The 288,358-nt window shown below is 36.1% G+C and overlaps 1 protein-coding gene and 1 pseudogene across 10 annotated transcripts; one reads left to right on the top strand and one right to left on the bottom strand.

Annotated features, from left to right (window-relative positions):
- The first annotated feature begins 170,748 nt into the window (after window positions 1-170,748).
- CNOT2 (CCR4-NOT transcription complex subunit 2) lies at window positions 170,749-284,343 on the top strand. 10 transcript variants are annotated; one of them, XM_057556437.1, is made up of 17 exons: window positions 170,859-170,882; window positions 202,755-202,824; window positions 212,437-212,509; window positions 240,051-240,173; window positions 250,565-250,631; window positions 261,328-261,475; window positions 262,224-262,406; window positions 264,672-264,751; window positions 267,396-267,521; window positions 269,291-269,415; window positions 270,441-270,561; window positions 270,655-270,811; window positions 273,381-273,442; window positions 273,532-273,581; window positions 275,442-275,542; window positions 277,104-277,248; window positions 283,200-284,343. In XM_057556437.1, exons 3-17 carry the CDS (start codon window positions 212,462-212,464, stop codon window positions 283,284-283,286), a joined length of 1,623 nt encoding a protein of 540 aa, XP_057412420.1. In that variant the 5' UTR covers window positions 170,859-170,882; window positions 202,755-202,824; window positions 212,437-212,461; the 3' UTR covers window positions 283,287-284,343. The 10 variants fall into 10 exon arrangements, with proteins under 10 accessions (XP_057412414.1, XP_057412415.1, XP_057412417.1 ...); XM_057556433.1 differs by lacking the exon at window positions 202,755-202,824 and adding an exon at window positions 173,674-173,800; XM_057556431.1 differs by lacking the exon at window positions 202,755-202,824 and having other exon boundaries at window positions 170,749-170,882.
- Window positions 222,963-223,075, bottom strand: LOC114235621 (small nucleolar RNA SNORA18; annotated as a pseudogene).
- Window positions 284,344-288,358: the final 4,015 nt, after the last annotated feature.

Raw genomic sequence — 288,358 nt, 5'->3', positions numbered from 1 at the left:
CAGAGTTTGTCCTCTTTCATTACTCTGCCAGGAAAGGTGAAATGTAATTTCACTTCAGCACCTCTCATAGGCACTAAAATTTATTGACAGAATCATAATTAAAATGACAGGTGTGCTCTTGAATTAATTAAGTCCTCACTTTTATGAAGGATATACTGCAACATGGAGCTTATTTGACTGTCTACTCATGCTGAGCATCCCTCTACTAACCTCCACCACACACACAGAAAGTGAGGAGGAGAGAGAGAGAGACTGGCACGTGGCTCTTCCAATGTAACAGCATGAATAAAATCAGTTTTAAGAAGCATTTTTGATGATTTCCTATTATCATGTTACACTTACATTGGTCATACTTTCTGAACCATAACTCAGCTGCCTGCTTTGAGTAAAAAATTTTGCTGAGTTTTCTCTTGGTTTCATTGGTTCTCCCCTCCCATGGCCCCCGAGTTCAGTAATGTGGTAAGGATTATTTGTAACGAATGTATTGTGCTGTGATAGACATAGCTTTGAGTCATGTTCACTTAAAAGAATCTGTTCCACGTTGGGTGTGGACCTTGGGCAAGTCATTTGGAATCTCCTGGTCTCTTGGAAACTAAGAAAATTACACATACCTGGCAAAAAATAAGAGTTAAGTGAGGTAATATGTAAGAGAACATTTTTGGGGAGAGTGAACTAAGCTGTCCAAATGCAAATGATCTCTCCTTAGGTTGAGTTCCTGGGGGTCTGGAGAATGATTCTGTTCTTATTGTATTTGGTGGTCTCCCCATTGCCTGGCCCAGTGCCCGGTACAGAGGCAGAGCTGAATAATTGAAGCCACAGCAGCAGCAGCAGTAGCAGCAGACATTTATCAATCACTTACTTTTGTATGTGGCACGGGGCTAGACATATGCACTTTCTCACTTTATACCTCAAAAATTCTTTTGTATAGATGCTATTGTAATCTGCGTTTTACAGATAGGAAATGATGATTTATTTATTAAATTAAAATTCTAAACACCAATAAGATCTCTCCCTGCAAACTTCTCCAAAGACAGTCTTTCTACTGATGCCTAAAACTATACAATTAGAGATTGCTCCGTTTGACAAGAAGCTTTGTTGCCTCTTAAAATGCAAACACTTTGGGACTATGCCTTCTCAGTGCAAGCCAGGTTGTCAGGTCTTCTGGGACCAGGTTTCATAAGAAGGACAGAGACAATCAGAGGAATTTTGGGGGTTGATGAATAAAAAAATGGATTTTTCTCAGAGGTCTTTAATCAAATATCCAAGCCCACTAACAGAAACAAGATGGGAGAGCAGGAAGGGGGCTGGAAAGCAGACTGAGCTGGGCAGCGTCCAGACGTTAAGATGCCCTGTGGAACAGAGGCAAGAAGCTGAAGGCACAAGGACAAAGACACATAGACAGCTGCAGTGCTATCCTATAAACATACTGCACGCACACAACTGCACATCCATCTCTGAGGCACAGGCCCAGCAGAGCAACCCATCAGTCTACAGATCAGAGGCTTCATTCTCTCAACCTATTAGGGACTTAGGCCCTCATTTCCTCCTCCCGGAAAAATATTTTCCTCTCCTCCCATTCCTACTGCCCTTCCATCACCTGTCATGTAGTCCGCCTGAAAACAGGTTTAAGGTTGTAGGCCAAGTCCTACATAGTAGTTTTATTTCCTCATGCACTCAGCCCCCAACAGGCCACTGGTCTGCCTAATGAGGGAAGCACAGTTAAAACAAGTTCCTGCCTGCATAACAGGGAGAAGCAGACTCACCTTGCTCAACACATTGCTTACTGGACCAGCTGGATGGGAGGAGGCCCTCTCTGACACAAGTTTCCCATGTAAAAGGCCTCCATTTCCTATTAAGGTTACACATTCAGATCCAAAGACTCCACTGTCAGGTCTGAAAGAATGGAATGCTCATCAGACACTTTAAAATGAGAAGACTACATCCTGGGTATGAATTTTTTTTTAATATCAATAAAATCTAGAATTTTTTCTTGAAGGACACAATCATATTATTCATTTTTATGTTAAAAGTATTAATGTGTTAAATGTAAACAATTATAACATCCCATACTATTAAAAATCTTGTTTGGACATGTTTTCATTTTTTAATACAAAGAGGCTCTCTGAGAAGCCATACTTTGGCTAACTTCACTGTTCACTTTAAAATTAGGAAAGCGAGGAGATTGTCCATTTGCTTATTATTCCTATCACTGAATTTTTAACATCTTTTTTTTCAAGTTCTACGATTGTTTAACTATTTTTCTTTTCCCACCTACAGTTGTCCCAGGCCATTTTCACATCCCACCTAGTCCTAGTTGGGTTCAGTTGTTGATTAGAATATATGTATTTAACTAACTTTTTAATATCCCCCCAATCTTTTTGAGGTGTGGAGCTTTCCAGGGGTCTTTGGGCTCTCACTCCATGGACAGTCTGGAGTTCTGAGTCTCTCTCCCCGCCCTCTCTTCCAGTAGCCCTACTGGCCTTCCTTCTCTAGAGTCTAGAGCCTAGGTGTAGGTGAGAAAGTGATTTAACTCTGATTTTACTGCTTGCTTTGCCAGTTGAATAATTTCACAATGCTCAAAAGTAGAAGTTCTGTCCAATATTTAGAAGCCATTACATCACTCTTCTAGAAGAAGCCATCTGAATAAGTTAACTAGCAACAGCTGTTGCTAAACTGAGTGTGGGTACAAATATCCTCTTTGGAAGGCAGTTGAGGGACCCTAGAGGAGGAAGGATGGTGGGGCTATGGGAAAGAACTGACTGGGAAGGGAAGTTAGAATCCCAGGCTGTCTCTGAGAGCTTAGGGTGAAGGAGCCTAATGGCCCCTGCAAGATTTCATATCTCAGAAAGATTTGAGGAATATTAAAAAGCCAAATACCTATATTCTAATTAGCTGCTGAGAACACAGCTGGATTAGGTGGGACAGATGAAAATGGCCTGGGTCAACCCTTAGTGGGAGAAGATAAATAATAAAATATTTATAGATCTTAAAAGAAGAGATGTTAAAAGTTAAATAAGAGCAGTAAACAAAAAATTATGAAGTGGACAGTGAAGGTGGCCGAAGTATGCAGGGCTTCTCAGAAAGGCTCTTTGTATGAAAAAGTGAAATGCCAAAACAGCATTTCAAAAAGTGTAGTGTATTGTAATTGTCCACATTTAACAAATGCAAACATAAACAGGATGACTACCTGCACAAAAGAAGATTAAAGAGGAAAGAGAGTAATCTCCAGGATAGAAATGAAATCACTTGTCCTACAAAGAACCAGGAAAATCTCAACTTGAATTAGAAAAGACAATCGACAAATGTCAACAAGGAAATGACACAGACTCTGACAGGATTTTAAAACAGCCATCATGAAAATACTTTAACAAGCAATTGTGAACATAAGTGAAACAAATCTTTTTAAAAATAGAAAGTCTAGGATTCGAAACAGAAGATACAAGAAAGAATAAAATGGAAACTTTAGAACTGAAAAGCACAACTGTTTTGTGTGTGTGTGTGTATGTCTGTGACTATCAAGCCTATTTTTTTTTTTTACTGGGGACATGGAGAATTAATGAATACACAAACTACTAAGAGATAATGGGAAAACAGCAAGATATACCAAGGTAATTCAAAGAATTATAAGGGAATGCTTTGGCTAGCCCCCAAACTGGATAAAATAGATTAGTTGCTAGGAAAATAAAAAGTTACCAATATTTTCTTTGAAAAAGAGATAGAAATTAGACCAGTAACCTCAGAAAAAGTTGACAATTATTTCATATCCAAGAAAAAATTTCAGATATCAAGAAAAAATTGACATGTGAAAAAATGTTTCACAGGTGAGTTTTTTTAACCTTTAAGGAACAGATGCCACTTTAATCCCCACATCATTTTAACTACTCCAAAATATAAGGAATGCTATAAATACTTCCAAACATTTTTTATTGTGGTAAAATATGCAAAATGAAATTTACCATTTTTAAGTGTACAGTTCAATGGCATTAAGTACATTCACATTGTTGCGCAATTATCACCACCATCCATTTCCAGAACTTGTTCATCTTCTCAAACTGAAACTGTACCCATTAAACAATAACTTCTCACTTCCACCTCCCCCTAGCCCCTGGTAATCCCTATTCTGCTTTCTGTTTCTATGAATTTGACTATTTTACATACTTCATATAAGTGGAATCACACAATATTTGTCTTTTTATGTTTACTTATTTCACTTAGCATAATGCCTTTGAGATTCATCCACCTTGTAGCATGTATAAGAATTTCATTCCTTCTTAAGGCCGAATAATATTCCATTGTATGTATACTCCACGTTTTGTTTATCCATTCATCCATCAATGGACATTTGGGTTGTTTCCACCTTATGGGTACTGTGAATAATGTTGCTATGAACACTGATGAATACTGAATATCCATTTGAGTCCCTGCTTTCAATTCTTTTGAGTACATACCCTCCAAATTAGTTTTTAATATATTTTAAAGCCAACTTTATGCAAAATACCTGAAGAATTCCTATTAAAGCTGGAGCAACCAAATGGTGGCCACAATTAAACTTATATATCATTATTGTTCTGAAAGTCCCAGCCAAGGCATATGGACCAAAAAAAGAAAAGGGAGGTACAAATTTTCCAGTGTTTGTACTGGAAAAGAAAAGGAAGTCGGCAAAGTTGTCCATATGTGTGATGTATATTTGTATAGCTGAAAAACCCAAATTTATTCAATTGAAATTATTACAGAAAAAAATTTAGTAGATTTTCAGTATATGAAAATGATGATAAAATATATAATAAAAGAAAGTAAGCTGTGGCCAATAACAATAGAAATATTGGGGGAAAACTTGAAGTATACTTCTATTTTTATTTTTTTTAAATAAATTTATTTATTTATTTATGTATTTATGGCTGTGTTGGGTCTTCGTTGCTGCGTGTGGGCTTTTCTCTAGTTGCAATGAGCAGGGGCTACTCTTTGCTGTGGTGTGTGGACTTCTCAGTGCAGTGGCTTCTCTTGTTGTGGATCACAGGCCCTAGGTGCGCGGGCTTCAGTAGTTGTGGCATGCAGGCTCAGTAGTTGTGGCTCACGGGCTCTAGAGCACAGGCTCAGTAGTTGTGGCACACGGGCTTAGTTGCTCCACAGCATGTGGGATCTTCCAGGACCAGGGGTTGAACCTGTGTCCCCTGCATTGGCAGGCGGATTCTTAACCACTGCACACCAGGGAAGTCCCGAAGTATATTTTTAAAAGGGATAATTTACATGATAACAGGTAGAATCCTTGATTGAGTGACTGGATAATACCCACTTTGGATCTCTGCCCATCTTGACTAGGTGGTGAATCGTGCTCTCACAGCACTGCTAAGCTACTTTCGAGTACAAAACCTTATGTCACTAGAGTCATTTACAGGTCCATCTCCTCCAATAGGCTGGGAGCTCCATGGATAGAGATGGAGTCACATTAGTATTTGAATTCCCTGAAAGGAAGGGCCATGTTTGCTTAACAAATGTGTTGTATTTGACCTGCCCATATTTTTAAGTTTAAATTTTAATTTCTTTTGGTAAGGTATGCACTCTGCATTTTACCATGGGCTCAGCCACTCTCTATTGTATTATAGCCAGCCTCATTCACCCATTTATGTTACCAGCCTTATCTGTGTAGGAATTTTATTTTTCTAACATTGCATGAATCTAGTGTATTATTTCATATATAGTATATAACAAGGTTGTATGAATAAATTAATTAAATTAACTGATCACTATTTTCAAATAGAATGGCTCACAAACTAATTCTTCTATTCAAATATGTAAGTTAGACTTGGAGTTCTGGAAGAAACTGTTTCCAGATCAGATTTTTTTTTTGCATTACCAAAAAATCAGTAATTTCTACTTTTTCTGTGGTCTTTTCCGAGTCACATTTATGGGAACCAAATACCATACTAAACTGAATATAACACATAGTCTTAGTTTTGTTCCCCCTGTTTTCTAGTAACTCCTTTTTTTCATTACATTTATCTTGATATTTAATATAAATAACTTTAACATGATCAAAGTCTCATACAACACTTCACTAGTATAGCTACTCATATATTTGACCTTTGGTCAAAATCTAATTGATATGAAAACTTAATTGTGAGATTGCTAAGCTCAGGAGGATATAGCAATTTGTCTTTTTTTGAAACCATTTCAGGCTCCTCTGGCCAAAGAAAATCTACAGGGGTGCTGTAGAAGACATTCTCAAATCCTTGGTTTGATTAGTTAGTGGTAGAAAGAAAGTGGCTGATGGTAACTTATAGTGAAACATACCCTTCCACCTTCTGGCTGCTATGTAGTTCAAATTCTGGATTTTGTGTCTCCAAATACCAACCAGTAAAAAAGTAAAAAGGAAAAAAATGGCAGCAAACACATAATATTTAGAAGTGTGGAGGTAAGTATCAAATTAAGCAGCTGAAAGAGTTCATTGTGATTATTTTGAAAATAAAGCAGCTGGAAAAAAATACAGGGAAGAAGAACACTATGGAGGCCAAACAAAATACATTAACAGAACCATTTAAGTTAAGGTCTACTATTTGTGACTTTTCCATCTTGAGACCTTCACACTAGGACTTCTACCAAGACATTTAGGTGCTATTCTAGGTGAACGAGCAGGGGATGAGGAGCACTGAGCACACAGGGATCTAGGCGCTATCCTTGCATCAACCAGAGCAACAACCTTTTTATCTAGTTTACCTTTTGGGCTACCACGTAAGATTATATTTGAAGAGAGTCTTATACTACCGTAACAAATTAATGTTTGAAAATTATTACCCCAGAAATGGGGCACTGGAGAACACTTCCAAAGCAAATATACAAGCCCGTAAACCATCCAGCTTTTATTGCTGCTTTCTGGAGTGTAGCTTTAGATTGACTGGGGATACCAGTGAGGAGAAAACATTGTCAGCTTCAGACAGTACCCCTAGCAGACAGGCAGTGATAATCACAGGATATGGGGCTCTGGTGAAATAATATACTGCCTCTCAGAATTATCACCTAACAGGTTTGGAACTCCGGCTTCGGCAATACAAGACAGCAATTGCCTCAGGTCCTGGAATGCACATTTTAAAAATGAAGGAAGTATACACAAAAAGAGATCAAGCATCCACTGTATCTAGGTGAAAAAACTCAAAAATGTAACGGAAGCTATGGGAAAAAAGAATGATCTTTGAAATACTAAATCCAAGGGCACTGGTTAATATTTATATTCAAGGTATAAATAAAAAAATTTTAATATAGTCAAAGGTATAAAAGGCCAATGTATACATGGAAATAAAACCAGGAATGAATTGAAAGAGCATATTTCAAACTTCAGCTAGAGGATTGGAAATTTCCTGAGATAGTCCCAATTTCATGTAGCTTACTCTTTTTAGCAAGGGTGATTTATGAAAAGTGCAATAATATAATTTGATTTTTGTGGAAACTTTTATATAAATAAATTCATAGATTTAGGGGGAAATTGTTTTAACAGGCTAAGGGTTGGGATTTGGGGAAAATGTGGTTCTTTGATTTGCTTCTTTTAGGGGCCATAGCAGCCAGAACCTAGATAAACAGGAAGACATTTTAATAGCCTCCTTATGCGGTAAATGTCGATCCCTTTTACCACTAAGGCTTTCATGAGATGGGTAGGCTGACAGTAGCAGTTTGAGCTGGAAAGTAAAGTGAAATAGCAGGCAAAACTGCCAAGAAAAAAAGGTCTATACAAGAGAAGGATTTATATGAAGGTGGTCAAAATGTACAAACTTCCAGTTAGATAAGTAAGGTCTGGGGGTGTAATATACAGAATAGTGACTACAGTTAATAATACTGTATTGTATATTTGAAAGTTGCTAAGAGAGTAGACCTTAAAAGTTCTCATCACAAGAAAAAATTATAACTATGTAAGGTGAAGGATGTAAACCAAACTCACTGTGGTAATCATTTTGCAGTATATACATATATCAAACCATTGTTATACACCTGAAACTTATACAATGTTACATAGCAATATCTCAATAAAAATGAAATTTTTTTCAAAAAATAAAATGCACACTCATCATGAATTAAATATATGTTGTTGCTATACAATTTTTGAAAGGATTTTCAAAATATTTTTAATTTTGAATCTTTTCAGAATAAAATATTCAGTTTGTTCTTGTGGGGGGGAAAAAGGGAGAAAGATATATGAAATATCAGACAAAGAATAAACTCTATAGCCAGTTCTGTTGTTGTGGAAATGCAGAAAGTCTAAAGTCCTGCCTCTAAAAAGCTCCTCTTTCAGATAAGTGTTGTGATAACTTCAGATTCTTCATATTAACTGCACCAGAACTCTGAAATATCAGATACATCACAGATTAGGCCAGTTCAAAGATCATGTTATTGTGACAACTGATTATTACTTTTTAAAAATAAATTTGTTTATTTAATTATTTATTTTTTGGCTGTGCACGGGCTTTCTCTACTTGCAGTGAGCGGGGGCTACTCTTTGTTGAGGTGTGCAGGCTTCTCTTGTTGAGGAGCACAGGATCTAGGCGCGCAGGCTTCAGTAGTTGCGGCACGTGGGCTCAGTAGTTGTGGCTCGCGGGCTCTAGAGTGCAGGCTCAGTAGTTGTGGCACACAGGCTTAGTTGTTCCGCAGCATGTGGGATCTTCCGGGACCAGGGCTCGAACCCGCGTCCCCTGCATTGGCAGGCGGATTCTTAACCACTGCACCACCAATGTAAGTCCTGATTATTACTTTTTAAGGAAGCATATAAAATTGTGCTTTTGTGATAAGCATATTTTTTAAAACCTTAATCCTGAAAATGCCATTTGGGTTCCTAATGCCTAAGGAACATAATTTTTCAATATTAAAAACTATAGTGATATAAACTCTATTAAATGGTTAAAGAAGAAATAACATGATTATCTCGATAAATAATTTAACCAAATCTTATATTCTAAATCAAAATCTTAATAATAGGATTTTGTATACCTAATCTTCCTTAACATATTTAAAAAATCTCTATCTCATACCAACAAATGACATTATGCTTAATGGTGCAACTCTATAAGCTTTCCTAATTGTGCAAATGTGATTTACTATAATTACTATTATTTTATTGTATTCTATAACTAAGAACAGACATGAGAAATATGGGAAAGATAAAAATATATCAAGAACCTACTATGTTTCAAGTACTCCATTAAGATGTTTTTATGTATTATTCATTTAATCTTCACAACTTTATGAGGTAGATACTATTGCAACACCAAATTACTGATAAAGAAGGAAACTGAGGCTAAGGAAATTTAACTCAGAGATGTAGTAACATATCCAATGATGGCAAATTGAAATTATAATGGAGTAATCACAGTTAAGGCATACAAAAATGGAGTTGGGTAGCCATTGAGGATCTGGTCTCAGACATGACCCTGCACCACTGAGAACTTGAATATCTTTGAACTGTACCAGACCCAAGGACACCATCAGGCATATTCAGAAGAACACCTGCCAGCTGCAACTTTATGGTCTCAAGGTCTCCCCTTGTAACTATGCAACCATTTCAAACCTCAACCAATCCTTGCTTAATAAGCACTGTCACTTCTTGCCAGCTCCAATTATAATTCTTGACAAACAACTTATGTAACTAACTGTGGCCCTGCAGCTTTTTGCCTTTATATGCTTCCTCCATTTTGCAGGCCAGCAGAACACAATTCAAGTGCTTACTGAATCTGTGTTTCCAAGGTGCAGTTCTAATAAACTCCAAATAAATACCTTTCTATTTCAATCATGTCTCCATTTCTGAAATTTTGATTAACACCAGCGAGTAGTAGAGCCAGGATTCAAACCCAGGCACTTTGACTCCAGCTCTTAATTATTGTACTATATTAATTTTAATTGAAAAATGTATATTGAGTGTCTACCATGTGTCAGGCCTATAGGCACTAGAGATATAGCAGTACATAAAAGAGACAAAAATCCCTGCCCTCATGCAGCTTACAATACAGAAATAAAACCAAAACAGATTGATTTTGGAAAGAAAGGCAAAATTATGATTTTATGTGGATGATATAATTTTATACATAGAAAACCTGCAAATTTCAAATGCATAATTATGAGAAACAGGAACTCTCAGCCATTGAATAGTTTCTAATTAATACACAAATCAATTTTTTCTATATTCAAGCAATAATAAACTGGAAAATTAAGAATAGTAGTTTCTATTTATGATAGCAAAAATGGTAAAATATTTGTGTGAAAATTTCCAAGAAGATGTAGAGGGCTTATATATAAAAAAATTTTTAAACCAATGAGGTTCATAAAAGAAGATGAATAAATGAAAATTCTCTAAATTTCATGTTAATTTTTTCTAAATTTAGATTGAAGTGTAATTTAGTCCCAAACAAAATACTAATAGTAAACTTTTTGTTACCTGTCAAAATTATATAAAATCTCATCTGAAAATGCACAAATTAACAGAGGCATTCTCAAAAATAAGAGAGATGAGAGAGTATTGGCTTTACCAGATAGTAAATATGTCATAAAACTATATAATGAACCACTTTGGAACTGGTAAAGGAATAATAAAGAGAAGATCATTGAAACATAATAGAAAATTGAGAAATAAATAGGCCTACAAAAGAAAATTTAGTGTTTGATAAAGGCGACAATTCAAATGAATAGAAAAAAAGATAAAAATCTTGTTGGGACAACTGGAAAACTGTTACATAACAAATTACCCTAAAACGAGTGGCTACAACAATACTATTTCATTATATCTTGTGATTTTTGGGTCAGGAATGTGGGTAGGATGTGGCTAGGCGATTATTTTGCTCCACATGGTGGTGACTATGTCACTTAGTGATATTCAGCTAGCAGCTGAACTAGTCTAGAGTGTCCAAGAGAGGATCACTCATATGCCCGGAACTTTGGCAGAAACAGCTAGAAGACTGAGCTCTTCTTGGCTCCCCTCTCTCTCCAGGTAGCCCCAGGGCCTCTCCATACAACTTCTCCAGCAGGGTGATCTATCCTCTGACATGACAACTCAGGGCTCTAAGAAACTAAGGTGGAAATTATCACTGCTATCAAATGCTAAGCCCAGAACTGGCAAGCATCACCTCTGCTGTTTTCTACTGGCCATGGACATCACTAAGACAGATCAGATTCAAGGAGAGGGGAAATAGAATCCACCTCTCATTGGGTCCACAAATTTATTAATGTCTTTAACCTTCTACTCTAGTTAGCTGAAAACAACAACAACAAAAACCTGTATACTACCTTCACTCCTTACATCAAAATAAATCCAGAGAAATCAAGGATTTAAATGTAAAAAAGTAAACCAATTACTAAAAGAAAATGGATGAAATTTTAATAGTAATTTATTAGAAAAGGTCTTTCATAGCATTAAAGGAAAGCAAAAAGTTTGCTAAATTTGAGTTTTTATAAAATTCTTAAACTTCTAGACAGCAAAGAAAGAAAACCACCAGAAAATTGAAAAGACAAAACATGGATTTCTGCTTCTGTCCATGATGGAGTAAATGGTACTGCACTATCACTACCAAAATAAACAATTGTCTTCAGACATTGGACAATAGGCAGCCCAGAACTGGAATCCCTAGGAGAAGGAAAACAAATGAAATGAGCCCTACAATACTGCTGGCTTTTTACTTGGGCACACTTTCTGGACTGCGGTAAAGAGTGAGGGCGCCCAAATAGAGCACAGTCTTCTTAGTGAGCTGAAGAGACAAAGATTGGAATTTGGGGAGGCTAAGGCAGAATTTGTAGGACAGAGTACTGTAGATGAAAAATTACCTAGAGAACTAGATCTCCACAAATCTGCAGAGGGGTCCCTTGAGCTCTTGATTGAACTCTACGTTAAGCGTATATAGGGGGTAAGATTCCACAAGGATGGGCAAAAACCAAATATTGATAGAGCTGCCAGATTTAACAAATATAAACATAGGATGCCCAGTTAAATTTGAATTTTAATAAACAACAAATAATTGTTGAGTATCAGCATGTACCTGTTGTATTTTATCTGGCAACCCTAATTACTAGAGAATAAACTGAACAATTACCAGATCTTGCACTTGGTGGGGAGATGTTCAAGTTCCAATCAACCTAGGTGGAGAGGCAGAGTAGACACCTGGAGAATTCAGTCAAGACTCCTTTTTAGGGACTAAACAAGCCTTAGAGTGTAAGTCAACCCAGACCCATGCTGACAAAGCTTACAGAGACTGGATGAGATCACCAGAGTAGTAAATGTAGATAGAAAAGAGAAGAGCCCCAAAGACTGAACTCTGTTAATAACCAACGTTAAGAAGTCTGGGAAAAAAAGATGGAATCAGTGGAGGAAAATGAGAAGTTACCAGTGAAGTGTGAAGAAAACCAAGATTATGTAGTGTCTTGGAAGTTAAGTGAAGAATATATATTAGAGAGAAGAATAAGAATATGGTAAATGCTCCTGAGACTGACTATGGAAGTTAATCATGTAAAAGTCATTGGTGAAGTTGATAAGAGCAGTTACAATGGAATCATGGGGGCAACAGCCTGACTGCAGTGGGTTATTCAAGACACAAGGGGAGGAGAGGAATTGGAGAGAGGAGGTATAAACAATTTTTGGAGGAATTTTGCTGTTAAAAGTAACAGAGAAATGGGACAGTAGCTGTAGGAGTGACTGGGACCAAGAGATTTATTTGTTTGTTTTCAATGAAAGAAATAATATAATATTTAGCAGCTTATGGGAATAATCCAGAGAGGAAGAAAAATATAATGCTGCAGGAGAAGGAGAAGACATTTACTGGAAGAAATATACTGGAGTAATATCTTTGCATACATGTGAAAGGGCTGGAGGTTCTGGCCTTAGCTAGGTGCATGGGTAGCTCATCTCTGGGAAGAGGCAGGAAGGTAATGCATATGGTACAGATGCTGCTACAGGGTAAATGTGTAGCAAGGGTCTGAAAAAATACTCTTCTCAGTGCTTCAGTTTTCTTAAGGCAGCAGGCAGGAAGGTTATCATCTGAGGGCAAAGATGGAGGAGGGAGTCTGTTAAGAGTTTGAGGAAAAGATGGCAAATGGTTGTTTAAGAAAGTTGAATGACAAATGGACCAGGGAAATACAGTGATATTGCCAGGCAGCATTAGGTCCATTTGATGTTTGTAGTTATGAATTTAAAATGGGGCTAATCAAAAGGAAGTGTGGCTGCCTTCAGCCATATATTGTACATAGTAAGTGGAGAGTTAGATTTCATCAGGTTTGTGTTTTTCCAAGTTAATATGAGGGAGAGGCATTTCTGTACATGCACAGAAATGATGATAGTGGTTGTCACAGACTTTAAGATGGGAAAGGAGGGATGTGAAAGTGGGGTGAGGGACAGGAAAAAGGTACCAGGACTAACACACTAGAAGTCCTGATGAGGTCAAAGGATGGTTAAAGTTGAAATGTAAAGGGAGTGAACTGGAAAGATAAGAGATAGGGATGTGAAACTGAGACAATAAAGGAGCCGCAGTTATTGGTAATAACAAGATTTACAATATGATCATGGGAATGAGTGGCCGGGGTAGGTAGGGTGGAGGACAAAATCACCAGAGGAAAGGAAGTCAAAGGAACAGATGGCTCAGGCTATCGGAAAAATCATATTTGCTTATAATGAAGTGACTAAGAATTTAGACAGGAGAAGTGTCGGAGAGAATGACTCTAAGCATGAAATGAATGTTTTTGATTTGATCGATTTCTTTTGATCAATAGGATGACAATGCAAGTACTACAGGCCAAGACAATTGATGTGTTGGTAAAGACCCAACAAAACATTCTAACAAGTTGTTCTCAATTCTACCTGGTCCTCAGAGGGCTTCAGGTTTATGCTTCAGCGAGAGGTAAAGGTTAATTTTTCTGGACTACCCCCTGGCAGGCCTCCCAGAGTGAGAGTTGTCTTCCTGCAGGGTGGGACCATTTGGCAAATGTCCTGAGAGAATACTGAGGTGCAAGCACAGGACTGGAGGCCAAGGTTCCACACACAGACATCTGAGACTGCAAGACTTGTACCTGACCTCTTGTTCACTCCAAAGAGGACCTAGTGCTGCCCCAGCCATAAATGCTGAGATGGGAGAACAGGGGAAGCCCAACAAGGCTTGGACCCCAGGCCCTCACTGCATCAGAGTTGATGCTGGCGCTTCCTTAAGCATGCAGCTTATTAGCCCAAAGTTTAGACTGCAGTCCTGGTGATCACTCTGTACTATCCCAGAGAGCAACTGGCAAACAAGGAAATGCACATCTGCTCCTCTTCCTGCCTCTGTAAGTTTCTCTGAATAAATGCTATTCCAGGTCTAGTGTGTGTGGTGTCAGGTCATTCACCCTGTGTGTGGTCTATCGGCAAACATTATCAAACTCCCCTCTTTTCTTCTTCCTAGCTTTATATTTCGAGAACACAAAGGAAAAAAAAAAGATATATTTTTCCTTAACCATACATCCAGTATCACATATTATAATGACTTGTTTTGAAAGGGTTTGAGGAACCGGCCTGGGAAGTCCTGTAGAAGGAGGAAACTCAAAGCATTAAGGCATTTTTTCAGTACCAGCAATGGGTTGCTAAGGTAGAAATGGCAAGTATAAATTTCCCTACGCATCCACTGTACTCCAAAGTACTCCATAGATGTCAAGGCCCTCTTTTCTGCTGATTCACTCCTAGAGGGATTTTTGCACAGTACTCCAGAGAACCACTGCAGTTAGTTGGAGTTAGCACCAAACATCCTCATATGTGCCTTCTGTGATAAAGACGGCATTGATCATAATACTCAAAGGGTATCCAAGGTATCCAAGACTGGCTGGAAGCCAGTGCAACACATCTGAAAATTTTTATTTAAAACAACAATTACAGCAAAAAGTTTTTGAAGATCTATTCACTTCCTCAATAAATGCATAGACCAATAGGATCTAACAGCCTTTTTGCTTCTACCTCATTGCCACCAATTCACATACTAGCAGTCTTGGCTCAATTACTGGTTGTATTTAAAGCTGATTATAAGTCAAACCACAGTTTTTTAATGCTTAATTCCACCACGAAACTGAGCTATTGTGAGATTACTGACAAAAAGGAGATACTATACTGTAGTACAGTATTGTGGATTTTAAAGTCAAACAGATATAAATTTGTATAAAGTTACCATCTCTTTCACCTTAAGTAAGTTTCCTAATATTCTCAAACCTCAGTTTCTCTTCTACAGAATGGAGATAATAATACTACAATCTTGAGGGTAATTTTGATCTATCATGAAAACTTAATATTATATGTAAAGTATCTAGTATAGATGCTAGAATAGAATCATTGCCCAATTTATGATAACGACTACTATAAATGTATAAGTAACACACTCAACTCACTCTGGGTCACATGCAATTTTCCTATGCAAGGGTAGACTTCTCCACTCACTACCATTAGCCAAAAAAGAAAAAAAAAATTCAGACAGCTGTTTCCATGTGGATTTCTGATCATGTGAGTCACTGTTAAAAACCTTGGCTGCACTGACCAAAACTTTGATAGTTTTGCAAGCTGTTCCAGAAATGGGTCACAGTATTTTTTTCTCTCTTTTAGTGGGAAAATAGAAGGATGGGGTTTTAATGTGTGAATGCTCCAATTTGTTAGTTTTTTTGTTTCTTATAAACTTATTACCTTCTAGAAGGAAGCAACTAGGTGATTTTAACCACAACTATACCCCTGTGCACAAGGAGGTACAATTAAACTGTAAGCATTGTGTCCCCAGTCAATTATTCTAATCCCAAAACAAAGGACAGGGGTTATCATCATGTTTTCCCCAAAGCCAAAAAACTCTGAAGCCACAGAGGAGACACCACCATTGCTGGAGAGGGTTTCCTGAGCCAGAAAAAAGAGATAGAAATATCCTAGTTTCTCCCTTTTGCTCACCTTCCAATCTCCTACCAGTCTCTTTTGTTGACTCTGTTCAGCAGAGCCATCTGACAAGACAGCCTTAAACAACCTGCAGAGTCAGGTCCCTGTTATGCCAGCATTCCAGGGCCTGGGGCAGGGGCAGGAATTGATCTGAGAACCAACAAGAAAACAACTGATAGACAGCCTTCTGTCAGTTCCTTGGAAAGGCCAAGCTCTTCCCAATGTCAAGATATTTACATATTCTTCAGCCTCTGCCTACAATTGTTTTCCCTCAGCTCTTTACCTGGCTGACTCTTTCTTCATGTCCCAGCTAAAATATCACTTCCTCAAAGTGGTCTCCCCTGATTATTAATATAGAGTAGTCTCCCCTATTATTCTTTCTTTAAACTCTCTTCTTACTAACCTTTATAATTATATATACATATATGTGTAATTATCTGTTTAATATCTACTTATCCAGGGGCAAGACATATCTGTTTTGCTTCCTACTGCATTGCCAGAATTTAGCACAGTGCCTAGCATATAGTCAGCACTCAGTAAAAGGTAGCCATAATTATTACTACCTATTATTTTTAATGATAGTTGAATAATCAGGCAGAGATGTCAACCCTTTCTGGAGTGTATGTTAATTCCTTTCTGATTCCACTTTCTATTTTTTCTTCCTAATATTTAGTTAACACAAGTTGTAAGTTCCAGTTCCATAAATACTTTTTAAACATTGTCTAGAATACCAAATTTCTACATCTCGGGGCTTCAAAGGCCATTAGAGAAAGTTGATACATTCCTTGAACTGTCAAAACAAAAACTGTGTTGGCAAACTTGGACTAAACAAATTCTTTTCATCAGATGATGTGTAACTGAAATGAGAAAAATGTGTACAGGGGAGCAATTTATCATCTGCAAAATCTGTTTATGTTTCACACATTCTGGTTTGGATCTTTTGATTTTTGTTCTTTAAAACTACTGAATGATGTATTTTCCTTGACATTTCCCAGGGGATCTTCATTATTTTTTTTCTACAATCAATTAATTTTTTTCCCCAATAAAATTCAGCTCCCATTTCTTTCTTCATGTGGAGTAGAGGAATGCACCATCTTTTGTAGATAAAATAAATCTGGACTCCACATAAGGAAGGGCTGTTTTGTCTTTAGAGACTTTGTCTCTAAGGTTCCCAGGCTTTCATAACCCCAGGCTTCCCGACCCCATCTGTCAAATCTTCCCGTGTTATCATACGCAGAAAAAAAAATTCTGCAAGCTCAGGAAGTGAGGCGTTAGGAAGGTCAACAGGCTGGCACTGGGGAGACTAAGGTGACCGTCTTGGGGCAATCAGCACATATGGAGCTAAAGAGTCCACTTCCAGGTTCATTTTTGTCATCACTCTAAGATTTCATATTCAAACATTTATTGAATGCGTACCATGTATTGTACACTATGCTAGAGTTAGAGATTTAATTATGAATAAGCTGTGGTTTCTGTTCTCAAGGCGCTCACTTTGTGGTATAGGGAGACAGGCAGGTAACAAATATTTATAATTCATTATGTCAAGTGCTCTAAGAAAAGTAAACACAAAGCACAGATCCTAGAAACCTAGGAACCTAGGAGAAGGTCCCTAACCTAATCTTGGGCAAGTGTGAGGTGGGGATGCTACAGCAAATGCTTCCTGGAGGAAGTGATGTTTGAGCTGAAAGATAAGCAGGAGTTGCCTGGACAAAGAGTAGAAGAATGTTCCAGGAAAGGAGAAATAGTATGTGTAGAAATAGTATGTGTAGAAATAGTATGTGTAGAAGTTCATAGCAATGTGTTTGGGGGAACTCTAAGTAACTTACGGCCAGGGCCAGGGCAGGGCAGGGAAGGGAGTGGGAGATGAGCTGAGGAGGTAAGCACAGGACAGGGTGTTGACAGCCTTTACAGCAGGTGAGAACCCATTCTTTTTTTTTTTTAACATCTTTATTGGAGGATAATTTCTTTACAATGGTGTGTTAGTTTCTGCTGTATAACTAAGTGAATCAGCTATACATATACATATATCCCCATATCTCCTCCCTCTTGTATCTCCCTCCCACCCTCCCTATCCCACCCCTCTAGGTGGACACAAAGCACCAAGCTGATCTCCCTGTGCTATGTGGCTGCTTCCCACTAGCTATCTATTTTACATTTGGAGAACCCATTCTTTATGAACAGGTTTTTCTGAACTAACTCTGGTTAAAAGGAATTGACGAAAGACAGTGGAAAGAAGGCAGACTTTTGGAGTCCGGCAATTTGGGTTTGAAACTTGGGCCTGTCACTAGTTTGTGACCTTGGGCAAAATTACTTAGCCTCTCTAAGCCTCAGTGGTTTCATCAATAAAATGGAGATAATTCTATCTTCTCTAAAGGATAATTATTAGGATTAAAAATATAATATCTGTACTATCCAGTATATTGCATGGTATCATGTTAAGCCTCAACTATCATGGACTAAACTGCTATAATCAAGATTATCCATGCAAAGCCTTGAGTCACACAGTTAAGTGAACACAAAGTAGACTCTGGTTTATCTCTAGTTACCAAAGAGACATTATCCTTGCTTGGACCTGTTTGGATCCTTTTGCTTGGTCTCTTTCACTCTTTTATTTTAATGGTAACATATATATCTCACAATTTGGTGTTAATTCACTGCCTAATAAATGAGTTGTTTGGAAGTGAATTATTATGTCCTCAGACTCACACTCATTTCATTTCCTTCATGCCACAGAATTTTTGAGCTAAAAGAGTCTGTAGAACTCATCTACAGAAGCTGGGAATAGAAACGTGGGCTACCAGCAAACAAGCTAAATATCCACCAGTTGGGAAATGGATAAATAAACTTGTTATCTCTATGCTGTGAAATACTATGCAGGAGCTAACAGGAATGAGATAGCTCTCTATGTACTTATTTACCTAGATCTCCAAGATCTACTGTTAAATGAAACAATAAGCTGCACAAAGATACCTGCAGAATGATACCATCATTTTTTGTAGAAAAGTATACACGCAAACATATATATATAAACACTATTATATGCTTTCTATGGTTACATGCATAGAAAAACTGTGGTAGGATATACACTAAAATGATAAGAAGGTTATATATGGTGACATGAGAAGGGAGGAGGGCTAGTAGTCTAAGGAGACTTATTGTAAAGACTGAAAATAAAACTCCTTGTACATTATCAGTACGCCCATGTGTTAGTTTTCTTTCCCCTATCCCAAGTCCAACGGCTTTTCTTTCTTTCTTTGTTTTCTTTAAAAATTTTTTTTAAAAAACAGATTAGGAAATCAAAGTAATTAAGTCACTTCCTCAAGGTCACACAGCTGGTTGATGTGAGAGCAAGGGCTGTAACCCAGGTTTCCTATATCACAATAAATCAGCCTTAACTCTACTTGGGAGTTGGATTACTATGTGTGACATGGTTGTTTCTGCTAGTGGTTCCAATATTCAGATTCCATGTGGCAGGTTTTGCAGATTTGTAATGCAGAGCAATATATTCTGGGCTTGGGCAGCTGTTGGACCAACCAAACCAAGGAAGGCCAGGCAGGGAGTATTATGTAGACCTGCAGGGTTATGTCTGGCATGATTTTGTTCTTTTGACTTTGCTAGCTATCAAGGAAGTCTAGCAGGAAATATCAGGGACCTAGCTACAAGGAGAACACTGGAATCAGGAAAAGAATCAGTTAACAGGAAAGGGAATGAGGGCAAAAACGTACGGACACCTGACATTCTTTTTGGCTACCTAGAATCTGAACCCCCTTCCTATGTTTGGGTAATTTTTCTAATTTGTGAGGCGAAGATTGCCACCCACTATATTAGTTGAAAATGACAGATACTTTCCCAGTTGCCCTTGTAGCTTGGGTATAATCAGGTGGCTTAGGCTCTAGCAATCAGAAGTACCTCCCTCATCAGGGAGGTACATCACTTTCCTCCAGAACTATGGGGATCGGTTTCAGGTCTGTGGACAGTTATCCACCAAGGGCATTACCATTAATTTTTACCATTAATTTTAACGGAAGCCCTAAATTTTAATTTTAACTAAAACTAATTTTAACTGTCACAGACTCCTGCTGGGCTTATGGCTGTTATTAACTTGCTAAGTTCAAAACAAAGGGGATTTTGTTTTCTGAAGTCATTGCATAGGAGCAAGACACTCTACCAGACTCGAGGTCAGGGAACTGCGCAATGGTATTCTAAGTAGTTCAATGGTCTTAACCCAGATGGTCCAACCCAGGTGAAACCACACCATAGTTGGTTGCACTTCCCACTCCAGGAAAGAGGGTGCACTTCTTGAGAACCTCCATGAACTTTTTGGATCCCACTGGTTAATTTTCTGGGAAGAATTAATGACTAAATGGCTATTCTTATATTTCTCTTCTCTACTTTTGACCCTTTTTGTGCTTTGTAACTACTGTTTGTCCAAGGTGCCTCAAGGCTCTGCTTTCTGGACTACAGCATGAGAATTTGCTTCAATGTCTTTGTGAGGTTACCAACTACCTTCCTGTGTTTTAGTCATTAATAGGCATCCCAACCACTTGTAACATTCTAGAACTGAGTTGCTTCTTTCTATCCTGCAGAAGAGAAGGACACATATGTCTCAGACACCTCTGAGGTCTCAGATCCTCTCAGCTTTATCTGTCTCTTGTTTTAATACCAGCAGTTCTATATGGGCTCCTGCTGACAGTGCCTCACATCAGGCTGCACCATGTGCCGCCTCTCATCTCCAACCCCAGGGAGGTGTTAATGCCAAGATAAAGAATGCCACAGGATTCTGCTTGTGGCACACATATGTAAAACACTGAAGTGCATGGAGTTAGTGCCCCATGAGGCAAACTTTTGCAAAAGGAGACAGCTAGTAAGTATATTCTTCTCTCTTTCTCCCTCTAGATGGACTGTTTTGAGATGCTGTTTATGTGACTTCCTGGAGGATGAGCCTGTGGATTTGAACAATCAGTCCCACTTGACAGCTACTAACTTGATAATGTAGTCTTATATTGGCTCCTCCTTTTCTGCTTTACTTTCCTTGTCCTTCACAGCTGGAAATGCACTCCCTAATCACGTAGAAGTACTACAAGCTCCTTGCCTCAGGCTCTGCTGTCTGGGTTACACAAGCTAAGACAACACAGGATTCATAGATAAAATCATGCCAATTTCACCATCATTAGTAGCTTTCCTTGCTTAGGGATAATTTCTGGCTTTTCACTCAGTTCTATTCTAAATGTGAGACTTTGGAAAAATTACTTAATCTCTCTGAGCCTCCTATTCTTCAAGGTAATATGGAGATAATAATAATGCTTATCTTGTGAAGAGTTGGAGGAATTAAAATTTAAAAACGATTGTAATCACTGAGTATAATGCTTGGCATATAGTGAATGCTCAGTAAATGTCAGTTGTTGCTGTTATTATTATAAAAATCAGTCCTATTTGCAACATGATGGAGCTCTAGGGGAGATGGAAAAAGGAAAGGGGTTTCATTTACAGATACTTTAAGGAGGTTGGAAAGATATGTTGGCATACCTTTGAGTACATATGATAATGTTACACAATAAACCATCAAGGTTCTATTCCATTATCCAAAGAAAAAATGATTTAGAAATGGGGCTAGGGGCTTCCCTGGTGGCGCAGTGGCTGAGAATCTGCCTGCTAATGCAGGAGACACGGGTTCGAGCCCTGGTCTGGGAGGATCCCACATGCCGCGGAGCGGCTGGGCCCGTGAGCCACGGCTGCTGAGCCTGCGCTTCTGGAGCCTATGCCCCGCGACGGGAGGGGCCGCGATAGTGAAAGGCCCGCGCACCGCGATGAAGAGCGGTCCCCGCACCGCGATGAAGAGTGGCCCCCACTTGCCGCAACTGGAGAAAGCCCTCGCACGAACCAAAGACCCAGCACAGCCAAAAATAAATAAATAAATAAATAAATAAATAAATAAATAAATAAAATTTAAAAAAAAAAAAAAAAAGAAATGGGGCTAAAACTGCTTCCAGAATTAGACTTTTGTGGCCATAATAAAAGTGATCATTTTGAGCATTTGAGCATTTTGAAGGGATTAGTAAGTTTAAACAATTAGGACCACAGTTGTTCCAGGCTTTGTTTGACATTTTCATCTGTGGCTTCCCTCCCAAGGGGCCGGCACAGCCAATGGATGGCCAGGCTTCTCTCATCTGAAGCTCTGTTCGTCGGTTCTGAGCTATGCCTGGGGTTCCTGACAGTAGATGGCTTGCCTCTCACATCTTGCCATCGTTTGATCCCAGAGTTTCAGTTGTATTGTTTTTGGCTTTTACTTGCTGATGAAGAGATTTATGTGGATTTAATTTTCTTTAGTCTCTGGCTGCCAAAGATTTTGGTGTTTGTAATGTTCGTAGGCAACTAGATCCACTACAACCATTTTTTTTGGTGGGTGTAGGTTTTCACAGTAGTGGGAAGTCAGAAGTGATTTGTAGGTTACTAAATCTTGGGCTTTGTTTAACATATAATTTTTATGGCCAGTGAGAATGAGTAAGGTCCTAATGTTTCAGAACTTCATATAGGAAGTAAGCCAGGATGAAAAATCACACTGTTCACCCACCAAACCTAGCAACTGCATAACGTATCTTCTCAGAAAACATAATCCTGACCCCTCTTCCAATCTCATTTTTGTCCTCCAAGTCTGGAATGAATTTTTGGTGCTTGTTTTTCTTTGGTAATGCAGTAAATACAAAATTTCCCTCATACCACACACAAATGTGCAGAGCAGATGTGGTTTCTTTGAGTGTCTCTTAACTGATGTTTTCTCCCTGATGATCCCTCAGCCTGCTAGATAACGGAAAATTAAAAACGAAGTTTTAGTCTAAATATGGAACCTTAGTCTGGTCCAATCATTTTAAATCTCTTTAGGGAATTCAATTTCTGGTCAGTTAACTCCAGTAAATACGAAATGCTTCATTGCTTCTTTTGCTCCACTCTATGGTGGTGTCTGGGTGTGGGGAGTAATATAGGTGTGGTTTAGGTGGTAAGATGGGGGTCCTCAAATCTATACTGGTCTCAGAATCCTCCTGGTCTTAGATGTACAGTGGCTGGAAAGGGATGCTCCCTCAAACGGCACTCACCAAGGGGCTGCTGGCCCTATTTGTCTGCAAGTCTACCCAGCAGTCTCTTCATCGTAACCTCAGGACTTTATTGGGTCACCCACCCTCTCAGTACTCAGAGCATGCCCCTTTGGGACTAACATGTATTTCAGAGTCCTTCAGGAAAGGGGAATTGGGAACTTTGTCTCCAACCCAATTGTGGTAGAAATAAGGATCACTGCTCAGATTCCCCTTCAAGGAAAGACTTGCTGCCTTGGCAACTGAGAGAGTGGTCAGCAGATAGCATCTGACTTACAGCTCCTTCAGTATCTGCTTCAGCTATAGAAAGGCATCTCATCCAAGGTCATACCCTTCCCAGGGCAACCCTAAGTGAGGCGGGGTATAAAGACCTGGCCAATTCAGCAGACTGCAAAACAATGTTAATGTTCTCACTCTAGAGTTTCCCTTTGGGTTGGCTGAGGCTTTGTTGAGTCTCATCACAATCTCATCAATTTCTCCTTCTGTCCAATCCTGCTTCCTTCCCCCTTTTTCACAGGTACTGATCCCTAATAAACATCTTGCACCCCAAACTCTGTCTCAGCATCTATTTCTGGAGAAGCCAACTTACAACACTAATCCTTTCATCTGTTTTCTGTCACTACCTTCAATGCCATCCCTTTCCAACATGGGAATTAGCTTTGTGTAGGCTGTTTCCAAAGGCTTTCTTTTTAAAAGACTGACTTTCAAATTCACTGTCTTGTTGCATATCCAAAAAGCCTATTCTGAATGCCAGAAACTACACACTAGGTCTTTCTTTCTCTCCGCATTTCTGTATGACAGTCTGAATTCCTCTCCTGTTTTTCTCATAGGTTCATGGCCCTGCCCTCAAGGCAACTTTTCATTTTAATTTTAGTAGGGGTTGTAACCAGTCCTTGGTGTAAATACATGCTATACATTGATTTCTAAGTATCTCTCACAGGCTCTTACATGAGGCAAGATGTGTAAAGGAACTGTACTTCATATTGCTTACATCTTATCTAACCCAGGAGACCCACCCACCAGGTAGGAGAAGAAAATACACTATATTTTGGTACAATCCAGTGCTATCAGTCTGACCTATGGTTCAATCTCTACAATCTCTGCCTGGATGCCTCAGGAAAATTCTCAGTCGTTCAGAGTTTTGCTCTTTTCTCCTGCTCCTCTCCAAACTGGTATTAAGAGAAAAGGGGAGGGGAGGTCTACAGGCTAATGTTTAGCTGTGAGGAAAGACAGCTGGAAAGCCCTTGCTGGTCGCTGCTGTGCAGTTGCTGATTTGGATTGCTCCTGGGCCCGGTCATCACTGAGGTGTAGCTAGAACTATCACAGTTTGTAAGGAGACATGCCAGCACCCACTACTGGAATCTGTATTTTCTGTTACCAATTCCTAGAATGGGAGTCTTTGCTCTTCACTCTAACCCTAGGCCTCTGCTGATTTCTGGCCTCTTTAGTGCTTCTGCTTACTTTCCTGCACGCGTTTGCCACCTCTGGGCTCCAGGGAAACAGGAGTGCTGCTGAGGCTCATTGATGTGGTCTTCTCTTACCACCACCTCCATGCTCTCCTTCCCACACCACGTGGATGTAACAATTAGCCCCAAACCGGGCTTCTCCCAGAGGCCTACAACTTCCCCACATTATACCCCAACCAGAGAAGCTGGCCATAAACCTTGACGTTTCTGGATGCTTCTTAACCTCTCTGGGTGTTTCTGAAAGTGCCTCCTTCTACCAGCTTCCTTGAGGTGCTTTCTGGTGCTCCCAGTCCTAAGGAAAAAGGGCTACTACAAGGACTCTGCTAGATGACTTCCTTAATCTACTTGTACAATGCTTCTTACTATAATTTCTACTTCCTCTATGTTATGTTCTCATTACAGTCTAGACAGAGAGCCAGCCAAGAAAGACTTCAGAAGTCTTTTCCCTACTCAAGGGAATAAATTTACATTTTAGACATTCAGGCCCAATTTTCAGTATGCTAATAAAGGTAAAAGAAATTTAAAAATTATTTCTTTCTTAGCAAAACTTGGCTTTTGAGACTATTGTCTTGCTTCGATCTCAAGCAGATCGATAAGCAACAATCTCTTTGCTTAAATAGGTATCTATCCTTCTCCTGAAGCACACTAACTCCCTTTAAAGGGTGATAAGTTATCAGTTAACAAGATTTATAAGACATGGAAATATATCTGAATGTAATTCAAAGGCATATGTATAACAATAATAAATTTGAGAGTTATTACCTATGCTCCAGTGATTGTGCTTTGCATATATTATCTCATTTAATTTTCATAATAACCTGTGGGGAAAGTATTATTATCCCAATTTTGAAAATGATAAATGAGGCCTGGGAGGGCTAGGCTACATGCCTAAGGTCACGTACTTAATAAAAGGTGACCCAGTATTCACTTTCAGGTCTGACTGACCCCAAACCTATTGCTCTAACCACTGTAATTCCTCCATTAGCAAAGATTTGGCTACAAAACAGAATTTTGATCACACAGCATATCGTTTATTGTTTAACTTTTCTATTCAGCAAGGAACAGCTGGGCATAGTGTCTGAGAACCAGGCTTTGAGTTTGGGCTGTGTTCCTCTGCTCCATCACCTGTAAAATGGAGATAATATTATCCCTACCTAACCCACGAGATCGTTGTGAGGTTTAAATGAGTTAATACATGACAAGCAATTGGCACAGTGCTTGGCACCTACGAAACTTTAATAACTGTTAGCTATTGCTGTCGTGAAATTCTCAGGATAACATTGTCTTTATGATTAGCCTGAAGATTTCAAAATCAAATATGAAAAAAAGGGTCTTTAATTTTTGGCATTCATAAATATTTGAATTGTGTTCTGTTGTTTCTTTTTCCCCCTTTTCTCTTAGAAATTAGCCTCTGTTCAACTGTAGGAAGGAAAATCCTGCTGTGAACGTTTAGAGAGAATTGAAGCTTTGAATGTATCACCCTGTCAGATATAGCACTGATTGTTTTAATTTGCTTGTTGTTTTGCTCTCTGCTAGAAGAAACAATTGCTTTAATGAAACATTTCCATGCGTTGTTGTTGTTATTATTATCATTATATCATTATTATTGATAGTTTGGCTTTGCAGAGAGCCAGAGAAAAAGTAGAGGAAAGTGCCTGGGCTTTGCAGTCAGACATATCCAAGTCTGAATCCAGTTTCTAATTGATCCAGTTCTAATTAAGTAACTTAATTACCGAACCTCGGTTTTTGTTATTTATGCCTATCTCCCTGATAAAATTGGTATCAGATTATATGATATATGCTTCGAATACCTAAATATTTACTGACACATTACAAGAGTTCAGTGAAAGTTATTTCACTTTCTTATCTCTGCCTTGTATTTGTCCTTTCCAATTACCTTTATTTTAGAAAGGTGGCTGTATGAATTGGTGGGGGACATTTTTATTCTTAGAGATCTTTATTATATAGTAAATGTTATGAGTTAAATTATGTTTTGATATCCATATAAATTATGAATTAACCAAATTCATATGTTGATGTCCTATACCTCAGAATATGAACCTACTTGGAAATAGGGTTGTTTCAAATGTACTCACAACAGTTCCCCCCTTATCCACAGTTTCAGTTTTCCATGGTAAACCATGGTCCAAAATTATTAAATGGAAAATTTCAGAAATAAACAATTCAGAAGTTTTAAATTGTCCATCATTCTGAGCAGCATGATGAAATCTCACACCATCTCACTCAGTCCTGACCAGGACATAAATCATCCCTTTGTCCAGCGTATCCTGCCCAGTAGTCACTTAATAGCCGTCTGGGTTACAAGACTGACTGTCATGGTATCGCACTGCTTGTGTTCAAGCAGCTTATTTTACTTAATGATGGCCCCAAAGCACAAGTGAAGTGATGCTGGCAATTCGGATATGCCAAAGAGAAGCCGTAAAGTGCTTCTTCTAAGTGAAAAGGAGAAAATTCTTGACTTTATAAGGAAAGAAAAAAATTGTGTGCTGAGGTTGCTAAGTTCTACTGTAAGAACGAATCATGAAGAAGGAAAAAGAAATTCATACTGTTTTGCTGTCGCCCCTCAAACTGCAAAAGTTACGGCCGCAGTGCCGTAAGTGGTTAGTTAAGATAGAAAAAGCACTAAATTTGTATATTTTGAGAGAGAGAGAGAGCATATTCACATAACATTTATTACAGTATATTGTTATAATTGTTCTATTTTATTATTTGCTATTGTTGTTAATCTTATACTGTGCCAAATTTATAAACTTTATCTTAGGTATGTATGCATAAGAAAAAAACATAGTATATACAGGGCTCAGTGCTCTGCGCATTTTCAGGCATTCACTGGCAGTCTTGGATTGCATCTCCCACAGATAAGGGTGTACTACTGTAGTTAAGATGAATTCATACTGGAGTGGGGAGGGCCCCTAATCCAATATGACTAGTGTCCTTATAAAAAAGGAAAATCTGGGGGCTTCCCTGGTGGCGCAGTGGTTGAGAATCTGCCTGCTAATGCAGAGGACATGGGTTCAAGCCCTGGTCTGGGAAGATCCCACATGCCGTGGAACAACTAGGCCCGTGAGCCACAATTACTGAGCCTGCGCGTCTGGAGCCTGAGCTCCGCAACAACAGAGGCCGCGACAGTGAGAGGCCCGCGCACCACGATGAAGGGTGGCCCCCACTTGCCACAACTAGAGAAAGCCCTCGCACAGAAATGAAGACCCAACACAGCCAAAAATAAATAAATAAATTAAAAAAAAAAAAAAGGAAAATCTGGATACAGACATGCTTAAAGGGAGAACACCATGTGAAGATTAATTCAGAGATTGGGGTGATGCTTCTACAAGCCAAAACTTCTAAAAGTTTCAATGTGTTGTCCCAATAATTCAACTTCCAGGAATCCATACCAAAGATATACTCAGAGATTCAAACAAAGAATTATGAACAAAGATGCTCACCACAGTATTATTTATAATGATTAAAAGTAAAGAATAAATTAAAAACAAAATAAGGAGTTAATACAGTACCTTCATAAGGTAGAATATTTTGTAACTAATATAAATGACATATAAAAAGAATTTGTAATTTGAAAAAATATGATTTTACTTTTTATTTTGAAACAATTTTTAACTTACAGAAAAATTGTAACAATAGTACAAAGAATGCTCCTAAACCATTTACCCAGATTTAAAAATTTTAACTTTTGTCTAAATTCTAACAGTTTGTCTTTATTATTCTGCGTGTATGTGTGTATGCGTGTATGCGTGTGTGTATAAAATATTTTTTCCCACCAGAACCATTTGAGTGTAGGTTGCATTAATCATGCCTTTTTACCCTTTAAAACTTCAGTGTCTTTCCTAAGACCAGGAACATCCTTACATAACCAGAGTACAGTTATCAAATTCAGGAAATTCAACATTGATACAATACTTTTATCTAACCTACAGTCCACATTGCAATACTGTCCCAATAATGTCCTTTATAGTAGGGTTTTTTCCCAGTCTAGGATGACATATTGCCTTTAGCTGTCGCATCTCTCCAGATTTTTTAAATTTGGAAGATTCTTCAGCCTTTCTTTGTCTTTTATGACATTGATATTTCTGAAGAATACAGGAGATTACTTTATTGAATGTTTCCCAATTTGTGTTTCTCCACTGTTTTCTCATAATTAGATTCAAATTATGCATTTTTGGCTGAAATACCACATTATGATGATGTATCCTTCTCAGGTAATTGTTCCTTATTGTTCACATATTTTGATTATTTAGCTAAGGAGTCGTTACCATATTTACTTGTTTTCCTTTTGAAATTAATACATAATTAGTAGTGAAATATTTTGAAATGTTGTAAATATCCTGTTTGTAATCAAACCTTTCCCCCTTAGAAGATGCTTGCCTGAATCACTTTTTTACTATTATAGTTGCAAACTGGTGATTTTTTAACTTCATCATTTCTTCCTTCTTTCTATATTTTTGGTCAGCCTTTTACTATAAAGTAGATCTTTCTCTTCTCCCTTAGTCAATGACACCCGTTTTTTATCTCACAGTTCTCTAGGTTAGAAGTTGGGGCACAGAACATCGGGGTTCTCTGCTCATAGTCTCACAAAGTTGAAATCAAGGTGTCACCTGTGCTGTGGTTCCCATCCGGAGCTTGAGGTCCTCTTTCATTCACGTTGGCTGAATTCAGTTCCATGTAGTTTTGTTTTGTTGTTTGTTTTGATTTGTTTTGTTTTTTGATTACTAAAAACATGTATTATTATTATTATTATTATTTTTTTTTTAAGGGGCCCAGCCCTCCAGCCCTCCCATAGGGCTGGAGCTGCGTAGTTCTGCCTCTTTTTTTTTTTTTTTTTTTTTAATGAGGATCTTGAATCAGATGCGTATGTTTTTTTTTTTGATTGATTGATTGATTGATTGATTTTTTGGGCTGTGTTGCGTCTTCGTTTCTGTGCGAGGGCTTTCTCCAGTTGTGGCAAGCGGGGGCCACTCTTCATCGCGATGCGCGGGCCTCTCTCGTTGCGGAGCACAGGCTCCAAACGCGCAGGCTCAGCAGTTGTGGCTCACGGGCCCAGCCGCTCCGCGGCATGTGGGATCTTCCCAGGCCAGGGCTCGAACCCGTGTCCCCTGCATTAGCAGGCAGACTCTCAACCACTGCGCCACCAGGGAAGCCCGAAACATGTATTATTTTTAATAATGAGAAAACAAGTTGCTTTGACATCTAATGAATGTCTGATTGGTTTTGTTTCAGTTCCATGTAGTTTTAAGTCTGAGATCTTTACTTTTTTGCTGGTTGTCAACTGGGGGCCATTTTCAGCTCCCTAGAAACGACCTGCTGTTCTCTGCCATATGGCCCTCTCCTTGTCTGCTCTGATGAAGTCTTGCACAGCACAACGTAATGATGAGAGTAACTCTCCCATCATCTTGCTCCTACAACATAACCTAAAGAGGGAGTGCTATCTTATCATATTCAAGAGTTCTCTAAAATACTCAAGGGGAGGGGTTTTTAATAGGGTTTATACACCAGAAGAAAGGAATCTTGGGGCCATCTTAGAATTCTGCCTATCACAGTATTAATAAATACTTTTAATAAAAAATGCATTGGTCAAAAGTAAATTGAATTTGATCTATTTTCACCAATACCCCTTTCTCTCTGGTTATATTATTCATTTAAAATTCAGTGGGTTCATTTGTTTCTGTTTGCATTCAAGATGACTTTTCCTCATCTTTCTTGATTTTCAAAAAATATGTATAACTTTAGCATGTTTCCAAAAGTCAAAACTATACAACACTGTACACTCAAAGAAGTGTTACTTCTCTATCTCACCCCATTTCCCGAACCCTAATAGGCAACAAATTTTATTTAGTTTCTGGCTTATCCTTCTTGATATTTTTGCAAAATTAATTTTAAAAAATAAATGCAGGATGTTTTCTTATTTCCTCATTTCTTACGGAAAAGGTAAAAGAGTATACTATAGATACTCTTTTGTACTTAACATATCCTAGAAATCCATATGATTCATAAAGATATCCTCTTTTTAAAAATTTATGGCTGGGGACCCTGAACCAAGATGGTGGAGTAGAAGGACGTGTTTTCACTCCCTCTTGCGAGAACACCGGGATCACAACTAACTGCTGAACAGTCATCGACAGGAAGACACTGGAACTCACCAAAAAAGATACCCCACATCCAAAGACAAAGGAGAAGCCACAATGAGACGGTAGGAGGGGCACAATCACAATAAAATCAAATCCCATAACTGCTGGGTGGGTGACTCACAAACTGGAGAACACATATACCACAGAAGTCCACCCACTGGAGTGAAGGTTCTGAGCCCCACGTCAGGCTTCCGAACCTGGGGGTCTGGCAATGGGAAGAGAAATTCCTAGAGAATCAGACTTTGAAGGCTAGCAGGATTTGACTGCAGGACTCTGACAGGACTGGAGGAAACAGACTCCACTCTTGGAGGGCACACACAAAGTAGTGTCTGCATCGGGACCCAGGGGAAGGAGCAGTGACCCCAGGGGAGACTGAACCAGACCTACCTGCTAGTGTTGGAGGGTGTCCTGCAGAGGTGGTGGGTGGCTGTGGCTCACCGTGAGGACAAGGACACTGGCAGCAGAAGTTCTGGGAAGTGCTCCTTGGCGTGAGCCCTCCCAGAGTCCACCATTGGCCCCACCAAAGAGCCTGGGTAGGCTACAGTGTTGGGTTGCCTCAGGCCAAACCATCAACAGGGAGGGAACCCAGCCCCACCCATCAGCAGACAAGTGGATTAAAGTTTTACTGAGCTCTCCCCACCAGAGCAACAGCCAGCTCTACCCACCACCAGTCCCTCCCATCAGGAAACTTGCACAAGCCTCTTAGATAGCCTCATCCACCAGAGGGCAGACAGCAGAAGCAATAATTACAATCATGCAGCCTGTGGAACAAAAACCACATTCACAGAAAGATAGACAAGATGAAAAGGCAGAGGGCTATGTATCAGATGAAGGAACAAGATAAAACCCCAGAAAAACAACTAAATGAAGTGGAGATAGGCAACCTTCCAGAAAAAGAATTCAGAATAATGATAGTGTAGATGATCAAGGACCTCGGAAAAAGAATGGAGGCTAAGATCGAGAAGATGCAAGAAATGTTTAACAAAGACCTAGAAGAATTAAAGAACAAACAAAAAGAGATGAAGAATACAATAACTGAAATGAAAACTACACTAGAAGGAATCAATAGCAGAATAACTGAGGCAGAAGAACGGATAAGTGACCTGGAAGACAGAATGGTGGAATTCACTGCTGTGGAACAGAATAAAGAAAAAAGAATGAAAAGAAATGAAGACAGCCTAAGAGACCTCTGGGACAACATTAAACGCAACAACATTCACATTATAGGGGTCCCAGAAGGAGAAGAGAGAGAGAAAGAACCAGAGAAAATATTTGAAGAGATTATAGTTGAAAACTTCCCTAACATGGGAAAGGAAATAGCCACCCAAGTCCAGGAAGTGCAGAGAGTCCCATACAGGATAAACCCAAGGAGAAACAGGCCGAGAGACATAATAATCAAATAGGCAAAAATTAAAGACAAAGAAAAATTATTGAAAGCAGCAAGAGAAAAACGACAAATAACATACAAGGGAACCACCATAAGGTTAACAGGTGATTTCTCAGCAGAAACTCTACAAGCCAGAAGGGAGGGGCATGATATACTTAAATTGATGAAAGGGAAGAACCTACAACCAAGATTACTCTACCCAGCAAGGATCTCATTCAGATTCAATGGAGAAATCGAAAGCTTTACAGACAAGCAAAAGCTAAGAGAATTCAGCACTACCAAACCAGCTCTACAACAAATGCTAAAGGAACTTCTCTAAGTAGGAAACACAAGAGAAGAAAAGAACCCACAAAAACAAACCCAAAACAATTAAGAAAATGGTCATAGGAACATACATAACGATAATTACCTTAAACGTGAATGGATTAAAAGCTCCAATCAAAAGACACAGGCTTGCTGAATGGATACAAAAACAAGACCCATATATATGCTGTCTACAAGAGACCCACTTCAGACCTAGGGACACACAGAGACTGAAAGTGAGGGGATGGAAAAAGATATTCCATGCAAATGGAAATCAAAAGAAAGCTGAAGTAGCAATACTCATATCAGATAAAATTGACTTTAAAATAAAGAATGTTACAAGAGACAAGGAAGGACAGTACATAATGATCAAGGGATCAATCCAATAAGAAGATATAACAATTATACATATATATGCACCCAACTTAGGAGCACCTCAATACATAAGGCAACTACTAACAGCTGTAAAAGAGGAAATTGACAGTTACACAATAATAGTGGGGGACTTTAACACCTCACTTACACCAATGGACAGATCATGCAAAATGAAAATAAATAAGGAAACAGAAGCTTTAAATGACACAATAGACCGGATAGATTTAATTGATATTTATAGGACATTCCATCCAAAAACAGCAGATTACACTTTCTTTTCAAGTGCGCATGGAACATTCTCCAGGATAGATCACATCTTGGGTCACAAATCAAGCTTCAGTAAATTAAAGAAAACGGAAATCATATCAAGCATCTTTTCTGACCACAAAGCTATGAGATTAGAAATGAATTACAGGGGAAAAAAAGTAAAAAACACAAACGCATGGAGGTTAAACACTACGTTACTGAATAACCAAGAAATAACTGAAGAAATCAAAGAGGAAATCAAAAAATAGCTAGAGACAAATGACAATGAAAACACGATGATCCAAAACCTATGGGATGCAGCAAAAGCAATTCTAAGAGGGAAGTTTATAGCTATACAAGCCTACCTCAAGAAACAAAAAAAATCTCAAATAAACAATCTAACGTTACACCCAAAGGAACTAGAGAAAGAAGAACAAACAAAACCCAAAGTTAGCAGAAGGAAAGAAATCATAAAGATCAGAGCAGAAATAAATGAAATAGAAACAAAGAAAACAATAGCAAAGATCAATAAAACTAAAAGCTGGTTCTTTGAGAAGATAAACAAAACTGATAAACCATTAGCCAGACTCATCAAGAAAAAGAGGGAGAAGACTCAAATCAATAAAATTAAAAATGAAAAAGGAGAAGTTACAACAGACACCACAGAAATACAAGGCATCCTAAGAGACTACTACAAGAAACTCTATGCCAATAAAATGGACATCCTGGAAGAAATGGACAAATTCTTAGAAAGGTATAACCTTCCAAGACTGAACCAGGAAGAAATAGAAAATATGAACAGACCAATCACAAGTAATGAAATTGAAACAATGATTAAAAATCTTCCAAAAAACAAAAGTCCAGGACCAAATGGCTTCACAGGTGAATTCTATCAAACATTTAGAGAAGAGCTAACACCCATCCTTCTCAAACTCTTCCAAAAAATTGCAGAGGAAAGAACACTCCCAAACTCATTCTATGAGGTCACCATCACCCTGATACCAAAACCAGACAAAGATACTACAAAATAAGAAAATTACATACCAATATCACTGATGAATATAGATGCAAAAATCCTCAGCAAACTACTAGCAAACAGAATCCAACAACACATTAAAAGGATCATACACCATGATCAAGTGGGATTTATCCCAGGGATGCAAGGATTCTTCAATATACGCAAATCAATCAATGTGATACACCGTATTAACAAATTGAAGAAGAAAAACCATATGATCATCTCAATAGATGCAGAAAAAGCTTTTGACAAAATTCAACACCCATTTATGATAAAAACTCTCCAGAAATTGGGCATAGAGGGAACCTGCCTCAACACAATAAAGGCCATATACGACAAACCCACAGCAAACATCATTCTCAATGGTAAAAAAATGAAAGCATTTCCTCTAAGATCAGGAACAAGACAAGGATGTCCACTCTCACCACTAGTATTCAACATAGTTTTGGAAGTCCTAGCCATGGCAATCAGAGAAGAAAAACAAATAAAAGGAATACAAATTGGAAAAGAAGAAGTAAAACTGTCACTGTTTGCAGATGACATGATACTATACATACAAAATCCTAAAGATGCCACCAGAAAACTACTAGAGCTAATCAATGAATCTGGTAAAGTCACAGGATACAAAATTAATGCACAGAAATCTCTTGCATTCCTATATACTAATGATGAAAAATCTGAAAGAGAAATTAAGGAAATACTCCCATTTACCACTGAAACAAAAAGAATAAAATACCTAGGAATAAACCTACCTAGGGAGACAAAAGACCTGTATGCAGAAAACTATAAGACACTGATGAAAGAAATTAAAGATGATACCAACAGATGGAGAGATATGCCATGTTCTTGGATTGGAAAAATCAATATTGTGAAAATGACTATACTACCCAAAGCAATCTACAGATTCAATGCAATCCCTATCAAAATACCAATGGCATTTTTTACAGAACTAGAACAAAAAAATCTTAAAATTTGTATGGAGACACAAAAGACTCCAAATAGCCAAAGCAGTCTTGAGGGAAAAAAGCGGAGCTGGAGGAATCAGACTCCCTGACTTCAGACTATACTAGAAAGCTACAGTAATCAAGACAATATGGTACTGGCACAAAAACAGAAATATAGATCAATGGAGCAAGATAGAAAGCCCACAGATAAACCCACACACCTATGGTCAACTAATCTATGACAAAGGAGCCAAGGATATACAATGGAGAAAAGACAGACTCTTCAATAAGTGGTGCTGGGAAAACTGGACAGCTACATGTAAAAGAATGAAATTAGCACACTCCCTAACACCATACACAAAAATAAACTCAAAATGTATTAGAGACCAAAATGTAAGGCCAGACACTATAAAACTCTTAGAGGAAAACATAGGAAGAACACTCTTTGACATAAATCACAGCAAGATCTTTTTTGATCCACCTCCTAGAGTAATGGAAATAAAAACAAAAATAAACAAACGGGACCTAATGAAACTTCAAAGCTTTTACACAGCAAAGGAAACCATAAACAAGACGAAAAGACAACCCTCAGGATGGGAGAAAGTATTTGCAAACAAATCAGTGGACAAAGGATTAATCTCCAAAATATATAAACAGCTCATGCAGCTCAATATTAAAAAAACAAACAACCCAATCCAAAACTGGGCAGAAGACCTAAATAGACATTTCTCCAAAGAAGACATACAGACGGCCAAGAAGCACATGAAAAGCTGTGCTCAGCATCACTAATTATTAGAGAAATGCAAATTAAAACTACAATGAGGCATCACCTCACACCAGTTAGAATGAGCATCATCAGAAAATCCAGAAACAACAAATTTTGGAGAGGGTGTGGAGAAAAGGGAACCCTCTTGCACTGTTGGTGGGAATGTAAACTGATACAGCCACTATGGAGAATAGTATCGAAGTTCCCTAAAAAACTAAAAATAGAATTACCATATGATCCAGCAATCCCACTATTGGGCATATACCCAGAGAAAACCATAATTCAAAAAGACACATGCACCCCCGTGTTCATTGCAGCACTATTTACAATAGCCAGGTCATGGAAGCAACCTAAATGCCCATCGACAGACGAACGGATAAAGAAGTTGTGGTACATATATACAATGGAATATTACTCAGCCATAAAAAGGAACGAAATTGGGTCATTTGTTGAGACGTGGATGGATCTAGAGACTGTCATACAGAGTGAAGTAAGTCAGAAAGAGAAAAACAAATAGCGTATATTAACGCATATATGTGGAACGTAGAAAAATGGTATAGATGAACCGGTTTGCAGGGCAGAAGTTGAGACACAGATGTAGAGAACCAATGTATGGACACCAAGAGGGGGAAAGCGCGGTGGGGTGGGGATGGTGTTGTGCTGAATTGGGCGATTGGGATTGACATGTATACTGATGTCATGTATTTTATACACATGTATACTGATGTGTATAAAATTGATGACTAATAAGAACCTGCAGTATAAACAAACAAACAAACAAACAAAAAACAACTAATACTAAACTTTCTTTGGGTTATCTGTATGGAAATATGTTAATATAAATGTTTCAGACATTACATGAAATTTCTAAAAATCTTATATGTTCTGGTATAATGTTATAAGTCATAATTCTAGTTATTACTTTAAAATGTATATCTCAGAAATAACTAAATTTCCTTGTCAATTGCATTATTATGAACTTTCATCAAATCTTTAACCGTGGTCATTTTTAAGTCTTTTGTCATTTATGGACAGTTCTGGGTGTACTCTGATGCTTTTGCAAAAATGTTCCTATAAAAGGGTTTCATCTTCAAGGAATTCATGGAAAAGACTCTGACAAGTACAGGTTTCTGGTAACTGACTATACTGCTGAACTGAATGAATAAGCATTTTCAGAACTCTAATGGAAAACTGATGAATTCATAAAAGTGCTAACAAAAGATCAAGATGAAAAAAAAATTAATTACATGGGACTGAGTGAACTGATGAGGATGATTATAATTTTTGTGACTTTCTGTTTGAGTAAAAAAAAAAAATCCCACAAGGACTCAGAGGCAAAAAATATACAAATCAATTTTCACTGCAAAGTAAAGGAGCTGTTACAGTGGAGGATTACTGGACTGAATGTCAATATTATGACATAGTATGAGTGTGTCTCATGTTTGGTAATTGCAATCATTGTTGCTTTTGTTGTGGACATCCATTTACAATGCTTGGTGTCAGTTTATTTATCTCTTGTAAAAATAAAATGCAGTGTGTGGGGGGGGGGAAAAAGAAGAGCAAAATAAACCCAAAGCAAGTAAAAAAGGGAAGTAATAAATAATAGAAATGATATTAAAAATAAAAAAGCAATAGAGAAAAATCAATGAAAAAAAAAACTGAATTTGCAACTGCAATTTGTACACTTGAATAAAAAGATGGAATATAGTTTGGTTAAACCTAAAATTAAATTTCTGGTCTCCTAAGCACTCTAACAAAAATGAAGAGATGTGGATAACAGAAGTATCACTGGCACTGCCCTTGGGAGATTAGATGAATCAATTAAGAAAGTGTGCTGTTAGTGTTCTGTCAGTGTGATACTACCAGAATACAATTTATCAAAATCTCTGGATCTCTGATGACTCGCTCTAACACTTAATTCTAATGGTCCCTGACTACCATACTCTCAGAAATCAACATATCTGTAGTAAGAAATGTGAGAATGGTAGAGGAGGGGTATTATAGGAAGCAAGCATCTGATCTTGGCTTAAAGAATGGGTAAGATCTGGGTAAGGTGATTGGGGGTGGGCTAAGAAGGGAAGTGGAGGATAAAGTGATCCAGGCTGTACGAAAAATCTGAGTAAAAAACAAGAGTGAACAAATACGGGAGCCTGTATAGGAAACAATGAACAATTCAATTTGGCTGAACATTAGGCTCACTGCCTAATGAAGTTAGGTTAATTGGTGCTATGTCATGAAGGGAGTTAAACAATAAGCTGAGGAATATGAATTTCACTCCCAGTACGGAGGGAGCAAATGAAGATTGTATGGCATGATTAAGACTATGAGAGACATAGTTTAGAAAGATTTATGTGGTGCATAGGCAAAACAGATATGGGAAAGGCAAAGCTGGAGATGGGGTGGGGAACAGTTAAAAAGCTAGATTTCTCTGAATGTATCTTGTTTTGCAGATTTAACTTTGGAAGCATGTAAATGTTTTATGCGGTTATATTAAAATCAAATTAAATCAGAATGGGAAAAAACCCTCTAAATGTAAAAAGTGAAATGAAAGAAGCCCAAAAATATGAAGTTGGTAGGTTAACAACACAGAAAATAAAATTATTTCAAGTGATTTTAAAAATAAATAAATAAATAAAATAAAGTTCAAAAATTCAAAAAAAAATTTATAGCTGTATGATACTACATTTTATGTTTGTATCATAGTTTATTTAACCAATTTCCTATACTTAAGCATTTAGATGGTTTGCAATATTTTGCAATTTCAAATAATGTTGCCAAGAATAACCTTTTGCAAATGGATTTTTATATTCTTGGAGATCATCTTCAGGGTCAACTCCTAGAAGTGGATTAGCTGAGTCAAAGGACAAAGGCATATGAAGTATTGTTAGATATTATCATATCCTCTTTGGGGTGTTTTCTGGCACCAACAACGAATTCTCTCATTCTCCAGACACCACCTGGGTGTCCAACAATTCATTTTAATTCTGACACTAACTACCTGCAGTTGGCTCAGACCTTGGTACAGGCTAAAGATTCAGTCCCATAAGACTGCTCCCATTTCAGATGCTAGCTGCAAGCCTCTGGCCACTTTCTGACCTATGGCCATAAATCGGGGGTTCCCACGACCACCTCCTCAGGTTTGATAATTTGCCAGAATGGCTCACAAACACAGGGAATCACTTCATTTGCACCTACATGGAAGCAACCTAAGTGTCCACCGACAGATGAATGGATAAAGAAGATGTGGCACATATATACAATGGAATATTACTCAGCTATAAAAAGAAACGAAATTGAGTTATTTGTAGTGAGGTGGATGGACCTAGAGTCTGTCATACAGAGCGAAGTAAGTCAGAAAGAGAAAAACAAATACAGTATGCTAACACATATATATGGAATCTAAAAAAAAAAAAAAAAGGTCCTGAAGAACCTAGGGGCAAGACGGGAATAAAGACACAGACCTACTAGAGAATGGACTTGAGGATATGGGGAGGGGGAAGGGTAAGCTGTGAAAAAGAGAGAGTAGCATGGACATATGTACACTACGAAACGTAAAATAGATAGCTAGTGGGAAGCAGCCACATAGCACAGGGAGATCAGCTCGGTGCTTTGTGACCACCTAGAGGGGTGGGATAGGGAGGGTGGGAGGGAGGGAGATGCAAGAGGGAAGAGATATGGGAACATACTGATTCATTTTGTTATAAAGCAGAAACTAACACACCAGTGTAAAGCAATTATACTCCAATAAATATGTTAAAAAAAAAATTCTGTTGGGAAATGGGTTCATTTTACCAACTAAACATGGGAACTGTCAAATAAATATCAGCTTGATGTACAGATAAGTTTTAAAACATTTAGATCTCTGATTCACTCAGAGTTTATTCTTGTGTGTGGAATGATTAATTGATCACATTTTATCTTCAAAAGAATTTTCAATGATGTGGAAAAATGCACCTAATAACTCAAAAATCTTAAAAAGGGAAAGATACAAAATTATATGTTTAATATGACCCTCACAAATATACATAGAAAACGTATTAGAAAGGAAACGCACCAAAATGTAATATATGTTTACATCTGGTTAATAGCTTTATGGGAAACAATTATTTTCAATATGCTTTTTATATTTTCTATAATGAATATTTATAACCAGAAAGAAAAGCAGTATATGTCTTTAATTAAAAAAAATAAAACTTGGGTCTGCTTTTTTTTTTTGGTAGTCTGAAAAAGAGACTTAGAAAATATTAATATATATTTAGTTGAAGTGAAAAAGAATAGGATCAATATATACTTCTTCTTTTTCCTCTTTGCACATCTCTCTCTGCCTCTCCTCATGCTTTTTGTCTCCCATTTTCTCACTCCCCATGTCTTACATAGCAGTAAAATATATGCAGAAAATGAACAAGCCTTCTACAGAATATTATTTTATTGCTTCCAAAGCTACTTGGGGTTAATTCTTTCATAAAATACCATGTTAGGACAAGAACTCAAAGAGACCACAATGCTAATGGATAATGGAAAGCCTTCTAGCATACAAAATATCCCTTCCCCCTTAGCTAACAGTCTTGAAACCAGCAACATGGTAACCTATTACAAGGCTTTCTCTGTGTTATATTAGAGGGTGTAAAATTCCAGGTCCCTTCATTTTAGCAGTTGAGTGGCCAGAGGAGAATTATTGCTTCCTTTATTTTATGGCCCTAGTGATATGCAGCTTGTTCCCAGGATTTTTCAGTGATGTGCCGCTGAAAAATCAATGTCAGATGGCTCCGTAGGAGACAGGTCTAATGGTTCTATGTTGTTCTCAATCTCCCCAAGAGGACAGCTCTGCAGTGGGGGTACTCAGGATTGTCACATCTGGTGGTTAATAATAACATTTGTTGAGTGTTCACAGTGTGCTGAAGTCTGTTTTACATGCACGTCTCCTGAAGTCATCACAGTCTGTAAGGTAGGCACTATTATTATGTCATATACATATATATATCTCATACATGTCACGGGTGTGGATAAATATATTTCCTTATATCGACAGCCTGGGGATGGCAGAACTAGAATTTGAAACCATGCCTGTTAGACTCTAAAGTCAGTACTTTAAATATTTTCACCATGCCATTGGGTGAAGTGTCAGTACCAAGAAACAATAGTTAAACAACTCTCAATATATCAGTGAAACCTATGACACATCCAGATGGGACAAGTCCTCCTCTGAAAACATTTTCTAGCAGGTTTTCTCAATGCAGCTTCCACAAGAAAATTAAACTCTACCAAAAAATGATTTGAAAATTATATTCTCATTTCTTCCAAGGATGGTGGCACAGAACAACTAGTAACATTCTAGATGCAAGGGAGGGAAGTTATTCATCACATACAATGGATGCCTTAGGGCTTATTTCTCAACCTCTCTCTCTCTCTCCCTTTTTCTCACTCTGTTTTCCTCTGTCTTTTCCTTTCTCTCCCGAGAAAGTTGCATGGGTAACAAGCCTGCACTGCAATTATCACCTGAATCCTCCACAGTTCTGTTAGCAATGCCTGAAGTAGGTATTTTACTCAGGAGTTTATATTGATGATAAGAGGATAAATGCTATATTACATATTGCTACTCCACTACCAATCTAAGCAACCATTCATAATACAACAGACTACAAATGCTTCTGGTATTTGCTCTAATCCTTCCTTGTTAAGGGACAGGTAAATCCTGAGCTGGGAGTACCAAAGTCCTCCAGGTGAGGCAGGGAGTCCCTGCCCTCTCTTGTCTAGATGTTCTTCTTTATTTATTTTATTCTTCTTTGCTTGGTGTCTCTCTTTGGAACTTCCCATTCCCTACTGCAGTATGGTTTACACACTATTACTTATGTTATTGTAATTGCTTAGAATTCAAATTTTAATTACAAAATCTTTATCAATGCTATTTTATACCTCTAAGCACTGCTACTTCTAATTTATTTTTCATGAAACGAAGGCACTTGGAGTACTTTGTTTCACTAATGCATGTTCTTTATATACCCAATAACCAGAACTTCCTTTTCTCTTTCTCACTCTCTTTTTCTCACTGTCCCTCAACCTTGCCATTTTTTTCCAAAAGAGATTAACATTCAGGTTAAGTACTAGCTGAAAAAATTCTTTCCCTTTGATACTGATGTCCCCATAACTTAATGTGTCTTGTGGCTTTTGGGTAGATGCAACAATTTGGTTGCTTCATGCTGGCTTTCATTTAAGCAAAACCAGCATTGTTAGCTATCAATGATTGTTTGATGTTCCAGAAAATATCCTCATGCTAGATAGTTCAGTGCCAAAGAACATCTTTTTTCCAAGCAAAAATGAAATGTTTCAGTTATGTTGGCCTTTTTGTGGAAAAGAAAAAAAGCATGACATTCTTGAAGTGTTTTCAGGGAAGTTTGTGGGATGTCTTGTAGACTGAAGTTTGGATTGAATGGTCTAAATATCAGCAACATTGGTGACAACATGAGAAATGTCACGAGGCATCCTAAGTTCTCTTATTTTTCACGCTTGGATACCTGATATAGTAGAATTATGCCAGAATTTCTGAACTCTTTCTTTGATTCATCCTCTCTTAAACCTCCAGTCACAGGGAGATGGTGATTAAGAATATGAGCTTTAGAGTCAGAGGATTCAAGCATGGCTCCACCGTTCCTAGGTAATAATACTACCACCTGGGAAGGTGGGAAAATAGAGAAAACAAGGGAGCACGTAGCACAGTACCTGCACAAAGACATGCTAATAATCATTCTAATTGTAATCAAAATTGACATTAATTGAGTGCTCAATAAGTGCCAGACATTATACTAATAACTTCTATGGACTGGTTCATTTACTCCCCACAACTACCCCATGAAGTAGGTACTATTATAATTATTTTCATTTTATAGGTGAGAAAATTATTGTGAAGAGAGGTTAAGTCACTTGTCCAAGGTCACACAGCCTGTGCAATGGAGCCTAGATTCAAACTCAGGCAATCTGACTACACTGTACTACAGTGTTCTGTTAAATAAATAATAACTATTAGCAAAGTATTAGCTACCAGTAATATTAGCTACCGCTAATATTTTGCAAGCAGCTTAAAGTATTGGATGTTCAAGCAGAAATTCCTCACTCAAAGAACTAAACTCAGAAGCCTTTTAATGGTGCTAAATTCTGAGACTAAGCAGATAAAGGAGCATCATCCATAATCACTTGCCACTATCCTTGGGGAGTTAAAGTCTGACCAAAAAAAATTTCCACCAAGAACAGCAATGAGTTTATTTTCTGTGAGATTAGGATGTGTGAACATCTTAAATCCCCATTTAAAGACTCTAATCCTCTCCCTCTTCTTCAATTTCTTCCTTCTTAGGATGGCATCTGCTTGCAAGGGAACTTTACACATTCTAATGGCACTGGGTACACAGGCCTATGTTCTATATGTGGCCCTTTGTGTTTTAAAAAGTACCCAGGGGCTTCCCTGGTGGCGCAGTGGTTGAGAATCTGCCTGCTAATGCAGGGGACACGGGTTCGAGCCCTGGTCTGGGAGGATCCCACATGCCACGGAGCAGCTGGGCCCGTGAGCCACAACTGCTGAGCCTGCGCGTCTGGAGCCTGTGCCCCGCAACGGGAGGGGCCGCAATAGTGAAAGGCCCGCGCACCGCGATGAAGAGCGGTCCCCACACCGCGATGAAGAGTGGCCCCCACTTGCCGCAACTAGAGAAAGCCCTCGCACGAACCGAAGACCCAACACAGCCAAAAATAAATAAATAAATAAAGTAGCTATAAAATTAAAAAAAAAAAAAAAAAAAGTACCCAGGATTTCTGTTAGTCAGGTATGGTAAGACACGCAGACACGGAAATGATTGTCATCAAGGAAGAAGTTTATACTCACAGATTCCTAGAAATAGGAGGCATGGCACACTGCAGGGCCACACAGGTCAGGAGTCAGAGGGAGTGAGGGAAAAGCTTGGGCAAGCACCTTCATTGTATATTTTTTGGGGAAAGAATGGGCAAGGCAGGCTAAACAGGGTAGAAAGACCTAGGATTGACTAGTTTGGTGGGCTCTGGGGCTTAGGAACTGCCCCTGGCTATCTGATGCCTGGCTCTGGGATGATTAAGGCAGGGGTACAGTGGCTCCCAGTAAAGGAAGTAGTTGAGGATATGGGTTCTGGATTGGTTGATTTGCATCTGAAGATTGTGCTCTCAGGCAAGTGTTTACTATCTCTAGGAATTAGCTAACCCTGGAAGGGACAGTCTCTCCACAGTGGGTGAGGCCCCAAGAGGTCAAAACATCATAAAATACAAAAAAATTAAAAATATGATGAATACATTCTAGTCGAAGTATCTCATCCCTCTGTCTAATTGTCCTTGGTCTTTACTACTTCTACTCCTGAAGTGTCTGTAACTCATGGCACCTTGGCCTTACACAAGCAAGCAGGTTGCTTCAGGAGAGCTCAGCTTTCTCTCTGACTGACTTGACCCAATGCACTCAATTGCAGTAGACTCAAAATGGCAGTACGGTGTGTTTAGGCGGAGAGAGAGAGACTGGTCTAGCACTACCAGATTTTTATCAGCTTCTGTTTGACATGCAAGAGATCCAGAAGTTTACTAGTACACTGTATGAGGGTAAGAAGGAGGCTGTCCCCTGGGGTAAAGAAATATGTGACTTTTTTGCATATCTAAGATGCAGTGTATAAACTGTCTACTCTAATATACAGAGAATATTTGGTAATAATAGTATGGAGAATAATAACAAAATAGATAAATTTCTAGGTAGACTGACCAAAACAAAAAGTGACAAAAAAGCAATATTAGGAATTGCAATGCAATAGTTTTTAAAATAATTAAGTATTATAAGTAATTTTATGCCAATAAATTTGAAAATTTCACTGAAATAGGTAATTTTCTAGGAAAAAAAAAACCAAATTATTTTTCAAACATGTCAATAATGTTCCCACTTGAAGTAACTTCTGCTTCCTCTGCTTAGAATATTCTTCATCCAGCTAGTTGCATAGCTAGATCCTCTCACTTCCTACAGCCCTATCCTCAAATTTACATTTTTGTGAAGACTTCCCTGGACATTCAGTTTAAAGTCCAACATTTCTCACAGATTTCACATCCTTTCTCTCTCCTTGTTCTCTTCTTTAATGGCAATCACTATCTAATATACTATGTATTTTACTTATTAATCTTGCTTATTGACTGCTTCCTTAAGTGTAATCTATAAGGGCAAAAATATTTTAAAAATTTATTTTGTTCACTGTTGTACTTCTATTGCTTAAGGTCCTGGAACACATGAAATACTCAATGACTATGTTAAATGATATAATTAATTAATTAAAAGTCCTAAAATTACCATAATGAGTGTATATATGTGTGTGTGTGTATACGTGGGTATATATATATACACATATATATGCTATATATATGTGTATATATACACACACACACACATATGCCATATATATATATATATATATATATATATATATATATATATATATATATATATATATATATAGATCCTGACCAAATGGATTAACACTAGGAAGGCAAGGACGATTTAACATTAGAAAATCCTATGAATTTAAATCACTACATTTACTGCTTTAAGAGATCAATAGAGAAATGCCATATATTCCTCTCAATAAAGCAGAAAAAAATAAACTAAAAAAAAGTACAAGAAGACAAATTCTCCTAACTAATCAAGAGAATCTACCAAACACTAACAACAAACATTAGTCTAAACGGTAAAACTTTAGAAGCATTTCCAGTACCATAAGGAGACAAGTATGCCTGCAAAACTGAACTGGAGTTCCTAACCAAAGGAATAAGAAAAAAGAGGTATCAGGATTGGAAAGGAAGATGCAAAGTTTTAATTTGTAGACCATATAATTACCTTCCTAAAATATTCAAAAGAACCTTCAGATAAGTAAAATTAAGAGAATTCAGATTATCTGACTTGAGATTGATAGACAAAAAACAATACCATACTTAAATACTAGCAATAACAAATAGGAAATACAATTAAAAATTTTTAATTGGGTAAGACATTTACGGAGAATATTATAAAACTATGTTAAAGAACATAAAATTAATATAGTACAAAAATATAATTGGGATACATACACCAGATGATGCTGACCTTTGGAAAGAGAAGAGAATGGGCCAAAGAAAACATAGAGATTTTAATGTTTTATTTAAAAAAGAAAAAACATCTGAAGGGAATAAAAGTTAATATTTGTTCATTTTGGAGGTGAATATTTATCATAGATGTTTATTACATTTTCTATATATTGAGACTTCTTCCCAAATATAAATAAATGCAGAGAGGGGTCTCCTTGATCAGAAAGAAGGATCTCAGGGAAAAACATTAAGAAAGATGTCTTCATTGATTACTGAATCAATTACCATCTAGTGCACATGGCCATTTATAATATATTTAGAAATACTACAACATCCTTAAATACCCTATCCTGGGCATTTTAGGTATGATCCACTTCCTGGGCTTCAAAAGTATTTGAGACCAGATGACATAAACTGCTGCAATGATTTCTGGGCTTTATTACAGTAGTTTTAAAAAGTCTATTTGCGAGTGGGCTTTTGGCAGAATCTGCACCCTGGTCTTTGAAAGTACAAGTATAGTATGAGTATTAAATAGCTGAGAAGGACATGTAGGAAGATCTTCCAAAGCTTGCTTTTTCTACCTTTTGCTGACCTGTCTGGCAAGAGATCCATGCCCAAACATTAAATAAAGCCTTTCATTGGAAGTGATTCAAAATTCTATGGCACAGTGAGGCAGTCTCACATGTTTTTAGAATCTTGAGTTATTCTTCCATTTTGATCTATGGGAAATTCTAGTGTGTGGAGGGAGACTGTCTGAGCCTGGTTTTATCTTATCTAATTGTTCTAGAATTTATGCACTGTTCAAAATATGCTTTATAAGTTAATTTATATGTTAATAAGAACCACCCAAAGGGCAAAATTGATATATAAATTATTAAATCAGTCTGTCTGCATATTCTCTCTTTTTTTAGACAATTACTTTTTCCAAATAATACCAGCCAATCAGACAATATAATTACTTTGTGCTCTGCTAACAGAGGTTTGATAGAGAGCTAGCAGTCAAAGAAATCCTTTATCTGTAGCTACAAGGAAGATTGCTCCTTGGAATGTCTTATAGACATACGTTCCATTTAAATAATGAGAAAATTACTACGTGTCTTCATCAGAGCAGTATAAATGTTTTGACCTAAAATGCGAACATTTTGGCTTATTTTTTATTCACTGATCTGCTTTGTAACAACTCTCAGCATGAAACTGCTTCTGTGCATGTAGAAGTCAGGAAAACTCAGATGTGACCACAAAGAAAAAAACATTCAAAACAAGCATCAAAGTGGGGAGGAGAATAAACTCAAAGTGTTTGTTACTCCTTAACCCTTTACTAAAGGGTTAGCTCTGAAACAGAGCCACCATTTGGCAAAACTGAGACAGAAAAACTTATCTGAATTCTGTGCCCTTCTACTTCTTTTCTGTGTCTTTCTCCTCTCTCCTATTCCCTTGCAAGCCAGATTTCCATAGCATCCAGCACTGCCTTTTGTAGTTTTCTATACAGACTTGGGCAATGCCCAGGGCTTCAAAATGATACTTCCTACTTCCCCCACATCAAAATCCTATTTCTCCAGTGCTGAGCTCTGAGGTGATAGCTCTGGAATAAAGCAATCCCCCACTAAATTGCTAATGATTAGGTATGACTCCATATAAGCATGCGTACAGAGGGTAATTCTATAAGAGCGGTCTAGAGTTCCTCTGCTTGCTCCATGGCCCTGCTCACACACCCCATCTCTCCTGGTAAGCAGATCAATTCAGGGACCTGAGAGGTTGCAGGGTTACGAAGCAACTTCAGAACTAAACTCAGAGCAAAGACCCAGCTCTATCAAACCTAGTGTGATGGTTACCCTGCTAATACACCTGGATATCCCATATATCCCCCAAATACTGGGAATTGGGTACACATTGCTGTGAAAGTAACAAAGGATCCAGCTAAGCTATGCATATCTAAAGCCATCAATCCCACTGGTGGAAAAAAAATGATACTTTCCACTTTCAAAGTGGAAACTATGAATGTACCATTATCTACCTCTCAAATTCAAAAATTTTCTTCCTAGAACAAAACAAAAAGTACTCAAGAACAAGCCATGTTGCCTTTGTCTTCCTGAGTATTTTAGAAGACATGGCAGTAAAAAGATCACAGATAAATTATAATATTGGAAAAATACTTTGTTTGGCTCAGAGCTCTGATAGCACTCTGAATGTCATAATAATTCTATAAAGTCTATCAGACCTTCAGAGGGGATTATCCTGGGATTTGGGGGAGGGAAACACAGTATAGTTACTGAGAGTCCCAAGAAGTCACTCTTTTGCAAATAACATTAGACAAACCATTCTAATATTCTGTAAGCAGATAACAGTCAGAAAGAGTGTGGAAAATATTTTTTAAAGTGGATATTGGAAGATGAGATGGTTCTTGTTAAAATTTAAAACATAGTGAGGAGGCATCTCCTTAGAACTCAGAATAGAGCCTGGGTAACTAAAATCTATTTTTTAAAACTTCAGTTAAAGACTTCAGAGTCTATCTTTGAGAACTAAATCCAAAGTAAATCCAGCAGGAGGATTATATGTTAAATATACAGATGTTTGGGATGAGATTTTTTTTTTTGTCCTTATAAGTAATTATGCACATGAAAGAGGATTGACCAGTAAAAGGACATAGATTTAACCTTACTATTAAAACACTGTGTGGAGTATTTTCGTTTCTTTCTGTAGTGTGTGTGTGTGTGTGTGTGTGTGTGTGTGTGTGTGTAAGAAATAAAAACTAATGTACTGTGAAGTAAAGGGGAATTTTAAAGAGCTTAAGTGACTTTGTTTTCCTCTGTTAGAAAGTCATAGTCACTCAATTCCCACTACAAACTTTTATTCTGAGAAGTGAGTAAATAAACATCTAACAGAAATTACCGTTGGGGAACAATATTCTGTGTTTTCTACTGCTACTTTTGAGAAAAGAGAATATAGATGGCAAATATAAGAGATTTAGATGAGAATTTCAAGTTATCTCAGGGGAATTTTCAAATGAGTAAAGTATTGATACATATTTCTATCCCCACAAATTTCTTACCTAAATAGCTATTTTTAACTTGTGAGGAAAACTAAGACTACTAGAAGGGGCCAAGATGGAGGAGTAGAAAACACCCTGAACTTACCTCCTTTGACAGATGAAAATTCTAACTACTTACAGGGCAACTATCTACGAGAATGACCTGAAGACTAGTAGAAAAGATTGCCCATGACTAAAGATACAAAGAAGGAACCACAAGTGGATTGACAGGAAGGGTAGAGAAGCAGCACAGTCAGGACCCACATCCTTGGGTTAGTGACCCACAAATGGGAGGAATATCACAACTGTAGAGGTCATCCCCAGAGAGTGAGGTGTCTGAAACCACACTGGGCTCCCCAACCAGAGGTCCTGACCTGGAAAATAAACCCCTAGGACATTTGGCTTTGAAAACCAGCAGGGCTTTTATCTGGGAGAGGTTGAGGGCTATAGGAAACACAAACTCTGCTCCTAAAGGGCATGCACAAAATCTCACATGTTCTAAGTCCCAGCACAGAGGCAGTAGTTTGAAAGAAGCCTGGATCAGACCCACATACTGATCTTTGAGAGCCTCCTAAAGAGGCAGGGGCTAACTGGGACCTCCTTGGGAAGACAGACACTGGCAGCAGCTATTGTTAGAAGCTTGTTCTACCATGATGACACAGTGCGGGCAAGCAACATTTTAAAATCCTCCTTATAGCCTATTAGCACTGGGACATGGCCCCATGCACCAGCAGGTAAAGGCAAACATATAGTAAAGGTAATAGATGAACCACTTATAAAGCTAGTAAGAAGGTTAAAATACAAAAGTAGTAAATCATCTATATCCACAATAAGTAGTTAAGGAATACACAAAACAAAAAGATGTGAAATATGACATCAAAAATATTAAACATTGCTGGGACTATGAATGTGGTTAAACGCATTTGAACTTAAGAGATCATCAACTTTCAATACATACATATATATGTATATATACATATATGTATATATATATACACACATACATACATATATATGTGTATATATATATATATATATATATATAGATGCAGAAAAAGCTTTGGACAAAATTCAACATCCATTTATGTTAAAAATGCTCATCAAAGTAGGTATAGAGAGAACGTACCTCAACATAATAAAGGCCATACATGGCAAACCCATGCCAACATCATAATCAATGGTGAAAAGATGAAAGCATTTCCTCTAAGATCAGGAACAATACAAGGATGCCCACTTTTGCCACTTTTATTCAACACAGTGTTGGAAATCCTAGCCACAGCAATCAGACAAGAAAAAGAAATAAAAGGAATCCACGATGGAAAGAATGAAGTAAAACCACCATTGTTTGCAGAGGACATGATACTATACATAGAAAATCCTAAAGATGCTACCCCCAAATTATTATAACTAATAAATGAATTCAGTAAAGTTGCATGTTATACCATTGATATACAGAAATCTGTTGCATTTCTATACACTAGCAATGAACTATCAGAAAGAGAAATTAAGGAAACATTACCAATTACAGTTTCCTCAAAAGGAATAAAATACCTAGCAATAAATCTAACGAAGGAGGTAGATGGCCAGTACTTGAAAAACTGTAAGACACCGATGAAAGGAATTGAAGACGACACAAACAGATGGAAAGATACAGCATGTTCATGGACTGGAAGAATTAATATGTTAAAATGACCATACTACTCAAAGCAATCTACAGATTTAACGCAATCCGTATCTAAATACCAATAGCATTTTTCACAGAAATAGAACAAATAATTTTAAAATTTGTATGGAAACACAAAAGACCCTGAATAACAAAAAACAATCTTGAGAAAAAAGAACAAAGCTGGAGGTATCATGCTCCTTGATTTCAAACTATGCTACAAAGCTACAGTAATCAAAACAGTATGGTACTGGCACAACAACAGACACTAGATCAGTGGAACAGAATAGAGAGCCCAGAAATGAATGATCTTATAGGATCAATTAATTTGTGACAAAGAAGGCAAGAATATACAATGAGGAGAAGACAGCCTCTTTAATAAACTGGAAAACTGGACAGCTACATGCAAAAGATTCAAACTGGACTACTTTCCCATATCATATATAAAAATAAACTCAAAATGGATTAAATATTTAAATGTAAGACTGGAAACCATAAACCTCCTAGAAGACAACACAGGCATTACGTTCTTTGACATTTGTCTTAGCAATATTATTTTTGGATATGTCTCCTCAGGCAAAGGAAACAAAAGCAAAAATAAACAAATGGGACTACATCAAACTAAAAAGCTTTTGTGCAGCATAGGAAACTATCAACAAAATGAAAAGGCCACCTACTTACTGGGAAAAGATAGTTGTCATTGGGACTTACCATCTCTCTGTCTTTCCAAATTATAGCTCTACTTTTTCTCTTTGTTGGTTTCTTTCAGGTAGACTCTCCCCTTATGATACCAAGATGGCTACCAGCAGCTCCAAACTGACATCTTTACCAGTATGAAAACCCTAAAGAAAAAAACAATTCTATTTTCAATTGTTCGTATAAAATCCCAGGATTGAGTCTCATTAAACCATCATGGAACCATGATATTCATCGTTACACCCAACACGGAATTAGCACAGTGACCAGGTGTGTGATATACACTGAGTGGCTTTTGCATGTAACTAAAAAGTCAAGTGCTAGTCTTTATTACGTGGTAGCACACAGCTAGTTAATTGTCTGTTGATTCTTGGGATTCAGACAGTGTACCTAATAAGAATGCAACATTCAGAGCCTTGGAAGGACAAACCTGGATGTTATAATGTGTTGACTATTCTTTGAGGCCTCAGGTAGGTTTCTCCAAGAAGGTGACAACTTTCAGTTGAACTAGAAATGGGAAAAGAAGCACATACATCTTTGTTCAAAAGGCTTTTTCTGCCTAATATTCAAGATGGATGACAGTCTAGTAATCTGGAGATGTATAAGACTGGAAAATATAAATTCCTGTTCTATATTAAGGTTAGTGCCAGGAAAAGCTTGGAGGAAAAAACTAACTGGGAAATAATTCTGGAGGAAACTTGATTCCCCAGGACACTCCTAAGGGTTTATTTTTTTGCTGAAGTAAAGTATGATTGAGAAGTTGCAAAATATTGTACATATGACTATGGCTCCCCAAGGATGTCCACATCCTAGTCCCCAGAACCTGTGAATATGTTACTTTACATGGCAATAGGGACTCTGTAGATGTGATTAAATTAAGGATCTTGAAATGAGAGCACTATCCTGGATTAGCCAGGTAGACCCAATGTAATCACAAGAGTCCTTAGAAGAAGGAGACAGGGGATCAGAGTGAGAGAAGGAGGTGTTACAATAGAAACAGAAGTTGGGGTAATGCAGGATCAGGAGGATAGAAATGTGGATGTAGTCTCTAGAAACTGGAAAAGGCAAGAAAACAAATTCTCTCCTAGAACATCCAGAAGGAATGCAGCCCTACCAACCCATTTTAAACTTCTTACCTACTGAACTGTAAGATAATAAATGTGTATTGTTATAGGGCACCAAGTTTATGGTAATTTGTTATAGTAGCAATAGGAAACTAATACATGACATAGGCAAATAATACAAGCAGAAAAGAAATGTAAACAGAAACCCAGGAAAAACAAAATAAAATAAAAATACATGAAACACATGGTCTAAGAAAAAAATTAAAATGAAGCTACTGGTTAATAAAAGTGTAACAAAGAGTATACAGTTGACCTTAAAACTAGTAACATTTTCCTTCAAAAAGGCAAGAAGTTTTACTTTGACTCTATAAAGAAGAAAATATAATCTTGGCATAGTAAATTGGGATGGCATTGGATAAATTTTACTATCATAATAATATAAAGACCCTCTAGTGCTTTTCAGCTTTAAGAGTTAACTTATGGCAAAATATAGAAGACTTAGTTGTGTTTGTAAGACAAAATGCAAATTTCAACATCCCTGACAGCAAAAATTTAAAGTTTAGTTGACAGGAGGTAGGATATGGAAAGAGGATGAAAAGTAAATAATAAAATAGATGCATTCATACTATGAACTTAAAAAAATGGGAGTTAAAAGAGATTGTTGAAAGTTAATGGAAAAAGAAATAGAGGGTTATGAATATACAATAGAGCTATAAAGATGTACAGTAGAAGAACTAAAAATAATACAAATATCAAACATACGGAGGAAAGGAGAAAAGACAGGAATAATGTTAAGTGAGCTAAACTCTCATTTTTCTTATCAAGTTATGACTAGTTTTTAACTATCAGTCTCAGGCAGTATCTATTTATCAGCAAATACTCTTTGGTTAAGTAGTTAATATCCAGAATAGCTCAAGTCAGAAATTGTTAGAAAAGACTAACTGTGATAATAGGACACAAGGGGCAATCAGAAGGCGAGAAGCTTCACTGATGAATTCTATCATGCATTTAAGGAAGGAAAAGTGGTAATCCCACACAATATAGAAAGTAAACAAGGGAACACTTCACAACTCATTTTATGAGGCCACACTATCATGATACCAAAATCAGATAGGCATTACAAGAAGAAAAAAGTTAAAAATTCGAAATAAAATATTATGAATTCAAATCTAGCAACATATAAAAAAGTTAATACATCTAGACAATGAGATTTGTCCTAGAAATGCAAAGTTGGTTTAATATTCAAAAATTAATCAATGTAATTCACCAAATTAAAGTAGCAAAAGCACATGATCATCATAATAGATGCTGAATAAGCATTTGACAAAATTCAGGAGCTCTCATGATAAAAAAAAATAATCATTGGTAATATACATGGAAAATCTAAAGCTAACATCATACTTAATGATGAAAGATTGAACACTTTTCCCTTGTAATTGAGAGTAAGGAAGGATGTTCACTCACACAACCTATATTCAATATAGCCAGTGTAAAATAAGTCAAGAAAAAGAAATAAGGAGCATACACATTGGAAATATAAAACACTTTTATCCCCTCATAAACATGATTGTTTACACAGAAAATCCAAAATAATCTACAAAAACTGCTATTAAAATAAATGTGAGTATAGCAAGGCCACAGGATACTATGTCAATATACAAATATTGTATATATATAAAATTATATACATATATATATTTCTAGAAGAAAACAGAAGAAAGTATTCATGGACTTGGGGTACATAAATGTTTCATAGAAAGTAGAAAAAATAAAATTAATCATCAAAGAAAAAATTGATAAATTGGACTTCGTCAATATTAAAATCTTATTCTTCAAAAAGATTCTCTTAAAAAATCAAAAGAGGGGCTTCCCTGGTGGCACAGTGGTTGAGAATCTGCCTGCCAATGCAGGGGACACGGGTTCGAGCCCTGGTCTGGGAAGATCCCACATGCTGCGGAGCAGCTGGGCCCGTGAGCCACAACTACTGAGCCTGCGCGTCTGGAGCCTGTGCTCCGCAACAAGAGAGGCCGCAATAATGAAAGGCCCGCGCACCGCGATGAAGAGTGGCCCCCACTTGCCACAACTAGAGAAAGCCCTCGCACAGAAACGAAGACCCAACACAGCCATAAATAAATAAATAAATACATAAAAAAGAAAAAAAAAAAAAAGAAAACAACTTTGGTACATGATCATAAAAAAAAAAATCAAAAGAGCAAGCCAAAGATTGGGTAGAAAATATTCACTATACATACATCAGACAAAAGACTTGTATCCAAAAAATATAAAGCAGTCTTACAGCAAAAAATAAGAAGAAAAAAAATTTTTAATGGGCAAAAGATTTAAATAAGTACCTCACAAAATAAAATATATTAATAACCAATAGGCACATGAAAAAAAGTTCAACATCATTAGTCATCATAGGTATGTAAAATGAAACCACAATGAGATGCCACTTCACACCTACTAGAATGGCTTAAATTAGAAAGACTGATAATACAGTGTTGGTGAAAATACAGAGCAACTGGAGCACTTGTATATTGCTTGTGGGAATTTTAAATGGCACAACCACTTTGGAAAACAATTTGGCAGTTTCCTATAATGTTAAACACATACAACCTAGTAACCCTACTTCTACATATTTACCAAAGAGAAATGAAAACAGATCCACACAGAGCCTTTACATGAGTATTCATAGCAGTTTTGTTAACAAAAGCCCACAACTAGAAACAATCCAAATGTCCATCAACAGGTGACTAGATAAACAAATTGCTCTAAATCCATGCCATGGAATACTACTCAGCAATAAAACGAAACAAACTTCAGATGCATGCAACAATATAGATGAATCTTGAAAACATGCTGAGTAAAAAAACAAAACAAAACAAAACAGACCCAAAAATATCACACTGCATGCTTCCATTTATATAAAATTTAGAACAGGCAAACTAATCTATAGTGACAGAAAACAGATTAGTAGTTGCCTGGGATTAAGTGTGGAAAGGATTAAAAGGGAAAGGACACAAAGGATGATAGAAATGTTCTATATTTTGTTTGTGGTACTTACTACATAGTTGCATTCATTTCTCAAAATGCATTGAACTGTATGCATATAATAGGTGCATTTTATTGTATGTAAAGTACACTTCAATAAAGATTACTTTTAAATTTGGGAAAAAATGTTACTTTCAAAAAATGAATTGTTACAGAATTGTGATTTAAAGACTGGATTATAAAAAAGGATGAATAAGTACCACAGATGCATGATACTAAGTTATGAAGTAGGTTAAACTTCTTTTTTTATGCTCTTTAACATGTTCTGAAATCTGCCCCTTTCTCCCTCCCAACCTCTGAAAATGCCTGGAACATTATTTTCAAAGAGAAACATGAGAGTAACAGTAGAAGTAATAATACCTCACTTTTGATTAGTCACTATGGTTTACTAACCCCATATACGATCTCATTCCATTTTTAACAACCCCATAAGGTAGACCTTTATTATTTTTCATTTTACAGATGAGAAAACTAAAGCTCAGAGGAGATAATATCTTTGATTCATTTAAGTCTCAGCTCAAATGACACCTTCTCAGAGACGTCTTTCCTGACCACGCTTTCTAAAATAGTACTTGTCTATTCCCTTATGGGCTTTATTTCCTCAAATATGTACCACTAAACTGACATGAGGACAGGAACTTTGTCTATGATGTTCACTACCATATACACCTAGTTCAGTGTTTGACGCATAGTCAGTTTCCAATAAATGTGTTGAACATTGAAGTAGTTTGCCTGAAGTTACAGAGCAAGGCCAAGGTTCTAACCCAGATTTTTCAGCTCAGAAAATCTATTTCAGATTCTATTTCATTCTAGAGTCTGAAGCAAAACCCTGTCTCCTGACCCCAAACACTTCAAGTTCCATTTGTCCCTTTCTCCTGATCCTATGACCCTTTTTATTATTTCCCCTGAATCATCCAATCAGAAATTGTAGTTTTGGTTAGTGATACCAATGAGGGATGAGCTAGTTCTAGGTCTGAACATCATTATCTCTTGAAATTCTTTTTTTTAAAAAGCAAATTTTATTTTCTATAGGCTACAATACAGAAAACCCAAGGAATAAACCTATAATAACTCAAATGAATTAAGAAGCAAAAGCAAAATACCATGTATATGAAGCCTGTGTCTTATTTATCTTTGTATCCCTGTTGCCAGGTATACAGGCGTACTTCGGGGATACTGTAGGTTCGGTTCCAGACCACCTCAGCAAAGTGAATATTGCTATAAAGAGAGTCACACTAATTTTTTGGTTTTCCAGTGCATATAAAAGTTATGTTTATACTATATTGTAATCTATTAAGTGTGTAATAGCATTAGGTCTAAAAAAATGGACATATATAAAAAATACTTTATTGCCAAAAAATGCTAACCATCATCTGAGGCTTCAGTGAGTCCTAATCTTTTTGCTGGTGGAGGGTCTTGCCTCGATGTTGACGGTGGCTGACTGATCAGGGTGGTGGTTGCTGAAGGTTGGGGAGGTTGTGGCAGTTTCTTAAAATAAGACGGCAATGACATCTGCCACATGGGTTGATTCTTCCTTTCACCAACGATTTGTCTGTAGCATACAATGCTGTTTGGTAAAATTTTACCCACAATAGAACTTCTTTCAAAATTGAGGTCAATCCTCTCAAATCCTGCTGCTGCTTTATCAACTAAATTGATGTAATATTCTAAATCCTTTACTGTCATTTCAACAATCTTCACAGCATTTTCACCAGGAGTAGATTCCATCTCAAGAAATCACTTTTCTGTGTTCATCCTTAAGAAGCAACTCCTCATCCGTTCAAGATTTAGCATGAGATTGCAGCAATTCAGTCACATCTTCAGGTTCCACTTCTAATCCTAGTTTTCCTGCTATTTCCACTGCATCTGCAGTTACTTCCTCCACTGAAGTCTTGAACCCCTCAGAGTCATTCATGAGGGTTGAAATCAACTTCTTCCAAACTCCTGTTCGTGCTGATATTTCGACCTCTTCCCATGAATCACGAATGTTCTTAATGGTATCTAGAATGGTGAATGCTTTGCAGAAAGTTTTCAAGTTACTTTGCCCAAATCCATCAGAGGAATCACTATCTGTGAAGGCAGCTATAGCCTTACAAAATGTATTTCTTAAATCATAAGACTTGAAAGTCGAAATGACTCCTTGATCCATAGGCCGCAAGATGGATGTTGTGTTAGCAGGCATGAAAACAACATAAATCTCATTGTACATCTCCATCAGAGCTCTTGGGTGACGAGGTGCACTGTCGATGAGCAGTCGTATTTTAAAAGAAATTTTTTTTCCTGAGCAGTAGGTCTCAACGGTGAGCTGAGAATATTTAGTAAACTGTGTCATAAACGGATGTGCTGTCATCCAGGCTCTGTTATTCCATTGACAGAGCACAGGCAAAGTAGATTTTGCATAATTCTTAAGGTTCCTAGGATTTTCAGAATGACAAATGAGCACTGGCTTCAACTTCAAGTCACCAGCTGCATTAGCCTGTCCTTTGACGCTCTGAAGCAAGGCATTGACTTCTCTATGAAAGTCTGAGATGGCATTGTCCTCAATGGAAGGCTGTTTCCTCTACACTGAAAATCTGTTGCTTAATGTAGCTACCTTCATTAATTATCTTAACTAGATCCTCTGGATAACTTGCTGTGGCTTCTACATCAGCACTATCTGCTTTACCTTGCATTTTTATGTTATGGAGATGACTTCTTTCCTTAAACCTCATGAACCAATCTCTGCTAGCTTCTTCAGTTTCCTCACCTCTCTCAGCCTTCATAGACTTGAAGGGAGTTAGGGCCTTGCTTGCTCTGGATTAGGCTTTGGCTTAAGGGGAATGCTGTGATTGGTTTGATCTTCTATCCAGAACGCTAAAACTTTCTCCATATGGGCAATAAGGCTGTTTCATTTTCTTATCATTCATGTGTTCACTGGAGTAGCATTTTCAATTTCCTTTGAAAACATCTCCTTTGCATTCACAACTTGGCTAACTGTTTGGTACAACAGGCCTAGTTTTTGGCCTATCTCGGCTTTCAACATGCTTTTCTCACTAAGCTTAATCATTTCTAGCTTCTGATTTAAAGTGAAAGGTGTATAACTCTTACTTTCATTTGAACACTTAGAGGATATTGTAGGATTATTAATTGGCCTAATTTCAATACTGATGTGTCTTAGGGAATAGGGAGGCCCGAAGGGGGAGAGAGAGAGAGATTGAAACATGAGGGAACAGTCAGTCAATGGAGCGGACAGAACACACAACATCTATGGATTAAGTTCTCTGCCCTATATGGTCATGGTTCATGGTGCGCCAAAACAATTACAATAGTAACATCAAAGATCACTGATCGGGACTTCGCTGGTGGCGCAATGGTTAAGAATCCGCCTGCCAACGCAGGGGACACGGGTTTGATCCCTGGTCCAGGAAGATTCCCACATGTCTCAGGGCAACTAAGTCCATGTGACACAACTACTGAGCCTGCACTCTAGAGCCCGTGAGCCACAACTACGGAGCCCGCGTGCCACAACTACTGAAGCCCGCGTGCTACAACTACTGAAGCCCGCACGCCTAGAGTCCATGCTCTGCAACAAGAGAAGCTACTGCAATGAGAAGCCCGTGCACCACAATGAAGAGTAGCCCCCGCTCGCCGCACCTAGAGAAAGCCCATGTGCAGCAACAAAGACCCAACGCAGCCAAAAAAAAAAAAAAAAGATCACTGATCATAGATCGCCATAACAAATATAATAATAATGAAAAAGTTTGGAATGGTGTAAGAATTACCAAAATGTGACACAGGGACACAAAGTGAGCAAATGCTGTTGGAAAAATGGAGCTTATAGACTTCCTTGACACAAGGTTGCCACAAATCTTTGACTTGTAAAAAACACAATACCTGTGAAGCACGATAAAGTGAAGTGCAATAAAATGAGGTATGCCTGTAGTGCCTGACAATTAGTAAACTCAAATATTTGTTATTTATATGACTTAGACCACATCCTCTCTCCCAATACCACACACTCACAACTGTCTCCTGAAGATACTGGTGTGTTTTTAATCTCAGTACTTCCTGCTTTTCAATCATAAAGTAAGACTTTGCTAGAGTTCAGTTCTACCTAACTCATACCCTTCCTGCTACTGAGGCTTCCCCAGATAAACAAAGCAATACTGTATACCCACCACTATGTTGCTCATGTAAATAGAGACTATACTTATATCTACTGATGACATTCTCCTGTAATTAAAAAATATATACAAGCAATAAGAATCTTATATAGTTGAAAGGTTAATTCTTCTAATAGTCTCAGAGCTTCCCTTCAGTTATATATCAGAAAAGGAAACTTATCACAGAAAATGACTCCTTGGGTACACAGAGTTATAACCTCATTAATAATGTTACAAGAAGAAGCTGCAGATAGAATCAAAGGGGTAAACAAGATAACTGGAAATGGCCCATCCCACTTGTTTTATTACCTTTAATAATAATGTGTATTAAACTCTCTGCTTTTTCTTGATGAAGAAAGTGGGATATGGGGAGGGGAATGTTTTACTATCTGCAACTGACATTTCTACAAGGCCACACTAGCAGAGGAAACAAAAATCCTGGAAGGCTCAGTAGCAAAATGTGGGAGATACAGCAAGGACTATGTAGTCAAACAACCCTGAATCTGAATCCTTGTGCTGTTTAGTAGCTATGGAATCTTGAATACGTTGCTTAACTTCTCTGAACCTCAATTTAGCAACCTATAAAATAGGGATATTAGTACTGTCTTGATAGTGTGGTCGAGAGAACTGAATGAGATAATAGGTATAAATGCTTAGAGCATTGATACCTAGAGCCTGGTACAAAGTAGTCCTCAACAAATGGGTGAATTAGAGTATAGGCTACACCATTATAATAAAGAGACCCCAAAAACAGTGGGTTAAAAAGTGGTTGTTTTTCTCTCACTTAACAGTCCCAAATTGGTGGGTGGGCTCAATTTGGTGAGATCATCCTGGGACCCAGATTGCTATTTCTGCCACTCTTCACATCAAGGACACTGCTACAGCTGTAGCCATTATCCAGTCAGTGGAAAGAAGGAAAGTAGGAGTCCCAAGCAAGCAGCTTTATTCTTAAGGAAATGATGCTGAAGTTGCACACATCATTTCCAGTCACATCACACTGGCAAAACTTAGTCTTCTATAGGCCACATCTTGCTGCCTGGGATGCTGAGAAATAAAGTTGGGCAGTCATGTGATCAGCCAAATTCAGGTGTTCTCTTCCTAATAGGAAGAAGGGTTAGCAATTTCTGCCATAGCAAACTGGCTTTATTGCAGGAAACATCATAAAGGATGCTCTATAAGGGAAGTATACCACAAAGTAGATGAGTACCTGAAAAAGTGATTAACTTTAAGCAATGAATAACTGCAGAGCTAACAATATTCACAAATTTATGCATTTAAGCAAATTCGATCAGTTGTAGATTCTGATATCTTCAACCTGTGGACTCAGCCGCACTTGGTCCCTGAGCCACTTCTGAGCAATATGAGGAAGCATCAGCAGCTGGTTGGATCTAAAAATAGTCATGGTGTTGTATTGACCATGATTTGAGGGGAGTCCAGGGATCTCAGCCTTCTCTTAAGGCCTTCTAAGATGTATTCTGCATTGGCTTCCTTATTTGATCTTTATTAATATCTGAGCATCTATATACTTGACTGTCATACCTCCTCCCTACTTCTTCCAGCACTTTCTACTAGGAAGGCCTTGTTTCCTTATAGTCCCAGCTGCTAGCTAAGGATCTTGCTACAAAATAAATCCAGGACTTAAAACCACAATGTTGCTACCCATCTGAGTTTTACTACTCCCTGATGCCTTGCACTCCCACTTCCTATCAGATAAGACTAACTTGGATATTAATGGCAGCTGGAAGCAAGCTTACTATGCCCTTTGAACTTGCCATATTAGGCTGCCAACTATCAGTCTGTTGGGACTGAGTGTGCTTGAAGTGGGGCAATAAAGGAACCTTCAGCCTGGCAAATCTACAAATCTTATTACTGGCTTCTTTTCCCTACCAGTCTCTGCCACTAAGGTCCCAGACGTACCTTTCAGTTACACTTGCCCGAGTTATGACTAGAGCAGACAGGAAGCTTCAGGATAGAAGGGTCATAACATAATGCCGGTTCCTTAAGAAAGAACTGAACAAGGCAGTAACTCTAGGACTGGGGTAAACTTGGCTTGACACTATGTTCCACGACAAAGAACTAAATCTGTCTTGTTCACTGAGTGTTTTCAGTGCCTAGCACAGAATAGTACCTATTAGGAGCCAATATTTTCTGTTAAGATGAATGAGGCACTAAGCAGGGATGTGAGTTCAAAGAAGGGAGAAGCCTAGTTTTGAAAATCAAGACTCTAAATACACCAAATTTTCCTATCGCCAGTATCTCCTTATAAGAGAATCTACTCACACCACCAAATCTTGCCCCACAGCTGAGCCCAGCGACAGAACTGGCTACATCATTTATAGGGCCCTCATTTGAAAATTAAGAATTTCATGATAGTGACAGTGGAACATTAAAGTGAGTGTGGAGAGCCCTTCTGAGCCCAGGACCCCGTGTGACTACCCAGGTCGCACACCTATGAAGCTGCTTGCCCAGCAGCCATGTTTACACAAGTAACCTTGCTCCGCAGACACAGGTGACCCAAGCTGGCTCAATGATATCCTCTCCAAAGAACTAAATCTAAGAGACATAGATATTAAGTCAGTTAGATGGTGGTGGGCACTGAGTGGTTAGTTAATGTGGACTTTTAAGGTGGTGGCCATTTGCAACCATGTGCATGCAGCTTCATAAGCAGAAAAGCCAGTTGCAAGAAAAACTGGAAAATGTAGCAGCATTAGGTGAGATAACCAAGACACCATGTGACCACAGAGAGCATCAGAGGAGAGAGAGAAGCTGCCTGATGAGTTCTCAGGAGGCCGGATTATAGAGACTACTTTCCTGTTCCCATGAGGCCCAGCTGTACTTGAAATCCCCTATGCCCTCTTAGACAGAACTAGGTTATTGTGTGTACTAACCACATACAGATCTATAATTGTTTCTGTATCTATCCATTTGTGTATGTATTAAGTGGATGCATAAGATGTCTCAGACTCTAACCCAGTATCACAGAAGGCTAGTTCATTCTAGCCTTCTCTTCTTGCTCATCTGTAACTTCCCTCTTCAACAGAGAGAAACCTGGCTCTTAACATCCACCAACCATTACTTATTTGTTCAACCCTTTCGATCATTTTTAAATTGGGCTGTTTATTATTTTTTTACATATAATAAATATTGAATAATCTTACTGAATTGTAAGAGTTCTTATTCTTTATTATTGTGGATATGTCTTTTATCAAGTATAAGTGTTGCAAATATTTTCTCCCAGTTCAAGCTTTTCTTTTCATCTTCTTTCAAAGATCAAAATGTTTTCATTTCAATGAAGTTCAATGTATTGCTTTTTTTCTTTTATAGTTTGTGCTTTTTGTGTTCCATCTAAGAAATTTTAGCTTAAGCCAAGGTTTCAAAGATTGTCTCCTATGTTGTCTTCTAGATGTTTTATAGTTTTAGCTTTAGGTCAAATGATCCATTTTGAGTTAATTTTTGTCAACACAGTTCTCACAAGATAGCATTTTTATTTTTGCATTCACAGTTCTTTGGTTATATAATATTCAAATTAGGGCTTCCCTGGTGGCACAGTGGTTGAGAGTCTGCCTGCCAATGCAGGGGACACGGGTTCGAGCCCTGGTCTGGGAAGATCCCATATGCCGCGGAGCAACTAGGCCCGTGAGCCACAATTACTGAGCCTGCGTGTCTGGAGCCTGTGCTCCCCAACAAGAGAGGCCACGATAGTGAGAGGCCCGCGCACTGCGATGAAGAGTGGCCCCCACTTGCCGCAACTAGAGAAAGTCCTCGCACAGAAACGAAGACCCAACACAGCCATAAATAAATAAAATTAAAAAAAAAAAAGCAGTGTCTTTAAATAAATAAATAAATAAATAAATAATATTCAAATTACATTATTGCAGTAACAAGTCCAACTATTATGAACAGCTTAGAAAAGCACAACCGAGTCTTGGTAAGTGTACTACTCAACTGAGAGAGGGACATGTAGAGTATACTAGAGAATAGCCTCCCTAGCCTTGAGTTTCCAGCACTATGGGCTTCAATGGGCAAGTTTTACTGACAGAAGGGAAAATTTTGGTTAATCTGGTATATAGGTAAACAGGAGATGGGTTAAAGAACATCTACCAGATATAAACAAGTGAGTTGACAGATCATTTTTGTGCCTGCCAAACTAGCCCCAAATTATGTCTTTATTTTCAGATGTCACGATTTTTTAAAAAACTGGCAGACTTGAGTGGATTACAAACTGCTCTTCAGAGTTCTGTGACTCCATGGCGGTTACCTCAGTAATTCAAGTGAAAGATGTTGCTTTTTTTGTTTTTCTATTTTGCATGGATTTCTTTTTTCTTTTCTAGCAGCTCCATAGCTTAAAAGAAAGGGAGTAAAAGTTGGAAATAATGATTGAAAAGATACTTACTCAGAGGAAATCAATCAGATGTGAGTGTGATGGATAGTACCTGTGGAAGACAGTGTTTGTTTCCTAACCAACAGCCATTTCCTCCTCTTCGCTGCACAGAACCCTGATTTTGTACCAGTAACAATGTACCCAATATAGTAGACACTAACAAAGCAGCAAAGGGTTGTCAGCTGCAGAGACCCAGTGCTTAGCCCCCATCCTGCTTGATCCTACCTCAAGAAAATTTTACAGTCCTCAGGCATTTCTCTGAGTTTTCACTTCTTAGTTAGTTGGCCTTTATAACATCCAAATAAGGTTGACAGGTAAATGAATAAATGGTGACAAGGTATGTGATATTATAAAGAGGTCTTGATTCATTTTAGTTATTTAAGGTTGATTCATGAATTGCCTCACCAGGTTGATTCACATTTACATGTCTCAAGGGAGACCACTTTCTCTAGTTTCCTTGGAAGACAGTTTACCAGCCTTACCAGTCTTAATGTCAGAATGTAATATACTTGTTTAGTTCTCCTGAGAAGAATTTCTCTCTGTAAAAATGAGCTTAGAATATTGTTTTACTTACCTTCAAAATATTTTTAAGCTTGAGTGATAATGTCTATGGAAGAAAAACCTTATTTGATCTGATTTAATAAAATCAGAAGTCCCATTTTATGATTTAAGTATACATAATCTTACATTACAATCATTTTGTTTTATTAATTTGGACTATGTTGAGGAAATCATTTTTGCTGTTAAAAGAGCCTGCTTAATTCATTCTCTGAATTGTGAACAGATAAATTTAATTATTAGTCTCTTTAAATTTCCTTTGGAAACATCCTCTCCAAACTTCAAATCATAAAAGCCAAGACTGATGTTTTGACTAACCTAAAATGCAATGATTGGTAGGCACAAAATAAAGAATAGTTTAAAATGCCATTCCAGATAAATTTGAGAAGACATAGAAATGTAACAAAAAGAAGATACCTACCTCAGCTCCATCACTTGAAGGCATGGCTGGAAGAGGAATCAGCAATGATGCCAAATAAGAAACATGAAAGTCATTTACTCCCAACCACAATTTCACAGAAGTGGAAACTAGGGCTCAGAAAGATTGAGTAATTAACTTTAGATCATATTCCTTGTCATTGGCAGCAGTCTAAATCCAGGTTTCCTTACTTCCAGTCATGTGTTATTAATGGTTGTTGTTTTCCATTAAATTATCTGTAGTGGGGATGATCACATCTGTTATGGCCATCTTCATGCTGGATATCAATGACTAGTCTAATTGGTCAGTCATCATTATCCTGGTGATCAAAATGATTAGGGAGGTTGACCCTTCCGTTTCACTTCTGATGGATGAACTTCAACCTTGTCATAGCTGCGCTGGCTTTTCAACTTGGTTTTGTGAGCATAAATTCAACAACTTTTCCAGTTTTCCATTTCAATCCTGGGGAAAAAGAATTAAGAGATCTAAATCTAGCATGTAGAGTTGTATAAATTAATCAAAGAATGAGACTATCTCACATTTGTAAAGCACTTCACAGATGATGAAGTGCTATACATCACAACTCTGTGAGGTATTATTCCCACTTTACAGATAAGAGATATGACTTGTCCAACTGAGTTGCAGAACCAGACTAGAAACAAGTTCTTCTATCTCCAAATCCAGTGCTCTTTCCACATTTTACCTATTGCAAATCACTTAAGAAAATATTTACCTTCTATTATAATGGACACGATTAACTCATTTCCGTTAAAAAAATGAGGAAAGGCCAAATGTTTTTCTCATCTATTATTATTCTAATACTTGGAAAAACACAAACCTGAACTAGGAAGGTTTAAACATTTGTAGTAGAATGAATTAATTAATTCACAACAAACATGTATACTGAGCACTTACTATGCACCACAAGCTGTTAGTTATGAAGGGACAAACCTGTTTCTGGGAGTAATATGTAAACTGTAAACACTAATGTAGAGTGTCATTATTTTAAAAGAAAATCCACAAATTAGTTATAGCCTGTAAGTCTCTGGATATCATTAGACAAAGGCCCAAGTTAAAGACTCAGAAATGCTTACTAAAAAGAAATCTTCCCAGTCACCTACTTCAATAGCCACCCCTTCAAGATAAGGAAACCTAGAAGGCAGAGGTTAACTGACTTGCCAAACATCACTTCACCAGTTAGTGTCAAAGCAAGATAACTGCTTTAGAAAAGTTTAAAGTTTCAGGACACAATGAGAAGTCTTGAGACTTGTTTGAAACTTTAACATCCAGGACCTAACAATGGTTTAACTTGTCTACAGCAAGTAAACATAAAACACAAAGGAAGCTTCTAGTTTCTTTCTCAGTAATGTGGCAATTCCCTGGTCCCTAATTGTGGAGAGATGACTAGCTGGCTTATACATAACAGCTATCAGTAATGGAAATCACCTGACACAATGATCAGGCAAAGTTGGAGCATTTACATTTCAACTACTTTGTTGTTGTTGTTGTTTTTACAAAACTGAAAAGTACTGTTGGTGTTGATACAGTACCCCCCCTCCCTCAAAGCTCAAGTTATCACTTTCAACTGTTATGTAGGATACTTTGAGCTGGAAAATTTTAAAGGTGTTATTTCCACAGCACAGTAGCATAACAAACACAAAAACACCTTAAGTCAATAGCATGGCACTATATAGAATTAATAGAATGTAGACAAATGAGATGTGATCAGTAAGTGAATGCTTCGTTTTCAGTCCACTTTATTCATATCAAAGAGTTTTCTCAAAATTCAAAGCAATCTTAACTATGTGTCATTAACTTCCACTGAAAGAAATGGAAAAATCCATTAATGAACACTGCTTGTCAAATTGGAATCTACATTCTTTTAAATCAGTGGAACACTGTAGGTACAGAACCCAAGCATAAATAATGTTGTTAGCAATTGGGTATCCATTCACCTTACTGAATGGCAAATAAAAAAGGCATGCGAACAGATATGAAGTACTGGCCAACTTAATTGCTCTTTAAAATACCTGTCTCAACATACCTTGCGAAGTAGATACCGGAGGATAAAAGGAGAATGAGGCAAAGGAGGAAATCAGGTACAGAAGGATCTATGATGATGTCAACTTTATTTTAGCTGTAGCACCAAATTGGCCTCTGCTTACTTTGTTTATTCTGGGCATTAGGGTCCTGACTGCCAATGTTAATTGGGTCCATCAAATTTGGATATTTCACCTAACTGAAAATCTTTGAGGATTTCCTTGTAAAAGCACTAACTTAAAAGAATAAAACCTCCTCTATGGAGGTTTAACAGACATAAATGTACACAGTGAATTATAAATCAAGTAATAGGAATAAATACTCATAGCAAATTACAAATAATCCCATTTTACTGAGCATCAATAAAACACAATAAAACTGAGTAATGAAGACAGACTCTTTATCCTCCATGTTAAAGTATAATTTTCAAAAAATAAAATCATGACTCTCAAGCAAATATAAAATTAACACATGTAAAAGATTTTCTTTAACTCATTAACCCTAATGAGAGAGCCAGTAAGATGTTATGATAAATTCAAAAAGAATTTAAGAAGTTGGAGTATTTACAGGAAATTTAACAAAGAAATATTAAAATAAGATTGCTGGGTTAAGATATAAGCTGGTGATGACCAATAGGCCATAAATCTCTGGGGTTATCTGTTTGGAAGATAAGGAGTGTGATTAAATGAAACTATAACTCCATCTGAAATCCCTCCTCATCCCCCAAATCAAAGACAAGTGGGAATCTGAAAAACAGTGAGTTGAGAGAATCATCCTTTTACCTAAATTTGTATTTGAATCTCTAGTTATTCCTTTATGATAGTTTTTCTGGAAATGGAATTAGAGTTTCAAAGGCTATGAACTCTGGAGTCAGACCCAGGATTATGTCCCTCTCCCCTCTTCCCCTTATTACTAGCTTTGTGACCTTGGTAACTAAGGCCTAGGTTTGCTCATCTGTAATGTGGACATCATATTATAGAGATGCTAGATAATATATTTAAAAATTTAGCTCAGACCTATAGCTCAAATAGATGGTAGCAACCAAAAGCAACACCTCACCCCTACCCCACTTTATCATGCATTCCATTTAAATGTCATCTCTTCATAGAGGTCTTCCTCGTCCATCTCCTTCACCCCAGATATTCCCTACCAGAGTTCCTTTTCTTTTATAACCTTTTTACAGTTGGTAATTATTTATCTTGTCTGTCTTGACCATGGGATTGGAAGCTTCAGGAAGCAGGGTAATGTATATCTCATTCACCATTGTGTATCCAGAATCAAGCCCAGTGCTTGGCATATAGTAGACATTTAGAAAGTATTTGATAATAAATGAATCTAAGCCCCGCATAGGACAGCATTACCCAACATCATAGAATAGGGCTTATCATAAAAAATGTGGAAACCTGTATTTTTTCCTTCAGGCTTTGCCACTGTCAGGGAATTGAGAAAAGGATTTCTGGATGCATAAATTTTCTTTTAGTCATGTGCTGAAGGATACAGGATATAAGGATATAGGATATTTTTGAATACTGTATAATTGTGAATATTAAAATGTACAAACTCATACAACTCAATAACAAAAAACCAAACAATTCAATTAAAAAATGGGCAGAAGAACTAAACAGACATTTTCCCAAAGACATCCAAATGGCCAACAGGTACCTGAAAATATGCTCAATATCACTAATCATCAGGGAAATGCAAATCAAAGCCACAGTGAGATATTACCTCACACCTGTTAAATGGTTATCATTAAGAAGACAATTGATAACAAGTGTTGGCAAGGATGTGGCAAAAAGGGAATATAAGTTGGTTCAGCCACTATGGAAAACAATATGGAAATTCCTCAAAATATTAAAAATAAAACTACCATATGACCCATCAATGCTACTTCTGGGTGTATACCTAAAGGAAATGAAAACAGGATATTGAGAGATATATGCACTCCCATGTTTACTGTAGCATTATTCACAATAGCCAGGATATGGAAACAACCTAAGGCCCACCAACAGATGAATTGTTAAGAAGCTGTGGTATAATACACACAAATGGAATATTATTCAGTCATGACAAAGAAGGACATCCTGTCATTTGTGATAACCTGGATGAATCTTGAGGACACTATGCTAAGTGAGGTAAGTCAGACAGAGAAAGATAAGTACTATATGATTCACTCATATGTGGAATCTAAAAAAGCCAAATTCGTAGAAACAGAGTAAAATGGTGGTTACCAGGGGATGGGGGCGGGGGAGGAATGGGATAGAACATATGTTGTTTAAGGGTACAAACTTGCAACAACTAGTAAATAAGCCTTAGAGATCTAAAAATGCTCAGTATGGTGAATAGAGACAACAATATTGTATTATAATCATCAAACTTCCTAAGAGACTAGAACTTAGTTATTCTAACCACTCAAATGATAAGAAATGATAATTAGGTAAAGCGATAGAGGTGCTAATTATTGATAAAATGACAATCATACTACAATATATAAATGTATCAAAATCAGTATGTTGTATCCCTTAAATTTACACAATGTTATAGGCCAAATATATTTCTATTTATTTATTTATTTATTTTAAATATTATTTATTTATTATTTTTTATTTTTGGCTGCTTTGGGTCTTCATTGCTGCACGTGGGCTTTCTCTAGTTGCGGCAAGCGGGGGCTACTCTTCATCGCGGTGAGTGGGCTTCTCGTTGCAGTAGCTTCTTTCATTGCGGAGCATGGGCTCTAGGCATGCGGGTTTCAGTAGTTGTGGCACTTGGGCTCAGTAGTTGTGGTGCGAGGGCTCTAGAGTGCAGGCTCAGTAGTTGTGGCGCATGGGCTTAGTTGCTCCATGGCATGTGGGATCTTCGGGCACCAGCGCTCGAACCTGTGTCCCCTGCATTGGCAGGAGGATTCTTAACCACTGAGCCACCAGGGAAGTCCCATATATTTCTATTTAAAATGTACAAATATTCATTTTGTATTACATATCTAAATATAAATGAAACTAAATTTGTTTAACTTATGAGAATTCCAAAATGCAAGAGATTTATAAAGGTAGCCAATCTTTAACCGTATAAAATGCTTTTCTTCCCAAAGTAATGATAGATTAGATTTCTAGATGTATAAATTATAGACATCCATCACCCTCATTTGTCACCCAGCATTTAGATATCCTTCTCTGCTTCTCTGTTTCATTTAACATAACTCAAGCCTTTAGCAAACTCAAAGAAAAAGCATCAATATAGAAAATCCATATGTGGACTTCCCTGCTGATGTAGTGGTTAAGAATCTACCTGCCAATGCAGGGGACACGGGTTCGAATCCTGGTCTGGGAAGATCCCACATGCCGTGGAGCAACTAAGCCCATGTGCCACAACTACTGAGCCTGCACTCTAGAGCCTGCGAGCCACAACTACTGAAGCCTGCGTGCCTAGAGCCAGTGCTCCGCAACCAGAAAAGCCACCGCAACGAGAAGCCTGCCACCGCAACGAAGAGTAGCCCCTGCTCGCCGCAACTAGAGAAAGCCCATGCACAGCAACAAAGACCCAATACAGCCAAAAATAAATTAATTATTTAATTTTTTAAAAAAAGAAAATCCACACGTGCTTATTTGAAATGCATACTATAGTAAATGTCCTGGGTGTGGTGCTGACAGAGCTTAGTTTTGTAAAGCATATACTTATTCAAATGACATTTCACAGAATTATTTCGTAAGTCTACAAATCTGAAAACATCTGCCCTTACTATCTATTCTTATTCAGTCTTCTGGGAATTTCAGCTCACTTTATCGGAAGAAAACTAAATAGACATTCTGTTCTCATCATTTCTATCTAATGAGAAATGTTCTTGTTATTTCTGCAACCTAGTTATTTTAAATAGTCAAACTCAGAGGCTCAAGATCAAGCTTAAGGCCAAAACCAGTGGGAAAGAAAGTACCTTCCAAACTAAAGGTAAAGTGGCTTCAGTAATGGCTTTGAGTTCTGGATTGAAGAGAAGCACTGAATTTCATGATGGAAAAATTCAGAATGAACTCTTCCAAGGCAAGTAGACTTGAGACCAATCATAAGAATTCAAACAGAAATAGATCTATATGCATCAATTTATCCTTTTATTCTCTAAACTACTTTTTCTGTTAAACTACACGAAGGGACTGTGTTTTATACTTCTGTTTCATTTGGTTACTCTTTGTGTTTGATATGTTTTTCCATTTAAAAAATTATAACAAAGAGCCAAAAAGAGAAAAAGAACACACATTACGACATGAAACCATTTCAGACATAACTTCTGCCTTATGTGGTTCCATATAAATTGAAACAACACATAGGACAGATGGAGCAGAAAATGTTTCACATGGGCATTTTAAAACTGAGGGATATGAATTGGTTGAATCTCAAGTGATTCTGTTGATAAAATCAGAAAGACACAAAGCCTTGAAAGTAAATATTAGCCACTGTGTGGCCTTGGCCTAAAAAATTTGAACCTAGAGAAAACCATCTAGCAGGTGGAAAAACAATACTCTTCAAAGTCCATTCAATATCATTGTGTTACATCAGATTCATCTACATTATGAAACAAAGAAGCCTCGGTGTGACCAGAAAGTTCTAGATTGAGAGAATCAAGAGACACAGATTCTAGGCCATAGTCTATTATTGCTAAGAAATTATAATCTCACCTCTCTAGGCTTCCATTTTTTATCTGTAAACTGAAGGAATTAGATCATACTTAGTATAGCTAGATAACTTAGTAGAACTCTAGATGCCAGATCTAATGTTCTAGAGGTCAATGTTCCCTATGAACATCATAATGTTCAAAGTATCTCACCTACCTTAATACAGAAAGCCCTTAATGAATATCCTTCCTCCCATCAAAGACTATTTTTTAAAAAGGGCTCCTACTGGATGGGAATTAAGAGCACTAAACACAGACTTCTGCCTTCACAATTTTGTCTAGGCATGGCTTTTCTTTGCCCTTACATGCTACAGTAGCATAGTGGCTTTGAGACCAGGTTGACCTGAGAGTAAATGTCAGCTTTGCCACTAACTAGTTTATGACCATCTTAAGCAAGTCATTTACTTTCCCTGAGATTTAGTTTTCTCATCAGTAAAATGAGCATATTAATAGTATCTTTATCATAAGGCTTTGTGAGGATTAAATGAGATAAAACACAAAAAGCCATTGGTAAGGTACCTGCCACATGTGTTCAATTATTATAATTGACTATCTCTTCCTATTTTGACATGTCCTGTGGATTCGTGTGGTTCGGGGTGGGGACTTTTGGCTTACACTTGAAGGTGAGCAAAGATTGGTACAATGGAGTGAGTGAAAGGGATTGGGATGGGGGAGAGGCAAATGTAAACCGCCAAATTTAAGCTTCAAAAATAAAATCTGCTGGATAATTATTTTTAAAGAATATTTTTAAAGCTAAATTAACGGCTGCTAAGGGAACTCTTGTCTAACAAATTGGTAACTAAATGCATGTTTAGAATTAGAAGAATTCCCAAACTAGGCTCAGTAAAGCCCAACTTTGGATTATTTCATTAAAAAACATTTTCTGCAAATAAAAGAAAATACATCAAGATACTAATAGTGGATATATCTGGATGGTAAAAGTATAGGCAATATTTATTTGCTCCTTTATATACACTTCATTATTTTCCAAGTTATTGTTTTCTAAAGTAAATGTTTTATTTTATAATCAGAAAATTAATCATTGTAAGATATGTAATAACTGGAGAAGAAAAGGATATGGATCTTTTATGGATCTGTTTTTCACACTGCTTAGATTCTCTTGCAGCTGTTTAATATTTGCACTTTTTTTTCTTGTTAATGATATAATTATTTAATCTTCCTCTGAGTCTGTAGCATTAAAGTCACTGCCTCAAAGACTGAAATTCTAAGATGATTTCAGTACATCAAACACTCTCACTGGAACACAGTAGAAAGATTCAAGTTAGGAATGAGGGGGCAAAGCAGGCAGAAGAAATAAGATTTTTAAAAAGTGTTTACACATTTAATTTCTTACACGGACATATATATACACATACATATACACATACATGTACATAAATACATACATATTCATACACATACATATACACATTGCCCCCATCTCACTTCCTGTTGCTTTTTATCTTGGATAAGGTTTGATTATTGCTAATGATACCCAGCTGTGCCAATTCCTTGGGCTCTTTACCCATGTTTTCCTTTCTCTCGGATGTAATTTCTCTTGCCATTTAAGTAGTCCTTCGAAATGAGGCCATTCTGACCGGCCCTGATCTAGCATATGGTTGGCAAATATCCAATGAGTTCAGAATGCTTAGCCAGATAATTCAGATACCACAGATGTGGCCTCTGCTTAAATGACCTTAAATGGACTCCAGGGCCTAGAAGCTGAAGGCATGCTAAGAGACCAAATTAGAAGTCGCAGTTAATGGGAAAGTGCATTATCCCTGAATCTATTCATCTAGGAATAGGCATATGTTCAGAATTATTAAAGACTTCTAAGGAGGGCAACCTTATACCTTTATTTCTTTTTATAATTAGAGAAGAAATTAGAAACCATGTAGTTCGACCACTTCCTTTTCACACATGAGAAAAATAAAACCAGATATGCTAAGTATTTCACACAGAGCCATCATGTCTCCTGATACCTTGAGTCGGATGTCAGTCTTTGGTTGTAAGCAACAGAAACCCCCCTGGCTATCCTAAGAAAGAAGGAATGTGCTAGAAGATAACGGAGTTCTCACAGAAGTAAAGCAAAGCCTCAAGTGCCAAGATCAGAAAGTACAAAACCAGGTAGCTACAGCGGGCTCAGGAATAGGAACTGTTCAATGTTTTGACAGAGAGCAATCATAGAACATGAGGAACCAACTGTTGTCTTTATTCCCGGATCACTCCATTAACAAGTCCAAGGACCAGGAAGAAAAAGTCAGATTAACTCTTGGGTCATCTACCCACCCCTTAGTCAGTGAGGCATGTACCTTGATTTATGGTCTCAGAAAGTTTTCACTTAATAGGGAAGAGGTAATTCCACAAAAGGAAGTTGTAATACTACTATGCTATTGCTCAAAAAGGGAGAATGGATGATAAAACCTCCTACGCCCACTACGCTTGTCCAGTGTTCATTTTACCACATCAAACTGTCTTATTTAGGTGTAAAAATCCGTGAGTTCATTAAACATATTCCTTATACTGCTTACAGAGTCATATATTTCTCAAATTGACTATACATGTATTCCTCTGACTTTGTCCTACCTCCTTGCTGACCAGAAAATACCCTTGAGGGAGGTAATACACTTACAAATTAGAGTTAATTTAACAGAACCTCCAATTAAGGAGAAAGGGGAAAGCACTGGAGAGCCCTGTACACCCAAGATGGAGGAGTGAAAGGAGAGATCAGGAACACCAAAGACAAACATTGTCTTCTTCACATTTTTGTCTAGTCTTCACCCAACTATAGGGCTCATAAAACTTTGCATTTTTGTCCTATTGCCTTTTACATAAATCTTCTAACTTGTGGAATTTACTAAGCAGCTGAAGATTAGTTCTTTTCTATGGGAGCCTTAGTCAGGTGAGCCAATTTTTTTCTCTTCATGATGATTGTGGAAAGATCATAGAAAAATTCAGTTACAGAAAAAAGAAAATCCGTGCCAATGAGCTCCTTTTCCCTCAGATAGCTCTTTGGAATAGGAGACACAAAAATTGATTAATATTTTTCAATTTACCAAGAAGAAGGCTTGCTTTCCAAAACTTTTGCACATGCCAAAAATTTGTAGCAATACTAACGTTCAGGATAGAAATTGTGCAGAGTCAGAGTTTTTCATTGTCAGATAGTCCTAAAGTAATTGGAAGCAGTCTATTTTATTTTCCTCTCTTTCAAAACCCATGTTCAACATATAGTTTCTGGAAAGAGGAAAGAACTGACATTGTTTGAAGACTACACATTAACCCTGCACAGTAAGTATTTTATTGCCATTTTCTTTAGAGATAAAGAAACAAGGCTCAAATTTATTCTGTAACTTGCCAAGGTTTAAATTTCAGAATGAGTCCTGCTCTGGAATTTAAATATATCTGTTTAATCACAACATGTATATTTTTTTCCATTATGTCATTGTCCTATCCATTAAACCCAAACACACAAAAAAATCTTCAGTGCAGGAGTTGAAAATTAAAAGAGAATTTTCTTATCATATAATGCTGAAAACATATAGCATGGGAGTCTATTTTAATCTGACAAAATATTCAACTGTCATGCAAGATCTGTGTGTGTATGTGTTTTAGATGTATAATACTTAACTAATCCACTATATTTTAGGCTCCTTGTTGTGGGGAGGGTGGCACATCTGTTTGATTTACCTTTATATCACTAGTGCCTAGTATGGGAACTGGCACATAGTAAGAGCTCAATAAATTCTGGTAGAAGTTGTTGGGTGCTAAAATTAGCTCATTATCTCACAGATTATTAAGACTTTTGTTGATTCCTAATCTACAAGTTTCTTCTTTAATCAGTTTGCTAATTCATTCAGCTTCTGATACACAGAAATGAATAAAATCTAATAACCCATTATGCCATTGTAGAATGTACGTTGCTGTTGTTGTTGCTGTATGCTACCATGCTGATCCTGTTAGACACAACATATTTATGAACCACTTTTACAGTGGATGCAGTTGGTGCCTCAACAAAATCCACCTTATAAGGTGCCAATACAGCTACCCTATTCTCCAGAGAATTGCCCTAAGCTGACAGGAACTGCCAGGCCTGCAAGGTTTTGCTCCCCACCCTTCACAAACTGCCTTCCACCATCCCTTCCAGGGTTTCGCACAGGTAATAACTGACTGACATGTAGGTATCAGAAGCCAGTCTGCTCAGCTCAATGTAAGATTAATTCTATGGTATAATTTGTGTGTCAGAACTTCCTGTGAAATCAGACTGAATGTAAACAAAATAGTAGGAGGGGGGGACAGTCAATAGAAGCTTGCTAAGCATAGAGGGAGGAAAGTTTGAATGCAAAGGTCCTGAGGCAAGAGCTCATGGTATCTTCAGAGAATGACAAGAAAAACGTTAAGACTTGAGCAGAGATTTCATGGGGGAGAATAGTGGAGAGGAAGTTGTAAGTTAATACAAGGATACACACTATAAAGGTTTAGATGTTTATAGGTAGCCTTTGAAAACTTCTGCCTGTGGCCTTTGAAAAATTCTGCCTGCAAAGTAATTCTCTAATGGCAGTATGGAATGTTTATTTTATTTTCTCAGGGATATATTCACAATTTTCCTTTAAAATGGTTACTTTAAAGGATTTGCTGCTTTCCTAAGAGTGATTTTACTATTTCTTGGGGCCAACATATTTTCTGTAAACACATCTGTCTGTTAAAGGAAGCAATGGAAAAATTGGATTTAAAATCTTTACATGAAACCCTTAAAACACACATTTATTCCTTATATAGACTAGTATCTGTTCTCACATGCAGCCAGGGTCATATGGTATGAATTCAGTGATTATTCTGAGCACTTCGACTTACAGCTCAAGCGATGCAAAACAAGGACAAAAGTGAGAAGTGATAGTTAAAAAAATAACCTATAAAAATCATATTTTTAGACAAAGCTTTACCTTGGTGATATTTTTTCCCATATGGGTTAAATCCAAATATACAAAATAACTGTTGTACAACATATTGGAGTGACTGGCTACAGTCAATCTAACTGCATGCTTTGCGATCAGTCATGAAAATATCCAGTATGAACACACAGGCATGCTTCAGTTCTCATCCCACTAACACAGTCATGGCATATGGGCAACTGTGGCATTCAAGCCTATATAAGTTCATTGTCTTGATTATGTACAATAGTAAACAGAAAATAATGTAATGCTAAGTAATAATACCATAGCCAAATTGAGGCACACTGCTGAAAATCACTTTAATGCTGTACTTAGTGTTCCCTATTGGAAAATTACAAGATCCCCCAAATTATAGCGTTCACTATTATCAAACTACTATTTTATAATTGTTATAACATCCAAAAACAGAGATAAAAATCAAAGAATAAGAACTAAAGCTATCTTAGCCAGCACATTCAAGACCATCTCAATTCTTACTAACCTTTCCTCTCTCTTGTACATCATATTAAAGTAGCTGCAGTAATAAATATCTCAGGCATTTACGTATGGATTTAACTCTGGGAGAAAGCTAAGGTTTTCTTGTGGACCTACTTTACTTTGTGAAGAGGAGTGTGTTATTTGTAGGTCTTATTAATTCTCCTTCATATCAAGTTTCATAGGAAATATAAAGATAAAAAACATTAGTGTCTTGCCTTAAAGAGAACTTGAACCCCACTCTTAGATCTTTCTGGCAATCACTCACTCTGGATTCTACCATCACAAGGGATCCTACCATATTTAATAGTCCAACCAGTCTGACCAGATTGCTCTTCTCTAAAGATTGGATACATTTGCATATGCAATTCCTTCCTCACCACAATCCTCACTCTTCAGCACAGATAGTCACTTGGCAAAATACTTGTCATTGATCAAGAGCCAGCTCAAGTGTCTGCTTCTTGCCACATCATGTCTGCCTTAGTCAGTTTGGACTTCTTTAAAATAATAACATAGATTGGGTGACTTATAAACAGTAGAAATTTATTTCTCACAGTTCTGGAGGCTGGTAAGTCCAATATCAAGGCGCTGGCAGATTTTGTGTCTGGTAATAGCCCACTTCCTGGTTCATGTATGGTCGTCTTCTCACTGTGTCTTCATATGGAAGAAGGGGTGGAGATCTCTCTGGGGTCCCTTTTATAAGGTACTAATCCCATCCATGAGGACGCCACCTTCATTACATAAAAAACTTCCTAGGGTCCCACCTCCTAATACCATCACATTAGGGGTTAGGATTTCAACATATGAATTTGGTGGGGGGGTGGATACAAACATTCAACCCATAACAATGACATAACAATTAAAAAAAAAATTTGTCTCCCTTACCTGGCTATAAACATTTATCTTTATAATCTTGATACCTGGTAAAATGTCTGCTACAAGGTAGGTGCTTAAAAATATTTTCCTGTTTATTTGCGATTTGCTTTCTTTCAAAAAAAATTTGAGTATGGCTTACATGGAAAAAATGTTTGTTTGATTTAACAGACTGTGTGACTACAGAGCTGAAAAAAATTTTTACGTTCAGGAATTTAGGGGTGGCATATTATCCCAATTTTAGAATCAATCAAGAAAAAAGATTAGAATTCCAAAAAATACCTTCCTGGAAACTTTAAGCCTGTATATTTTATGTGGAATATAAAAAGGCTATTTAAACTTTGAATCTCTGGAAGAAATAAAGGAAATTCTTTGATTATTGTAAAAGGTCATTCTATGCTTAATTAACTGGTCTCCATTTTGGCTTGTCACATCTAAGCTTCAACATTTTAATTAAATCCTTATGCCACTGAATCACATGTCTATTAACACCAAAAAATTATTCTCTACAGCCATGAAAAAAGTCACTGGTCAAAACAGGGACAGTCCTGGCCAGAAGTAGAGAAGTAGACACAATTTGTCTGGAGTTGTCCTCTCTTCCATATCAGGGACTCTTTCAGACCGTCAATAAGTAAGCAAAAATACTTTTTTTAAAGACAACTTAAACAAGAGAAAAACAAAAACAAATAAATAAGAAGGAAATTTTAAAAAAGGATAACATAATTATATCAGAAAAACAAGTCTCAAAAGAGGCTACCACAATTAAATAAAAAACTAAGGGCTTCCCTGGTGGCGCAGTGGTTAAGGATCCGCCTGCCAATGCAGGGGACACGGGTTTGATCCCTGGTTCGGAAGACCCCACATGCCACGAAGCAACTAAGCCCATGCGCCACAACTACTGAGCCTGCGCTCTAGAGCCAGAGAGCCACAACTACTGAGCCCATGCACCACAACTACTGAAGCCTGTGCACCTAGAGCCCATGCTCTGCAACAAGAGAAGCCACCACAATGAGAAACCCGCGAACCACAATGAAGAGTAGCCCCCACTCGGTGCAACTAGAGAAAAGTCCACGCACAGCAACAAAGACCCAATGCAGGCAAAAATAAATATATAAATAAATAAATTTATTTAAAAAAAAATATAAGACTAAGCACTAAGCTTCCTGGTAGCCATGGTAAAAAAGAAAAACACAGGGAGGAAGGGTATGTGAATCCCATAAGATAATTAAAGTACAAGATCATCAAAACAAATACTTAAAGATCTCTGAGAAGAATTTACCTCTCGAGTCTTCATAATATTAATGATATTTTCCATTGGCCATTTTATATGCCATTTTAATTCCCTCATTCAGTTTCACACACCCATGTTCTCTCAACCTTTCATATTTTTTAATATGCTATTTCCTCTGAATTTAATGCCCTTTCCTCTTCATCTTAACCTGGATTACTTCTTATTGATCCTAAGGTGTCAATCACTGCAGGAAAACTTTTTTCACCCATCTCCTGAGAACTCTTTCTCTCTCTGTCTCTCTGCATTTCTCCTCTCTCTTTCACACACACACACACACACACACACACACACACACATTCTCAGCTAAGTATCCCTCCTCATGCTATCATAGCACCTTGGTCATAATTCTGTCCTAACTCTTAGAGATGCTAAATGGTGAAGTAGTTTTGAACTGAACAAGGGAAAGTGGATTGTTGCTTGTGGCATTTAGTCCTTGTCATGTTGCTCCTAGTAGCCCTTAGTTTCTTTATCTCTACAATGAAGGGAATTGATTGGGCTTGAGGATCCTTAATGATCCTTTCAAGTTCAATCATTTTATGATGGCCTGTTTTTTTTTTTTCTTTGTTTGTTTCAAGGACTCAAGATCATTGAAGTAGCAGTAAGGAAACTAACAGGAATAATAACATCAAGACAAAAGCAGACACAAACAAAACAATAACCAAGACCTATTTCACCTATGGCCAGAAGAGTCACAGACACCTGACTTATCTAATAATGAGAGTTTTCCATGCTCTAAGATTAAATGAGATCATTATCTAAAGGGTCTAGCACAGTGCTTTTTTAGTTCCTTATCCCTTTCTTATTCTCTGCCTGGTAGGGTTGGCCAAGAGAGAAAGAAATGGAATTAGAGATCAAATGCAAGGCACAAAGAAGCCCTACTAAACAGGAGAAAAGACACTAGGAAAATTAAGATTAAAAATACAAAAGTTATTATTATTTTACATTTGCACAGCACTCCATATTTTTCAAAGTACTTTGATATAAATTATATGCTTTTGTTTTAACCATGAAATATGGATAACTTTTAATTGTTAATTCCTTTAATTGCTGTATTTCCTAAGGAATATTCCATTGACATGTTGTCAAAAGATAAATGGGTAGATCATATTTTCTAAGAATAATTTATTTTGCAGCCTTGGGAATTAATTAACATACCATGCTATGCAGCTACCAACATGAGAGTTAGTAGCAGAAAGCCAAAGGAAACAGCAAGATGTCATTATTTTCTACTTTGCTAGAAACATAAAAATTTCTGAGCTTTAATTTAATCTTAAATTAGAATAAATATAAAGTAGATCAATTATAAAAATTTGTTTATTAATTGATATTTATTTTCATAATAGAAAACTTTCTCATTTAGATATCTTCTTTTACCAAAACAAACTTTTAGATGAAAATTTTTACAATATCTTTTCAGCTTTGAGGGTTTTGTTTTTGTTTTTAACAAGTACATACTTGCAACAGGCTTGAATTTTTAATGTATACAAAATGGCATAAATAATCCCATCATCAATTCTATTCCAGTTGATAAAAATGGTGGCAAGAACAGGGAAGATGTAAAGTCTTTCAAAATACAATTTTCAAGAATTAAAATAAGATACTGCATCTTGGTTTTAGATAACTTTTGGTAGTAAACTAGAGGTATATTTGTTTAGATTTAAATTGTTCTGTCTTCCACTGAGATTTATTTAATGGTGTAACAATGATGAATTTTCTGCAGTTTAGTCTTGGAGCACATAATTTAGAAATTTCATGAAAGTACATGCATATCATATTAAAGGAAACAGTAAATTAGTTGTAGTTTTAGATGCAGTTCATTAGCAGAAGACCCTCAATACAGGCATACCTCATTTTATTGCACTTTGATTTACTGTGATTCACAGATGCTGTGTTATTTACAAATTGTGAGTTTGTGTCAAGCAAGTCTATTAGTGACCCTTTTCCAATAGCATTTGCTTACTCTGTGTCTCTGTGTCACATTTTGGCAATTCTTGCAATATTTCAAGGTTTTTCACTATATATTTGTTATGGTGATTATGATCAGGGATCTCTGATGTAACTATTGTAATTGTTTTGAGGTGCCATTACCGCACCCATATAAGACAGTGAACTTAATCCATAAATGTTGTGTGTGTTCTGACTGCTCCACCAACCAGCCATTCCCCTGTCTCTCTACCCCTCCTCAGGCTTTCCTATTCCAGGAGACACATCAATATTAAAATTAGACCAATTAATAACCCTAAATGTCCTCTAAGTGTTCAAGTGAAAGGAAGAGTCACATGTCTCTCACTTTAAATCAAAAGCTAGACATGATTAAGCTTAGTGAGAAAGGCATGTTGAAAGCTGAGATAGGCCAAAAGCTAGGTCTCTTGGGCCAAGCAGTTAGCCAAGTTGTAAATGCAAAGGAGATGTTTTTGAAGGAAATAAAAAAACGCTACTCCAGTGAACACATGAATGGTTAAGAAAGTGAAATAGCCTTATTGCTGATATGGAGAAAGTTCTAGCGGTCTGGATAGAAGATCAAACCAACCACAATATTCCCTTAAGTGAAAGCTTAATCCAGAGCAAAGCCCTAACCCCCTTCAAGTCTATGAAGGCTGAGAGAGATGAGGAAACTGCAGAAGAAAAGCTTGAAGCTAGCAGAGATTGGTTCATGAGGTTTAAGGAAAGAAGTAATCTCCATAACACAAGGTGAAGCAGCAAGGGCTGATGTAGAAGCTGCAGCAAGTTATCCAGAAGATCTAGCTAAGACTTCAGACAATAGTACAAAGCAACAGTAATCAAGACTGTATGGGGGGCTTCCCTGGTGGCACAGTGGTTGAGAATCTGCCTGCCAATGCAGGGGACACGGGCTCGAGCCCTGGTCTGGTAAGATCCCACATGCCGCGGAGCAACTGGGCTTGTGAGCCACAATTACTGAGCCTGCGCGTCTGGAGCCTGTGCTCTGCAACAAGAGAGGTCATGATAGTGAGAGGCCCGCACACCACGATGAAGAGTGGCTCCCACTTGCCGCAACTAGAGAAAGCCCTCGCACAGAAACGAAGACCCAACACAGCCATAAATAAAATAAATAAATAATTAAAAAAAAAAAAGACTGTATGGTACTGGCACAAAAACAGAAATATAGCTCAATGCAACAGGATAGAAAGCCCAGAGATAAACCCACACACCTATGGTCACCTAATCTATGACAAAGGAGGCAAGAATATACAATGGAGAAAAGACAGCTTCTTCAATAAGTGGTGCTGGGAAAACTGGACAGTTACATGTAAAAAAGAATGAAATTAGAACACTCCCTAACACCATACACAAAAATAAACACAAAATGGATTAAAGACCTAAATGTAAGGCCAGACACTATAAAACTCTTAGAGGGAAACATAGGAAGAACACTCTTTGACATAAATTGCAGCAAGATCTTTTTTGACCCACCTCCTAGAGTAATGAAAATAAAAACAAAAATAAACAAATGGGACCTAATTAAGCTTAAAAGCTTTTGCACAGCAAAGGAAACCATGAACAAGGCGAAAAGACAACCCTCAGGATGGGAGAAAATATCTGCAAATGAAGCAACTGACAAAGGATTAATCTCCACAAGATACAAGCAGCTCAGGCAGCTCAATATCAAAAAAACAAACAACCCAATCAAGAAATGGGCAGAAGACCTAAATAGACATTTCTCTAAAGAAGACATACAGATGGCCAACAAACACATGAAAAGATGCTCAACATCATTAATTATTAGAGAAATGTAAATCAAAACTGCCATGAGGTATCACCTCACACCGGTCAGAATGGCCATCATCAAAAAGTCTACAAGCAATAAATGCTGGAGAGGGTATGGAGAAAAGGGAACCCTCTTACACTATTGGTGGGAATGTAAATTGGTACAACCATTATGGAGAACAGTATGGAGTTTCCTTAAAAAACTAAAAATAGAATCACCATATGACCCAGCAATCCCACTACTGGGCATATACCCAGAGAAAGCCATAATTGAAAAAAAACATATACACCCCAATGTTCATAGCAGCAGTATTTGCAATAGCCAGGACATGGAAGCAAGCTAAATGTCCATCAACAGAGGAATGGGTAAAGCAGATGTGGTACATATATACAATGGAATATTACTCAGCCATAAAAAGGAACAAAATTGTGTCATTTGTAGATACATGTATGGACCCAGAGAGTATCATACAGAGTGAAGACAGAAAGAGAAAAACAAATACTGTATATTAACGCATATATGTGGAATCTAGATAAATGGTATAGATGACCTTCTTTGCAGAGCAGAAATAGAGACACAGACGTAGAGAACAAATGTATGGATACCAAGGGGGAAAGGGGGAGGGTGGGATGAATTGGGAGATCGGGATTGACACATATACACTATTGATAGTATGTATAAAATAGACAATTGAGGGGAACATATGTATAGCACAGGGAACTCTACTTAATGCACTGTGGTGTCCTAAATGGGAGGGAAATCCAAAAGCAATGGGATATATGTATATGTATGGTTGATTCATTCTGCTGTGGAGTAGAAGCTAACACAACATTGTAAAGCAACTATACTCCAATAAAAACTAATTTAAAAAAAGATATTAATGAAGGTGGCTGCACTAAACAACAAACTTTCAGTGTAGAGGAAACAGCCTTCTAATGAAGACAATGCCATCTTGGACTTTCATAGAGAAGTCAATGCCTTGCTTCAGAGCTTCAGAGGACAGGCTAATGCAGCTGGTGACTTGAAGTTGAAGCCAATGTTCATTTACCATTCTGAAAATCCTAGAGACCTTAAGAATTATGCAAAATCTGCTCTGCCTGTGCTCTGTGAATGGAACAACAGAGCCTGGATGACTGTACATCTGTTTACAACATGGTTTACTAAATATTTTCAGCCCACGGTTGAGACCTACTGCTCAAAAAAAAAAAAGTTTATTTAAAAATATGACTGTTAATGAATATATATATCTGTGTAACTGAATCCCTTTGCTGTTCCCTTGAAACTAACACAACATTATAAATCAACTATACTCCAACAAAATTTTAAAAAAATAAAATAAAAATATGACTGCTCATTGACAATGCCCCTGGTAACCCAAGAGCTCTGATGGAGATGTACAATGAGATTTGTGGGTTTTTCATGCCTGCTAACACGATATCCATCCTGCAGCCCATGGATCAAGGAGTCATTTCAACTTTCAAGTCTTATGGTTTAAGAAATACATTTCGTAAGGCTATAGCTGCCACAGATAGTGATTCCTCTGATGGATCTGGGCAAAGTATCTTGAAAGCCTTCTGCAAAGGCTTCACCATTTGAGATACCATTAAGAACATCCGTGATTCATGGGAAGAGGTCGAAAATATCAGCATGAACAGGAGTTTGGAAGAAGTTGATTTCAACCCTCATGGGTGACTCTGAGGGGCTCAAGACTTCAGTGGAGGAAGTAACTGCAGATGCAGTGGAAATAGCAGGAGAACTAGAATTAGAAGTGGAGCCTGAAGATATGACTGAATTGCTGCAGTCTCATGCTAAATCTTGAACAGATGAGGAGTTGCTTCTTATGGATGAACAAAGAAAGTGATTTCTTGAGATGGAATCTACTCCTGGTGAAGACTGTTGAAATGACAACATAGGATTTAGAATATGATATAAACTTAGTTGATAAAGCAAGTGGCAGAGTTTGAAATCCAATTTTGAAAGAAGTTCTATTTTGGGTAAAATTCTATCAAACAGCATTGAATGCTACAGAGAAATGCTGGTGAAAGGAAGAGTCAGCTGATGTGGCAGATGTCATTGCTGTCTTATTTAAGAAATTGCCACAGTCACCTCAACCTTCAGCAGCCACCACCCTGATCAGTCAGAAGCCATCAACACTGAGGTAAGACCCTCCACCAGCAAAAAGATTAGGACTTGCTGAAAGCTCAGATGATGGTTAGCATTTTTGGCAATAAAGTAATTATTTAAATTAAGGTATATATACTGCTTTTTAAGACATAATGCTATTGCACACTTAACAGACTACAGTGTAGTGTAAACATTAATTTTATATGCACTGGGAAATGAAAAAATTCATGTGACTCACTTTATTGCAATGTTTGCTTTATTGAGGTGGTCTGCAACTGAACTCGCAGTATCTCTGAGATGTGCCTGGAGTGAGAATATCTGACTATCTAAATCTAGCAGAGAGGTTAAACAGAGAACAAATGTGTTTACTTTTAATGTTGAACATTATAACCTAATTTAAAATACACATATGTAGTGCAATAAGCTTCATAGCCAATATTCCACATTCTTTTTTAACCTCTGAATCACTTAAATCACAGCAGTAACTTTATCCACAGATAAAGTAACATTTTGCAAAATGCAAATGTTTGCACCTTCTCTGTCTCCTCATATTTTTACCTCAGAACATAGGCAGTTAAAATTCTGCTCAAGATTGGGATGAGAGCACTGTGAGTCTTAATAAGAAACACTTGATTATCTCTGGGCTCACCCTGACCACTGAGATGAGGACTTGTTCATCCTATCAGTCAGAATCTGAGTTTTATGGAGCCATATTTTGCTGGCAGACAGGGACACCATGTTAAAGGTAGGTGTTCATACACACCATGCCTGCCTGGCCTCTCTTCCACTTCCTGGTTTCATACCAGTCTAGTAAGAAAGCCAAGGGCTGGTCCTTTTTCCCACATGTGGAAGGAGGCTGGTCCTTCCCTCTCTGTTCCCTTTTTAATCACAGTTGTGCAATATATTTTAAAATCTTGTTTGTATTCAAAATTAAAATTTTATTTCTTTATTCATTTCCTAAATTAGAGGAGTTATCTATTTATGGGTAAAAAACATTTTAAAAACCATGAACATTAAAATATGCTCACACATTTTGCTTTATCCTTTATATAGAGTAAATCTCTTTGTAGCAACTGAGCATTATAAAACCATCGTTTATTATATTGGAAGACACCACATCATATACTGTTGCTTTAAAAGTCTCCTGGAATAATGGAAAAAGCATCTATAGTCTTCCAGAAAATTAATGTTATCTCATGTGCCATAAAAATTGCTATGTGATATTAATTCCAGGAAAAAAGTAAAACCCCACTTCACTTGTAAACAAATATTTATTGTATTTTTTAAAAATAAAAAAATGCAGTTAACTAAAAATAATGGTAATATTACCTTGACCTCTTACTTTGACCACTACAAAAAATAGGAAAGTGATTTATATATTTAGCTTGTGCCACTTCCCTTTTATGAGTTCCTTGAAACCAGAAATTACATCTTTCTTATTTTTTAATTTCTAGTGCCAATCACAGTGTTAAAAATCACATATTAAGGACCTCTCTGGTGGCACAGTGGTTAAGAATCCGCCTGCCAATGCAGGGGACACGGGTTCAAGCCCTGGTCCAGGAAGATCCCACATGCCGTGGAGCAACAAAGCCCGTGTGCCACAACTACTGAGCCTGAGCTCTAGAGCCCGTGAGCCACAACTACTGAGCCCATACGCCACAGCTACTGAAGCCCGCATGCCTAGAGCCCGTGCTCCGCAAAAACAGAAGCCACCACAATGAGAAGCCCGTGCACCGCAACATAGCGTATCCCCACCTCGTGGCAACTAGAGAAAGCCCGCATGCAGCAACAAAGACCCAACGCAGTCAAAAAAAGAAAGGAAATCACATATTAAGTGCTTTCTGGATAGATGGATGGATGAATGGAACAGACAGAATGGATAGATAGGATGGACAGACAGGATGATAGAATACATGAACAGATGAATAAAACTGATGGGTGGATAGATGGGATGTACGGAATAGAGAGATGGATGGAATGGGTGGATGGGATGGATAAATGAATGAGTGGGATAAATGGAGGGCCAAATAGTTCAGAAGCTTAAGGGTTAGGTAAGTCAAGGTACAAGAACACTGCATTGTAAGTGTCAGTTAACACACATTTACTAGAGGCAAAATGTGTGATAGGTAGTGAGGCTCACAATGATGTAAGGGACATAGAGGACAATTAAAAGTAATAATACAATGTAATACATAGAACAGAAGTAAGTAATGTCACTAGAAGACTAGAAAGAGCTTTACAAAAAGCAAAGTAATTGATTTGGATCTGATGAAGATGATCTTTAACAGTATGGCCTGAAACACTGCATGAGGAAAGCACACATATAATGTACTGGCTCATTGGGAAGAGTCCACTAAATGGACAAAAGTGGTAGAAAAAAAGGAAATTCCAGGAAGATGAAACAATATGTGTCAAGGTACAGAGATATAAAAATGCATAGTATGGCCAAGAAAGTGTAAGTAATTTAGGATGGCTTGAATTTATAGCAAAAGAACACATTGAGTCGTTTATTTCAATGCTACAAATTCACTTATGTCTTAGGACTTGTATTTCCAATTTCTGTCTCACTCAGTATGACTTATTACTTTTATTCCTCAACTCTATATTTTGAAAGGAATATTCTCTTGTGACCCATACCAGAGAAAAAAATAAAAATTACTTGGCTTCTTTTTTTGGCTGCACCCACGGCTTGTGGGATCTCAGTTCCCCAACCAGTGATTGAACCCAGGCTATGGCAGTGAAAGTGCCAAATCCTAACCACAAGATCACCAGGGAACTCCCCCCCAAATTACTTGACTTCTTAATGTGTGAACTCCTACTGATATCAATACATATATCTCTCCTATAGTTAAGAGTAAAAAGCCTTAATAAAAAACTTGGAACCAGTGAGATTCTGATTAGAATATTAGAAGGAAGTGGATAGTGTTGTAGAATCAATTACAGAATTCATTATTTCTCCAAGATTTTATATTTTACTGGATCAACTCAAATTAAAATTTTTAATGTATTAAAATGCATACCACTTTTTAAAGTAAGTAAACGGTACTATGGTAAAAATTCTGAGCTTGCATGAATCTAGGTTTCTGTTGTTTCTAGCATTTTCTTTAATATTCATTAGTATTTACTAAAGTTTTTTCTTTCTTTTTTTTTAATTCTAGCCATATTTCAGCCAAAATGTTGAAGGTGGGAAAGGGTCTCCCAAGGGACCAGTGTGTGGTGGTAGTAGTGGAAATTAGATTGAGAGATCCCAAAACATAAGTAACATCTAGTTAAAACAAAAACATAAAGACTTGTCTTTAATCTCCGGGAATAAGGGATGACAGAAAGAGCAGCCAACTTGTGTCTCCAATTGCTAATAAGAGAATTTGAAAGCATGAGACTGTGAAGGGGTAAAAATTTACCTGTCAATAACTAATTAGGAAGGTGGCTGTATACATAATCACCCTGCAAAGATGAATATCTTTCTTATACACTGCCGATAATGTTTGTAAAATATTGTAAAGATTCCATTCACAGTAGCAATAAGAACTATAAAATTTTGAGGAGTAAATGAAACAAGAAATGTACAAAACCCATGTGAAAACAATGAAACTTTTACAAACATATAAAACAACCAACTAAATGGGGACATACCACTTTCCTGAATAGAAAGACTCAATATTATAAAGAAAAGCAATTATGGTCCAAATCCTCTCAGGATTTTTAAAAAAGTGGACCTTGATTAGCTTATTCTAAAAATTACATAGAAGAAAAAATTTATAAACATTATTTGGCTTCAAAAAGAATTACAGGGCTTCCCTGGTGGTGCAGTGGTTGAGAATCTGCCTGCCAATGCAGGGGACACGGGTTTGAGCCCTGGTCTGGGAAGATACCACATGCCGCAGAGTAACTAGGCCCGTGAGCCACAACTACTGAGCCTGCGCGTCTGGAGCCTGTGCTCCGCAACAAGAGAGGCCACGTTAGTGAGAGGCCAGCACACCGCAATGAAGAGTGGCCCCTGCTTGCCGCAACTAGAGAAAGCCCTCGCACAGAAACGAAGACCCAACACAGCCAAAAACAAACAAACAAATAAATAAATAAATAAAAAGAGTAAGGGTCACTGACTTTAAAAAAAAAAAAATTACAATAGTGCTTTTGCACAGCAAAGGAAACCATAAACAAAACGAAAAGACAACCTACAGAATGGGAGAAAATATTTGCAAACAATGTGACTGACAAGGGATTAATTTCCAAAATATATAAACAGTCTATACAGCTCAATATAAAAAAAAAGAAAATCACAATCAGCAAATGGACAGAAGATATAAATAGACATTTCTCCAAAGAAGACATACAGGTGGCCAATAGGCACTTCAAAAAATGCTCAACATCGCTAATTATTAGAGAAATGCAAATCAAAACTACTATGTGTTATCACCTCACACTGGTCAGAATGGACATCATCAAGAAGTCTAAAAATAATAAATGCTGGAGACGGTGTGGGGAGAAAGGATCCCTCCTACCCTGTTGGTGGGAATGTAAATTGGTACAGCCACTATGGAGAACAGTATGGAGGTTCCTTAAAAAACTAAAAATAGAGTTACCATATGATCCAGCAATCCCACTCCTGGGCATATATCCACAGAAAACTATAGTTCAAAAAGATACATGCACCCCCAATGTTCACTGCACCACTATTTACAATAGCCAAGACATGGAAGCAACCTAAATGTCTATCAATAGATGAATAGATAAAGAAGATGTGGTATATATCTGTATCTATACCTATTTCTATATATAATGGAATATTACACAGCCATAAAAAAGAATGAAATAAAGCCATTTGCAGCAACATGGATGGACCTAGAAATTACCATACTAAGCCAGACAAAGACAAATATCATATGATATCACTTATATGTGGAATCTAAAAAAATGAAATGAAAATTATTTACAAACAAAATTATTTACAAAACAGAAGTAAACTTACAAAGACAGAAAACAAACTTATGGTTACCAAAGGGGAAAGGGGTTGGGGGGATAAATTATGAATTTGGGATTAACATATACACACTATTAAATATAAAATGGATAACCAAAAAGGACCCTACTGTATAGCACATGGAACTACTCAATATCTTGTAATAATCTATAAGGGAAAGGAATCTGATAAATATATATATATCAGCCTCACCCTTCAATCCCTGGGAAAGGTAGAGGGGCAGAAGTTGAAAATCCCGAAGGACAGGGTTCAGAGAGCTTCTGGGTTGCTGAACACATGAAGGTGCTAGGAGGGTGGCGTGCCTTAAAAGCGCATGAAACCTCCACACCCCTTCCCGCGTATCTTGCCCTATGCATCTCTTCCATCTGGCTCTTCCTGAGTTGTATCCTTCGTAATAAACTAATAATCTAGTACATAAACTGCCTGAATTCTGTGAGCCATTCTGGCAAATTATCAAAAATGAGGTGGGTGTTGTGGGAACCTCTGATTTATAGCTGTTCAGTCAGAAACCCAGGTAACAACCTGGACTTGCAATTGGCATATGAAGTGAGATAGCAGTCTTGTGAGATTGAGTCCTTAATTTATGGGATCTGATGCTACCTCTGGGTAGATGGTGTCAGAATTGAATTAAATTGCAAGACATCTGGCATCTGTAGAGAATCAAAGACTTGCTGAATATGGGAAAAACCCACACACATTGGAGTACAGAAGTATTCAGTGAGTGGTAAGTAGAGGATGAAAACAAGGAGTTTCCCATTGCAACTATACTTAAGCCATTTTCTCAGAATCTGCTTTTGGGGCACCCAAATTAAGATAAGAGGTACTCAAGTTTTTACTCTGTATGCGTCTGTATAATATTAATTTTTCACAATAACGATATATTCATGTAGGACATGTGTAATTCAAAAAATATAATTAAAAATTATTGGGGGGTACCTTCAAGATGGTGGAGGAGTAAGACATGGAGATCACCTTCCTCCCCACAAATACATCAAAAATACATCTACATGTGGAACAACTCCTACAGAACACTGGCAGAAGACCTCAGACTTCCAAAAAGGCAAGAAACTACCCACATACCTGGGTAGGGCAAAGAAGAAAGGAAAAACAGAGACAAAAGAATAGGGATGGGACCTGCACCTCTGGGAGGGCGCTGTGAAGGAGGAAAAGTTTCCACACACTAGGAAGCCCCTTCACTGGTGGAGACAGGGGATGGGTGGGGGGAAAGCTTTGGAGCCACAAAGGAGAGAGCAGCAACAGGGGTGCAAAGGGCAAAGTCGAGAGATTCCTGCACAGAGGATCAGTGCCGACCAGCACTCACCAGCCTGAGAGGCTTGTCTGCTCACCTGCCAGGGCGGGTGGGGGCTGGGAGCTGAGGCTGGAGCTTCGGAGGTCAGATCCCAGGGAGAGGACTGGGGTTGGCTGCGTGAACACAGCCTGAAGGGGGCTAGTGCACCACAGCTAGCTTGGAGGGAGTCCGGGAAAAAGTCTGGAACTGCCTAAGAGGCAGGAGACCATTGTTTTGGGGTGTGCGAGGAGAGGGGATTCAGAGCACTGCCTAAATGAGCTCCAGAGACAGGCGCAAGCCACAGCTATCAGCGCGGACACCAGAGACGGGCATGAAACGCTAAGGCTGTTGCTGCAGCCACCAAGAAGCCTGTGTGCAAGCACAGATCACTATCCACACCTCCCCTCCCGGGAGCCTATGCAGCCTGCCACTGCCAGGGTCGCGTGATCCAGCGACAACTTCCCTGGGAAAACACACAGCACACCTCAGGCTGTTGCAATGTCATGCTGGCCTCTGCCGACGCAGGCTCGCCCCGCATTCTGTACCCCTCCCGCCCCCGCCCGCCCCGGTGAGCCAGAGTCCCCTAATCAGCCGCTTCTCTAACCCCCTCCTGCCTGGGCAAAGAAGAGATGCCAGAGGGTGACCTCCATGAAGAAGCAGGGCCAAATCCAAACCTGAACCCCGGGAGCTGTGCAAACAAAGAAGAGAAAGGGAAATTTCACTGGGCAGCCACAGGAGCAGCAGATTAAATCTCCACAGTCAACCTGATGTACCCTGCATCTGTGGAATACCTGAATAGACAATGAATCATCCCAAAATTGAGGTGGTGGACTTTGGGAGCAACTGTAGACTTGGGGTTTGCTTTCTACATCTAATTTGTTTCTGGTTTTATGTTTATCTCAGTTTAGTATTTAGAGCTTACTGTCATTGGTAGATTTGTTTATTGATTTGGTTGCTCTCTTCCTTTATTTTATATATATATATATTTTTTTTTCCTTTTTCTGTTTTTGTGAATGTGTGTATGTATGCTTCTTTGTGTGATTTTGTCTGTATAGGTTTGCTTTTACCATTTGTCCTAGGGTTCTGTCTGTCCGTTATTTTGTTTGTTTGTTTGTTTTAGTATAGTTTTTAGCGATTGTTATCATTGGTGGATTTGTTTATTGGTTTGGTTGCTCTCTTCTTTCTTGTCTTTTTTTTTATTACTTTTAAAAAATATTTCTTAAATTTTTTATTTTAATAACTTTATTTTATTTTTATTTATTTCTTTTTTTTTCCCTCCCTTTTCTTCTGAGCCATGTGGCTGACAGGGTCTTGGTGCTCCGGCCGGGGGTCAGGCCTGAGCCTCTGAGGTGGGACAGCTGAGTTCAGGACACTGGTCCACCAGAGACCTCCTGGTCCCACGTAATATCAATCAGCAAGAGCTCTCCCAGAGATCTCCGTATCAACGCTAAGACACAGCTCCACTCAACGACCAGCAAGCTCCAGTGCTGGACACCCCATACCAAACAACCAGCAATACAGGAACACAACCCCACCCATTAGCAGAGAGGCTGCCAAAAATCATACTAAGTTCACCCCAAAACACACCACCAGACGCGGTCCTGCCCATCAGAAAGACAATATCCAGCCTCATCCATCAGAACACAGGAACCAGTCCCCTCCAACAGGAAGCCTACACAACCCACTGAACCAATCTTACCCACTGGAGGCAGACACCAAAAACAATGGGAAGTACCAACCTGCAGCCTGTGAAAAGGAGGCCCCAAATACAGTAGGTTAAACAAAATGAGAAGACAGAGAAATATGCAGCAGATGAAGGAGCAAGGTAAAAACCCACCAGACCAAACAAATGAAGAGAAAATAGGCAGTCCACCTGAAAAAGAATTCAGAATAATGATAGTAAAGATGATCCAAAATCTTGGAAATAGTTTGGAGAAAATACCAGAAACGTTTAACAAGGGCCTAGAAGAACTAAAGAGCAAACAAACAATGATGAACAACACAATAAATGAAATTTAAAATTCTCTGAAAGGAATCAATAGCAGAATAACTGAGGCAGAAGAATGGATAAGTGACTTAGAAGATAAAATGGTGGAAATAACTGCTGCAGAGCAGAATAAAGAAAAAAGAAAGAAAAAAATTGAAGGCAGTGTCAGAGACCTCTGGGACAACATTAAAGGCACCAACATTTGAATTATAGGGGTCCCAGAAGAAGAAGAGAAAAAGAAAGGGTCTGAGAAAATATTTGAAGAGATTATAGTTGAAAACTACCTTAATATGGGAAATGAAATAGTCAATCAAGTCCAGAAAGCACAGAGAGTCCCATACAGGATAAATCCAAGGAGAAACACGCCAAGACACATATTAATCAAACTATCAAAAATTAAATACAAAGAAAAAATATTAAAAGCAGCAAGGGAAAAGCAACAAATAACATACAAGAGAATCCCCATAAGGTTAACAGCTGATCTTTCAGTAGAAACTGTGCAAGCCAGAAGGGAGTGGCAGGACATACTTAAAGTGATGAAAGGGAAAAACCTACAACCAAGATAACTCTATCCAGCAAGGATTTCATTCAGATTCGATGGAGAAATTAAAACCTCTACAGACAAACAAAAGCTAAGAGAATTCAGCACCACCAAACCAGCTTTACAACAAATGCTAAAGGAACTTCTCTAGGCAGGAAACACAAGAGAAGGAAAAGACCTACAATAACAAACCTAAAACAAGTAAGAAAATGGTAATAGGAACATACATATTGATAATTACCTTAAATGTAAATGGCTTAAATGCTCCAACCAAAAGACATAGACTGGCTGAATGGAAACAAAAACAAGACCCATATATATGCTGTCTACAAGAGACCCACTTCAGACCTAGGGACACATACAGACTGAAAATGAGGGGATGGAAAAAGATACTCCATAGAAATGGAAATGAAAAGAAAGTGGGAGTAGCAATTCTCATATCAGACAAAACAGACTTTAAAATAAACACTATTATAAGAGACAAAGAAGGACACTACATAATGATTAAGGGATCAACCCAAGAAGAAGATATAACAATTGTAAATATTTATGCACCCAACATAGGAGCACCTCAATACATAAGGCAAATGCTAACAGCCATAAAAGGGGAAATCGACAATAACACAATCATAGTAGGGGACTTAGACACCCCACTTTCACCAATGGACAGATCATCCAAAATGAAAATAAATAAGTTAACACAAACTTTAAATGATACATTAAACAAAATGGACCTAATTCATATTTATAGGACATTCCATCCTAGAATACCAGAATATACTTTCTTCTCAAGTGCTCATGGAACATTCTCCAGGATAGATCATATCTTGGGTCACAAATCAAGCCTTGGTAAATATAAGAAAATTGAAATCATATCAAATATCTTTTTCGACCACAACACTATGAGACTAGATATCAATTACAGGAAAAATATCTGTAAAAAATACAAACACATGGAGGCTAAACAATACACTACTTAATAACCAAGAGATCACTGAAGAAATCAAAGAGGAAATTAAAAAATACCTAGAAACAAATGACAATGAAAACATGACAACCAAAAACCTATGGGATGCAGCAAAAGCAGTTCTAAGAGGGAAGTTTACAGTAATACAATCCTACCTCAAGAAACAAGAAATATCTCAAATAAACAACCTAACCTTACACCTAAAGCAATTAGAGAAAGAAGAACAAAAACCCCCCAAAGTTAGCAGAAGGAAAGAAATCATAAAGATCAGATCAGACATAAATGAAAAAGAAATGAAGAAAATGATAGCAAACATCAATAAAACTAAAAGCTGGTTCTTTGAGAAGATAAACAAAATTGATAAACCATTAGCCAGACTCATCAAGAAAAAAAGGTAGAAGACTCAAATCAATAGAATTAGAAATGAAAAAGGAGAAGTAACAACTGACACTGCAGAAATACAAAGGATCATGAGAGATTACTACAAGCAAGTACATGCCAATAAAATGGACAACCTGGAAGAAATGGACAAAGTCTTAGAAAAGCACAGCCTTCCGAGACTGAACCAGGAAGAAACAGAAAATATAAACAGACCAATCACAAGCACTAAAATTGAGACTGTGATTAAAAATCTTCCAACAAACAAAAGCCCAGGACCAGATGGCTTCACAGGCGAATTCTATCAAACATTTAGAGAAGAGCTAACACCTATCCTTCTCAAACGCTTCCAAAAATATAGCGCAGGGAGGAACACTCCCAAACTCATTCTACGAGGCCACCATCACCCTGATACCAAAACCAGACAAAGATGTCACAAAGAAAGAAAACTACAGGCCAGTATCACTGATGAACACAGATGTAAAAATCCTCAACAAAATACTAGCAAACAGAATCCAACAGCACATTAAAAGGATCATACACCATGATCAAGGGGGGTTTATCCCAGGAATGCAAGGATTCTTCAATATATGCAAATCTATCAATGTGATACACCATATTAACAAATTGAAGGATAAAAACCATATGATCATCTCAATAGAGGCAGAAAAAGCTTTGGACAAAATTCAACACCCATTTATGATAAACACCCTACAGAAAGCTGGCCATAGAGGGAACTTACCTCAACATAATAAAGGTCATATGTGACAAAACCACAGCCAACATATTTCTCAATGGTGAAAAACTGAAACCATTTCCACTAAGATCAGGAAGAAGACAAGGTTGCCCACTCTCACCACTATTATTCAACATAGTTTTGGAAGTTTTAGCCACAGCAATCAGAGAAGGAAGAGAAATAAAAGGAATCCAAATCGGAAAAGAAGAAGTAAAATTGTCACTGTTTGCAGATGACATGATACTATACATAGAGAATCCTAAAGATGCTACCAGAAACTACTAGAGCTAATCAATGAATTTGGTAAAATAGCAGGATAGAAAATTAATGCACAGAAATCTCTACATTCCTATATACTAATGATGAAAAATCTGAAACAGAAAAGAAGGAAACACTCCCATTTACCATTGCAACAAAAAGAATAAAATACCTACGAATAAACCTACCTGAGGAGACAAAAGATCTCTATGCAGAAAACTATAAGACACTGATGAAAGAAATTAAAGATGATACAAACAGATGGAGAGATATACCATGTTCTTGGATTGGAAGAATCAGCCTTGGGAAAATGACTATACTACCCAAAGCAATCTACAGATTCAATGCAATCCCTATGAAACTACCACTGGCATTTTTCACAGAACTAGAATAAAAAATTTCACAATTTGTATGGAAACACAAAAGACCCCGAATAGCCAAAGGAATCTTGAGAAAGAAAAACGGAGCTGAAGGAATCAGGCTCCCAGACTTCAGACTATACTACAAAGCTACAGTAATCAAGATAGTATGGTACTGGCACAAAAACAGAAATATAGATCAATGGAACAGGATAGAAAGACCAGAGATAAACCCATGCATATATGGTCACCTTATCTTTGATAAAGGAGGCAAGAATATACAATGGAGAAAAGACAGCTTCTTCAATAAGCAGTGCTGGGAAAACTGGACAGCTACATGTCAAAAAATGAAATTAGAACACTTCCTAACACCATACACAAAAATAAACTCAAAACTCAAAGACCTAAATGTAAGGCCAGACACTATAAAACTCTTAGAGGAAAACATAGGCAGAACACTCTATGACATAAAACACAGCAAGATCCTTTTTGACCCACCTCCTAGAGAAATGGAAATAAAAACAAAAATAAACAAATGGGACCTAATGAAACTTATAAGCTTTTGCATAGCAAAGGAAACCATAAATAAGACAAAAAGACAACCCTCAAAATGGGAGAAAATATTTGCAAATGAAGCAAATGACAAAGGATTAATCTCCAAAATTTACAAGCAGCTCATGCAGCTCAATATCAAAAAAACAAACAACCCAATCCAAAAATGGGCAGAAGTCCTAAATCAACATTTCTCTAAAGAAGATATACAGATCGCCAAAAAACACATGAAAGGATGCTCAGCATCACTCATCATTAGAGAAATGCAAATCAAAACTGCAATGAGGTATCACCTCACACCAGTCAGAATGGCCATCATCAAAAAGTCTACAAACATTATATGCTGGAGCGGGTGTGGAGAAAAGGAAACCCTCTTGCACTGTTGGTGGGAATGTAAATTGATATAGCCCCTATTGAGAACAGTATGGAGCTTCCTTAAAAGACTAAAAATAGAACTACCATACGACCCAGCAATCCCACTATGGGGCATATACCCTGGGAAAACCATAATTTAAAAAAAGTCATGTACCACAATGTTCATTGCAGCACTATTTACAATAGCCAGGACATGGATGCAACCTAAGTGTCCATCGACAGATGAATGGATAAAGAACACATATATAGAATGGAATATTACTCAGTCATAAAAAGAAACGAAATTGAGTTATTTGTAGTGAGGTGGATGGACCCACAGTCTGTCATACGGAGTGAAGTAAGTCAGAAAGAGAAAAACAAATACCCTATGCTAACACATATATATGGAATCTAAAAAAAAAAAAAAAAAAAAGGTTCTAAAGGACGTAGGGGCAGGACAGGAACAGAGATGCAGACGTAGAGAATGGAGTTGAGGACACGAGGAGGGCGAAGGGTAAGCTGGGGTGAAGTGAGAGAGTGGCATGGACAAAATTGACATTTATACACTACCAAATGTAAAACAGATAACTAGTGGGTAGCAGCTGCGTAGCACAGGGAGATCAGCTCGGTGCTTTGTGACCACCTACAGGGGTGGGATAGGGAGGGTGGGAGAGAGACACAAGAGGGAGGGGATATGGGGATATATGTATACCTATAGCTGATTCACTTTGTTATACAGCAGAAACTAACACACCACTGTAAAGTGATTATACTCCAATAAAGATGTTAAAAAATATATATATATATACACATATATATATACATAATTAAAAATTATTAGCCTGGCCAAATCATACCTGTGAATTTGGAATATTATTTTAGGGTTTTGTTTTGTTTTACTATGAAAAGACCTTGTAAATGGTAACCAATATTATCTTCATACTCTTCTAAATTTCTCAAAATTTAGATCCAGAGTCCAACAAATATTTCCAACTCATTCTGCTCTTGGCCTTTCACATTTAGAAACTGATAAAGTAGAATCATAGAAAAAGATTCTTGATATAGGATTTTGTAGATTTATAAACCTATAAAAAGCTGCCATTTATATATCAGCTTTCTCTCAAAAAAGAGCATTAATGGGATTTATGTGTCTCTCATTTTAAAGTGTTTGAAGTCTTATGCATTGTAATACTATAACTAAAGGACATTTAGAAACATTATCTCTTAAAAACATATAAATGTTAATCACCGAAAAGAACATAGGAGTATGCAGTATGCAGAGCTGGATATGTAATCCAGGGAGTGACAGGAGCATAATCCCAACAATTGACTGAGGTCAGGAAATACCATTTATTTCAACTGTAAACTGAGAAGTGTTCTTCCAACAGGAAGCAGGAAGGCATAAGCCTGGAAACAGAAAGAGTGTGGTCTGAGAGGGATATGACACCATGAAGAAAAGTTAGAGTTAAAAATGAAACTGGCCACGGTATTGCATGGGCAATGGAGAAAATCATTTGAGAGACAAGTATATCCTATCCACATGCAAGTGCCACTGCATGGATAAACTACATAAACCCCAGTGGGTCAATAAATGGATAGCTTTCACCACAGTTGATGCTGATGGAAAAATAGAAAAGAGATATTGATTAAATGATATACAAAATAACCACAGAATGTGGAATTATGAGTAACAGGAAGAGTTTTCAGTAAACACTCATGTCAGAACCTGACTATCCATCAAACACCATGGATCCTTATAAACTACCATAGTAGCATAGATAGATAGATAGATAGATAGATAGATAGATAGATAGATAGATAGATAGGTAGATAGATAGACATAGATAGATAGATAAATAGATAGACAGACAGACAAACAGAAGGTGCCTAAAAGAAGCCATAGCAGGCATCCTTCTATGACTGAACAGCCTGGATCTGTTCAGTAGCAAAAAAGAATAAATGTAGCCAGAACAATGGAAAATCATAAAGACATGGTAACCAATCTTCATTCCCTTCTAAATCTTAGTGGGGAGGAAGCAGTAATTAAGGCCAGAGCTACAAGCTATACTAGAACCACATATGATTCCTTTATTAATATGGGTTCCATTATTCTCAATTATATCTTTATAACATCCCAAATAAAAATTGCCCTTTTGATCACTAATGGTAGGTACTTGAAACACCCGGAATCAACAGGCAGATAGTAGTCAAGATTCTAGTGCTCAGGACACTTCATTCCCATACTTGGTGAGTAGCATGATATATAAAATGTTCGTAAACTAGGAATTTAGAGCATGTGTTAAAGAAAGCAGAAGTTTGGAACAGTGAGAAAGGACTCTCAATCCATCTGTTCAGGTTTAGGGGTGTCACATGCCTGTCATATGTTCAGAATAATAAGCGAAGAGTCCTTTCTCTATTTGAAAGTAGAAATAATCTTTCAATCCTGCTGATATATACTTGAAAAATGGGTGAAAGCTTAACATAATGCATTCTGGCAGCTTTCAAGAGACCTCTTGAAGAAGCATTCAGTCAGCTACTTCAAGGTCAGAGCAAGATGACACAAAGCCCTAAAGAGAGCTCTGGCGTCTAGCAAGCTGTGGGTTTTTGTTTTGGCCCAATTTAAAATTTTTTTCTAGTTACGTCCTCATTAAGGTAAGGCTCCAACACACATAAAGAAATCCACATTTTCTCAGGTTTCCAATGAGAAACTAAAGGTGGGAAGTGAGTCAAACTAATAATTCATTTATTTTCATCTTCCATAATGTAGATGAGATACAGAATCTTGGTGATTTATTCTCAACAGTAAAGTGACCCACAACTACAAGGTCCATCACCAAGCTGGAAGAGCTGAAAGACCTAAGGTTGATTTTTTTTTTAAATTGAGGTATAGTTGATGTACAATATTATATAAGTTTCAGGTGTACAACACAGTGATTCAAAATTTTTATAGATTATACTCCATTTAAAGTTATTATAAAATATTGGCTATGTTTCCTGTGCTGTACAGTATATCCTTGTAGCTTATTTTATGCATAGTAGTTGAATTTCTTAATTGCCTACCCCTGTTGTGCTCCTCCCCCCTTCTCTCTCCCCGTGGGTTACCACTAGACGCACATAGGTATGCATCTGTTTCTGTTTCGTTATATTCATTTGTTTATTTTTTAGATTCCACATATAAGTGATAACACACAGTATTTGTCTTTCTCTGTCTGACTTACTTCACTAAGAATAATACCTTCCAGGTCCATACATGTTGTAGTAAACGGCAAAATTTCATTCTTTTTCATGGCTGAATAGTATTCCATTGTATGTATATGTGTGTGTATATATATATATATATATATATATATATATATATACCACTTTTTAAAAAAATTAATTAATTTGTTTATTTATTTGGCCACACCGGATCTTAGTTGTGGCATGCAGGACCCTCGTTGCAGTGTGTGGGATCTTTTTTTTTTTTTAGTTGCAGCATGCGGGATCTTTAGTTGCGGCATGTGGGATCCTCAGTTGCAGCATGCAAACTTTTGGTTGTGGCACGTGGGACCCAGTTCCCTAACAAGGGATCAAATCCAGGCCCCCTCCAATGGCAGCACAGAGTCTTAGCCACTGGACCACCAGGGAAGCCCCTATACCACTTCTTCTGTATCCAGTCATCTGTTGATGGACATTTTGGTTGCTTCCTTATCTTGGCTATTGTAAGCAATGCTGCTATAAACATGGGGGTGCATGTATCTATTCAAATTAGTGTTTTCATTTTTTTTCAGATATATTCCTAGTAGTGGAATTGCTGAATCATCTGGTAGTTCTATTTTTAGTTTTTTGAGGAACCTCCATACTTTTTTCCATATGGCTGCACCAATTTACATTCCCAGCAACAGTGCATGAGGGTTCCCTTTTCTCCACATCCTTACTAACACTTGTTATTTGTTGTCTTTTTGATAATAGCCATTCTGAGAGGTGTGAGGTGATCTCTCATTGTGGTTTTAATTTGCATTTCTCTGATGATTAGTGACGTTGAGCATCTTTTCATGTGCCTGTTGGCTATCTGTGTGTCTTTGAAAAAATATCTATTCAAGTCTTCTGTCCATTTTTAAATCAGGTTGGTTCTTTTCTTGATATTGAGTTGTATGAGCTGTTTCTATATTTGGGATATTAGACTCTTATTAGTCATATCATTTGCAAATATTTTCTCCCATTCAGTAGGTTGTCTATTCGTTTTGTCAATGGTTTCCTTTGCTGTGCAAAAGCTTTTATATTTAATTAGGTCCTATTTGTTTATTTTTGCTTTTATTTCCTTTGCTTTACGAGACAGATCCAAAAAAACATTGCTACGATTTATGCCAAAGAGTGTTCTGCCTATGTTTTCTTCTAGGAGTTTTATAGTTTCCAGTCTTACATTTAGGTCTTTAATTCATTTTGAGTTTATTTTTGTATATGGTGTTAGAGAATGTTTTAATTTCATTCTTTTACATGTAGCTGTCCAGTTTTCCCAGCACCATCTATTGAAGAGAATGTCTTTTCCCCATTGGATATTCTTGCCTCCTTTGTCATAGATTAATTGACCATAAGTGCATGGGTTTATTTCTGGGCTCTCTATTTTGTTCCACTGACCTATGCATCTGTTTTTATGCCAGTACCAAACTGTTTTGATGACTGTAGCTTTGTAGTATAATCTGCAGTCAGGGAGCACATCTCCATCTCTGTTCTTGTTTCTCAAGATTGTTTTGGCTGGGGCTGGGGCCCAGCACATCCCAGGGCTGGTGCTGGCCTGCTGGTGGTTGGGCTGGGTCATGCCTCAGCAGGCTGTGGGGCTGTGGTGTCCTGCAGCTGGTGTCCACCTACTGATGGGCAGGGCCATGTCCAGGAGTGGCTGTGGGCTCAGGGCATCTTAAAGCAATCTGCCTACTGGTGGCAGGGGCTATGTCCCCACCTGGCTAGTTGCTTAGCTTGAGGTATCCCAGTAGTGGTACCTAAAGACTGGTGAGCAGGGGCAGAGCTGAGTCCAAAAGCTAATAAGCTAGAGGGAGAATTCCAAAATGGTGCTTGCTAGCACCAGTGTCCACATGGTAGAATGAGCTTCCAAAAATGGCTGCCACCATTGTCTATGTCCCCAGTGTGAGATCCAGTTGCCTCCTGCCTCTCTGGGAGACTCTCCAAGATCAATAGGTAGGCCTGACCCAGGCACTTATCAAATTACTGCTTCTACCCTGGGTCCTGGAGTATGTGAGAGTTTGTATGCACCTTTAAGAGTGGAGTCTCTGTCTCCCACAGCCCTCTGGGTCTCCCCAAAGAAATCCCCACTGGCCTTCAAAGCCAAATGTTCTGGCAGCTCACCCTCCTGGTGCAGAACCCCTGGGCTGGGGAACCTGATGTGGAGTTCAGACACCTTGCTCCTTGCGGAGAGCATCTGGGATTGTAATTATTCTCCTGTTCGTCTGTTGACCAACCGAGGGTATAGGTCTTAACTATATCGTGACTCTAACCCCTCCTACCCATCTCATTGTGGTTCCTTCTTTATATCTTTAGCTGTCAAAGATCTCTTCTGGTACACTCCAGTCTTTCTCATATATAGTTGCTCTGTAAATCGTTGTAATTTTGGTGTGCCCATGAGAGTAGGTGAACTCAGGGTAATGGTCTTCCTACACTGCCACCTTGCAGCAATCCCTGAAGTCTAGCTAGTTTCTTAATGATTTATTGGTGTATAACAAACTTAATGATAACCATTTCATTTGCTTATAATTCTATGGATCAGAAATTTGAGCTGAGTTCAGTTGGATGGTTCTTCTGCTGATCTCATTCATTCTGATGATGGTCACTCATTGTAGAAGTTATCAGCTAGAGGCCATTAGGGTTGCATGGTCCAAGGTGGTTTTACTCAAAATTCTGGTGGTTGGTGATGGCTTTGGCTGGGCTTCTCTGTCTCCATGTGGTCTCTCATTCTCAAGGAGACTGGCTGTGGCTTTTTCGTATGGTAACATCAGTGTTCCAAGAAGACAAGAATAGAAGCTTCAAAGGCCTCTTGAAGCCTACACTCACAAGTCCCACAGTGTTACTTCCACTGCATTCTATTGGTAAAGCAAGTGGCAAGGCCTGCCCAGATTCAAGGGTATGGAAAAATAATTTCACCTCTTGATGAGATAAGTATCAAGGTCACAGCTGCAAAGAAACAGTTGTAGAAAGGTGGAAGGAATCATTGCAGATGTCTTTATAAATAATTACTTCAACTAGGTAATTGTTTATAAAACCTTTCTTCTTTAGGAGTTGAGACATAAGCTGAGAAGGTCACAAGAGGTCTCCATACAAGAGGCCACCAAATATATTTATAGTGGAATCTTAGACGCAGACTAGACCACTGAGTGCTTGAACGCTGAAAGAGTTAGGGGAAACACTAAGACAAACTGAAGCTCTTTTTATTCACCAAAATATTGCCAATCTTGAAACAGTTTAGGATATCCATATTTAACAATCAAATTATTTCCCCAATATTTATTTCATCTGAAATGTTTTCCTGACAGATCTTCAGATGGCCAACTTCTTCAATATTTGAGAATAAACTCAAATTTTGCCTCTTCAGTCACCACTGTAATTAAAGTTAACCTCCCCCATTTCACCATCACATTTTCTATATAGCACTATCACTATCTGAAATTACTTTAATATTTGTTTACTTGTTTATGATCTGTTTCCCTCCCTAGAATGTAATTCCACGGGATTTGAGATTCTATTCATTTGTTTAGCATAGTAGTATCAGCGAGTGATGAGTGTTTGAAAAGGTAGCAAGGCGAGGACAGGATTTTATTAATGACTTCTCCACTAATATCTCAAATTTGGTCCAAGTCTTAATCTCTGCTATAAAGCACAAAGTAGATAACGTCATCTAATCACCCCTGGGCTTAGAGCTTACTAAGCTTTTCCTGTACAAACATGCCTGCTTGGAACTTTCCATTTATGTAACAGATTCTAGTCTTTGAAACACATCTAATTAACCTCAATTTCTTTCATTTGTAAACATGAGAAAATACTAATCTCATTTATTATGTAAATTAAATGAGGTTCCATTTGTAAAATTCATAGTACAGTACCTGGTATAAGGTATATAATAAATTGTAGTTACTATTATTATCCACATTTCATTTGTGACTAACTGGACTTCCACATATCTCAAGCTCAATCAATAGTCCATTCACTTTTTGTTTTCAATTACCAATTCCAGTCTTCTATTTCTGAAGGATTCTCTGACTCCTCAGAAGGTTCTAGAAAAAGTCTGATCATTGTTGTTTACAATTTACAATGTCAAAACCAGAAATGCAACACTATTAGCATTCATAGAGTCAAAATAACACATAGAATATCAGCTAAGATGTTCTTGCATATGTGGCCATTGGTGTTACTGCCTGCTGAGCAGTCTCTCCAGGTTTCTTAATCTTCTGATATTCTAGCCATGCCTTTCCCCTTCTTCACAAAACCCAGGGACTCTTTCACTTAAGCTTAAGCTGCTCCTCCAGGTGGTGATCTCTCCACTTTCTCTAGTCCTTACAACTCCATATTACAGCAGTGGGTAACTGCTCTTAGTAATGGCTTTCTTAAGACTATTCATGCCTCAGACATTTTATCATCTTACTTTTATTCATGTTATTATAATAATTTCTAGTCACATTTTGTAGTCACAGTGTGAAATCTTTTTCATTAAGCTAAAATTGCATTAATGTAACAGCTGAACCACCCTGAATCTGAAAAGCCTGCTGTGTTTATCCTAACAGGGTGTTTTCCTCAGAAATGAGAACATTAGTTTGCTCAAATTACAGGTTCCTTTTCAGCCTCCTGTTAAATACTTCCTGTTTATTCTTGTTGGTATGTTACATACCATCCCATTGGGGAAGACAGCATGTAATTATGTCCTTTTCACCTTCCTCCCTTTTGGATCTCTAGAGCACCATCTTGGACTCATTGGGCCATTTCACTGCATTCATGTCTTATAAAAAAAATTTTACTTTACATTTCTCAACTGTTCTCAAATAGTCCCCTTTTCTTCTTTATTCATCCCTGTGAGAGGGATTTAATGAACAATTAGTTTCAGTTATGTCACTTAGCTGACATAAACAGCTAGTGGCTGGTTTAATGACAGAAGCCCAGCCTTCTTGATTCCCCACACAGGGCTCAGAAAACTACCCTCAGGAAAAGAAATAGGACCTTGTTAGCTCTATCAGAGGAAAGCTCCATTAACCTAAGAAAAATGGGGTATAGCTGTTACCAAAGTAAATTCTGGGTTTTTTTTTCACTTGGTAAAGAGGATTAGTAAATCCGATATAGGGATTTTTAAGAATATGTAAATATGGTGTACCACGATGGTCAATTAGAGACCCTTATCAATGATATCACAGTTTAAAACACTGAAGAAATAATGTGATTTTGGTGCCTTAGTGAAAAATTTGGTCTGTTTTGAAAACTTGAGATGTTTTATAGATTGTGACAGTTATACAAAAGGGAATATGAAGTTGGCTAGAGACTAATGTGAGGGATGCAAAAATGATTTCTAAAGAAGGCCCTTTTGCTCTGTGAGCATTTTACTGGCCTTGGATAGGCCTAGATGTATCTCAAGCTGAGTTTGGCAGTAAGGGGTACAGACAGCTAAATTACTCTATCACTAAAGAGTTGGAGAAATTGAAGTTTTGTTCCTTAGAGGAGAGGACAAGAAAAGTTAGAAGAGTAAGAAAAATACAGGAGGCTGACATCAAGTTGAGTTGTTTTCTGTTACTGTGATATGAGAATCCCTGCACATTACCACCTTCAGCAAAGTCATCTCTACATATAAACGTCTCTGAATGTTTTTAATGGCCATTAGGGGAAAAGGCCAAAATCTACAGCTGGGTTAACATGATATGAAACAGATAACATGAGCAGGATGATGCATAATTTGTAATCTAGACTAAGTTAACGGAAACAGGAGCTCAGAGCCAGAAATTATTATGAGATCTCAAGACCTCAGGGAACACACATAAATCTTTAGGAAAATGGACATCTACAATCCACAGGATGATGATGGATTGAGCTAATATAATCCATGTCTTAGGTGGCCCCAGAGAACCAAGATGACCTCTGAGTTATACAAGATATGTCTGACCATTTTATAAAAGAAAAAAATATTAAGTATTGCTTATGTTCTGAAATACTACTCTTAAATTGAGTTCTGAAAATAATAATATCCATACACATAGCATCAACTTACCTTCTTTATCTTTTTATCTCTGAAGTTAAGTAACTGTTGGAAAACATTTAAAGAAAGCGTGCCCAAGAAAACTTCAAAATATTAAACATTTAGGCACATTTATGAATAGTTTTATCAGTTACAGCTGAAACTTCAACATGCCTTGGCAATCCTTTTTCCCGTCCTTGACAAGTTTACATTCCACTCCTTATAGCTGTTTCCAAACCTTCACTGCTATCTTCAAGTCCCCATCTTTTGTTTTTTTTTTGGCCATGTCGGGTCTTAGTTGCAGCACACGGGGTCTTTTTGTTTTATTTATTTATTTATTTATTTATTTAGTTGCTGAGTGGGGGCTTTCTCTAGTTGCAGTGAGTGGGGGCTACTCTTCATTGTGGCGCGCAAGCTTCTCATTGCAGTGGCTTCTCCTGTTGCAGAGCACGGGCTCTAGGCACGCAGTCTTCAGTAGTTGTGGCATGTGGGCTTCAGTAGCTGTAGCTCGCATACTCTAGAGTGTAGGCTCAGTAGTTGTGACACACAGGCTTAGTTGCTCTGCAGCATGTGGGATCTTCCCAGACCAGGGGTCGAACCTGTGTCCCCTGCATTGGCAGGCAGATTCTTAACCACTGCACCACCAGGGAAGTCCCAGCACATGGGGTCTTTGTTGAGGCATGCAGGATCTTTTTTGTTATGGCGAGCGGTCTGCTCGGGTTTCTCTCTAGTTGTGGTGCATGGCCTTCTCTCTAGTTGTGGCACATGGGTTCCAGAGTGTGTGGCCTCTGTAGTTTGCAGCACGCAGGCTCTCTAGTTGAGGAGCACTAGCTCAATAGTTGTGGCACGTGGGCTTGGTTGCCCTGTGGCATGTGGGATATTAGTTCCCTCATCAGGGATCGAAACCACATCCCCTGCATTGGAAAGTGGATTCTTTACCACTGGACCACCAGGGAAGTCCCAATGTGTGGTCTTTTCTTGTCTGGTTTCTTTTACTATGGCTGAATATTATTCTATTGTATGAATATATCACATTTTGTTTATCCATTCATCAGGTGATACACACTTGGGTTCTTTCCACTTTTGGGGCTATTATGAAAACGCTGCTATGAACAGTTACGTATAAGGTTTAGTGTGGACATGTGTTCTCCATTCTTTTGGGTATATGTCAAAGAGTGGAATTTCTGGGTCACATGGTAATTCTATGTTTAACATTCTGAGGAACTGCCAAAATGTTTTTGCAAAGTGGCTGAACCATTTTACAGTTTCACCAACAATTAAATGAGGGTTTCAATTTCTTCACATCCTCACTAACACTTGTTATTGTCTGTCTTTTTTATGTTAGTCATCCTAGTATGTGTGAAATGGTATCTAATTGTGGTTTTAATTTGCAATTATCTAACAGTTAATGATGTCAAGCATCTTCTCATGTGCTATTGGCCACTTATATAGCCCATAAATATTTTATGAATGATTGTATACAATCAGAGACACTAAGGCAGGCTCTCAAGGATGCCATCCATAGTTATTCAGATAGTTACTGTTAGACAGTAATAGCAATGAATGATCAGCAGAGGTAGGGAGTACAATATGGACCAAATTATTGCATACCCAACCACCTTACTTAGTCAATGTAGCTGATGTCTAAACTTGGTTTGTTCTGTTAAATATTGACATGTGATTTTGATATTATCAAAGATGATCAGTGCTCCTCATTCTGATTCCAAATTCTTTCAAGCAAATATAAAAAGAAGAAAAAGTCAAGGAGTTATAAGAAAAACCAATTGTCAGAGGGGATGACTGGCTTACACCATTTGGGGGACCAAGAGTCAGGAGTTATCTTGGCTCTAATCTATCTTGATTTCCCTGTTCAAATGCTAATAAGCAATATGCATAAGGAATCATTTTTGAGGTAACTGTACTGTAATTTTATAGAAAGGTAGTGGGCTTAGGCTGCCTAGCTTCTATTGCCCCATCCTGACAGCAACTCTATTGCCTTTTGGGGAATAGTTTCTAATCCAATGAATATAGTATGATGGGACTGTAATTCCCCTAACCAACAGATATCCTTGTCCCTCATACTAGGCCAGTTGGTAACTTCTTTTCTAGAATGTTATTTTTCTAAATGTTAGTCTTTTTATTATTAAATAAAGCACAGGTACAGAAAACCACACAAAATAAATGTATAAAATGTATAAAAGTGAATTATTAAAAGCAAACACCCCTGAAACCACCATCCACATTACGAAAAAGAACTTTTCCAATTACTCCAGAAGTCCCTTCATGTTGCCCATCCCAAAGGCTATTCTCTTCCTACAAAATAATCAACCTACTGACTCTTATAGCAATCTCTTCTTAAGTTTCTTTATGATTTAATCATTTAAAGTATCTCTAGATATTGTAGTTTAGTCTTGCCCCAATTTTTTTTTTGCCCCATTTTTTAAAAATCTGATATGTCTTTTAATTATCTTTTAACCTACATACTCTCTCTCCACCATTTCTCTTCCCTAAAATACATTTTTTGAAGAACCTAGAACCATTTGACCTATAGAGTACTCCAAAGCCTGGATTTTGCTGATTACACACTCATGGTGCCATTAAAATGCTCCTCTTTCCTATAAAGTAGCAGTTGAATCCAGAGACCTAATCAAATTTGTCAGGAAACACATAATGTCTGGTTTTCCCACTTTTTTGATGTTAGCAGCTATTGATGCTCAATGCTTAGATCCATAAATTCACTGAAGATTGCAAAAATGCTGATATTTTAATTTTATCATTTCATTTTCATTTATTAGCTGAAATAATTTTACATTACTTGGCTACCCTATGGTACAGTTCATATAGGAAAGGCAGGTTAAATATATGATTCTTTTCTATTCTTTCCCTAGTTTTCAAGATAATGAACTGGTTCTCTGTTATCCACAAAAGGTAACCAATTGTTTTTTTTCCCAATGTCATTATGATAACTCATTATCACATATTTAAACTTATCTAATGGACTTTGATCCATTGTAATTCCTATCCTCATTGAAGCTTAAATTATCTCATGTTTGGTCAGTGGGAGCTTACTCCAGTTGCTTCCTGTATTCTATTGGCATGAATTTTTTTTTTTCTAGAAAGAAGATATTTTATTTTCAGTATGTAAGTTGTATATTTTATGGTTTAGTGTATGTTTTTATTTTGAGTTACTCCTTGAGGGAGAAGCATCATATTTTCTGTGATTAGATGTTAATGGTCATAATTCAGTCAGAACCACAGCATAACAAAAAGACAGAGTTGGGAACATATGCAGAGTTCACACAGTCCATACTATTCCACTCAACCCCACTCCTGGAATTAATGTAGATTGATAAAGCCAGGCCAATTCAGAGGCTATCATCAATTTATATGTCTGATTTTTTCTTATGATTAGATTCAGGTTATGCATTTTGGGCAGAAACACCACAGAAGTGGTAAAAATGTAAAAAATGGTATTTACAATCAAAACCTAGGCTCAGATATGCTCATTGTTACTAGAACTCATTGCTTTTAGATCCATTCAGTGGAAATCAAAGATTACTAGAATAAGTTGCTTTCAGTAATAACAGAGTAGCATGTATCAGACTAACTCTCCTGCAGATGATAAATTTAAAATCTGGACAACATATATTAAAAAAAATGTTTTTTAAACCAACCAGTTGAAGACTCTGGAGAACAAAAAAGGCAGGCAAAACCTAAAGGATGTTGACTCTTGAAATAAGGGATGTACTGTGTGATATCTCTGTTCCTATGGCTTTTTGCTTGAGGGAAATCCCCAGTCTGTGAGGCATGGGGTAGCTAGAACCCAAGTAGAAAGCTGCAGTCTTAGTGGCATGAGGAATCATAAGACAGAGTGTGGAGCTGCCATAAAGCCTGGAATGGGGAACCCTGAGAATTAGGAATTCTGAAAATCTGCATAAAAATTCCATCCAAATCTTTGGCTGATCACAGAACTATACACATATAAGGGGAAACTTTAAAGAACTCAGTAGAAAACAACAGCTGAAAGAGTGAAGAAATTTAGCACATTTCAGCTACTGTCCATCACAAGGGAGACAGAGTTCTGAGTTTGTATCTAGTCAGGTTAACTTCTGCTGAAAAAACAACCAACATGCTTCAGAGGAAGGTAACAAAATCCAGTGTCCCTATAATGTCCAGTATACAATAAAAATAATTAATATGCAAAGAAAGAGAAGAATATGACCCATGGACCAGAGGAAAAACAATCAATAGAAAGCAAGCCTGAATGGCCTAAATGTTGGAATTAGCAGAAAAGGATTTTAAAACAGCTATTAAAATTTAGTCATAATGGATTAACTAAAGGAAGATTTCAGCAGAGAAATGAAAACTATTTTTTTTAATCCAGATGGAAATTTCTGGGTATTATTCTGTTCTTAGGTCTGTCAGATGCCTTAGTGCTTCTCCCAGGTTTCTCCCACCAAGACAGTGATAACACACAGGCCTGTGGATACTAGTGTTTTGGGGCTTGGAGGGACATCTTATTCATCTAATCCTGTTACAAATGCTCTCCAGATGGTTCTTGCTATCTAGTTGTTTGCTCTACTTTTACATAAAGATTCAAGGAAATTCTGCTGCCACTCCTACCACCTCCTTCCCAGAATTCCTGAAATTTGAATCTTGATTAGACTAATAAAGGTACTGAAAATAGTTGAAATACATTCATCTCAGTGGAGATGTCCTAACTAAAATTTTGCTAATAAAACTTTTCCTATTGTTCTTGTTAATTGATGCCCAGAGCTGCTTTGGTTCTCAATATCCTTCTGACAAATATCTTTTTACTTAAGTTAGTGAAGGCTAGCTTCTTTTGTCTGAAAACAAAGAACCCAAACCACAATGAAAATTTAAAAGTCAGTAGTGAAACTTATAATTCAGCTCTGACATATAGAACTTGGAAGTTTGTCACTGCCATCCTTACAAGAGAAATCTGGACAAACTGAAAAATCAATTACTTTTCTTGGATCCAAATGGCAATTCTGATGAATTGCTAAAGCTTAAGTGTGGACTAATGTGAGCGTGAGAAACTCCTGGGGACCACAGTCTTGAAGGGCTCCTACACTTTCATGGGCTTTCTCTCTCGGAACCCCACCAAGTGCTTATGGTGAGGGTCCCAGAAAAATTCTCTCTTGGTTCTATGAGGGAGAGGGGAGGAGTAACAATTGCAAACCACACCCTGAGTTTTCTCCATAACAAAAAGCTACTCTCCAGGGGAAAAGTTGTTGCCAGAGTACAATTTTGAAAACTTATCCCAGGAAGGGAAAGGGAACTCCTTCCCATTCCAGTCCCATTTTGCATTCCTATCTCACATAAAAGAAAAAACAAAAATCAAAAAACCTCACTTAACAGGGGACAAAGCTTCAAGGAAATAGGTTGAGAACACTGCAGCCAGAGAATATGGAGTAAGGGATAAAAACTATTCAACTGAAGATGGGATAGAAACTTTTGTGAAGGCCACAGCCCCAAGGCAAAGGCCCACTAAAAGACAAAGACTCAATTAAAAGACTATAAAATGTTCTTCCTCCCACACTCTCTACTACCATATCAGCAAGGCTCTAGTGTAGCAATACGTTACAGCTGCAAAAGCTGCAAAACACAGACTGATATCTCCTCAAGAGGGAAAACAAACAAAAAATAAGAACACTAGAGAAATTTGAAGCCTTTGGCACTTATAGCTACAATAAGCATTGAACAGCACACCTTCTAGACAGATTAACATCCATCCTCTAAAGGCCTATTTGCCTCAGTTCCAATTACCTGATACAACATGTCTGCTTTTAACATAAAACTACAAGGCATGCTAAAAGACAATAAAAAACACAGTCTGAAAAGATAAAGCAACCATCAGAACCAGAGTCAGATATGTTGCAGATGTTGGAATTATAAGACAGGGAATTTAAAATATATGTTAAGTACTCTAAAGGAAAAAGTAGACAACATGCAAGAACAAACGGGTGACACAAGCAGAAAGAAGAGAACTTTCAAAAAGAATCAAAAGGAAATGCTAGAAATAAAAATCACAGTAACAGAAATGAAGAATGCCTTCAGTGGACTCAACATAGCTGAGGAAACAATCAGTGAACTTGAAGATAGGGCCATAGAAACTTTCCAGCTGAAATGCAAAGAGAAAAAGGAATGAAAAACATAACAGGGCTTCCCTGGTGGCACAGTGGTTGAGAATCTGCCTGCCAATGCAGGGGACACGGGTTCGAGCCCTGGTCTGGGAAGATCCCACATGCCGCGGAGCAACTAGGCCTGTGAGCCACAATTACTGAGCCTGCGCATCTGGAACCTGTGCCCCGCAACAAGAGAGGCCACGACAGTGAAAGGCCCGTGCACCGCGATGAAGAGTGGCCCCCGCTTGCCGCAACTAGAGAAAGCCCTCGCACGAAACGAAGACCCAACACAGCCAAAACTAAATAAATAAATAATCCTTCCCTCTACTTTAAAAAAAAAAAAAAAAACAGAACAGAACATCCAAGAACTGTAGGACAATAGCAAAAGGTCTAACATAACTATAATTATAATACCAAAGGAGAAGAAAAACAGAGCAGGAGAAATATTTGAAGTAATAACCAATACTCTTCCTAGATTAATGATAGACACTAAACCACAGATCCAGGAAGCTCAGAGAACACCAAGCAGTATAAATACAAAAATAAAAACAAAAAAGTCTACACCTAGGCATATCATATTTAAAGTTCAGGAAATCAAGGGCAAAGAGAAAATACTGAAAGAAGACAGAGGGGGTAAAAAACACTTTACCTATAGAGGAAGAGGAATTTCAGCAGGTTTCTCATTAGAAACTATGCAAGCAAGAAGAGAGTAAAGTATTTAAAATGTTGAAAGAAAAAAACCCCAAAAACCTAGAATTCTATATCCAGTGAAATTATCCTTCAAAAGTGAAAGAGAAATAAAAATGTTAGTAGATTAAAGATCTTAAAATATTCCTACCACAGAATATCTAAAATTTTCTAGAAAATTGAAGATAATTTATTTTAAATTACTGAATGAGCCTAAAACACAGTAATGGAAATCCAGTGAAGATAGGACTGAATCAGCAAGATATATGAACTTTGAAGCCACTAAATTCTTGGTCAACTATATGAGTCATGGTAGCTTAGAACAACAATACTGAAGAGTATGTGGGAACAATCTTGAGTAAACCAGAAATCATACTGTATAAAGGTGGAATCCTTTAAGACCTATAATCTCAGGAAAAGAGTTGAATAGAAAAACAAGAAACTTGACCCCGTTAATAATAAAAAAGATGACCAGTCTCAGAATTGGCTCTGGGCAGAAGTTAAAAGAAGTCTCTCCACAAAATTTTGGAGCGCTTATTCAATCTTCACAAGCACTTGTGTCCTAAATCTACCCTAATGGAGTGTTGAAATTTAAGTGGCTTTGGTATGTTGTGTTTCTAGGCCCCTGGAAGAAGAAACTAAACCCTCCCTGGAAGAGTATACTCTTATGTTAGCCTTAATTTCTACAGATAGAGTTCCAAGTATTATTTAATAATAATTAAAAAATCATAAACACAAAAGGAAACAAACCACCAGAAACAAGAATAAATAATATACTAGAGAACCAGACCTTAACAGACTTCAGATATTGAAATTATCAGATAAAAACACAAAATTACCATGTTTAATATATTTTCAGGAATATAACAAGAGATTGAAATACCTGAGTATTTAGAAAAAGGTAATAGAGAATAATCAGGAAGATTTGAAAACTAACATATTGAACTCATAAAAATGAAAATGTAATAAATTTTTAAAAACTCAACCAAAGGATTAAAAAGCAGATTAGATACAGCTGATTAGAATGAATGAATTGTAGAACTGAAAACACATGCAGATTGCAGCTCGAAGAGACAAATTGGTGTAAAACACTAAAGTGAGTTTTGGAGACATAAAGTATAGAGTGAGAGGGCTAATTAGAATTCCTGGAAAAGGCAATTCAAATAAGGAAAGGCAATATATGAAGAAATAATGGCTAAGGGAATTCCCTGGCGGTCCAGTGGTTAGGACTCTGCGCTTCCACTGCCAGGGGCCCAGGTTCAGCCCCTGGTCAGGGAACTAAGATCCTGCAAGCCATGTGGTGTAGCCAAATAAATAAATAAATAAATAAATAAATAAGAAAGAAAGAATGCCTAAGAATTTTCTAAAATTGATGAAAGACATAATCATATTCAGGAAGCCCAACAAATGCCAAACAGTATAAATAAAAAGAAATCCGTACCTACACACAGAATAAAGCTGCAGAACAACAAAGACAGGAAGAAGATCTTAAAAGCAACTAGAAAGAAAAGATAGATTACCCACAAGGGAGACAGTTAAACTGGCAGCTAATTTCTTAATAATAATAATGGGAGGGCTTCCCTGGTGGCGCAGTGGTTGAGAATCTGCCTGCTAATGCAGGGGACACGGGTTCGAGCCCTGGTCTGGGAAGATCCCACATGCCACGGAGCAGCTGGGCCCGTGAGCCACAACTACTGAGCCTGCGCGTCTGGAGCCTGTGCCCCGCAACGGGAGGGGCCACGATAGTGAAAGGCCCGCGCACCGCGATGAAGAGCGGTCCCTGCACCGCGATGAAGAGTGGTCCCCACTTGCCGTAACCAGAGAAAGCCCTAGCATGAACCGAAGACCCAACACAGCCAAAAATAAATAAAATAAATAATAAAAAAAATAAAAAAAAGTAGCTATAAAAAAAATTAAAAAAAAAAAAAATAATGGGAGCCAGAAGATAGTGGAATAATATATAATTGGAATGATCTTCTGAAAATGAAAATGAAACATACTATCAAAAAAAACACAAAAAACAAACTGAGAGGATTTACCACTAAAAGATTCTCATTGAGGGAACAACCCAAGAATGTACTTCAAGAAGGTGAGTGACTCCAGTAGGATGTCCTGACATGCATTTCTCAAGAAGGAAAAGTTGAAACTATTTAAACAGGACACTAGTGATCCTCAGAGCCATGTCTAAGGAAAACACTGTTTATTTCTTCCAAGCATGGTTTTAGATTTACTTATATTTGATTTTGCCAACAGGTTCAAAAGTTTCTGTCATTAAGACCTTGAATGTTTTCCAGGCAATATACTTAAAAAACAAACAAACAAACTCAATGGTTTTCTTGAACATTACTAGGTGGGGTGAATTTTATATTTCTGTAGTCCAAGGGACTTGTTTTTGGCTAACAAATACATTCCAGGTACAGCTTGCTCCATATGAATCATGAAGCAGAGAAAAGAAGCAGTCAGATCAGCAGGAAGAACAAATGTTGCAAATGGAAGAAAACACAGACAGATGGTTGAATCTGTGTTAGGTCACACTGAACCATTGTGAAGGCAAGTAAGGACATTAATTGTTCAGAGCATGCACATAGTGAAATGGGGGGAAATTATTCAATATATTACATGTGAATTTCCTGATACTCTATAGAGAAGGATCACTAATACACATGCATGATGTTTTCCTGAAAGAAATGAAAATTTGGGCATTTCCCCGCAAAGCCCAGCTTAGTTTTACATTTCCAGAGAAAGGGTCTTCACTAGATTAATCCTTATGGTTGTTCTGTTTGATGGCTTTTCCATTGGTCCAAAGCAGGGAGATATTAGAAAACTTTGGAGATATTTGCTTACTAAAAGAAGTCAGGTTATAAGTCCTCATTACTTCAATTGTTGCCAGATGTCCTTAAATTACTGTCATCAAAAAATGTGAGAATTTTCCCTGTGAAAGGCAAAATTGTGAAGAAGGCAATAGTTTTTGTTTTGTTTTGTTTTTGTTATAAATATGTCTGTTTATAAAGTCATGGAACTGATTTTTTTTTAAACATCTTTATAGGAGTATAATTGCTTTACAATGGTGTGTTAGTTTCTACTGTATAACAAAGTGAGTCAGCTGTACGTATACATATATCCCCATATCCCCTCCCTCTTGTATCCTCCCTCCCACCCTCCCTATCCCACCCCTCTAGGTGGACACAAAGCACTGAGCTGATCTTCCTGTGCTATGCGGTTGAAGAAGGCAATAGTTTTTCCCACCACACCCTAAATTAAAAATTAACTTTTTTTCTTTCTTCCTCATGAAGATTTGACATCCATAGCCAAAATTACTGTTCTTGGCTACATTTATCTTAGCTGTGTATTAAGAATCCAATATTATCTAACTAACTTACACTACAGTATTTCTAATTGGTAACCCTTCCAGGGCTGCATTTTTAAAAGAATTCTTTTTAACCAGAATGAAACACTACTTGGTAGACTGTCTAGTAATTTAGCAAATTTCTGAACATCTACTATATCAAGATGGGATGTCAACTCATTAAGGAAAAGACATATTTTGGAGACAACTGGCTAGCCATTTGGGGGAAAAGTGAAATTAGATCCCTACCTCATACAGTAAAAGATTCAAGATTAATTATCATAAAGTTAAAAATAAAAATCATAAAAATTCAGAATAAAATAGAGTAGAATTTTTTTTATTATTCTTCATATTAAGCCTTCCTTAGTATGAAACAAAACTGAGCAAAATTTTTTTAAATACTAAAAATTTCACTACGTAAAAATTTAAATGTCTATACATTGAAGGACACCATACACAAAGTTAAGATGCTAAATGAAAAATGGAGAAAACATTTGCAACACATATAATAGACAAATAAAGCCAGCATAGGTGGTGTTTAAGAGCACAGACTCAGGAATGAGATTGCCATAGGTTCAAATACTAGCTACAACACATTCTAGTCTTTTGACCTTGGGCAAGTTACTTAACACCCTTTGGGCCTCAAATTTATTCATCTATAAAATGGAGATAATGATAAAATCTACTTTCTTGGGATAGCTGAGAGCTATTATTATTGCTCATAGTATACAAAGAGTTAATTAAATCAATAAGAAAAAGGCAACCAATCCACTAGATGTGCAACATCAATTAATATCTATCTACCCTTTCACCTTATTTTCTGCTACTCCCTGACACAGTTTTGATATATCAAATTGTCCTAGTTCATATTCTCTTTAAATTGGCTTTATACTTCTTTGCTTCATACTCTGCTGTCACTGTTACCTCAGTCTAAAAATTCTCCATCCGGTCTTTGCAGGAGAAAATATTACCCATGTCTATCATAAATCCTAACTGAAATCCTGACTTCTCTATAGAGTGTTTCTTATTAGAGAATGGTGCATTCTCTCACTTTCTCTGAATCTCTAAGGTGCTTATAATAATAGTTTCTACATATAATCAAACTTTGTTTTTTCCTTTCAGTGTAATGTACGTACATGTTTTACCTCCTATAGAAATTTGTAAATTTTCACAGGATAGAATCACATATTCTACTTCTATATCCTCACAGCGCATAGTAAGTATTCACTGTATAAATGTTTAAATTTTTTTTATTTCCCATAACTTGATCTACTACAAAGCAATCAGTGAGAAGATATATGAAATTTTCACACCCATAATTGCCCACCCCACACATCCCACCCACCCACACACAGAGAGAAAAAACCAAACATTTTCCAAACAGCACATAGCTCCTTTCTTTATTTACACTTCACTATAAATACATGAGACATGATCTGAGCTATGTTGTTAAAGGCTACAGTGTGGAGTGCAGGCCAAAGAGGGGGTTGGGTGGAAGGATTAAGGAGATACTTTCAGTCCTTTGGGTGAGAGCTGATGGTGGCTTGGGCAGGATGGTAGCAGAGAAGGTTGAGAGAGGGGATCAGATTCTGGATACATTTTGAAGGTAGAGGCAGTAGATTTGTCTGCGGACTGGATGTAGTGTGAAAGAAAGTAGTCAAGGATGATGCCACATTCTAGAATATCAGCTGTAAAGCAGACCTCAGAGAATAACCAGTCCAGATCACAACAGGAGGATGGAGACGTGAAGAGCATCGGTTTCCAAATGGGTTGAACATTTGGAATATCTCAGAGTTCGATATTTGAAAATTATATTAGTAGGTATGTAACAGATATAGTGGAGTGTGTAAAAAATTAAGAATAGATACATCGAAAACAAACCAGGCAATTACTGATCTCAGAAAAAACAGTAAGTATGTAAGAAAGGTATAAACTTAGCTTTGCAGAAAACAATATTTTTATGGTATTAATAATGTAAACACAGACTGCTTGATTTAGCAAAAAACTGAGATATAACTCTACTGGAAGGATGAGGGCAGGAGAAAAGGTACAAAGAACTAAATAAATCCTTATTTACCATAACAGCTAGTCAACAGATGAAGTAGAAAATTGTCAGAACAAGAAATAGGATTATGAACACATTAATCAGGAATGGAGGCAAACAGAGAGGAAATTACTAAAAATAATCGAAAATGGTAGCCTATAGGGTAAGGATTCTCAAATCCTTACTTTTAACATGCGTAAGAATCACAGTTTCCTGGGCCCCATCCTCAGAAATTCTGATTCAACAGGTTGGGGTGGACCCCACGAATATGTTTTTTTTTTTTTATTGGAGTAAAATTGCTTTACAATGTTGTGTTAGTTTCTGCTGTACAATGAAGTGAATCAGCTATATGTATACCTATATCCCCTCCCTCTTGGACCTCCCTCCCTCACTGGTGATGCCAATGCTGTTTACCCTAGGTCCAAACTTTGAGAACAACTGCTACAGGATGTTGAACTAAGGAGTTAGAAAGAAAGGCAAAGGACACCTGTTTTTCATTATAATTATTTTAGTACAGTGACTCTCAAACTTGGCTGCTCATTGGAATCACTTGGGGAGTTTTGAAAACTAGTGATGCTGGGTCCCATCCCCAGATGTTGTAATGTAATTGATCTGGGATGTAGTCTGGTGTTGGTAGGTTAAACAGCAATCCAGGTGATTTTAATGTGTCTAAAATGAGGGACCACTTTTTTAGTATAATTTTATTTTTAACTATATGCATAAATTTAAGTTTTAATATAGAAGTAAATATCTGTGTGCATGGGAGAGGGAAGAATACAAAACTAAAAGTCAGATGTGGGATCATGTCCGGTATGATCTTCTGCCATGAGCCAGCTCTCTGTCCTTGGGAAGGTCACCTAATCTATATGGGCTTTAGGTTTCTTATATGTAAAATTGGGATGCTGGACTAATCATTCTCAAATGTTCTTTCTAACTTCACATTTTTTGGGTAATAGCTATAATGTCCTATGCTATAAAATCTGAAATTTTAAAAAGTATGCAGCAACAGAAATTCTCCATATGATGTTATGAGTGATTATTATCATTGTTTATTTAGTGATTATCATAAAAATTTTCATTATGTCTTTTAAACTAATATTATTTTTCATACATACATATCATGATTTTCCCCAGTACCTATTTACTGTACTCAGTACAATAATCGGCTCACCCAGGGAAAGAAAGTCAAAACAGTTGAGGTGAATTTATACTTGATGGCAGAGCAGGACATCATTTCATTTCTCCAAAACAACATTTGCTAAATTGCATCCAAGAAAATGATAAAAAGCCCACTCTTGGGTTACTGTGAGTTACTTTCCCAGTAGTGATAATGTGGAGATCCTGATCCTTCTACTGGCTCCATACCTCTTTCTACCAGCAGCACCTACTTGTCTGCCCTTGGCTAATTTTAAGGGAGCAATACGTGGTCATAAATTCAGGCAAAACAATGTAATTGATTAGAGTGGTGGCTAAGCTCCTAGTGACTCCTCATTACTGAAAGGCCTTACCCTGATTATCCTAGAGGCTTAGGATAATGGCTGTCAATTCTCAATCACGAATACTAACAAAGGGAGACTTGGGGAATGAGGATTGATATAGATAATTCAAGGAATTTTATATTGAGTTTTGAATGCACTATATACGGAGAACTTTCAATACGCCTTCGTAATTACGTTTTCTTTAGAATAATTTAAAATCAGCTTTCATTTCTTGAGTCAATAGAGGTAACTGCTATTATGTAGGTAGAGAAGAAAACCTGGTCTGAAACAAAAAATCAGTTGTGCATAATTACAGATGAAGAATGAAGATTAAGCTATTTATAAAACTAAATATATTTGTGTGCACATGTGTTTGCCTGTGACTTTGACCTCCTGCCTTTTAAGGAACTTTTTTGCCCAGATGGAAACCAGAAGCTATAGTAATCTAGTGCTGAAACAAAAGGTGAACTCTAAAATGAAAGGTCAGAGCCATGTGTCATGATTTTGCAGGTAGTTAAAAATGAACTGAGAAGTCACCATCTGGTGGGAGGCATCTTAGGGAAGCAGCCACCTTCTGTTGGGCATAAATAGAATGAAACTTGTTGAGCTATTTATTCTTAGATAGTTGTGATCATGTGTTGCTCCTCCACTGAAATGTGCCCATCTTACTATCCCACTTTTAGAATGGATATTTTTAGCTAATTCTGGGTTAATCTAATCAATTGATTTGTGCTAACTGAAGTTCAAAAGATAGTCTCCTCTCTCAACCCCTAAGTTAGCCTTAGCTTTCCAGGTAAAATATGAACGTGTTATCAGAAGTTAGACCCTCTTGTCTATCCTACTGGAAACACTAATTGAGAAATTTCAGTTAAAGAAGGAAAGCAGCTCGGCACCAATGAGAAGAAAAGATCAGTGGGCTAGTGGAACCTTACAACACATCTGCAATCACAGCATCTATGTATAAGGTCTAGAAAATACACATCTACTTTTAGAAAGTAGTTTATATGTGAGTGGAGGTTACAGCTCTGTTTTCTGGCAGAAAAACATGGAGTGTTATTCTACATAACGTGAGAGAGAATTATAAATAACATAAAAAAGTAACCTGCACAATAAACAATGCTAACTCATATTTGTATAGTATTTTACAAGTTCTTCAACAATAATGATCTTATTCCTCATAACAACCTTGTGAGGTAGGTAAAATATGTAAAATCTCAATTTTACACATGAAGAAATTGAGATTCAAAGGATTCAAAGAGATTAAATGGAATACCAGCAATGGTATATAGTTAGTTAATACATGGTGGAAGAGAGAGAGGTGAAAGGGCTTGCATTCAAGTGACTATAATAACAACTACCATTTATTGAATACTTACTATGTCCAGTCATTATGTTAAGCATTAGTAAGGATATTATTGCATTATAAAATAATATTACTTCTTGGACTTCCCTGGTGGCACAATGGTTAAGAATCTGCCTGCCAATGCAGGGGACATGGGTTCAAGCCCTGGTCTGGGAAGATCCCACATGCCACGGACTAACGAAGCCCGTGTGCCACAACTACTGAGGCTGTGCTCTAAAGCCCGTCCGCCACAACTACTGAGCCCACGTGCCACAACTACTGAAGCCTGCGTGCCTAGAGCCCGTGCTCCACAACAAGAGAAGCCACTGCAATGAGAAGCCCGCACACCGCAAAGAAGAGTAGCCCCCACTCGCCCAACTAGAGAAAGTCCGCGCATAGCAACGAAGACCCAGCGCAGCCAAAAATTAATTAATTAATTTTTTTAAAAAATGATTACTCCTTAAAGCCCACAGATGAGTATCTACTAACAAAAGGGAAATAAAAAATAGACTTGCAAAAAATTTCAATTCAGCAAAATAATTTAAGGCAGATAATGATAACTATCATTTGCTGAATAGCTACTATTTGTCAGACACTGTGCTAATAAGCACTTAACTTATATTTTATCTATTTCTCACTACCCAATAAGGCATATAATATTTATCTCATTTACACATGAAAAATTTGAGGCATAGAGTGATTAAGTGACTTGCCTAAGATCACACAGCTGGTAAGTGATGGAACATTCTAATATATGTCAAGTATTGAATAGTACCCAGTATCTGGTTACACATGATTTTTCCCTCTTTAAATGATTTTCTGTCATGAAAACTCACATATCATAGACTTACCTATATTTCTGGTATTTAAAACAATTTATTTGTGTTTATCACTTTTTAAGCTTTTAAATGTGAGCTCTTTCTCCTATCCTTGGGTTAAAACTCAGGCAAGCCCCATATTTTTTCTGGCCACCCTTAGGTAAAGTCCTATAATCACACAGTCTGAGTACAGTTATTATAAATGTCCAATAACAGATAATAATCAAAATGCCAAAATTGTTTTAACATTGGAATCTTCCTGCCTCTCCCAACAAGGGCCTGCTGCAGGCTGGACACATGCAAGTTGGGGGTGAGTACAGTCCTTTCTTTCCTTGGTCCTCTTCCCCTAGTTTATTAACTACGGTTTCTGATTTTTCTGTTTCCACCAGTTGAAGTTGGGATGGGGACAGAAGAAGATATAAAAGAAATGAGAAAGTTCTTATATGGTTACTATTATTGTAAGGTGGCTTTGTGTTCTCTGGGACTGGAAGATATGTAACTTTGACTTTTCTTCCCATGGGATATATTTATTGGCTCTTTGGAAATCTCCAACCCCGTTAAGTGCCTCTCAACTTTAGTTCCCTTGATCCACATGGATGGATGTTATTCTGGCAGTTAGTTACTCTCTCCTAGCTCCTAGAATCCTGTAGCACACTTTTACTTCCCTCCCTCATCACCCCTCCAAGTAACACTATTGAACAGAATCTAGTTCGAATGTTAATGCTGGCTGAGGCAGATTGCCTTTAAAGCTAGTTTTAATATTTGCCCTTCATCCCATTTCATTTTTGCAATGCGAGTTTTACACTCCTCCCATGAAGAACTGGAGTCTATTTTCCTTCCTTTTGAAAATAGGATGGTCCCAATAAGATGTGGCAAAAGTGATGCTATGTGACTTCCAGGCCTAGACTTTAAGAGATGTTGCAGCTTCTGGGTTTTTTTTGTTTGTTTGTTTTTGTTTTTGTTTTTACCCTTTTGGAGTCTGTCATCATGTAAAATAGTTCAATTTTTCAGCTGGAGAGAGAGGCTTAGCCAGACCCCAGGTGTTCCAGCCATGCCAGATGAAGTACCAGATATGGGAGTAATAACATTTTAGATCTTTCAGCAACACAGAGCAGAGACACTCCAGCCAACATAACACAGACAAGCCAGCCCTGAGCCCTGCCCACATCACAGAATTGTAAGCAAATAAATTATTGTTTTTATTTCAAGCTTCTATATTTTGGGGTACGTTTTATTTATTTATTTATTTTAGCAGTACTATATAACTGATACAAAGGTTATATGGTTTACAGTAAGCACACATGTATTCCTTACCCCAGCATATTCTGAGAGAACAGACAGCTTTCCTTCATTCTGCTGCTAAAGCTGTTGATCAACCCATCTTGCAGATTTCCCAAGTAGAGTCAAACAGCAATCCAATAAAGTTAAACATACACTTAACATATTGCCCCAGAAACCCCACTCCTAGCTCAAGAGAAATGAGGGCATGTTTACAAAAGAGATCTATAAGCAAATGCTTAAAACAGCTTTATTCATAATTGCCAAAAATTGGGAGCAACCCCCAAATTTATCAACTGGGGAATAGAACAAATTCATGCATGAAACAACATGAATGAATCTCAAAAGTAATATGTTAATTGAAAGAAGGAAGATGAGAAAAGCTACATACTATATGATTCTATTTATATGACACTCTGTAAAAGACAAAACTATAGGGACACAAATCAAATCAGTGTGTGTTAGTGGCTACGAGTACGGGAAGAGAACTGACTACAAAGCAGCACCAGGGAAGTTTGGGGGTTAATGATGTGGTGTTATTAACATGACTGTATACGTTTGTCAAAGCTCCTAGGACTGTTCACCTAAAAAAAAGGTGAATAGTACTGTATATAAATCTCAATAAGCATTAATTAATCAATCAATTAAAATAAATCCACTATGCCCTTCAATCACATAAAGCTATCCAAATGGTTGGTCTCACTGGAGCCCTTTTCATTGGACATTAGTGCCAGAACCCCTACCCCAATCCCTTTGGATGACAGAGGTTGGTAATCACAGCACAGCATAGCTCTAAGTTAATCATCCTCAAAAATCTCTTTGACTGTTTGAAAATTCAAACCTTTTATACTCTTAACATGGGTGAATCATCTAATTTATTATTAGCTATTTCCTTTGAAAACTTGCATCTGGATTACCATATCCTTTGGAATGTGCACTTTCTAAGACACCTTGTATCTCGGTGTCTAATTGAAACTTTTGATCTAATATTCTTTCACATATATTTATACACATTATTGTAAAGTAACACTACATAGAGAAACCATTATTTTCATGTCAATTGCTAGGAAATACTTATCTACCCACATATTTACCGTTTGAAAAGTTCGTCATTCTTTCCTAAAGATCTGAGTTTCCACCTGTTATCATTTTCCACCTGCCTGAAGAACTTCCTTCTGCATTTCTTGCAGCATGGGTCTACAGGCAATGAATTCTCTTGGTTTTCTTTTATCTGAAACATGCTTGTATTGCCTTCATTACTGAAGGATTTTTTTTTTGCTGAGTATAGAATTCTGGGTTTTCTGTTTTTCTTTTAGCACTTTAAATATATTGTTCCTCTGCTTTCTAGTCTCATTGTTACTGAGAAGGAGTCAGCAGTCATTTAAATTGTTCTCCTGTACACAATGTGTCATTGTCTCAGCCCTCTTTCAAGATTTTCTCTTCACCTTTGGTTTACAACAGTTTGACTCTGATGTGACTAGATGTGGCTTTTCTTTGGACTTGTCCTGCTTGAGGCTTCCTGAAATTTCAGATGCTGTAAATTTCTTTCTTTCACCAAATTGAGAAAATTTCAGGCATTATTTTTTCACATATCTTGTTCTGTCCATTTTCTCTCTTCTCTCCTTCTGGGATTCCATTTACACAATGTTAGACCTTTGGATATTATTCCTCAGGCCCTTGAGGCAGTTAATTTTTTTCAGTCTTTTCTCTCTGGTCTCCAAGTTGTATACTTTCTATTGATCTATATTTGAGTTCATTAATTTTTTCTTTTATCATATTCATTTTGTGACAATCCCATTCAGTGAATATTTTTATTTCAGATACTGTATATTTTAGTTCCAGAATTTTTATTTTTTATAGTTTCTAGTTCCCTGTTAAGATTTCTTATCTTTTCATTCATTATCAGCATATTTTTCCTTACATCCTTGAGCAGAGTTATAATAGCTGCTTTAAAATCCTTGTCTGATACTTCCAACATCAGTGTTTTTTAGAGCTCCGGCTTTGATAACTGTCTTTTCTCTTTAAAATTGTTCATGTTTCCTGTTTTTTTTTCATTAAGTAACTATGGGTTGTATTTTAGACATAGTGAATGATGTGTTGTAGAAAATGAATTCTTTTATATTTCTCTGAAAAATGTCAATTGTTTTAACAGACACTTAACTTGGCTGGACTCAAGCTACTAACTCTCTCCTGCAACAGGCAGAAGCTTAAATCACAGTATTTGTTCTTTTAAGTTTCACTGGCCTGCCTGAGTCTGCCGCAAGCAGCTGTGATTCAGGGGTCAGCCAAGAATTTGGGAGGAGTTTATACACAGAATTTGAGGCTCTCTCTTTCCGGAACTCTCCTTTCTTGAATTTCTTACCTCAATTTCTAGTGGCTGTAGTTGCCCTAAATTCTGTCCTCTGGTTCTTCAGTAAGTAAGATTGCAGGTTTTCTATTGGATTTTTTAGCCTCCCCATCTGGTGAAGACTTGGGTCTGCCCTCAGTGTAAAAGCTAAAAATGAGAAATTCACCGTGTGCTGTTCCCTTCATCCAGGTATTAACTCTCCTCCAGTATCTGCCAGCTTTGGGCCATTATCCAATTCCATCAGACAGTTGATTTAATATTTTGTCAGTTTATAGTTGTTATCTTTAGGAGATTTGATTCAATAGGCACTACTCAGCTATACCAGAGCTGGAAAATGTGTGCTAAATATGAATTCAAATGTTAGAGCCCTCTCACACTCCATGATATCCACATATATAATCTCCTTACAAAAAAAAAATATATGAGGGAGGTATTATTTTCCTTATTTTATAAATAAAGAGATGTGGCTTAAAGAAGTTAAAGAGGCTGGCTTTATCAACCAGGGTCCGGGAGGGAAACAGAATTTAACTCAGATAGTTCAAAAGAAGATTATAATAGACTACCTACAGAGATGTAGACAAAGTTAGGGAAACCAAAAAGAATGCTGAAGCATCCAGAGATTAGCAACAAAGAGAAGCTGTTGCTACTCCCAAGGCAGAAAGATCGATGGGAGGAAAAAAATGTGACCAGAGTCCCAGGAGAGCTGAAGTCACATAGGAGGAACGGTCATGCATGAGTTGTAGTTATAGAGGAATACTGCCACCACCAGAGAAGCTTTGCTGAGGCATGGAACAGGCAAGGAAGAAGACCTGGCACCTCTCTCCTCCTACTGTCTACTCTCCTCCCAGTTCCTCCCACTGGCTGAATTCAACAAGAAGCCAACTGGCAAGGAAATACAGGAAATAAGAGATAAAGGAGTCAGCCTCCAGGAGGGACACAGAGTAGGGCAGAAGAGGGTGGATGCGTTTTGGCAGACTATAAATAACCAGCACACTTGCCTAAAATAGGGTTGCCAGACTTAGGAAATAATAACACAGTATGCCCTGTTAAATTGGAATTTCATAGTTTTAAAAAAAGTAATTTTTTAGTGTAAGTATGTTCCACGTGATGGGGTATACTTAAAATGAAAAATTATTCCTTGTTTACTTAAAATTCAAATTTAACTGGGTGTCAACTTAGTCTAGACCAGTAAGTAAGAGAACCTTATTTTGAATCCACGCCTAAGATACAATCCTAGTAGTCTTCTTTTTACCATCCCACAGCTTTTTTATATTTTACATGCTTACTTTGTACAAGTATATCTCTCTTACCAGACTGGAAGTTCCCTGGGGAGAAAGACCATGTCTTATTCATCTGTATATCTTATTATTTTTCATCTCCTCCAACCTCGTTCCCAGAATTTTGCAATGTCTTAGACATAGAAGGTGCTTAATACATTTTTGTTTAGCACGTTGAGCCCTTTTTGAGTATTTCATTGAATCTGATTTTTCATTATCTGTTTCTTTAAAATACATTTCTGCTAAAGTCACATATTGACCGAAATTAAAGTCTGATGTCAGGTCAATTTTCATAAGTATTCAGAGTCCATTTTCTGCCTTTTCATCACTTCCTCTTAGAACTCCATAGTGACCATATAAGAAAACTATTATCCAGGCATCTTGCTACTCAGGTTTTATGAGGTTTCTCTGAATCAAGTGACTGAGCATTGGGTCAACACAAACTAAACTGAAAAACAAAACAAAACAAAAAACCTTTAAAAATGTATTCTATCATCAAAGCTTTAGGGGGGGAAAAAACCTGCTCTACTATAAAAGACTGAAAAAGACTTCCAAATCCCAATAAGATGACATTCCTGAGAATAAAAGCTTACTTTCTCACTGATTTTTTAAAATTCCATTGTTTATTCTCTAATTCTGGAGCAAGTTATTAATAGATAATTTCTTTCAGGATAATTTGCTGGGTTCTAGTATTTATTATTAATGAGCTTTTGCTCGTAGTATATATATACACAAGTTTAATGAACAATAATTTTTGAGTAGGTAAATAGTTATCAATTACTTAATTTTGTCTCTTTACAAAAAATCCCTCTAATGGGATAAGTTTTGCATTAATATTGAAAATCAACAAACCTCAAATATAAAAAATATGAAAAGAACCCTGTTGCCTTCAGAGCTCCTAGAATTATATACTTAGACACTCAATTTCTATCTGCATTGAGTGAATAAATATTTTTTTTAAATGGGACTAAAAAGAATACTGTGTACAACTCAGGACATCATGTGCTTAGCTCACTAGTCCCAGAAAAGTGATTTTATGGTCTATGATCTTTAAAACATGAGCAGATTTAGCTGAATAATATGTGATAATTGAAATTTCTCAGACCATAATGAAGCTCTAATCAGTGTCTTTCAGTGAAAGAAAAACTTTTGAGTTTAGGCCTATTTTTCCAAAGGTTTCCACATGATCCTTCCACATGACCTTTTCCAGTCATACAAGTACATAACCTTTTTTACTGTAAACTATATACTAAGTGCTTTACATTCATCATTAAATTTACTCTTCAAGTAATCCTGTGAGGTAGGTCTTATATGATTATTACCATTCCACAGATGAGGGCATTGAGGCATAGAGAGTTTATATAACTTGCCTAAGAACATATAGCTAGTAAGTGCTGAAGGTAACAAGAATCAAATCTAAGTCTATCAGACTACTAAACAAGTGCTCTTAATCTTTACACTTCTGATTCCTAACTTCTTTGACCTTACACCCCAGCAATAAAAAATTTTTTACTGGTATAAACATGTTCTACTAGACTAACATATTATGAAAATATTATGTACATTCTAAAACATGCAAAGATTGAAATTTTAAGAGGATAAGAAACCATAAATAGAAATAGAAGCACCCATAGTTTTATCACATGCTCCATGTGATATCATATCACAACATATCACATCATCTTGTACAAACCCTGTGTGCTGAATGTCCATTCTAGAGAATGTTGCTCTAAATTAGATTCTCTAGAAATTGTTTGATTTTTTTAAATGAAAATATTATTCACAGCTTTTGCCAAATCTAGTATACTAGTATCATACTATGTTCAAACACAGTATACTATGTTTGAACTCATGATTTCTTAGGCAAGGCCATTCCAACATGATTCAGCAGGAACAGGAAAACACAGAGTAAGAATAGCAGTCAGAAGAGATGGCTACAGAGAGAGCAGGAAAAGATAAATAGAGATGGAAGAACATTCGTTGGCATTCAGAAAAATCAGGCTAATTAACATTTTAAAAATTAACAGCTTAGAGTCCTTTTTATAATAAGAACAAATAGTAATTATGAATATAAACATTCCTTATATATAAATAAATAATATTATGAGTACATATAATTATATAAAAAACAGAAAGTAAACCACATTATGACCAAAAACAGCCATTACTTAAAACTGAAAATATGGTTAGAAATAACATGGGTATATAAATGTTATTCCTAAAATCAACCAATACTAAATCTATAACTTACTATAGATTTCCTATGTATTAAGTGAAAGCACATATTTAAACTCAGAAACTCTATCAAGATTGTTTCACAAACATCTGCCTGGGGAATTTCCAGAAGGTCCAGTGGTTAGGACTTGGCGCTTTCACTGCTGTGGCCCACGTTCAATCCCTGGTCAGGGAACTAAGATCCCACAAGCCGTGCAGCACGGCCAAACAAACAAACATCTGCCTGGATTTCTCAGTCATTTATGTGGTCTGGTTTTCGTAAGGTGACACAAATAAAACCTGCATATATGATAAATAAAGACTCAAGAAAATTATTACATATATCTGAATGGAAAATGTTTAGATCTTTCCCTTACTAACATTATTTTGCTATTCTTTGACTCTCAGTTATATTTTCTTTGGTCTTTTTTGGATTGTTCATGTTCTGGAAATGGGGCAGGAAAAGAGTTGGGTTTGGAAATGGCACCTTTAAACATCTCAGGATCTTGAAATTTTCTTTAGCTTTTCTATTCAGACTTTTCCCTTTTAGTCAAGGTTAAACTCTAGATTCACACCTTGTGAGGCTCCTTTTCAATCTGAAGCCAGAAAACTCAGACCAAAGAAAGGCTTGACATTTCTCTGTAGAGGAGATAGGCTCTCATAAACATTATATTATGCATCAGTAATAGCAGACTTTATGAAAATTTCCCAAGAAATTCCTAAGAAATACTAGCTAAATTTCCGAAGAAATACTAGCTAATATAATCATCTATCCCATTAACTAAAATTTCAGCTTTAATGCCTAAACTCTAATCTTTCATGACAAGGAATAAGATATGAGCTATCTTTTCTCCAAACCTGAGTCTTATTATATGTCTTTCTTCTTATTCCATGTTCTTGCTATATGTCTTTCTTCTTCCTAAATAATAATTTTTTAAAAGGACCAGCTTTGAGCTCCTATGAGATGCAATTTGCTATCTCTGCTCTAAATTTGCAAAGACTCTATTGATATAAAATGCCCTTTCTTTGGCATTCTTTGAAAGAAAACAGTCTTTGGAAATAGTAAGTGTTGCTATTGCTTTATTCCTTTAACTAAACATCATCTCTTGCGCTAATGTGCAGGCCATGCATTAACCATTCTCAGCACATCACGATAAACATTGTTTTGATCATGAACCTGGGCATTGAAAACCACCTTGACTTCATTAAGCTTCAACTTAATTGTACCCATTGCAAGGATTCCAGACAAACCTGCCTTCTGCAAAGCTGTATTTGGAGTAAGTATATACACCAGAGATACTGCCTCCGCTTTTTCCAAAGTTACAATAACTACATGACAAGACAAATTTTTTTAATGCCTACATTACTCTTGGGAAGAAAACTCTGTGCCAAAGAAACTAATTGTTTTAATTCTTCAAATCAATGAAGTATAATTTATTGAACTACTCTGTTAACTGATATATGCACAGAATATGTCATTATTTTATTTTTTAAGTTTGTTCTGTTTTCCTTAATACTCTTTCACATTCAGATAACATAAACTTGCAACACACAAACACCAAAGTATGTCATTTACAACATAAGAGTGAATTAGATAATTTATTTTATTATTCAGAATCAGTATACTTACTTACTAATTTTTATTTATACTCTCTTTCCACAAAGGATTTAGATGGTTATATAAAAATTTTAATATCTACAATATAAAGACTGAGAGCCAACAGTGTATCAAGCAAAGCTGTGTTTTGCCATGGATGACTGTATTTTAAAGTTCTACCACAGTGCTCTTAAAAAGCAACTTCACCAGAAAACGACTAGAGCTCATCAATGAATTCAGTAAAGTTGGAGGATACAAAATTAAGACACAAAAATCTCTTGCATCCCTGTACACTAACAACAAAAGATCAGAAAGAGAAATCAAGGAAACAATCCCATTTACCATTGCATCAAAAAGAATAAAATACCTAGGAAGAAACCAACCTAAAGAGACAAAAGACCTCTTTTCTGAAAACTATAAGACGCTGATGAAAGAAATCAGAGATGACACAAACAGATGGAAGGATATACTATGTTTCTTGGATTGGAAGAATCAATATTGTCAAAATGAATATACTACCCAAGGCAATCTACAGAGTCAGTGCAATGCCTATCAAATTACCAATGGGATTTTTCACAGAACTAGAACAAAAAATTCTAAAATTTATATGGAAACACAAAAGACCCCGAATAGCCAAAGCAATCCTGAGAAAGGAAAACGGAGCTGGAGGAATCAGACTCCCTCACTTCAGACTATACAACAGAGCTACAGTAATCAAAACAGTATGGTACTGGCACAAAAACAGAAATATAAATCAATGGAACAGAATAGAAGGCCCAGAAGTAAACTCATGCACCTATGGTCAACTAATCTATGACAAAGGAGGCAAGAATATACAATGGAGAAAGACAGTCTCTTCAATAAGTGGTGCTGGGAAAACTGGACAGCTACATGTAAAAAAATGAAATCAGAACACTCTCTAACACCATACACAAAAGTAAACTTGAAATGGATCAAAGACCTAAATGTAAGGCCAGACACTATAAAACTCTTAGAGGAAAACATAGGCAGAACACCCTTTGACATAAATTCCAGCAATATCTTTTTGGATCTACCTCTTAGAGAAATGAAAATAAAAACAAAAATAAACAAATGGGACCTAATTAAACTTAAAAACATCTGCACAGCAAAGGAAAACATAAAAAAAATGAAAAGGCAACACAGAATGGGAGAATATTTGCAAATGAAGCAACTGACAAGGGATTAATCTCCAAAATATACAAACAGCTCATATAGCTCTATGTCCAAAAAACAAACAACCTAATCAAAAAATGGGCAGAAGATCTAAATAGACATTTCTCCAAAGAAGACATACAGATGGCCAAAATGCACATGAAAAGATGCTCAACATCACTAATTATCAGAGAAATGCAAATCAAAACTACAGTGAGGTAGCATCTCACACCAGTCAGAAAGACCATCATCAAAAAGTCTACAAACAATAAATGCTGGAGAGGGTGTGGAGGAAAGGGAACCCTCCTACACTGTTGGTGGGAATGTAAAGTGGTATAACCATTATGGAGAACAGTATGGAGTTTCCTTAAAAAACTAAAAATAGAACTACCATATAATCCAGCAATCTCACTCCTGGGCATATATCTGGAGAAAACTCTAATTCGAAAAGATACATGCACCCCAATGTTCATAGCAGCACTATTTACAATAGCCAAGCCATGGAAGCAACCTAAATGTCCATCGACAGATGAATGGATAAAGAAGATGTGGTACTTATATACAATGGAATATTACTCAGCCACAAAAAAGAATGAAATAATAATATCTACAGCAACATGGATGGACCTAGATTATCATACTAAGTGAAGTAAGACAGAGAAAGACAAATATCATATCACTTATATGTGGAATCTAAAAAAAATGATACAAATGAACTTATTTACAAACAGAAATAGAGTCACAGATGTAGAAAACAAACTTATGGTTACCAGGGGGAAGGGGGAGGAGGGATAAATTGGGAGACTGGGATTGACATATACATACTACTATATATAAAATAGATAACTAATAAGGACCTACTGTACAGCACAGGGAACTCTACTCAATACTCTGTAATGATCTATATGGGAAAAGAATCTAAAAAAGAGTAGATACATGTATATGTATAACTGATTCACTTTGCTGTATAACAGAAACTAACACAACATTGTAAATCAACTATACTCCCATAAAAATTTTTTAAACAAGCAACTTCAATGTACTAAAGAATAGAATGCTGATAGGTAATTTAATCAAAAATATAAATTAGGTTAATAAATATACGAGGAAGATGTGGTGTAGCACAATTTAGTTGTAGGAGACATTTTTCAGATTGACATATTGTTATTACTTAGAGGGTTAATTTTAATATCAGCTGGCAATTTTAATTACCACACATTTAATTATGTGAAAGAGCAGTCATGGGGCCAAGTGGAGGCTCTATGGAAAATTTAGCTCCCTTCACTCCATGTATAATTTTCATCAACCCCCAATAGCCCCAAATAAATGCTTAATCTTAGTTTAAAAAATGTCCTACATAAGCCTTGCCTTAGCATCTTCTTTCAACCAGATGGCCACCCCAAGCCCTTGTTGAAATTTTGGAGCCACCACTAGCAATCTGCAAAATCATAGGTTTGAATATGACAGCCTCAGTTTAAACCTCTACTTGCTACTGAATCTCTCTATTTTCAAAGAGTAACTAAAAGGGAGAAAGCACTTCTAAGTTTAAAAAAAATTAAAATTCTGGTAATTTAATTGGAGTGGGAATGGAGAATGCTTATTAAAATATTTGATATAAATCAATATAAAGTCTAAGAAAGAAAAGAGATGAACTTAATGTAGATCCAAAATCATCATTGAAATAGACCTAATATTGTGTTGTTGTTGTTTTAAATAGCAACGTGTGTTTATGGTTTGAGTTGACTCAAGGTTTTGAAGTTCTTATGTATGTAAACAAATTCCCCCTGGCTCCCATCCTTTGTCCATATTTCCCCTAATACTACTTGATTTCTAATACTGTCATAATTTTAACTACACCTATATGCTGTTGACTACCAAATCTGGGTATTTAACAGGAGTTTCACTCTCATATCCATTTATCTCCTAAAATCTCTACCAGATATGACATAGACTTCCTCAATCTCAACTTGCCCAAAACTAAACTCATGGTATTTTCCCTACCCCAACCCTCCTCTTATAATTACTTAATTGTTGGTATCCCATCCACTCGATCACCCATATTAGAAACTGAATACTTCCTATCCCTCACTCTCTTTACATTTAATCAGTGATCAAGTTCTGTCACTCTAACCTACTAAACTTTTTTTTCTTTTTTTTACTAAACATTTTTAAATTCCTTATCTTCCTTCTACTACCTAAGCGCAGACCCTCATTTTCACTCCCCTGGAACAATGGTCTCCTAATTTATCTCTCTGCCATCGATTTTGTTCTCCTACAGTTGTCTCCTACACTGCTGCTGGAGAAGTCTGAAATGCTGTCAGTATGTTCTAAAATGCAAACCTATCCATATCATCGATCTATTTAAAATTCTTAATGATCCCCCAAAGATTTGTACATTACTTCCCAAGTGTGCTTCTCAGAACTCTAGTCCCCAAAGATGATCTTTCATAAGTGTTTCATAGTCAAAAACTGTATAGTATACCCTTGTTTTGGAGAGTCACAATACATATTAGCATATTTAAGTTTCTAAGAGACTCTACATTAGTCTTTTTGATCCAATGTTTTCCAAAGTTGTTTTCCCATAGAATTCTCCGGCTAGGAATAAAATATTCTATCAAGTATCTGCTAGGAAAGCTCCTTAACGTGTCACACGAGGTCTTGAATGACCTGGACTCCGCCCCATCTTCAGCCATCATTCCCAACCCCCAACCCCCCAACATCTTGCTCTATTCTCTAGCACCACTCAAGCATCTGCTCTCAGCCCTTGGCCCTAGCTCAAGCTGCTGCTTCTCTCCAGTCTTTTTCAAGACTTGTTTCAAAAGTCACTTCTGCAGAAAACCTTGTCCAACGCCTCCTATGTGCTTCCACAGCCCTCCACGCTTGCTTCTCTCCTTACATTCAGCAACAATATGGTAAGTGTAACCATTATTTGGAATTTCTCTCTCTTGCTAGACTGTGAGCCTCTTGAAGGCAATGAGTACATTTTATTCACTTTGTGTTCCCAGCATAAGTGCAATACTTGGCATTTAGTGAGACTGAAATGAAATAAATAGTGCCTGGCCCATGTAGCAGGTACCCATAAATAAATCTCAAAAATATTAGTTGTATCAGAAACAGGTTTCTCTCGGCCATAAGGCACTTATTTGAAGGTCTCTGAATATAAATCAGTTCTTTCAATGATGATTTTTGTCTGATGCATTCAATAAATTCTTTATAATCACCACTGTGCCATCACAGACACTGGTGTGCCTTTTACTGCTCTGACAGCACATACAATATCGTTCTAGAAATCTGAAGAGCTGTGGCCTTTCCTTGAGTTTCTTTTTAAGCTAAATGTTTCAGATACACAGAACTGAGTAGGCAAAAGGATGTCATTTCGGAGTCCCTGGATTGGTTCATGAAAGGATATAGTGAGGTAAAGTAATGTTGACACAGTGACCTCTATCAAAATAGTGTGCTGGTCTAAGAAAATGATCACAAGCAGCATATGTGCTGGTTGAGGAAAAGTAGTGCATTTCTGATGCTATGTTACATCTGAAGTTTTTAAACAGGCAGACTTTCAGAATAGAGATAGGAAAAATCTGGTATCCAGGTCATTCCTATCTCTTCTCCTGGGAGATCATCTGAAGTTGTTTTTAAGCTCCCAGCAATCCTGACTGGTAAATAATGACTACTTCGTTGTAAGGCAGATGGTCCTCTTAGAACTGAAGGCTGGATGGATGTTTACTAAAAATCATGCTAAAGTATCTTTTCTTATAATTCTGTTCCTTTTTTACTTATCATACGTCACACCTATCATTTCTCTTATACTTCCGCAGAACAGTTAAATCCCTACATACCTGCAGCTTAGTGAGAATTTGTGTATTTGGATCCTTTAATATTTCTGGGTAAGTGAGCCTTCAATTTAAACATCTCTTGCAATCTTTAATGGGTTCCTTCCACCATGGAATAGAAGTATGTGCCAAAAGGGCACACCTCCATCCAGCTGTGTAGGGAAGATCCATCTCTGGTCCAATGGCATATGATTTCTGAAAGAATCTCATTACATAGCAATCACATGTGTTGAATTTCATTATGACGTTACTTATACAGCAGAGAACAGACTGCTATATTCTCTGATAAGGAACTTTGAACGGATTCTAACCCTACAAATTCCAAAAATGTGGGAGGATGATAAAAATTGAACACTACTGGCTTTGGTTCCCTGAGACATCAAGAATGCTCCTAGGATTATAGAGGGAGCCTCAGCTTCACCACCTTGCCATGTGCTATAATAGTGACCTGGCTACTCTTTTCCAGACCTAGAAATTGGCAAGGATAAGGAAGAAAATTCTGTTTATTTTTTTCTCAATGAAGCAGCAGAGAAAAAAAGCATAATAGAAAAGAGAAGGCAGAAACAGCAATTTCCTTCTTTTTCTCTCTCTTTTCAATTCTTCCTCCTTTGTCTTTAATTTACATGGGATCCTGAGGATATTACCAACACCTTCACATTGCACTCACAGTCCCTTTTATGTGCAACTCATCTCTTTACTTGGTTATTTTGATACCATCTCCACTTCCACACCAAAAATGTTTATATCTCCAATATAATAACAGAAATATTTTTATTCATAGGTTTTGAGATGAAAGATTTATATAAATGTATTTAAGTGCATAGTTGTATCTTTTTGTTTGGGGTATTTTTTTCTCTATTCCGTATTATAACCTTCTATCATTTTGCAAACAGTTATAAGTCCCCTTTTCTTTTTTAGTCATTATCATTTTCTATGACTTTCCTGAATTTCTGGAACATATTTCCATCCCAAGCTGTTGTTAGGTTTCTTTTGAAGTGAAGTCCTGCTGTATCTTCCCTGGTATATATGTCTAAACTTGTATTTACTTATTTTACTTTTCTTTCCTAATTCACATTGACAATGTTTCCCAATTTAGGTCACCAATGTACTTCATTATCATGCTCTTTGCCTTCTTAGAGTCTAGATAAGGAATAAAATGTCCAATAGAATAAACATGACCTTATTCTGACTCCTTTGGCACTCAGCCAGGCATCTTGACACAATAGCCTCATACTTACTCTTTGTCAATGGCTAATAACTATTGCCCAAATTAGTTGAAGCCAGATTTCAAATGATGTACATCATATCATATCAAAAAATGTCTCAGGGCCCAAATAAGTAGCAACCTATATTCCCTTCTTTTGTTTAGCAGTTTTAGTAGGAAACAATCATTTAATACACTTGATATAATCTACTTTTTATAAAAGGCAACAAGGCTTGAGATTCTATTCCACCTAATGTTTACACATTTTCTCCCCCTGTGTTTGATGTCAGACTTGCAGGATCTCGCTTTTGGCTTTTTGACTTGATTTGTTTGGTGTTTTTGTGGGCTTTGAAGGTGTGTATCTAATACCTAGACTTGAGGCAACTTGATATTGTGGGAAACCCATTAGATTTGCAGCTGAGACCTGGGTTCTAATCCTGACTCTGCTATTAATTAGTGATAATCTTGGGTAAGACAATCAAGTTGTCAAGACTTGAATTTTTTCATCTGTACAATGAAACAGTTAGATTTAAATTTATCACATCTCTACATATTCTGAATCTCTGACTTTCTGTATGTTTTTAAAACTTCTTTCCTTTGGACTGATCCTATAGAAGACTGAACAGAGGCTGCCAATACAACTTGATTTAAAAGCCTCTGAAAGGTCCATCTAGCACAAACATCCACAAACATTTGGCTTTCGATTCCATCGTAAAGAGCTGTCAGCATGTGTGACAGCCAAGGAAGAAGAGGTACAGTCTCCAGAAGGCCTTGATGAACTAGTATATATATTTTTCCTGGGTATGGTTCACTCACTATGTCCTTTTAGTGGGTAGGTATTAATTTCTTTAATTACTGAGGCAACTCTTTGGAATTTGAAGGTGTGAAAGGCAAAATAATAAACATATGTTGCTTAGGTAAAGGACTTTGATGTCTATCTCAAAGAAGGAGCAAGCAGCAAGGGACCATGGGAGTAAATGGTCACTGATAAATGCCACTTAAAGGAGAATACAAGCTTAATAACTAAATACAAGCCCACTAAATAAATACATTTTGAATGATTCTTGCATCCACATTTTGTATTCTCTCTCCTTTTTCTCTCCCTTCTATCTACCTAGTAACCCTACAAAGTACTCACTACACTGAACTGTCCAGGATACCCTACCACAGAATCCTGCCTAGAATTGCCCTGCTCTTGTCATCTCTATAGATGGAGGTCTTTACCAAAACTGCCAAAATATCTTCATCAGAATGTCCTGAGTCTCATACAGTAACCGATGCTTATGTGTCAATGGGGGCTAACTTTCTAGATGAAATAAGGTAGGTTTCATAGGAAGAAAGACAAAAGAACTTTAACAAAAGAGGATGCTTCATAGGAATTTTAAGGGCTGATGCAACCAGTGAGGGAGATACTTTGAGACACTTAGGGACCTGTAGCAATCTTTAAGTCACACCTTTAAAGAAAGCCTACCAATGGAATAAGCTTTAATATAATGAATAATATATAAATTCATATGCCTCTTGCCACAATTTGCCTTCTTACATTCTGTGTCATACTAAAGACATACATTAACCTGAATTCAAGTTGATAAATATATTTATGAAATATGAGCAATATATTTATGAAATATGAGCAAATATGAGCAATTATTATTATTAATACTATGATTAATTAGTTTCAACAATCCTGACCAGTGTTTATAATATGACCTCCCTAATCTTGAATTCTTCTCATTGTACTTTTTTTCTGATTATTAAAAAAAACATATATTTGTTGTAAAAAGTTAGAAAAAACAGAAAAGTATAAATAAGCAAAAGGTAGTAATCCAAACAAATAATCTATGAGCCAGAGAGAACCAGTTAATAAGTAGGTATATTTCTTTTCAGTCATCTTTTTCCCTAAAAACTATAACAATGCTATATATTAATTATATACATATATGTGTCTCAGTTAACCAATATCCTAAAAAAAGGTGCTTATCTGTCCTATGTATGTAGCATAGTTTATGTAATGATTTTCCTATTTTTAGACATTTAAATTATTTCAAATTTTAATGATAAGAAACAGTGAGAAAAAAATGATTATAAAAAATTATCCCCATCTGTAATTATTGCCATAAAAATTCCTATGCAATTACTGGTTTAAAAATATAAATATTTTAAGATTCTTGATAGTATAGTGAAGTTATGCTTAAGTAGCAGAAACAGTAAATATATGTGTAAGTGTAAAAAAATATAATTTTTTCTTTTCTTCCCTTATTTAAAAGATGTATGACTTTTTAAAGCAAAAAATTATGACACTGTATCGATGAATTTACAACAAATATAAATGTAATATATATGACAGTAATAGCACTAAAGAAAAGAGATAAGTGGAATTATACTACTGCAAGTTTTCTATATTTTATCTGGAGTAATTCAATATAGCTCTAAGCAGATTAGGATAAGTTAAAGACGCATTTTTTAAACACTAGAGAAACTAAAAAATAATGAAAAGAACAGTAGTTAGAAAGTCAACAGAGGAATTAAAATGAAATATTTTAAAACAGTCAACACAAAAGAAGGAAGGAAATGAGGAACAGAAGAACAAAAACAAATCAATGAAATAAATAGAAAACAGCAAAATGGCAGACCTAAATACAGCCAAATGAACAATTATATTAAAGCAAACTAAACGCTCCAATCAGAAGGCAGAGATTACAAGAATGGTAAAAATCAAGTACTAACTATATACTGTCTACATGAGATACACTTTAAATACAAAGACAAATAGATTTAAAGTAAAAAAGGTAAAGGTACCCCATGCAAACAGTAAACACAAGAAAGCAGGAGTTGTTAATTAATATCAGACAAAATAGACTTCAAGAAAAGGAGTGTTACTAGGGACAAAAAGAGATACTTCAATAATGATAAAGGATCAATATATTAGGAAGATACAACAGTTATGAATATGTATGTAGTCTATGATGGATGGTAAATTCTCAATGAAAACTCCATTTCTAGAGAAGGAGGAGCATGAATTCTGGGTAGACAGCTAGCCATTTCTGCCACAGGCAGATTACTTACCCTCTCTGTAAAATAGGATAATGCTTTATAGGGTTGTGAGAATTAAGTGACTGCCCATAGTGAGCGCTTAATCAAGTGAGTTGTTGTTGATCTTAATGTTACTATCATCTTGTGGCAGACTGCACAATACTCAAAGTATTCACTGAGCAAAGGCTCAGGTAAAATAGTTGTCCCTCTTCACAGGTAAAAAACCCCTGAAGAAGGGCTGAAGCAAGTAGAATGTCCACCCAAGTGTCATTATAGGATACGAAGTATGGAAGTGGGACTCCAAGAAAGGAAAAAAAAATATTACAGGTGGTTGGGGTTGGGGGAGAGGGTCTAAAGAGAATTTGGATTTGGGAAGAGCCTAGAGAGAGAACTTGTATAATGAAAAGATTAAGTTTGTTGCGTGGTGTGAAATGTTGCCTTCTCCACCACCCGTCATGAAAACAAAATCTACATTACTCACCAAACTGGTTAGGATAAAGTTCAGCAGAGAGTAACTCTGAAGAGCAATATCATAAACAAAACAGATGCTTCTTTCTTGCTCATGAAAGAGAAGTCAAGAGACAGTCAGTCCAAGGCTGGTATGGTAGCTCTACACCATACAAAGATCCTTCCAGTTTTCTGCTGTATAGCCTTAGGTACAGCCATTAGGTATAGCTGTTGAACTCTTGGTCCAATACCAGTTTTGGAGCACCAGTCACCACAACTGTATTCCAAGCAGCAAGATGGAGGAAGGGAAAGAATAGATACACACTCCTTCTTTCAAGATTTTCCATAAATATCACACAATACTTCTTAAATCTCATTGGCAAATACTCATCATATGGCCACTCTTAGCAGAGCTCTAGGCTAGGAAATGTAGCCTTTTAGCTGGACCATAATGCACCCAACTAAAATTCAGCATTCTCTTATTGAAAAAGGATACTTATCAATACTTATAGATTATATTTGTAGATGTGTTATTTGTATATGTTTATGTGTGGAAAAAAGATATGCACGATAGCTGGGTCTACTGAATGAAAAGCGAAAGGCTGTCAATGGGAGCCAGTTTCACAAGAGTTAGGTCATAAAACAGATGTTTCCCTTCCTTCTCATTAAATTCTTATTACAGTTATAAGCTAGCACTTAATTATTCCATGTAAGCTTGCTTCTTACTTTTAGCTCTCCAATTAGCTTTAACTTCACTGAAGGTTTGGTAGGCCTACAGGTCTAGTGTAGGGTAGATAATGCAGCAGGAAACAAACATAAAGATATTACTGTAGGGTAAAAATAAATTTTTATGGTAGTGGAATAGATCCTTAAGTATGACCCCTTACCCAGTCTAATGTTACAAAGGTCTGCAGTTCTGAAACTCTTTGATCTGATTCCTCATGGGCTGCTTCAGTTACTGAACTTGGGCATTTATGAAGTACAAGGAAGGCATTAGGGAGTGGCATCCACACATTTGTATCCTTATTTGTATGCCTAGCACTGCTTGTTTGGTAGTTTAGCAGTAAACTAAAGTGAAAGTAGCCTTGAACTCAGTTGCCATTCTCATCAATCTTCGAACCTGAATTGGATTTTATCAACTGGCCCAGCTCAAAGGGAAAAAGATTATGCTATATACATTTTCAGTAGTTTTCCTGCACTCTCTTTCCTACCACATTTTTGTATCATTAGGCCAGCCTGACCCATGTACCTATGACCAGAACAAAAAGAAAAGCTAATGATGTTTCAGCTCTGTTCAAGGTTATCATACAGCGTCATCTATCCTTTTATTCAACAAACATTCACTAAACACTGACTATGTACCAGGCATTGTGTTCAGCTCTGGGAATGTAGCAAAGAACAAGTGCTTAAAGGTCTTATCAGAAATGCCTTTCCTCTGGGGCTTCCCTGGTGGGGCAAGTGGTTGAGAATCCACCTGCCAAAGCAGGGGACACAGGTTCGAGCCCTGGTCTGGGAAGATCCCACATCCCACATGCCGCAGAGCAACTAAGCCCGTGCACCACAACAACTGAGCCTGCGCTCTACAGTCCGCGAGCCACAACTACTGAGGCCCGCACGCCTAGAACCTGTGCTCTGCAACGAGAAGCCACCGCAGTGAGAAGCCCACAAGCCTGCGCGCAGCAACGAAGACCCAACACAGCCAAAAATAAATAAATAAATAAATAAAAAGAAAAAAGAAATGCCTTTCCTCAAAGTCTCATCCAAAGTTGCTTCCCTCAACTACCCAATATTCTCTCTCTCTTTCCTCATTTGTTTTATTCATAGCCTCTTTTAGTAATCTGTTTGTCATTTTATTTCTTTTTTAGTCTTAACTCTAAGTTCCATGAAGGGAGATTCTATCTGCTCCTTTTACCACTGCATCCCATCTCTAGCACAGTATGATACTTAAACACTCAAATATTTGACTAATGAACTAACATTATGGACCTTCAATACATATTTTTGGTTTTTCTGATTAGAGTTCAGTATTTAGAACAAAGAAATTCCCCCCAAAAAAGCTTTGAGAAAAATCTCTTTAATAATTGAATTATTCAGTTACTAAATCAAATCATTTTCTACAATGATTCAAATAACTAGTATCTGCTTTATATAAAACAAATTGATTGTTCTAATCTCCCAACATAATTCTTATTTTTGTTTGCCAAACACTACTGGACTTAATTTACCAGCAGGTGGCACTCCAAAGTAAAGCTGAACAGGCTATTACTACCCACTCTCTCCTACCCAACCTCTCCCCACAACTTTTTTTCCATTGGTTATAGTAATTAGTAAGTGGTTATTGGTGAGAAAAGCCTTCCACATTTTTCTTTCTAATAAATTCTTTACACTTTAACATGGCATTTAGATAATTCTTGTTAAAGGAGAATCCCTAGACAAAGATATGTGACATGTAAGAAATTCTTAGGAAAGAGCTAAAAGTAAAAAATTTAGAACTGAGGAGAGGTAAATTATAAAAACAAGATCAAAGAAAATAAAAAAGCAAATAGTTGTTACATTTTCCCAAATCAATTCATGTAGAGATCTGACAAACTTGAACTAGGTAATTAGCAGTCTGGGTTATTAAAACTTCTTCAAAAACAATTTCCCTATGACTTCCTATTACATCAGATGGTCCAAATATTCGATTTTATGTATACCCGTTATGTTTTATTGAAGTGTGATTGTAAAGTTTTTTATATATATATGGCAAGTATCATATATGAGACTTTACAAAGCACTCTAATATACATTAGCTTATTTCATATTTGATCTTCACACCAATCCTGCAGGCATGGCAAATGTTTTTATACTGACTCAGAAAGATTCGGTGATTTAAGTGAGCTGGTAAATTGCAGAGCAGGGAACAGAACCTCAAATTTTTGACAACTTCAGTGCTCATTTTTCTATATCATATTAACTTTTGGGGAACACATTCAACCCAATACAAATAACTTTTACCAATAAGACAAAAATAAAGTAGTCCAATAGACCATAACCATTCTTTATTAAAAGTATGTATTTTCTTTACAGCACAAATTGATTTTTTTCCACTTCTTTATTATCTGTCTCTCTCAGCTAGAATCTAAGCTTCCTGAAGGTAGGAACCAGCTTAGTGTCTAGCATTTAGTTGAGGTTCAAAAAACATTTCAAAGATGAATTAGTTGATTCTGACTAGGAGAAAGAAAGAAAGAAAATTCTGTATAAAATAAAAAGTTCTTAGCCATTGCTGCAGGAAATTTCCCATCACTTTCAAGTCACATTTTTATTGTGATCAGTAGATAACCAAAATAAATCAGTTAAATATTGAAAAAGTAAGCCAATTAACCAAGTGTGCCAGCCACAACATGGGCTTTAAATGTCATTCTAAGTCCTGTGATTTACAAGTAGTCCATTAGAGGTTACAAGGGGAAATGGGAGAGGAAAATGGGCAGGGAGCAAACAGCCTCTACCTCCCACTTGCGCCCTTGCTTCAACCCTTCTCATTTGTTTTACATAGCTTAGTTTGGGTAAGAGAAATAGCTATTCTAAATTTTTTTTTTTTAAGTTTGGAAATCATTGATCTACAGACAAGCAAACAAATCATCAGATTATTTTTTTCTCTTAAATATTTTGTCTAAGTATTCTCTTAACAGCAAAAATAACTAATTGTTGTTTGGTATTGCCCTCCTGATAATGAGAGCTAATTTACATCCTCATACTTACCTTGGAATATTTAGTTGAGTTTTAAGAGTAAAGCAATAATTTGTTTGGCTGGTTATTTTCTTAACTTCTAAAAACCATCTTCAATCAGCATCACAGATTTGTAAATTTGCCCTAATATTTAGATTCCAACCATTTACATAGTGTGTAGAGCTGAGAAAACATGAGTTTAGGAGTCAGATAGAACTGGCTTGAAATGATCTTGGTATTTCCTATGTGTGATCTTAGGTAGGTCATTTCTTTCAGTTTCTTATCTGCAAAATAGGGATAATGATCCCTATTCCACAGGATTATTATGAGAGTTATATAAACAAATTATGTAAAAGCACCTTGCACATAACATGTACCAAATAAATGTTAGTTTTTCTCCCTCAAATAGTATATTCAAAACTTTTTTCAGGGATTTGTTATAACGTTTTTTCTAATTTCAACTTTTTCATGCTGAAGAAGCCTACTATTAGCAAAGTTAAATTTTTGCTTATATTTTGCTTTCTACACATGCCTAATTAAAGTTATCTCAAATCAGTAAGTGGCTAAATTCTTTCTAAAAACATAACTCAAAGAGATTAAACGATAGATGATTTATATCTCAAAAATATACATTGCCGGGACTTCCCTGGTGGCGCAGTGGTTAAGAATCCACCTGCCAATGCAGGAGACACGGGTTAGATCCCTGGTCCAGGAAGATCCCGCATGCCACGGAGCAACTAAGCCCATGCACCACAACTACCGAACCTGCACTCTAGAGCCCCCAAGCCACAACTATTTAGCCCGCGCGCCACAACTACCAAAGCCCGCGCACCCTAGAGCCTCCGCACCGCAACTACTGAGCCCACACGCCACAACTACTGAAGCCTGTGTGCTCTAGGGCCCGCATGCTGCAACTACTGAGACTGCACACTGCAACTACTGAAGCCTGCGCACCTAGAGCCCATGCTCCGCAATAAGAGAAGCCACCGCAATGAGAAACCCACACACCACAACCAAGAGTAGCCCCCGCTCGCCACTAGAGAAAGCCCGTGCACAGCAACAAAGACCCAATGCAGCCAAAAAAAAATTTTTTTTTAATTAAAAAAAATATATACATTGCCTATCTTGATTTACACATGACTTTTTGAAACTGGCATAAATCTCATGAATGGGCATAGTGCCCTATAAACAGATGGATGTGAATGCTCAGGTGCCAGAAATCCATCCTGGCCACAGTTCATGTAGAATGTTAAAATGGTGACAGTTCTTGTAACTGGTCATCTGTTCTTAGTAATAATTAAGGTTATCAGAAATAGAAAACAAATTCCAAAATACAAGAATATTTATTCAATCTTGAGCAAGAATTTACAAATATTTCATATTCAAATATTTTTGGTATCCTTTAAACTATCAATGTGCATCTGCTGTAGATAATCTTTCTATGGTTATGGCTGAAAAAGTACCAATCTAGGTTGCTGGTTTATAGTAATAGCTCTGCTTTTCTAGTTTCTGCCTTTGTAGTTTCTCCTTTCTAGTTCTCCTTAAGCAGAGTCATTCCTAAAATCAACAGCGATTCCTAAATTATGCAGTAATTATATTAGCAAAGATAGAACAATGAAGATGTTCATTTTAGTGGTATTTATGATAGAGGAAAACTGGAAAGTGCTTAGACAGTTACCAACAGAGGACGGTTAAATCAACTGTTCTAACCATACAATGGCTAAATTATGCTATATCCAAACTGTACTATGCAGCCAATAACATTATGTGGTAGGAGAATAAAGAAATGAGAAATGATCATAGTATTTTACCATGGAAATGTATAACACAAATGATTATTAAAAAAATACTTCAATCAATGACAAGCTAAATATATTCAGGAGCTCTTGATTCTATATTCAGAATCTGACCATTTATCACCTCCTCTGCTACTGCTCTTGTCCCAGTCATCATCTTTTACCTGAACTATTGCTATTGCATTGTATCTGGCCTTCCTGCTTCTGCTTCTTGCCCCACTTCTGTCAGATCTTAATAAAAGAGATCACGTCACCCCTCTGCTCCAAATCCTCCAATGGATTGTTAGCTCACTTAGAGTAAAAGTTACCAAAATAGCTTACAACGACCTACGTGATTGAAACCTGTACCCTTCTCCCCAGGACTCTCTCCACCCTCACCTCATTCTTTCTCTTACCTTGTCTCCTATTGTACTCCCACCTGCTCACTCCTTTCTAGTCTTCTAATTTTCTTGCTGAACCTTGAACACACCAGGACTTTGCACTTGCAGTTCCCTCTTGCCGGGAATGCTCTTCCCCTGGTATTCAATGGCTCATACTCTTTCTCTTTCCCCAGGTTTCTCTTTAGTCACCTTTTCAGAGAGGACTTCCTTTCATCCTGTTTAGCATTACAATCCTCCTCTATCCCCAATCCTCCTCTGGACTTCCTATATTTCTTCTCTGCTTTCTCTTTTGCCCTTGTACTTAACCACACCTAACATACCAAAATTTTACTTATATATTTTTGTCTATTGCCTGCCTCATTCTCTCTACTGTTTAAGTTTCATGAGGCAAGGATTTTGGTCTGCTTTGCTGTGTTATCTCCATCTGGCACACAGAAGATTGCTAGAGAGAGGGTAGTGTGAGAAGAGATTTTGTTAACAGGGAAGAGCCAATTTTGACTCCAGTTGGATCTGTTTCTTTGACTTTAGCTTTTGCTTTTTGTTGCTTTTGTTATTACAATCATACATAATGGCCTGCCTCAGGGAACTCTACCCACCTGTGAATGGCTGCAAGAAAGAATTAATGCATCCCCTCCCCGAGACTGGCCATTCCAGGAGATGTTTTGCAAGACTGAGGCCCTTTTTACTTTACTTCCTCCCCGCCTCTCCCTCTCTATTCTGCCTTTTTACTTTATTTCCCTCTGTGATTCTATAAAAGAAACTGGCATCCAGACCCCCGTAAGATGGTTGTTTTGGGGACTCTAGTCCGCCATCTTCTCTGTCTGCTGGCTTTCCAAGTAAAGCCGTATTCCTTGCCTCAGCACCTCATCTCCCGATTTACTGACCTGTCGTGCGGTGAGCAGAGCGAGCTCAGACTCAGTAACAAATTCACTCAGTGATCCAATTTCTCAAGGCCAAGAATAAGTTGTAAAATTTAAGAGAGTAATTTAGGGGGGTTGAAACTTAAGTTCTGTATTTATATAGCCATTACTTTGTTTTACAAAGAACTGTAGAGTGAGAATTAATAATGCCTGTTCATCAACTTCATCCACTAATCAGGTAGCCATTATAAAAATCTCAGCCAGAAATTAAAAAAAAAAATAAAGTTAGACTTTCCACACTGTTGTAAAGTTTTTAAGGAGAGAAAGGGTATTAAATCTGTTGTAACAGAATAGGTTGTGACAGATGGAATATTTATAAATGGAATGGAATATTTATAAATGGAATATTTCCTGCCATATCAATAAACAAAGGATGTCACAGTCATCAAGGATTGCAGCCCTCCAACGTTAAGCCTGTGAGCCCTGAGGAAACTCAGGGCTGAAAAGAATACCCGCCATCTAGCAGCCATCAGACTGCAGCCACTCCCTGCAGTGAGCCCTGAGGAAACTCAGGATGTGAAGATACAGGATAGGGGCCCCAGATAGCTGAGGTGCATATCAAAGGAATGATTTCAGTGAGCCCAGACTCTTGCATCTTCCCATACGTAGAAAAGCGCTAAATTCCTTAAATTGAGATATCTGGTTTTTTTAAATTAGCAATAATCTTCTGACTTTCCGGACTACCTGCCCTTTGTTGCAAAACTATATATCCTGGCTCCTCTCCTCGCCTCCTCGGGCTGCAGTCCTCACTTTGCCCCAAATAAAACTTAACTTACAACTCTCACGTTGTGCATTTTTTCAAGTCAACAATTGAAAGGTTCTTGGTCAAATTCCACTTTCCACATTATAAGAATATGTAAACTAAGCAAGCTTGATTACGTACATTGCAATTTAACTGCTGTACTTTTTAAGTTCTAAAGTCAAATGCTTGTCTGATAAATGTGAATTTTTCCCCCTATTTGTCTAGTGATTATTGATGATCAAGCTAATGAAGCAGTTATTTGGCATAATACTAGGGTTCCTTCACTAAAACATAACTTTTTATTAATGAAGCCAAAAGAATATTCTATTGAATCTATAATTCAAGCTAATGTCATTAACTTACAGAAAATAAGACCTAAGACGTCTTATTAAAATTTTACCCTTTTATCAGAACTGAAAAATAACTTTTTTTCTCCTTAGAAAATCAGAATTTATATCTGTTTTGAAAAATAACAAAAATTATGGTTTAACCAATACTGATTTCTGAATTTTTAACATTACTAAACATTTTAATTTGGACTGAGAAAATATGCTAATGACAACTCTTTACAATAATGATATCAAATAATTTTCCAAATAAAACCTTAATAAGCACAGGTACTCTTTTTTTTAATAAATTTACTTATTTTATTTATTTATCTTTGGCTGCATTGGGTCTTCGTTGCTGCGCACGGGCTTTCTCTAGTTGCAGCTAGTGGGAGCTACTCTTCGTTGCGGTGGCTTCTCTTGTTGCAGAGCATGGGCTCTAGGTGCATGGGCTTCAGTAGCCAGGCTCGCAGGCTCTAGAGCGCAGGCTCTAGAGCGCAGGCTCAGTAGTTGTGGCACACGGGCTTAGCTGCTCCGCGGCATGTGGGATCTTCCTGGACCAGGGATTGAGAACCCGTGTCCCCTGCATTGGCAGGCGGATTCTTAACCACCGCGCCACCAGGGAAGCCCTAAGCACAGGTATTCTTAAGAGCTCTTACAGAAGACAGGATTAGAAGTTGTGTTAGTTGCAGCAGACTTCTAGGATTTTCACTATATATCTTGCACTGATGTAGAGGGTCAGCTTCATGGGATGCATTCTGTGCAGGAGCATAGGGTTTTGTGCTAGGTTGTATTATCAGATTAACTACTTGATACCCTTTTAAAAGCAGAGATCCTTTGACTGAGAAGATCATACATTGATCAAGTAGATTTCCATGGAGAATGTGTATAGGTAGAGGGAAGGAAGGGTGAGGAGAAATATGGCAGCAAAAAATTCTGGGAAACGAAGTCAGTGTGGACTGCTCAATCTTTCCACTACCTACAGATGTGAACTTAAAAGTTCACATGAAGCTTCAGCTTTGCCCAAAGCTAACAGGTCAATGTTGTCCTTTGTCAGGAAAAACTTAGGGTGCATAATGTCCATAGCTCATTTTACTCTGCTTCAGGTTAATTGGCTAATCCTTCTCCAACTTTCCAGTAAAAGTAGTTGGGTTCCCTCCAACTTTCTAGTAAAAGTAGTTGGGCTCCTAGGCCTTGATAACTTGTGCAGTACCCGATTTTTCTAAGATTGGAGTCTGTCTTCCCCTATTACCAATCTACTCTGGAATTGGACCACTCCTGTGGGGGGAAAAAGTACTCATTAGGGATAAGGATCTAAAGTGAGTAAGAGCTAGGTGTCAAAGATTAACTTGTTTTCCTAAGGACATCTCAGACAAAACTGATTCTGACAGATGATCTAGTTTAGCATCAGTAGCTGAGGACATGTATAGTTGGGTAGAACCAGGGAACATGTCACCTTAGTTATTCAAAGATTAAGTCTATCAGACGGCAGGATTCTCATGGCTGGTTTTAAAATACAATGCTCATATTTTAATGGCCTGAATGTTTCCACTGCTATACTTAACATTTGTGCAGATTAGAAGGGGAAAATAATGGAACTCTGGCCTCCCAATTGCTTATCTTTTAAATCTTCACACTGTGTTGATACAAAAGAAAAACACTGTGGTGTCACTATAAAACAAAAACATTTGGGGGCTAAACTTTATTTCTACCTAATACTGCTCATGACCAACTTTTTATATCTTAAAAGCTGGTGATTGCCAGTTTGGCTACACAATTTTTTTGATAATAGAATTCTAACTGCCACAGAGAAAGGAGGAATGGTGGAAAGCCTGACTCCTTTCCTAACTCAGGGAGGCATACTACATAAATACTTTCAAACTCAAAGAGATTCCAATTTGAGTACAACTTTGTATACTACTTACTGTATGTCATATATTTTCACTCACAGTTCATTTCTGACAATTCTACTCACCAAATGTGTGGGTTTTTTCCCACACCAAGCAATTCTCCAATTCTCTGCAAACACAAGCTGGGTATCCTACAATTCAATTCAATTCTGATACTATCTACCTGGACACAACATCAGATCCCACAGGTTAAGGCCTCAGTCCCATAAGACTGCCCTACTTCAGATGCCAATAAGAAGCCCAGGTTGTTACCAACTGGCTATAAATTAGAGGTTCCCACAAGCCCTTCCTCAGGTTCAATTAATATGCTAGAATGGCTCACAGCACTCAGGAAAACAGTTTACTTAATAGATTACTGGTTTGTCATAGAAGAATACATGACTCAGGAACAGCGCGATAGAAGAGATACATAGGGCAAGGTATGGGGGAAGAAGCATGGAGCTTCCATGCCCCTCCAGGTGTACCAGCCTCCCAGCACATGTTTACCAAACAGAAAGCTCTTCAAATCCTGTCTTTTGAGTTTTATGGAGCTTTCATTATAGTAGGCGTGATTGATTGGTGATTGATTCAACCTCCAGCCCCTCTCCCCTCCCTAGAGGCTCGGTGGTGGGGCCGAAAACTTCAGTCCTCTAATAATGCGGTTGGTTCTCTTGGCAACCAGCCTCCACCCTCAGCGGCTTTCCAAAAGTCATGTAATTAACATAAACTCAGGTATGGTTGACTGGAGCTTGTTACGAATTACATCTTTTTCTCTCTCTTATCACTCAGTTAAGTCCAAGGGTTTTAAAAAATCTGTGCCAGGAATGGGGATTGAAACCAAATTATATTTCTGATTAGAAACCACGATATCACAATAGTATAGTATAACTTTGAGTTATGTAAGTTATACTTGTATCTACTGAACAAAAAATGTTAGTGAAACAGTTACTTTTTGAAAAATCATTATGCTAACTGATAAGAACTGGATCTTTGTCCTTGGAAAATGTATAGTCTATTTCTGGAAGCTAATACAGACACAAGACAGCTTGTATTTGGTGTGAAATAAGTGGTACAGAAAAATCAGTTCTGAAGAGTGAGAGGAACACTGTAGACAGGACTGGAAGGGAAGAATTTTACGGAAAAAAAGGTTAAAAAAAATTTTAGCAAATCAAACATATTATTTCATATTAGTAAAAGAAGTATATAAAATGTTTAAGTTTATAAAGCATTTGTGACCTTTTCAATAAGATACTGTATCTAAGGTTATAAAAAGTTGCCTGTTGGGAATTCCCTGGTGGTCCAGTGGTTAGGACTCTGCACTTTCACTGCCGAGGGTGTGGGTTCCATCCTTGGTCGGGGAACTAAGATCCCACAAGCTGCACAGTTCAGCCAAAAATAAAAAATAAAAATAAAAACAAAAAGTTGCCTGTTATTCAATACTGATTCAAAGGTACAAACCAAGGAGGTGAAACGTAATTTTGTCCTTACAAAATTAAAACAGAAAGCAATTTTAAAATGGAAAAGAGTTGTAATTGTCTAGTTACTTTTTTTAAAAGTTATGTCTTAAAAACATAAAAATTATAAGATTTTATTTAACTCTGCAGAATAACAGATACTACATGTAAATTTAGGGTTGACTTTAAACAAATTTATAATAAAGTTAGCAATAAATGGAAAACACAGAATGAAGCAAAAATAAAACAATCTAAATTATTCTATTTTCATTGAAAGAACTCATAAAAGTCCATTTTTCTAGCTACTCATACAGACAAATCATTTTGCTTGTTAGTCCTGCACTCAATTTACAGCATGAAGTAAGTAATCTATCATGTTTTCCAATTTATTTTAAATTTTTTGTATTTCTAATATAACTTTGAGAACACCATTACCCTCGAACAAGAGAGAAAGGATATAGTAGTGTTGCCACTATTAAAAACAGTATGGAAGTTCTTCAAAAAATTAAAAACAGAACTACCATACCATCCAGCAATTCCACTTCTGGGTATTTACCCTAAGAAAACAAAAACACTAATTTGAAAAGATATTTGCACTCTTATGTTCATTGCAGCATTATTTACAATAGCCAAGATACAGAAACAATCTTAGTGTCCACAGATAGATAAATGGATAAAGAATGTGGAGTGCATATATATGTGTGCACATATACATATATATATTTGGCATGTATATATACATGTATATGTATATATATGTATACATGTATGGAATACTACATGTAAAATGTAATATTCCATTTTCCACACAATGGAATATTACTTAGCCACAAAAAAGAATGAAGTCTTGCCATTAGTGACAGTGTGGATGGATCTAGAGGGTATTAACCTAAGTGAAATAAGTCAGACAGAGAAAGACAAATACTATATCATCTCAGTTATATGTGGAATCTAAAAAACAAAACAAATGAAGAAAAAAATGAAAATAGACTGACATATACAGAGAACAAACAGGTAGTTGCCGGGGGGGGCAGGGGGGAGCTTGGGCAAAATAGGTGAAGGGGATTAAGAGGTATAAATTTCCAGTCATAAAATAAATAAGTCACAGGGATATACTATATAGTATAAGGAATATGGTCAATAGTACTGTAATAACTTTGTATGAAAACAGATGATTACCAGACTTATTGATCATTTTGTAATGTATTTAAATGTTGAATCACTATTTGTATACCTAAAACAAATATTGTATATCAACTATACTTCAATTAACAAAATAAAAATGATATAGTATATTTGCTGTGTGACCTACACATGCCATTCATAAAAATATATACTTTTCTTTTTTTCTTTTTTTGGCCGTGCCACGCGGCATGTGGGCTCTTAGTTCCCTGAACAGGGATCGAACCCTCGCCCCCTGCATTGGAAGCACGGAGTCTTAACCACTGGACTGCCAAGGAAGTCCAAAAATATATACATTTTTAATCATGCTATTTTTCAGTGCTTTTTAAAATGGTAGTGACTCATTATTTGATGACCAAAAACCCCATGTATCTATCTGTAATAGTGGCTATCTTTTAAGTAAGTAAAAGATAACATTCACACCTTTAAGTAGTTAAATATAGCTATTCTATTTTTATAAGCTAAAAAAATAAGTCTTGAAAACAGTAACTTCCTTGAAGGCAAAAGCATATGTATGTGTGTCACTTGTGTATGTTATGTATGTATGTGTGTGTCAATGAGAGCTGTTCCCTCAGACAGGCACTTAGCTAACTCCCTCATCTCTTCAGATGTTTGCTCTGGTCTTAACTCATTGAGACCCACTCTGACTAGCCTATTTATTAATGAAACCTATCCTCCCAGTACTTATAATCTCCCTGTCTCTGGTTTACTTTTTCTTCTGTATCACAAATCACCTTCTATCACAGTATATAATTTATTTGTTATGTTTACTATTTATTGTCTGTCTCTTCCTGCTAGAATGTAATCTCCACATAGTCAGGGATCTTTATGTGTTTTATTCACTGGCATATGCTAAGAGCCTAGAATGAAGCCTGAAACATAGTAATCATGCAATAAAGATCTGCTGAATTAAAGTGAAATGAAATGAATGAGACCAGAAGCAACAACAACGAAAACAAAAACCAGTTTCTATGAAAATATAACTGTACATGGCAACATGCCACTTTTTGTATTTTTTGTTTGTTTTGGCCCTGCCGAGTGGCATGTGGGATCTTAGGAAACCGTGGAGTCTTAACCACTGGACTGCCAGGGAAGTCCCTATGCTACTTTTTGTAAAGACAAGTTAACTGTGTTTCTTGGATGGGGTTGTTGATAATAATAATAAAAAATCTGTCTCTAAGGGATATTAAATTCATAGCCTGACATCTAAATCACATGTCTATCACATAAACTTGATGCAACTTCATTTCCTGCAGATATCTTGCTCTAATGTTATCCTCCTTAGAGAAGTCGTCAACTGACCACCTTATCTAAAAGAGCATCCCATCCCCTTGTCATTCTCTAGCCCTTATCTTGCTTCATTTCCTTCATAATTCTTATCATTGCACAATATTATGTTGAATATTTATTTGTTTATTGTCTATCTCCTCCAGGAAAACAGGGACCTTATCTGCCTTCTTACTGCTCTATATTTCCCTGCTGTTTGGATCACTGCGTAGCACATAGTAAATACTTGTCAGCATTGAAGGCACTTGGAATTTGCATGCATTCATATTGTTCTTCATATGAGAATGATCCAATTGTTTATCTCCAGATCTAATGCTGCCCAGCAATCACTTGTATTATTCCCTCACTAATAAACAAACAGCAATTGTTCTTCATGCTTTATACCACATCAAGTAAGATGGTTAAAAGGTTTGAGTAGATATATGCTAGATATTATTCCACCAAATACCAATGAAATTTAATATTGACCTGGAAGATTAAAGCTTAAATCATATTAGATAAAAGTTTTAGATTTACTCTCTGCTCTTTTCTGGGTGAAACTATAATTTTATTGAATTAGAAGTAAAGACATCTAAAATTCTGTGAAATTTGTTTGATCTAAATACTCAAGCGAGACAAATGTGAAAGTAGAGGTAGTTCATACTCCTTTGCTCTTAAATTCTGCTTTTATGTTTAAAATCTGGACTGGGTGACAATATCAGGATTGAATGACAGCGCTGCTTGTCACTGTGATGGGTGGCAAATGTAAAAAGGAGGACTTGTAAAAATACTATTCTGTAAAGGATGTTGCTTACTTTGTCTGGGCCCCAAAATCTTCACAACTGTCAGTTACAGATATACCTCTAAAATAACTGCAAGGATGTTTTAAATTTCAGAACTGTATAAAGGTCACAAAAGAAATTGATGAATTATGAAACCACACTTTTAAATGAACTAGAGAGGGAGTTCCCTGGTAGTCTAGTGGTTAGGATTCAGTGCTTTCACTGCCGTGGCCCTGGTCAATCCCTGGTCAGGGAACTGAGATCCCATAAGCCATGCGGCCCGGCCAAAATTAAAAAAAAGAAAAAATAATCAATGAACTAGATAATTTAAGCATATATGTTTTAAAGTATTTCTGTCTTCTTTACTAAAATGTTTCAAACTGTTGAGAGACAAGAAACATCCTTATGTTTTTTCAATAACTATCCCCAATAACATCAGGTAGAACTTCCTAATTTTCAGAACGGTGGCTCCTTTAATGATTTCTTACATATACTCTATGATTTACAGTCACTTTATTAGAACAGTAACAATCTAAGATTAAAGAATCAGTCTTTAAAAAAAGAAAAACAAATCAGTCAACTTGGAAGCTTCAATCTCTAGCTCAGTTCAAAACTCTTTTCCCCTGCTCCTCCCACCTACCCATCCCCAGTACAGGTAACGCTCTAGCACTTGGAGGTGGGGCAAAATCTGGCTCTCAGACAACTTTTCCTCCCACTTTCAGGCTCAGTGCCCATGGCTTGTGGCAGAGGGAAGGGAGAGAAAAAATGGTAAACGCCTCCTTACTCGAAAGAGAAAAGGGCAAATGTTTCCTTATTTGACTGGGTGAGGATGCAATCTTCATTGACTGGATACTGATACCTTTATGTGACAGTGTCCAAAAGCTGGATCTTCAGTGAGGCTTCTTTGAGGGAGCCTGCAGAAGTTTACCACTATCTACTTTCCTGATGGTGGTTATCTGGCTCCAGCTTACTGAACCTCTTTCATTCCTCTCCCTGCAACACTTCCCTCTTTTTGTTGTCAACCCTCATAGGACAAAATGGCTCAAGCCCACTTACCTTCCCTGGTATTCACACCACCCACGGGAACTCCATTATTCTTGCCACATTAAATGATGGGCATGACGGCTATTTCCCTGCAGTCCTGGCTTCTCTCAGTCTATCATCGTTCAAATTCTCTTTCCCCTGCTCAGCTTCAGGAGATAAGCAAGTTCCGTGGCCAAGCAAACATCCAAGAGAAATGTCTCCCTTCTTCATAAATCCCATCTTTAGAAATGAGTCTCTTTGAGCACTCTACACCCCAATTGCATATTTGAAATAGCTTGTCTATGAAGACTGCTTTCTCTAACATGCCTCCTCTCCATGTCTCATTTTTTTGACTAAGGGGACAGGACTGATGGTGGTGGTGGTGATAGGGCTGGTTGTGACACTACTCATTTAATACTATGAGATTAAAGTTATTTTAATTTACAGTGTGGAGAATTCATGCATTTCACTTTCATTTTGGGGGCATAATCACAATTATAGGGCAATGGGAAAACTGCTATAAATGTGCCTATAAAAATACTCAGCTATAACCATAGTATTGTTGTGATGTTAAATGTTGCCAGTCCTTGCTTAAGGTACTAGTAAATCTTACTCTTAGGTGGATAAAAGAAATATCTCTTATTTGATCCTGTTTGAAACATCTATGACAGCCCATTCAAATCCCATGCCAATTCCTTATAACAAAGTTGATAGTAGAGAATCCTCAATCTCTGTTTACAGGAATTCAAAATTCAGCCTTTCAGGTACAGTATTTTCTTAAATGTAGTTAGATGGTTCATGGTTTTGTGAGGTATTAACTGAAGTCTTCAATAAAAAAAAAAACTAAGGCACTTAGGAACACATATATTTGCATATTAAAAATCCCAACAAACATTGCAATAATGAAACTTCTTTTTCTTGGTTTAACTCCTACGCTTACTTTACAATGGAATCCTTTTTTTCACAGAATATTTACCAATACCTTACAGGACTAGTCTGAGAAACCTCGTTGGGATCCTCCCTCCCTCCCTTCTTTCTCCTTTTTGTAATTTTTGTTCCCATAAGGAATGACATAGATACATGCAAGTTCTTCAGCTTAAAGTATAATAATATGTGTGGTGTTGGTTCATTCAAAATAGAGGCCTTCTCTTCCCTCTGCTACTATAGTTAAGAGGTTTTTGTTTTGTTTTTTTAAAAATAAGATTCCTTGGCTTTTAGCAGGAAAAACTAGCTTTTGGGATAAGGCTACCAGAAAAGGTCTTCCTTACTATTAGAAGTGGTATGTTTTATGATTTCTTTTTGTGCTACACTATTAAACATCTCCTCAGGGGCAGCTGCTGAGTTTGTAAGTGATCAATTGGCTGTTTTTCTGGGTTTTGCCATTTAACTGTTCTGTGCCCACTTACATAGGTTATGCTTACGAAGAGTTACTTCCTAATTGTAGGCTGCTTCATTAAAAGGATAAGAGAAGGTTTTGAGGATAATATTCCTTCAGGACCACCTTTATCAGTCAAAGGTATAGCAGATGTAGCAACTTTTAAAATCTAGAAGCTAACAGGAACTAACTTTACTCAAAATAACTAACTTTATCAAAATACAAGTGTTTTATGAAATACTGTCATTACCTCTATTTTAGATAGTGTTTTTAAAACATCTTAATTGATTATGACTAAAGGTTCTAACTACTTCATTTAGAATTGGACACCACAGTAAAAATGTAAAGTTATTTGAGAATTATTATAAATATTTAGTAATTATCTTCTTGTAAACAATATCTTTTAAAAGCGATGGTTCTTTTAAAATTCTGTAACTGTGGAAGGTATATCCAGTATCACAAGAACTGAAAAAGATTAGCTAACGATTTACTTTTAAAAACCCACTATTAAAAAATATTCTTACAAGAACAAAATAAAACATAACTAGTTGATGCCTATGAAATGTAATCATTTAAGAATGTTTCACTTTCTTACTTTACCTGATTTTTATTTCTTAACAGAGAATATTTGTCAGTCAGCTAGCACATTTATGTTTGTGTTTTTTTGTAAGTGGTCTTTAAAAAAAAAATTTTTAACTGAAGTATAATTTACAAGGCTGTGCCAATCTCTGCTGTACAGCAAAGTGACTCAGTTATACACAGAGACATTTTTTAAAAGTCTTTTCCATTATGGTTTATCCCAGGAGATTGGATATAGTTCCCTGTGTAATACAGTAGGACCTTGTTGTTTATCCATTCTAAATATAATAGTTTGCATCCACCAACCCCAAACTCCCAGTCTGCCCCCTCCCTGACCCCCCAGGCAACCACAAGTCTGATCTCTGTGTCTGTGAGGCTATTTCTGTTTTGTAGATAGGGTCATTTGTACCTTATTATTATTTATTTTTTATTTGGCAGCACCGCTCGGCATGTAGGATCTTAGTTCCCTGACCAGGGAACGAACCCGTGCCACCTGCAGTGGGAGCACAGATTTTTAACCACTGGACCACCAGGGACGTCCCTGTGCCATATTTTAGATTCCACATATAAGTGATATCTTATGGTATTTGTCTTTCTCTTTCTGACTTTTAGTATTAGAATCTCTAGTTGCATCCATGTTGCTGCAAATGTAAGTGGCCATTTTTACAGTCTATCATTTTCTTGCATTTTCCCTTTCAGATGTTCCCTTAATAATTATGTTTCTCTCTTCATGTAAAATTCTTAGATTATATATGGTATTTCACATAAAAATATTATCATTATCATCATAGCAACTACTATTTTTTGAGTGTTTGGGTCATTCTATATATCATGCTAAGCATTTACATAGATCATCTCATAAAAATTTTAACTCTGGAAGGCATGATAATATTTCTGCATACAATTTTCAGGTAACAAAACTGAGGCTTGGGGAGGTTAAGCATCTTGCTTAAGGGCACTCAGCTTGCCTGTGTTTTAGTTGGATATAACTCCAGGTCTGAGCTATTCTGAAATCCTAAGCTCTTAACCTTTGCTTCTCAAATCCCTGGTGATTCACTAACATTTTCTTGAATAGCTCTGATTTCTCATCAAAAATCTTTAGTTTTGAAATTTCATTTCAAAAATAATTTAAAAATTAAAAACTATACTTTGAATCACAGGGAAGACCACTATGTAAAATACTTTTGCCTGATTTGAATGCCATGTTCTTGTTTGTTTTTATAAATTGGAGCCAAGCTATAAAACTTAAATTGACCTGAGCTACAGTAAAGAAGAGAAACAAACAAATGAAGGATGCATACTCGCCAGGTAAAGGCCAAAAGTTGTGATTGCTTGCTTCTGGAACAAAGGCTTTAAAAAAATTATAATAGAGAAAACTGGCGGGAAAATTGAGTTACCATATAGCAATATAGGTATCCTGAAATAAAATAAATCTGTGCTGTATTGATTTCCAGTGATGATTTAGGCTCAGCAAAACAATATTCTTTGTTACATTAAAATTAATATAATTAATTGAAAATATTTTAATTTCTATTTTTTCCAGATTAATAGTTAAAAAGAGCTATCAGCATAGGCTTAAACCAAGTTTTCTCCTGTATAATAAAAATAATTTGTCACATTGGGTATACACAATTCTTACAAGGTGTTCCTATATATTCAAGATTGAGAAATAGTACTGTATAATCCGTATGGCTGATGCAAAATAGAAAATGTTAGCTGAGCCAGAATTTTAATAATCTACCTAGCTTCTCCACATTTATTCATTTGAATGACTCAGCCAAACTATCTCAGCATTACTTTCTTCCTCACAATAATGGCACTGAACTCACAATGAGTTTTAGTGGTTCTTAGACTTACTTTTTACTAGGGACCCCTTAGAGAATCTTATGAAATCTATGAACCCTCACTCCATGAAAACGTATATATAAAAACATTATACACAATATTAAACAAATTACATAGACTAACAAAAAAAGGAGAACAGGCTCTGAAGTTAGAAACAATCTGTGTAATCTAAGGCCTCTCTTAAAGCCTCTTAAAGCTTCCATTTCTCCATCTGTAAAGTGCAAATACTACCTATCTCATGTTATGCAGATAGAGTGAAATTATGTAACTATGGTGCTTGCAATTTAGTAGATACCAAATTAAGTCGTAGTTGTTAATTATTATCAAGCCAATATTGACCTCCTATTTTACCTCTAACTGCTGTTGTTGAGGTTTTCTTGTGCTGATTGGTTTGTGGCAGCCACTCTATGGTTTCCAAGGATCTCATATCCTTCTCACTGGTTGCCTCATTAATTTGGCTTTTACTTTCAGGCTACCTATTTTTTAGGTGATAGTGACCCATGAAAGCACTAGAGAGTAATAACATCTTTAATGTTCGGTTGAGAATACTGAGTGGCTTTAATATTGCTGTTATCAATTCCAAAGGTGATGAGAAATAAAATGAGAGCAATTCTATACAAGAACTGGATACTTGAAGGGCAAGATATGGCTCACAAGTTTAAATGGGGATCTGCCACATACATGTGGCATACAAGAATATGGGGGAAGTTATATTATACTTAACATCGTGTAGCTTTCTTGAGAACTAAATAATAAGACACAATGTGGGGCACAAAATTGAGAATCAGTCACATTTGAATAACGAATGAGAAATGGATACCAAGTCAGAATAGAACATCACATTAAGATGAGGAAGCATTTATTCTACTATTCTCAAAACTGGTTATATTAAAAACATACTTTTATGCTCATATCTGAAAAACAACTCAAAAAGGATATAGAAAATTTACAAAGAGTTCAGGAAAAATGCCATGAAAATAATGCAAAGCTTTGGAAACTCATTATAGGAGAAATCCTTATATGACAAACTCTAAGGAACTGTCCAGATTTTCTTATTTTACTTTCATTGTCATTGTGGTATTTTTAAGCATCAAATATTGCATGAAATGTATAGGTGATGGGTTGAAGATAAGAATATTTTGGTCATGTGTCTGATAGTGTCACTGTTGTCATCATTATGAGATTAAAACAAAATGAAGTTTAATAAAGATTCTCAAGCATTATAAAATGCTTTTCTAAAAGTAAACAGTAACCTCAATCTGTGTGGAAGATCATAAAAAGTGATCTTAAGAAGAATATGTACCATGGAACATGTCCCCCTCCCCAAAATGATAGCATTCTTAGAGATGCTGGTCATTTACCGTCATAATGACTCTCATTTTAGAATGGTGAATGCTTCATGTAAACAGTATGCTGTTTTTTAAAAAATTGTTTTAGATCTTATGCTCTTATGATTCTATGCAATTTCTAAAAATATACATAGAAACTGAGCCTATGATCCGGTAACACTTTTTATTAGTTCTATTGAATTTGTCAGACTGGGAAGGCAAGCTAAAGGCTTTATTCCCTTCATATTTTGAAAGATTTCAGAGTTGAACACTAGTATATTTAACGTGTTGCTGACTTTTCTTAAACCTTGGCAACTTTAAGGCATCTTGGTATATGTACTACTGAAATATTTGTCACTCTTACTGCACAGACTTATTTGTGATAACTGTTTTGTTTGTTTAAATGAAACTGGTATCATGTGTCCTCACAGATTATTACCAATGCAGTCTTTGTGGACTAAATTAACTATTCACGTTTAACCAGATAATCAACAGAGGGTTCCTTTTTGAAACAAATGCTTACTCCTGATTTCAAAGCTGCTGTTTCTAGCGTGCATTGAACAAATGTGTATAATTTTTTGTGCCAGACTTTTGACTGTTGTCAAACGCTGTAATGTGAAATGGATGGTTAGAAACTGTTAAAATTTATATTTAACCCTTTCAGGGCTGAACTGTATCTCAAGGGCCAACTGCGTTTTGTTGATTCTTTTGGGGAAACATCCTGCAAAAGAATCAATTTTTATTTTATGATATTCATTTGAACAGGTAAAAACTTATATCTCATTAGTTTTGAGATGATTCACGGATAATTTAATTATCTTGGTAAGAGCAGTGATGTTAGGTGATAAAACTGGATATGATAAAAACAAGTACTATAAAGGATTCTATAATATTTAACTTTTTTTTTTTTTAAAGTGCTCACTAAACATTGGGAATGGATTAGCAATGACTTAGCGAAAGTCATCCATATCAACTCTTTCCGCCTGACATTTAAAATACTCCCAAATCCTGCAACCTTATTCTATTGATACATAAATTCCACTAGCCCCCTCTGCTTATCTTAGGCCGCTTCTAGTCTCTGGCTTATGCTCATTTCTGCTTCTGAGTTAGCCTGAATTGTCCTCCGGCTCCCAAATTTATGAGGTACTTATCCCCAGTAGCTCACAATATGACTCTATTTGGAGATAGGACATCTAAAAAGGTAATTAAGGTTAAATGAGGTCATACAGGTATGCCCTAATCCAATATGACTGGTGTTTTTATAAAAAAGGGAAATTTGGAGACAGACTCACTTACAGGGAAAACACCACATGAACATGAAACAGACATCTGTAAGTCAAGGACAGAGGCCCTTGGAAGAAACCAAACCTTTCTTGGACTTCTGGCCTCCAGAACTGTGAGGAAATAAATTTGTTTGTTTAAGCCATCCAGTTGGTGGTACTCTGTTATGGTAGCCCTGGCAAACTAATACAAGCTGCCTTTCCTCATGTTATTCCCCTCACTGAAAACGTCTCTTCCTTTCATCCACATCTAACCAAACTATGTCACTGAACATGGAACTTAAACAGCTACGTGGTGAAGTTATCCCTGACACACCAGTCTGATCTCACTTCCCTTTTCTGATCTAGAAGAGAATTTATAGTCCGTACCACAGATTTTAGCAATTCCTAGCACATAAAAGTAGATGTAAGGATTTCATGAGTTAATACAGGAAAAATGCTTAAAACAGTGCCTGGTACGTGGTGGTTCTAAGTGTTTGCTTTATCTGTTGCTGCTATTACTATTTCCTAATTATATTTTTCTCTAATCAAATCATGTTGCTCACAACTCTTTTTAGTGCAATGCTGGGCATATCAGTGCTAAAAACACTTGTTGATGTATAAAACACTAAGGTCTAACCTTATTTATCACATAGATCTCTCTGGAGCATCTGCTTATCTTCTTTCCTATTCTGTGTAAAGGAAGATAAAATGATAAAAATACAGGGTCTCAACCCTCAAGTTGCTGACAATTGGTCAAAGAATTTTTCACTTCCTTCTGGCAAAATGTTTCTGAGGACTTAACATCTGTCAATACTGTGCTAAAAATGGGGAAAAAAGATAAAGGAGACATAGCTCTTGCCTGTAAGAAGCTCACTGTCTAGTTGGGCAAAACCCAATTCCATAGGAAGTGAAAAAAAAGGGGGTTCAGAAAAATTTCACACGAGTCCCGAAGGAAGATGTTTTGGTTCTATTACCGAATAACAAATTAACCCAAACCATAGCAGCTTCAAACAAATTTTATCAGATTCAGGAGGGGCTTAGCTAGGTGGTTCTGGTTCAGGGTCTCTTATGAAGTTGCAGTCAAGCTGTTGGCTGGGGCTGGAGGCATCTCAAGGAGGCCCAAGGATTTGCCTCTAAGTTCACTCACACAGTTGTTGGCAGGCTTTGGTTCCTTGTCAGCTGTTAGATTTCACTTCCTTGGCACATAGGCTTCTCTACAGGCTGCCTGAGTGTCCTATGACATGGCAGCTGGCTTCCCTTGGAGTGATTCAAGAGAATATGCAAGAGGAAGAAGTCTCAATGCCTCTTATGACCTAGTCTCAGAGTCACGGTCACTTCTTATTCTATTTACTAGAAGAAAGTCACAAAGTTCATCGTGCACTCAGAAGGAGGTGAATTAAGTAGTTCCACTTCTTGAAGAATAAAATATCAAAGATTTTGTGGACATTTTTTTTTTTTTTTGGCTGCGCCGCATGGCCCGCGGGATCTTAGTACACCTACCAGGGATCGAACCCACGCCCTCGGCAGTGAGGGTGTGGAGTCCTAACTACTGGACCAATAGGGGATTCCCTTGCGGACATATTTTTAAAACCAGCATAGGAGACTATGCTGGTTTAAGACATTTTGGGGGAAGGAGGAGGTCACTCAAAGCAGAGGGGAGAAAACTGCAAGGTTTGAAGTATGAAGCAGCACCGAGTATTAGGCTAGAACCCCAAGTAGTACCTAAGGTTACAAAGGTAGGAAGGTGCTATAACATGAAGGGCTTTCTACCTCACGGAAAGGAGTTTGCACTTTTATCCTGTAGTGGATGAGGCATCATTACAAAGATTTTATGCAGCGGGTGGAGTGGGCGGGGGTCTCCTAAGATGTGTACTGTAAAATCTGGTGGTAGTCTTGAAGACTGGAGAGACATAAAACTTAATGAAGAGAGACCAGTTTTTAAAAAAAATCTCTTTCAAAGTTCAGATGAGAGATTATGAGGGAATGATTACGAGAATGGTTGAAGGAATGGAGATGTAGGGGAGGATCCTAGAAGTATTCAGAACGCAAAACAAGAAATGGTAATTAGTTGTGGGGCATGGGAATAAGAAAGGATAAAAGATATCAGGCTTGGCAACTGAGTATATGATACTATTTCCCCAAATTATCCACTTTTTTCTTTAAAGATAAAGGTAGAATTTTGATCAGTATAAAAATTTATTCTATGAAAATTTTAAAAAAACTATGAAATAGATATAATGAAACAAAAATAACTGCAACAGTTACTTCTGCAGTTTTGAATAACTTGCACATATCCTGTTAGACCTTTGTGACACAAACTTTTTCACAAAATTGGAATTATATTTTAAACCTTTCCCTTTGTACTTAATATATCATGTCAATAAAACTTCTTCCACATCATTTTTAATGGCTGAATATTGTTCTGTTGTATGGATGTAGCGTGATTTATTTAACCAGTATCCTAATAAACAATGCAATAACGAACACTCTTGTAATGAAATTGTTACACATATCCTTATTTCCTATGATACATTTCTAGAAGATGAATTGCAGGGTCAAATGTATATGCTCAAGGCTTTTGATACATATTGCCAAACTGCATACTAGAAATGTGCCAATTTTATACTCTGAGCAGTATAAGAAGCCCTGTTTCCTTGAACCCTCGCCAGTATTATCAAGACATAAATCACCTGTTAAAATAATACCTGAGGGCTTCACTGGTGGTGCAGTGGTTGAGAATCTGCTTGCCAATGCAGGGGACACAGGTTCGAGCCCCGGTCTGGGAAGATCCCACATGCCGCGGAGCAACTAGGCCCGTGAGCCACAATTACTGAGCCTGAGCGTCTGGAGCCTGTGTTCCACAACAAGAGAGGCCGTGATAATGAGAGGCCCGCGCACTGCGATGAAGAGTGGCCCCCACTTGCCGCAACTAGAGAAAGCCCTCGCACAGAAACGAAGACCCAACACAGCCATAAATTAATTAATTAATTAATTAAAAAAAAAAATACCTGAAGACCAAATTAATGTTTAACATGTTAGGTCACTCATAAGTTGGACTTACTATTAAACTTTTATAACATTACCATTCAAAGTTTAAGAGTCTTACGTATATTTTAGGTATATTTTAGGTGAAGAATCTGAGGTCCAGTAAGTTACATAATCACTCCCTCTACGTAGTGGGAGTTTCTGCCCTAGGTATTATTTTGCAGTGCTTTTTGATTTGCCAGTTTGCTTCATCAATTAAGCTTTTTTTCTGTAATAACCTTCTTATTATATATACCAGAAAAAGGTATACATCTTCATCATCAAGGGCTGGAAGTTAGGCATATACCATTAGTTTAGCACTATTTCTCCTAGCTGATTTCCTACCTTGGATTTTATACATTACGTATTTAAGGAAAACTTAAGACATTTATTTTTAAAAAGTCTACCTAATCTTGGATAAGGATCTATTTCATTCATTCAATGGTTAATTTATTCACTGTCTCATTCATTCGACAGTACTTATCTAATGTGTACTATGTGTGGGGATAAAGCAGTGAACAAAAGAGATGTAGTCTCTGCTCCCATGGAACTTTCATTTTTAGTAGGGAAACAATCAACAATAAAGAAGATAATGGGGCTTCCCTGGTGGCGCAGTGGTTGAGAATCTGCCTGCTAATGCAGGGGACACGGGTTCGAGCCCTGGTCTGGGAAGATCCCACATGCCACGGAGCAGCTGGGCCCGTGAGCCACAATTGCTGAGCCTGCGCGTCTGGAGCCCGTGCCCTGCAGTGGGAGGGGCCGCGATAGAGAAAGGCCCGCGCACCGCGATGAAGGGCGGTCCCCGCACCGCGATGAAGAGTGGCCCCCGCTTGCCGCAACTGGAGAAAGCCCTCGCACGAACCGAAGACCCAACACAGCCAAAAATAAATAAATAAATAAATAAATAAGAAAATCCTTTAAAAAAAAAAAAAAACACAGTTTAGAAGATAATGATACAATTACAAATGCTATTCAGAAAACAGAGGGTCATGTAAGAGAGAGTAAATGGGAAAAGGAGCTACTTTAGATATGGTTGCCAGGGAAGGCTAGTCAGAAATGATATCTGAATTAAGAACTGAAGGATGAGAATGAGTTAGCCATACAGACAGAGAGAAAGCACATCCCAGGCAGAAAAAAAATTGGAGTGCAAAGGTCCTGAGATGGAGTATCAGTTAAGTTCAATTGAGAATAAGATGGCCAAAAATAGTGGCTTTAGCAAGACAGAAGTTTACATTTTCCTCACACCAAAATCTGTATGTTGGAGTGCGGGGCTGATATGGTACTCTAGAAAGGTCAAGGACCCATGTTTTCACCAGGTTGAGGTTCTGCCACCCCTAGGATGGGGGAGCTTGCATATGACCCAAATTGGCAGCTAGAGTCCCAGGCCATCACATCTATATTCCAGGGTGCAGGATATAAGAAGAAAAGCAGCAAAGGACTGAAGGTGTGCACCAGCTATCTTTTAAGGATGGTTCTGGAAGGGAGCCACATATCTGCTTATAACCCATTGGCCAGAACTACCACATGGCTACAGGGAGGCTAGAAAATACAGCCTTTATTCTGGACAGCCATATGACCATGTCTATTACTATGAAAAAAATGGAGAAATTTTAGGGGACAACTAACAGTCGTTGTTTGCTACAGACTGGAAAAAGCTTGGTACATGACAGAAACAGAAAGGAGGCAATGAGAAGGGTGAGAGTACGATGAGGTTGGAGAGGCAGGCAGGAGTCAGATTACGCAGTTTTAAAGGCCATGGTAAGGAAACTGGATTTTATTCTATTTCAAGGAAACCACTGCAGGCTTTTAAACAAGTAACATAACCTCATCAAGTTTTTTAAATGATCACCCTGGCTGGTATGGAGAGAATGGTTTAAAAGGGGTGCAGGGAAAAGTGGAAGCAGAGATGGTATGGATATTGCTATGCAAGTGATGATGGTGGCTTGGACAGGGTGGTAGTATCAGAGGTGATGAGAAGTGGTTGAATGCAGAATAAACACAAGGAAGAGCTGATGGCACTGGCTGATGAATTGGACCGAGAATGTGAGGAATCACAGAAGATTCCTACTTTTTTGCCTGAGCAAGTGAGTGAACTGTTGGCAGTACTGTTTACGGAAATCAGGAAGACTACAGGAAGACAATTTGGATTCAAATGTTCTGTTTCAGCATATGCTAATTTTGAGATGCCTCTTTTTTATTCCTTGGCATGGTAAGATTTTCAGGATTGTCTATACCTTTTAAAAAATGGGAGGCCTCCCTTTTCTAAAACTAGTTATATACAAAGTCATTCTTCCTTTAATAAGGAATTTTTTTCTCAATCTAAATCGGTAATTTTTCTATAAGATGCATCTTACATTTCAAAAACACACAAAATACATACTCATTATGGCCTATTTTTCAAGTAAGACAATCTATCAAAGTGAATAGTTTAAAGAAAAAATTCACAACGTACCAAATGGGCAAATTTTATCAATATTAGCAATAAAGACGAACTTTTAGATACAATAGGACAATATTAAAAATGTACTACTTAGAGTGCTTATTAGAAAGCCATAAATATAAGAACTGTTGGTTTATTTAATACCTAGAAGCTACCTCTAAGGTAGGTATTAAACAAATTTCGCAAACTTATGAAAGATTGGGCACCACTAATAGAACAACTTTAAACTTGTTCTCAACAAGGCTTAAAGTAAATTTATCCTAAACAAATAGCGTTCTCAAGAAAACAATAGTATCAGTGTATTTTTCCCCCAACACTGCTATGCTACACATTTACCATGAAAATGTTTGCTGCTCTATCTTTTCCAGTAAAATACCCAAGGGAACAAAACCCTCAAATTAGACCTGTCTCCTTTTGGAAGTGATTTCTCCAATTTTACCAAAGTTTATACTATTTAAAACTTGTGGGACTTCCCTGGCAGTCCAGTGGTTAAGACTCCGCGCTCCCAATGCAAGGGGCACAGGTTCGATCCCTGGTCAGGGAACTAGACCCCACATGCCATGTGGTGTGGCCAAAAAATAAAAAAATAAAATAAAATTCACAGAATTGGGTGTTGAGAGACCCGAGGCACCATTAAAAAACAAACAACAAAAAAAAAACACCCCCAAAAAACTTGTGCTCTGAGTAAACATGGGGATGATAAAAATAAGGGTCGGGCTTCCCTGGTGGCGCAGTGGTTGAGAATCTGCCTGCCAATGCAGGGGACACAGGTTCGAGCCCTGGTCTGGGAAGATCCCACATGCCGCGGAGCAACTAGGCCCGTGAGCCACAACTACTGAGCCTGCGCGTCTGGAGCCTGTGCTCCGCAACAAGAGAGGCCGCGATAGTGAGAGGCCCGCGCACCGCGATGAAGAGTGGCCCCCGCTCGCCACAACTAGAGAAAGCCCTCGCACAGAAACGAAGACCCAACACAGCCATAAATAAATAAATAAATAAATAAATAGAAAATAAGGGTCATCTTTTGGCTTTAACAAAGTCCTATGCTCTATATAAGTCAAACTAATAGATTAGAATGGTAAGTAATACTTGATGTCATTATATACATAGACGCACACCCCACTTTTATCATTTTGTCTTACAATTCCAAATATTAATAGTTAAACTGTCAAGTTATTAATAGCTAGATTAAAATGCTCAATAATACACAGATATATGTATTAATATACCTATATGTATGACATATACTTAGAGATATAGTCAATATTTTAACACACCATCTTACATAGTAGAAGAGAAAGCTGAAGAGGCAGGAAGGAACTGTTGGGGGAAGGGGAAGAAAAAGGGAAGGAAGAACATAAAGTGTTGCTCCTCCTTGAAATTTCCTGAAGTAAAAAACCACAATGAAGCAGAATGTTTAATGAAATGAATAACCAGGCAAAACATTTTCTACTGGCTACATCAGCCAATTTATCAAAATACCTTGTACTCTGTAAACACAACAGTCACCTATTATTTTATAGTATGCTTATTTTCCTTGCTATTTATGACTGACAGATGCCTCTTGCCCTTCAGTGATAAATTTTAAATTGAATCACAGTAAATTTTTGGAAAAAAAGGATGATTTTATAAAAGAAACAAAACAAGGGAAGTAGACATTTTATTTACTCCAAATGAATTGTACTTTACAGTAGTGAATTCTATTACTCAAGTAGAAAGGAATTAACAATTTTCATTTTATGAAACTACACAATTCCTAAACACGCTTGCAGAGGCTCTTTTTAGGTCCAAAAATGTCAAGTAAAAAGGGAAGAGTTGATCAATACACAAAGGAATAGAGAGAGATTTATTATTTCAAAGAAAATAAAATTAATTTCACTTTGAGTGACAATTATTTTTCTGGGAAGCAGAGACTTCACTCTCCTTAAGTTTCCCCCAAAGCCACCGTAATTTCAAACGGTCCTGGTGACAGCGCAGTCACTCCAGCTTACGTGGGGACTGGGGAGTAGGAGCGAGAAAAGTGCTATAAATCTAACTCAGCAAAGCTCACCCAACAGTATTTTAAAAACCTGCTCCCCAATATGCTCCCTCCCGACAAGTTAAAAAACAACAACAACAAAAAAGGAAGGGGGGTGAGTAGAAAATACCAAGGGTTTTCGACTGAGGGGAACTCACTTCTCAAGAGTTGATGGTGACGTGCTGCCGGTCCCTGGAAGTGCGTGAACAAGCACCGGAGGTTTCGGGGGCTGAGGGAAGAAAAGAGGACAGCGATCAGATCAGTTTCAGGTGGCGGGAGCGAGGTGGGGCCGGGACGAGGCGGACGTGGAGGGGGGCGGGGTGTCCGACACGAACACAAACACAAACACGTTCCGCGTCCCCGGGGAGGGCGGACCGACGCCACCTCACCATTCCCCGCCCCTGGAGCCCGCGGTCCTCCTCGGACCTAGGGCCCGTGGTCCTTGCGAAGCAACCCGGCCCCAGGGGAGCCGTAGCGGCCGCAGAGGCCCTGCTCCCTGTAACGACTGCGGAGAAGCTACGAGCCTCCCCGCGAGTCGGTGAGAGAGACGGTGGAGGCCGCGGGGAGGAAGGTGAAGGAGTGAAGCGCTCCTCCCCAACCCCCCTCGAACGCGCGGGAAGCAGTCTACCCACCCCCAACTCTGTCCCGTCGGCAATCGCCGCTCCCACCTTCCGCCGCCGCCTCGAGGGAAGTCGGAACGACGGGGGTCACGGCGGGGGTCAGAGGGTAAAGGTCTTGCTCCCAGCAGCCTCCGCGGTGGATACGTCGCCATCTTGGATCCGCGGGACAAGAAAATTCATGCGGTGAGTTTTTGGCAAATTTTCGGAAGTCTGGCAGTGGGGCGCGCGGCGGGGGCGGCGGATTCGGGGCCCCCGCAAGGCGGGGGAATGCCTCGGGGCCGGGCCGGTCGCGCCCGGAGTCCGCGGGCAGCGTCCCGGCCCGCCGCTTCCCGTTGCTTTTGTCTCGGCTCCAATCGAGAGAGGGAGAGCAGAGCGGGCGGGGAGGGGGGGTGGTGGCGGTGGAGGGAGGGAGGGAGGGGGTGTGTATGGGGAGGGTGGTGGACGGGACGTAAAGCGTCGCTGTAGTCGGGTCGCTGCAGCGGCAGTTCTGGATCCTAGGCCCGGTCCCTTCAGCTGGCGCTGGGGCTTCCCTCAGATTCCTTTCCCCCGGGCTCCCTCCAGCGCGGAGGAGCCTCCGCCGCGCTGCTTCCTGGGGAAGAAGAGAAGGCGGCAGCGGCGGTGGCCAAGGACCCCGGGCCCGCTTTAGACGGCGCTGTCGCCTTCCTGGCAGCTGCCGCGGTCTCTGGCTCTTCACATTCTCTCAGTACACGCACATCATCTGCAACTTATGTGTGTTTCTGTGTATGTACATGTAAAAGGTGGGGGACACTGGACTGGCTAACGGGCCTCAGGAGCTGCCAGGCCCTTGGGTACCGAAGGCTATGGGTGGTGGAAGAGAAAGAGTGCAACTGGGATGCTTCCTCTGCTTCCGTACCCGGGGGGTGAAGCTTCCGTGGTCTGGTAGAGACTGAGTCCGGAGAATCTTGCGGCGGCGGAGGAACCCGAGGCGCCTCAGTCTGTGAAGTTGCAAGCCCTAGGTTTCTACTTCCGCCGGGGCCTCTCCACCTTTTGCTGTCTTGGGTCTAACTTAAAAGTTTCGCGGAACAAGTGACTGGGGTTAAAAGAGGCGCTCCTAGTTCTTAGTTTAGCCTCTGTGGTCCGTATAGGAGAGACAGCCTCTAACTCTTGGTAACTGTGGGCCTTAGCGAATACGAGTTTTTTCCTTTTATGAGAACATTTCCAAGGTCTTAGAATTTGCGTTTATTCCAGGCACTGTGGGTATGATATTACAACTACAAAAGTCTTACATACGGGTACCACACTCTTGGAAGGAACCTAAACATCAGCTTCCTTCGAATCCTAGGAGATGCCTTCACTTTTCAACATCCAGAAGACCGAATGCAACACATTTTGTTTCAAAACTCTTGGTCAAAGAATCCTACTCCTTTCTTAATCTTCTGGACGGTTTCTAATAATTAAGTACAGTGATATCAACCCTTAGATTCTTGGCGAAATGGTAGGAAGTACCTAGTTAGAATCTGTTCATGAGGGAGGCCATGCTTGAATTTAGAGTTCAAAGTTGAACAGATTTTCTGTCATGCTTGATTTTAGGAATTTCTAGACCTCTAGAATCATAAGTGCAGCGTTATTTGCCTCTTAACACAACATAAGTGGAAGTAATAAAGTAGGGGGTGGGGCTTAGAAATTTGAAAATATCTCTTTACATACCGGGTATATGTTGTTGTTTGGGAATACTTGGTATATTTGACAAGTTATTTCCCAAACGCCAGTGAAGACATCTCTTTTGCAATTTTGGAAGATAACTTTATCCCAGATTTAAAGGGTTGCTTAAGAATCACAGTGGACTGAAATGGCTAAATGGCTACATTAAGGTGGTTTGATGTGTACATTCAGATCTCTTTTCATTGAAATACTTCTTAATGGACCAAGATGTTTAGTTAACTTTGTATGTTGAACTCCGCTTCAGTTTGTAGTTCTCTTGTAATATTAAATCTAAAGGAAAAATACAAGGTACATGTAAAAAAAAGACAAAAGTTCTCCACTTCTTTCTTGACTTTGTAAGATCCTCATTTAATTTTAAAAAGGTTCTTTACTCTCATTTTTTTTCCCTGAGGGCTTGAATTGCAGTGACTTCTGTGATTACTTTGTATTGTGTTTTAGATAGGAATTGAGAAACTTTCACATTTTTTGGCATTCTAATTAATGTAAGCATCATTTGTTGGCAGAACCCTTTTATTCTAAGTATACTGTATAGCGATATCTGTAGCCTAATCTGATACTCTTGGGGAATTAGAATTGCCTGTACATTTAACCAAGCAAGAAATACAACCTTTTAAAGATTTTTAGTTTCTACAATACTTTAGTTTTAAAGTAAATTTATATGGCAGAAAAATGAAGACAAAATGCATGAGTGAGTGATTTATATTCCCTTCCATTTCAAAGTACTACTTGATCTTGGAAAATAAACCTCAGAATGATATTCCTCCCCAAGAGAACTAGTTACCTGTGTTTTTACTTAATAACCTTGGATATTTAATTTACTTTTTGATTTTTCATAGGTACTTCACAGTTAGTTATCTGAAAATTTTCTTTGTTCAAAAGTAAATAAATATTTAGATTTATGAGTAGATTTCATTAGAAGTGCTTCTAACCCAGTTGTTTTGGTTCTTATCTCTTCAGCAGATACTGGTATTAAAAGTATTTGTATTTTGAAAGACCTTTACAGAATTTTTTGTAACCTGTGGGAAGTTATAGTTTTACCCTTTTTACACACAAATATGCTTCATAAGATTTTCTAATAATACAGAAAAATAAAGAAAAGGTATGCTTCACACCTAAATATGAAATAATGATTAGACATTACTAGATTGGTAAAAATAAGTTAACTATTCTTTGCTCTTTAAAAAGCAGTGTTAAACAGTATTTTTTTAATTGTCAACATTTTTAACTGTAGGAAGTTCATTTGTGATGATTACATATTTAAAGGCAAACTTTCCATGTGCTTGCTTAATAGGCATTTGAGGACAATTTATGCAAACAGTGATACAATCTTCAGAAAAGATACTACTTAACAAGATTTTGTTACCTAGACTTCTAGTGGATTTTGTAGCACAAAGAAGCCAAAGAAACCAAGGTACCAGGTAGGGCAGTTTTAGAGGCAGAGTTAATCTGAGTTGCACTGTAATGTTTGAATAGAATTACATGCATTATTGGTATCACAATATTGATATCAAAGGATCTAGTGCTGTGACAGGAATCATTCTGGTTGATGATACATGTGATTGTTCTTCCTTGCTATGGATGATTTCTACCCATGATACTTAGAGGAGTTGAATTTCATTGTGACTTTTACTAGGTATTTTTGGAAAGATCTATACTAAAATTGGTGTCTGTTGTAGAACGTCTACCTTCGAAAACAAATAGAATGAACACTAGGGTTTTAAGGTTTTAAAATTACTTTGTAATTTTTACCTTGGTTTTGTGCGTTGAACTTTTCCTTCTTCAACTTAAATACTATATATATATATATATTTTTTTTCTTGTTGCTTTAGTTTTTCTGTTTGACATCCTTTTTTAAACTCTTAAAATTCCTCTCATGACAAGTCATGCTGATATGGCTTGTTTATTTATTTACTTTGTCTATACTATTAGAAATGACTTGGAAAAAAGAATTCCTAATATTTTTTTCCTGATATCTTGTTCTCTGAAATACAGATGATAATCTCTTGGTATTATCACTTGGGGGTATGCTACATTGGAAAAAAGAATTGGAAAAAAGAATTCCTAATATTTTTTTCCTGATATCTTGTTCTCTGAAATACAGATGATAATCTCTTGGTATTATCACTTGGGGGTATGCTACATTATGCATTAATAAAATGGTTTACAATGTTTATTTTTTGTTAAGGCCACATAGCTTATATAATCATGAAATGCAAAATGAATTATCTAAGAGGAAAAAAACATAATTTTCCTTTTCTGGACACACTTTAATATTTTGTATATGTTTACACCAGGGACCTAAGTCTATTTAGATATAGCTAGATATTTTGGACATACCTGCCACTTACCCTGAAAGTTTTCCCTTTTTTTGCTTTCATGCATATGTTTTTATGCGGGGCTTGGAGGGGATGGTGGTGGTATTTTTAGTATCACTTCTCTGTTGTTTGACAAATTTCTTATCGTTCAAAACTACTCTGGTGTCACTTTCTTAAAGAAACCTTTCCTGATTTCCCAAATCCTTCTGCTGTACTGCTTTTATTGTTCAAATTTCTATTATTGAATGTGTCACATGGTATTGTAATTTACTGTCCATCCCCACCGTCCACCTTAACCTCCACTGGATTGTAAGCACCTGAGAGGTAGGGCTTTGTCTTATTTATATTTACATTTCTGGTACCTTCTAACTGCGTAATACTTAGTAGGTTATCAATAAATATGCAGTAAACTGAAATGGTGCCAAATTGTCATTTGACAGTGCTGTCATGTGTTGTTTCCCAATCCACTGGTCGGAAACAACAGATTGGAAAAGGGTATGGGAAGAAGGGCATCCTGCATTCCTTTACTTCCTTGAATCATTTCTTACACTTCTGCTTCTTAATTACCTATGGGAAACTAGATAACCAGCTTCTTAGAAAAATGTGTGTGGAGTGAGTACAGGACTGAGGGAAGGATGTAAGTAACAAAGTGTTTCTGGCAGTGTTTAGGTCTATATTTCTTGCTGTATTTTGTATGGCTAAGGTCATTGGTTGAAGGAGATACTTTGTGTTTACCCCATAATATATTTACAGTTGTTTAACCGTGAGCTTCTATTAGATTTGGGCTCTTTGACGTTAGATTCTATGTCCTCCCCCTTGGCCGCCACCTTTTTACTCCCAGTGCTTGACCTAGTGCCTAGTACAAAGTAGGAGTTCTCTAGTTTTTGAATACCATTCTCCTTATGAAAACTGGCTGAGATGATTTAATGTATTTTTATTGGCTGTCCAAATTTCCAAAAGCTCTACAAACTGACTTTTTAAAAAAGCAAGTGTGAAGGCAAATTCCAACTGAAATTGGTAGCCTAATCATGGTCTATCTGTGTTAACCTGATTTTCTGTTTTGATGCAGAAATATTAATGTATTTGATGGCAAGTGCTGTCTAGGCCACCCTGGGAGGTGTTAGGTCATACATAATATATATGCTATCTTAACTTTCTAAAATCTGATAAATTACAATTCTGGGACATACGTGGCCTTTAAGGGTTTGAATAAGAGATTGTGCACCAGTTTTGTGTCCCTTTTTTGAACTGTAGAAATCAAAACAGTAAATGATATACAGAATTGCATTTAGTGGAGATGCTAACATTTTTTTTAAATGAATTTATTTATTTATGGCTGCGTTGGGTCTTCGTTGCTGCTCTATTTGCAGTGGGGGGGGCGGGGGGGAGGGCTACTCTTCGTTGCAGTGCTCCAGCTTCTATTTGTTCTCTGCCTTTGCTTCTCTTTGTTGTGGTGCATGGGCTCTAGGTGCGCGGGCTTCAGTAGTTGTGGCTCGCGGGCTCTAGAGCGCAGGCTCAGTAGCTCTGGCACAAGGGCTTAGTTGCTCCGTGGCATGTGGGAGCTTCCCGGACCAGGGATCAAACCTGTGTCCCCTGCATTGGCAGGCGGATTCTTAACCACTGCGCCACCAGGGAAGTCCCAAGATGCTAAACATTTGACTTAAGATCTTAGAAATGTCTCATTTGCCTACGTATTTTTCATTGACTTTTTTTTTTTTTCATTGACTTTTTAATGACTAAAAGCTACTGAAGATACGGAGAGTATATTATTTTAAAAGAGTTTGTTCTGGTACTGGGAACATCAGTTTTTTCTCTGCTTTTAGTGGATTGAAAGGTCTCTCCTTATGTGAAAGTAGATGAGAATGCACTCACAGTACATATTTACTTTGCCAAGGAATGATAAAATAAGCAAGAGGAAATTTTGTGTTCTGGCACTTTAGGTAACAGTGAGTAAGTACACTTGCATTTTTTCAAACTTATTGATATACCATTTTTCCATTTATATACTTGGATGTTGAAACATTACTCCATCTTGTATCAGCATCTGGACAAAATGTAATGACAGATTATGTAATACAATGTGTTTCCGAGAGGAACATTTGGTTTTGTGTCATATCTGGCAGGAATGTGTTTTTGTGTTACTTTTTACATTGTAAATTACGATGCTTATTCTTCATGCAAATTTTGTACTTAATTTTCTCTTTGTAAAAGAGTCTTTCATAGATTGGTAAAATAATAATATTCAGTAAGTTTACCATGCCATTCAAAGGACCTCATTCCTTTTGACTTAATTTTACTACTTAACACGTACCTAAAAAGTGCTTTACAGCCTGCAGAGCACTTCCATATTACACCATCATAATTTTATGTGGCTGTCATTTTGATGTTAAGATTTAAAATAAGGTTAAATTTTAACATTAACATAAAGATAGAACAATCAAACTGTTTTGATTAGTATGAAAATTAGTAAATGGGAATTTTGAAGGCCATTTTATCCTTAGATTGGACTCAGCATCTAGTGTCTTTCTCACTTAATTTAATGCTACTCTATAGGGAAAATCCTGATTTATCAAATTAAGTAGATGTAAGTAGAAGATTTGTTTTTGTTTTTAATTGATCATCCTGCAGATTCAGGATCATTTAATTAAATTAATATGGAAATTTGAAAGAGAAGTATTAGGAAATTTGTGTTTCAAGCTTGACTTTCTGGGAGAATGCAACAGCTGCTCACATTTTTAAAAATGATAAACATATTCATCAAGAAACACCAAAACTTTTAGTAATAATCCTGTGTTATAGTGAGAGTAAGTAATAATATTATATTACAGATACTACATTTTACACATTTACTTATCGCACAATTATATTTTGAGGTCATGTGCTAACTTTGTCTTGATTTAGTAGTGCATGGAATAGTGCTTTTGGGGTGTCGTTTTTATAATTTTATGTGAGTGAGTATGTCTGGCCTTAGATTAGAAAAAATTCAGAGCTATAGAAACTAATCTATGCACACTTAAGAGAAATTGTACATATATTCATAGACATGTCAGGCTAAACTTTGAGGTCTATAGCAAAACTATTTAACCTGATGGAAGAGATAGCAGTCTCCAAATTTTAAATTTGATATATGATGCACTTTTGTGTTATGTATGATTGTGAATCACACATCTAAAATAGATATGTATGTATAAAACAATTATATATAGTCCAGTGCTTCAGGGAATTTGACCTCTGACTGCTATTAAGATGTTTCAGAGCATAGTTTGAAAGTGAAGACTTTTTCTTCTCTCTGCAGATGCGAAGTTCATAGAACTTGCTTGTTTTTCAGTAGACACTTTCAACTAAGTCCTTTAATAATTTGAGTGTTTATTTTATTCTAGACATTGCTGTAAGTGCTGGATATATATGATGGTGAACAAGGCAAGTTTCCGCCTTCATGGAGCTAACGTCTTAGGGGGGAGACAGATAATAAACAAGTAGACACAATTTCAGAGGGTGGCAACTGTGATGAAGAAAATAAAGGGGGATACGGGTACAGCAATTGGTTAGGGATGGAAGGAGGAGACTATTTAAGTAGAGTGATGAGGGCAAGACCTCTCTGGAGGTGGCTTTTGAGCAGAAACTGAGAAAGGAGAAAGCCATGCAAAAATCTGGATCAATGTTTTTCCAGGCAGAAAGAATAGAAGACCCTGAGATGGAGTCAAGTTTTTCATGTTTGATGAAAACAGGAATTTCATCAGTAGTTACTTACTTAGTGCTTTCTGCATAAATAGGGGTAAACTCTAAAGGGAAAAAGATAAAGAGATGATTAAGATGTAAATCTGTGTCTTTCAACTGCTGAAAATGTTGTGATGGACCCAGTAATTTATAATACATTTTACGAAGAACTATAGGGAGGAGGAATTATTTTTCATTTAAGAGGCCATGATGTTTTCTGGATCAGGTTGGGGGGGTATCTCTATATTAGTGGAAAATTACAAAGGAGAGTAAACTTAAAACTTTCTTTGTGTTTGCATAGAATTATCAAAAACTCTAAAAGATTTTGTTTTTGCAATATTTTAGATAGATTTTTCTAAGAAATTAATCAGTAATGATTTTCATGTTTACTTAGATTTCCTTGTACAGTTCAATAAATATTACTATGTGCCATACACTGTTAGAGATGCAGTGAATAATTCTTGAAGTTCACTTTTTGTGGTGCATGTTATGGGTACATGCTAGAGTAGAGCAACCTTGTTTGAGGGAGTTTAAAGAGTTGGTTTCAGGTCAGTGATGTTTGAACTAGGTTCTGAAGGGTGATTTGGAGTTCACTTAGGTAGGGGAGGATACGGAATCAGCATTGCAAATACAAAAAGTCTGGAAGACTAGGCTGGATTTAGAGAAGAATGGCGCAGAAATCTCCTATCGTTCTTGATGCAGTTCTGCAACCTCATGAGAAGTTGACTGAGGGAATGAATTTGCCATAGTGTGAGAGACTTTTTTTTACATGATGAGGAATAATTAACCAATTTATTTTTGACAACGCGAGTGAAAATCAGATTTGTGCTTCAGGAGGAAATTTTAGATTCCACAGACGATTTATGATTAAATTTACAAGCTTGATGCTTTAGTGTATTTCTAAAGTTTTTGAAGGATTTTTTTTTCTCTCTGTTAGACAAATTATAGAGTTATTCTGTATTCATGTTGGCAGGATTTTTTAATTACTAAGAACTTTGAAATTCTGTAGTTTGTTATCTTCCAGAGAACTTGTTATACATATAAACCAATGCCCATAATGAAAAGTTTCATATTAATGGATGGAATTTGTTATGTAAGTTTTAGGGCAGGCAGAGTTTGAATGTTGTTATTTGACATTGTTTGCAGGCATGAGATTTAACATTACTTCAGTAAATTAGAGTAATACCAAAAAAATCTAAATTAGCAATATAATCATTCATAGGAGCTTATACCTATAATATATTGCTAGCAGTGCATATTTTACAATGCTGAGGTGTGTGTGTTCTTCAAAATACTGCACATAACAGCTGTGCATTTATTTTAGGTTGTTAGCATTATTTATTCTGACATTGAAAAAAAAAGAGCCCAAATGAATGTTTTTAAATAAAAAGAATTGATTCCCTAAGAATGCTGTTTGAGCAAATTACTACTTTGATAGTATGCATTATATACCACTTTTTCATAGCAAAAGTTAATGATTCTACGTGATGACTTGGAGCTGCCCAAGTTGCCTAATTGTTTAGTTCATTTTTGACTGAATAAAATGGAGCTCATTATAACTATTTCCTATTAAAGAGAGTTATATTTTGCTGGAATTTTACATGATTTTGTTAAAGTCTCTGGTACTAACCAGCCTGAATTGGAATCACCAATTATGCTTTTAATTAGCTGTGTGACTTAATCCTCTCTAAACATCAGTTTTCTCACTCGAAAAATGTGGATAAGTAACTGTATTTACCTCATAAGGTTGATATTAGGAATAAAGGCTCTTGTGGGTGTTTTTGTTTGTTTTTTGCTTTTGTTTTTGGAGTGGGACTTGCCACTTAACTATGAGCTTCTGAGGCAAATGAGCATTAGCCACAATTTATTTCATAGAGTACACTATCCTTTTTTTTGTATCAAATTTATAAATGTAAACAAGAAGAGTGCAGTTTTGTTGTTACAGTCTAGACATGTTTTTCCTACCAGGAATTTTGTTTAGATGGTGTTGTGTTAAGTATTATGTGTAATATTTTGGGTAACATAGATACATTTTAGCATTGCTCTATCTGAAGCATTTGGCATGGTGCATGGCACATAATAGGCACTTAATAATTCCTTTGTTAAATGGGATAAATCTAATGGGGAGAGCATTGACTTAGCACTCGGACTGTGTCTGCCACTTACAGCCTGAGTTATGTTAGGTTATCTATAGCAAGTTACTTCTCTGTGCCTTAGTTTCCATTTCCTTAAAATTAATAAAATATCTTCTCTTAGGCTTATTTAGAGGATTAAATACAGTGCAAAACACCTGACAATAGGTTCTTAGCAATGTTGGTTCCTCTTTTCCTTTATACAGAGTAAATATTTCAGAATTCTGGAGGAAGTTCAGAGGAAATACTTAATATAGCACCTATGATTTACTTTTTGGAAGTTGAGAAAGGTCACTTATTTACCTTTGAGCATGTGCTCATTTTTAATGGAGGGATAATATATTATTTTGGAAAGACTACCACACTTGGATTCAGAAGATGGGTTTTAGTCTGGGCTCCATGAATTTATTAGCTATGTACCTGGGCAGATTAGTATTGGAGAACTTCAGCTTTTTAGTCATTTATACCTCCTAATGTTGCTGATGAGAACTGAGATATTGAAAGCAAAAATGTTTGGCTAACTGTAAAGCATGTGAAAGTATTATGGTAATGAGTACTGATTATTAGTGGTTGTAATGAAACTAGTAGTTTCTTAAGTTGTGTGGTTCATTTATTCATTCACTCATTCAATTTACCTTGTGGTACTGCTGCATTCATGTGGTTTGCCCTTCATTTTTATTTAATTAAATATTTGGCTATTGGAGTGGGGAGCGTGGAAGAGTGCAGGAAAAAATGATTCTGCTATGTCTCAGAGTAGGCCAGTTAATACTTGCATGTTTTTTTGCACGATGAACTCCTGATACTTTCTGTGTAAGTGTATATAAGGAGGTCTACCTTGTCTTCATTCCCTCTTCATTAAGGGTGAAAGATTTTGAATATTCTGGTTTATTCCTCGTTTTTGTAACCTGTGTTCTTTCTCCTTATTATTGTTAGCCAAACATATTTTTGTGAATATCATGCGTGCCTTTTTTTCCCTACAAATGAAATTCATTTGTAATTTATAATTAGAACATTGAGAAGTCAGTGCAGTAGTTTGAAACTGTTGTATATTCTTTGCATTATTTAATGTGTATGAATAATTTTAAAGATCTTTTGGGTCTGAGCCTTTTGAAGCATTAAAATAAATACCATATAAGGAGAGTAGAATAGTACTAAGTAGCTGCAGTAGCAAAGTCAGGAAAGTGAATCACAGAGTAATGAATTTGGAAAATGATTGTGTATTGAAGGGAAAGGCATTGCTTTTCATGTCACCCTTCTAAAAATCTAGTTAGTGATGGTATGTGCCTGTGAGTTCTGCTGATTGTGATTATTTAATCTCGTACTGTTATTTTAAAAAGTTACTTTCAAGTAAAATATGTTTTCCTTCTAAAAACATATACTAAAACTCTAGAAACTGGAAACTTGCCACCCCCAATTCTCAGGTTGCTCCTCCATTTTTTCATATATCTAAGGCAAATAATTTTAAATGGAGTAAAGACAACTTACTCCTATCTAAAACTTACATATAAAACTTATAAAATAAATTTCTCCATATCTTCAGATCTTGATCAAGATATGCCCCTTTATAATTTTTGATGGTTTTAATAATGATTGTCAGGTACAGCAGTATGCTCAGGCATCAAATATTGATTTATGTCCACTATGTTTATTATTCTAAGAAGATGATTTATTAGCACATTTTAGAAAAGTTTACAAAGCCAAAGGCTTTTTACTTAATTTGCTGCAATTAACTAGAAGTCATTAGAGAATTCATTCTTCAGAATAGTCTACATCCTGAACTACATGGTTAAATAGATTTTATTTTTATTGTATGTGCCAGCCTTGGGCAAATAATGTACATGCCAAAATCCCAAGACATGGTAAAGATATGTATTTTTGCTTTTGCAAAATTAGATTGTCAGTTATAACAGTATTTCAGAAATAGTGTTTATTTCTGATTTATCAGTTGGCACAGAAAAAGGACAGTTAATGTTCCTTTGATTTCTAACATTATTCAAATTAATGTATGGAGATTTGAATTTTTTAAAGGGAAGACTGTTGTAATGGAAATTATGTTCTTTTTTTAAATATAAATTTATTTATTTATTTTTGGCTGCATTGGGTCTTTGTTGCTGTGAGCAGGCTTTCTCTAGTTGCGGCGAGTGGGGGCTTACTCTTCGTTGCGGTGCGCGGACTTCTCGTTGCCTTGGCTTCTCTTGTGGAGCACGGGCTGTAGGCGCACGGGCTCCAGTAGTTGTGGCTCGCGGGCTCAGTAGTTGTGGCACATGGGCTTAGTTGCTCCGGGGCATGTGGGATCTTCCTGGACCAGGGCTCAAACCTGTGTTCCCTGCCTTGGCAGGCGGATTCTTAACCACTGCACCACCAGGGAAGTCCCAGAAGTGATTTTCTTATAACTTGCCTATTTTGTAGTTTTGGATTCTTGAATACAGATATATATTATTGCAGCATAACAAGGAAGTAATACTGTTATTGAGTGGCTGAAGCAAATGTGAGGTTATGTGCTGAAGGAGCCTGTGGTTAAAAAAAAGTAGTAATAATGGCATATACTTATTACAGAAAAAGTGGAAAAGATGAGGAAAAGAAGAAAATAAAAACGACTTGCAGTCCTGCAAACTAGAAGACTGTTAACCTGGGCAAACATTATTTGTTGTTTCCACTGTTTGTGTGTATGTGTATGTTTAAAAGCACTCCAGTCTCTTTTGGTTTTTCTTCCTGATTATTAAAGTAACAAAAATGAATTTGGAAAATTAAGAGAAGTATAAAATAAGAGGAGGGATTTCCCTGTTGGCACAGTGGTTAAGAATCTGCCTGCCAATGCAGGGGACACGGGTTCGAGCCCTGGTCCAGGAAGATCCCACATGCCCCAGAGCAACTAAGCCCTTGTGCCACAGCTACTGAAGCCCGCGCGCCTAGAGCCTGTGCTCCGCAACAAGAGAAGCCACTGAAATGAGAAACCCGTGCACTGCAATGAAGAGTAGCCCCCGCTCACCGCAACTAGAGAAAGCCCGCGCGCAGCAATGATGACCCAACACAACCAAAAATAAAATAAATAAGTAAATTTATTTAAAAAAATAAAAGAGATAAAACATCCACAGACAACCACTCTTTTCATTTTTGTAATAGGGAAATTGGGCTATACTTACTGATTTATCATCTCTGTTTTTTTAAAATTTACATCGTAAGCATTTTCCAGTGTCATTTAATATTTACCCAAAACATGATTCTTAATGGCCAGAGCATAACTGACCTAATGATTCCTTATTATTGAACATTTAATTTTATTTTGATTTTCCAATTATATAAGGAGCACTGTGATGAACAGTTTTGTACCTGAATTTTTGTTTACATATTTGGTTATTTCTTTAGAAAACATTTCTGTAAGTATAATTATTATTTTAAAGTATTAGAGGTACTTTCAATGCTTATTATGTAATGCTGTGTCCTTAGTCAAATTACTTTTCAAGTTTTAGTGTCCTCTCCTGTTAAATAGGTATAATAATGATATTTATCGCAGGATTGTTAGGAGTGAATGACAGTATATGCACAGCGTTTAGCTCGGCCTGTAGCATAAAGGATACTTCTTAGAGAGGCTTTCCTCAACTGCCCTTTCTTAAGTAGGCCCCGCCTCCTGTAGCATCTATTACAATTAATCATTATTTAACAGTTTGTCTCTTATTCCACCACTAGAGCATGAGAAGGGATCAAGCCAGTTTTATTTACTAATGTGTATTTGAAGCCTCATATAGGGCCTGACAAATATTTGGTGAATGTATGAAAAGTTATTTTCCAAAGCTTTTAATATTTACTTGCCTTACAGCAAGGCTGTGCCAGTTTACATTCTCACCAGCTATGTGTGAATTATCTTTTTTACTTTATTGTCAGTGAAACTGAGTATAGTATAGTTGTGTAAAAAAAAAAAAGTCCTAAATTTTGAAGGTGTAAGCTTATAATTTAAAAAAAGTTGAATTGTTTTGTTTTTCTGAAGAGTGAATCTTTTTGTGTAATTTGTGTTTTACCTGTTTTCTGTTCATATTCTTTATTGTCAGTAATAATAAGAATAAGAATAAGAGTAAAATAATTATAATCCTGTCGGTGGTCCCTTCCTAAGCATCCTGTGGGAAAAAGTAACTTATAATTAATATTACACGAATAAATGAAGTTAGCAAACATATAGTGGTACTGTACCAGAATTGACCACAAAGTGGTTTAAACAGGTTAAAGTAACAATGTGAAAGTTTAAGGAGATTTTTATCTAATATACTGTAGCAACACTAAAAATGTAGCTAAAATGTTATGTTAATGCAAAAATCAGATTATAGTTTTACTATTTTCTTAAGCTTATGCTGTCTGGAGGGCTTCAATTTGATATCCATGGATGAATTTGAAAAGAGTAAGTGGTTTGCTAGTGGAGGGTATGCAAAGTAAGATTTAGATACTTTGTGTGTTATTTATTCATTCATTTGACAAATGTTTAACTCCTATTATGTGTCAGGCACTGTTCTAAGGGAATTATAGTGTACAAAATAAAAAATAAAACATGGTTTGGCAGATGGCGGTAAGGGTATGGAGAGAAAGAGTCCAAAGGAGTATGATGTATGTATGGGATTCAGATTTAAATTGGTCAGGGAAGTCCTCCCCTAGAAAGTGATGGAGTGAGCCTGTGGTGAGGGAGCAATCCTGTGCATATTCAGGAGAAAGGGGTTCCAGGAACGGACAAAAACAAGAGCAAATGCCCTGGGAGAGGATGTTTTATGATTTGATGTCTTATGATTGAAAAATTGCAGGAAGTCTATGTGGCTGGAGTGTGGTGGGAAAGGAGGAGAATGGTAGATGGGTGAAGAAAAGGTAGGGACTAGAGGTAAGTTAGGAAAGATTTTGTAAAGCCATCATAAGGTCTTTGGCTTTTACTTTATGTAAAATGATCTTACATATACTCTTCACAGTTATTATGCAAAGTTTGTTGAATGCTTCTCATTTTACAGTTGATTAAATAAAGGTTCTGTAGGACAGCCTATAATTAACTTCTCCAAGTTCATATAGCTAATGAGTGGCAGAACTAAGATAGAAACTTAGGTCTTTGACTTCAAAGCTTATGACTTTTCTTTACACTGTTGTTCTTGCTCTAGCATATTTCTGGAGGCATTCACTTTTTTTTTTCCCCCCTTAAACCAGGATCCATAGTGTGGATTCCGGTTGAGTGTTGATGCACACGTGTGTGACTGAAAAAAAAAAAAAAAAACAACAAACCTCAGAAAGCAGTTTCCTTACTGCAAGATGCATTCAGATGTTTTCTATTATATATCATGTTTTAAACACGGTAGTTTTGACTCAGTTGATTTCATGGCCCACTGTTGGAGTGTGTATTTTGAAAATCACTGCGCTGTTTCTTTTGGAATACCAGAAGTTCCGTATTTATCTATGGCTCTGAATTATGCTAAGTGTGGCTTCTATGTTTATTTCAAAAGCATTTCTTATATCTATAGAACTAGCTCTTAAATTGGGAAGCAAGTGTAATGCAATTAGTAGATTACAAAAATATATAACATTTGAAGATTCATATATGATTTAAATTCCTTGCAGAAAAACTGTTAACTTAGTAAGGAAACTTTAGTTGGCTGAATTAAATCTTGTAGTAAGAGGACAGGGCAGTTAAGAACAAGGAAGCTAATGCTGCTAGTATTACTATTACTGATTTCTGTCAAATGTTTATTATACTAAGATTTTTTTTAAGCACATTAATATGCTACTTAAATATTTTTGGAAGATTTAAAATATATTTACATGTATCTCCTATTAAGATTTTGCTTTCTCAGGGCAGGACCCATTTTCATTTTGATATCTATAGGAACTAATGCCTTTCTTTTTCTTTTTTTCAAGGTTTTTTCTAACCATTCTTATTTTTTTTTAAATGTTATTTATTTATTTATTTATTTTTTAATTAATTAATTTATTTTTATATATATTTTTTTATTTTTGGCTGTGTTAGGTCTTTGTTTCTGTGCGAGGGCTTTCTCTAGTTGCGGTGAGCGGGGGCCACTCTTCATCACGGTGCGCGGGCCTCTCACTATCGCGGCCTCTCTTGTTGCGGAGCACAGGCTCCAGACGCGCAGGCTCAGTAGTTGTGGCTCACGGGCCTAGTTGCTCCGCGGCATGTGGGATCTTCCCAGACCAGGGCTCGAACCCGTGTCCCCTGCATTGGCAGGCAGATTCTCAACCACTGCGCCACCAGGGAAGCCCCCATTCTTATTTTTAAATCAGCTTTGTCAAGGAAGTTTACATATAATACAAGACAGCCATTTCAGGTTTTTTAACAAGAGTTTTGACAAATTTATGTACCTGTGTAACCATCACCACAATCCAGATAGAAACATTCCCATCACACCCAGAGTTCTTATTGCAGGCAGTCTTCATTTGTAGCCACAGGCAAATCTCTGATTTGCTTTCTATCACTGTAGATTAGAATTTTTTTAGAGGTTTGAACAAATGGAATTGTACAGTATGCATTCTTTTGTGCCTGACATCTTTTGCTCAACGTAATATTTTTGCTTTCTCAGGGTTGTTTCATGTATCAATCTCTCATTTCTTTTGGATAGTTTTTTGTTGCGCTGTTCTAACTGGGCCTAAAAACATGTTGGTTGAATGAATGCGTATTTGGTACAGTGAGTATCCCTCCCTCCACAGTTTTGCTGCATTTCTTCCTCTATCATGAGGATGCTAAATCCTCTTCCAGATTGTGTGTGTTGCTAGACTTAAATTTGTGTATCGATTATGTGAAGGTGTGATTTAATATTAAAAAATGTACAAGGTTTAGAGCTAAATGACCTTGACATGAAACCTTGTCCTTGTTCTACCATCCTATACATATAGGCAAGTTACTTAACCTTTCTGAAGCTTAGTTTCCTTTTTTCTAAATTGGAGATAATTATACTTAACTTTGAATATTGTTGAAGTATTACAGGTGTTGTATATAAACATTGTATATAAAGCAAACATACTAGGCTCTTGTAAAAATGGGAGTGTAATTCAATGGTGTTTTTTGGGTGGTGGTGTCTAGCATCTGCTTTTTACCTACTTAACAAAATTGTGCCTACCCATGTGGTTGCAGTTTTGTATTTTTTATTAGTATTCATTAGTAGTTTGAAGAAACACATGTTTATGCTTACTAAAAGTTTCATCTAATGAAAGTGATTAAGGTCTTGATTAGTTTACTTTAGGTCCGGGGTTCCCAACCCCTGTGCTGCAGACTGGTACTGGTCCTCTGTTAGGAACCAGGCCTGTTAGGAACCAGGCCGCACAGCAGGAGGTGAGCGACAGGTGAGTGAGCGAAGCTTCATCTGCCACTCCCCATGGCTCATATTACTGCCCGAACCATCTCCCCGCCCCACCCCCCGCCGGTCCGTGGGAAAATTATCTTCCACAAACCGGTCGCTGGTGCCAGAAAGGTTGGGGACCGCTGCTTTAGGTCACAAAATTTCTGCTAATTAAAATTCTAATAAAAATAATAAGTCATAAAAATTTTTAACAGCTTGGAAGGCTTAGTAAAATACAAAGAAGGGGGAAAAAGACCAATAATATCAACTCTTCATTATTGGTGGATAATTATTTCAAAGAGTAATATGCTAGTGGGGAGTAAGCAACCAGGAAACTAACGTTTTTTTCAGTTACGTCTTGTAGTAGGTGCTTTTCACATACCATTTATTCATTCAGCAAATTTTAATTAATGCCTACTAGGTAGCAGATACTTTTCTAGGACATACTTTTCCACCTCACTTTTGTGGACTTTTGAGATTGATGATGATGATGATGATTATATTAAATCCCCTGTATGTTTGTTGAGTGCAGTAATATTTTTATTTGGCCTTGGAACTGAGGAGAGTTAATGCGGATTTTAGCAGATTAAATCGGTAGTGTGTGCTTGTGGCCAGAAGATAGTTTTAAACTTATCTAAATAACTAAAAGGTTATTAAATTTTATATCTTGACCATAAACATTGATTGTGCTTGTATCAAATTAGGCTTGGAAAGAACAAATTAAAATGTTAGGGGAATAATAGTAGGTTTTGCTGCTTGTATATGGTATGTAGAAAATTGAGAATAAGGACGCCAAATTTTGAAGGATATCTTTTGGTGGTTTTTTCACTACAAAATTTTAGTTTGCCAATATGTCACATTTTTTAGAACAGTTTTTACAGGATAAGTCTAATTGATTTGTTGTCTTATTGATAACTGTTTAAACCAAATATAACTGTTTAACTGCACAATCAGTAGCAAAAAGTTATTAGATGAAAACAGGAAGAAGGATGGTTCAGTCTGACAGTGTGTAATGTAGAAGAAAGTTAATAGAACAAGTACAAAGTGGAAATTAAGTGGGGTTATACGTGGTAATTAAAGTGGGACAGATAATAAATTGTGCCTTTGAAGATAGAAAAAAACGAGTTAAGATTCAGTTTTTAGGCATTCAGATAGACTAGAAATATCTTCATTTAGGTTTGTGGTTCTTAATGAGTGCTTTATACCCCAAGGGATCAATGAAGATAGGAGTGTGTTAGTTATTTCAGTATTTCAAAAATCAAACCTAATTAAAATTAGTGTTCTTGGCTTTTCGTAAACAGTATATCTGTTTATGGTAATAGTGGTCATTTTCTGTAGATTAAAATTCCTTGGTTAGTTACATGTGTTTAATAAAGAGAGAAAAACCATTTTATTTAATAAGATGATAAATAGGAGAAAATACTTTTGAGTCCTTATTGAACAGGTGAGCCTTTTTATACATACACACACACACACACCCCCACCCCCACACCCACACCCACCCACCTCATCCTTTTGATGATGACTTATCAATTGTAATCTCAGAAAGTAATTCCTATTACTTTTATCCAGTATACCTTTTGCAATATCACAATACTCTCTGTCTGGCTTAACATTTATCACTATAAAATATCATTTCTGTTCATTATTTGCTAGCTACATGAAAATTCCATGAGAGCAGGTATCTATCCTGTCTTATTTTTACTTAGTATCTTGACTGTATCTCCAGCACCTAGAGCAATGTTACATCCCACCAGCGATGTATGAAGGATCCAGTTTTTCCATTTCCTCTCTAATACTTGTCTATTTTCGTGAATGCAGCCATTCTTGTGTGTTTGATCTCATTGTGGTTTTTATTTGGATTTCCCTAATGACTAATGGAAATCTGTTTATCTATTAAAAAAAAATCCTGTTGGGATTTTGATTGGCATTGTATTTAATTGATCTATAGATCAATTAGAAGAGAGTTGACATCTTAATTATATTGCTTTCCAATTCTTAGACATAGTATGTCTTTTACCTCATCAGTGTTTTGTTGTTTTCAGCATACAGAACTTGCACATGTTTTGTTAGATTTCTAACTATGTATCTCATATCTATGCCTGAGTGTCTAATTTTGAGGAAACTATTTGGAGCTGTACTAGCTATTACTAGCATACAGAAGGAGGATTTTGTTCATATCTTGATCTTGCTTTTGACCTTGTAAAACTTACATAGTAGTTCTAAGAGTTTTTTTGTAGATTGTTTAGCATATTTTACTCAGGCAGTCCGTGCCATCTGCAGATAGGGAAGATTTATTTTTTCTGTTTTTCCAATCTATGTTTTTTTGTTTGTTCATTTCTCTTTCTTGCATAATTTTACTGCCTGGGACATCCTTGCCTGATTTGCAGTCTCAAAGTGGTAACAGCTTTATTAAGTTATAATTCACATACCACGTTTTAACTCACCCATCTAAGATGTGCAGTTCAGTGGTTTTTAGTATTTTCACAGAGCTTTGCAACCACCACCGCAGTTAATTTTAGAACATTTTTCTCACCTCAGGAAGAACTCTTATACCCTTTAGCGGGCCCTCCCCTTTTCTTTCAACTCCCACCTCCGCCCAGCTTCAGGCAACCACAGATCTACTTTCTGTCTCTACGCACTTCCCTATCCTACACATTTCATGTAAGTGGAATACATGGTCTTTTGAGACTGGCTTCTTTCACTTGGCGTAATGTTTTCAAAGATCATACATGTTGAAGCATTTAGCAATATCTTAATCCTTTTATTGCTGAAGAATATGCCGCAGTGTGGGTATATCCCATTTATTCATTTATCAGTTGATGGACATTTCTGTTGGTTCTACTTTTTGACTATTATGAATAATGGTGTTATGAATATTGTGTATAAGTTTTTGTGTAGATTTTCATTTTGTGTATGTTTTCATTTCTCTTGGTTGCATACATAGTAGAATTGTTTGGTCAAATGATGATACTGTGTTTAACCTCTTCATCTGCCAGACTGTTATCCAAAGCAGCTGTACCATTTTTATTTCCACCAGCAGTATGTGAGAGTTTCAGTTTCTCCAAATCCTGTCTAATGCTTGTTATTATTTGTCATTTTTATTGTTGTCATCCTCCTGTGTATGTTGTAGATACCTGATTTACATTACCCTGGTGGTTAATGACATGAACATTTTTTTGTGTACATATTTGGCTACAAATATGTGTTATCTTCTTTGGAAAAATGTCTATTCGGATCCAGATCCTTTGTCTAGTTTTAAACTAGTTTTAAACTAGTTTGTCTTTTTATTAACCAGTTGTAAGAGTTCCTTGTATACTCTAGGTACAGATTCCTAACTAGAATATGTAATTTTCAAATATTTTCTCCCATTCTCTGGGTTTTATTTTTACTTTTTTAATGGTATATTTTCACCACAAAAGTTTATAATTTTGATGAAATCCAGCAAATTATCTTGTTGTTACTCATGGCGTCATGTTGAAGAACCTAAGGTCACGAAGATTTATCCCTCTGTTTTCTAAGAGTGTTACAGTTTTAGCTCATGCATTTATGTTTACAGCCCATGTGAATTAATTTTTGTATATGATGTGAGAAAAGGGGTCCAGCTTGATTCTTCTGCATGTGGGTATTAAGTTGTCCCAGCACCATTTGTTGAAAAGACTATACTTTCACCCATAGAATTATCTTGGCATTCTGTCTAAAATGAAATGACCATAAAATGTCAGCGTTTATTTCTAGACTTTCAATTCTGTTTTTTGTTGCTATATCTATTTCCAAGTCTGGAAGAATGAATCCTTCAACTTTGTTCTTTTTCAAGATTGTTTTTATTAGTCTGAGTCCCTTGAATTTTTGGAATAACTTGTCAGTTTCTTCAAAGAAGCCAGATTGTTTTGAGTCAGTAGATCAGTTTGGGGAGTATTGCCATCTATGTATTCTGGTCTTTGTACTGTCTTTTCCATTTATATAGTTGATCTTTAGGTTTTTCAACAATGTTTTATAGTTTTCAGAAGATAAATTTTGTAGTTCTTTTGTTAAATGCATTCCCAAGTATTTCATTCTCTTTGATGCTTCATAACTGGAATTGTTTTCTTAATTTCATCTTCAGATTGTTCATTGTTAGTATATAGCAATGCAGTTGATTTGCATATTTGTTTTGTACTCTGCAAACTTGCTGAACTCTTTTATTAAACTATTATAAAATCTATTACAGACGGTCCCCAACTTATGATTGTTTGACTTGAATTTTCAACTTTACAGTGGTACAAAACTGATATGCATTAAGTAGAAACTGTACTTACAATTTTGAATTTTGATCTTTTCCCAGGCTAGCGATATATGGTAGGAAACTCTCTAGTGATGCTGGGCAGCAGCAGCAGCAAGCCACAAGCTCCCAGTCAGCCACGTGATCATGAGGGGAAACAACCAATACAGGCATACCTTTTTTTATTGTGCTTCGAAGATATTTTGTTTTTTACAAATTGAAGGTTTGTTGCAACTCTGCATCGAGCAAATCTGTTGGTGCCAGTTTTTCCAACAGCATTTGCTCACTTTGTGTCTCTGTGTCACATTTTGTTAATTCTTGCAATATTTTAAACCTTTTCATTGTTATTCTGTCTGTGATCAGTGATCTTTGATGTTACTGTTGCAAAAAGATTATGACTTGCTGAAGGCTCTGATGATGGTTAGCATTTTTTAGCAATAAAGTATTTCTTAATTTATTATTATTTTAATTGAAGTAGAGTTGATTTACAATGTATTAACTTCTGGTATACAGCAAAGTGATTCAGGTAGGTGTGTGTGTGTGTGTGTGTGTGTGTTTATACATTGTTTTTCAGATTCTATTCCATTATAGGTTATTACAAGATACTGAATATAGTTCCCTGTGCTATATAGTAGGTCCTTATTTATCTATTTTATTTTTTTGTAGGGTGTATTTGTTAATCCCAAACTCCTAATTTATCCCCCCCTTCCCTTTTGGTAATCAAAGGGTAAGTTTGTTTTCTATGTCTGTGAGTCTATTTCTGTTTTGTAAGTAAGTTTATCTGTATCATTTTTTTAGATTCCACATATAAGTGATATCATATGATATTTGTCTTTTTCTGTCTGGCTTACTTCACTTAGTATGATAATCTCTGGGTCCGTCCATGTTGCTGCAAATGGCATTATTTCATTCTTTTTTATGGCTGAGTAATATTCATATATATATATTCTTATATATATGTAGGAATACATATACACACACACCCATATATATGTATGTATGTATATACACCACATCGTCTATCCATTCATCTGTTGATGGACATTTAAGTTGTGTTATTTTTATTTTTGCAGTCTGACACTGCATTTTGATTGGATTCTTTAATCATTTATTGATACATTTAATATTGGTATTGATGTAGTGGAATATATGTCTGCTATATTGCTATATTTTCTGTATGTTTTCATGTCTTGCTTGTTGTTTTGTTCCTCCTTTACTGCTTTCTTTTGCATCAAGTGGTGATTTTCTACTATAACATTTTAGTTCCTTTAATGTTATTTACACTATATTCTTTTATATTATTTTTTGTTGTTGCACTAGGGCTTACTATATTCTTCTTATTAGGATTTACTTCAGATGTACTAATTTAATTCCAGTGAGATACAGAAATTTTATTCCTGTATAGCTCTATTCCCTCTTCTCCCTTTTTTGTGCTGTTATTGTTGTACATACTGCAGCTGAATATTTTATAAACCCAACAATATGTTGTTATTATTTCATATGATTTTATCTTATTTAAAGAAACTGAGAAAAGAAGGGAGAGCAAATACATTCCCAGAATAAGGCTTATTCATTTGGCATTTATTAATCTTTGGGTATTTTGTTGAATTTGATTTGCTAATATTTTGTTGAGGATTTTTGCAAAAAATGAGGAATATTGGTCTTTAAGATTTTTTTTCTTGTATTGTCTTTGGTTTTGGTATCAATGTAATGTAAACTTCATAAAAGTGACTTACGAAATAATCCCTCCCATCTGTTTTCTGAAAGACATTGTGTCAGATTGGCACTATTTCTTCTTTAGAAATGTTTGGAAGAATTCACTAGTGAAACCATCTTGACCTGGAGGATAACTGTGTGTATTCAGTTTTTTCAGCAGATTTAAGACTATTCATGTTGTGTCTTAGTTTTGGAGGTTAGAAGTCTGAAATCAAGGTACCAGCTGGGTCATGCTTCTTTTCAAGGCTCTGGGGAAGAATCCTTTATTGCTTTTTCTGCCTTCTGGTTGTTGTCAGCAGTCCTTGATGTTCCTTGGCTTACAGCTGCATCACTTCTATTTCTGCCTTCATTTTCACTTGGTTATCTTTCCTCTGTGCATGTCTCTATGTCTCTATTTCCTTTTTTCTTTTTTTTTTTTTAAATAAATTTATTTATTTATTTTTTGGCTGCGTTGGGTCTTCATTGCTGCATGTGGGATTTCTCTAGTTGCGGCGAGCAGGGGCTACTCTTCGTTGTGGTGCGCAGGCTTCTCATTGTGGTGGCTTCTCCTGTTGCAGAGCATGGGCTGTAGGCGTGTGGGCTTCAGTAGTTGTGGCGCACGGGCTCAGTAGTTGTGGCTCGCAGGCTCTAGAGTACAGGTTCAGTAGTTGTGGCGCACGGGCTTAGTTGCTCCGCGGCATGTGGGAAATTCCCGGACCTAGGGCTCAAACCTGTGTCCCCTGCATTGGCAGGTGGATTCTTAACCACTGTGCCACCAGGGAAGTCCTCCTTTTTTCTTAGAAAGATATACTAGTCATTAGATTTGGGCCCACGCAAATTGAGTATTACCTCCTCTTAATTTGACCTCATCTGCAAAGACTTTATTTCCAAATATTGTTACATTCAGAGATACCAGGGGTTAGAACCTGAATATATCTTTATTGGTACACAGCTCAACACACTACAGTTATTACAGTTTATAATCTTGTCACCATGTAGTTCCCGTTCCTCACATCATCTATGCTGTAATTGTCATCTTATATCTACATGGTTCATATACCCCTTCAGACAGTAATGTAAATTTTCCTTTAAATTATCACACATATTTTAAATAATTTAAGAAAAGAATAGGGATTGGCAAACTATGATATCGGCTAAATACAGCGTGCCACCTGCTTTTTTTATAAATAAAATTTTATTGGAATACAGCCACAGCTCTTAGTTTATGTATTGTCTGTGGGTTCTCTTGTGCTGTAAGTGCAGAATTGATTAATCACAACAGAGACTTTTGGGCCTGCAAAGCCTCAAGTATTTATCATCAGGCTGGCCCTTTACAGAAAAGTTTGCTGTTTCCTGGTCTAGTATACGTTCCCACATATTTGCCATTTTTGTTGTTTTTCATTCAGGAAATTCTAAGCTTCATTATTTACCTTTGTCCAAAAAAACTTCCTGTTTTTAGAGAAGGTTGGCTCATGATGGTTTATCTTAGTTTTCTTTCATATGAGAATGTATTTATTTCACCTTTATTTTTTGAAGGATACTTTTGTTCCATCTAGAATTCTGAGTTGACGGTTCTTTTCTTGATAGCATTTAGCTAGAGTTGAATAGTAGCAGCTACCTTCTTTAGGTGGTTCACAGACTCTCCAGTTTGCCACAGTCTCTGCTTTCTGTTGTTTCCTTGATATTGATACTAGCTGTTATTTGATATCTGCTGTTGTACTTATCATAGATCAGGAGGGAAGTAAAAATTTCACTTTACCCATGTCTCTCTATAAAGTGGGAAAATAGACCAAGAAGTACATGTTTCAGGAAGAGTGGGAGAAACAATACATTTTAATAACATTTGGAATATTCAGGTACTTGGGCTATTTCTATACATTCAGTGCAAAGAATTGTGTCTTGTGCAGAGTTGTCTTTGCCCTGTCTTGCTTTGTTATAGCCAAGTCACATCAAAGTTCATTTAGCCTTGGATCCTGAGCCAGAAAACCTGGATTCTGTTTTCTCTGGCTCTGTCACTAATTTAGCTGTGTGTGTGACCTTCAACACTCCCACCAGACCACAATTTCTTTATCTTTAAAACAAGAAGTTTCAACTGAATATGCTGTGAGGCTTTTTCTTTTTCTTAATTTGCTGTGCTTTCTGTTATCCTCTGCAAACAACCTTATTCTTCTTGCCCTGAAATTCTGACCCAGGTGTTCTTATCCTTTTTTGGGCCATGAACCCCTTTGGCTCTCTGGTGACACATGTCGACCCTTTTTCAATATTTTAGGTGTGCAAAATTAAATATACATGCTTATGAGGACAATAGTTATATTAGAATATGGTTTTTAAAATATCAAATGAATAAATTCAGTAATGTGCATATCAACAATGTCCAGTGGTGTATAGTAATTTTTAGGCTAGTAATGAACATAAATGAAAATTTGAGATTTGAAGCAACTGAAGTGTTTTGAAAATATCTGTAGTTTCTAATGGTAACAAAATCACAGGTGCGGTTAATACCACTGTGGCTTGTTGCTTTTTTTTTTTAACACTTCTTTAAATTGGGGTATAGTTGATTTATAATATATTAGTTTCAGTTGTACAACAGTGATTCCAAGTTTTTATGGATTATACTTCATTTAAAGATACTCTAAAATATTGGTTATATTCCCTATGCTGTACAATATATCCTTGTAGCTTATTTATTTTATACCTACTAGTTTGTACCTTTTAATTCCCTATCCTTTTCTTGTTCTCTCCTCTTCCCTCTCCCCATAGAATTACATGGTAACCACTAGTTTCTTCTCTGTGTGTTTCTGTTTTGTTATATTCATTCCTTTGTTTTATTTTTAGATTCCACAATAAGTGATAACATATAGCATTTGTCTTTCTCTGTCTGACTTAGTTCACTAAGCATAATATCCTCCAGGTTCATTTTTCATGTTGTTGCCAGTGGCAACATTTCATCCTTTTTTATGGCTGAGTAGTATTCTAGTTGTGTGTGTGTGTGTGTGTGTGTGTGTGTGTGTGTGCGTGCGCGCGTGCGCACTTGCGCGCACCACTTCTACTTTATCCATTCATCTGTTGATGGACACTTTGGTTGCTTCCTTATCTTGGCTATTGTAAGTAATGCTGCTATAAACAAGGGGGTGTGTGTATCTATTCAAATTAGTGTTTTTATTTTCTTCAGATAAATACCCAGGAATGGAATTGCTGGATCATTGGTAGTTCTATTTTTAGTTTTCTGAGGAACCTCCATACCGGTTTCCACAGTGGCTGTCCAATTTACGTTCCCACCAACAGAGTACAAGGTTTCCCTTTTCTCCATATCCTTTATTTGTGGTCTTTTTGGTGATTATCACTTTTTTTTTTTCTTTGAATGTTTGAATTTTATTTTATTTATTTTTTATACAGCAGGTTCTTGTTAGTTATCTGTTTCTTACATATTAGTGTATATATGTCAATCCCAACCTCCCAATTCATCCCACCACCACCACCCCCCTGTATTACTTACATTTTTAATTAAAGATATACTAAATTTCAGTTAGAGGTTAGTAGAATAAAGATGTAACTTTTTTCCATCCAAGTTCATACCCTCTGCGTTTGATCAACAAACTCTGAATTTTTTATTTTTATTTTTTTTGGCCGCACCGCATGGCTTGCAGAATCTTAGTTCTCCCACCAGAGATTGAAGCTGGGCCATGGCAGTGAAAGTGCCGAGTCCTAACCACTGGACTGCCAGGGAATTCCCAACAAACTGAATATTTTTAGAACCCAGGTTAAAAACTCCTGCTCTTATCAGTCTGGCAAGATATTTTCTTTTTTTATAAATTTATTTATTTATTTTTGGCTGCGTTGGGTCTTCGTTGCTGTGCGTGGGCTTTCTCTAGTTGCGGAGAGTGGGGACTACTCCCCACCTACTCTAGTTGCGGAGAGTGGGGACTACTCTTCGTTGCGGTGTGCAGGCTTCTCATTGCAGTAGCTTCTCTTGTTGCGGAGCACGGGCTCTAGGTGCACGTGCTTCAGTAGTTGTGGCTCGCAGGCTCTAGAGCACAGGCTCAGTAGTTGTGGCACACAGGCTTAGTTGATCCGTGGCATGTGGGATCTTCCGGGACCAGGGCTCGAACCCGCGTCCCCTGCATTGGCAGGCGGATTCTTAACCACTGCGCCCCCAGGGAAGTCCTAGTCTGCGAAGACAGTTAATTTAGTGTCTACTGTGCGTTAGGTAAACGTAAATTGTGCTTAATAAATATTAAATACATTTCTCAATGAATGAATATTACTATTAAAGATGTGAATGTTACTGTAACTTTGTGTTATTCATTGCTTTATAACTCTGTGGAGAATAATTTGGAAACATGGTTTCTGACCCCAGGGTCTGTACAAATGGAGTTTTTATTACAGAAATAAATTCTCTTGTTCTTTGTTTCTTATGGGCATTTCTAATTGAGTCTTTATTTACTACCTGGGATATAGTAAAGCTCCTTAAATAATTTTGGAAGTTAGAAAAGAATATGATTATTAGTATCAAGGATATTTGGCTGTTTTAATACTGAATAATTGTTCCAGAATGTCTGGTAAATTTCTACTTGAAATAATTTGTCTAGCTAGTATTTCTTAAAAGGGAATACAAATATCCCGTATCAATGGCACACTGCTATAGATATTCTTAATAGGACGTATGATAAAATGGAACTTGGCTGTTATGCATATTAAGCAAATAGTACATTTTGTCTGTATTGCCTGAAATTTTTGAATTGTGGGTTTTGTCATTATTCTTAATTCATTAGCAGTAAAACAACTAAAGGTTGTAAAGGTTCTTTATAGTTTTTGTGTCCTCTTACTACAGCGCTACCTGGCCGGAGTTGAGACTAAGTAGACTCATACTCCTACTTCTTTGACTCTAGGTTTACTCTAATCTTCTCTCCTGGAAACATATGTCCTAGGCTTTTTTGTAGGACTTTTTAAAACTTCCTCCCCACCCTACCCCCCACCTCCCATAGAGGAAGAATATATGTTTGTTATATACAGAATCTGTCATATGCAGAGATGTGTTGGTGACGTATGTCCTTAACAAGCCTCCACTGAACTGACATGCTCTTAAACCATTGCTTTCAATTCCTGTAGTTCAGAGTATTCTGAGCACTTAAGCTAGTGAACTACTCTAGCTTACTCATGTACCTTTCCCCCTACTAGGCTAGGTATATGCCTAAGAATCAGCTGTTTTTATGCCAGTGTTAATACAATTTTTAGTTTAAGTATGATCTAAGCTAGTGAAATATGAGTATGGAAAGAACTGTTGTTTTAAGCTGTTTGTATATGCTTTGGAAAAGTAAGGTAGGTGCCTTGGAAAGACTTTACATAAAATGGTTTAAAAATTACTAAAGGATTAGGTGTGGATAAGCCTAAAGGTTTAGGAAGCTTTTGGTTCAACTGACTAAAATTTTTTTTCTCGTGTCTCTGGAGGAATGGTCATTTGTGTGTTGGTTAATGCAACAGCTAAGTGATTAAGGCCAGAGCCAAATTCTTTTCATCTTTCTGTTCTGCCATTATTAGAGCGTGAGATTCTCCTTAAGCTAACTCTCCACAGGTTTAGTTTGTTTGTTTTGGCCACACGTGGGGCTTGTGGGATCTTAGTTCCCTGACCAGGGATTGAACCCTGGGCCCTCGGCAGTGAGAGCACAGAGTCCTAACCACTGGACCGCTAGGGAATTCCCCAGGCTAGCTCTCTTGCGGTTGAAAGATGGCTATGGTAGGTAGTTCTAAATGTGATAGTCTGATATAACAACATCTAGGGAAACAAAGGGGGCTGCCTCTCTCTCCTTTCCTGAAATCCTACAATCAGATTTCTACTCTCCTCTTTCTCCTAGTATCTCACTGGCCAGAGTTCGTTCAAATGCCCTTACACAAATCATTTACTGACAGGGGCATGGGGGTGGTTGGGTAGCATTATCATATTTACTTAAATCAATCAACATTTCCTCTTAAGTCATGTGGGAAAGCTTGAACCACTGAACAACTATGGCAGTCACAGGGAGAAGGACTGGACTGTTAGGGAGTCAACTAGGAGTGTCTGCTGTAGAGAGACCATTTAAAAAGTAGAAAACATTTGCAAAAATTCAGAAGGATGTAGAAACTGGACTTCTTTAAGGAATTTTGAAGCTTCTGTCTTAGAGAATTGTATAAAGATAAGGTACATTGAATTTATTCGTTTCTGTGACTGAGATTGACACAGAGACCTCGGTTGACGATAGTAATCTGGTAGCCTTAAAACTTTAACAAAACAATTTAGCTGTTTGCCTTGTGACACAGTGCCTGTTTTTTCTCTGCTTAGGGTCTAAAGCTCAATGTGAAAGGATATTGTGGGTACCTTATTTCCTGTTAGGGGTCTTTCTGAACTTTGAATCTCCAGCTGATTAATGTCTGTTACTTGTCACCCCATTGCTGATTTCCTTCTTATAGAAGAATAGTGAGACTTCTGAATAGACATATTATTTGACAGCTGGAATTTCCAGAAATGATTTCATTTTTTTTGAAGCCATAATTGGTATGATATATGTATATGATATATTTATGATATTTATATGATATCATACCAGTTACGGTTTCATGAAGAAATATATATATCACATTTTCTTCATGAAACCATAATTGGTACGAGATATATGTGTGTGCATGTGTATATGTATATATACATATACATATATGTATGTAAAGATTGAATTCAAGTTAAGTGAACATGAGCTCAAATTCTGGCCCTGTTACTTCCAGCTTAGTTAACTACCTCTTGACCTTGTGTTATTTCCTTATTGTTAGAGTTTGTTTTCTCATCTGTAAAAAAGGGACAGTAATATCTACCTTATAGAATTATTTTGAGGGTTGAAAGAAATTATACATAAAGTATTTAGTGCAAAGTGCCTAATGCTTGGCAAATGACAGTTAATATTACATTTCTAGGAAGAAATGTTAAGATAGTGGACATATTTTTAAAACCCAAGTATTGAATATATTAGAGGACCTTTTTTTATTAGAAATTTCTTGTAATAAAGAAGTTTTATTGTAATCTGCTTCTTCTGATTATCTGCTTCTGCACTTACAACGTATGTATTTCAACAAAAGAAATCTTGTGCTTAAAAAACAGTGTAAAAATTAATGTTTAAGGCCCAGCATTATTTCTCAGAGGTAGAGTGAGTAAGAGGCAAGGAAAGGGTGCATTGGCATGCATAGGAACTGTACAGTCTCTTATATACTACCTTCAATTTATAAATTTATTTATTTATTTATTTATTTATTTATTTATTTATTTTTGGCTGTGTTGGATCTTCGTTTCTGTACGAGGGCTTCCCCTAGTTGTGGCAAGCGGGGGCCACTCTTCATCGCGGTGCGTGGGCCTCTCACTGTCGCGGCCTCTCTTGTTGCAGAGCATGGGCTCCAGACGCGCAGGCTCAGTAGTTGTGGCTCACAGGCCCAGTTGCTCTGTGGCAGGTGGGATCTTCCCAGACCAGGGCTCGAACCCGTGTCCCCTGCATTGGCAGGCAGATTCTCAACCACTGCGCCACCAGGGAAGCCCCACCTTCAACTTATATAATGTTTCTTTTTGCTTAGTACTTACACTGAGATGAAAATATTTTTGAATTTCACTTTCTTATAAAGTCTTAACCCGACAGCCTTAACCTTGGCTGTACATTCGAATCACCTGGAGCACTTTAAAAAGCACCTGCTGACCAGGTTCCATCCCTGACAAATTAATTAAAGTAGGGGCAAGGGAGGGGACATTTAATATTTCTTAAAAAAAAACCTTCGGTGATTCTGATGTGCATCCTGTGATTAAAAACAGTGTAAATCCTTTAGCCTATTTCTATTTTCTATAAATATGCCTATTGTCTCTTCCTCTCTGTGTTAGTGCCCTAGACAGTCATGTATCAGTGCTTTGCAGAGCATCTGTGGCTATTCCCTTGACTTTCACGCCAGAAACAGTGTACCAGTAGTTGCCCCTTTGTGTTTTACAAAAAATAAAACTTTGAGGAGTTGGGAGAATGTCTACTTAGTTAGTGTTCACTGTGTTATCTTCTTTAAATGGAGGGGTGTAATTATTCTTTTCTGCTTTTTACTTAAGCTTTATTTTTTAATTTAATTTATTTATTTTTGGCTGGGTTGGGTCTTCATTGCGGTGTGCAGGCTTCTCATTGCGGTGGCTTCTCTTGTTGCAGAGCATAGGCTCTAGGCACTTGGGCTTCAGTAGTTGTGGCGCACGGGCTCAGTAGTTGTGGCTTGCGGGCTCTAGAGTGCAGACTCAGTAGTTGTGGTGCATGGGCTTAGTTGCTTCGCGGCATGCGGGATCTTCCCGGACCAGGGCTTGAACCCATGTCCCCTACATTGGCAGGTGGATTCTTAACCACTGCACCACCAGGGAAGTCCTTAAGCTTTATTTTAATACTCTTATGAAAACTGGAAAAAATTAGTTTTGCGATCTTAAAAATTTATTTTAATATATAACTGACTTATTAGATTTATGTTAAGAGCAAATTTTTAATGAGGTAGTTTGGTGAGCTTAATCAATTGTCATGAATTTAATAATTAAGTCTAAATAGTTGATATGAACTAGTCAGTTTTTAATATTACCCTATCAGTAGAATGAACAACTTATATAAATTATGAGAAAAAATATGTATGTATTATCTATAAAAATTGTTAGCATTAAAGTTTTCAGATTTCTGGTTCCATGTGCTATATTCAGTCGCTGATGTAAAATAACAATATTTAATGAACTTAAAGCCATTTTACGAGGAAGAGTAAGAAAGGAGCTGTTACATATTTTAAGGAATTCGACTTATAGATTATAACTTACACAAGTTCCTTTGTTGAAGTAATAGAACCAGTATGTCCCTTCTAATAGACTGGGAGACTAATTTTTTTTTTTTTTTTTTTTTGGCTGCGCCGCGTGACATGTGGGATTTTAGTTCTCCCACCAGGGATTGAACCTGTGCCCCCTGCATTGGAAGCGCGGAGTCTTAACCACTGGACCACCAGGGAAGTCCTGAGACTAATATTACTTGGTCTTATTTTAGAGGGACTGCTTTGGCAATAACTACTTCAATCCTTGGAAAGTTGTGGACTTTTATCTAATTGTAATGAAAGTTTCAACAACATTTCATTAATTTTTATACTTTCTTTAGCTCTAAACTTGCAGAAAATTAGTAAGTATTAATATTAATAGTTTGGCCATTTACACGTTCAGATTGTTCACATCTGGTAGTCTGCTCTAATTAATTCAAACAACTGTTTACTTAAATGAGGTTTTATGTATTGTAAATTTCACAAACTTATTTGATATTACTATTTTAATATTACTTTTTGTAGATATTACTATCTTAATAAGAAGTAACACACAGAATCTTCTGTGAATCACACAGAGTTTAAGCAACTTGTATAAACACATATGTAAGTTTCAGGCCGCAGGAAGGCTAGGAGGACCCCCTAATTATCTTAATTTTGGACCCCAATTTCATTTAAGCCTAAAACAAATTAGGAGCTTTTAACTTTTGAAAGCCTGTGGTTCAGAAATTATTGAACTCTTGTCATTTATGTTCAGTAGGACTCTTGTATTTCACTTTATTTGGAACTTTTTAGACTTGGTAGTAGAAAATTTCTGTCTCGAGATGCTGGGCCTTTTAGACAGATAGATCTACTGTCTATTACTCAGTAAATTCCATGTGTCAGGGACCTAGAAGCCTCCTTGAAATACATGTGACAGAACTACACGGATATGTAAGAAATAGTGCATCAGGAACGCTACCAGTACAGAAAATAGAAGACACACAAAATTAAGTTACAAAACATTAAATTATGACAACCAGAGAGTAAATTGATTTCAAAAGAATAGTGTTGATTTATTTTTATTTGTCTTCCTTTGTAAATATAGGCAACTTTTCATTTTACATGTTAATCATAGACTCTTGAAACATATATTATTAAAACATTCAGAAAAACTATTTTTAGTTGATGTGGCATTTTTCCCAGACTAAGTTTGGTATAAAACAGAAATTCCTGAGTTGTGTTTATTTTTATTTTGTCTGCCCACGTTTCTTATATGTAACACAAGTCATCAACTCAGAATTTTGAAAACATTTATCTATGTGATCGAACCAAAAATTAGTTCAGAAAATAGTTCAGAAAATATTTGTAACTACAGCCTACCTACTAACAAGAAAATGTTGCTTAACATAGTTCTGGAATTTGAGAAACCCTAAGATTTTAAAGATAATGCTAAGTGCATTTACTTCAGCTTTTATTGAGCTCCAGTGAAATTGGTCACATCTGGTAGTGTGTTTTAATTAATAGCCAACCTGGAATATAATGTCTTCTATATCTGAAAATAAAACCTGCCCAACGGGTTCAACTCTCTTAACCTGACCAAATTCACATTGTAGCTTAAAGTTGAGTTTGGTAAAGACTACCAAATTAAAATCTTTTTTTTTTTTTTTTTTTGATGTGGACCATTTTTCGTTTTTTTTTTTAAGTCTTTATTGAATTTGTTACAATATTGTTTCTGTTCTATGTTTGGTTTTTTGGCCGCGAGGCATGTGGGATCTTAGCTCCCTGACCAGGGATGGAACCTGCACCCCCTGCATTGGAAGGCGAAGTCTTAACCACTGGACCACCAGGGAAGTCCCTAAAATCTTTTATTTAGATACCATTCCCAACCTCCAAAATATTTGGGCCGTGTTGTAAAGTACTATTGAGCAATAAACTGGGAGGAAAAAAGAAAACATGGAAAAAAATCAACTGTAATTGTCCACTTTCCTAAATGGATTACTTTGACATAGAACATTTAAAATATAAAATTTTGGAACTGCACACATTAAAAAATTCATCTAAATTAATCACTTTATTTTACAGATTAAGAAACTAAAGCCAGAGAGGAGAAACTAATCAGGCTAATACTAACTAGAATTCAGGTTTTCTGGTTATTGTTCCATTCAAGGTGTATATTTTTGTATGATGATGACATCCAAAATTTAATAGAATTTGGAGAATAAAGTTAATTATTTTTTCTCTTCAATTAAGTATTTTCTAGAAATTTTACTCAATTGATTTCTTATTTTGAGAAATCTCCTTTTGAAAGAAAATTGGGGTTCGGTTAGTATTTATTTAGATAATATTACGTGCTGAATTTTTATTAGCCTCTGATTTAGGGAAACACCTAGGATGAATAAGCCTGCTTATCTTATATTAATTAAGATTTGGTTTATATTTTCCCTCTTACTGGCTTCTTGTCGGATTTTAAGCTGATAGCATGACTAAATCTATTTCACGGGTTTTCAACACAGAAAAGAAGGTATAAAATGTTTATTCTTTTATCATTTATACTGGTATATTCAGTAACTTTATTCTAAAAGTATCTTGAATTTGAGAGAAGTTATTGCATGAGTAGACACTAGTGATACATGTGTTACATGAATTACTTTGGGTTCTTGAAATTTAATTCTGTTACCAGTCTGTTAAAAAGATTAGAGATAAAGTTTTTTGACTTAGTTATTTGCAAATATTCAGTACAATTTGGAGGCTTTAAAAAATTAGCTTTGTTTACATTGTTTAAAAATCTTTTAAATATTACTTCATCAAGCCTGTCTTTTAAAATATAATTTTGACATACATGTTAATCACCTAGCATTTTATAAATTTTTGTTTTCAAGCAACATACAATATACCAGTGAAATGATCCATTCTCTAATCATCTGAATGGTTACCATATTTAAAGTGTTTTGTAGTTGAGAACAAACTGATACCAATAGAGGTACTACATAGTTCGTTCTAGCCTTTCCTCCTTGCTTACCTGTAACTTTCCTGAAGTGGGAAATCTGGCTCCCACCAACCACCATCTATTTTACTTATTGTTTATCTTCAGTAGACATGTATAGTTGTTTCAGCATTACTAATCCATAGCCTTGTAAGGAATCACTTTACCAACCAGAACACAGTGTTTATATAGAGTTCTTTTTTTCTGTTACAGTTACCAGTCACAATACCATCTTCCAAAGTTATTTAGGCCAGCACCATTTTCCATACCCCCTTCAGTGTGGCTGTCATACATTTGTAATACAGTTACTCTTTTTGCCAGTTCTGTATTTCTAACCTCCTAGTTGATTTTTAAGATTTGCATACATTCAGCTTTACTCTTCATGTTGTGAAGTTCTATGGATTTCAGGACATGCATAGCATCTGTGTCCACTCCAGTACCATATAGAATAATTCAATCTCTTTAAAAGTTCTCTCTGTGTCCCCTTTGTAGTCAGTCACTCCTCCAGTTCCCTGGCAACCATTGATCTATTTTCTACCTCTATAGTTTTGCCTTTCCAGAATGTCATGAATGGAAACACTATATGGCCTTTCTGGTCTGGATTCTTTGCCTTAGCAAGTGCATTTAAGATTCATCCATGTTGCATAAATTAATAGCTTGGTTTTTTTTTTTTTTAATTGTTGAATAGAATTGTGTTGTGTAGATGTATTGTTTTATGTATACATTCACCTATTGAAGAACATTTGCCATGGTATAAACATTCACATATAGGTGTTGGTATGAGCATAAGTTTTCAGTACACTTTGGTAAATACCTAGGGGCACAATTACTGGGTTGTATGTTCAGTCTATGTTTAACTTTATAAAAAACTGCCAAACCCTTCCAAATGTATTTGCTTTCATTTTCGAAAGATATTTTAGCTAGATTTAGAATTATTGGTTGATAGTTTTTTAAATTTTTTTTCTATAGTTTAAAAATGTTGAGGGGAGTTCCCTGATGGCCTACAGGTTAGTATTCTGGGCTTTCACTGCCATGGCCCGGGTTCAATCCCTCCTGGTCTGGGAACTGAGATCCCACACCCTTCACGGCCAGAAAAAAACTTGATTACCTCTCCCCTGATTTGCATTATTTTTAGTGACAAGTTTGCCATCATTTCTCTCTCTGTTTCTCTGTGTATTCTTTTTTCTCCTTCTGGCTGCTTTATGATTTCTCTATCACTGTTTTTCAGTAGTTTGACTGTCAAATGATGAAGTGTGTTTTTTTGTTCTCCTTAGAGGTTGTTGAAATTATTGGATCTGTGTTTATAGTTCTCAACAAATTTAGGGAAAGTTTGGCCTTTTTTTTCTGTCCTCCTGCTCTTCTGCTCTTTCTGGGATACTAATTACATTAATTTTAGACTGCTTGATGTTGCCCAACAGTTCACTGTCCCTAGTGATGATATCTCACTGTTCATTGTCCCATGGTTCCTTTTTTTTTTTCTAGCCTTTTTTCTCACAGTGTTTAATTTTGGATTTTTTTTTATTGCTATGTCTTCAATTCATTAAGCTTTTCTTTTGGAGTATCTAATCTGCTATTAATCCTATCCAATGCATGTTTAATTAGAGACATTGAATTTTTATCTCTAGATGATCAGTTTGAGCCTTTAAAAAATCTTTTAACTTTCAAATAATTATAAATTCATAGGATGCAAAAATAGTGCAAGGAGGTCCCATATGCCCATCACGTATTTTCCTCCAGTGATGTCATCTTACATAACTGTAGTGCATTATCAAAACCAGAAATCGGTATAGTATAACTTACTAGGCTGCAAATTAATTCACTGTACCCTTTTCTGCATGCATTCACTTTTTTGTATGTTTTTATCATTCTGTGGTATTTTTCACATGTGTAGAGTCATATAACCACCACCACCAAAAGCAAGATACAGAACTTTTCTGTCACCATAAAAAAAAATTCCTCTTTCTGCCAACTTAGATATATTTGATACCTTGAATTTCTTTTTTTCTTTTATAAAAAATTTTAAAATTTATTTATTTATTTATTTTTGGCTGAGTTGGGTCTTTGTTGCTGCTCAGGGCTTTCTTTAGTTGCGGCGAGCGGGGGCTACTCTTCGTTGCAGTGCGTGGGCTTCTTATTGCGGTGGCTTCTCTTGTTGCGGAGCATGGGCTCTAGGTGCACGGGCTTCAGTAGTTGTGGCACGTGAGCTCAGTAGTTGTGGCTCATGGGCTCTTAGAGCATAGGCTAAGTAGTTGCGGCGCACGGGCTTAGTTGCTCCGCGGCGCGTGGGATCTTCCCAGACCAGGGCTGGAACCTGTGTCCCCTGCATTGGCAGGTGTATTCTTAACCACTGTGCCACCAGGGAAGCCCCGATACCTTGCCTTTCTGGTATTATGTTCATAGTTTTATTTGCTTGAATGTATGGAATACGTTTAGAATATCTCTTTAAGCCACTAATTCTATCATCTGTATCATTGCTGGTTTATTTCCATTTATTATATTTCACCTTGTTATGAGTTGTATTTCCTGCTTCTTTGCATGGCTAGTGTTTCTGATTGGATGCCAAACATTTAATTTTACATTATTTAATGATGGTTTTTGTTGTATTGTTTTAAATATTGTTGGGCTTTGTTTAGGGGTACAGTTATGGTACTTAGAATTCTTTTGATCTTTTTGAGGCTTGGTTTTAAGCTCTGTTAGTGCTGGTCAAGAACATACTTTAGTTTAAAGCTTATATGGTTTCATTACTGAGGTTTTCATTACCTTTTGAACTCTATTCAGTACCCCGTGTGTTAAGAGGTCCTACTCTCATTGATGGGAACATGAGCTCGGGATTGTTCTGACTACTCCTTTTCAGAGGCTTTTTCTTCATATTCAGTAGTTTTGTCACATGCATGTACAGATCATTACTGAGCTAAAACCTTGAGGGGAATCTCTCGCCATATCTTTGGAGCTCTTTGCAGCTTCCTTCTCTCCATTTGCCCTGCAAATTCTGGCTGTCTTGGTGTTTCCCCTAACTCTGAACTCTTTTTCCTTAACTCAGTGAGACTGTTGTGCTCCAGTTGGGTTCCAATGCCTAACCCCCTCCCTGTGTTTCAGCCTTGTAACTCTACAGGCAATAGAGCTTACTTCTTTTGTTTTTTTCTTTTGATGATCTCTGTCCTGAGATGGTGTTCAGTGTCTGAAAATCATTGTTTCATACATTTTTTTTTCTAGTTTTCTAGTTATCTAATGTAGGAAGGTAAACATAGTCTCTCTTTTTCTGTCTTGGAAGGTATCCCTGCCTTATAGAAAATTTCATTTTAGTTTTATAAATATTTGTCTTTTCTGACTTTTAAAATATTTTTAGGACTTTGTGGGGAAAGCAGTGCATAAACTTTAATAAATTTAGGCACTTAGGGTGCATGTTCTCCTTCATGTTTTCTTCTTTTCACATATTCTGTGTGTCACACATGTATTCACATCCTTTATCTATTCACTGTCCTTTCATTCCTAATATGATGAGTATCAACACAATCTGTTATTGAACATCTTTGTTTAATATGATAGTGGTGACAAACGTTAGCTTTTCATGTTTACCCAGAAGAAAATAGAGTGCCTTCATTTCTTTTTCCCTTTGTTTACTGAAAGGAGATAATGATTTTTAGTTATTGTTCAATATAGAATGTTGATTCCTATATTGGTGAGAACACGTACAGGCATACATCTTGTTTCATTGTGTAGCAGGAAGGGGGACCCCTTCCCTTCCAGGGCCCGAGAGTGGGCTCTTGTCTAACACTCGGAAAGGAATTGTCCGAGGAGTCACATGTGCTGACAAAGCAAGAGACTTTATTGGGAAGGGGCGCCCAAGTGGAGAGCAGCAGGGTAAGGGAACCCAGGAGAACTGCTCTACCACGTGGCTCGCAGTCTTGGGATTTTATGGTGATGGGATTAGTTTCCAGGTCGTCTCTGGCCAATCATTCTGACTCAGGGTTCTTCCTGGTGGTGCACGCGTTGTTCAGCCAAGATGGATTCCAGCGAGAAGGATTCTGGGAGGTTGGTAGGACATATGGACTGGTGTCTCCTCTCCTTTTGACCTTTCCCAAATTCTTCTGGCTGGTGGTAGCTTGTTAGTTCTGTGTTCCTTACCAGGACCTCCTGTTGTAAGATAACTCAAGCAAGTGGTTACTGTCGTGTCTGGCCAGGGCAGGCAGTTTCTGTCAGTGGTTCCCTTAACAACTTTGCTTTATTGTGCTTTATTATTCTATTGTGTATTTACAAATGGAAGGTTTGTGGTAATCCTGCATCAAACAAGTCTATGGGTGTTGTTTTTCCAACAGCATTTGCTCACTTCACATCTCCATCACATTTTGGAACTCTTGCAATATTACAGACTTTTTCATTCTTATATTTGTTTTGGTGATCTGTGATCGGTGATCTTTGATGTTAGTATTGCAAAAAGATGATGACTTACTGGAGGCTCCAGTGACAGTTAACATTTTTTAACAAAGTGTTTTTTAGTTAAGGGATGTACATTGTTTTTTTAGACATAATGCTATTGTATACTTAATAGACTACAGTATAGTGTAAACATAACTTATATGCATTGGGAAACGAAAAAGTTTGTATGACTTGCTTTATTGTGGTATTTGCTTTATTGCTGTGATCTGGAACTGAACCTGCAATATTTTGGAGGTATGCCTATAGTGGCTGTTGTTTGAAACCCTAAGCCATGAAATACTTGAAGTTATCCCAAGATGGGGAAACAAAAGAAACAAAACAAGCTTTACTTTTTTACTAAATCCATAGTATTCCAAAGTTAATATTTTTCTTAATTTGGTAAATGTACAGATTAAATATTTTTAATTATATTATTTAGCATATAAAGTCCTAATTATCTCATATATATATATATAATGTTATGCTGTTGAAAATAGAATAGCCTTGCCTGATTTTAGATTTCTAACATATCTTTTGATGAAACTGGTACAAATGGAAGATAGTGCATGGACTTTAAACTTATTCTTAAACTTATTTAAGAAGGAAAACATGCTTATTTTCTAAGAAAAAACTGAAATTTTACACTTATTGTCCATTGAATTCAGACTTGTCATGAACATGTTAATAGTAAAGTAAGTACTGTTTTAAACTCTCTTAATATTAAAAAATACATTAAAACAGGGTTAGTGTTGTTTAGGGGATGCATAATAAATAGGTTTGTTCTCATTTTGTGACAGTCATGAACATTTAAGTTGGAGCTGAATGTATGTCACTTAACGATTCTTGAACATCCAATTCAGTAGATAGTTTTTCTTTATGAATAACCTAATTCCTTGCTAGGATTATATTTACAGCAGTAAATACACTTACGCTTTAAAAAACCTTTCTCCTTTGTTACTTTTGAGAGAGACATTTAATTCCAGTAGTACATATAAATTTGGTAATGCACATTTACATTTTTGCTATAGAGCCAGGCATCTTTGAAGTATTTCAGCCAAACATTTACAATGCAAGATGGTGAAAATTAAGTAAAAGTATATAGCACCCACTAACTTGTGATCAGGCATAAGAGAGGAGGTGGAGTGTAGGTTTTCAGTACATGAATTCTTTTTAAAACTTAAATCTAATGATATTAATTTTTAATGTTTTCCTTGAAAAATTTTCTGACCTTCTTACTAGATTGCTTTTTAGATGTAATCCATATGTATGTGTATGTGCGTGTTTGTTGGTTTTAGTAAAATTGATTCATACTTCTTATGAAATTAAATTAGATGTTATTATTATCCTCTCTGAAAGTAAATTTTGTCTAATATTAAATAATTGCTCTAAATTTGAATATAATTTTTAGTGGTTAGCAACTATTGTTAGTTCAGTAGGTATACTAACTTACTACTTTCCTGGGGTAAGCATTTTACTAAAAGTTAGGTAAAAGTAAGACTTTTGTCTTAAAAATGACTATTTACAAATTCTTTGTAGGTACCACTTTTGAATTTTTGGTCTTCCATTTTCAATTTATGTTTTTGAGTTAGCATCTCTAGAGACTATTACCTCTGCTTCAGTGATTGATTTTTTTTTTTTTGTACTTGAGGTTTACAGTGCCTAGTCATTTTGGACTTATTTAGCTCTGTCCAGGTTAAGAAATAAGGCCCATTATTTTTCTGCCCTAATGTAAATAAGCAAATTCTATTAGAGCATGCATGAAATTGGAGGATTGAAGGACAAAGGCTTCCAGAAAGTTGACATGTGTTGCTACTCTTCATTGGAGTAAATTTTAATAGAATATTGAGTTAGATTTGCATCTGTTAATCATCCTAACATTATAGGATGAATTCCCGTCTTATGGCATAGGAATAAACCTCATAAACTGAATGAATAGCGGCTGTATAAATAAGCATTTTGAGGAGAGGGATTTGAAATTAAATGACTGAATCTGAATTAATTGAACATTTCTGAGACTAACAGGAGGATGTTTATTTAAAAGAAAAAAAATGTGTCAATTCAGGGCTGAACTTTTTTTTCCACTCCATTTTTATTCACTGTAAGTTTCTTCCTATGTGTGAGGTCTGGCAGACAGTTTTAATTGGAAGGGAAAGGTTTTCATATTTAATAACTTCTATCTCAAATAAAGTATGTCTGCCAGTCTAGCCCTCCCTGGATGGTTAAGAGGAAGATCAATTAGGATATAAAAAGAGTACTTTTTGATTTTGTTTTCTATATATCGTATTGGATATTTTTGCTGCTGTTCATATGTTTACATGTTAGTAATTTTGACGGCTTTTGGATAATTCCACTCTAGAGGGAGAACTGGTGGGCGGTCCTTCCTGTGACACGACCCTTGAGTGACAGTTCTATTTGATTGCCTCCAGTACTGTGAGGAAAGGACACGACTCTATGGTGAGGACTGATGGACATACATTATCTGAGAAAAGAAACTACCAGGTAAGATCAAAAATTTTTTTCCTTTTTTCTGTTGGTCATATAAGTTACATGAACTGTTTAACATGTTGTATTTAATTGGAATCAGGTTGGATACACCTGAGTTTGAAAACTTGGGGTTATAATTTTAAAAATACGTATATTGGGTTTGACAGTTGAAATAGTGGGAACATTTTTCAGAGTAAAGCATGCTTATGATAAATGTATATTTATTCTTATAAATAATGTATATATATTCTTATAATAAATGTATATATATTCTATTAGTGTCAGAACATAAATTTTCTGGTGTGTATATCTGTGTCAAAACTTAGATTATCTAAAACACAATTTATGACTTCATGGCTGGATTCAAAGCTAGTATTCCATAAAACAAAATGTTGATTGCTTTTATACATATTATTTCTGGAAGACTAAATCTGAAGTCTTAAGCTATATTCAGGGTACTAGAGCATCACAGGAATGTAGACAAAGTTGGTTAGAGTATAGAAGAAATAGAAATGAAAATCCCAGGGTACTCAGACCCCAATTCTATTGAATTTGTCATTAGCTTGCTGTCCTTATAATGCTAGATTCTTGTTTTCTCATTTATTAAGTTAGTTAATAATATCCATCCCCTATGAAATATGTAAGGATGCTGAAAGGATGGTTTAAGTGTAATATTCCTGTTTTCTTTCTGAGCTTTTAAAAGAAGGTGAAGTTTAAAGATAGTGCTATTAAATAGTGATTTTAAAAACTCTAACATTTGAATTTAATTTTTTCAAAGAAAATCTGCTTTATTCATTTGATAATAATTTAATATCAAATTATGTAATGACTCAGAATACACAGTAGTTCATAGTTAAGTAGGAATAAGCTTTAGGCTTCTTTCATAAATAAATATCCAGCCTCCCTCTCTCTCTTCCACCCACAAGTTTTGTTCCCTCCAGGCTGTGAAGGCAACTAGTGTGATAGCAGCAGCTTTTGTTAACTAACCATTTATCTTCTAATCATTTATTTTAGCCCAGTTAGTCTTTTCTTCCCTCAGATTGGAACAGTGAACATTGGAGAAAATTGTAAATGGGTCTTCATGGTGAGATAACAAAGAGCCTTTGAACACAAGACTTAGGTTCTGGTTTGGGCACTGTCCATAATGAAAAGTAGTGTCATATTTAACCTTTCTAGAATTTGACCTAATTTTATGTCTGAAGTTTCTTGCCAGATTTGTATAATTTTAATGAGCCATAGTAAGCTGTGGCTATGCAGAATCAGTTCTCCCTGTACCCTTTTCTGTTCTGAATTGTTTTTATAGAGTTGATCAACATGGCCTCTGTTCATTACTTATACTTGCTGTAACTCCTCCTGCCTCACAACCACTTCCAACTACCTTGACTCATAAGATTTTAATTGGTTACACTACTTGGGTTGTTGTATCTTTTGGTAGATTTTGCTAAATTATTTTAAGAATATCGTGATTCTAGATTGTGTGGCTTTTCAGTGTTTATAATCCAGTTTGTAAAGTGTAAGTATAGAACTTTTGTATGATCACACAGTATGATTAATTTACTTTATGGAATCATATTAATAAAGAATTCCAAATTTTACACTTAAAGGAATAAAAGGAGATTATATTTTATACATGAAGAGATTTCCTAATTCCTGTTCATTCTACTCTAAAAAAATGGTTTAGAGTCACACTGTTTCAGTCACATTATTTACAAATAATCCAGGTTTTTTAGCTTACCTGAAAATGCATTCTTGGTTAGGGTTTTTCTGCCTGAAAATATTTTCCCTTTTCTCTTTTCTTGTTACTTAGTGACAGTTAATGCATGTTGAAATATTCTTGGAAACACTTGTTTAAATTGCCATTGTAAAATTATTTTTAAAAGCCTCTTTTGAAAAATACATGTATAGAAATATAATTTCCTGTCTGATAATTATGATGAGTATATTAAGAGCATATGGGAAATTCAAAGGAATAGTAGATAAATTACTAATATTTATATTGGTAGCACTAAGAGTGTGTATATGCTGAGATGAAATGGTCTGGATTTTTAACAATTCCATTTTGGAGGAATTTTATTTGTTGTTTTTCATGGATAAAGTAGGACTTCTTTGTAGCCGTGTTTATACTCATTAATTTATCTTTGAGGCCTTTTGTATTTGGAGGGTACTTGATGTCTTATAGTGTTATTTAAGCATTCTGATAATAATAAGCTAATAGTCCAGAGTTTAATAAAAAGGATAATATTTCCCCAGTTCTCCTTTCGTTGTGGACTTGATTAAAGACTTAGGAACTCATTTGGGAAGGTGCATTCCCTCAGCTTTGTGCTAAAACCTAATGACTTTTAAATGGGTGTTGGTTGAAGTATTGATTTTTCTATTGGTATCTACTTTGTGTGTTTCATTTCTCACTACGAATTTAAGCCCAGTAAAAGTTTTTTGAGTTATGACTAGAGTAGTTGAAGTTTATTTGCATAGACAGACTGGTATATTAGTTCAGATGAGATAATTTAATTATGTAAATGGTTTATAGTTTATTCTTTTAGAAAGATTGTCAAGCTTCTTCCAAGGAAATGTAACTCCAGTTTTTGGCTAGAATTTTCTTTTCTTTCTCTAATTTACACTAATTTATTCCAACTATGAGCATGCACAAATCTAACCATATTAATTACCAGGTTAACTTACCAGTGCCTTCTTCCCCTCTCTTATATAATGCAGACGAGCTCTTAAACATTACATATAATGTTTGCACATTCTAACCCCACATACTTTTATTTCCATTGTCTCCTCTGTTTGCTTATAGTTAGTTTTTCCATTTAAAAGCAGTAATATAAAACTGCTTTTAAATCTCCATGCTATGCACTTTTACACTTTAAGCCTTTACTTGTTTGGGTTCCTCTTCATGTAATGCCTCACCTTTCTTCCATGATTCAAGAATTAGGTATCAGTACTTTCAGAAGCCATTCTGTGATGGGCTTCAGCATTCCTTCCCCTTGCTTTTGTAGCTTTTGTGCATACTTCTAGTTTAGTGTGTACCATGATACAATGTAGTTTTGTTTGTTTTTCCTTGTCTTGCTGTAGCCCCGTGCTGTCCAATGTGCTGTCCAGTACCGTAGGCACTAGCCATAAGTGGTATTTAAATTCATTTAAACAAAATAAAATAATTTAATTTCTCAGTCACATCAACCACATTTCAAATGCTCAATAGTTACATGCTGTTAATGGCCACCATATTGAACAGTGCAGATATAGAACTTTTCCATTATTGCACAGAGTTGTATTAGACAGTGCTACTGTATGTTACAAGTGTCTTGAAAACTGGAGCCATATTTATTTTGGTACTGCCTGTACCTAGCATGGTTTCAGTTACATAATAGGTGTTCAAATGCATGTTGTTTCAATAAAATTAAATAAAACAAAGAAAGAGGTGACAGGAAGAAACTGCAAAGTGTGCTGAGGGAAATGCCATTTATATATATATATATCTCCAAGATTTTTAGAATGCTACTTTGAGGTCATTGATCACATCATATGCTAGCTAGTTCAATGTATGTTATTTATAAACTAGATCTAATGCATCCTAGTCTGTATGTTCCTTAAGAATACCTCATTATCTAGAATACCACATTAACTTTGTGGAATGTATCCTGTCAGAGAATGATGGCAGTGAATGTATTGCTATTTCCTCCTCTCTCCCCCTGCCATTAACTATTTTATTTCCTTTCTATTAGTTTTTTAAATTACAGAGCTATAGAATGTGAAAGTTTACCTTCACAATTTTACTTTTAACAGTTTAGTGTGTATCTTTTCTAGTGATTATATAGGTGCAAATGTGATTTGTTGTCTTTGTTTTTAACAAATACGCGTTTTTCTACAGCTTGCATATTGTACTTAATGGAGATATTTCCGTGTCCCACCCTTCCACTGCCTCCTTCCCTAGAAGTACTCAGTTGTTTGAATTTTGTTTCATTCTTTTTGTTTTTATATTTTTATTACATATATATTTCAGTATATAGGTGCATCTTTATGTATTATGTGGCAATTTTTTGAAAAGTGGTACCCTATATTCTGTTATTTTGAATAGGAAAAAAAATAATGACTTTCCAGCCCACCCCAAACCGTAAACAATTTCCCAGATATTGCTAAAACACTCAACACCTATCTGACATTTCAGATATCTGACAATTCTGCATAATGTAAAGCATTTAAAACACAAGTTACCTATTATTTAACAATCAATGACGCACATACAAACTCATCTGGTAGGTGTGCTTCCATTCAGTATGCAAGAGTATTGTACAATACTGTATACAAATTACATTTTTTTCTTTTGCACTGCAGTAAAAATTTAATGTAAACAAGCAATGAAGTACCCCATTTCTTTTATTATAAGTGATAACACATTATTGAAAATTTTTATCTTTCTGCTATCAGGATGTATTTTACAACTGATGGTATCTTAGAGTCATAGTTGTAACATAGTAGCTTATAACCTTTTCTTGATAGCTTCTAGTATGATTGAAAACAACACCAGCATCAAAGCACTTGGAATCTGATATATTACATACGTTAAAGATGCATAATATAAAGAACACTTAAAATGGAAAAGAATTTTTTAAAAATGAGTACTTAGCAATTCAAGAGTTGTCAGAATAGATCTAGTGCGTAGAGCAGAAAGACGAGGCTTTAGACATCCTTGCTGTTTGGCACTGGGTTAAGGTGAGCAAGAGTGAGCTGAGGAAGGAATTTGTTCAAAAATAAGTACCTGAAATCAGTGAACTGGTTCACAGTTCATTGCTCTTGAAACTCTTGGAAACAAATGGCTGTAGCCACAGGATGAAGGAAGGGGAATAAAAAAACTCGAATTGCGTGACTGTTAAGTTGTCTTCACTTGAAGTTATACAATTCCTGCTAAAATGAGATCGCTTTTGTAATTGCACTTTAAATGTGATGCTTCTGCTCATGTCACTATCATATTATCGGCAACAAAAGTTATTTTGACTCCATGACCTAAATATTTGTTTCAAATAAATTTTGACATTTATTTGTCATTCATGGCTCATCTTTTTCTTCTTCCTCTGGCCAACCAAAAACATCAAATTAAATGAATTCCCAAGTTCCTCATTGGTTGGCTTATTACGTGATGCTAACAATGTTGGTCTTTCTTAGAATGCATTATATGTTCTGATACTTTTTTACTCATCTTATGAAATCATCAAATGAGGTGACATTTGTTTTCCAAAAAGCAAGTTTCACTAAGATACATGGTTCTATGGCACCCTTAGTATCTTAGTAATTTTTTCACAGTGCCCCTGGGCCAACAGAAATGTTAACAGTTTTGTTAAATTAAGTAATTAGGTCTAAACCACTTAGTAGTTCAGGTGGTATCTGATATCTGACAGATATCTGATATCTGATGTGTTTCCTGAGAAGATTTAAAATATCTGGTGGGCATCCTTTTGTGTTCACTGTGGTGCTCCTTTGGGAACTTAGCTCTAGGCTTTTACACATGAAATATTGTGTTCTCTTTCAGAAATACATTTTATATTTAAGTAATTTGCCCCAATCATGAATATGGAATATGTTCATCATTAAATAGAAAGTTAAAACATTAGTGTAGATATTTCTATCAATCAGAAAATATAGAAGCAAAGTTACTGTTTTTTTAATTGAAGTATAGTTGATTTACAATGTTGTGTTAATTACTGCTGTACAGCAAAGTGATTCAGTTATACATATATATACTTTTTAAAAATATTCTTTTCCGTTATAGTTTATCATAGGATATTGAATATTGTTCTCTGTGCTATACAGTAGGACCTTGTTGTTTATCCATCCTATTGGATATATACCTATATATCAATATATATGTAGATATATATAAAAGCTTACATCTACTAACCCCAACCTCCCACTCCATCGCTCCCCCAACCCCTGCCCCTTTGGTAACCACCAGTCTGTTCTCTGTGCCTGTGATTCTTTTTCATAGATAGGTTCATTTGTGTCATATTTTAGATTCCACATTTAAGTGATATCATATGGTATTTGTCTTTCTCTTTCTGCCTGACTTAGTATGATGATCTCTGGTTGCATCCAGGTTGCTACAAATGACATTATTTCAGTCTTTTTTATGGCTGAGTAGTATTCCATTGCATATATGTACCACATCTTCTTTATCCGTTCATCTGTTGATGGACAGTTGTTTCCATGTCTTGGCTGTTGTAAATAGTGCTACTATGAACATGGGGATGCATGTATCTTCTTGAATTACAATTTTGTCAGGGTATATGCCCAGGAGTAGGATTCCTGGATGATACGGCAACTCTACTTTTAGTTTTTTGAGGAACCTCCATAGTATTTTCCATAGTGGCTGCACCAATTTATATTCCCACCACAGTGTGAGAGTGTTCCCTTTTCTCCACACCCTCTCCAGCATTTATTATTTGTAGACTTTTTAATGATGACTATTCTGATTGGTGTGAGGTAGTACCTCATTGTAGTTTTGATTTGCATTTCTCTAGTAATCAGCAATGATGAGTATCTTTTCATGTGCGTATTGGCCATCTGTATGTCTTCTTTGGAGAAATGTCTCTTTAGGTCTTCTGCCCATTTTTCGATTTGATTTTGTTGTTGTTATTAAATTGTATGAGCTGTTTGTATATTTTGGAAATTAAGCCCTTGTCGGTTGCATCATTTACAAATATTTTCTCACAGTCCCTAGATTGTCTTTTCATTTTGTTTATGGTTTCCTTTGCTGTGCAAAAGCTTATAAGCTTGATTAGGTTCCATTTGTTTATTTTTGCTTTTATTTCTATTGCTTTGGGAGACTGACCTAAGAAAACACTGGTGCATAGTTACCTTTTAAAATATAATCTCAGGCCTTACTTAGCTTCTGGGATGATTGCACTGATGGTGACAGCTTAGTTTTTTGTTTTTTGTTTTTTTAGTCTTTCTGAATTCCCATATAAAAATAGAACAACTAGATAGAAAACCAAAACCCATGAAAACATTTGTAACAAAAACTGGGGATGAAATATCTCCATGAACCTCAAAATATAAGCAGGTGAAAGTCTAACAAAAGACCCAAATTTATCAGTTTTTATGCATAAGAACATAGAAACATTGGGGTGTCTGGACCTGAGCATAGAAGCACCTCAAAGTGGTGAAGAGCCATTTTGAAAGTGGTAAGTGTGATTAGCCAATTTGAAATTGGGGAGGTTTTGCCCACTTTATTAGATCAGGGTAAGGGACCTGTGGTGAGGCCTAAAGTGACTTGAGCCGCCTAGCTCTGAACTCTCAAGACTGACCCACCAGTGCTCCCTTCCAGGGCCCTGTTGAGAAGTTTCTGGGAGTGGAATCAAAATTGAGCAGGATAGGGACAACAGAGACAGAGGAAAAGAGAAGGAGCAGATTAAAGTGGGAGAGGGGAACAGAGCCAAGAAGACCTCAGAAAACTTGCCATTGTACTTTTAGAGACTGCATGAAAACAACAGAGGAGGAAGCTTTATGAAGTTAGAGAAGTTTTCTGAACCATGTTGTAGTTTCAAATTTTATAAAAATTAAATTCACAAAAGGTCTTCTAGGAATATGTTTAGGTGTGTTTATACCAATTTTGAGTCCCATCAACAGTGTTCATATTGACCTGACATTTAATAATGTCAAATTTTAAATTTTTCAAATTTATTGAGGTTGTTTGAGACATATTTCCCTATTGAAATTAAGTAAAAGAAGGTATTCTCATGTCTTTTTAAAGATTTTTAATTTTGTCTTTCATGTTTAAATCCTTCTGAGAATGATTTTTGTATATGGTTTAAGGAGACCAAATTCCTTTTCTTGGCATAAAGATAATCAATTATATTAGCATCATGTATTGATTTTCTTCTTTCTTCCTCCTAATTAGCAGTGCTCTGTTATAAATCAGTTTGTTTATATTTGTGGGTCTGTTTCCTATATCTCTATTTTATTACTTTGATGTGTTTGTCTCTGCCTGCACCAGTGTCCCACTTCCTTAACTACTATAGCTTTGTGTTAAATCTTCGTGTCTGTCTCTCCACCTTGGTCTTTATTATTGTCTTCACTTTCTTGGCCTTTTGTTCAGTGACAAATTTAGAATTTGAAGAAAAAAAAAGGCATTGTGTTTACAAGTGGAATTTTATTGACTTCATTTTTATTTGGGGAAGAAATGGTACGTTTATGTTATTCTTCCTCTCCCTGAATTCATACACTGAGGTCTTCTGTATTTTCTCTCAATAAAGTTGTATTTTTTTTAATAATGGAATTATAAATCTTTAGTCAGAGTTATACATAAGTACTTTTTGTTGCTTTTTTTTGGTAAATTGTATTTTTAAAATTATATTTTATAGATGTACTGTTATATTGACATACAGTTGACTTTTAAACTTGATTACTGTTTTTTTGGCTGCATCGGGTCTTAGTTGCGGCACATGGGGTCTTCATTGAGGCATGCGGGATCTTCCATTTTGGTGTGGGCTCTTTGTCAGGGGGCGCGGGCTTCTCTCTAGTTGTGGTGCGTGGGCTCCAGGGTGTGCGGGGTCCAGAGTACATGGGCTCTGTAGTTTGTGGCTCGCAGGCTCTCTGGTTGAGGAGCATGAGCTCAGTAGTTGTGCTCGGGCTTAGTTGCCTCACAGCATGTGGGATCTTAGTTCCCCCGAGCAGGGATCGAACCCACGTCCCCTGCATTGGAACGCGGATTCTTTACCACTGGACCACCAAGGAAGTCCCTAAATTTTTATTCTTATAATTTATCTGTAGGTTCTTTGTGGGGTGGGTTCTTTCATGTAAATAAATATATCATCTGGAAATTCCAGTTTTGATACTTTATAATTTTTATAACTTGCATTTTTTTTCAGAACTCACTCATTTCTGATACAAGGTTGAGTAGAAGTGTTAATAGTAGAAATCTTTCTCTTGTTACTTGTCTTACAAACTTTGTCACCAGTAAATATGATGTTTGATGCAGGTTTTGGGTTTTTTTTGTAGATATTCTTTATCAGGATTAAGAAATTATTCATAATGCTACCGTCTTAAATATTTTTTCTTTTTAGCACCTTTTTTCATCTGTAAGATTGTTTACTGTGTGCCTTTTCATCTTATTTGTCACCCTTGCTTTAAATTTCTTTGTTTTATATTCATCAATTTATACTCTTTAAGTTATTGATATTTCCTTTTGTTCCTTAGGGTTTGTTTTACTGTTCTTTTAAGTGTTTTTAATTTTCCAAACTTATGAGGCTTTTCTAATTATCTTTGTATTGCTGATTTCTCACATATTCCGCTGTAGCTAGAGAATGTGGTCAGTATGATATCAATTATTTGTTTACGTACTTGAACAAAATGCATATTGACCAGTTGGCAGGTGTATTGCTCTGTTTCCATTAGATCAAGTTCGTTAATCTTATCTATATCTTCTATACCCACATATTTATCATTATTTTTCGCATTTTTACATTATTTTTTTGTTTAGATTTTGGCTCTAATATATCTTCTTTTATTTATTTAATCATTTTATACATGCTTATGTTTAATATGTGATAAATGCAGCAGCTGAAAGTTGCCACAGATCATTCTCATGTCTTTTGTTTCTTCTGGTTCTCACTTATGATACCTTGATTCCTTGTAGGTGTGTAAGTTACCATTTTATGTTTCTTAGAAATCTGTGTGACTTCTTTGAGGACTAGATGGAAAGACATTTTTCCCAAGGGGATTTGTGTTTGCTTCTGCTAGTGCCTAAGACACTACCAATCCAGGAGGTTGTTTTTTTTTTTCCTTCCTTCCCTTCTTTCTTTATAGTATCATTTTCCTTCTACTTGAAGGACTTTAAATTTTTTAAAAAGCTTTTTAAGTTATGTGTAACACAGACAACATTAAGGTCATTAAATTTTTATTTAAGAATTTGGCATTTTGTGATTCCTTCCACTGCCTGTCACCTTACCTTAGTTCCTTGAAAGTTTGAGTCATGATCTTCAAGATAGCCCCTTTAAAAAGAAAGTTTACCTAACCCACAGTTGTCATGTCAATCCACAGTTCTTTTTTTTTTTTGGCCGTGCTGCGTGGCACGTGGGATCCCAGTTCCCCAGCCAGGGATCAAACCTGCGCCCCCCGCAGTGGAAGCACGGAGTCTTAACCACTGGACCGCCAGGGAAGTCCCAGTCCACAGTTCTTTTAGTTGAGCTTCTTTTATCTCTGCTTGAATATGGACATACTGATGACACACCTCAAAAATTCCCCACCTATAATCTTTAGGATCTAGTTTCTTCAAGCAGTTTACTTTAGGGCCACTTTTAGGGTTGGAGTAGGCGAATCTACCTGGTTCTCAATTTCACACGCCCTCTAAACATAAGTTCAAGTCATATTCACCCTAAACTATCACATCCTAGAATAGGACAGGTCTTTGGGATATTCCAATACCTAAGATGAAAAAATATGACCATTAGATCTTTCACACTTTTAGTGGCATCTCTGTCTTATAGTTCTTTCCTAGAAATCAGTAAAGCAAACCATGTATTATTCTGTGAGGAGTTTCCAGCAACGTGAGTCTACAGAAAAAGCCCCATCAAGATAGACTTCGACCAAAAAAACGTTTTTGTAATACATTTCTGATTGTGATGAATTCTTTTAGATTTTGGATGTCTGAAAGAGTCTTTATTTCACTTTTATTTTTGATAAATTTTCTGCTGGATATGGAAATCATAGTTGACAGATTTTTTAGTGCTTTGAGTATTTTGCTCTGTTTTCTGACTTAGACCATTTCCAACAAAAAGTCTTCTGTCTTTCTATCTTTGTCCTCTTTACATAATGTAACTTTTTCTCTCTGGCTGCTATTAACATTTTTTGGTCATTGATTTTACACATTTTAATTATGATGTATCTTGGTATAGTTTTTTTCGTGTCTGTTATGCTTGAGATTTATTGAACCTCTTAAATTTGTGTATTTATAAGTATTTTTTTTAATCAAATTCGGAATTTATTTTATTTTATTTTTTTATAATTTTTATTGGCATATAGTTGATTTACAGTGTTGTGTTAGTTTCAGGTATACAGCAAAGTGAGTCAGTTGGAATTTTTAATCTATTATTTCTGTGAATATTTACTCTATTCCCATTCTCCTTTGGGGACTCCAATTACAAATATATTAGATCACTTGAAGTTGTCCCAACTTACTGTTGCCCTGTTCAGTTTTTAAAATCTTTTTTCTCTCCGTGTATTTAGGGTAGTTTTTTATAGCTGTGTTTTTAAGTTCACCAGTCTTTTCTTCATCATGCCAGTTATTCTTCCCTTTACATGCAAAAAGTAGTTATAATAACAGTTTTATAATGTTATTATCTATTAATTCTATCATCTGTGTCATTTCTGGGTCTGTTTCTATTGTTGGTTTCCCATTATGTATTTTATTTTATTGCTTCTTTGCATGCCTGGAAACTTTTGCTTGGGTACCAGTTCTTGGAATTTTTACCTGTTCAGTGCTATACATTTTTTCGTACTTTTGTAAATATTCTTGAGCTTTCTTAGGGGCACAGTTACTTAGAAGCTGTTGGAGCCCTTTGAGACATTTCCCCACCCCACCCCACCCCCTTTTTAACTGTAAGTTTTGTTACAAAGAACCACAGTAGCCTTTAGTCTAGGGCTAATTTTTCCCAACTACTGAGGCTGTACTCTTCTGAGTACTATATCTGACGCCCTGTGAATTATAATATTTTTCTACTCTGGCTTAGGGCACAGTTGTGTGAGCCCTAGAGATTGTTTTTGCTCTCTCTTTTCCCAGCCTCTGGTCAGTTCCTCACATGCATATGCTGATCAGTACTTAGCTGAAGACTCAGGAACCCTTTCCAGATCTCTAGAACACTTTCTCTTTACAGCTCTCTCTTATTTGTTGCTCTAGCCTTCTCACTCTAGATACCTTAGCCTACTCAGACTCTCAGCCACACTTCCTCAATTCACAGAGATTGCTGGCCTTCACCAGGACTCCCTCTCCTTGTATTGCAACCTGCACCTGGAAACTCCTCCATTCAGTAAGCATGGGCAGTTGTAGGGCTCACATCAGTTCTTTCTCTTCTCTCAAGGGTTATTATCTTGTACTGCCTGATGTCCTATGTCTGAAAACCATTGTTTAATATATTTTATCCATTTTTAAAGTTGTTTCAGGTGACACGGGAGCGAGAGGATTCCTACTCCTCCATCTAGGTTGGAAGTAGAAGTCCTAAGATTTCATTTTTTAAAAATTATATTTTGGTTGAGAAGATAGATGAAAAATCATTCCTGAGAGAGAGAATAAACTTCTGTGTCAGTGTTCAGTCAAGACTCGAATACTTTCTATTGTGTAAGGCAGTATGTGGTATGCAATACAAAGAAATATCAGACCTGTTCTCACCACTTAAGGTCATTTGGAAAGAAACATCGAACAGTACAAGTCAGTAAATAACTTCCAATTCATATATGGAGTCATCTATAGCTGTGATTCTGTTTTACCTGAAGCAAAAAGTTGAACAATTTCCCTTGCATTCCCTCCCTTAAGATTCCCTAGAATCTAATAGAGCCATACATACATTGGCCATTTGTCTTATCAGCTGAGGTAATAATTTTACTAATTTGTATTCCTTACTTCAAAAATTTGTGTTCTGTCACATGGAATATTAAATCATCACTTCATTGTTTAACCCAACCCAGTAAATTAAAGACATTGTACTACATGTACTAATGAAAATAGGAAGATATTGTTTCTAGGAAAAAGAAAAGTAAAGGTCTTTCTTATTTAGGGCCAGATGTACCGAGAGAGACTGCTTGGGGCATATGAAATTTTAAACCTGTTCTTTTCTACTGGGATGAAAGCAGTGTAATAAAACAAAGAATATGATGGTTATAGAGTGAAGGACTCTGGTTTTGAGATGTTATTCTTCACTTTCTGCCTATATCACTTTGGGTCAGTTAGGTAAAGTCTTTGACACTTTATTCATATTTGAGAGTGAGATCTTTAAAAGATGATTTGTCTACTTGTAGAAACATTTTGATGCACAAATATAGTGTAGAAGAAATGAAGAAAATAGAAAATCATCATTAGACCATCACAGTAATAGGTGCTGTAGGCACTATCCATGGATGAATGTCATAATTAGTGAGCAAAAATTTAAGGACAAACAGGTATTTGCATGCTCTCAAAGTACTTCTTTCAGAACATTTATTGTTTTAAAGAGGAAAATAGTAATTTACAATGGAGAAAATGGGCAGATAGACCATTTTAACCAAGATCAAGGTTAGTATCACCTGTAATAAGACATTATCATCACATGCACGCATATATTGGAATATGTCCATCATATTCGATGCACTTGAGAAGGACACATTACTTCTGTGGTGATGTGGCTTTTAAAATGCAAGACCTCAATCCAGTCATAAGAAACATCAGACGTACCCAAATTGCAGGACATTGTTCAGCGTAGTTACATTGGTATAAATGAAGACATCAATGTTGTGAAAGACTGAGGTAAAGTCTGAGGTTGCAGAAGACTAAGGAAGCATAAAACTAAATATAATGTGGATCCTGGAACAGAAAAAGGACATTAGTGGAAAACTGGTGAAATCCATGTGAAGTTGTTAGATAATAGCTAATTTCTTGGTTTTGATATTTGTACTAATAAGATGTTACCACTAGGGGAAGATGGGGCATATGGGAACTCTGTCCTATTTTTGCAGCTCTTCTGTGAATCTAAAATTATTTCCAAATAAGTTTTTAAGAAGTGGTAACAGTGTTTGTGGACATTGTGTTAACATGTAGTTGAGTTAACCTTTTTATTGGGGAGAACCTCATTTTGATAGTGTGTGACATTTGTTTCTCTGGAGCAATTCAGTTTTTCCACAGGTGGAAAGGTGGGGTAGAGGGATGGTTCTTAAGTCTGACTGATCGTGTTCTGTAAGCAGGTTAAGGAAAGAAAGCTGAGGATCCCACAGTTCAGAGTGTAGGTCTTCATCTCTCAATTTTCAAGCCCATGCCCCACCCTCACCTACGCTTTGGCTAACTTCTAAAATTTGGAGTCTATCCACTTGGGTTTTTGTGGAGATTAAATCTTTAGTATCTTACTGGGGTTGCAGGGACTGGGTATTCTTCATGATAACTGTGATAGAGAAATATTTTCAATCTAAAGAGAGTCCATAGGCCCTACCCTTCTGTGCCTCAATTTGAGGTAAAAGTACATCTTATAGGGGTTTTGTTATGATTAAGTGAGGTAATATATTTAAAGTGCTTTGAGTAATACCTATCATTTGATAAACTCTCAACACATATTAGTGCTTATTTGTACCAGGCCCACTGTGTTAGGCTGCTCTAGCAGTACACTGTTCTCAAGGAGTGCATATGCCCATGGACTACAGTGCAACCCAGTGGCTCTAAGTAGTATAATTCTTCTAGTGGGATTTTTTGCTAGAAAAGAGACGTGTGTTGTCTCATCATATTAAACTGTTAAGTCAGAAATACTCGTGAAACAGCTTTTTTTAAAAAGGTAATCTAACTTGAGAAAAAGTTTGGGAAATAGAAAAAAATTTTTTTCATCTCCAAATCCTTATTTGGTACATCTCATGGCATGGCATTCTAACCACTGAAGGTGTCTGTTAGTCTATTAGGTATTTTGGAAGTGGTTGTCAATTTCAGTGGAAAAAGGCATAAAACAATTTTATTCATATGTTTCAGAAATACAAAAATTAACATTAATTTTTGACATAATTCCATTACTTTTTAAAATAATTGTTTTGCTCATAAAATTTTCACATGTGCTGTAAGCACTGCAGTGATGGATTACTGTCAAATAACACTCAAGTAACAGCACGTGTGGACTAAAAGGAGGACACGTTCATGTTAAGGGCCTACTCAGTGCCAGGCACTGTTCCAGATTCTGTGGAGACAGAAGTGAACGAAGAGACGAAATAAATAAACAAATTCTGTTCTCGTGGAGCTGATGTTTTAGAGTATAGGAAGACATTAAACAAAATAAATAAAATACATTGTGTATTATATTTTGATACATGCTATGGAGGAAAAATTAAAACAGGAAAGGGGATAGAGAGTGTCTAAGGGGTTGGGGAAAAGGATAGTGTACTTTTAAATAGAATAAACAGTGAAGTCCTCACTAGGATAGCTCAATATATGAAGTATGGTGAGGTGAAGCCATGTAGATACCTAAAAAGGAAGCATTCTTGAAGGGTACAAGAAGTACAAAGGTCTGAAGACAGGAGTATGCCTTTTGTGTTTGAGGAATAGCAAGGGGAGCAGGGCAGTGGGGCAGGAACACAATAAGAGAAGGGGGAAATGGTAGGAGATTAGAGGTAATGAAGGGTAAGTTCACTAAGGCCTGGAGGCCAGAGTAATGGTGCAGGAGCATTGTAAATGTGTTTTCTTCTTTACTCCCTTTGATTTGTGATGTTCTTTATTCTGAGCATCAAATGGATAAAATACATAAGGGTATAAATGTAACTATATTTAGCACATTACATTGTAGATGCTTACTGAGTAATGTTTACTGCATTAATTTATATGGCAAGATGTTTAGAAGTATTTTAAAAGTCCTGTGTTCCCTTGCTAAAGGAGTACTTTTTATTTTTAATTGCTTCATATAACATAATTCAGGATTCTGATACTTCACTATATTTAATTTACTGTTTTAAAACATTTGCCACCTCCAATAATATTTATGTTATTGAGTAGATGTTATCTTTAAATAACTTAAATGAGCATCTATTTTTATTAGCTTTAGTAGTCATAATAATCAGAGTCTAGTTTCCTCTGAATCAGTAATTTACTTTTTATATTATAAAATGAGGATTCACATTCTCATAGAAGTCACAGTTTGTTTAAGTCCTGTATTTAGATTTATTTCTTTAAAAGTCTAATTTTTTTATCATCTAGTTTGATTAAAGTTATTTTAGTTGAGGGGGTCCTTATTTGCTTTTATCAGAGTGGAACACTTTTAAGAAATTAGTTTCCTCCCAAAGAATATACTTTTTTTTTTTTTTTTTTTTTTTTTGACCATGCTGCACGGCTTGCAAGATCTTAGTTCCCTGACCAGGGATCAAACCCCGGCCCCCAGCAGAAGTGCGGAGTCCTAACCACTGGACTTGCCAGGAAATTCCCCCAAGGAATATCCTTATACCGAAAGTTATCCCTGGGTTTTGAAAAGCTCATTGGCCCACTTTTAGGAATTTAAATATCAGTACATCCAAATAGTCCAGCTGTCATATTGCTGGCTGATGGTATTAATGTTAATGTGTATGAGAGCCTTAGATTTAATGTTGAGTGCTTAGGAGAGCAAGAAAGTATTCAAGGGGCAGATAGGCAGAGTATTTTAACATATTGTCTTGGACGTTTTTATGATGGCCAGGTGAACCCTATCCTCATTTTCTGTGTGCAAGTTTATAGAAAGCTCTACTTGTGCACTTCACCCCCCACCCTCTTTGTTTTGATTAGCACTTTGAATCAGTCTGAGGTGAATCTGGGGTTGGGGAATGATGAAGAGGTGAACAGGGAGTCATAATGTTGAAACTGGACATTCAGATCTTTATAGCATGATTTCCTTATTTTTCAAAGAGCGGAAGAATCCCATCGTTTATCATGTTCTGGTTGGACTCCTTTCTTATCGTTTGCTGGAGTTTGAACTTCAGAGCTATGGTGTCAACCCTGCTGTAGTATCTCAGGGGCGCTCCTAGTGCGGGGCTGGTGCCATGGCTCACCCTCCAACCTTTCCTTCTTCACTTCAGCCTCCAGCCCTGAGCTTTCCAATCCCCAGAGTAGCCAATGTTGAAAGAAGTTGCACAGGTAAGTAGGTGGTGGGAAAGGCTGGGGGAAAAATGGTGCTGTCATCAGTATTTTAAGGGTGGATGTTGGGCCATTTTGTCAGTGAGTCATTTTGTTAGTTTAAAAATATAGTGTTTCTTATAAATTATTTTCTTCATAAAATTATCTCATAAATTATTAAAGTCCTAGTGTTCTAAGAAATAATTTCATTTCTTATTAGTTAGATGTGAAAGAGGGAAAACCTTAAACTGAATAAACCATTAATGTTGTAATACAAAGGACGTTTGTTAGATTTTTTTAAACTTCATATTCTCCACGGAGTATAGCAGGACCAGAAAACTCATTTTCAGAAAAGAAGCTAAGAGAAAAAGTCAGGGAAAGCATAAATCCATAGACTAAAAATTTTGCTACGTTTAACTTGGTATCAGAAGGAGGCATATTTTAGTTTCCTTCCACTAGCTTTAGACATGCTGTTCTTCCGTTTCCCGAAGTTTCAGGCAAGTAGCTATATTTTTAAAATTTGAAGGAATAGAAACTTCAAACATCTTTTTCCTTGAAATCTAGACAGGAAGACTGGAACATTTCTACCCATCTCTAGATTTGAGGCTAACAAAAATAAGTATAGAAGCAGTGAAGGCACAATATCTGGTACAAAGTTCAGCAAACATTTGTTGAGTGAACAAGCTCACCAAATTGTGTGTGTGTGTGTGTAAAATGCTAACGCTCCTGTCATTGTCTGCTTGTGTTCCTTGTATCCAAAATCATGATCTAACAATACAGATTTTTTTTTCTTAATGCAGAATTTTTAGAAATAGTTCTATAGCAGTGTAGCCCTGGGTCTGCACTACTTTGCTCACAAATAAATACTATCATTTTAGGTTCTTCTCAGAAGGGCTGCAAAAATTGTTTCTTTAGTTCTCCCAGATCTATCCCATATAATTCTTTTTTTTTTTTTTTTTTTTAATTTATTTATTTATTTATTTTGGCTGTGTTGGGTCTTCGTTTCTGTGCGAGGGCTTTCTCTAGTTGCGTCAAGCGGGGGCCACTCTTCATGGGCCACTCTTCATCGCGGTGCGCGGGCCTCTCTCACTATCGCGGCCTCTCTTGTTGGGAGCACAGGCTCCAGACGCGCAGGCTCAGTAGCTGTGGCTCGCGGGCCTAGTTGCTCCGCGGCATGTGGGATCTTCCCAGACCAGGGCTCGAACCCGTGTCCCCTGCATTGGCAGGCAGATTCTTAACCACTGCGCCACCAGGGAAGCCCCTCCCATATAATTCTTATTCACGTTATTTCTAGATTCTTTTGCACATAACAAGACATTCAAAATTATACCCAGGAAAAATAGAATATAGCCTGTGATGGCTAACATTTCTTCAGAGAAAGTATGTCAGGATTAAAGAGATTGGGGCACCACGTATTTGGCAATTGAAGTCTCAAAGCAGGGCCTCAAAATACAGAATCCTCAGCAGTTTCTCTCTCCTTTCCTCTAAGTTTGAGCATTTCTTAAATTTATTGGAAGGCTTGTAGAAATCCATATCCCCCAGCAAAGCAGACCATCCATCAGTTTCTTGTGGATTCCCGCCCTCTCTCCTCTGCATTAGCGAGCGCTCCCCACCCCCACCTCTGACACTGGCGTAAGATAGTCACCCTCATTAAAAACATTCCCTTCATACTTAGAGGATTTGTTTTATATTCTAAACTTATGGGCCTTCTACTGTTATATGTTCTTCCACTTGTAATTTATAAATTTATATCTTAATATTTAAGGATAAAATATTGCTTATTTTAATTTTAGGCCCTATTGTGTGAGTTCTCAAATCTAACTTATTGCTCATAAGGCATACCATTTATAGTTGGTTCTTTAGTTAATATATGATTGTGTGCTTTTTTTATGGTTAGCACTTTTTGAGTTATTAGTGTTTTGATTTTAGGATGATGCACGTGTCTTTTAAAGCTTGTATGTTGGTGGTTATAAGTTTGAATCTGTATGAGGCATATTGATACAGGCAACTTTAAGAATTTGAAAAACCACAAAATCTGTTTCTTCAAGTTGAAGCATGCACAACATATTCTCCCTAGATCAAAGTCAGACTGATCAGGAGCGCTGATAGACCTTTTGGTAATACTCTTTAGAGAGTTTGTAGATTTGGTGGGGGCACACCCTAAGATACGGTGTACATGGTTTTGGGAATGTCATCTCAGTAAAGCAGCTTCAGGTACCAAATTTCAGTAAACAGTTTTTGGATTAGGAAGAATGATATGTTTTCATCGCTCTCCTGGCATGCCCTCTCTATCTTTTCATCAAATGTGAGCTACCCTGTTTTGCGGGGGATGATATCTCTTACGAAGTATTCCTGTAACCCCTGTAAAGAACTCTGTGCCAAAATATTTAACTACTCTCCAAAATAATGATTGTTGGTATGTTCCTATAAGCCCCTAGTTTTCTGCTGAATCACTTTTCCAGTCAGTTTCCTTTGCATCTACCTATTAACTGCCTTTTCAGTATTCATTAAGGCTTTTATTGCTCATTTATCAGGCAGTCTGCATTTACTAAAACTATGAAATGAATTGCTTTTATTTCCCTATCAATTTAAGTTGATGAATTTAGAAATTATCAATTTAAAATTTATCTAAATCTTCACTTTTTTTAGATCCATCCTAAGTAGATTAATAAACTATTCATTATACATTTATTTATATTATAGATATCATGACATAGTATTCTAGAACTAGTAGGACTTCAAGAGTAGTATGTTTTTTAATAGGAGGAAAGATCATTTGTTCTTTTCCTAAAGACTTCCAGATATTAAATTCTTTGTTCTTTGCGGAGCTAGATTTTTTTTCTAATGTAAGTGCCTTTCTCTCCTTTATTTAATCCCATTTCTTTTCTTTTCTTTTCTTTTTTTTTTTTTTAGTGTTTTCCAGATGAAATAAAATTAGGATTATTTATAACAGTTGTGAAGTAGGATTGGTAGCTCTGAATCCTATTACCAAAAAATACCACTAAAACAAAAGTTCCTTGGGTTATAAATATTTCTAGGTGGTAGTATATCATATTTGATATAGGTGTACAGTATTCTAGTTCCATAGAATTTGGGCAGTGTCTCAGTGGATTTGACCTATCAGCTTTTCCCTCTAAAAGCCAGTAATAAAGATAACCAGATTATCTTCAGGTATTATGGCTTCTCATGATTGGTTTCAATTTTGATTGACTATATCTTGATAAAGGCAGATAAATGATAATGGCAATTGACTGTGGTTTTTATTAATTTTCTGCCTGCTTTATAAACAACAGAGAACTTGTGTGTATATGTATGTGTGTGAAGTGTTTGCTGATAGTGAATATGAAATTGGGAGGGAAAAGTAAGAAGTCAAATTTTGTATTCAGCAATCAGACTGAAGTAGTAAAATCTCCATTAGGGAAAAAGGAGTAAAAGAGCAGTCCTGTCACCCCCAACCCCCACCTACATTTGGCTCTCTTTACCCTTTATTATAATACAAGGTGGATGCATACTCTGTTGCTCAAGATGAAAAGTTGCTGGCTATAGAAAAGTCTTCGTACTTCAGTGTTGTGAAAGAGTTGATTTTATGATGGGACACATGTATCAGCATGTTAACAGTAAAACTCCTGGCTACTTTAGAAATAGAATCACAAGAAAAAGTTGCCATTAGGGATTTGGTCTTGTTTTAACCCAATTGGTAAACATATTCTACTCGTTTAATGCTACAGTGTCTGTTTCAGTAGCTTATAATAAAAATTTAGAGGTTTCTAATAACCATTCTAATTCCTTGAACGATTAAATTATGTTCACTATATTTTGAAAGTAAAAATATTAGTTAATTTAGAATATGGAAATAGTAATTACTTTTTAATTGGTGTAGTGGTGTTCTTTCTTTTAAGCATAATTTTATTCTAAAATTATTGTTGCTTTCTCTAAAATAAATATGATCAGTCTGGTAGAGACTAACGTTTGTTTCACATACCCCTAGTCAGTTCATTCTCATTCTTCTGCTAAAGAGATCTTTTTTTGACATGCACAAATATTTGATGTGGCACCCTCTACTTACCATTGTTTACTGCAAAGTAAGCCCCCCACCCCTTTTTGCCCTTTCCTGCTTCTCCCGTCATGAAGCTTACAGTTTGGGGAGAATACAAACATTAAACTATTAGTTGTATGTCTGAGAGTCAGTGTACTATCGTGGTTAAAAGGGGGGACTCTAGCAGATTGTCTGGGATCATATCCCGTCTCTGTCACTTACCAGATATGGAATCTTGGGCACATCAGATATGTGACCTTGGGCAAGTTACCCAACGTCTCCAGTTCTTAGTTTTCTCATCTAAAAATGAAGACTAAATAAGTAAATACATGAGGATTACATACATGTTTATATAGTTATTACTAAGTAAATTATGAAGATTATATAAATACATTTTGAAACATTTGGAGTATATTGCCTGGCATTATAGTAAGTGGTCAATAAAAGTTATTTCTTATTATTGTATAATTATAGTTATGATAAAGTATTTTCAATGACTGCAAACCAGGGGTCCTGATTTAGTATGAAAGTTTCAAAGAATGGGAGAAGGAGCATTCTACGTAGAGATATCAGCCTATGCAAAGGTCCGGAGGCGGAAGAGAACTTGGGTTTGAGTAACTGAAGGTGTGGCAGCAGTTTAGTGGTGACAGGGGACCTGTGGAGACAGTTAAGGTCAGAGAGGTTACATAGGGCCTTATAAGCCTTATTACTGATTTGGAAAGCTGTTGAGGCATTTCAATCAGCAGGGCCATGACTGTTAAATTTTTATTTTAAAAATTTACTTGGCTGATGTGGGAGAGTAAATTTGAGGTGAATGAGAATGGATTAATAAAGACCTGATTGAAGGATATTGGAAATGCTTGTTCTCAGAAATGGCGGAGATGGAAAGATATGGATGATTTCAATAAATATTTAGAGTTAATCTGCTCAGCTTAAGTTTTAATTGTTGAAGATGTCAGGGGTTACAGATGGCATTTTCCAGACATTATCATGTATAGGAACAACTGTGAATAACCCAAATTAAGCTGAGGCATAAGGTTGTTGTTGGATTTTGAGATAATTACTGCTGCAAAATTATGTTAAGGTCGTGATCGCAGGAATATTGGTCTGCATCCTTTAGGGGAAATTAACAAGAGATACGAGAGTAGGAAAGTGACAAAGTCATTGTAGTGGTTATGAATATGACATCATAGTAAAGTGTTAGTTGAGGGAAGTCTTCACCTAGATTTTTGTACCTGGCTTTCCCGTCTATATCCTTGCCCTCTTAACCTGGCATTGAAATTTAGCCTATTTTTCCTTACCACCTATCATTGTCCTTCCAGACATCCTCCTTGTTGGCTGTATTAAAAGTTTTGTGTTTCTGGGCTTTCTCTCACTTCCGAGAACTTATGCCTGCTGTTTCTTATGCCAAAGTTTGCTTCATCTCCCACCCTACACTCTTCTCCTTTTTTTAAAATAAAAAAAAAATTGGGGGGGCTTCCCTGGTGGCACAGTGGTTGAGAATCTGCCTGCCAATGCAGGGGACCACGGGTTCGAGCCCTGGTTTGGGAAGATCCCACATGCCGTGGAGCAACTGGGCCTGTGAGCCACAACTGCTGAGCCTGCGCGTCTGGAGCCTGTGCTCTGCAACAAGAGAGGCCGCGACAGTGAGAGGCCCGTGCACCGCGATGAAGAGTGGCCCCCGCTCGTCGCAACTAGAGAAAGCCCTCGCACAGAAACGAAGACCCAACACAGCCAAAAATAAATTAATTAATTAATTAATTTTAAAAAAATTTTAACATTTAAATATTTGTTCAAATATTACTTTATAAGATCTTTCTGTTGTTTCCCTCAGATAGTTAGATATTCCCTTATTTGTGTTCCCAAAACACCTGTACAGATTTTCATACTGTAATTGTTTATTTACAGGTGTTTCTCCTAGCTAGGCTGTGAGCTTGTTCAAGACTTGGGGCTGTTACTCAGCTTTTGTGTTCATTAGCACAGTTTCTGGCATAATTCATATAGGAAACCCTCAGCATGTTCACTGAAATGTGAAGGGAGATCAGTCAGAGGGCTAAAAAAAAATCTAGTCCATAGCTTAAACTAAGAAGGTGATAGGTAGAATGGCAAAAAACAAATGTGAAAGCCACTGTGAAGAAAGATTAGAATGTGATGATATGCAGAACAGAACAGGAGAAAGTAACTTGGAAAGTCAGTTTTAAATATTACTGATTTAGTTTATTAAAATGTACTTCTCATACAGAAATGTCTAGCAGCACTTTAAAATATGCTGCTGGAACCTTAAGACTGGAGATAGATTTCAAAATCAAACTATATTTGTTTGCTATCAGGAAAAGGACCACTCTGCCATGGGATGTGTTTCTGTTCCCTGGGAATAAGATTCCATGCCTGGGCCAGCATGCCAGCATGATAGACAATAAATGATTTTAGAGTAAGTTCCTCTCCAGAGGTCTTGCTGAAGGAAAATTGTGCAAGATTAAATACTGCCCATCCTGCCTTGGATATGATCTATTTTTCACCCTTTCCTATCTGTCTGCCTATCTATCTACTTATCTATCTATCTATCTGAATTTATTTTTGAAGTTTCACTTGTAAAGTGTCCTACTTTGTTTCTGTGACCATTTAAAAAGCTCCAGGCCTTGCCTCTTATTCCTTCCCTTTTGTAATTACTGTTCATCCCACCTGGATCAGGGGCCACTTTACCCGTCTTTGAAGTTGTTGGTTAAGATTATCTCAAGTTTGAGGTTTTGTGAATTCTTCTGTGAGTATTCTCAGTTACTGCATTTGGCTTTGAAATATTATATTTAGATATTAAGAATGTTTGACCTTAGGAACTCATAGCTAGTCCTAATGAAGTAATGAAGGTGTTTACTGGGAAAATCCAGCCAACTTAGTGCTTCCATTCTGCTTGTCAGTTTAATTCCTCTCTACTACATTTTGAGGCCAACTCTTTTTTTGGGGGGGGGGCGGGGTTGTCAGGGTGATAGAAAGAATTAGTGTAAGCTAACATGTGTGTGTGTGTTTGTGTGTGTGTGTGTGTGTGTGTGTGTGTGTGTGTGTATATATATCTCCTGATTAGTTCTTATGGAATCAAAGCAAATATAAAATGTCTTAGTTACATGTTTTAGATCTGTATTCAAAAAAGACTTAAGAAATATTGCTTTTGGTACAACATATTTCATGTATTTTTCTTGGTGAAATCTCAAGTTTTTACTTCTCCTTTGTTAAAACATGTGATACGAGAGTTGAGAGAGAAGGTGGTCAGTTAACAGAATTGATATAAGCCCTTTATATGTTTGCTTGAAGAAAGCTGACAAATTGTATATACCAAATATTTGAACAAATTTTATATGTAATGTAGAATGAAGTATGATTTTGTTTTTAAATTAGTTTTTAAAATTTCTGTTTATCAAATTGACTTTAATATATATGATATAACCAGTAATTTTAATATATTTCAGTACAGTGTTGACATATCCCCTACCACTACCACTGTAGTCTGAGCCACCATCATCTCTCACCAACCTGTTTCCCTGCTTCCACTCTTGTCCCCTCTTTTGTCCATTCCTTACAGAGTAGCTACAATCATATTAAATATATACATAAATAAAATATGCCAAATTATGTCACTTAAACTGCCCACGGATCCTCTCTCTCTCTCTTTTTTTTGTTTTTGTTTTTTTGTTTTGTTTTGTTTTGTTTTTTGGCTGCGTCGTGCAGCTTGTGGGACCTTAGTTCCCTGACCAGGTGTTGAACCTGGGCCCATGGCAGTGAAAGCACCGAGTCCTAACCACTGGACCACCAGAGAATTCCCCCAAATCCTCTTTTGACTTCTCATTTCACATAGAATAAAATCCAGAGTCCCCCAGGCCTGCAAGGCACATGATCTGCTCACACTAGTATCTCTGACTTCAGTTCCTGCCATCTTCCACTGAATTCATTCTGCTTGAGCTGCACCACTGAGGACCTTGCTGTTCACTTTGTACTGACTGCTCTTCCTGTCTGTCTTTACCTAGTTAGTTCCTTTACTTCTCTGCTTCATTGTTACTTTCCTAGTTTCACTCTTCCTGGCTAGTCTAAAATACTTTTCTACTCCATTTCATCATTCTGTATGGAATACAGGACACACCCTTTAAAATTAAATAAAACTAACTTTTTTTTTTTTTTTTGGCTGAGCTGGGTCTTTGTTGCTGTGCGCTGGCTTTCTCTAGCTGCGGCAAGCGGGGGCTACTCTTCCTTGTGGTGTGCAGGCTTCTCATTGCAGTGGCTTCTCTTGTTGCAGAGCACGGGCTCTAGGCACGCGGGCTCAGTAGTTGCGGCTCGCAGGCTCTAGAACGCAGTCTCAGTAGTTGTGGTGCACGGGCTTAGTTGTTCCACGGCACGTGGGATCTTCCCGGACCAGGGCTCAAACCCGTGTCCCCTGCATTGGCAGGTGGATTCTTAACCACTGCACCACCAGGGAAGCCCAAAACTAGCTTTTTTGAAAAACTTACTATGTTGTCTTCCTTTTTCTTTCTGATTTTGCCATGGATCAGAGAATTCTTTGTTTCATACCAGTACCCATCCCTGGGACTGGGGCTTGCATTTGAAGGCAGAGTATTACACTCTTACCTCTTTTCTTTTTTTTTTTTTTTTTTTTTTTTTGCTGAAGTCATGTAAAAATAATTAGTATTTTCACTGTTGTGTAATTTCTGTGTTGAAGCACACAAAACAAAAATGAAATTCTACATGTTTGTGTTTTCTCTCCCTCCTTCTGGCACACACACAGTGAGTCTGGGAAAATTTGGTATTGATGAAAGAGAACATTTCTGTTTTCCTCTGTCTGAGGCATTTCACGTGTTTAGTTTTGCTTTCAAAACAGTAAAACCTCTTTGCACAGTATTAGAGTGAAGTTTTTTTATTCAGTACAATTAATTTCAATTTTAGGATTCTAAGAGTCTGTAATTGGTTTTGATGATAAATGTTACATCACAATTGTTAAGAGTTCACTTTGCATCCATTTGACTTACGTACGTAAAATTTGATGAGAGATATCCTGGTACGCTCCTGAAATTTTAGTGAATTCTGCAAGTTTCATGCCATTTTCCTGTGTTTATCCTTTTTTAGAATTAGAACTCAGTAGTAATTGTCCTTTAAAGAGAATTAAACGTATCCTTAACTTTTACAAAACAAACCTTTAAAATCTCATGTGTAAAGAGTCTTAATTTACAGACTCTAAAGTGCTTTTTTCCACTGTTACTTTTCTGAAATAAAACTGACTAAAAAAACACCTCTCTTTCCTATTAGGGACTACTTAGGGGGTTAGAGGCTAGGCATGAGGGATCCTACCTAGTCCCTAAAATTACATTCAGAGTTATAGAAGCACTTGCCTGAGATTCACCAGGGAGTCCACTGCCCAAAGAAAATAAAGTATGTTCTAACAAATTAATAGATCCTTGAAAATATCTTTCTGTATTTCACACCTAAAGAGATATATAGCCTAAAAACATAAAACAAAGCAGTGGTTAAGTTGTCTTCAGACTGGTGTTCATATTTAACTGAATAGCTTTTTCTCAGACTTCAACAGGAAGAATACTTAAATATTTGAGTTTCTTACAGATTTAACAAGGAACTTAAAATATAAAGCAATTATTAAATAACATGGATGTTTTCAACAAACTTGCACATCAAATTTGGCCTTAAGCTCTGCAGTATACCAGTTCACCATGTCTACTGATTAACAGTAGTAACTACAGTGTTTCATTTTGAAATGAGAAGTAAAAGAAAGTTCCTTTTTTCTTACAGTGGAAGAAAATACCCTTACATTATGGTACACTTCATAATGAGTATACCAGATGGATGTCAAATTTGATGAGTTTTTCCCCATTTTTTTTGGTGAAAAAATATAGTCACTGTGTATTCTAGTCTTTACAAATCTCTCCTATCATGACATTTCAGTTTACTTTGAACTGCAAAGTACTATTAGGGATAAGACACATTGACCTTAATTAAATAACCTGTCAATTGATAGTTTTGGAAGCTTTATACAGGTCACCTTATGGAAAAAAATAAAATAAAATAAAAATTAGCACAGATTTAGTAATTATCTTGATGAGGGCTCAAAATTACTAGTGTTGGATATGGTAAAGACTTAAAAAGCAAAAGAGTAAGCAGGTTATGTAGTAGAGATCATAAATTTATACCAGGATGATGAGTGAAAAAATTATCCTACTATTACATGAGTGAGAGCTTGTGGCTTGAGATAAGATTTCCAGTGTGCCATTATACATGGACTCAAAAAGTGCTGTATCTCAGTAAACTTAGATTGTAAGTGAAGATGATATGCTCTGGAAAACATAATTTAAAAAGTAGGTGTAGTGATGACAAAGACACTAATGTTGAAGATGCATGTGAAAATTTTGAATAATTAAACCCAAACAATTTTTTAAAAATCTTTATATGGGAAAATTATATTGGGTTGCCAATTTTCAAGAATAAGTGATATTTTTTCTTTTAAAATAATTGGAATCATTGCATGTGACAGACTTTAAGTTTCTCCTCTTGATTTCAGGGCCTGAAAGTAAACATTTACTACTGCACTGTTACGACTTTCTCACCTGTATCATTAATTCTTAGTTGATCTGTTTCTTTATCTTAGCAATGCTCCCTTCATTTTATGTTTTCCGCATAGGAGTAAGGTAAAGCCTGACATTTTCCAAAACGTTATTCTTGATAAAAGTAATATTTTTGTTTAGGTGACAAACAGCATGTTTGGTGCTTCAAGAAAGAAGTTTGTAGAGGGGGTCGACAGTGACTACCATGACGAAAACATGTACTACAGCCAGTCTTCTATGTTTCCACATCGGTCAGAAAAAGATGTAAGTTAACCAGTTAAGCTGTGTTTACTCAGTAGTATATGTCTGTCTCTTTCTGATTCCTGAAAAGCAGTATATGAACTGTAGAGTACCACCTTTGGTTGAGTGACTATGTTTTAGGCATAGTGCTAGGCCCTGGGGATACAAAGATGATGAGCTTTCTTACATTCTTATTGGAGACAAAATGTTATATGATTCTCAAGTTAGGATATGGTAATACTGTGGTAGGAAGTACTCAAAAGACATGGGGTAAACAAGGTATTACTTCTAGAACATCCATTGTTTTTTTAATTTGTGAAATAACTTGCTTTTATATTAAAACAATACTTTTATAAAGAGCAGAAAGCTGATTTGTACAGATTTAAAGATATAATGTCAGGCTGCAATGAAACCTTTCCTTTGCTTTCTAATATTCTGGTTATAATCCTAGACCTCAGATAGGCAGACCATCTCTCCTCTGTTAGCTATAAGTATGCTACAATAGAAAAATTTTGAAGAACTGTATTCAAAAACATGGAAGATGATATATTATAGAAGTATGAGTTAAATGCTTTGGAAGGTTAGTAGTTCAGTAATCCCTTTTGGAATGAAAGGATTTAGAACACAGCCAAGTCATAATTAGCAAATTGATAAAATATTTTAAAATAAATTCCATTGTTGTTTTCAAATTCTGTTAAGCTACTTTAAATTTTACGCTATATACTGTAGTCAAACCAGTTGCATTCTTGTGCTTTGTACCTGCCCAACTTTTTTTTCCCTTTCAAACTTTTATAAACTTGCTATTCCTAATTTCCCTGTCTATACAGCAATTTACTCTAGATATTAATCTAATGAGATTCTTACTGATGTTTTAAAACACTTTCAAAATTCTAAGTTTTGTAACAAATGCCATCATTTTTCATTAAAGTTGATCATTAGTAAATTACTTCCTGTGTCTTAGAATTTCACAAATAGGCTTACTCAAGGTTTAAGTTAGAATTTTGGTGGGATTTTGTTTTGTTTTGTTTTCCTGTTTTGGTGTTATTCCCCTTTATTTTTATTTGAAAATTGTGTCATTTTGGCAACAGACTATCAAGCGCATTATTAGGACTCTTCAAATTTTGTGTTTGGTGGCTTTCTTGTGCAGTTGAGTAGCTGACAGAATAATGTCATCTAATTAATTTTCTGTTATCTTACTGCCTTTCTAGCTATTTGCTATTTGATGTAAATTATAACAATTATTTTTTACATAAATTTCTAAGCTTAAGATTTAATGCTATAGTTAAATAATTTGGGATGTCTTTCCGGTAGCATCACTGCAGAAACTAATCTGCATGTGTGTTACTGTGATTGTACAGTGCAAGTTAATTTTGATGCAAAAATGGTAGTGGAATATTACTTATTGATGAAAAGCGTTCTTTCTTATCAGGAAGATATAAAGCTTTCAAACTGAAATTCTTTAAAAAGTATGTGCAGAAAATGAATGACAGAGATGTCTGTCTTCTAGGGAACAGAAATACTGTATTATATGTCAGAATTTTTTAGTCAGAATTCTTACATATAGTCATATACATATGTTAGTTACTATTCCAGGTTAATTGTCACAGAAATAACAGAATGATTTGCTTCACAAAACTTTTTTTTTTTAATGAATTAATAAGGTAGTAAGACATGGAGATTAAGAATTTGGGCTCTAAAACAGGACAGATATGGGTTTGGATCTTGGCTTTGCCTATTAGCAAGAACTTCTCCAAGCCTCAGTTTTCTCATCTGAAAATGGGAATAATAATATAGTAGCTACTTATAAATTTCTGTGTTGCTGATACTTTTTTCATTACAAAATAATAAGGGGTATTGCACAAATTTTAGAAAATATGCGTGGGATCGGGGAGGGGGAAAATTACCAATAATGCTAGTCGGGAATAATTTACGGCTAAAATTTTGATTCTATATTTCACATATTTTTATTTAAAAATATATTAATAGTTAAATCTCTGGGCCATATTGACATGTCTTTCACTAGAAAGTTTGTACCAATTTTTACTCTCATCAGCACTCTCTGTGCCCTTGAGAATACCAGCTATTATCTTTAAGTTTTTACAGATAGACAAAAGAAACTTACTGTTTTAATGTTCAGTAAAACATTGCTTAATTTACACACACACACACACACACAGGGCAATGTGTCTTTTCCGTGTAGTTGGCCATTTTTATTTCTTCCTTTGTGGATTACTGTTTTTGTGCCATTTTCTATTTCTCTATTGAGAGGATAAGTCTTGTTTATTTGTCAGTGTTTTCCATATATTAAGGTTAATAACCTCTTGTCATAAATAGTTTTTCAGCTTTTTGCTTTCAGGTTTTTTTTAATATAAAAATATTTATCATTTTTATTGAATTTGACTCATCAGTTTTGTGTGGGTTTTTTGGTTTTTATGTTTTCAGTTTTTGAGATCATACCTAGGAAGACTTTCCCCACCTACTTTCTTCTAGCACTTTTGTGCTTAGTTCTACACATATAACTACATTCATTAGAAATGTGTTTTGGATTAAGGTGTGAATTTTGTAGTGCCAGATTACTCTCCTCGTGCCACCCCCCCACCCTCATAAGGTTATCTGGTATCCAGTTGTCCCAACACTTTTTTTATAGTTTAGATCACAGGTTAGAAGGCTTTTCCATAAAGAACCAGATAGTAAATATTTTAGGCTTTGTGGGCCAAGAGGCTAAATAAAGGGTAATATGTAGGTATTTATATAACCATTTAAAACGTGAAAAACCATTCTTAATTTATGCATCCTACAAATATAAGCAGTGTGCTGGATTTGGCCTGCATTCAGTAAATTGCCCACCCCTGAGTTAGACCATTCATTTATGACTAATTGGAATTCTCCCTTATATATACTAATGTCTGATTTTTTTGGCCTGTTTCTTAACTCTTGTTCTGTATATCATATTGATTCTTTGGAAGAACTACAACATAGTTGAATAGCTGTAGCTTTATAGGCAATTTTCACATCTTAGCCAGGTAAGGTCTTTCACATCCTTTACAAAAATGTTTTTTACTATTGCACATTTATACTGATGTTTACCTTCTTTCAGAAAGGTATGTCTCTCTTCTATTTCTGTTCTTTATGCCGTTTAATAAGTAGGGTTTTATGGTTACCGTTTTCATTACATTTTTCTAATTGGTTTTTACTGATATATGAAATAGTTTGTATGTGTATATATTTATTTTATAACCAACTACCTTACAAAACTCTTTTTATTAGTTTTTGTTGATTGGGAGTATGGGCTCTGGACATTCTATTTTATGAGTTTATATCTCAGTCACAGGGTTTACTAGCTGTGTCCTTGGGCAAGTTACTCAGTCTCTGTATGTCTCAGTTTTCTCATCTATAAAATAAGAATAATAGTACATGTCTAATGGGTGGTGGTTTTAAGGACTGAATGATAACTGTATGCAAAACTTATAGAAGACCAAATAGTAAATATTAAATGTTGCTACTATAATGAATAATAATAACATTATGCCATTGATTCTTTTGGTTTTTTCGGTAGTTATGTATATCATCTGCAGATAATGATTATTTGGTGCTTTATAAGGCTTTTGAAGAGAAAACATTTAAACATAATAAATAAATGACTGGGATAATTTTGTATTATTTTTCTTCCTGGCAACAGTGAGAAAATTATTTTAAATTGTAATTTATGATAAAGGAAAACTGGCCAGTAGTTCAGTGAATCTTTAAGCCAGCTATCCAAAAAAAACCCCAAAAGCAAAAAGACCCCCAAAACCTAACCAATTCCTGATTTACCCTAACCATAGAGCATAGAACGTAATTGTTCTTCATCATATGCATGGTTGTAGAAGTACTTGGTAAACTGTTCTTTATAAGATTGTGTGCTGATTAAATTGCTAAGTATTTCTTTAGGGCTGCTTCATATTTTCCAAGGCCTTTTATTTCAAGAGATGCCTGTACATGTATGTGTCTTTCAGAAGAATGCTGAATTTGCTGTTTTTGAGGTATAAAAGTAATATAAATATTACAGATATATTACTTAAATGTTTTCACAAGATTAAGTAAATCGTAGGCAGATGTGGGCTTGATTTCTCCCTTTCCCTTTTCCTTTTTTGAATCTTAGCGCTGTCATTTATTAGCTCTGTGGCTTTAGGCAAGTTATATGACCTCTTCCATGCCTTGGTTTCCTTATCTATATGTAAAGCTTGGATACTGATAGTTCCTGTATCATGTAATTGTGTGATTTTTAATTATTTGTTTTTAATTATAATCTTTTTTTGGAGACTTATAGAAAATGAAAAACATTCATATAAGACACAATAGACAACTCTGGGGGCAGTATAATCTAAGCAATTTTAGGGTTTTCTTAAAAACTATATCTGTATTTTGATTGCTAACGTATTTTCTAGTCTTTTGAGTCTGTGTTGCACTCATTTGGTGATTCTTAATTAAGCATAATCATTTTAGACGCACAAACTTGTGGGAACCTCTTTTCCCTTGTTTTAATATGTGCTGTAAAGACATGAAATGTAGCACCTATCCTTACTTTAAAAAAAAAAAAAACTCATGAAACTGATTAGAGTAGACTACTTCCTTGTTTTGACAAATGGCAACCATTTTGAACTCGTACCTAACTTTCATACTTGTGTTAGCCTACAGCAATTATGCCAACTAGGATTTCTCTCAGGCCAATTTATAATCAATATTTTGTTAAAATCTAGTATAAAATAAGGATACCTTCTATCACCATTATTGTTGTCATCCTCATGATTAGTGTTTAACTACATACAGAGTCATCCTGGCTGACTCTCCAGCTCATTGAATTTGTTTCTGTCTCAGGACCTTATGCTTAGTTTTTTCAGATCTTCACATGGTATTCTCTCTCACTACATCCAGGTATCTGTTAATCTATCTTACCCGAGAAGCCTTTCTGATCACTCTTTTCCTAAGTAGCCTTGTATATACTGTCAGTACTACTACTACTACTATATCCTTCTAACTTCTTTCTTGCATTTTAACAGTTACAGCAACTATCTCTTCCTGAAGTATGTATTTATTAATTATTTATTCTCCTGTCTACTCCACTAGAATTTAAGTTTAACAAAGGCAAGGACCTTGCCTCTCTAGTTTACTGCTGTGTTCTTAAACTTATTATAAGATGTAGGAGATAGTGGGCTCTTACTGAGTCTTTTTGTTAGAGAAAAGGAAGGAAATGAGTTGATACTGAAAATAACAAAATTAATATTATTTGCAGATACGATTATTTACCTAAAAAAACTCAAAAATAACCTTTAAAACTTTTAATTTGAACGTATATAAGTATGTCAAAATTTTATATGGCAACAATAACCTAATAGAGTTAAATGTAAATAAATCAGACTTTAAAGAAATTAGGATTAAATGTCAAATGATTTGAAGGCAGTGTTCTAAAAATCTCTTAAATTCATTGCCGTTTAAATAATCTTCAAACTCTGTTATTTTAAAGATAAAAGCCTATTTATAAAAGGGAGTTAAAATGATATACTTAAAAGATATAACAAATTTTGATACATCTACAAAAATAATTATGAAATTTTTCATCCAGTAAATAACAATCATAAAAAAAATCATAGTCAGAAAATACCATTTTATTCCTCTTCATACTAGCAAAGAGGGTTTTTGTTGTTGTTGTTTGGTTTTTTGGTTTTTGTTTTTAAGTGGAAGAGTAGCCATTATCTATGAGGGAACATTGAAGTAACTGCTGTGGAAGCATAATTAATACAAACTTTGTAGAAAACAGTTTAGCAGTGCATATTAAGAGCCTTTAATATACCTTTAAATTTGTGCTTTGGCTCTAACCTAAAATTCAGACAACGTAATATAGAGATCTTCATTGCCATACTTTCTTTAGTATGTTTTGAATGTTAAATGTTCTATAGGAATTAATTACATTGACTATTTCAGCATATATTACACTTTCTGAAAATGTTATTTTTGAAAACTTAATGTTTTAATCAAAATTACTTGAAATATCTGGTAAACTCATAATTTGTTATTGATTTCTGATTCGTAAGCTACCAGATCCTATGACTTACTGACTATTTTGTTTTTCTGCCTGCTTCCTTTCTTGTCCCTTTCTTCTTTTGGTCTTTTTAATATATTATCTTCTAATAGTCTTTCTTTTTGTTTACTAGATTTCATTCTGACTTCAGTGGTTTCTTATTTTTTTAACCATACTGTTTTTAATTTTTAAATGTTTTTCATATTCTATCTAGATTTTAAACTTTTTGGGTTTTTTTTGTTTGTAGATATGATATAGGCAATATCATATTTCTTTGTTGTTTTCATCCTGAAATAAATAACAGAATGCTAGGAATTATATTATCACCATACCTTTAAGTATATTGTACAATGAATTTTTAAGGAACACTTAAAAACTTATATATTTCATTTTTAAATTGCTTTTGTAGTCAGGGAATTTTTATTTAATAATACTTTGTTGCATTTTGAAGTCATTTTTTATGTAGAAAATTATTTCTTGACCATACTGATTTTAATGTTTCTTGAAATAGGTTTTGTGATTGAAGGTACTTTTTATTGGAGGGAATAATTGTGAGAGGTGATAACTATTGGGAAGCATGAGGGGGATAGAATAATTAACACTTCTTTCCTTTTATGGATTGCTGGAAGGAGCCAGATTGGCCTATTATTAAGTTTTTCAAATATACATTTTGTAAAACAAAATAATTTTAGAGTTTTTTTGGTCATGGATTTCAGAATTCTATCTAGTAACAGTGGAAATAATTTTAGAAATACAGTTTCTAACTTGTTGATTTCCTTGATTGTATATTAAGCAAAAGGATAAAGGAGCTCTTTGTTGAGTCAGGAAAATAACTTGTATTACATTACTGTTTCTTCTAGTTGCTTCCTGGTTTTTATTGTTGTTTGAATGCAGTGTTGTATTATAGACTGTTTGAGAAATGAGGAAGAATATAGTTGTTATAATGGTTTTAGACTGGGAACACAGTAACCTGCTTATTGGTTTCAGCATTCTACTGATTGTGTGACATTTAATCTTTTTCTACTATTTTCCCCCTCTAAGAACACAAGTTCTGCTCCTTATTTTATCTAGAATTCATTTGATAAACTTCTTTCTTTAGCTTCTTAAGCAAAAATGAATATAAAATTAGGGTACTATTCAATAAATTCCCCGAAAGCTGCCCTTCTGATTGCTATTAATGAGAGTCCTGCATTGGGAGGAAGATTAGATTACTAGCAGCAGCTGCTACCATTTATTGAGCACTTAATATGTGTATATCTTATCTAATTTAATCTTCACTTCAACTCTATGAGGTAGGTAGTGTTATTTCCATCTTACAGGAAGGAAACAGAGGCTCGGCTCTCCCATAGGTAAGAGGCAGAATCAGGATTCGAACCTAGATTTTTTTCTGACTCAAAGCGGGGCTCTTTCCACTTATGCTTATATTCCCTACTCTAATATGTCTTTTGATCTAAAGTTGTATATTTTTCTAAGAAATTTACCTTTATACAATTAACTTTCAGCAGTTAAAAAATTGTATAAATTTTCTATCATCTGTTAATTGTAGTTATTTCTGTGCCAGAGTACATTTCTTGTGTATTTTCTTTATGCTTGTAAATAGTGTTTCTACCCCATATTCCTTCATTGTATGTTAAATCCATTTTAAAATCCATTTTTAACACTGATATATTTCATGAAGCATGCTTTCAGAGTTTAAAAATACATACCGCTAGGATTGATTTTATAAGAAATTATATATTTGCATTTTTGACACATTTTGAAGCAGTCATTTTAACATCGGTTTGTATAGCTGATCAATGCTTATTTTACTTGGATGGTCTGAAGGTTATAAACCATTAAACAAACTACTTTCATGTTTCTGTAAAGCATTGTTTACTAACCTTCTCTATGTACTATGTACTCACACATAGAGAAAATGATAATATTTAATATGTCATACTGGTAAATGGGTCACCCTGCTGCTCTTCGACTCAAATATTTGGCCCAGGGAGCCATTCCCCCTTTACCTTCATGTTGTGTCATCTTCTCTACTTTATCTCCCAGTGCTGAGAGGAGTGATATGTTGGCATACCTATAACCCACCTGTGGATGTATAACCTTTGTGAGAAAGTAGACTATAAAATGTCTGTTCTTTGGAGTTATGTGCTCAATAAACATAAACATTTCTGGGAAAAGTAAAATTTTTAATGGTCCATTCTAGAATGTTCACATTATGGATCATTCTAAGTCATGGATTCATGCTGGCCAGCATCTTTTATGTGAAGCCTTTGGAAACTATACTCTTACTTTTGTTTATAGCTTATAATGATAACAGAAAATCATGATTGTTAAGGCATTTTATTATAAACATTTTACCTTCTGTCACCAACTAAAGCTTCATTGTATGTTACATATGTTCTTTGAGCTTGTTCTTGCAATTTAGAAATGAACCTTTAATGTGCTTAAAATATTTGCGGTTATGTGGTAATAGTAACGATAATTGTACCTAACAAAAGAACTTGGTCAGGCATAAAATGCGTATTCTTTCAGTTTAACTGTCTATATTGTATACCCTCCGGATTTCAGAAGGAATATTTATAAGATTTGATGCTTTTTTAGAAAATTTGTTACTATATTTAAATACTGCTGTGTTTAGAGTAGTAACTTAGCCCAACCCCAGAAGAATCTGGTGTATGTCATTAGTTTAAAACTACTGTTGTATAAAAACTTGCGTGAATTTCAGAATAATTAAAACAATTTTGAATTTTGACATGAAAATAGCATGAAATGTGTATTGTATAAACCTCTACTGTTTAAATATTTCTCCCCCTGGCTTTCCTACTGTGGTCAATGTCAGCCCAGTTCTTCACTGGAAACCAGAGAGGCCTCTGATAGTTCCCTGTCTGGTGATTCTCCACCCATCTCTTTTCCCCTATATCTCAACCATTTCAGTAGGACTCCTTCGTAGTCGCAGTTCTCCTGTTCTAGCTTAGTATCTTACCATTTCCATCCAGTTTTGCTGTTGGAATTATCTTCCCAAAGCACAGTTTGATCATGTCACTTCCTGGCTTAAAATTATTTTTTCTCTTCATCGCCATAGTTAGTAGCCGTCTTTGCATAACATTTAAGAAGACCTTTTGCATCTGGTCCCATCACTCTTTTATTTCCCATTCTTCTGTTCCCCAGTGTGCGTGGGTAGGCCTTATCTCCCTTCCCTAATTACTCTGTTGTTCAGTCACTGATGTTTCTTATTTTGTTTGTGTTCTAATCATGTCACTAACTTTTATCACACTCACTGCATATTCTCACACTGGAAGACCCCTCCTCTGTACCCACATCAGATGTTACCATTCTACAAAGTATTCCTGTTACCTCACCCTTTTTTAGAAATATCTTCCTCCAGTGATACTTTATACTTCCTTAAGAGCACTTACCATACTGTGCCTTGGAACATAATTAGTTGTGTAATTCATTCTGTCCTTCCACTAGATTATAACCCTTTTGATGACGTAGCTCATGTCTTATTTAATTACGGTGTTTTGATGGTTGCTTAATATAAGACAGGGAATACACAGACATGCACTTACACGTACACATTTTCATTTACTCAGTTTAAGTATCTAGTTTTTTATAGCACTGCCACATGCAGTGCTAGTCTCTATGAAGAAGTAAAAAATGACTATAACATGCCTTCAAAGAATTTTTATTCTAGGGAAAAAAAGATGATGCAAAAAATTGAAAGGCATTGTACGCAAGTGCCATGAATGTACATACACTGTACATTATATACCATGTCTATACATATTTGTAAGTATTTTGGGTTTGTCCTTTGGTATTGTATCACCTCTCCACGTACATGGTTGTGTGTATGTTTGTTAGATTTTTCTACCCATTTGATACACATATTTCTATATAAAAATCAGTAACTATTACAAAATACACAACTTTTTTATTTAAGTAATTTTATTTTCAACTTTAATAAACTGAATTTAGAATTTAGCTTAATATATTATTTAAGAATCAAGTAATTTTACTTAAATTTAGACTTTTTGAAGTACTGTCTTCATGTATTTGTTAGCATAGTTTGCTTTTTTTAAAAGTGAGGTAATGATGTTGTCATAGTTTCATTTAGAGTAACTGGGGAAAAAAACTTTAATTATCAAAAATTAATTTTATTTGCATAGTTTGATGTCATGCAATTGTGATACGCTCTTAAGTAACATGGAATTTATTATGCAATGTTGTTTTTGTTTTTCTGAAGATTGGGAAATATGGATTTGATTCTCACATATTACGATATGTTGTACAGATTTGTAAAGTGTCAGTGCAATGTTCTGTGTACTTTCTTTATGCTCTAATATAATTAATTTGTTTCTAGATGCTGGCATCACCATCTACATCAGGTCAGCTGTCTCAGTTTGGGGCAAGTTTATACGGGCAACAAAGTAAGAATTTTGTATTTATTCTGGGATACTTTATTTAAAGAAAAAAAATAACTACCAAATAAAGAATAATGCTGCCCTTGTGGGTTTATTCTAGGGTTTAAAAGGAAAGATATTTAATTTTCAGTTTTTCTTATTTTACTTAGCAAAAAACCTCATTATTTCAGACCTTTCTAATTCAAAATTATTTGGATACAGGGTAGATCAAATTTTATTTCTTCATCTTTTGTATGTGTATGTTCCTTTGCAATATTTTTGAAGAAGATTTGCTAAACAAATTAAAAATAGACATTCTCTGTGTTTTCAGTTGGAGGAAGTTAAAGGTTTTTTGATTGGTCAGTTAAGTAGGTTGTTTTGTTTGTGTTTTTTGGTCTTATTATTAATGTAAGCCCATTACCTAGCAGTTTGTGAAATGTTCTCTTTGTTTAGCAAATACTTCTTTTACTTTGGCTCAGTCTGGGTATACAACCTCTGTTTTTGACTAACAGTTCAAAGCTTTTTCCGTATACAAGATTTTATTTCTTTTATGTGTTGTAATACTTTTATAGCTCTCAGCACAGTGCCTGGCGCATAGTAAGCGCTCAATAAATGTTAACTATTATTATGACATAATTTTTATAAAACTAAATTATAAAATTTTCCCTTTTTTTAAAATTAATTTTCCAAACTTTTATATATTAATAAGATTTGTCATATCTTTTAATGTCAGAGACTGCTAATCTCTCATCTCTGTAGTGGGAGGGGAGTGTTAAAAGGGATGTAAATTCCCATCAAAGATTACAGAATAATAGGGTAACTGAAGCCGACAATCTGATGACCAAATAATTTAACCAGCTTCAAATAAAAATCAGTTATTTGATTTGGAACTCTTTCCCAGTATAATGAAAGGCAAAGTTTTGATAGATATGAGTAGTTTGTCATACCACTTTACCCTTCAATTTTACTTTGAAATTTAGTAAGGGGAAAAAACTTATTTTGTTAGACAAATAGAGTTTCCATCTAATTTTTTTTCTCTCTACCTCTTGTGGCATTCTTTTTGCTATGAAACAATTTTGTTAGTACAGAATTAGTAAGGAAAATTATTAATTACAGATATTAGTTTTCCTCTAGTTAAGTAGAAAACATTTTTAAGCCTTTTATTACACAAAAAAGATGTTGCTTATTTATCAGCAAATGTTCATTCTAGTTATTGAGGGAATATTATTAGCTAACAGTTTGTTTCGTTTGGACTGTTTTTGTTTGAAGCCTACTACTTTTCACCTTTCTGGTAACCCTTACGTTGGAAATATCTAGTTAAATTTTAAAGCTACCCTTTATTTCTATAGAGAAACTGCAAAGAACTTACATTGCTTTCTTTTTAAAGCCCACAATTTATCACAGCAGAAAGTAGATAATGGAATAGAGAAAAGTTATATTTGAGAAGCCAAGGTTATTTAATGAAGGAGAATGGCAATTATTTTACAATATAATCAGCTATATGGACTTTGAAAATCTGATCTAATTTTTTTAACCTACAAATGTGAAGTTATAATTGGGCTAAGTTATAGAATGGATTAGGTTTGGAATATAGTTATTTCATTGGTAAGGTAGACATTTATTGACTTAATTTGTGTACATGATTGTGCTGATGGTTAAGGGTATACAAAGATTAATAAATGAGCAAAGTTATTTTCATTAGGAAAAGTATTTTAAGGTACTTAGTAATTTAAAAAGAAGTTACATATGACAAATATTTCCTGTTGGAGTTTAGTATAATAAATGGCTTTATTATTGTAGCATTGATGAACCAGCATTTTCAATTCATGGCTCACTCTTTTAACTGACATTGTAGGTATTAACTTATTTTAAAAAATGAACCTTAGATCAACTGAAACGGAAATGTCTCAAGTCAGGGTACAATTATTCCTTTCTAGTGCACAGATCTAGAAGCTACAACTAGTAAAATAAAATAAAACAGAGCCTGAATTCCTAGTCTCTGTCTGTTAGGATAGACCTGACAGGGCCAGATAAGTCTTTCAGCTGCTAAGTAGTTTGAACACACACCTTCTCAGAGAGGAGAACACCAGCTAACATGTAGGACTTGAGGGTCAGGGCTTCGGTAGTATAAGTAAGTCAGAAAGATAAAACTTGAGGGGCTGACCTTAATAAAGGATGGGGAGATAGAATAAGTAGGTGGGAATAGATTCATGATGTTATTCTTATGGCAGCTAACTTTAATTGTGCATTGGGCTTGATATTACAAAGTTCTTTTACCCCCCAAGTGTATTGAGTACCACCATTAACTCTGTATTCAGATTGGCAAAGTTCAGTAGGAATTTGAGCCATTAAAATGGAGGTTTACTATCTGTTTTGTGTTCTTGATGATTAGAGAGATTAGAGGTGGAGAAGGAAGAGTGCCCTCTCCAAAACTGAGGCTCACTGAGTTTAAAACAAGGGAAGGAATTCCTCTTGGAATGGATACAGAGCTGCTTAAAGCGACTTTTCGCCAGATTTGGGTGGAAGTGATTGTATAGTACACAAGGATACCCAGAAAATGCTGGATTAGGAGCTTGTGTGATCATGGGTTCTAGTACAGTATAGTTGTATCCAAATAATGTAACTTTTCATCCAAGGGTTTATGTGACTACTGTGCATCAAGTGGTAACTGTAGAAGCTGATGAATGGAATCTTGTATTCAAGTTGCATGATGTTCTCTACTTGTTCTCTACTTGTGCATAAGATTTTAAGTACACTGTCTAGGTTTAAAGACCCCTGGGCTCCCTGAAGCTGTGTACTAGATGGGAATGAACAGGGAGCCAGGAATTAATTTCCCCTGGATAGTCAATGCATTGAAATTAAGTGGTAGTATCGTTGGTGTGACTTTTTCTTTCTTACCAACAGGATTTAGGGCCTTGGAGGATTTGAGAAAAAGGAGTACTTCTTATATGCCTATAATCTAGCCACATCGGTTAACTAGCTGTCTGAATGAATCCATTATATACATTTGTATCTGAATTCTCAGAGGACCCAGACCACTAGCTGGGAAAGGAAATAAACTTCTCTTTCTGGGATCCGGACTCCTGGCTTAAAAGCAGTGGCATAGCCTTATGCTTTCAACAACATCCCTTTGGCCTCCTATTTTAAGAATACATATATGAAAGCTACTTGTTTGTGGAGAACCAGAGCACAGGTGGAATGGTTCAGAAATAATGCTGTTGACAGTATAGTTAGGCATGTGACACATTTTGGTAGCTTTTAGGAAATAGCAGGATCATTTAACAGATACTTGAATTAATAATGAATACCCTGGGAGTTCTTGCTCTCTAGAAGCATTTTATAGTTGGGGAGGTCAAGACATATTTATATGCAAAGTATTAAATACCATAGGTTAAAAGGTATCATGTTGAATGATATGGACAGACTTGCGGATTGGAGAGAAAAGCACAGTAAGCTACAGTAGTACGGGAAAGGTTCAAAAAGGAGGTAGGAATTGAGTTTAACAGATATTTTTGAGTGCCTACCATATATATTGCATCATGCTAGAGACTGCAGATGTGTTGTAGAAGAGAGCATTCTCTTTTATGCCATCTCTGTACAGTGTATATACGCCTTCGGTGTTGCTGCGTTTATTTATTGCATGTCTTCATTGCCTTTGTATCCTCATTACTCTGTACACAATAGGCACTCACTAAATGTTTGTTGAATGCATGATGAACAAGATATGGTCCTTATATATAATCTAGTAGGATAAATACACAAGTTATTTTCCTACAAAATAGAGGAAGAAGTACAGAGTTTTCTGGAGACTTGAAAGGTAGGAGTAATCACATACCTTAAATGATCAGGACAGGATTTACAGATGAGGTCATGTTTGACATTGTCCTTGAAGAGACTATGAGTAAGGTTGTTTTAGTAGTGGGAACAAAATCTACAGCATGGGATAAATTTTTGAGTGGTTTGCTTTATCAAGACAAGGGAAATCTATTAGGCTGTTACATTGGTTTCATCCAAGAAGTACAAATCTTCACAATTTTATGGAATCTGTCTCAAGATATTTGCTACTTTTCAAGTTCAAGAACGCAGCTATAGCATACTCTTTTCCCCCAGAAAACAACTATTTATAGGTGAAAACCGTTGTTACTTCATTAGACTATCTCATTTTATCTTACCTTTAGGACCACCTGTTGATTTTCTTTCCATAGGCATGTTTCATCCCCCCACCCGACCCTCACCCCCCAAAAGCTAATAGTTATTCAGTATTTTCTATGTGTCAGGGGCTATGTTAAGTACTTGATATAAACTCATTTAATCTTCACAACAACCCGATTAAAGGTTAAGGGACTTGCCTAGGTAGTAAGTAGTAGAACCAGGATTGCCTTACTTTGTAAGTTTTACTATGTGAACATGAGTTGAGAACAGCAGTTTCTTTGAAACCTGGATGCTACATATTACTTACTGAATGTCATGACCCTAGAAAGCAATTTGCACACAGTAGAAACTGCATATGTTAAATACACAGATTCCAAGAGTCTGCTGACTAAGGCATTATGATAGGATTTATTCATTTATTGTGTTATTTATCTAGTACCTACCATGAGTGAAGAATCATTCCAGGATTGAAGAGTATGGCAAATAACAAGGTTCCTGCTTTCATGGAGCTTATATTTTAATGAAGGAAAACAGAATAAGCATGCAAATAAATTTATTTACTTAGTAAATAGATAATATGATTCTGATAATAAGTACTATAAAAAATTGTCAGGTTAATGGATGAATGGATGGGATCAGTAGTTTTCGAGCAGGCAAAGAGGCTGTTCTCTGAGGAGGTAGTATTTGAATGGAAACCAGTCTGTTGAGAAGTGGAAGCCCTTGGAAAGATCTGGGGAAGAGATTTTCAGGTACAGACAACAGCAAATGCAAATGGTCTTACTCATGAGAATGTAAGAATGAACTTCATGTGTTAAAGGATGAATGAGAGGGCCAGTATAATGAACAAAGAAAGTGGAAGGTTAATGGGTAGCAGGTGTCAGGTCATGGAGTCTTGTAAAGATTTGGTAAAGCATTTGGATTTATTCTAAGTTTAATGGGAAGGATTTTAAGATACAGTTTCATTTTTAAAAGATCACCTTGCTGTGTAGAAAATGGACTGAGTGGAGGAGGGACAAGTGACAAGAAAAAGAAAAAGACAATTACTGCAGTAGTCCAGGCAGGAAGGTAGGGTGGCTTTGGACTAGTGCTGGGGGTGTTGAGAAATGGTTAGATTTGGGATATTTTGGACATAGAGCTAATATGATTTGGGGATGTGGGATATGAAAGAAAGAGAGGGATCAAGGATGATATCTAAGGTTAGAGACCTGCATTACTTTGTGAAAGGGTGCTGCTAATGTATCATGCAAACATAGGTTGAGGAGGAGGAGTACAAAGTATATGTAGGAGATTCACAGAGCTGTTCCACAGATGGAGTGCCACCTGCTGTAAAGATCCAGCCAGATGTTTGGGACTCCCAGCTGGTTCTAACACAGCAGCAACTTCTCATAGTTGAGGATTTTGAAGCCAGGTTAGCTCCATCCATGCTTGTCTCATACATCCTTACTACCCAGAAGGTAAGCCCACTCTTCCTCCAGGCATATCACTTGTCCTCATTTTCATATATCTTGCAGTTTTCTCAGACCAAACTGGTGTGACATTTTTATTCCCCTGACTCCTCATCACCACCACCAAATGCCTGGCTAGGTCTCTTTCATTATTGAGTTCATATACAGTATTGTCTAGGAAACATGTTCTGATCCCAAATTCATTCTACTTTCATGTCTGAGTGTTGCCCCCCATATACACCAAGTACACTGTACATGTACTGCATGTAAACACCTTGATCATAGCAGTTTGTTTTTTGGGTGGTTTTTTTGTTTTCTTTTTTAAATAGTCTTGTATATCTCTGTAGAACAAGAGGAGGGAAAGTATTCTAGGTGGGGAGAAGGATATGAGTAAAGATACCGGGGCATGTTTTGGGGAGGGGACTAGGGAAATTACAAAGAAGATTGTAAGTCAAGTATGTGGTATCTAAAAAGAGTTTGTATTGGGGTGAGTAAAGTATTAAAATTGATTAGAAGAGTATTATGTCAGTTATATCTCAATAAAGCTGGGAAAAATAAAGATTACAAGAATCTTTTGGGTCTTGACAGAGCATTTTAAAGACTACACTGTGATTGGATTTAACTTTAGAACAGTGATTCTCAACCCTGACTGCCCTTCTAGAAACACCTAAAGAGTTTAAAAAATCCCACTGCCCATGAATTTCCCAGACCCAGACTAAGTCACAGTTTCTGGGTGTGGGACACAGATATTAAAGTTTCCCACGTGATGTGAAGGTTAGCAACTACTTCAAGAAGCGGAAAGTGTGATTGGTTGAAAAAAGGGATTGAAATTAGAGTCAAGAAATTGGATCATGTTTTTGTTTGTTTGTTGTTTGTGTGTGTGTGTGGTTTTTTGCTTTGTATTTTTTGTTTTTTGGGTTTTTTTGCTGCATCAGCAGCATGCAGGATCTTAGTTCCCTGACCAGGGATCAATCCCATGCCCCCTGCAGTGGAAGCACAGAGTCTTAACCACTGGACCACCAGGGAAGTCCCTGGATCATGGTTTTTATTCTTCATTTTTTGTGATCTTGGGCAAGTCACTTAATGCCTGATGTTAGTTCATCTATAATTAAGTTGAAATGATCTTCATCTGTAACTTGGTTGGATACTCTCTGGAGACTTTTCTATCTCTAAAATACTTTGATTTTAATTAAGGAAATTGTATAATGAAATAGTGTTACAGGGAAGATTAACCAGCTAGGTTCAGGACAAGTTGGAGGTAAGAAGACATGGGGACAGGTTGGAGGTAAGAAGATGGTTGCCCTTTATGTGTGGGCAAGACAGTGAGTTTAGGGAAGGTAGTTGCTTTGGGAATGGAATGGGGGATACTTTAAGCCCTCTTGCATCAATTAAAAATTGTCTCCCTTCTCCTTAAAGATTTCAGGAGACTTCATTTAAGTATGAGTATTCAAGGATTTGGTTGCTGGTATTTTTTTTCTTATAACTTGTATTATTATTAATATTGTTAATCTTTAGCAAAAGATTGACTAAAGCATGGCATATCATTCCATAACTATTTAAGGAATGTGCTGTTAATCAGTTTGTGCAATGGAAGTAATTCATGGAAACATTTCTTAGGTCGTATTCTTTTGGATTTCTGAAAAATGATCAATACAGAATTCAGTTCATTCTTTGTTTAGCACCCTGCCAAATAGGAAATAGGAATCTACTTAGAATATGTTCATGTATTCCTTCTAATATGGTATTATCCTTTATTATCACTTTGTCAAATAGAAAGAAAACTTTGCTTCAAAACTGTAACCTTTTAAACTGCTTTATAGCTGGTTTTTTTTTTGATCATTCTTTTATTCCTTGTCTATAAAAAGGGGATAAATACCTTCTCTATAATATTTTATAAGGAGATGAAGTAGCATAGTGCTTCACATATTTCTTAGGTGCTTGATAAAATTTAATTCTACTGCCCTTCCAGTGCACAAGCTCAGGCATACATATTTATGTTTTTTTACTTGTAGTTATTTCGTGTCAATTTTTTTTTAAGCTAATTTTTTATTCCCCCTCTTCCCCCTTTCAGCTTACATGTCTTCTTCTTGGTATAACATTTTAGATAATTTTCTATCATGTTTCTAATTATACTAGTAAAAGTAAAATTTTCCCTCCCTTGACCCTACGCAGTTGTAATAGTTTGACTCAAGCAACTCAAATTTAATGACCATGTATTTTGTTTCCTAGAAATAAATCTTTCTCTGTTCTTACTCAGTGGTATTAATTCTATATGTTTTAAAGGAATTCAGTTTTTAAATTGAATTTAAAATAACTCAATTATAAAGTATTCAAGGGTTGATGATCCAGTTTGAAATTGATGCATTCCTTTCTTCTCTTTTGATTTCTTTTTTCCTACTCACCAGGTTCAATAAAATGCAACTCAGAGCTTTTGAATTTATTAGCTGTTTTTATGAAATCAAGTGTTTTTTAAAGGAAAAATAAAAGTAAATGCTAATCTTTGAGTTCTTTATTTCATATTGTCTTCCTCTACTCTCCTCACTATAAATTAATTCAAGTGTGCCAATCCGTAATTGACTAAATATATTACCTTACCCATTCTTGTTTCCTTCTCCAAAATTTTTTTTACTAATGTTCAGATAATCTCCAATCTCTAAAATATTTCTGAAGTTACGTATTTTCATAATACAGCATAGAATAATAAGTATATGAAAGGTTGAAGTAAACAAACCTCATGAGTCTTTAGAAGGGCCTATTTGAAGAGCCAAAGGGTGCAATTTTTTGGAACATGTATATTTATAATGATGAAGATGTAGAGAGTGAAATGGGAAGGAAAAGTAAATGTGGAGGAAAAGAAAACTTGACAGGTATAGAGAAGAAGAGGAAGAAAATGGAGGGAAGAGATAAGAGATGTTGGTTTAGAAAAAGTTTTAAGTAAACATATTCAGAAAAAGAAAGCAAGAGAAAAGAAAAAGAATAGATAAGAGGTGTTACAAGTCAGTAGGTACTCACAAGGGTGCTCATTTAGTGTTTTCTTGGGCTCCCATAGGGCTGCCATTAAGAACACTAGGAGTCTCGGTTCTTTGTGTCACCTTGGAGAAGTCAGTTAACTTATCTGAGGCTCAGGTTCCTCATCTGTAAAATGTGAACATTGGATTAGGTTTCTTGGTTATCAGTAACTGAGAAACACATTCCTGTGAGAAATTTGCAGCTATAGCTGACTTTAGGACAGCATATTTAGGGAAAAGGATGTAAGCTCCCTGAGGGTAGGAGCTTTTTCTATCTTGTTCACTGTTGTATCCCCAGCAGCTAACACAGTGCTTGGCACATGGTAGGCACACAATAAATGTTTGTTGAGTAAGTGATGTGAAAAGTGTCATGTTGGTGGTTCATTACGGGAGCATCTAGAGGGCCTAGAGGAAAACTAGTGTGCTTGAGAAAAGGAAAAGACTGGTATCTTCTGAAGAAATCTTACGTAGGCTGGTTTTTAATCTCTTGTTCTTCCTTATCTTGTCCCAAATTCAGAGAAAGTGGCTGTAGCTAGCGGTATACTCGTGGTCACAAAACTTGTAGTGACCAGACATACATATAATGACTAAACCAACATATGATCTAGATCAGTTCCCTTTGTGTGACTTAAAGAAATGCAGAACCAAGCTCAGGTCTTCATGAAATATGAGTACACATAGAATATAACAGCTATATTGAGTTGGATTTATTGGCTTCGTTCAGTTGAGAAGCAGTTAGGCTGCAAGCTGAGTACTGAAGCTGGCAGATTCCAGTGAAATCTTTGTGATTCACTGGTATCCCTAGGTTACAAAGCGTTACTGTTACAAACAGGTTACTGTTATGCAAAAAGATAAATTTGCAGAGATATTTGAAGGAAAATATTCAGAACATAATATATATATCCCAATTTTTGGAAGTCATAGTTTCAAAATATTCAGGTCTTTGAAATTCTTGGACCCAAAACTAGACCAAAAAGTAGGGAGGGAGTCACTTTAAATCCCTATTGCTAAAGTCCTCTACTTATTCACTAACTCTCATTCTATCTTACCACTTTTATTTAACCTCCAGTTTAGAATGTTTGGTTGACTGATGTGCCATTCCACAGCAGACTAGTAACAGAAGGCACCAAAATGTGTGAGTAAGGAAGGTGGAGGCAAGGAGGCATATTGACATCCATAGGCAGGTGTGATGGCAACATAAGTGACAGCTGAACATCCTTGCTTTGAGGGATAAAAGGGGGAAGAAACATCCAGAACATTAAATATCCACAATGATTATTCTGAATCATTAACAAAACAATAATTTATATTTCATATTAACACAAGGCAGGAAACAATTAAGTTTATCCCAGATGGTTAATTTTTCTTTTTAATGTTTTGTTTCTGAATGGTAAACTCCTCAGTAGGTTTTGAAAAATACACATATTGGACATCCATTCCCACACCTGGCCCCAGAAATACTAGACAAATAGAAGGTCATTGTACTTTGAAATCTTTTAAAATGTTATATGTTCTTGTCTCTTATAGCTATATCAGGTTGAGTTTTTAACAGTTGCTGACATTTTATGTTGGGTTTGTAAAAAATTGTAATGTTGAGAAGTATGTATGTGTAAATAGTAATAAAGAGACTTTTTCTTAAATGCATTTGAAAAGGATCATATAAAAATTAAAGCTACTTCAGCAAAGTGGGGATTAAATGTCTGCGTACCTCAGTTATGATTTAAAACATAAAAACACACAAGATTGCAAATTTCTTAAAGGCATATTTGTATAAAATGTTTTTATTTTGAAACATAAGTCATCTAGTTTGTTATAGTCATTGGCAGACAGTTTATTGTAAAATAGAAATATGCAAAGAAGATAGAAATATGAAAGCAAAGAAGAAATATGAAAGATAGAATAATGGAAGCAATATGAAAATTCATAATATTAAATTTCAGACATACATTTTTGTTAAAATCAGAGTCCATTTGGAGTGAAATGAATATTTCCATTTAAAATTTGCATATTATTAACGTTAGGTCATTTTTAAATGTTTTAAATTACCAACTCCAGAAGATGGATAACAATTTCATTCCTGATGGCAATGAATTTCCTTCTTCTGAATTTTTTTAATAGGTGCACTAGGCCTTCCAATGAGGGGGATGAGCAACAATACCCCTCAGTTAAATCGCAGCTTATCACAAGGCACTCAGTTACCGAGCCACGTCACGCCAACAACAGGGGTACCAACAATGTCACTTCACACGCCTCCATCTCCAAGCAGGTATTTATTGATGGACCAGAATATTTCTCAAAATGTATCTTTGTAGATTAAACAAGCTTTTTAGTTTTTTAATAAGGTAACTAATTATTTGATTTTCTGGTTCAGTGCCTTTCACTGAGGAAAAGAAAGTTGATACCCTATGCTCATTTTATTTCATTGCAAATTGATAAGTATAGTGTAAGATGCTTTTATCTTGCAGCTAGCATACTGGTTATCAGCTGGGGTGGGTATCAAGGATTAATCACCACCTGGGGGGCTTTTTTCAAAAGCAAGCACTCTTTTTCAAAGGAGTATGTGCAATTTCAGATCACTCCTCAGATAATTCTGTTTATTGCTCCCTCACCACACATCCATTACTCTAGTGAGAATAAAATAAAACAGATTACAAAAATGGTGCATATTAGTATGAAGAAGATAGAATGACATACATTTGGAATGAAATTATTCTAAATATATATGTGAAATACATTTGTATTTTATGTCATAGTCACACCAGTAGTTCTCTCATCTTCGATATCACCATATATTCTTCTGTGATTTGCCCTTTCTTGTTGGTTTGTTTACTTTGGCTTTTCAAAGAGCTTTTTTTCTTTTCAAATGTCCAGACAAAAGAGTTAAATGAATAAAAATTAGCAATGCAATTTGAAAGTATATTTGAGATTCTAGGGTTAGGCCAATTGATTATTTACAGAGAATTTTAATGAGTGATTGTAGAGAGCTTATTTAGTATAATGGACTTCTTTTTCAGGGGTATTTTGCCTATGAATCCTAGGAATATGATGAACCACTCCCAGGTTGGTCAGGGCATTGGAATTCCTAGCAGGACAAATAGCATGAGCAGTTCAGGGTTAGGTAGCCCCAACAGAAGCTCGCCAAGCATAATATGTATGCCAAAGCAGCAGCCTTCTCGACAGCCTTTTACTGTGAACAGGTAAGATGTTTATTGATACTGTGTATAATTGTTCTTTCTGGGTATTTTCAAATTTGCCTTTTCATATTCAACGTTCTGTTCTTGAGTCTTGGCTTCTGTTTCTTAAGTGTGTTTCATCATATATTTTGACCAAAGCTTCTCTTTCTGTTACACATCACAACTTTAACCTCCCAAACTAAAGACATGTTCTTTTGAAAATCAGTTTGCTTTTTTGTTACTGTTAGAAAAGGATTGTTCTTAGGTTGCCAACCGGCAGATTTTTTGTTGATATGTCCTTCCTCTATTAAATGAGGCTGGTCACCTGTGTGGTAAGAGCTTTATACCTATGAATAGGACTGGAGACATGTTTGACTATTACTGCCTTCATTTATGCTTTGGTTAAGTTCCTTTTCAACTGAATTTCAGTTTTGTTCTTTGGAGACTTAATGACAAAGACTTTTTGAAGACTACATCTGTAGTATTTGAAAATAGTGTCATGTCCTGGGATTTAAAACAAAAAGATGAATTTGTGCTTTTCACTCCTTTTTGCACTGGTCATTGCATATACTGCTATGCAAATAATAGTTAACAATATGAAAAACAGTTACCCATTTTGTTAGGATTTTAAAGCTATTCAGGTAATTTATATGAGAGTTATGTCTGCAATAGGGCTTTCTTTACTGTAAAAAAAAAGCATTTTAGTTTGATTGTTCGTTTTTTTTAATGGGGAATATGGGGGGAAAGGATGTTGCTATCATCAAAGCCATTTAATTCACTTTCTTTTATCTAGGACTCATAAATTCTGAATTAAAATAGGTTATTAGCACATTTCCTTTTTAATCTTCATCCCATAACCTCCAATTCTTACTTTTATTTAGACTTTTGAGTACTTCTTTTATAATTTGACTGCTCTTTTAATTTTTACAGAAGTTATTTTTGTAAAGGGTTATCAAAATTCTCATCTCCTTGACAGTTTCCTGATGATATAATACTTCTTGGGCTTTAACACATCTTTCTGCATTCTTGTAGTATCGTTCATTGAATGTATATTTAAATTTTTGCCTTTCCATATTTTTTCACATTCTAGTTTTTAAAAAATACTTTGCTTATAAATTGTCAATGAAGTATGGGTCTCTAAAGCCCTGCTTATTACTATTGATAAGCGTATGTATTATGGAATGTTTTCATCTCTTACTACTTATTCAGTGTTTGAGGGTACCTATATCATCAGCAGTTCTAACATGCTATTAAACAGAACTTTCTATTGACTTTTCTCCTCTTCTCTAGAGTGTTTCACCAGCTGCATTATTTTATGAAAATATTGTTTGGCCATAGTTAGTTTTACAAATCTAGGCAAAAAATTTAAAACCCTGTCATCTTCAAACAGTTTAACCTTACTCATAACACTAATACACTGTCTTTTATCAGATTATTTGATGTTAAAGATGCATACTTTCATTTTAGAATTTGTGTTAACGATTCTTTTTGACATGCTTAATTACTCTGGCCTTGCTTTAAATTCAGCCTTATTTTTTGTTTGTTTGTTTTCCCATGTTTAGGCTTGTGCAAAAAAGGGAAGCTTTGGTAACTATTTACCAAATACCTTACTTTAGAATTAAGAGCACTATGGAGAGATTTTTTTTTTTTTAAGTAGCTAAAAGATAAACTAGATGATGTGTTTTAGAACACTGAATTCAGTTAAAGAAAATGACCATTTAATTCACGTCAACTGAACATTTACTGAGAGTGCCTTTTGTAGCCTCCTGAATGCTAAGGGCAGGAGATGCAAAGAAGTATATGACATGAACCCTGTCCATGAGGAGTTTATGTTCTAGTTGGGAAAGACAGACTGTATGAAAGAAGATCTTTTATGAAAAGTAATAATAGCACATTTTACCAGTAGTGGAAGAAAAACAAGTATTCAGGAACAGTAGTCTTAAACTAAATTGCCTATTTTTGAGGTTAATTACTTCTTCCATTATATCCAGTAAGTTGGCTCTCCAAGTATACAAAACTATACCCTTAATCTTTATTTTCCTCAAGGCTTATATAAATTCTTTGCTTTTTGTTTTTTAATTCATCTGTTTAAGATGTTTTGGTTCTCAGTTGTTCATGGAAGGACTTTAGGGAAGCTTTAAATAACAAGATTCAACTCAAGAAAAAATTAGTATTTGTTTTTAAACATGTTGTTTTATATGAGGAGATCAAAAGTAAACACTTTTGTTTTTCTTCAACTGAAAGTTAGTGTTCTTACTGTATATCTAAAATTATTTTCTATGTACCCAGTATGTCTGGATTTGGAATGAACAGGAATCAGGCATTTGGAATGAATAACTCCTTATCAAGTAACATTTTTAATGGAACAGGTAAGCTTATTCTGGAGCTAGTACCCTATAAAACTATGATAGATCTTGAAATATAAAGCAATTCAACATACTAGTCAAAATATTAAAGGAATTTTTGTGTTAAGATGATAGAACTTAATTTAGGGAGAATTTGACAGGCAATAGGATTTAATTCAGTGAACAGTTGAAAGATAGTTAAATATATTTTTTTCACTTGGCATGTTAATAGTATAGTGTTGTAACATCAGATTTGTTTCCTTAACACCTGGAGAAAGCGTAAACATTTACTTAGTCTGTACTTGTGCCTCAGAATCTTTTTTGCTTCAAGAGCTTTTCCTATCTCAGTCCTGTTACTACAGTCTAAACTAGGTTGAGTGGTATGGCATTCTGGCTATAGAGACCCAGATTGAAGAAACCTTTAAAATTATATGGAGCGCTTACAATTTTTTCTTAATAGTTTTAATAATACTAATTTTGGCATTTAACTCTTACAAATTTTTAATCCAGTTTTATGTGTAAAATTCAGAATTTAATTACATGGAAAACCAATTCTGATTTTGACAGTAAAGAATTCTTGCAGTCTGTTGGTTTATTTCTTTTATCAGCTGCTTCAGACAGAAGAGAACAGGAGGCTTTGTTGCTATTCTGCTTCAGGTTTCACCTTCTTCCACCCTTGCCTCCAAACCCTTTCCTGAGAAAGGAAATAAAGAATGTTGTTATGGTCATAGGAGCAAAAATGAATATGATTGTTGAGAGAGAAATACACGTGAAGGAAGTGGAAGGTGAAAGAATGATCAATGAAATGGGGCGTATGTGAAAGCACAAGAAGATTTAGTAATTGAAATGGAATTTCTGGCTATCGGCTTTTAATTTTTCAGTGTTATTGTATGTTTAGTAGCATAGATTGACCAAGTGAGACTTTAAAATGTCAAATTTTAGCATTTAAAGTTTTGCATTCTAATAGGAAATAGCCTATTTCATTGTTCCTCAAATGCAGATTTTTTTCATACTTTAATATCTCTGAAATTAGGCTGCATATCATAGTTTAATTAGCGAGGGTTTTTTCCCTAAATGAACCATAAAGTAACAGTGTGTCTCACAGTGCCATCTTATATTCTGAATTATGGTTTATACACTTCTGTAAATTTTAGAATTACTTTTAAAAGTCATTTTTAACTAAGTATATTTTACACTAGGAAAATTGTTTCCAAGTCTTACCCTAAAAATAAAAATTTGTGAGTTAATATTTTTAGGTTAAAATTATTCTCAAATAGCATATGGCAGTTTTAAACTCCATCTTAGAGGACCTGAAGAAGTGTATTAAAAGTTAATACTTATTGAAAGTTTTCAGTTAATTTGTAATCAAGTAATTCAAAAGAGATTGCTTTTTAAATTAAAGCACTATATAAATTGTTAATGTCTATTGTTGCCCTTTTATACAGTAGTATCTTTTTAAAATTCAGAATTGATGAACTGCAATTTCTTTAAAAACAATGGGTATGAATGATTTTATCTTTTACCCTTCATAAATTTAAATTGTCACCTGACTTGGAATGTAACCATTTTCTATCAACAGAGTAATCTTGAGTTAATAGTTTCTTTCTGAGATTCTTCTAATTACGAAATTTAGAGAAAAATTAAAATTAACTGGAAAAGGGGGCAAAATAAATTGAACATGGTTATAATACACTAGATGAAACAGATTAAAGAAAAATAGTCAGGGTAAAGCTAAGCTAGAAAATAAATTCTTCAAAAATTAAGACTATACGATTGTAAGAATAATAGAATAATAAATGTTGAGAAGAGATCAAGGTGACGATTAAAATAGGCAAAGTAGAAATGTTGGGTTAAATTTATTTTTTAAAAGGAAAGAAACTGATTTTTTAAATTCAAAATGAACAAAAATAAATTTTATTCATTCCTTGTATATTTATTGAGCGCCTACTGTGTAATAGGTAATATAAACTTCTGGGCTTTGTATCATATTCTCATACAATTCACGCACTAGACATGGGAACCCTACATTTACCTACATTCTCCACCCCCTTTATACCCTCAGCTGCAAAACACACGTGCACGCATGCACGCGCGCTTGCGCACGCACACACTTTCACACACTCACATGCATACACATTTGTGTATGGGACTAATAGGCCACAGGAAAAAAGAAGTCCTTAGGGCTTCTGCTTCCATTGCTTATGCCTCAAATATGATTCAGGCTGTTTGCAGGAGGCATTGTCATTATCACACCTGTGTTATAAATGAAGCTCCAAGCATTCCAGATACAACCTCTGCTTTTGGAAATAATGAAAGAGTAGTTTTATCGCAACAGTCTCCCCTCTTGCTAACAACCTATAACTTGAGTACCATCTTTCACAGGGGAAATAATGTATCACCTTACTCCTTATTCTCTATGTTAAGTCTCTAGGATTTGGGATTTTTATTATGCTAGTAAGTACATATTGCTTTGCTGAATTGTTCATAAAATTCTTTCACATGAAGTCAATCCACAAATATTTATTGTACATTTACATATACCAAGTACAGTGCTGTACATTGTTTAAGAAGAAGGCACTGTTATTTCAAACTTTATTATAGTTGGTCTTTAATAACGTCTTTAAAATGTTTGTAGAATCAGTAACTAGTGTTTTTTCTTATTATTTAGATGGAAGTGAAAATGTGACAGGATTGGACCTTTCAGATTTTCCAGCATTAGCAGACCGAAATAGAAGGGAAGGAAGTGGTAACCCAACTCCATTAATAAACCCCTTGGCTGGAAGAGCTCCTTATGGTAATTAATTAAGCTTTTTAATTATGGCCAGTGAAAACTTTCTATTGCACGCACATACACATATATATATGTACATATATGCATGTGTGTGTACACACATGTATTTATGTGTTTTCTAATCAGAGTAGTGTAATTTTGTCAGAGTTGATAAATGCAGAGTGCTTTTTTCTCCCAGAATACCATGATAGCAAAGTTAAATGGGAAAACTTAATTTGTATAGAAATCCCAAAAGGAAGTCTTCATTGGTATTCAGAAGTTATTTTCTTCAGGCATTTCTGCCTTAATTCACCTTAATAATGATTCTATGGTCTGCCTCTTCTCAATTCATCACACATTTTTTAAAAGAATACATTCCCACATTCCTAGTGATTAATAATGACTAACCATACATTAACAATTTTTTCTAAGCTAGTTTCTCAACCTCCACACTACTGACATTTGAGTAGGTAGTTTCTTGTAAATGAGGGGCTGTCCTGTGCATTGTAGAATATTTAGCAACATCCCTGGCCTCTGCCTACTCACTGCCAGTAGCACCCCCCACCCACCCCCACATTGTGACAACCACAGATCTCTCCAGATTTTGACAGATGTCTCATGGGGAAAAAAATTACCTCCTGTTGAGAACTGCCTGTGGGTCATGTATAGTTTATGTAGACTCTTGGTCACCATTAATACACTTTTTCACTGTCTTTAATAAATAAGAGATTTGGCTAATAGATGCTAAATGAACTAGACATGAAAATTATGTAACAGGAATGTAACCATATTCTTTTTATCCTTTGCACATACTTGTTTCCTTTTGGTAGAATCTGATACAGACCAGTAGCAGAAACAATGAACTTAGAGGGATCATTTCATCACTTTTCTAAGATAACTATTTTTCCCATTTTCAACCAAGAGGGATTTCTGTGGCTTTCAAAATATGAATACAAATAACAACATGTGAAGAAGGGAAAAATTTATTTTATACACATTAAGAGTTTCCTAATTAGGCTTCCCCCCCCCAGAAAAAAACAAAAATGATCTGCCCTGGAAGTTGAGTACCTAGCTACTTGATTCTCAGTTCAGACTCTAATGTTTTTAACCTTTCCTCATAGGTCCATTTTTTCATCCCTTTAATCATTCCTGTTGCTCTCCTTGGACCATCTCTAGTTTCTCCATATCGTTCTTGAATTGTGGAGCCCCAAACTGGATATTGTTCTCCAATAAGGGCCTGACTAATGCCAAGTATAGTGGGAAGATTACTTCCCAGTTCTTGCATGTTTTACATCTATTACATGGAGTCCAAGAAAATCTGAAATAATGTGGAGTTGTTTTATAATTGATTGCAATTTTCTCACCCTGTAAGTCACTTTCAAGTAGAATACTGACATGTTCTTTAAAATTTATTTTGTTCATTTGTATTTGACAATTAACTGGTATTTATAATAACTAGTCAAATATTTAAAGCAAGTTTTTAAACCAAAAATTTCAATAATTATTACCAATATCAAATTATGTTTTTTCAGCATCTATATATGACATTAGATTAGAATTATAGGATTACCACTTATTTCCCTTGTATTATTTTGTATATTTAGTTATTAATCAGTATATAAGAATTTAGTTATTCATTGTTACCCAGAACACCAATTTTTTGAAGTGTGCTTTCATAGCGTAACTTAAAAATCCTTTTGTTATATTATTGTGAGAAAAGTTAACTTTTTATAATTTGTAGCAAAATATTATAAATATCAATTACAATTCTCTGGATTATTTTCATTACATAGTTGGAATGGTAACAAAACCAGCAAATGAGCAATCCCAGGACTTCTCAATACACAACGAAGATTTTCCGGCGTTACCTGGTTCCAGTTATAAAGATCCAACATCAAGTAATGATGACAGTAAATCTGTAAGTAACTGAGAATTATGTATGTGAATTATATAGTTTTTTCCCTTCAGATTTCTGTTATATTAACAGTTTTGTACACTATATTAAGGACTTATTAAATACTATTATGAAATTGTTTATCTTGAATATCTGTAATAATCTAACTTCTGAAGAATGTGGAAAACCTTTATAACTTAGAAGATAGCCTATTTTTTTCCCTATTTCATATAGGTTTGCAAATTTCTGTTGAACTTCTCAGAGTTAATTTAGACTTTTATTGTAGTCCCTGTCAGCTGGATCCCATGAAGTTTGATATTATAGCCTTCTAAGGAGCTGTGTTTTTCTTGAGTAAGTTTTCTCCTTGAAGAATCTTTATACACATTTTTATTCCTGTGTTGATTCAGCCAACCCAGCTTCCTCTTTCTGACTTAACGAGTGTGTTTATTTCTTCCACATTTCACTGAAAATAGCTTTTTGTGTGTGTGATGGGAGTTGTATATTGTTAAAATAATTGATAAAAGAAGATTATTGGGTAAGAATTAAAATAAATATGAATTTTAAAAGTTCATAATTAAAATTAAAAAAATAAAAATAATAAGTTCATATTTTCTAACTTATCTTGGAGGCTTTTATGGTGATATTTTAGGTAATGTACTATATTTAGTTTGTCTTCTAAATATACTTCTAAAATATACTTCTAAAAATACTAATAAAGTATTGAGGAGTGTAACTTCAAGTGTATCCCAAAACAAAAAGTTCTGAGATAGAGAGGTTTTTTTGTCTGTGACTGAAGATCTGAGATAAATAAGAATATTTTCCATATATTTCTTGTCCTTTAAGTACTCAAATATGTACAATACAGGATTTATTTGTATACCATGGCACAGTTGTGGAAACAAAAAATTTCATGTAGAACTTGAAAAACAGGTAATAATTTACTACCAACTTAAATATAATAAAAAATGAATAGAAAAGTACTAGTATATGAACTTGAAATTTTTACACATAACAAATTTTAATGTCACATTTAATTTTTTTCATGTTAGAATTTGAATACATCTGGCAAGACAACTTCAAGTACAGATGGACCCAAATTCCCTGGAGATAAAAGTTCAACAACACAAAATAATAACCAGCAGAAAAAAGGGATCCAGGTGTTACCTGATGGTGGGACTCTATAAAATATATCAAAGATATTATAGAATTCACTTTTTTTACTTTTTCCTCAAAGATAAAAATGACTATGTTTTTCTTATCCAGGTCGGGTTACTAACATTCCCCAAGGGATGGTGACAGACCAGTTTGGAATGATTGGCCTGTTAACATTTATCAGGGCAGCAGAGACAGACCCAGGAATGGTACATCTTGCATTAGGAAGTGACTTAACAACATTAGGCCTCAATCTGAACTCTCCTGAGTAAGTTTCTTTCTTTTCTCCCTACATTTGTGTATAATACCTCCCTGCAGTTTTTAATTTCATGTCTGCAAATTATATCATCTGCTGCCACTCATTGTTGCTGGTATTTGCTGACTCTTTGGGTCATTCCCTCTTATATTAGTTCCTGGATCACTCTCACTTTATAGTAATATTCCTCTTATAATTTAGCAGTTTCGAAATACACATATATGGCCTTTCCTAAATCCTGAAATCCCAGCTTCTTGAATTTCTCTCCTCCAAAAATCTTACCCTTCATCATACCTCAGCTGCTCACTTCTTTAGTCATCCCTTTGACTTCATCATTTTTGGTAACCTCAGTTTCTCTGTAAGATTGTGCTGCCATGCCACTTCCTGTTTTCCATTTCTCTCCCTCTACTGTGGGCTCCTGTAATCATTAGATTCCATTGGGACCTTCATCCCACTGATTCTTCTACCTTTTTACTGTTCCTCAACATCCCTGTCTCTCTTCCCGTTAGACGAATTCACTTCCTTCTTCTCCAGTTAAATTCTATGGTCAGTCATGATGGCTTGTTTACATATACCCCTGACTGCTTTGCCCCTCTCTTGCTTTGTCATACTTGCATGGCAGAAACTACAGCCCTGGTTATATCTGCCTATTCCATTCTTGACCTGTGCTACTAAGTCTGGCTAGAGAAAAATACACAACTTCACTGCCTGGTCTCACTTCAGATTCATGGCCAGGAACCTCAAGAATGAGCCCTTAATTCTGCCAGCCATAATCAAGCTGGCATGCCTATTCCATTCATTCTTTTGTTCTCTTGTGCAACTGTTTTACACTTGCCTCTTCAAACCCCTAATACCTTTTCCCCTGTGCTTAGTGTCAGATGGTGACCTTGCTTTTTATTTCTACTTTACTAAGAACGAAGGAAGCAATCAGAAGAGTGTCAGCGTAGTCCTGCCACGAAATCAGTCACCTACAACCATCTGCATCTACCTTACTCTTGTCTTCCACCCTGTTGCCATAGTTGATCCATGCTTTCTACCTAAAACCTTTGAAAACTCAAAGATATGGATCTAACAATTTTTTGCACTTTGTTGCATCATTTCCATCAGCATACAAATACGCTGTTACTTCTTCCATGTTAACAGATACCTTCTCTTGATCCAGCTTATTCTGTAAGTTATTGCCCCCCCCCCCCATTTCTTTACTCTCCTTTGGAGCAAAACTCCTCAGGAGAGCCATCTTTGTATCTCCTATTTGTCCTATTCTCTGTTAAACCCATTTCATTTAGGATTTTGCCCTCACCATTTTACTAAAACTGCTTTTGTGTCATTAAATTCAGCAGTTACTTTTGGGAACTTCTCCTTAACCAGTCAGTAACGTCTGACATAGTGGAATCATTGCTACATTATTTCTCACTTTTTTTTTTTTTTTTTTGGCTGTACTTCGCAGCTTGTGGGATCTTAGGTCCCCACCAAGGATCGAACCTGAGGGCCCCGGCAGTGAGAGCACCAAGTCCTAACCACTGGACTGCCAGGGAATTCCCTGTTTCTCACTACGTTTAACTGCTCCCCCCCTGGTTTGAATCACCATCTTCTCTTGCCTGGATTACTCCATTAGCCAATCACCAGGTGTCTCTGATTCTCCCTTTGCCCCTTATAATCTTTTGTTCATATGACAGCCAGGACAGTCCTTTTTGAATAAGTTCATTCTCTGCTCAATACACAGTAAGGTTTTGCAGTTTTATTATGATTAAAAACCCAAAATCTTGATAGGCCTACTAATCTGTACAGACATGATCTGTGTCTCTACCTACACCTTAACAGCTTCTCCCTCTGTTCACCGTGTTCCAGTTTCACTAGCCTTCTTGCTGTATGTCAGACATGTCAGTCATAACTCTGCATTAGTTGCTCTAGCAGTTCCCTCTGACTATAGTAGTTTTCTACCAGATAACAGATATGGTTATCTCCCTCATATCCTTCAAATCTTTGTTCAGACGTGACCTTCTAAATGTGCCCTAACCTGGCTACCCTATTTAATTATGCAACTAATCTTCCCTCCCTACCCCACCACTAACATGGAATATTATCTATGTATTACGTAAATTGTTTTTGTCTGCCTCCCTCCCAATCCACCATCATCAACCAGAAAGTAAGTTTCACGTTGTCAGTGGTCTTTGTTATGTTTGCTGATGTATAAGCATGCTAGTGCCAGGCATATAATAATAGACACTCAGTAAGTGTTTGCTGAATTTGAGCTTTGGTTTTTAATAATTACTGATATTTTATTTCTGGCCATATAAATGGGAAAGTAATTTTACTTTAATTCATTGTATTAATGAATTTAAAGCATTCTGAGTTGAAGTAATAATTCACATACAGATATGTGTGTGTATGTATGTATGTTTTTTTAACCTTGTTTCAGTTTCCTGCTGTATAAGTCATAGTAAAACCAAGAAAAGATATTAAAATTTAAAGATGTTCATTTTACATTTGAAGTCGTTGTTTTTCCTGATTTGCTGAAATAAAATTAGAAATCTCTTTTTCTACTTTGGACTTCAGAATGTTTTTTTTCTCCCTTATTCAGAAATCTCTACCCCAAATTTGCATCACCCTGGGCATCTTCACCTTGTCGACCTCAAGACATAGGTAGGAGAATCTATTTTTGTTTAGACCTTTAAAAAATATATTTGTAACTGAGAATCAGTTAATAAGGCTTTTCTCATTTTATTATCCAGACTTCCATGTTCCATCTGAGTACTTAACGAACATTCACATTAGGGATAAGGTGAGTGTAGTTTATTATTCTACTCAGCGTGAACTTATCTATTTTCAGGTGCTGTTTTGCAGTTCAGACAGCATAATATTTTTGAAATATTCAGCAGTGGTCTCAGGGGTATGCTTTTGTATGTCCATTCAGTTATATGTAACAGTTTAATTTCTATTTTTGTTTATAATCCTGTGTTTTGGTGAGGTCTGGGTTATATTTTAAAGATATTTTAAAAACAATGTCAGGACCAGTAAAATCTTTCTTATAGTTATTAGTAACAGTACAATCATAACCACAGTTGATGGGAATAAAGTAACTTGGAAAATTTGATGAATTTCCTTCTGATATTCTCATTTTATGTTTACAGATAAAATGTTTTTAATGAAAAAATATATATTTTAAAACTGTAATCTTTGACTTTTTAATGTCATCTTTTTCTGTGTTTTAATTACCTGAATTTCTAGTTATAAAATACCTATTAACAGATTAGAACTTTAATCTTTTTTTTTTTTTTTTTTTTCCTGAGAAAGAAAACAACACTTTTGCTTTAGGGGAAAGCGTTGAGAGTTCAATTTTGTTAGAATGGTATCTAGATTTTGGTTATGTGAAAGGATAGATACAGTTTGTTAAAAATGATATATTTGTGTTATACTTAGGTGCATAAATATGTATAATATAAATATATATAAATGACAGCGTTCTGCGTCTGTGCCATGCAGTTGTGTAGCCAAACGGTTGTTGATGTGGTGGACAGGCAACTAAAGAGATACACGTATTTCTCGACATGTCTTGTAATACTTGAGTAGATGGAAGATAAGAAGTACGAGATAGAGACAGCTAGTTTTTTCTGTCTGTGGACTGTATGATTTGCTGCCACCTCCACTATAGCACTCATTTTTTGCTCCAGTTACCTGAGGGTTCCAGAACCTTTACTTACGCCAGCTTAAGAAATAATAATTTAGGAGAATTTGTCACATTCAAGACTGCTGCCTGAATGGGGATAATATGAATGGACAGAAAAATAACATTCAGAGAGTGTGTAACAACAGTTAAACATTTAGATACAGGACTAGGTAAAGAGAAGAATGTTTTCATTTCAGTGAGCTTTTAATAAAGATTTGTCTTACTGTGAGAATTTGAGATTATTGAACTTGTGTTTGATAGTTTGATAGGCAGTTATGTTTCTGCTTTGTGGAGCGACATGTAAAGCAGTCATCTTTTTGTCATCCATTTAAACAAAATAAAGAACTATCCCTTTATGATTTTTGTACTTAACTGTGATTTGCTAAAGTACATAATCGATTTGTGAATCACTGTCAGATGTAGATTCAGTTACTATTTCTTTTAAGTCTTCTGTGAGGCACTCTACAGAAGGTGCATTCACAGTGTCACTTAATTTCATTTACATTTTTAGTAATCCTTATAGGTATTGTTGACTACATTTTATAACTGAAAGTTCAGAGACATTAAATAACTTGGATATGGTCATATTAGTAAGTAATGAAATTAAGACTTGAATGTAAGTCCTGCATCTCTGAGCAGCACAGTGTTCCACTATTGCCACATTGAGTATTAATAAACACCTCCAGTAAGACAGCGTTAGGTCTTGCTTAGAAGTTTTTATTTAGCTTTTTTCCCCCTATTAGTACCTAAAATAAATGTATCAGAAAAAATTATTAAATGACTTTAGTCATTTAAATGATGAAACTTCCCTTTAGAATTATATAACTGTACCTCTGTAATCATGTAATAACAGTTATCTGCTACAAAGAGGGGTTTCTGTTTTATCTTTCCATTTTTTTTACTTTAGCACAATCAATTATATGTTAGGATTTTCAAACTCATTTTACATTTCAGAATAATTTATTTCTTTTCCAGCTGGCTGCAATAAAACTTGGTCGATACGGAGAAGACCTTCTCTTCTATCTCTATTACATGAATGGAGGAGACGTATTACAACTTTTAGCTGCAGTAGAGCTGTATGTTCAAAGTATTTTTTAAAACTTTTGTATTATAGTGGGTATTGTTTAATCTAAAAACATTTTTTAAAATGATGGTGGCTGTAGTTTTTGTCTTTGTTTTTAAAGTGGAACTATTTCTTCATCAAGAAATCTAAGTTTTTTATATTTAGTAAAAATTAATTTAGATTGAAACCTTATATTACCATGTCTTCATAATCACTGTATACATAAAAATAATTCCAAACTTAAATAACTGTAAATGTATAAGAAGACAGAATCAACTTGATTCATGGGTGTGGTGAATCTAATTTTTATAAATATGAAGTATAAGGTGTGATTCATCTTACTCCTTGTGGAACCACGTATGTTAATGACAGTGAATTTCATCATTTAAGAAATATTTATTGAGCATTATATGGGCAAAGCACTGTGCATATTTCTTGTGTATTTTGAAATATTGATAAAGTCCACATTCATTATCAGAAGCCTATTGGCCAACTTAAATAAATTAGTCTTAAGAAATTGGTCCATTGAATACATTGTTTTTCTGAGCATTTTTGTTTTTACCTGATGCTCTAAGAATAAAAATTTTGTGTCATTTTTTTATATGTCCAGGTGGTAACATTTTGTTACCAGTAGACTATTCTATTAACCATGTTTACTGTAGAGTGAATTGTTACTAAAAACTTACAATGTAATGATTGGGAGACCTTTTTATAGATTTAATAAGTATTTTATAATATTCCTACTAACATTTCTATAAATGACCTTGGATCAGATACTTTAAAATGTAAAATTCACTGTGTTGATAATAAATTGTTTTTTATTTCTCAATTGAGAATGTTTTTTTCCATGTTTCCCTCATTTTTTGTAAGATAGCAATTGTTACCTGTTTCTTTTAATTTATTCATAAGTAAATAAATTCATCAGTCATTCATTCATTCATCACTGGCAGTTCTGTCTCATATCTTATTTATGACTAAAAATATATAAATATATAAAAAATATATGTCTAAAATAAAATATATGTCTAAAATAACCCCTCATTGTATTGATAGGAAGGTATTTGTTTGCATGGAGGTTTTTCATCATAGTTACAAATTTTATGTGAATTTATGTAGTTAATTCAAATAGACTTTGTATTTAGTTTCTTACAAAATAATCCAAATAGTTGGGGGTTTTGTTTGTTTTAATAGGTATCTTAATTTCTATTGAATGTTAAGAAGAATGAGAAAGGAGTGAGGTTTCTGGAACACAGTGTATCTTTGGTCTGCCAAAGTTTTTATCACATTGCTCATAGAGCTTTTAAGATCTTGTTTCGCTTGCATAAAAAATTTCTTCAGTTAAATAAAGATGTGTGTGTTAATTAAAGAGTATGGTTTTTGGGCAAATTAAGAAAGTCTTTTCCTATATTTATTTTACTAGGTTGTATTTAATAACAAAAATCAGGGAAAAGAAGCATCAATATTTATGTATTTTATGTGTGACTATTTTCTGAAAAATGTTTTAAAAAATGTAGAAAATGTTTGATGTGAGCCACAGGAAAAAATTAATTGTCTTTTTCTCTTAAAAATTGAAGTTTTAACCGTGATTGGAGATACCACAAAGAAGAACGAGTATGGATTACCAGGGCACCAGGCATGGAGCCAACAATGAAAACCAATACATATGAGAGGGGAACATATTACTTCTTTGACTGTCTTAACTGGAGGAAAGTAGCTAAGGTATATTTTTTTCCATGTGCAAATGTGTAACTGAAAATCTAGATTTTAAAAAGAAGTGTCCTCTTTTATCTGTTTATATGTACCAGTACATCCATTCCAATAATGTGCCAGATATTTGCTGAGTCTTTTAAAAGGTCTCCACCTCCTTGGCTTGATTTAAACTCTAGGAGAGTATCTGGAAACAGTTCATTTTACCTGTAGTTTAGGAAAATGATTGAATTTGGTAAGAAATTTTGTAATTTTTCACAGGCCTTGGTAACATTTGAAATATTTTTGTGTCTACTCAGTTGTAAAATAAAGATACCCTCTTGCAATCCCGGTCATGTATTCTTATATTATTATTACTTTAAGCAAATATGAGATTTTTCCTAAAACCAGTATAAATATATTTTATATATATTTTTATATAATATATATATTTTTTCATATAAAACCAGTATATAGGCTTTTTAAACACTTGCACTCTTTGCAGGAAATGTGCTTGAGTTTTTATTTGCAAGTGATATAAAGAAAGAAAATCGCAAGCATTAATCATGATTGTTCCTTTGACTAGTATGCTGAATATTTGGGGAAAGAGGCCAGTGGAAAAAGTTGTTTTGGTTTGCAACTTTTCCTCACAAAAACACCTTTCTAACTGTCCCGTGTGAACAGTTTGCATCAGTGTCATAGCATATTACACATTTGTGTTTAGTTCCTTATGTATGTACTTAGTCTACCTAGAAGAAAATATAACTCACATTATCTGATTTCATAACTCCAGGATTTCTCTGAATGCCTTTTCCATTGATGAGGCTTAGGATTAAAAACTAAAGAGTTAGTTTTGTTGGTTTTATTAAATTTAAACAGAAAAAAAATATTTCTTGACAGTTCATTGGGTAATTTTTTAGTTGTTGGCTTGGTGTTTGGGGGTTTGTTTTTTTTAATCAGCTTTACTAAACTGATAAAAGAGTAAAACATTTTAAAAAGATAGTGTAAAATGCTTACCAGATAATTATTACAAAATTTTACATCACAAGAAGACTTCATATAAAACATGAAAAAGAAATAGAAAGGCTGAGCCCAACCAAAACGCCCAAAAGAAGACACATACAAAAGGTTAAATCTTTTTTTATTATTACTTTTGCGTGTTTCTCTAATGGTAAATGTCATTGCTTCTCAGACCAAGTCTGTATACCACCCTACACTGTATTTGAGTTATTTTAACAATTCTAATTAATATGCATGTCTTGACTTTAAAAGGTAGACCCATGAAATAAGTAATAAATAATTAATTACAAATAGTATACAGTACATTGTGTATGTTACCTGTTCTTTAAGAAATGTAGTGAAGTAGAAAACCTTAGTTTTTTGTATCAGGATTTGAAATTAACTCCTGTTTCTGCTATTCATACTTGGACCTTGTATAAGTTTCCTTTCCATGTCTGCTTCCTTATCTTTTAAATCAAAATGATTTTTGCCTCCTGATTTATCATGTAGATTAATTGATATTACACAGGCACACATATACACTGAGTACAGTGCTTGGCGTATATTGGGTATTTGATACAGGAGAGTAGTTGTGGTAGTTTGTTGCTGTTGTTTTTATCATCATTATTATTACAGCTTGTTAACTGTTCTTCCAGGATGGAAAAATTCTGGTTGTTGTTAGGTTAGGTCAGTGGTTCTCAACCTTTAGCTTGCATCAGAATTACCTGGAGGCCATGTTAAAACACAAATTGCTGGGTCATACCTCCATTGTTTCTGGTTCAGCAAGTCTGTGGATGGGACCTGAGGATTTGCATTGCTAGCAACTTCCCAGGTGATGCCAGTGATCATGCTGGTCTTTGGCTTCATAGTTTGAGAACCTGGTTCTTCAGGAGAGAAAGAGTATCTCTGGAAGGGAAAAATTCTAATAGTAAATGACTGAAGTTTTCTCTATTCAGTTGAAGCTTTTTGCTCAATATCATCATAAATTATTCCAAACATATGTACAAAAAGAAATAGGTATTTGCAATAATAGATAGATGGGTAATTTTAGTTGAATTTTGGTTTGGTATCTGTGAAGAAATCAACTTAAGTGAAAAAATCAGTTTCCCAGAACTAAGTTCTCACCATAAAATTAAATATTCAGAAACAACTTGAACATTAATAAGGCCCCTAATTTCCCACAAAAGCAATTCCTCAGTCAGGTAAATGTCATGTTAAAGAAAATTATTTATATGTGTGTGTGTGTGTGTGTGTGCGCGTGCATAAAGTAATAATTTTACCTAATTTTATCTGATCTCTCCTATGTACAGTTGAGCTTTTGTCTTAACTTTTACCTTTAAAATTTTTAGCTGTGAAGTTGGAAAATAAAATTTGAGAAATATTATTATTAAACTATTTTTGAAAAATCTTAAGGTAATTTACTGGCCACTTGTGCTGATACTCTTCAACAAAATTATTTTCATAGTGATGAAAGCAAACATTTCATAGTGATGAAAGCAAGCAGAAATATTGGTTTCTATCAAGTATTAATATGTAGCTCACTTCTTTTGATTATATTTAAAGAATTCATGGACTTAAAACTTTTAAGTTGTGTTATATTCACAGAATAAACTTTTCACAAAGGCTTCTGAGTTTTTGTTTGTTTGTTTTGTTTTTTAAGGATGTTTTCAGTGTTTTTCCAGAAATTGGATTAGGAATTAAGAAATTTAGTTCCATAGTATATTTATTAACAGACTTCATCAAACTACAGAAAATCCATTGACGTGCCATGTCCCAAGTCAAAGTCCCCATCTGTAAAGTGGTTGTGGTTTATAATTCACAGGTAAAGAACATGCATTTAATAGCTTCAACTCATAAGAAGCCTTCAGTATGAATTAGTATTATAAGTAATAGCTTGATGTTATCATGGTATCATTGAAAAGTATTGACCTGATCTAGACCATAATCAGGTCTTTAATCTCACTTGTATGAGGTTCTTTCTTTCACTTTTGCAAATAACTTAATATTTTCAGAGAATTGAAGAACTGTAATTTTAAGTAAGGGATTAGATCATTTAAATCAGAAGTATTCCTTATCCCCTAAAAATTCTGTGAGTTATAGGATTCAGCCCATTATTTATATAAAGAATTTCCTGTGTGTCAATAATGTATGTACATAAAAATTTTGACACTGTATTTGCTTATTCTCTTTTAGATAATCTTGATTTGTCAGCAGACTATGTGGTCTATCCTATATGTAATTCAGCTAGAATAATTCAGTATCCCATTAATTTAAAAATTTGTTACAATATATATAGTCTCAATGAGTAAGATTTTTAAAATAATTTTATCCACAGAGAATTTTTAGGTGATAGAAGTTCCCCCTCTATTATCAATAGCTTTCTCAAACTAAAGACTTAAAAGTTTCAGAACTCTTTCAGTCTGACTTCACCTTGTGGGTCCAACACTGAATAGGATTTTTAATGCTTAGGATTCTTTATCATATCATAACCTGCTATAAATGTGATTTTTTATACCTAGAACTCTTTCTAGGCTTTAAACCATTAAACTGTAATCTAAAAATCTTTTCTCCATTAAAGCAAATATATACATAGAACTTCTAATACCTGATCTTTGAATATTTAAAAAATTTGTGTTCTGTTCCTAAAACAAATGAAGAAAACTTGTGTTCATTGATTCATCAGCCATTAATTACACACCCCCTGGGAGCCTGGCAGCTCAGTAGTATTCTCAGTAGTAGGTAGTGATAAACAAAACAGACACACTTCTTGCCCCTACAGATTATACAAAGGTGTGTGTGTGTGGTGGTATGTGTTGTGTGTGTACATATAACATAAACATGTAAAAAAGATACTATCAGTGATCAGAGTTAGGGAGCAAATGGATTGTAAGCTTTATGTCTTTTAAGAAGAATGAAAATACATAGAAGAGAAAAAAATGATTTAAAAAAATGGGAGACAAAATTTGATTCTGAATCTGATATATAAGGTCTTTGAGATTTTCTTAATTATCATATTAAAATATTTATGCTCCCTAGGTTTAAACTGATCTTTTTTTTTTTTTTAATATGTAGCGGGGGGAATTGTGTGCATTGATGAAGTTACTCTAGTTTAAATTCTGATTATACAGTGTAGTTCACCAGTGCGCAATGATGAGGATAAGACAATTGAAGAAAATTTTAATTTATATAACTTAGTGGAGTGATTTGTCAGTTACAAATAGACTTTTTACCCAATAACTACACATATTTTAGAACTAAAATTAGCCAATTTTAATAAAAGAATGCTACAGCAAGAAGATACTTCCTCCACTAATATAGATATTTATCTTCAGCCAGGCAATAAAATTCTTTTAAAGCCTGGACAGAGCAGGGAGAGAGGGAGAGGTGCCTACACAATGCATTAAGGAGGCTATGGTGATTGTGATGGTGATTCTGGTGTTTGCTAGTTTTTACTGACAAAGAAGCTCTGTGCCTTAGTTAACTCTAAAGTGAACTTTTTAAAAGTCATCACAGGGTGCCTTCTTTATCATCATTTGTCAGTGGACTGAATTTTTTCAACATTATTTATGGATAAGGGTGTAATTAAGTAGTTTTGGTTTTGGATCTTGGGCTAAAAATATTAAAAATAATGTGTTATACTAGAAAAAATCATGTGCTTTGGTGTCCTACAGATCTGGATCCTAATCCTAGATCTGCCAATTATTGTATGACTTGGGCAAGTTACTTGTGAGCCTCATTTTCCTCCAATGCAAAAATGAAGATAACGATATCTACTTTACAGGCTTACAAAGATGAGAATAAACTTAGCTTTGTCTCTAGTTTTGACACATATTAGGCTTCTGATAAATTATACCTGCTATTTCTGTAATTGTTATTGTAATATCCTTAAATTCTAAATACTTGGTTTTATATCTCAAAATTTAATCATGACCTAGGTTTTCATTTTAATTTAATAATGAAATTTTCACTTAATTTAATAATGGAAACATCTACTATGGGATTAATTTGAAATAAGACAGAGAAGGTGAAATATGTTAAGCCATGGTACTAACATTACTTGTTGGCTTTCTTTAGTACATAATACATATATTATGGTTCATAGTGTTTTAAATGGGGTTAACTGAGATAGTTTGTGCTACTTGAATTCAGGTTGTAGAATTAGTAATTTTCAAACCTCTAGGTTTTGGATTTTAAAAAGGTATGTTTTTGGTTTGCTTTTTTTTAATATACAAAGTTATATTCTGCACCTCTTGATCTTGGGGGAGTATCATGAAGAATTTGCTTCACCATTCTTAAATTTTAAAATTCATGTAGTGTTTTGAAAGTTTAATTAAAATGAGCTATATAGTTCATCTTCAGATGTGCCTACAGCAAAACCACTGTCTAGTTTGGGGTGGCAGTTACATCTTTTCAGGGTTTTGGGTTTGTGAAATGGGAAGTCTGGAGATGTGTGAGTTTTAAATTCATTGTTTTCCCGAGATAACAAGTTTAGAATAACTTTGTTTACTTTTTTTAAAAAAAACATGTGATAAGACAAATTGGAAAATCCTTTACTTCTAAACTTTTTTCATGGAAAAAAAAGTAAAATTTTAAGTTTTATACTTCATTGAAGGTAGCTTTACTTTAAATATCGTATAATTTTCAGTGCTTTTTATTAGTGATATAGTAATTGCTCCCTTCAACCTTTTATTTTTGAGCAGAGCAAAAAAAATGCATAGAATTTCTGTGTCATAAAATAAATGTTCATGACTAGTCTCTGGCTTTTATGCAGAAAGTCTACATTTTTGTACTTATCAGATAGAAACTACAGCATATTCTTTTTCTTCAAGTTATATTTTACTTAGCGGAAAAAAGAGTTGTTAATATCTCTGTTCATTCTCATACCTGTAGTTATTTTGTTTGTATAGTAAATAAAATATATTTTGACAAAAATGTGAGATCAGATGGAAAGGAAATCATCTAAATTTTTAAATTTGGTTTTATAGGAGTTCCATCTGGAATATGACAAATTAGAAGAACGGCCTCACCTGCCATCCACCTTCAACTACAACCCTGCTCAGCAAGCCTTCTAAAAAAAGACTTCCCTTTTCTTGGGGTATGGCTGTCTCAGCACAATACTCAACATAACTGCAGAACTGATGTGGCTCAGGCACCCTGGTTTTAATTCCTTGAGGATCTGGCAATTGGCTTACGCAAAGGGTCACCATTTGAGGTCCTGCCTTACTAATTATGTGCTGCCCAACAACTAAATTTGTAATTTGTTTTTCTCTAGTTCGAGCAGGGTCTGAATTTTTTCATTTATTTTCTTTTTTGCCAGCAGACAGACTTGGGTCTGTAAAGACAAGCAAGTACACTGACAGAAGTTTACCATTTAGTTTCTAAAATGTAAAAAAGAAAACCCACAAAAGACTCAACAGAATTAGACCACAAAATTTGCATTGTTCATTGTAGCACTATTGGTAATAAAATAAGAAATGTTTGTGCATTTTTATGTGAAGATCCTTCTCGTATTTCATTTGGAAAGATGAGCAAGGTCTGCTTCCTTCATTTTACTTCCCCTTCTGTTTTTGAAAGGCAGTTGCGCCAAGCTTAACGCAAGAATATATGACTGTTTAGAAGAAAGATATTGCCACAATCTCTGGATGGTTTCCAGGGTTGTGTTATTACTGAGCTTCATCTTTCCAGAATGAGCAAAACACTGTCCAGTCTTTGTTACGATTTTGTAATAAATGTGTACATTTTTTTTAAATTTTTGGACATCACATGAATAAAGGTATGTATGTACGAATGTGTATATATTATATATATGACATCTATTTTGGAAAATGTTTGCCCTGCTGTACCTCATTTTTAGGAGGTGTGCATGGATGCAATATATGAAAATGGGACATTCTGGAACTGCTGGTCAGGGGACTTTGTCGCCCTGTGCACTAAAGGGCCAGATTTTCAGCAGCCAAGGACATCCATACCCAAGTGAATGTGATGGGACTTAAAGAAGTGAACTGAGACAATTCACTCTGGCTGTTTGAACAGCAGCGTTTCATAGGAAGAGAAAAAAAGATCAATCTTGTATTTTCTGACCACATAAAGGCTTCTTCTCTTTGTAATAAAGTAGAAAAGCTCTCCTCACTGCAGTGTTGACTTTGATTTGAAATTGTGAAATTATTTCTTCAACATGAAAAATAGAGGAAAACCAACCTAAAGTTTTACAACTGAACGGTGTGACTAAACAATTTAAAACGTAGTCTTTTTTTCCAGCTTTTGACAGGTCATTTAATGGAACCATATACCGTTTCACTTGTAGGTTAAAAATGTAGACATTCTTAGTATTAACCAAGTTCAGAACAGAGAAAACTATTTTTTAAATGAACAATGGCAGCATTAGAAATAAAACTTCCTGAACACTCTTGAGACCCAATCAAAATACTCTGCTTTTGTGAGAAGTGTATAAGATATTTCTTGTTAGACCTTTGAGATATATCTTAAAGAAGTAATGTGCAAATTAAGGTAAGCCAAAGAGGAGGAGTGGGGTAGACTTCCCCTTCAATTTGATCGCCTGGTTGTTTCACATACAAGTTGATGGATTCTTTTCCATCTAAAGATACTATATTTTAAAATGTTTGAAGACTGAAGCTATGAAAGCAGAACTAGAGATAGAAGTAAAAAAAAAAAGTGAGTTTTGATTCTTTAAATTTTCATTTTTAACGTATTTTTCTATGAAGAGTGGAAGTTGTTGACATCTACCAAATCATGTTTGAAAATGAAACATTTATGACCTTGCTGTATTTGTATATCAGGAATATAAAATGACTTAAATTTACCTTTTTCTATATATTTTGAGATATGAGAAACTGACATAAAAAATCAGGATTTTTTAATCTTTAGATTTAAACCAAAGCATCTCTTCTGTAGGAAAATGGAACTTATGTAATTCTAGTTTAACTTTTGTGCAAAAAAACTTCACAGGACACATATGTAATTTGACGTCTGTTAAATCCAGAAATCGATTTCTTAAAAAGAGGTTACATTTTTTCATAATAATTTACTTCGTAAAATGTAACTTTTCCTACATAATCATAAGAAACAGCTGGAAAGAAAAAAGAAAATGGAAGGGGATCTTTATTCTTATGAATATAAACATAATAGTATAAAGTGTCACCACCATCATGACTGGTAGGTACTGTGTGAATGACTCAGAAAAACAAAATAGCTCAAGTGGTTTGTTGTCTGGCCTCCAGCTGTTTGCTTTAACTGCCATATGCAAAGTTTTAAGTGCACACCTTTCCAGTTTTCTGAATTCTATTTACCCTGAATCATCAAAATGAGAAAACTCTTATATGTAAACCAACTTTTTATAACTTGTTAATAAAATTGTCAGAAATTACCATGTTCTTGACTCCAAATCCAAGTTTTAAAATTCTATTTGAAATCTTTAAAATACGATATTAAACTCTTTAATATAACACACTGTTATATTCCTTGGTTTTATAACTTGTGGTTATATTGTACATGTACAGAAGTTGACATAAACTAATATTTCAAATTTTCTTTCTTAGATTTAATTATCTTAATTTTTCCCTATATAACCAGTGCCATATACATTATGTTAAATAATTTTTGTGATGATACTATAATTGGCTTTCTGGAAACAAAAGCTATTTAGTTGCAAAGGTAAGGCCTTTCAGCTATTTAGTTTCAAATATATTTTATGCTTCTTGTGGTGATACTATAACAAGCTCCATCTTCAGGGATTTTTCATTGCACAGTTTTCCTTAGATATAACAAATTTTAAGAACTGAAAATTTATTTAAATTCTTACAGTATATAAACCATTTAACTGGTCTTTTCCTTTTTGCCACTGAACTAGGGACACAGTAAGTGCTTGGTAAATACATGTTGATTGAATGGTATAAATTGATAATTTTAATTTGAAAATAAAATGTACAGATTAAAGCAGTTGGCTTTGAAATAACTTTTTTGCTGTAGTTCCATTTTCAAGAGAATCTTTTTTAAGTATTTTCAATTAATTTTCAAAACTTTCAAATTTTTCCCACTCTACCCTTTCTAACTGATCCTTCCCTCTGAATCCTCCTTCATTCCAAAACCATAGATCTTCCATTCTTTGGCATCTGAGCATGGCTGCACTTATTTTAACTTAAATTTGGTTGATAGCATCAATTTTGCAAAAAAGTTGCTGAAAACCTAAATGTGCATGTGTGTAAAGAAAGGGAATGTCTGTCTTTAACGTTTTCTCTTAACCATGGTTTGTCTGTGTAGTTAACAAAGAAGATGTAGGAATACTTAGTAACTGGTTCTGTTAAAACAAGTCTCTGGAAAATAAGATAAGCCAGACATACCTCAATTGTCTTTAAAACCTAGATCCTAATGGCATGTCACAAGGTTCTCTCCTTGGTGCTAGTGTTACCAGTGAATTAGATCATACCATGAATAAATGACAGATCTAGGAGATGAAGCAAATAAACACATTGAAAGTCAAAATTGGAATCTAAATCTAACCCAGTAATTTTTTTTTTTAAGTTACATCAAATAGGACATATTGCACCAGGATAATTACTTAGTTTTACACTTTGGTTTCTAAAAGAATAAAGGATGGTGGAATATACCATGGCTTAAGAGTGGTTCATATGTAGATCAATGTAAATTGTGATTTTATTGCCAAAAATACTAAAGTAATCTTCAACTACATTAACAAAAGTAGTGCTCAGAACAAGGTAGGAAGTCTGCTGTCTTTTAAGAGCTGCCATGACTGGGGAAGGCAGAAGAAGAGAATGTGGCATGCCTTCTAGCTACCAAGCAACATACTAAGTGTTTTACATGCATTAATACATTGTCTTCATCATAGCATCATGAGGTAGGTTTTTGAGTATCCCCAAAATATCATTAAAAAAAAAAAAACAGGAAGAAGGAATGTTTAGCATTAGAGAATGAACTTTGGAAACAGTGTCTGTCTTCAAGTATCAAACTCAAGAGCTGTCAGTGAAAGACACATTTCATTTGTGTAACTGAAGGGCAGAACTATGACCCGTAAGAAAGATTTCAGCACAATATTAAAATGTAACTGAGGTAATTGAGATTTTGAAATGAGCTGGTTTGTAAGGCATTAAATTCAACCTCATCCAACATAACCGAGGAGAGACGGGCTGGACAGTGTTCTGTATATAAGGTAAGGAGTTGAACTGGGTGACCTCAAGAGTTCCTGTCATTGACTGAAAAAATGTTTAAGTGGGATTACTGTATTTCAGCAAACCTATTTGCCAACAATTTTAAGGTACACCATTATTTTTTATATCACTAAGGAAAAAAAAAGTTCAATTGAAGTATGAGAAATCAACTACAAAATGCATAGCAATTTCAAAGATGTCATGCATGGGAAGAATTTAGTTGATGAGATGTAACCTTTGAAGAAGAGACAGTGGACAACTAAGGAGAGACTTAACAGCCGTCTTCAAATATAAGAAGGTCTTAGATGAAGAAGAGGGCAAGTCTCAAACCAGCAGGTGGAAGTTGAGACAGATTTTGGTTCTCTATTTTAAGGTGCTATCCCACGGTATTAAATGCTTCATGAAGTGAGGATTCCATCAACAAAAACGTTCAAGCAGAAACTAGATGACTATCAATTGCTATTCAGAGGACTGAGAATAATGTTGGATTTGATAACTTAAGCTCTTTTAAGATGATACTCTTCTTTACCTGAAGTTGAAGATGTCATCAGTGCTAAAAATTATATACTTAAAACTGCTCTTCTCTGAGTCATAGGTAAGGTTTACTTTAAATTACTGCAATATCTTTGGAAAGAAATTTAATCAAAAAAGAGTTAAGACAACTTCCCTCAATTTTTTTTTTAATTTTGGAATAGGAACATGAAATATTAAAGCACAACAAATAGTAAATTATATGTATGTGTATATTCACCGCATTTATTTATGTATGTAGTTCTACATTCAAAGGAGTGAAGAGAGTTAATTTTGAGGTGAATTTCAGCCTGAAATTATACATTGCATTAGTGTGCAATCTCCTGTTTTTTGCCACAGTAGTGATCACAGAAATTAGATTAAGCAATAATCCTCTTATTCATAAAGAAAACATCATTAAATTTGATTATAAAAAGCTCAGTTTGGATTTA

This window comes from Balaenoptera acutorostrata, chromosome 11, assembly GCF_949987535.1.
Source record: "Balaenoptera acutorostrata chromosome 11, mBalAcu1.1, whole genome shotgun sequence".
Taxonomy (NCBI): Eukaryota; Metazoa; Chordata; class Mammalia; order Artiodactyla; family Balaenopteridae; genus Balaenoptera; species Balaenoptera acutorostrata.
This window is presented reverse-complemented; position numbering and strand designations above follow the sequence as displayed.

What these genes read in the sequence shown, in the direction of transcription:
- CNOT2 (XM_057556433.1), top strand. Translation starts at nt 173,691, where the DNA reads ATGCAAACAGTGATACAATCTTCAGAAAAGATACTACTTAACAAGATT. An exon ending in CAAAGAAACCAAGGTACCAG is followed by an intron (nt 173,801 to 212,436) that starts GTAGGGCAGTTT and finishes GATTGCCTCCAG; the next exon opens with TACTGTGAGGAAAGGACACG. An exon ending in ACGCCTCCATCTCCAAGCAG is followed by an intron (nt 261,476 to 262,223) that starts GTATTTATTGAT and finishes CTTCTTTTTCAG; the next exon opens with GGGTATTTTGCCTATGAATC.